At 38.1% G+C, this 226,783-nt stretch overlaps 6 protein-coding genes and 1 long non-coding RNA gene across 12 annotated transcripts; 6 read left to right on the top strand and 1 right to left on the bottom strand.

Moving 5' to 3' along the window:
- Positions 1-1,952: 1,952 nt before the first annotated feature.
- On the bottom strand, positions 1,953-4,659 carry LOC117290553 (dnaJ homolog subfamily C member 30, mitochondrial-like). Its single transcript, XM_033771992.1, has 2 exons — positions 4,522-4,659; positions 1,953-3,552 (listed from the first exon to the last, which is right to left on the bottom strand). Exon 2 carries the CDS (start codon positions 3,516-3,518, stop codon positions 2,847-2,849), a length of 672 nt encoding a protein of 223 aa, XP_033627883.1. The 5' UTR covers positions 3,519-3,552; positions 4,522-4,659; the 3' UTR covers positions 1,953-2,846.
- Positions 4,660-4,922: 263 nt separating this feature from the next.
- On the top strand, positions 4,923-14,939 carry LOC117290604 (probable 18S rRNA (guanine-N(7))-methyltransferase). Its single transcript, XM_033772063.1, has 10 exons — positions 4,923-5,299; positions 6,997-7,034; positions 7,606-7,701; positions 8,477-8,559; positions 9,360-9,456; positions 10,399-10,495; positions 11,369-11,505; positions 12,393-12,441; positions 13,431-13,585; positions 14,710-14,939. Exons 1-10 carry the CDS (start codon positions 5,015-5,017, stop codon positions 14,762-14,764), a joined length of 1,092 nt encoding a protein of 363 aa, XP_033627954.1. The 5' UTR covers positions 4,923-5,014; the 3' UTR covers positions 14,765-14,939.
- Positions 14,940-17,104: 2,165 nt separating this feature from the next.
- On the top strand, positions 17,105-27,289 carry LOC117290364 (GTP-binding nuclear protein Ran-like). 2 transcript variants are annotated; one of them, XM_033771723.1, is made up of 7 exons: positions 17,105-17,212; positions 19,357-19,436; positions 20,410-20,494; positions 22,501-22,626; positions 23,826-24,013; positions 25,843-26,013; positions 27,221-27,289. In XM_033771723.1, exons 2-7 carry the CDS (start codon positions 19,371-19,373, stop codon positions 27,263-27,265), a joined length of 681 nt encoding a protein of 226 aa, XP_033627614.1. In that variant the 5' UTR covers positions 17,105-17,212; positions 19,357-19,370; the 3' UTR covers positions 27,266-27,289. The 2 variants fall into 2 exon arrangements, with proteins under 2 accessions (XP_033627614.1, XP_033627615.1); XM_033771724.1 differs by lacking the exon at positions 17,105-17,212 and adding an exon at positions 17,352-17,469.
- A 5,245-nt stretch (positions 27,290-32,534) lies between these two features.
- On the top strand, positions 32,535-40,167 carry LOC117290132. The gene is made up of 3 exons (XR_004519028.1): positions 32,535-32,711; positions 38,967-39,047; positions 40,073-40,167. It is a non-coding gene; the product is annotated as an uncharacterized LOC117290132 (long non-coding RNA).
- Positions 40,168-70,493: 30,326 nt separating this feature from the next.
- LOC117290134 (syntaxin-like) lies at positions 70,494-94,148 on the top strand. The gene is made up of 7 exons (XM_033771388.1): positions 70,494-70,562; positions 71,226-71,299; positions 73,843-73,951; positions 74,601-74,674; positions 75,522-75,659; positions 76,478-76,588; positions 92,178-94,148. Exons 1-7 carry the CDS (start codon positions 70,514-70,516, stop codon positions 92,253-92,255), a joined length of 633 nt encoding a protein of 210 aa, XP_033627279.1. The 5' UTR covers positions 70,494-70,513; the 3' UTR covers positions 92,256-94,148.
- Positions 94,149-111,349: 17,201 nt separating this feature from the next.
- Positions 111,350-190,443, top strand: LOC117290094 (calcium-transporting ATPase sarcoplasmic/endoplasmic reticulum type-like). 4 transcript variants are annotated; one of them, XM_033771348.1, is made up of 28 exons: positions 111,351-111,565; positions 112,755-112,911; positions 113,582-113,599; positions 114,363-114,445; positions 119,218-119,325; positions 120,761-120,899; positions 140,112-140,192; positions 147,177-147,262; positions 148,367-148,433; positions 155,710-155,798; positions 157,582-157,759; positions 158,816-158,946; positions 159,561-159,649; positions 160,412-160,514; positions 161,267-161,524; positions 162,564-162,681; positions 163,355-163,455; positions 164,074-164,257; positions 165,456-165,607; positions 166,894-166,987; positions 167,960-168,086; positions 169,478-169,680; positions 170,144-170,229; positions 170,859-170,992; positions 172,767-172,884; positions 174,418-174,535; positions 181,397-181,421; positions 185,560-190,443. In XM_033771348.1, the coding sequence occupies exons 2-27, from the start codon at positions 112,794-112,796 to the stop codon at positions 181,399-181,401; spliced, it is 2,988 nt and encodes a 995-aa protein (XP_033627239.1). In that variant the 5' UTR covers positions 111,351-111,565; positions 112,755-112,793; the 3' UTR covers positions 181,402-181,421; positions 185,560-190,443. The 4 variants fall into 4 exon arrangements, with proteins under 4 accessions (XP_033627238.1, XP_033627236.1, XP_033627237.1 ...); XM_033771347.1 differs by lacking the exon at positions 181,397-181,421 and having other exon boundaries at positions 111,350-111,565; XM_033771345.1 differs by lacking the exons at positions 181,397-181,421; positions 185,560-190,443 and having other exon boundaries at positions 111,350-111,565; positions 174,418-177,266.
- A 4,880-nt stretch (positions 190,444-195,323) lies between these two features.
- LOC117290670 (fibrinogen-like protein 1) lies at positions 195,324-226,552 on the top strand. 2 transcript variants are annotated; one of them, XM_033772191.1, is made up of 5 exons: positions 195,324-195,500; positions 210,373-210,627; positions 219,916-220,205; positions 222,487-222,763; positions 223,965-226,552. In XM_033772191.1, the coding sequence occupies exons 1-5, from the start codon at positions 195,407-195,409 to the stop codon at positions 224,258-224,260; spliced, it is 1,212 nt and encodes a 403-aa protein (XP_033628082.1). In that variant the 5' UTR covers positions 195,324-195,406; the 3' UTR covers positions 224,261-226,552. The 2 variants fall into 2 exon arrangements, with proteins under 2 accessions (XP_033628082.1, XP_033628083.1); XM_033772192.1 differs by having other exon boundaries at positions 219,928-220,205.
- The last annotated feature ends 231 nt before the right edge of the window (positions 226,553-226,783 follow it).

The following is a 226,783-nucleotide window of genomic DNA, read 5'->3' on the forward strand; positions in this document are numbered from 1 at the left end:
TGTTTTGTGGGGGTCATCTTTGCTCATGATTACAATGAAAAAGGACAATTTTCTTTTTTTACTTTATTTTGCATCTCTTAACATCACCTAAAAGCTTAAGACATTTTGACATAGGTTGTAAGACCCCCACACGTCTCTCAAATAGTTAAGAGTTTCGGGGAACCTTGTGCTACTTCTCATCTAATGTACATTGCTTTAAAGTGTGGTGGAAACAAAATCATGTACTGCAAGTGGTGCGAACGTAAAGTGTAATTGCCTGCTTGTCTCCTTGGTACCCAGCTTACATGGTTTCCATACACATTCTAAAGTTTGATTAGAAGTGCACTCGTCTCAAGCATTCTTCCCCTTCAGGGAGTGAAATTCCAAGTCTCTAAATCACTTTTGTAATATCCGGCCTGACAAAATTATATTTCTTCTGACTCAAAACATTGTGTCCCTTTGAAGGGACACATTGTCTTGGATTTGGCACTTTGGGCTAAAGAAAGCATTTGTCATGAAATGACTATGGCTGGAAAGATGTTTATAAAATAGAATATAATGATAAACACAAATATGCCTCAAAATTGTGTGGTTTTCCTTTTACTTTGTGGAACCAAATTTTTGAGTCAACAAAATGGCGAACCACACAACATAAAGGTATATTTATGTGGATCATTATATTTTAAAACATCTTTCCAACCATATTGATTTCATGACATGCTTGTTATAGCCAAGAGCACCCAAATCCAAGTCTTTAACTTGAAGAATTTGTGTGACCAAAGAAAGTGCTTTGTTTTAAACGCTTACCTTGTTTTCAAGGTAAGCCAACCTGGATGGTTTGTTATGTAATCATTTTTAATCAATTGCATTGCGTATCAGTGCTGGAATTTTCAGTAAGAAGAAATGCTTTTGAGGAAACTTCGGTTTAATTGCAGTGCAGAATTTTTTTCGGTGAATGTATTATTGTATTTACTTGATTAAAATGCATGTATCATGTACAGTAGAAATATGGGATTGCTTTATTTATAATGAAAACTTGAATGAAACTCAAAAGTGTAAATAAAACATAGTATTCCTGACTTTTACAAGTGTGTTACAATCTTTAATTTTCTAAAAGAAATCATTCTCACAATTAAAAAAAGAGTAATTTAAAATAGTTTTAGGTATCACCCTGTACAATAATTTGAGATAAATAATTATTTAAATCCAAAAGACATTTATCACACCATAATTGTCAGATTCCCTGCAACTTTGCATACAATGAGACCACAACAGGGACCTGACTATTTCCCATTCCATCACCGGTTTGATTTCGGGCCCAAGTTCATAAAGCTGTCAAGTATACAGTTTTGCTTAGGACAGAAAACTATTGCTCAGTAAAAACAGGTTACCAGTTAAAATATCATGTTATGTATGTTACTTTAGACAGGTACCCTGCTTATTTTTGCTTACCAAATTAACTTATTAAGCATGTTTTTTTCTCTGCCAGAAACATCTTTATGAAATTGGAACCCGAGTTCATTGGATTAAAGAATAAACTACAAATTGTGGTCAAAAAAGCCCATTGCAAAGCACTCACACACCACACAGATTCCAAGAGCACAGTTATTTGCAGTTGAATTGTTGGAAACTCAATGGAAAATGTTACCACGATTAAGAGAGATAATACTGCAATTTTTAAAAACAAAACTTGTATGATGTGCACAAATGGGTGTACATATGTATTGTGTATGCATTTACCACATCATTTATCATTCAGAACTACAGTGAATGATATTTGAATGATCAGGGGAGGTTTGCAGTAACACCATGTATAAAGGCCGAGTCACACTGCAGCGATAACGAGAACGATAACGATAACGACACAAAGAGAACGCATTCTATTGGTTGAATGAGCGTGTGCATATTCTGCGTGGAACAATTCAACCAATAGAACGCATTCTCTTTGCATCGTGATCGTTATCGTTCTCGTTATCGCTGCAGTGGGACCGGGCCTTAAGACGATCAGAGCATACTGCTGATCGAAACGTCAAGTTGTACAACATCGGGGCAGATTCAACACTACTCAAAAGAGATTAGGTTTGCGGTAGCACACATGACAATATTCCCACCTTGCAAAGTTTCAAATCCTACTACATGTAGATATTTTTTATTGTAAGAGAGTCGGAGAAAGACCCCAAGTGAAAGGCATGGGGGGGGGGAGTAGTTTTAAAATCCTCTGTTGAGAACCCTTCCCCCCATAACCCGAGTACTCGCTTTCAAATTAAACTTACACAAAATAATTAAGAAGTGCAGGGCCCAATTTCTAAGGACCCCTTATCATGCTTAAATGCAGACGGTTTTGCTGAACACTTTTCTGCTAAGCACAAGTAGGCAGGAAACCAGTCGAGTGATTCTAGGGCTCCAATTGGTCACTGGACAATAGGCCAATAGTTTCAGTGTTTTCCAGTGAGAAGTCCGGTGGTCTTGTCATTTTTTTTTTTAAGTATCTCTTTGAAATTGACCCTTGGAGTTGGTTCTCGATAGTACGGTCACTTGATTTGGAAACTTAACAATACAGCTCCTCGTCAAAAGTCTACCCCTGCAGCGAGGCAATCGAAACACTGTTAAAAACAACAGATTTTGTTCAGAACAATCACACCTCTAAAGAAAGATTGTTGATGTACATGGTCATGGAGTTCCTGTAAACCGTACTACATGAAGATTGTATTTCCACCAAAGTTTCACATCCTGATAATATTTATTGGTGCATTGTGACTACCTGCACTGGAAAGAAACACTCCATGTCAAACTGTTGTGTACACTGCTGCATACAATTCCCCCGAGTTCAGCTGAAACAGCCTAAAAGGTAACATTATCTATTTGATTTATTTCAATTGCATTCTCCTCATTAACCATGTAGCTATGATAAGGACAGTACTGCTTATCCCAGCAACCATCCACACTGGGGTCTGCGATCGATCTTGTTCTTTCTTCATTTCTTCAGCCCTCCTCTTGCGCTCTTTGCGTTCTCGCTGTTCCCTCTTCAAGGCCTCCCCATAATGAGCCTTGTAGAATTCATCAAAATCGTACATCCGTTCCCCAGCGGTGTTATAATAAACACTGGTGTTCTGACGAGGTTTAGTGGATTCAGTCGCCTTATGTTTCTCCTTCACTTCACTGTGGAGGTCTCGGTGGGTGAAGACGCCTCGATCGTAGCGACGCCTCAACGTTACATTCCCGAGGACGCTATAGGCTTCACTTATCGTAGCAAACTTTTCCTGGGTGTCTTTACTGCCCTGGTTTAGATCTGGATGATAAATCTTGGAGAGTTTGTAGTACGCAGCTTTGATTTGAGTCTGTGTGGCTTTAGGCGTGATGGCTAGGATGTCGTAGAGATTGGCTTGACGCTCGGCTCTCTTGTGTTTGTGGTGGCGGTAATCACGCGTCTGGTACCACCAACAAAATGGAGCTGTACGGCGGGTAAGAGTCAAAAGGTTCGTCCGATGACTACTCCAGCGACTTGTTGTCCAGCGTGACATCCTAGTGGCAGAACTCATGACTGAAAGGTCAGGTTTATTCTAGTTTTCAAAGCTGCAATAATGGACAAGAAAAATAATCTCAATCAAAACATAACTGGGTTTTAATAATAGGTACGCAGATGTCCACTTACATGTAAAATTGTACAAACGCAAGAACAGTCCCACCGTTACCGTGGAAGTTAAAAAGTCCAATCTGTACTATAAAATTTTGGTTCATTTATTTAGTTTTTGATTGGTCAGTTTTATTATGAAATTAACAGAATGCTTTTTTTTTGGCAATATGGATGGGGCATGCCTAGCCCCACTTGTGTGGCCAAGGATCCAAAACACCCCACCCCCCCCCCCTTGATGCACTCACACTTCATAACAATCCTTTTTGCCCCATTTCAGACCAGTAATGTTTGGTTTCAGGAGATAAGAAACCAATCTATGATATTTTCTCTTTAATGTAGACTTAATATTTATTACGCTTATCGGAATTTATTACAGTGTGCAGTAAATTTACAACAACAAATTGTTGTCATTTTCACTTAAAATATTTTAATATTTTCCCCACATTTGCACACCATAGAATCCCAAATAGTAACCACCTCACGTAATCCATCTAGTGACTAAAGCAGAATGAAACTCAATCAAGCAGATAGTAATTTTGTTTTGAACTTTCGAGGTTGGATGATGTTTCTTTGACTCATTTGAATGTTGGCATAATAATGCACCAGTGATTAGTACCAAAAATCAATCATTTTATAAATGTTTGAGCATAACAAACGACAGGAAACTTTATTCTCAGCATGATTAAGCCTGATGAAAATACAGACCGTGAGTAAACTGCATAGCTTCTGTCGCCGGTGTAGCTTGCACAATTTCGCGGTAAACGGGAATCAAAGTTGGGGACCGAAAACATATGAATGAGGGTCGATAACGTATGACGCTACGCCTAGCTCACTAACTAAAATGTTTGTAACCCAAAGTCAAGAATAACAATTAACAGACTAAATAGTAGACCCCTAATAGTACTTACATGATTATACCATTAATGGCAACCTTTATATATAAGGTCAATTAATCGTGCTCTTTCCTCCATTCGAAAATTTACAGAACACTTCTTTCTGGTAAAAATTCACATTCAATCCATCCAGCAGGCATGTTTGTTTGCGTAACATAAAATTACTCAACTTAATGGATTATTCTATTCATGTAGGATGTACATACGGTTTAATATTACATTGTATATCGGTATGAAAATTAAGCTAAACACGTTAATTGACAATTTGTATTTGTTTTATTTATTGTTTATATTCATCATTGACAACTATGTGGTAAATTAATAAATAAAACAGGTTTTTATTTACAAATTTACTAAAAACACCCCTGCTCAGGAAAAATAGAATCATCCACTGACATTTTACTCTCTGACCAAACTGCAAGCATGTGTTTCATTTTCTGTTTTGATAGTTGTGGAACTTTTAATTTGTTTTTATGAAGAAATTAAAACTAAATTACATAACTCGTTTATGGCACTTTGGTTCATAAGATCTTACAGATCATTTATTTGCAAAACTCGTGGAGAAAGTGTAAGATTCCAAGCTGAAAAGACACTTGAAGTGGGAACTTTGAGACGTGAACCACCCTCACTGCGTAAACCTGCCTTGGGTCTGCTGTTGTTGCCAGAGTGGAAGTTGACGAATTTGACCAAAACCGGCGTTTTTAGCAGACTATTTTCAGGAACTGGGAGATATTTTCTTCACACAACAATGGCGTCAGGTAGAAGACCTGAACACAAGGCCCCGCCTGAAATGGTAAACATGTGAAATGTGTTGTACAACTACAAATTGTATAAAATCATTTGAAATTGAAAATGACATAATTACTAATTTTTTTTAACAAAATTTTATGATTTTTAATAAAACTAATATTAATAATATTCAAAAATACCTCAGACAGTTTCGCTATTCCTATCCTATGGGTGTGTATAAACCTTTGTTTATGACCAGTTAAAAGTGTTGAAACATGGGCGTGACACGCAGGCTTGCACCTGTTATTTAAGACAGTTTCTTCATTCCGATTGGAGTATTGGTCGAGAGCAACGGCTGAAACAATTGTGCCACATCACGCGCACAGCATTCCCTTATAAGGAGTTGTTTACTAGAAGGCGGCGAGGGCTTTACCATTTCTTAGCTGGAGGGGTGTTGTGTTGAAAGAAATCATTGAACAATTATAATTTTTGCATTTATTTTACTTTTTTACCAAAAAGGTATTTATGAATGGGAATCGAAGTGTGTTGAATTGGTTTTCAACTCGTGGTTTAAACCCCCCCGAGGCCTGGTTCTTGATAATTTACCTCGACTTCGTCTCTGTAAAATTATCAAGAACCAGGCCTCGTTGGGATTAAACCACTAGTTGAAAACCTCTTCACCACACATTGATTCCCTTATTGTTGTAATCGGCACTTTTTTAAGTTCTCTGTGAAAACGTGTTTGTAGATCAGAGAGGCAGAGAGAACTACAACAAATCGTAGACAAAAGTTTAAAATCTGAAAAATGTTGTCCTCTTTACTTAGACGTTCTTATTCTAGTCTTTTGTCTTTCCTACACATTATTAACCAAATTGGGCTCTTCAAAGAGGTCACAACAAATGTAAAAGTTCCAACCTATCGTTCTTCGTATTCCTCGTTATCCTCCACCTCCATCTACAAACTATCAGGACGATCAAGGATTCTAGTATTTCTTCCATTTGTTCTGATCATCATCTTTCTGATTTGTTCTTCCGGTACAATTATAGAATACAGGGCCACTCCAGGGTTAGGGTTAGGGTTAGGCCATTAGGGTTAGGCCATTAGGGTTAGGGTTGGGGCTGACGCCGAGTGTGGCCCTGTATTCTATAGTTACTCCGTTCTTCCTTGTATTGCTGTTAATAATGATGTTCATAAACTTTATAAATGTTATCTTTTTTTTATTTTTTTTTATTTTATACAAAGTACTCTTTATGATTAATTTCTCATTGTGTAAACTATTTGCAAAAATAGTTATTAGCCCCGTTTTTTGACCCTGTAGCAGAGTCTTTTTCGAAAGATAAATAATAGCAAACCCCATCAGTATTTTTTATCAGTATTTACTACATCAGCATCACCCTAATCTCACACAAATTACCTTTTATTACCACCCTGGACACAAGCCGGTTATCTCGCCCACTATCAAGGTCACCCCTAATAACAAAGTCTTCCCAACAGTCTCACCCCCCCCCCCCAACTAAGCTCACCCAGAGTAGTCATTTATTCCCTTTTCTTTTCTTCAAAATAATTTCAGGCTATTGAGTTTTTCAAATGTCTTACTTTTGGGGCAAGCTTGCTAGGGTGGCAAGAGTGTATACTAGCAAAGGTGTTACAATCAAAAGGTGAGCTCATTTATGGGATGAGCTTATTGGGCCAGGAGCAGGATGACCAGCATTCACATTGACCATTCCTCACTGATGTTTCTTGTTTATGAATATTTTACAGTTCTACAATGAAGAAGAGGCAAGAAAATACACATCAAAGTAAGAACCCATGTGTTTTTGTTGTTTTGGGATAAGTCACTTTGAAAACAATACTCAATCGTTTTTGTCATCTTTCATAGTTGAAAAAAGGTTCAATTTAATGAAATTCTATCAGTAATACTAGAGGTTGGTGAACTATAATTTGCAGCAAGGTTTTATTGTGAAGATGGTAGGATGTCAGTCTCCATTAGTATTCATAGTGCTCTGGAGACGCTCAAAGCACTCATTATTTGTTTCTGCAAGTGGTCTCATCCAAAGATCGAAGCAGTAATGATAAAGTGTCTTCTTAAAAGTGTCTCACTTAAAAAGTGTCAAGACCCGTACTCAAACTCACACTCTACTAGTTAGAAAACACACCACAACACACCACTGGGATGTAGGCCCAATTTCGTAAAGTTTAAAAGCGGAAATACTGCTTGACAAATTTCTTTGCTAAATAGGGCCCCAGTCACAACAATGTGAACTTAAGGTAATTTTGCCTGGTAACTACTTTTTTGTGCTAAGTAAGTTTTTGTGCTCACAGGCTTTTTAAAATTGAGTCTTGGAACTAATTTTGTTTTGATATTTACAGCTCCAGAATGATTGAGATTCAAATGACGATGTCTGAGAGAGCAGTTGAACTCTTGAGTCTTCCTGAAGATGCGCCATCCTATATCCTGGATGTAGGGTGAGTTCTGGTCATTGCCTTGGTGCCCCTTGAAACGATCCCAAAGAAGTTTTCTAATAGAGGTGCCCTTTTCAAAGGAAAAAATGCCTTGGTGCCTTTGCCCCTTCAGAATGAAGCACCAGGTCTGAATTTTGTTATAACATATTTTCAGTTGAAAGTATAAACAATATACCTAACACAGTTTCATTCTCGGTGAACAAGTTTAACCACTTTTGAACCATCCCTTGAAATACAACCTCAAGCCTGAATCTTCCCAGAAGCAACGAAGGCAATGGTCATTGTCTTGTATTTGTTCTCATTGTAGTTCCCTTTGCCAAGGAGAACTGCCTTGTCCTTTCAGGCAGGCCTGATACCTAAACCAACAATGTTGTAGTTGCCAGTCAAGAAGGACAAGGCCTGAAGTCTCAAAATCCAGTTACAATTTTAATATACTCATACTGACAGGGCCCAATTTCATAAAGCCTGTAAGCACAAAAATTTGCTTAGCATGAAATTTCTTCCTTAATAAGAACAGGATTACCATTCAGATGTTATGTGAATTTCAGGATAAGCAAACAACAGCTGAATGCCAGAAACAAGCAATATGCAACAAATTCAAATTTGGTTGGTAATCTTGTTTTCATAAAGTAAGAAATTTCATGCTAAGCAAATTTTTGTGCTTACAGGCTTTATGAAATTGGGCCCTGGTTTGCAATGTAGTGATCAGTAGATTTTGTGCAGGATTAGTGAGCGTTGATTATGTCAGATTGATTTACACAAAACGTTTTGTTTACAGATGTGGATCGGGTCTGAGCGGAGAAACTTTGACAGAGCAAGGCCACTATTGGGTTGGACTTGACATCAGTAGCCACATGTTAGGTAACGTGCTTAAAGGGTTTTGATAACTTGACATCAGTAGCCACATGTTAGGTAACGTGCTTAAAGGGTTTTGCCAACTTGACATCAGTAGCCACATGTTAGGTAACGTGCTTAAAGGGTTTTGCCAACTTGACATCACTAGCCACATGTTAGGTAACGTGCTTAAAGGGTTTTGGTAATGACATCAGTAGCCACATGTTAGGTAACGTGCTTAAAGGGTTTTGATAACTTGACATCACTAGCCACATGTTAGGTAACGTGCTTAAAGGGTTTTGATAACTTGACATCAGTAGCCACATGTTAGGTAACGTGCTTAAAGGGTTTTGATAACTTGACATCAGTAGCCACATGTTAGGTAACGTGCTTAAAGGGTTTTGGTAACTTGACATCAGTAGCCACATGTTAGGTAACGTGCTTAAAGGGTTTTGGTAACTTGACATCAGTAGCCACATGTTAGGTAACGTGCTTAAAGGGTTTTGGTAACTTGACATCAGTAGCCACATGTTAGGTAACGTGCTTAAAGGGTTTTGGTAACTTGACATCAGTAGCCACATGTTAGGTAACGTGCTTAAAGGGTTTTGGTAACTTTTGTAGACCAATTTTTGGGGCCATGAAATAAATCCCTAATCACTGTGAATGAAGATGTATGTACAGGCCTTAATGCTTCGTTTTTGAAAGGGAAAGGGCACCAAGGCATTTTCTCATTAGTGGCTACCCTATGAGGAAATCGTAAATTTTTACTGGAGCATTTCAAGGGCACCAATCAAAATACTTCTGCCTTTGTTGTTAATTTTATCCAGATATAGCAAGAGAGAGGGAGGTTGAAGGCGATGTGTTCGTGAGTGACATGGGAGAAGGAATGTTCTTCAGACCAGGGACATTTGATGGAGTCATCAGGTACGAGACTTGATTACAAAATAAATCAAAAACAAATGTGTTTGTAATGTACACCCAGATTTTTTCCAAGAAAATTTTGAAAGTTTGTTGAAAATGAAAAGTATAAAGAGTGTCTAAATGAAGAAACAGGATAGGTGAATACTGAATCCAGGTTGAAAGGGTGAACATCTTGCATATTTTGGGTTGCATGATTGGCTTGTGCATAAGGCACTCGCCTCTCACCACTGTGGCCCTGGTTCGATTCCCAGCCAAGGCCACATGTGAGAAGAGTTGTGCCATGGTTCTCTCCGATGCCACAAGAGTTTTTCTGTGGACCTCCAGTTTTCCTCCCACCGGAAAAATCAAACACTTTCTATCTGAGGCCGTATCCGAATTGGCGGCTACGGCTACGGCCGGATCGCCGCGTCACCATGCATTGAAGTATAGGACGCCCTTAGCAACACCCCTGGCAACGGTCGTAGCCGCAGCCGTAGCCATCAATTCGGACACGGCCTAAGGCTTTGCTTTGTAGTCATTTGGGTTGAATACCCTGCCGTTAAGAACTGATGAGCATGAGCACTTTCCTGAGTTCTGTGAAAATTTCTTAGGCATATCAATCGAGCTAGAGGGGATTTGAACCCTTGATCTTTGCAAGGCTATAGAAGATTTCTCACCACTAAACATCAAGCTAGCCTGGTAACTAAAGGTAGTTCGAATTCTATATTTAAGCAGAAGACCTGAACTGCAACAATTTAATAGATGTTAATTTTGCATTGGGGGGAGTGCCGAGTGTACAGTTAATTCATACAGGTGTGAGGGCAAAAAACAAATAGTGTTCTTTATCCTTTTATGCATAATTAATATCTTTCAAATGTTGTGCACCCATCCTTTAAAACAGCTCTTGAAATTCAGCTTTGTAAAGAATGTACTTCTAATTGGTAGACTTGTCATTATTCCTTTCAGCATTTCAGCTCTACAGTGGTTGTGTAACGCAGACAAGAAATCACATCACCCGCCCAAGAGGTTATACAAGTTCTTCTGTACGCTGTACAGTGCATTGGTAAGAAAGTTGGTATTTGACTTTCAATAGAAGACAAGTTTGTCTTGTATCAATGCCTCTTTACCAGAGTTGGTAGTTAGTCTCATGAAGTCATCCATGTTGTTTAGAAGGTTTTTTAAAGAATTTTCAGAGTGTGGGTGAACAGGTTTCCATTTCTTTTTGTGTTTATTGTGAAAAACAATCAAATGACAAGGATCTATGTTTTTGTTACATACACAAGCTTTTTGTTTGTGCATTGTCTCAGAATCAGCGTTGCTCAGAATTTAATCATTCGGGGGAAATCTGTCTTTCGTACTTCACTTCGTCTTGTAACATGGAATGGTCCAGATTTCACCTTGTGAATAAATTCTGCAACATTGAACTCAAATGCATCCAATATTTGTATAATATTATTACTTTTATTATTATTGTAAGTTATCAATATAAACCACGAAACTGACTGGGTAAATTTTGAAATGATTTTTGGGGTTGAACAAAGAATTGACTAGAGTGGGAATCAAACCAACGACCTCCGGATTAACGTGACGGCGCTCTACCAACTGAGCTATCTAGCCCTATGTTGGTGGTGTCCCTATTTTGTCAATATTATTGTTCAGGGTTGTCAGTCAGAAGCCATTCAACCGTTTACTGCCGTGTAGCCAGGGACAACACTGGCCAGGGATCACTTCCAAATTACGATACAACCTGGGAAGCGGCAGTCAATTTTTTGTTCAACCCCAAAAATCATTATTGTAAGTTGTTAGAAGACATTGATCAGAAAAATACTCACACTTAGTCAAGCAAACTCAAGAGGCACAATCTGAAAAGGCACTTTCACGTTTCATTTCTGCTATACTAAATAATAACTCAATAAATCTTGTGTTTTGTTCACAGAGGCGAGGCAGTCGAGCAGTGTTTCAATTCTACCCGGAGAACTCCCAGCAGTTGGAACTGATTACGTCACAGGCCATGAAGGCTGGATTCACAGGGGGAGTGGTGGTTGACTACCCTAACAGCACAAGAGCCAAGAAGTAAGAAAATATTATATATTAATCGTGGAGAAACAAAGGATACCTCATAAGTGAACTTAATCACTGTAGCTTACAAGCCTGAGGACATCTGTGAACAAGGGGTGCTTGCAATGAACCAGAAACACCAGGGTTCGATTTCATAAAGAGTTGGGACTAGTCCTAACTTCGGACTAGTCCTGGAAGATATTAAAAACTTAAGGTCCTAAGTTAGGACGAGTATCGAGATAAGACTAGTCCCAACTCTTTGTGAAATCTACCCCAGGGTTAACCTCTACTCTTCCATGATGAGTGTTCCGTTTTGTTGTATGTGCACTGCTAAACCTTGCACAGGACCTGCGACTTAATGTCCCATCTGAAGGACACTGCAAATAAGGTAAATCATCTTGCTCAAGGACACAAGTGCCACAACCGGGACTGGAACCCACACTCTGCTGATCAGAAACACCAGAGCTTGAGTTTGGTGCTCTTAGCTGCTGGGCCATGACACGCCAGTAAACAACACATATTTATGACAAATTTGAATAGAACATTCTTGTTAAAAAACACATAAATGGGGGTTTTACGTCAACATTGAGCTTGTGGGATTTACTTTAATAAACTTGTCTTCAATAAAATACAATAAGTTGTCCAGTTTTAAGGCTGGGGTGATTATATTCCTACTTATTAATAGCGCTGTTATACATTTAGCAATGTTGGGGCATTATGTTAGGACTTCCTGCCTATTAGCCTTTTCGAGGTATGGCGGACACCATAGGAGTGCACCGTTTGGTTTGGTTTGGTTTGGTTGTATACAGACAAATTTATGTGTTCACCATTTCTCAAAATTGCTTATGACCCTTAACCTGTGAGGTTTTTGTTTCAACTAATTATATTTTCAAATTTGTCAGGATGTTCCTCTGCCTTTTTGCCGGGATGTCCAATCCACAGATTCCCAAGGTAAGATTATATCGAAGGATGCTATTTAACTCTCATTTCTTTTGCTGGATTGGTCTTTCTATCAAAGTCCATCCATGTCCATCGGTTCAAGCAGATTTGTTAAAATTGATGTAGTTCATTGGGAAAAAGTTGTAGTGCATACAAGGCAAGGCATGTTTTGATTTTTTGTTTACATTAGGCGAAGGGATGTTACTCTTCTGTTAAACATGTTTAAAGAAACGGTATAAGTTTGGCAACCACTCCTAAAATTGATGGCAATACAAACTTGCTTTGTTAGAAATACACTGCTCAGCTTTCGATTAGGATTTTTAGTATCAATTTACATAGAAGTAATGTGGTTACGGACAAATTACTTTATTAGTTGTTTATCACCCAAAATTTCAGAAACATTCCTCATATTGTGTATTCCAAATTATTATTCCTGCTTGGACTAAATCGCTCTGAATATTCGGCTATATCTCAAAAGCATTACCACCTTTTGTAATGAAATTTTCATAGGTTAGTTTTATTGTGTATGTTTACATTTATAACGGATTAAAATTGAATTGTTCCAGAAACAACATGTTTGTGGTCCCTTTAAGCGTAGCCTCAGATTTTTCTGCAAGTTTGAAGTTGGGTGACTCATTTGAGCTATGTATAACAATGGCATATCATTTGCATGTTTGACTCGTCAATTACACTTGGTGAATCACCAGTGGTTTAATAAGCCTCAAGCAAGTGATATCCAATTGCATGCCAACGAAGAGCGCTCAGCAATAGTTAGAACCACTGGTGATCAACAAAACTGAGGGATTAACACTGGCATCCATTTGTTTCCTACAAGGGTCTCGGTACCTTTTGCGTATTTGACTCACCGTTTACACTAATTAAATAGCATGTGGTTCATAAACCTCAAGCAAGTGAAGTCCCATTGCGTGCCAGTGAAGGTGTCACCACAAAGAACCATTGATGATCAGGGATTAACGTTGGCATTCATTTGTTTCCCACAGGGTCTTGGTACAGAAGGAGCCAATAGCCGGGTCCCCACTGAGGTGAGCTACACCGACAGCAGACAAAGATTCAGACAACTGAAAGGAAAACCACTCAAGAAGAGCAGGGAATGGATAAAAGAAAAGAAAGAGAGGCGAAGACGACAAGGAAAAGGGTGAGGAGCATCTCCAGGTTTTATTTTCCGTCAACTTTTACTGCCCTTCCTCTTCCGTACTCCTCTCGTTCCCTCATTCATAAAGGCCCAAGTTCATAGAGATGCTTAAGCAGACAATATATAATGTTACTGCATGTACCATAGACCTTTATCACGCTGTCACCATCTTGGTTATGTTCCCTGTTTCCACTGTAACAAATGCTAACATTCATTGCGCAAACATGGCACCAGACTATTATTTCGTCCAGTTTGGTTACAATGAGTTGGAATGGAGTAAAATTAAAATGGCCACACTGTGATAAAGGTCTATTTGTGTTTTGATTCCTTATGAATTTTGCTGAGCAGGAATTAATGAAGCAGTTCTTTGAAATTTGGCACTGGATATAATTTTTCAAAATGTTAGCAGTACCCACTGCTCTTTTGAAATCAACACAACTCAATCAAAATCAAAATGTGCACAACAATTTTTTTCAAAAATTACCTCTATTTCAAAATCTATGTTACCTCAGAGGGAGCCATTTCTCACAATGTTTTATACATGTACTACCAACAGCTCTCCAATGCTCGTTACCAAGTCAGTTTTTAAGTTAATAATTATATGTTTTGAGTAATTACCAAAGTGTACCTTCCCTTTAAAGTCACCTGGAAGTGGTATTTTTTCAAAATAAAGCTTTTGTCACTAATATATGTGTTTTGATGAGTGGAATGTGAATAAACAGTTAACTAAGGTTTTAAAAAATCAGTTCTTATGTCATTTACAAATTTAAGAGTAGACCCCGACCCGAGGGGGCGCTGTTCGTGACATCAATCGAGGCAGACTTTGCCTGTAGTGTGTAGAGTAAACGTACATGTACGGACCAAGTCGTGAGTTTGTACATTTCAAGACAAAAAAAAATTCACAGGGTTGTTATTTTATGCATATGTTGAGATACACCAAGTGAGAAGACTGGTCTTTAACAACTACCAATAGTGTCCAGTGTCTTTAAACAGATCTTTGAAATTGGGCCCGGCATAGGAAGAACAACATATAAAGTGTAAGACATGGCATTAGTACCAGCCTGAACTCCATTGGCTCGATGCAAAACATCTAATTTTTTTATTATTTTTTTGTCATTTCTTTTCAGGGAAGTGAGACCAGACTCCAAATATACGGGTAGAAAAAGACAACACAAATTCTGAGCAGCTCTTCCTACACTACAAGGATTTTTATTTGTAAGAGAAAATCATTCGTCATATGGGAAAGTTGACATTTTGTGCCATAATTTCTAATAAATGCAAGAGGTATGAAAGTAAAAGCTGGACAAGTTTTGAGATGTGCCCCCTTTCATCATATCAAAAGTTGATAAGAATTGGACAATGCAATTTCCATAAAATATAACATTTTATATTTTCTTCCAATGAGCTGTGTACAAATCGTGCCTGCAGGAAGTCCAGGCTTGGTGGCTCTTTTGTAAACATGTGATGTCACAGGTCACATCGTCTATAGTATGTGCATTTATGTGCTTGTCAGTGCAGAATTCCACAGCAAGCATAGCATGGCCCTAATCCCAACATGAACTTTGAAGTACAATGTGAAGCTTTGCATGCTGTACAAAACAAGAGCGGAATATCATGATAGGTAGCGACCATGTGAATGGGATTCAAATCTCTCTTATAATAACAGTAATAGACCGTTTTTATATAGCACTTTTCCCGCCCGAGGGGTGTCTCAAAGCGCTTCCGACATTAGTAACCCTGGTCACTGGGCCTTAAATCATTCCTTAAACCATCTCAGCTTCCTTGGGAGTATACAGCCTGTGCGCAATGTATGCGCTACTCAGCTAAACCAACCACAAGAACCATCTGTGCACTCACAGGTACCCATTTACCCCTGGGTGGAGAGAAGCAATTATAGTGAAGTGTCTTGCTCAGGGACACGAGTGTCATGACCTGGATTTGAACCCACACTCTGCTGAACAGAAGCATCAGAGCTTGAGTTCGGTGCTCTTATCCACTCGGCCACGACACCCCACTGTGAAGTGTTGGTTCTTAGAAGAGCCTCAGTCGACATTTTCTGATAGAATCAATCAGGCCTGGATTAACACAGAGGCCACAGCCTCTTTTGCCCTGGTCTTGGCCTTGGTGCTCCCTTCAAAAGTTTCCCCATAGACTTTTAAGGACTTTTTTTTATGAAAATGGCCTTGTCCTCTTAAAGACACTGGACACCAAAGACATGTCTTCTCACTTGGTGTATCTCAACATATGCATAAAATAACAAACCTGTAAAAATTTGAGCTCAATTGGTCGTCAAAGTTGCGAGATAATAATGAAAGAAAAAACACCCTTGCCACACAAAGTTGTGTGCTTTCAGATGCTTGATTTCAAGACCTGAAATTCTAAATCGCACGCTTAGAGCTTAAAAAAGGGACCATTATGTCTGCTGCCAGCATCTCAAGTCTCCCATTGACGATGTTGGTTGCAGGTCTTCAGTTACACAACGTCGGTGACATTAGCTATCCTTTATTTTCCCTTTAAGAATTTGCACATCCAAAAATGTGTACAGCTTTAGAGTTTCAACCCTAGCAGAGAAAGTGAGGCCATTAATATAAAAAAACATGTATTTATACCATAGGTCATTTCGGTTGGAAAGCAATTTGTAACAGGTAATTCTATTTACAATCAAGAATTGTGATTAATTTCTAAGATCAGTTGTTAAAGACCAGTCTAGTATTAAATGGACAAATTCAATTATCTTTGTTTGTTTGGTTTTGTTGTTGTTGTTTTGGTTGTTTCATTTTCATCTGTGGCATTAATTGGATGCAATGTTTTGTAAAGAGACATTCTGTTGATTATAAATTTGTTCACTGTCCCTGAACCTTTTTCCTAATGAGATGAACAAGTTTCCCTTGCTGGGATTAAAAGTAAATGAAGACGATACACTTGAGTGGTGTTTCTGAGCAAAATGAAAGTTTGTATTAATAATAGATACTGGCTGTTACATCCCTCAAGCATTAAATTTTTCACCCTTATAGCTTAGCCCGGGCCAAGGGCTATCAGCCCTTGACTACAACCGAAAGAGTGTTATGATTTTTCAAAAGAATTGTTCACACAGATTTACACATTAATGTGATGTAACCTTCCTGTGGGCACATCCTGCAGGAAAACTTTTAGGTTTGATTTCTGGTAGTCCAAAATACAATATCTTTGAAAACAGTGGACAAAGTTATTCTCTCATTTATGTGAATCTGTTCTTTATTTGACAGTGAATGTTTGTCCTTTATTGCAATCTTATTTGGTAAATTATATTAAGGTTTGGAAAATTAAACGTGAGCCTATAATTAATTTTTATTGAGTCAAAAGGTTCTATTTAAAAAAAAAAATACCCAAGCATTGCACATAGTAAGTACATGGCATGAGCCGCTGAAATAATTTTATGGAAATTTGAAAGAAGTGCGCCCTCTCTTGAATCCAGAGAATCGCCGTCGTGTGACATGACCCAGACGCATATGGGGGAAACTCTACGCATAACTCACACCGCTGGAAATGGTTACCAGACTAGCAGTTGATTTCTTTCTTGGCAATCCACGAACCGCGGGAAAGGCACCACCTCACTGCTTGAATTTTTTACAGGATTATCACATTCGGAAGGTTTGTTAACCCATTTGCTTTTAATGTATAACATATCGTTCTTTTTTATATAGTGTAACAAGTTGTTTCGGGATTCCTTCGGTCATTTGTTTATTATTGTCAGGGTCATGGCTTACCTGTTTGAACTGGTTCGGCACATTTTCAATAATTCATTGCGCCATGTCACATTGAGTTAAACGTGAGTTCGTACGGATCATGCGCTGAAGAAAGATCATCAAGTCTTTGTTATCTGCAAAATCCTCAGACATCCGTCAACTGTAAGGCTAGGAAATGTTCATTTTTGTCACAAATATTTATACACTATACATGGTTATGATTAGTTTTGGCTTGTATTATACCGATAGGTTGTTTTTTCTTTGTGTTTTGTCATGACTGGATGGACGTGTTTGAGCGGTCGTGGATTCTGATCATTCGAAATACAGTCCATCTATGCATTATTTTACTGCCATGACAGATGAGATAGTTGTTTCGTATTGTTCATAAAAGTAACTGTTGCTACTGTGTTTATTGTTGATCGTCGGGAACAAATGTTTGTTTGACAGCACAATGTTTTAACAGTACTAAATCGAAAATATACTAAATGATACTTTTTCGATGAAGAAAAAAATGTAAATTTAGTATCTCAAAAAAGAGAGCTCGTCTCGAGTTGATCGAAACCAAACCTCCACTTCATTCAATGAACTTGAAAACACTTCACATCAGGGCCCAATTTCATGGCTCTGCTTACCGTAAGCACATAATCGGCGCTTACGGAAGCAGGGAATTCTGTGCTTACGGCAAGCGTATTTCACGGGTTTCACGGGCTTCTGCGCGTGCGTACTCCACGTTACTACTATACTACTCTAGGCATTCGTTACTAGGCATTCTACGGAAAAGTTTCCGTATGGCGCCACCACTTTTTCACTCGATATGAAATTATATAGTATCTAATTTACCTCAATGAGATATCCCTTTTTGTAAAAATGAGTGAAAAAGTGGTGGCGCCATACGGAAAGTTATCCCATTCTACGCTTACAAGGGTAGAGCAGAAACTCGGCTTGCATGTAAGCGTGGAATCGCGATCGTAAGCACAGAATTCGGCGGTAAGCAGAGCCATGAAATTGGGCCCTGGTCTTGTGAATGTGAATGAAATAATATATAATTTACCTCAAATCAAACTCAATGAACTATCCCTTTTTCTTTGTAAAAATTAGTGAAAAAGTGGTGGCAGGATATGTAAAATTTATTCCTCTGAAATTCTACTGAACTCCAGATAGAAAATTTACTAACTAGTTACTAGGCTAGAGGGTGTTTCTTTCTTCATTGAACTTATGTTGTTAGGATAGGAGGAGGTTTTGAAGGAAAAGTTTCTGTATGGCGCCACCATTTTTTTCATTTGATATGAAGTAATATAGTATCTATTTACCTCAATGACAATAATTAGAAACGTCTTTTTGTAAAAATTAGTGAAAAAGTGGTGGTGCCGTACGGAAAGTTATCCGGTTTGAAATTGAAAAAGTTGATTTTATTTAATTATTCATTCCAGCAAACACATTGACATAAACCACTGAATGAAAACCTTTTTTTTTACTAGAAGAAAACAAAATGACAAAAGAAAAGAGCAACAGTTTGGGTAAAAAAAAACTTCCCGTAAACTCAGCAGGACTAAAGACGACTGGATAGACATGGCAGGAATGGCAGGGGGACTAACAAAACAAATTAAAAGAACCAACAAAATTCTTCAATTGACCAATACATGGAATCAAGACAATAACATTGAACATTTTTAAAATCATCTGTTGAAATATGTGTACACGATACATACATGCATAACCTGTACGCAGTTAATTCTGTGCACACAACCCAAGCAGTTGAATGGTATCAAATGGTTGGTCAGTTCAGTAATTGAGGCAATTGCCTCCGATGCCCCAATTTCCTCATAGATGTGCCCTTTATCAAGGAGAAACAACCTTGGATTCCCTGCCCTCTAAAAACCAAGCACCAGTCCTGGTATTTGGCCCTGATAGCCAACCATTGCCACCAGCAGTTAGCAAAACTTTAGACGGCGATTTTCTGGAAGTCTGGTTGTCACAAAGACTTCATTCATCTCTTTAAAATTCAGTCCAGTGTGAACATTGTTTGTTTTGTATTTTTTGTCCCTGTAGACACTTCTGCAACCATGGCGTCATTAGGTATGGGAGGTCAAGAAATGCCTGATCCATCCAAACCAACAGCAAAGTTCAAGGTGGAGTATTTCTTTGTATTTGTCCCCTTGCCTTTGACCTTAAAGGCAGTGAACACTATTGGTAATTACTCAAAACAATTATTAGCTTAAAACCTTACTTTGTGACGAGTAATGGGGAGAGGTAGATAATATTTTTTTAAAAATGTGAAAAACGGCTCCCTCTGAAGTGACATAGTTTTGGGGAAAGAAGTGATTTTCCACAAATTTGGTTTTGAGACCTCACATTTAGAATTTGAGGTCTTGAAATCAACCATCTAAACGCACACAACTTCGTGTGACAAGGGTGTTTTTCTTTCATTATTATCTCGAAACTTCGACCACCAATTAAGCTCAAATTTTCACAGGCTTGTTATTTTATGCATATGTTGAGAACACCAAGTTAGAAGACTGGTCTTTGACAATTACCAATAATGTCCACTGCCTTTTAAGGGTCGGGTACTTTTTGTACGACACAAAGCACATTTTCCACAGGTTTACATTAAGCTTACTCGGTTTGAAGATAATGATAGGAGAAAGCTTCCCTTCAAGTATTACTTGCTAAGGTGCTGTAGTTTTTAAAAAATTAGTAAACAAAAATGTCACGAAAAAAATTATTGTCTCAGGAGACGAACTGTAAATTAGCACACACACAACATATTTATGCGTTCATGTGCCCACGACTCTCCTATTTGTTAGGCTATGGAGAAGGAAGGATGAGGACCCATGATGCAGTTTAAGTTTATGAGAGAGTACCTAGATTTATTTTCATCTTGGGTGATCAGGTTGGTGTGGCGGCATCTTTACTCGCCTTCCGTCTCTAGCACCCGGTTTGAATCACACAGGAGCATTATGTGGATTGGGTTTTCATTTTTTCGTTCAAAAGAGCTCGGAAAAGTACAGAGTCAGTGTATATGGGTCAACAAAGATTAATAATTATTTGATAATATGGCTTGGTAGATAATGTAACATGTTCTTTCTTTGATGCACTCCACAGCTTGTATTAGTCGGAGATGGAGGTACGGGGAAAACAACATTTGTAAAGCGTCATTTATCGGGAGAGTTTGAGAAGAAATATATTGGTGAGTCAACTTCATTAATGTTTGGCGCATGGAGGCAATTTCCTCTATCACCCCCATGAAGTATAGGGCATGACTTTGAAGATGGGTCATTGAAAGTACAAGAAGGATTAAGTTAACAAAAAATTGTTTTAAATAAATAAATAAATCCGGCCTCTAAGTAGTTGTGTCAATGTTATGTTTTGTTTTGTTTGAATTTTGCAAATTCTAACCGCTCTGGTTTTGTTAATCCATCAGCACCATAGTGGAACCAGTTTGCTAAAGTGATTCAACTTTCCCTGATGAGCCTGTTGTATATAAAGTACAACTTGGCATTGGACGGGAGAGTTGTACATAATATCAGTTAACCCTAGGGTTGAAGTTTAATCAAGTCTCCTCTTTTTTAGGGAAATCAAAACAGTGGTAGTTAAATTTAGGTGTACTAATGAGTTTTATGACTGAATAATTTTGATTGTTTAAACTATGACTTAAAGACACTGAACACTATTGGTAGGGCCACTGATTTTCCGCGATCGCGGAAAACGGACGGAATTCGCGGAATCCGCCCTTTGAAACGGAAAACGGGATTTCAGAAAATTTGATTTTTTTTTTTTTTTTTTTTTTTTTCTTGACGCCAAAACTATTGAAATTGCATTCTTTATTAAGATTCTTTTTGTTAAACTAAAAAGGCATCAGAAATCAGACCATTAAAAAGTACGAGATCGTAACTGTGGATCATTCTGTTCTACTTCACACCATCCTCAATGTTTACACACATGATGTACACACGTTGTTAACATGGTTAAGCGAAGGGCATTATTCGCGGCACGTTTTTAACATTTTTTGTTCACCCAAATTGCATTTTCTCCCTCTCTTCTACCAACAATAATACACAACCTAGCTTACCTATGATCTATAAGAACACATACAATGTTTTTTCATCTCGGAAAGGTCTAAAATAAAACCGTAAACTGTCAACATTCTGTCGCCAAAGCGAAAACAAAATGGCTGACATTTTGTTTGTGGATGGAGAATGGTCACGTCCATAGACTTGTTCCCAAGTCTTTGATCATGCTGAAACAGCGCCCTCTTGTGGATACACTCCTGTCATTAGCCTACAATGTGGCTGATGCAGAGAATCAACTGCAGTTTTAGACTTGGAATCAAGTCTATCTCATCATGTGCATTGATACTGCAGTCGCAGTGCAACCTTTTTAGAACAGCAGTATACAAAATAATCCACAATTATAAAAAAAAGTATTTTTTTGAAATTTGTCAGTTCAAATGAACATTTTACGAAGTCAACAGTGCAACTTATCTCAAATTGATTTTTATAAGTGTGTCCCTGGGTATTAAACAACCTTTTATCTAATTAAAAAAACATGAAACGGAATTTTTTGTGCCTGAAACGGAATTCATGTTTTGGCCAAACGGAATTTGCACTTTTCTGAAACGGAAAATCAGTGGCCCTAGATAACTGTCAAAGACCAGTCTTCTTACTTTGTGTATCTCAACATATGCATAAAATAACAAACCTGTGAAAATTTGAGCTCGATCGGTCGTCTGAGTTGCGAGATAACTATGAAAGAAAAAATACCCTTGTCACACGAAGTTGTGTGCTTTCAGATGCTTGATTTCGAGACCTCAAGTTCTAAACTTGAGGTCTCGAAATCAAATTCGTGGAAAATTACTTCTTTCTCCAAAACTACGTCACTTCAAAGGGAGAGGTTTCTCACAATGCTTTATACTACCAACCTCTCCCCATTACTCGTTTCCAAGTGAGGTTTTATGCCAATAACTATTTTGAGTAATTACCAATAGTGTCCACTGCCTTTAACCAAGTAATGACAAGATGCAACAGGAAATGTGTTTGGTGGTTGGTGTTTGTCCACAGCCCAAATCAGTTGAGTTGAGTGTAGCCCTCATCTTGAAGTGAGGTTAGGTGATGTTTCATAAAAAGGGGGTTTACTTAATATTATTTTTTTATTTGTCATAAACTGTTTACCTTTTATTATATTTGTCTATTACAGCTACCCTCGGAGTAGAAGTTCATCCCATCAAGTTCAACACAAATCGTGGGGTTATCCAATTCAATGTCTGGGACACAGCTGGGCAGGAGAAATTTGGCGGGCTACGTGATGGTTACTACATCCAAGGTAAGCCCACAATGGGAGATTTTTTTGGACGGTCTGTTTTCACAGGTCTCGCCAGTAGTGCGCGTGGTGAGACCTATGTGCGCAATAATAGACCTTTTCCCAAATACAATTGCGCAAGCGCAGACTGTTGAATGAGGTGCATTGTGGGATAGATCTGGATCAAATTTGATCACCAGTTAGACCATAATGCACCTAATTCCAAGCTTTACATGCGTGCCCCAGTATTTGCGAAAGGGTCTATGAGCCGTTATGTCTGCTGCCGCCAGCATCTCAAAAGAGAAAGAAAACATCGCCTATGTCACAACAAACTTGGTTTGGTAACCATACCAAAGGGCTCGAATGTGGTTTTGGGAAATCCACAAGACCATAAGGCTTGTAGCTCATTTGTTTAACATGACCAGGAGAGAAACCTGATGACACAGTTAATCTTGCATTTAACTGCTTTTATATGAACAAGCACTAAAACATGTAAAGAGAAGATTTATCTCATTTGTCTTTATGTTATTAAAGACCCTGGACACTATTGGTAATTGTTAATGACCAGTCTTCTCACTTGGTGTATCTCAACATTATGCATAAAATAACAAACCTGTGAAAATTTGAGCTCAATTGGTCTTCAAAGTTGCGAGATAATAATGAAAGAAAAAACACCCTTGTCACATGAAGCTGTGTGCTTTCAGAATCTCATTCTGAGGTCTCAAAGTCAAATTCGTGAAAAATTACTTCTTTCTCAAAAACTACGTTACTTCAGAGGGAGCCGTTTCTCACAATGTTTTATACTATCAACAGCTTTCGATTGCTTCCGGTGCTTGTTACCAAGTAAGGTTTTATGCTAATTATTTTGAGTAACTACCAATAGTGTCCACTGCCATTAAGTGATTACTCAAAGAATTGAAAGGTAATGTATTACACTCACAGTCAAACATATTTAGTGGCCTCCTGACGTTTCAACCTTAGCAGAGTCTTTCTCAAAGGCTAATTTGTTTTTGTTAAGATATTACACAGTGATGTATTGTTATTCATTTGAAAGCCACAAGAACATCTGAATTTAAGTTTTGACATGTGTTTACTGGCCCAATAATTTGGCAGTTGTACTTTAATATCTCTGAAAGTTTAACCGTTGTTAGACTTACTTGGGTAACAGGCTTTGGTGATTCTGTGAAAAAAATGAACTACATCTATGCCTGATTTTTTTTCAGGTCAATGCGCAATCATCATGTTTGACGTCACGTCCAGAGTCACATACAAGAATGTGCCCAACTGGTATCGGGATCTCACAAGGGTATGCGAGAACGTCCCCATCGTCTTGTGCGGGAACAAGGTTGACATCAAGGACAGAAAGGTGAAAGCCAAGACCATCACCTTCCACCGGAAAAAGAACCTCCAGGTAAGATTTCTAGACCCCCGGCAGAACTGGGTCCAACTCAATAAAGCCTTTTTGAGATTTTGCGGACACAATGCTACAACACCTGTTAGGTTTGGTTAAATTTTTCTGTGTACACCCAAACCAAATAGTACTCTCTTATCATATCCGCCATACCTCAAAAAGGCTTATAGAGCGGGCTCGTAGCAGAAAATATTGCTTAACAATTTTCTGCTTGGCAGAAATAGCAGGATACCAGTCCAAAATTGTACACTTGACATGGTTGTTTTGCTGGTAAAATTTTTCTCTAGCAAGCAAAATGTTGTGCTTAGCTGGGTTTTTTTCTGCTTAAGCAGCTCTGTGAAATTGGGCCCTGGAAACAAGCTGGGTGTAAAGGCTTTGTTTGAACATGATTGGAAACTACCTGATGACATTTGAGTAAGGTGCCCTCGCTCGGCTGAGAGTAAAATCAAACCTGCTCATTGGCCACTCCTGTGCTGAGCATGTATTTTTGTTTCAATTGTTTCATCATTGTATTACCTTGTATTACCTATAAAGACAGAGTAGATTAGGTCTCCTTTTTTAAGAAATTTGTTTTGTTTTGTTTGAATTTTGCAAATTCTAACCGCTCTGGTTTTGTTAATCCATCAGCACCATAGTGGAACCAGTTTGCTAAAGTGATTCATCTTTCCCTGATGAGCCTGTGTATATATAGTGCAACTCGGCATTGGACGGGAGTGTTGTACATTCTTAATATCGGTTAACCCTAGGTTTGAAGTGAAATCGTTCCCTCTTTTAGGAAACATGGTAGTTGTTTTAATGAATGCCTCAAAAGTCCAACTAGTGAGAATGTTTTAACTGAAACGGATAAGTATTTCAAGGCGTGCACATCGACCAATCTATTGGACTGTCGTAATGTTGCATTGAAACATTCAAAATACTGTTGCGCATATTCACTCTGTTAGAATTGCTCCTGCACTTCGGCACAAAGATACAGTTAAGCGGGGACTCCAATGATGGTCCTATGGATAGTGGGCTTGTGCCCACAGGAATGTTCGTTTGCGCCCTTGGTGAACTTGCAGATGAATGACAAAACAAATTTTGTTTGTTTTTCACCTGAAAATAACTTGGCATAGGAAACGGGAGAGAATTTTTATTACCAAAGCGCACTGGTTTTATTAATACAATTCTGGAAAGTTCCAGGTGCCTTTCTCAAACCTTGGCTTGGGCTCTGGCTCCAGGCTTCGTGTGCTGATGTTCATGCAATACGCACTGCTTCAAAATGCAGGTTAAAGGCAGTGGACACTATTGGTAATTACTCAAAATAATTATTAGTTTAAAACCTTACTTTGTAACGAGTCATGGGGAGAGGTTGGTAGTATAAAACATTGTGAGAAACGGCTCCCTCTGAAGTGACGTAGTTTTCAAGAAAGAAGTAGTTTTCCACGAATTTGATTTCAAGACCTCAGATTTAGAATTTGAGGTCTCGAAATCAAGCATCTGAAAGCACACAGCTCTGTGTGACAAGGTTTTTTTTTTCATTTTTTTTTTTCATTATTATCTCGCAACTTTGACGACCAATTGAGCTCAAATTTTCACAGGTTTGTTATTTTATGCATATGTTGAGATACAGCAAGTGAGAAGACTGGTCTTTGACAATCACCATTAGTGTCCAGTGTCTTTAAAGGCAGAGCTGCGAACGCAGCGCGCTGAGCCCAAGCGCCAATGTTTGAGAAAGGCCCCAGGTGAATAGGTCCAATACACAGGGTACACAAGAGGATCTAGTCCTTTGACAGGCAATCATAGAGCAGTGTATTCTAAAGTTGGTTAATGATGGAACATTTTGCCCGCAGTATTACGACATCAGCGCAAAGAGTAACTACAACTTTGAGAAGCCGTTCCTTTGGCTGGCCAGGAAGCTGCTCGGAGATCCCAACCTCTGCTTCACAGAGATGCCTGCTCTCCAGCCTCCAGAGGTCCATATAGACCAAAGTACCATGCAGCAATACGACAAAGATCTTCAGGTAAGTCGACACACTGCTTCGTAAATACTAATAATTGAGTTTTTTATAGCGATTTATTGCACCCAAAGGGCGTCGGTTAAGAGCACCGGATTCAAGCTCTGGTGTTCGATCAGCAGAGTGTAGGTTCAAATCCCGGTCATGACATTTGCTACGCAAAGTTGGGGAGGTAGTGCTTTCTACCAGCCAGGTTTCTGATTGATGATACCCAAGCCTACATCCGTATTGACTGTAAAGGGGGTAACCCTGTTTCAGCCCTTGGAGTAGGTGGCAACGGCCTCTGGAAAAAACAAAATTGTAGCCCACACCTTGAAGTGGCCTTCAGGCCTTGTGTGTCTGGCGAATTGCGTAAACAAAAATCTCAGCTCCCTGGGAGTATACAGCCTGTGCTGCCAAAAATGTAGCGCACTAAGCTAAATCAATCACAAGAACCATCTCTGCCTTCACAGGTGCCCATTTACCCCTGGGTGGAGAGAAGCAATTATAGTTTAGTGTCTTGCTCATGAACACAAGTGACACAACCGGGACTCAAACCCATGCCCTGATCTGTTCGGCCACAACACTTCAATTTTTCATAAATAGGCGTTGTTCAAGAGAAAACATGAAAATGTTGAAATGGATTACTCACCGATAAAGACATAGTAGATTAGGTTTCCTTTGTGCAAAATTTGTTTTGTTTTGTTTTGTTTTGTTTGAATGCTGCAAATTCTAACCGCTCTGGTTTTGTTAATCCATCAGCACCATAGTGGAACCAGTTTGCTAAAGTGCTTCAACTTTCCCTGATGAGCCTGTTGTATATAAAGTGCAACTTGGCATTGGATGGGAGAGTTGTACATTCCTAACATATTAGGAATTATTAAGGTTTTTTGTGACAATCCTTCAATTGTTTGAGTTTTTGTCCCCCTTTGATCTGATATTTACTTAATCTCAAGTTTGAGTAAAACTAAAGGTTGGATTTAATAGTGCTCAGGCCTGTGATTTCCTAGAAATTTACCGGATTTCAAGATTTTCAGTTGATGAACTTGCTTAGCACTGAAAAATCTTGCAGAGCAGAAACGGGTTACCAGCCAAATTCTATGCAATGTGAAATTTTTGTGACTGGTTCCTCACCCATCACTACTTAGCAGAATGATTTGCTAAGCAAGAATGGACAACTTTCCTTCTAACCACACTTTCAATTCTCTCTCTTTTATTTTCTTCACTTCGACAGGAAGCACAAAGCACAGCTCTGCCAGATGATGATGAAGATTTGTAAACTAAGTAGCCCTCCCAATCTGTTTAAAACAGCTTTATAATATTATTTGGATTTCACTTAAAGAAACTAAATATTGTATTTTCCGTAGTGTGACAAAAAATACCCACATGTACTTCTTGTTCCCAAAAAGGATAATCTGCGATGTTGATAAGATGAGTTGAAAATGGATTTTACCTCAAAGCCTTGATCCACCTGGCATAATCTATTTCCCAAAATGAGCGAAAAATGTGTCCATCTTGAGTGGAATGTTTCAGTTCTGGAGCCATCAAAAGGAGCAAACGGCCACATGCACCAGGCCTGGAGTTTCATCTTTTAAGAGGGCAAGGCCATTTTGATTTCACGAAGGGCAATCCAGACAACTCGTTGACAACTCGTCTTTAGTATGCGTCTTGGTGTATTTGTGAAATTGAGCCCAGGCTTTCAATGTTTTGATCAGGGTCTGCAGATTTGGGTATTGACGAGATAATGAGCCTTTAACATCTCAGACTGAGTTTCTGGAAGACTCTGAAAGGTACCTTGTAAATAACCAAATAGGATAAAGGGTCACTGAAGTTGTTTAGAAATGCTACACTTACTTTGAATTAGACTACAGTTAAAATGTTATTTTCAGGCCATGGCAAAGTTTTGCACCTCAACAAAAATTGCGCCAAATACATTTCAGCATTTTTGAAGAAAATTATCAACAATTTATTTAAGGCGTGGTGTTCATTGGCTACAACATAAAATTCTTCAAATTTGATTTTAAAGCACCGTAATTACGCTATTTACTGCATATTTACTTTCATAAACCAGTTAAGAACATTGAGTATGGTACTAAGTTGTGTAATATTTCTTACCTTGGATTCTTTTGATGGTGAAATCTAGAAATCTGTTTAAAGATTTTAATCCTTGTTGTCAACATTGTTCTACAAATGCAAAAATCATTTAAACCACACAAAAGTCTCACTTTTGAACCCTGAATAATCTGTGATATAATCCCTCCTAAATTGTCCTGCTAATCCTGGAAATATGCAAAAATTGCTCGTAATAAAAAAAACATTCTCGTGATGAAATCGCAGATTCTATGCTTTCGGTAAGCAGAGCCATGAAATTGGACCCTGATTCAGAAGTCGTACAGATTACCTCAGAACAAATGGGGGGGGGGGAACACCCCCAAAAACTGCATTTTGTTTTTGAGAAGACGCTACTTAATCCAAATGCACTAACCCTTCTGTGATTGTTATATTAACATTTTCTGATATTGATCCAAATACTCATTTTTACAGAATTGCTGGGTCATCTAGAGTCATTTTTATGTTTCTAATTTGCAATGGTAATAAAGTGAAAGTTCCTTGTTAATATACCTCTTACTTTAAAGTTTAGCGCGGAACTGTATTGTTAAATGCAAATTGTGAAGTATGAACTTTTTTCTTTCGTTTTATACAGTTTCACGTAGAATTGTTTCATTTCAAATAGAAGTCTTACAAATTTTGTTTACAAAACAAGGGTTAAGCTGACCTTTACAAAAAAGTACAGGATAAATGCCTTTGATGGGTTCAAATTATGTTAATTTTTACTATTTTGATATTTGCCTTGGGATAAACAATTTATATGGAATAATTTCAAGCGGAGTAGTCATCCCTGTGTGTATATAGTCCTGTAGTAAAACAAAACAAACAATGTGAGGTGCTGTTGTGTAAACCAAGAATAATTGTGTCCGAGTTTTGTTTTCTTGAAGTCGAGGCCCTGTCAAAATTGGCGGCAATGGCTGTTGGTTGATTGCGTTGTGAAGTTTTGGACGTATTCACAATTAGCAACAGACAAAGAGAAATTGTGTCTGAGTTTTGTTTTCTTGAAGTTAAAGGGTCTGGGTACTTTTTGGAGGACATAAAACACAATGTCCACAGACTCATTAAACTCGCACGGTTTGAAGATAATGATGGTAGAAAGCTTCCCTTAAAATATTACTTCATGAAATGCTGTAGTTTTTGAGAAATTGGTAAAACGGGAGATGCAAATTATTTTAGCATGTAAAATGTATTTGTGTAACATTGCTTCACTCATTTCTCAAAAACTACAGCACCTCAGTAAGTAAAACTTTAAGGTAAGCTTTCTACTATCATTATCTTCAAACGGTGTAAGTTTAGGGTAAATCTGTGAACGTTTTGTGTTATGTGTTACAAAAAGTACCGAAAACCTTTCTAAGGCCCTGTCCAAGTTGGTGGCAATGGTTACTGCTGGATTGCTGCATTATCATGTGTTGTGAAGTAGCAGACATACTTCACAACACATTGGGTATATTAACAGTCATAGCCGTGTAGCTGCTAGATCATGCGCCTAATAGGCAAAGACTTCACCTGCTTCTAGTTACATAAAGTTGTGAATGAGCCACTGGTTTCATTAAACAAATACATGTACATCTGTAAGAAAAGGTTATTGCTTAAAGGAACACATTGCCTTGGATCGGTAGAGTTGGTCATTGAAAAGCGTTTGTAACCGTTTGTTATAAATTGCATTTTCCTTTTACCTCGTCAACTAACACGGTCGGCCATTTATGGGAGTCAAATTTTTGACTCGCATAAATGGCTTACTAACGCTTTTTATAGACCAACTCGACCGATCCAAGGCAGCGTGTTCCTTTAATGCTTTCCATACCATTATATAACAACTTCAGTTGACAACACTCGACCCAGAGCTCAAAAGCGATTTGGTTTTTAAATCATGTTACAGAAATCAGACCTTTCCAAGGGTAGTTTCAAATCCCACTTTAAAAGCTGTAGTTTTGTCCATGTTCACCCTCTGTAGTAAAACTTAAAATATTTGCACAGATAAAGACCAGATCTATACAAGGAGAGTAAAATTAAATAAACAGTCGATTACCTGATTTTCTCTTTTTTGCCATTGAAAACTAAAAAATAATTTCAAATTTAAGTCTATAATGTAGTTCATTCATTTTTCGTGTCTATTTCAAGGCTGCACTACTAATGTTCTTAGTAGTGCACCAAACCTGTAGTTTTATATTTGCAGTGAATTGACTAACGGCCTGGTCCAAAATATTGTTCAACAAAACGCCTACAACATAATTTAGAATTTAAGTGGAAGAGCTGAAAATAATGGTTGTATCATAGAGCAAGTATGAGCACTCAATGATTTAACACTTTACGCCACAAGCTCACGTACGTTAGCGTTTGAGGGCGCCCTTCATGAAAAAAGTGTTTTCCCTTGCTTGAACTTTTGGAAACTTCGGACCAAAGATCGTAGAGCGCCGCGTTGTAGGCTATATCCTGCTCTATTGGTTCAACTAACCGATGCGCGAATAGTCGGAGCCGTATTTTGTGTTTCAAAAAGGGGCTTTAATATTGTCAAAACATGAAGTGAAGGCAGTTTTTTCCATCATGGTCCGAATGTCCTTTGCTTATCTGCCGACTCGGAGCCCTGTGACCAAGAAGCCAAGTCACGGACGCGGCCGGCTCTGCGTGCGGCGTTCTGAATAAATAAGGGGGTTTTGGGGCGGGGAAACTTCCCTCCCCTCCCCCATACACCCAAAATAATTATTGTTAGGAATAGAATCTGGGGCCAATTTCACAGAGCTGCTTAAGCACAACAAGAAGCTAAGCACAACAAAATTGTGCTTACCAGAATCAGGGTTATATACCAGCTAAACTGTCAAGCCAAATGTACAATTTGTGACTGGGTGGTATCCTGCTATTTTTTTGCTTAGCATGCAGAAAGTAGTTACTTACACTTTGAAATTGGGCCCAGGTTTGCTTTGATTTCAATCCCATGCTACTAGGTCTATCAGACACCATGAGCAACTATTGACCTGCACAACGTGGAACGCCGCACCTCCCCATGTTGTCTATATGGGCCGGGAGTCAGTGTACCTTTTGACTCCCAAACGGGACCGTACCGTGCAAAATAATGGTCACAGTGTAAGACTCCCTTCCCCACCCCAGCGCCAGCAGCCAGTGATCATACATTTCTCCTCATCCACAACATTCTTAGAGCATTATTCGTCAAGTTTTAGGTAACACATTTTCTCATTAAACGGTTGGCTGTTCTCGATTGAAGGTCATCAATCAACAGTTTCCTAGAAGGTTGGTTTTGTTATTTCTCATGAGCAGACCATCATCCACCCACCAGTCTAGTCAGACCATGGAGGAAAAAAAAAGATTTTGTTCCTCCATGGTCAGACCATAGTCAGAATATTAAACCACTAAGTTTGGAACCAAACAACCTCGAGCTCAACCGAGCCAAATCCTGGTTGTAACGGATGTGTTCAACCGAGATTTGACGGCTGCATGACAGAGAACGAGAGAACTGGGCCGATTATCACGAACTACACGTTGTAATGTTTCAAGGCGGCTTACCCATTGGCTGTGCAAGGGTTTTCCCTAATACTATGAGTCACATAAATGTCCCATTTTAAGCACAATTAAAATAATATTTGCTTTTTTTAATAGAAGAGCACATTAGGAGTTGCTGACTGCTTAACAAAAAAGTTTTGCAAAAGAAAAAAGAAAATATTCACAGGGGATGACTAGAATTTTGTACAAATAAAAATGGCTTTTTATTTTAGAGAAAACTGTGAAATCGTCAAATTATAGCCAAATTCCAACAGTGTTCTGTAGTTCTATGCAAAGTGCTTATTTGGAATTGGATATACATACGAAGTGCTTTTATCTATTTCCTGATGACTTAATCGATTGGGAAAAATGTAAACACTCAATATTTATGAAGCACTTTTTGTAGCCGCCCTCAGGTCAAACAAACTTCGGTCATGTGGTCACATGAGGCAATTTACAGGCAACCAACACCACGCAATCTTCAATGAGTGTCCCTCATTCCACAATCCACATTACATCTTTTTCTCATATTTTTTTGGGGGAAAGTGATTTACAGCAAGAATAATGTATCTTGTGTTGCCAAAGTGCCTTGTCCCCCAGCCCAGTGCCTCCACCATGCCTCTACAGTGCCTGTAAAGAAAACTTGTGTGGAGAACAACAAAACTGCATCCTTAAGAAAAGTGTGTCATGTGTATTGATTTTTTCATACAAAATCATTGTATTTTAAGTACATTATTTTGTTCCAATAGCCCAACTCTCTTGCACTTCGCACACATAGGGCCTATTTAAATGCCTGCATAAAAAATAAAAATAAATTGCAATCTGTTTGTATTGCATATTAATTGTCAATCGATCGCCCCTTGAAAAATTAGCACCAACTACACGGTGAATAGTAAAAAGGTCCGCCTACATCTAAAATTTTCACCCATTCGAAGAGATGAATGGCTGCCGTAGCTCTCATCTGTGTTGGTTAATATAGGAAGGTGTGGGCTTTCGGGCGGGGACAAATCGTCTCCCAGAATTTACTGGATTTCTCTCGGAAAATATACGCCTGTTGTTCTCCATAGGAATATATACGTAGATTCTTCAAGATGAGGGATCGGTTGGGATCGTTTAAAAGGGTAAAATATTTATTGTTGCATGATTTCTGTTTTTTTTTTCAGAAGAGTGGATTTACTGTGCGGGCGTGTGTGGTTCCCCATTCAGTTACTGCACGACGAGTGTTGTGTATTGTAAAATACTGTTTTCGCTGCTATTTTGTGTATGATTTAAGACAATGAATATCAGCTCTTGTGTACAGTTATGGTGAATTAAATAGAACCAATTTGCTTATTTGTATACGTTTATCACATGATGATATCACAATTTCAAAACCTTATTTTAATTTATTTATTCTCTCATTCAAATCAGAGAGAGACTCACTCAGGTTCATGGGTTGTGCTGGTATTCTGTCACTGTCGCCATCATTGGCCATGGTTCTTTATTGAGAAAGGTCACTGTACTGTCATATTTAACAAACTGTTGGCATGGGACTCAATAATTCAAATTCTAAGTCATAAAAAATAATGTCATGCCCCCCCCCCCCCACAAAAAAGGATCTGCCATTTTAAATTGGCACCACTAGCATCAATCATATCATAAACCATTTATTAATTACCAAAAAAATCAGGGGAAGGGTTGGACACGATATTGCGCAATAAATGGCCATCAATGTTATTATTAATGCCCATGTTATAAATACCTGCCTTGCCCTACGTACAACAGTACGGACGTTGACACCTTGGGCAGATTTCAGCAAGAGTAGACCCAGTAAGTGGGGCGCTGTACTCCTTTTTTCGAATTTTGACATCAAAATTCGAAAAAGGAGTACAGCGCCCAGTAACTGGGGCGCTGTACTCCTTTTTTTGAATTTTGACATCAAAATTCGAAAAAGGAGTACAGCGCCCCAGTTACTGGGTCTACAGCAAGAGTTAATGTTAAGATTGATCTTATAGTTTATACAAATCAATATGGTGATTTTAAGATGAAATGCGGTGCTTTGTGAAATCGAGCCCCTGACCCCAAGGCAAATGCCTCTAGAGTTTTGTCTCAAAGTATCAGGCCTGTGATCCACCATATTGGATTAGTGATACATCTGAGTGCAAGATCAATCAAGTCAACACTCTACCAGGAGAACAAGCTTGTTGACCTTGAGCCAGTAATAATAATAATAATAATACAGCATTTTTAAAGCGCACTAAATCTGTAGAACATTCAAAGGCGCTGGTCAAAGAACAAGAATGCCCTGTCCCCATAGCTGGATAAACGGGTCAGAGGAACATAGAGCATGCTGCCAGATGACCTTAGACCCGGCCTGACACTACAGGGCTGAATCATGTCGACACACTGCCCAAGTTGTTATCAAATGGTTGGTGCCTGATCTTCCACCTCTGGGACCCCGGTTCCAATCCCACGGGGGGCACTGTGTGGATTAGGTTCACAATACTTGAAACTTCTTCAAGGGTTTTCCCTTGAATAATTATCTGGGGTTTTCCTACCGCATCTACAACTGAAATGTCTTCATTGTCTTACTCTCTTCTCGTTTGGCGTTAACAGCATCGAAAACACTCATCACTGACCCAAAAATTGTACGAGAGCTATTAGTGAAAATGGTCAATAACCGAAAACATGTCATGAAGTGTCATCTCTTGAAATTCGTGCTCATAAAATTCATGTTAGAACTTTTATCAACATTATTTAATGCTTCATGGTAACTTATTTTTCAAAAGAATTTGATAAACTTTTTTAAAAACCAAGCATAACCAATCCAAGAACTCATTGTCACATTTGCTGCGAACAGGTAAACACGCTTTTTATAAACCAATGACCAAAGCTCGAACATGATTCTTGTCGGGGTGCCAAAACGCACTCCTGTAGTTAGTTCCAGGCCTGAGTGACCTCCTTTTCAACTCGCCAATTAACACACTCATAATGCAGTTGAATGCAGACAAAACATACTGCCAGTTGTATATGATACACATCTTACTCATACTGCCGGTGTGATTTCCCATCCCAAATTTTTATAGATAATAATCGTGGGTGCCATGACTTCCTCAATTTTGACTGTACACAAGTGCATACATTACGAAATAACCCACGGCACCTATACGCTACCAACAGTAATTGCCATGGTACCCCATGCTTTTTTTTAAGTGCCCTTCCAATCCTATGGAAGTGCCCCTAGCCTTTTTTAGTACCAGAGGAAAATTGCTATGCCCTTTCAATAGCGAAGTTGAAGGCCTGTTACTGTACAGTACAACTTGCCTTCATAGTACAGCGTTCTCCCTCCAGTTGAAACATTCAAGGACCAGCCATGTTCTGTCCTACTACAATTTCTACCTGACTTCATGGTCTGACTGGCTTGTTTATTGATCCCCCAACTGCTACATGTACAGTACGGCAATTAGTAGCACAGATTGTTCATTGCTGCAAATTACAAGTCCCACATATACATGTAGTTGAAAGGGTTCATAAAATATGGACCAAAGACAAAGCGAGTCGACTAGTGAAAAAGACGTTGGGTCCCCCTGGTTTGTCACTGAAAAGGTTAAGGGCTATCCCTGAGAACAAGTACAATCTAGCTGGGCTGGTCGAAACTTCCAATACACACCATCATAACATAATAGTGCAACATGTGCAACTGTGGTACAGTAACACTGTACAACTACAGGCCTTGGCTTACACAGAGGCTGCCTGTGTTGCCCCTGGTCATGACCATGGTGCCCCATTAAAAGTAAACAAGCATACTGTCTAAATTGATGAATTGATAGTTTCTGATTAAGTCTAAACTTGAGTCAGAATTTTGACTACAAGGATCATTGATATCTTTACAGGCAAGACAATGTACTGTCAGTGTGTCACCTTTAACAATGGCCCTCTGGTCAAATGCCAGTTAAAATGCCCGAGGACCACTGCACCAGTCAACTAAATATTTACTCCAATTGGTCTGGCTGGCCTGGCTACTGTTGAAATACATCCCACTTTTCTTTTTTACTAGTAAAATTACCTGAAGCGAACTGGTCCTTCTGGCCAGTTGTTAAAAATAAAGTAAGGGGAAAACCCTGTACTGTTCTACATAGGCAAAGTGTCTTGTGCAATGTGCAACCTTTTTACCAAGTAGGGCAATGTGAGTCAAACAGTGACAAAAAGAAAGTCAGTGAACACTTGTGAAATCATACATTGCTCAATATGTATAAGGTCAAGGTTAAGTGTAATCGAAAGATTTGAAACAGTGTTCCTGGGCTCAATTTCACAAAACACTAAGATTAATCTTCTTGTCAAGATTACCACACTCACACTCAGTGATATGTGTTGTGACATCACACTTTGCTTAGCAGTTAAGATCGATTCACAGTTAAGATCAAACTTAACTCTTTGTGAAATAGAGCCCAGGTATAATTGGGACCCGTTTGTTTTTTGTATCGCATACTCTTTCTCAAATTGGTCATTTCAGCACAGTGGCTTTTATTTTTTAATTACTACCAGCAAATTTGGATACTGTGTGAATATTGGCGCATGCGTAAAAATAGCTTCTGGTACAGAACAGTGAGTGGACCAGTTGGAGTTTGGCATTTGATCATGAATAATGATGAGGCACATTAATATAATACTGGTACCTCGTTCTGTTAGAAATTACCAACATTTGTATGTCCGAGCTAGACCTTCGACCTGTGTCACAAATGTCACACTTGAAATAACATGTTGTGATATAATAAACATTATGACCTATTATTATTATGGGATCGATCGCCAGTCAATGCCTTCTTTAATTGTTGCACTCCTGCATCAAGTGAATGATGTGGCTACCAACCAGTATGATGTGATGTGTATACATCCAACCTGCTTATCTGGGCCCAATTTCTTGGCTACCTGTTTACTGGGGATATCTGTGCTTACGCCTTACGGTCTATAGAATCATACACTTTACAGGGCTCTGTAAGCGTGGAATTCTGTGGTAAGCAGAGCCATGAAATTGGGTCCTGGCAGGCCTGTGAGTTTACTGGCCTGTCAAGTGCTAAAATTACATTATTGGCCATGGTCCTACAGTCCAGTGTTAACTTGGCTTCTGTTGGTTATCACCAGGCCAACTTTTTGTGGTCTCTGTTGAGTAATTACCAGGCCCATTCTTTGGTTATCCCCCATAAATAAAGTTCTTTACTTTTGCAACCATTCATCCAAGGTTAACATAAAAAGATTCAGTCTATAAAATAACCCTACACTCAAAACCAATCCTAAGAGTTTGATACTGCTTGAATTTGATGCACTCGGTGCATTATGTTACAGACCTGTATGCTTCATTTTTGAAAGGGCAAGAGCACCAAGGCATTTTCTCCTTCGTAAAGGGCACCTTACTGGAGTGTTTAAGGGCACCAAGGCAATGACAAGGGGGCATCGAGGCAATCTCTGTGAAGTAGGCCTGTTGGGCCTGTTTGCTTTTACAACCATTCATTTAAAACATAAAGATGCAGTCTACAATATAAACACTACATGTGCAGTACATTCAATTTCAATCATACATTAGTTAGTTTGATATTGGACTCGGTGCGTTCTGAAATAGAAACTGCTTTTTACCCCCCCCCCCACACACACAAAATGCTGAACATAGCTGGGTGTCAACATTTCATGGAAGTCCAAAGGTTGGCCAAACAGGGAGCCTAGTGATTGATATCCCTGTACAATGTATGATGTGTGTGTTTTATTGCAGGGATTATAGACAACCTATTGGATTTGTATTAATCAAAAATTGATTTTATTTTAATCAGAAAGGTTAATGATTATAAAAGCTCTTACCAGTACCAGTACTCCAAAGATATGTGGTAGTCATAAATATAGTCGGAAGTTGAGGAAATCTCAAGAAATCTAAGTACCCCCCCCCCTAAAAAAAAGAAATTAATGAATAAAATAATTGCCACAGTTGGTTGCAATTGCCACCACCAAAATTTATGAGATTTGTATTTTAAAATGTGTACAAAATCCTCAATATTGGAATTAACCGCTTTATGTTGTTTTTATGAAAAATTTACAAAATTTCTTGACATTTTCAAAGTTTGATTGTATGGTACATTTCTAAACTAGTCTTTAAAAATTAGAAATATTTACAGGAAAAAAGAGGGTTTGTGCCAAAATTAGAAAATTTTATTTTAGGTACACCTTGAGAAATGGGATTCAAAAGCAAGGAGAAATTTAACTACCTGCAACTGATTTGTAACAGGTTGCTATTTAAAAAGGAAAGCACAAACTCTTTATTCCAAGAATTTGATATGAAAGAGGCTTGTTGCCTTCGGATTGAGCGCTTTCGGCTATAAAAAGCATTCGTTATAAAAGGAGTGGTTGCAAAGATGTTCAAATATAATGATTCACACAAATGTCCCTCGCAATTGTGTGGTTTTCCCTTTTACATGTACTTTATGAACTTTGTGTGGAGTGAACAATTATTTTCTACAAAATGGATGGCAGACCCCATTACAAACCCCATAATTGCGAGGAATATTTGTGTGAATCATATTTAAGTTTCAAAACATCACTCCAACCGTATTCATTTCATGAAAAACGTTTTTACAATCAGGAGGCAATGTGTTCCATGAAATGAATTGAGACCAATAAGTTGGTAAAATATTTGAGTGAAGTTTTTGATTCTGATGGTGTGGGCCATATTTGTGAAACTTGCAGTACACATAGAAACAAATTGAATTTTTCCAAGTAAATTTAATTTGTGTAAGTTAGTTATAATACAATTTTTAATAGATGTTAAATTTGCATCGGGATATATTCATTTTGTTTTTTTTACCCAATATACACTGATACAAAAAAAAAACAATTATGTACTTTCCCTTTCAAGTTGCATACTGACTTAATTTATTTGTGGTTTGAACAAAGTAATAATTTTCTCTGAACAAATTGTGATAGATAATGCTGTTTTAAAATGAAAAACATGAATAGTAGAAAACCTGTGCATTATATTCTATGATTAGTGCACAGAATAGCTGTATTGCAAAATTGTTTATACATGGACGCGTGAGATAATGTTGCGACCCCAACAAAAATTAATTTACCACTTAATCATTGGCCAATACCTTGAAAATGAAAGCATCACACTTCTCTAAAATCTATAAAAAATAGCTTTTTAATATTCAAATCTAGACTTTTGGGGTGAAGTTGTCAAAAAATCAGACATTATTGAAGTAACGAACATCACCTAAAGATGCTAGGTCTGTAAACTATACCTATGTTCATTAGGCCTAAAACGTAGGTTAAATAAATGAAGTGAACATTCATCAAAAATAGGAAAAATACTTAAGACAGCTCTGTCTCATTTTCTCTCATTTCTGTGTTTCTAGGGGGATGATGAAGATGTGGGACCAGACGATGTGTCCGTTAATGTGGAGGGTGAAAAGTACATGGATGAGTTTTTTGATCAGGTAAGACACCTCTACTCTAGAATCATTTTTATCATTTATCTATTTTTTGTTTATAAAGAAACTACTGTACATGTATGTTTGCAATTGATGGTGGTACTGAGTGCTTTCTATTAGAGCAAATTTTCTTCATAAAGCAGCACAAATTTTGATGATTATTCTATATTTTTGAGGGTGTTTTCATTTTTGACATCACAGAAAAAAAAACATGGCATTTTACAAATATTGTGTAGTGATAACAAAAATGCCAAGCCCGCCCATGTGGTGAAGTTATAGTACATTTTAAATCCTTTTTATGTATTCAACTTTAACACAAAGCTTTAAAAGAAACCAGCATCCAAATATTTTCAAAAAGAATCTTTAAAAAAAATTGGGGAAAAACTGTTGATATACTACTTTTCTTTGGGGGAAGGGTCTTCAAAAAGAAGTACTCACAGGCCTAGAACAGGCAAGGTAATTTTCATTTTGGAAATATCTTAAAGACACTGGACACCTTTGGTAATTGTCAAATACCAGTCTTCTCACTTGGTGTATCTCAACATCTGCACAAAATAGATACAAACCTGTGAAAGTTTGAACTCAATTGGTCGTCAGATTGCAAGATAATAATGGAAGAAAAAAAACCTTTTTACTCAAAGTTGTGTGCTTTCAGATGCTTGATGTCGAGACCTCAAAATTAAATTCTGAGGTCTCGGAATCAAATTCAAATATTTTAACGGAAAATTACTTCTTTCTCGAAAAACTATGTTACTTCAGAGGAGGGAGCCGTTTCTCACAGTGTTTTATACTATTAACAGCTCTCCTGTGATCGTTAACAAGTAAGTTTTTATGCTAACAGTGATTACCAAAACCTTTGAAGGAGCACTAAAACTTAGGGCTCTGGAGGCCACACCATGGCGTTACCTCCAGTTAATTCCAGACCTGTACTCGCCTTTGAGGTCTGAAAAAACTTTGGATGGTCCCTTAGAGCATCATTTGAGGTTTCTATGGATTTTCTTGGAATTCATGAATTTTTCCTTATCCTACAGGTGGAGGAAATTCGCAATAACATAGACAAGATAGCTAATAATGTGGAAGAGGTGAAGATGAAACACTCTGACATTCTGTCAGCCCCCCAGCCGGATGAGAGTAAGTCATGTTACTAATTACAAAAAAAACATACTAAAAGCTTGGTCACACAGGCCTCGATACCGAGAATGAAAACGATAACGTTAAAAATGCACGCCCACGATTGGTTGAATAAGCCTGGGCGTATTCTGCATGTAGCAATTCAACCAATAGAATGCGTTCCCTTTGCATCGTTATTGTTATCGTTTTCGGTATCGCTGCAGTGTGACTCGGCCTTAAGGCCAAATAAAAAAATATCAATTGATCGTCCCCTCCCTAATTCCTTTTTGAGGCAGCACCCACTTTTTGTATTTCTCATGAAACTTAATCTTTTTAAGAACTTCTCTACATAAAGTAAGTGGTAACTTTAAACTGAAGAATTGGTGGCCAGTTTGAATTAAAATGCTTGGCAGCCACCTTTGAAAGAAACACAAGTAAAAAGGCCCTCATCCTCCTCTCTTTGGAAAAACACGGACGATCAACTGGTATTTTTTTTACTTGGCCTAAGTGGTGTTTGAAGCTTTTAATGGTGTGAAAAATAAGAAGTAACTAAAAATTAGTAAACTTGCGGGTAGAACCATGTATAAATCTCTTTTGTGGGAGTGTTGGCTCTGAAAAGAGCGGGTGTGGTCTTCAGCTGAAGCAAGACGAGCAGAGTATACTGTTTGAAAAATGTTGAGACCTGAAGAAGAGCAGCTCTAGTATACAAGTACGGTTTGATATGTTGAGACCACACTTGCTCTGCTCTTTTCAGAGCCAACACTCCCACAAAAGAGATTTATGCATAAAAGTTTACCTTTTTTTAGTTTCTTCATTAAAAACATACTGTTTAACAAACATGTAGTTCATTGCAGGATTCAACATACTGTATGTCACTGGTCCCCTGCTGCAGCATTTATAATACAGCGACTGTAAACCAATTCATTGCAGATATTGTGTACCACCACTTCTCGGACGCAAATATGGGTCGGGTTAATCTTTTTTTTTAAAGGCATAACCATCACTGTCATCTCTGACTAATAGCAATGATAAAACTTATTTGTAAAGCGACACCGTGTCGCGGGTTAAAGCTTACCAGCCACATGTTCGCATATTCCCACTTGTCTACTGTACATGGAGGTAATTTCTTCAAAGTGCCAAATGTCCACGGATGAACTTGATTGACTTTCAGAAAAGTCATTTAAAGTCATTGATCAAAATTTGAAGTGTCACTAAAGCCTTTATCAAGTTTATTGCTCGTCATCATCGTAATCATTTTCAATCATACATGTACGTTAACGTACATGTACGTTAATCAGGGAACTGTAGGAACCCCTTGACTATGAATGCTAAAAACCCATCAGTTATGCCAGCCCAAATGTATGTTATTAGCATAACGTACAATGTAGAAGTCCAGGGCGAAAGTCACAGCTCTGATTAGGCCAAATAAAAGAAAATACCAGTTGATCGTCCGGATTGTTCAAAAAAGAGGAGGATGAGGGCCTTACTATTTACTATTTACTATTTGTTTTCAAGATGGCCGCTAAGTACTTCAAATCAAACAGGCCACCAATTCTTCAGTTTGAATCAACTGGAAACTTAATCAACTGGAAACTTATTTATACCTATTAGTTACGTGAGGAGCACTAACACTAACAGGGTCGGACACACTAAAAAGATTTGCTGGTAGGCATTCACTAATATTGGTTTATGAAACTGATGAGTTAGATTCGGGAAAAACTTCTAGGTCAGTCCTTTTGAAAAGATGGATTTAAAAAAAAAAAAATTAAAACAACTTTTATTTTTATTTTATACAAAAATCGAAAAATAGTAAATAGTAAAAAAAAGGATGCGGCCCCCATAAAGGATGCGGGCGGGGACGATCAACTGGTATTTTTATTATATTTGGCCTTACCATAAGTTATATCTGCTCTTAACATTTATAGCCCATTTTACAGGCAAGCAAGGAACTTTGCTCAGATTTCTTTGCCGCTAGAACAGAAACTTGGCGTGTAAGCACAAAATTCCACGGTAAGCAGAGCCCCAAAATTGGGCCCAAGGAAGTTGGTGTAGGAGCTTTATCTTATACTACATGTACATGTATTAAACAAAGGATGTAAACTACAATGTATACTTACATACAGTGTATGAGCTGTACAAAAGTTGGAAAATCAGCAAGCTTTAAAAACTTGTTACTATGGTAATTTGTAATAGTGTTTATGTTCATAATTCCCTTCTAGGAAACTGTAACTTGTATGTTGCAAATAGGAAACAGAATTGAAAAATTGAAAAGTAGTTTTGGGTTTCCCTAAACCACTTCCCTTGCCCTTTGTGCCAAATGAGTTGAGGATGTTTCAGGAATGCTTTTAAAAGCCTCGATGAACAAGGGTAGTAATAGTACTGTATGACACTTTGACCAGAAAAATTGATGCCACATGGGAAAAACCACAATTTCACATTTGAACTGTTCATAATTACAAACAGGAAAAGGCAAAAACATTGCACATGTTTTTTTTATATATGAGAACCTGTAATTTACACACTAAACACACTTTAACTTGAAAATTATCTTTGAAAGAACAAGACGGTTTCATTTTACAAGGGTTCACTTGCTCCATTCTCATTCACTGTGACTTGTGACCTATTGAAGCGAGTACTGTTAAACCTACAATCGTAAATACATTGGATTAAGTACAAATTTATGTACATATTATACCCACTGATTCATTTCATGTGACATATCACACTCATAACATCTGTACACATCAACACAGATGAATTAATTTCCCGTCCCGGCGTCCCCTCTCCATTCTATTTCATCCCTCCTGCAAAAAAAAACAATACAAAACAAAATGTCCCAAACCATACATTTTCTTTATCCGGAGCGAGGGTTGGAACAAGGAAGAAAAAGCTGAGGTATTGATTCACCCAGCGTAATCCCACGCTCGATGGCGCAAGACATTCCCCCGTTTTCCCCCCATACAGTGGAACATGCTCCGTCACCTCCAACATCTGCTAAGAGTTCCCACGTTGATCGGAATTGGTAATCACACATACATGAATTCGTTATCAATTCATCGGAGAGGCTGTCTAGAAGCGGACAGCCATGTATTCAGAATATAACCGGGCCAACCACAAGTGTATTTTATACATGTATGTACAGGTCTGATACTTCACAGAGGCAACGGAGGCGGTTGCCTCCATGCCCCCTGGTCATTGCCTTGGTGCCCTTAAAATGCTATTTCCAAATAGGGTGCCCTTTACCATTACAAGGAGAAAATGCCTTGGTGTTCTTGCCCTTTCAAAAACGAAGCATACAGGCCTGCCATGTAAATAGGGCTGCTGCAACTGCCCCTTTATTCACGATTGACATGGATGGGAGTGTGCCCAATTAGATAAAGATTGGTAATTCACTCATACAGTTCTTTATCAATTTCCTTTAAACTGGGATGGGGGAAGGTGTCGGAGGAAGGAAACAAAAACATGAATGTCTGAGCCTGGTCTGAATGATAGGGGTCTCTGAATTTACAATGAATGTGGAATTTTGCCCGAGACAAGGTGTGGAGCCAATCTTGGTGTAGGACTGTAGCAATAAGTGGCGCAAAATGGAAGACTTTTAGGGGCTCTAAATTAAGGGGGAAAGCCTAAAGGCAGCATGGGCTCGTAGCTAAAAAGTGTTTCTGGAACAGGATTTATTTTTAACCCCCCCCCAAAAAAAAAAAAAAAAAAAAAAAAAAAACATCAAATGAAAAGATCTAAAAACTGAACAAGCATGAGAGATGTTTTGTCTCATTTGTTTCTCTGGATTTAAACTAAAAAAAACATTATTTTTGTTTAGAAAGATACATGTTTCTATTCAGTTGAAAAACGCAAAACAGCCGGACTTTTTACCTGCCCGATGCTAAAATCACCGCAGTCCAGTGTAGAATTTGAGCCCTGCTAAATGTGAAAGCTGAAGACAGGAACTCAAGCAACTCTTTAGTCTAGAATGAGGCTACTGTACATTTAGACCATAGAATGAATAGGAAAATGCAATGAGGCGTCACTTTGTAAAATCTTGCATTCTAATATCGAGCTTAACTGAGGCCGGTAGCGGAACAGGTCGGAACAGCTACATGTACGTCACTGCACCTGAACTGAACTCTCGTAAGCCAATGACCCAAGCATGTTAACTAAACTTGCGCTGTAGGATAATTTAGATTAAGATAGTACAGGGCATTCCAGCAAACAGCATCTCTGCTTCAGTTCCAACCTCTTCCTTAAATATGACAGTTCTGTAACCTTTTTTCACAGGACTGGGGAAAGTACTGAGTATACAGTGCTAACACACAGCGGTGTATGGGTAATAAAAACCAAAATTTAAAAGTTCTGTAACTGTTCAAAATGATAACATCTTCAGTGGCTACAGTTGAATTGTTGTATGCTATTCTTTTAATGTTGCTATAGCAGCCAGTGGGCATAGCCGTAGCCAAAGTCGCTTGATTCAGATACGGTTTGATTACTTATAATGAAACTGCAAAGGAAAGAGATGTGGCAAGGAGGTCGGTTTTTTAAAAATATATTTCACCTCCAGATATGTCCTAATTTGAAATAATTCTAGTCATGTCTAGTTGGTATGACACTGCTCTAGAATTGCACAGGTTGACATGGGTTCGAATTCCACCCCAGTACCGTAGGCCTCCTGGGCCTGTGGTTTTTCCACAGAACTCGTGAAAGTACCGAGTATACAGTGTTAACACACATCGGTGTATTTAGAAGAGAAAACCAAAATGATTTTATTTGAAATAACTTATGATACTGCACAGGAAAGGGATGTGGCAAGGAGGTTTGGGTTTGTATATTTTAACTCCAGATGTTTTTGCTTTCTTTCTGAATTCCATTCACAAAATAAACAATAGGGGCCTATTATTTGTGAATCAACATGTCTCTATGTTAAGTACCACATATCATGTGACAGAACAGAAGGCACCCTTATCCGCATGCCATCCTACATAGAACATGACACACAATGTACACACTGTGTTGTTGCCAATCAATAAAATTTAAAATATTATTATGTATCTTGTGTTGTCATCTGGGAAAACTGCCTTGATGGGAAGGTCCCGCGTAGACATTCTGTATTTTTTTTTCTGGGAACGTCGCGACGTGGTGAATTAATTACGAAGCTTACTGCGCATTACAAGTTCTTATTATTTATTATTATTAAAACATTATAAATCTCTCGGCCAGTTTTCTTGTTCCTTTGAAGCAGAAAGTAATTGTTATCCAAAATCCCTTTCACACTAGAGCAATTTAGCAAGGATCCCTTGCTAAATTGTAGCATAGGTGTACAATTTTACAAAATGTCCCTTGTGCTATGAAAGGAAAAAAATTGTTTCTACCGTCCAAGTTCTCTTGCAAAATTCGTTACATTTTACAACCATGCTAAATTTAAACAAGGGACCCTGGAGTTAAATTTCTGTCATCTGAATATTACCCAAGGCTTTATGTATACTGTAAAGCGAAAAAGCATTTATAAATGCAAGATGTGCACATTTGTTCATACAGTGCTTGTTATCATTCTGGGCCAAATTTCATATAGGTGCTTAAAAAGCATTATGATGTCTACATGTAGATGCACAATAACCAATCACACTGTGCTGTATGAATCAAGTTCATCTGCTTAAATATAAATGTACATGTGTAGCCTACATGTGCCATTTTAAACCCAATATTTTGTGCAATGGTATCATCTATGTATCTCTGTAACTGGTGCACATTGACGGGTTCTTCATTTTCCACGTACACATGGAGGCACTGGTCCCCACACTGTCAACCCCCGTGACATTTACGCTCCTCAGCTGGCATTACAAATATTGACCCAATATCTGTCTGGACAAATTGTTACCGCTTCTACAAATATATGCCGTGGTACATGTATATGGTTTGGGAGGATTAGCGGTTTGAGTCGGATGCGAGACGGTGTGACTGGAGCAAGTCTACTCCCAAGTGCCGAACAAGTGCCTGCTGGACTCTTGTTTTCAATCGTTATTAGGAAACATTTTTTACAGGATGGCATGACGGTATCAGGATGAGATATTCCACCCCCCCCCCCCCCCAAAAAAAAAAAAATAAAATAAAATAAAAAATAAAAAAAATAAAAAAATAAATGAATAAATAAATAAATAAGTAATAATAATAGTAGTGATAATAGTTTTAAAAACATTAACAAATTAATATTATTATCAATAATAATAAAATTAAATACGAAAAAAAACCAAAAAAAAAACCAGAATTAGTAATAATATTTTAAAACAAAATAAACAACCCTATAATATTGCTAAATAATTAAAAATAGTTGATGGCCTGGCGTTTCGACCCTAGCAGTGTCTTTCTCGAAGGCTAAAAAGCTATTTTTCGCATTTATACCATGGTCCGTCCATTGTAATGGTAAGCTGTTTGCAGCAGCTAATACTATTTTCTCAAATAAATAAATTAAGAGTCCCTGCCTGTAAGAATGTACCAAGTGGTGATTCATGGGTTCTCAGAACTTCTTCTAAAAAATTAGAGTGATACATTATCATACCAAACGAATAAATCCAAAATTTTAGTTTGCTGACGCTTTCGGTTTGGGAGTTATCACTTCGTGAAACGAATAGTACATTCCCTGTAAACACAAAAATGTGCGCCAAGGTCATCCCAACAAAAGTAAAACATTTTTTGAAACCTCCAATTGGGCTTATAACAAAAGTATAAAAAAAAGTTTGGGATCTCGTTGGCGCGTCATGTTTACGCGCACCTGAACCTTTGATGAACAGTGCCCTCGTGCCATTTTCTATAATTAATTTGGGACAATCACATGTGCCTAGATATTATAAGTGGTTTTCCCCAACATAAAGGATAGAGCCCTTGTTCATTAAATAAAATCTTGAAACGGCTCTGAAGTTGGCTCTTATCAGAAAATATCAAAAACAGCCATATTCTTTGTGACCTTTGACCTTGGCAACAGTTACCCACCAACATTAACCTAACACCATTTGTAAAAGCAAGTCCAATCTATATCTGGACCAAATTTGTTTTGGAGACCCATCCCCTTAATGGTTTGCCAACATTTTTAAATTGGGGGATATTTCTCACTTTCTGTTGCAACAGCAACGCATAAGTATAGGCATGTCTTGTGAACTTTTGATCCGTTATATTTGTTAGCGCCACTAAAATCCCATTTGGTTTTTGCTTTTTATGTGTTGCTGAGTATCTATATAACCATAAAACGCAGACAATTTAATGGGATCATATTGGCGCAGGGATTTCTAGACGACGCAAAATCGCCCGAAATAGGCAGTAGTGTAGTTTCATATGACCTTTGACCTTTTTTATATTGGTGGGCCAACATGATCCCAATTATTTTTCAATTGAAATCTGTTAAGGAACACTCAACTTAACCAAATACAAGAAAACATTGATGGGATCTTGTTGGCACAGATACTTACAGTGATGAGAAAAGCGAATGTTGTGCCAATTTAGGCCAAAATGTGTGGAATCGGCAATACTTTAGAAAATTTTCAAAAAATCTTTTGACATGCAAGTTGCAGAGATCCCAAGATTCTTTTTTCATTTGTCATTAGATGAAAACTGTTCCAACACCTGCTTGTCATTAAAAAAATTATTGATGTTGGCGCACGAGGTTACGGAGGTGCGAAAACGCAATATATTGGTCAAATTTGAACTATGACCTCTATTATCTCACTGCGCCAACGAGATCCCACGCACTTTGCACTTAAATTTGTTTAAGGGATGTAAGCTCTTTTATGTAAACTTGTTTAATTCATGGGATCTTATAGGCGCGTTGAATTATGAGGCGTTGAAAATGGCACGTGGAGGTTTAAAAAAATGTTTTACTTTTGTTGGGACGAGCTTGGCGCACATTTTTGTGTTTACAGGGAATGTACTATTCGTTTCTTGGGGGTCTTTTGGCCCAAACTTTGATAACTGGTAACTCCAAAACCGAAAGCGTCAGCAAACTAAAATTTTGGATTTATTCATTTGGTATGATAGTGTATCACTCTAATTTTTTAAAAGAAGATCTGCGAACCGATGAATCACACCCCCCCTAATTTGGTACATTCTTACAGGCAGGGACTCTTCAAATAAATAAAAATTATACTTGCTAGATGGAACCAAGCTACTATTGTTTTGGCCGTCATCCATTTATAAGGTCAATCAATGAAAAAGTGCCTGTGTGTACGCCATTGGGGAATATGAGAACTAGAGGGAGCACTGGCCTATATACCCGCCCCGGTATGCGCGCGTGTGGCCATTTTGTAAGTTAAAAAACAGCATCACATAGTGTGTATTATATCAACACCAATGACGTGTATTTCACATTCAATGCGCGTACAATGTTCATCTTACAAAATGGCGCGCGTGTCTCCTTGCGGTCCCGTCACGTTTGTGCACGCAGCAAAACCAGTGCACCCTCTAGTTCTTCTCGATGGTGTACGCGCTATGCATGACTCTCAGCCAATGAGAGTCACAGTGAGGTCGTTTATTTGTGCATGCATTTTTTAACATCATACACAGGGTCCAGATTTATGTCACAACAAGGCCAATTTTACTGTAACTTTCAGCTGTGTCAACTGTAGGTTAACTTGTTGACGTTGGTTTGATTACATTTTGTATGCACAATAACGACATCACATGCAAACATGTACAATGCATGTTGTACACAATCACATGTAAATGTCATAGAGTCAGTCCACATGTAGTTCTTGGCCAGTCTATGTTTCAATCTAATTCTGACCCTTTCCATAATATACACAAACTCTGAGTGGACTATATCTCAACAGAGCAAGTCTTATTCCTCAACTACTGTAACATGTCCATAGCAGACGATAGCCAGTCTAATCAACAGTCCTTGTCTGTTTCAATCATGTTGCAATCTACTGTAATTGTGACCCTTTTCCACAATATGTGCACAAACTCTGAGTGGACTAAGACTATAGAGCAAGTCTATTTCTCAACTTCCTTCCTTGTGCACAGCAGACTATAGCCAGTCTAATCCACAGTTCTTGTCTATTTCAATCAATCTAATTCTGGCCTTTTTCCACAATATAAGCACAAACTCTGAGTGGACTAAGACAAAACAGAGCAAGTCTATTCCTCAACATGTCCACAGCAGACTATAGACTGTCTAATCTGCAGTTCTTGTCATGTGTACACATTTTGGTGTATACTGTTCGTATTGTGTAGTGGCACCACCCTGTAACGGCCCATACACAAGAAACACCCCGCAGCCATGCCACTTAAATTCACACATTAGGAAATGTAATATGCTCCTCTTGGAAATATGAACTTGAGAGATGCCCATAACACTCTGCGGTATTGTATGTTGTCGGAGCAGCGTACTACCGCAGTGTCGTCTATTTGGCCGTTGCTGTGGTGCACTGGAGCACGCTGTCAGACATTAGCGCACCGTGATGGGGAATGAATATGGTGTGATTTTCAAACGTCGGTACCGAAATTAGAGTTGCCGCATTGGAATTTGTTTTTAATTTCATCTGCTTGTTATGTGGAGCATACTGTATACTAATTTTCAGTGCTGTTGTTGGGTGTTCCCTTTTTTAAAATTCAATTCAATTGAAGTCACTTAATATACATGTAGTGTACATATTTTGTACAAACAGATGGCAGAATTTGTTTGTTAAGAAGAAGCCTTGTAGTAGAAAGCAAATACAAGGCACAAGAGGTTGAGTTGTGTTATGTGTTGTGTTGTTTGATCTGAAAGATAACTGCATATAATAAAATATAAAATAATTTGATATCCTTTAAAACCTTTTGTATTCAAAAGTTTAGGAAAAAATATCCGACTTCAGTAGGCCTTCAACTCCAGAAAGCTTTTGTGACTTGTGTACAAACCAACTTCCAACATGTCCTTTACTTACGGTTTCCTCCAAACTTTAGCCCTCCTTCATATTGTCGTACAATATAATTTTCCAGCTAGATACTGAACTGTTCAAAACCATTCAACCATGTAGATGCAGTCACAGCAGTGGATGATTGAATGATCCGAGAGTAGGAGGGTTAACTGTGAACTGTGTGGATACACTTACCACAGTGGATGATTGAATGATCAGAGAGTAGGAGGGTTGACTGTGTACTGTGATGCATTCACCGCAGTGTTTGACATTGAATGATCAGATAAGTAGGAAGGTTAACTGTGAACTGTGTGGATACACTTACCACAGTGGATGATTGAAAGATCAGAGAGTAGGAGGGTTGACTGTGTATTATGCACTTACAATGTAACACATGATATTAGTATGTTACTTTTTTTCAAACTGACTTAGTTCATCTATCATTCAAAACCACAGAGGATGATATTGAATGAATGGTCTATCACCTTGAATAAGAATTTAAATAACCCAGTCAGAAAATCTGCCATGCCGAATACTTGGCAAGGCGTTTTTTTTAGCGTCATGCTTGACGAACCTGAGCGCTCTATAAGAGGCCACTATTATTATTTTATTTTGTCTTTCTCTTTCACTCTCTTTTCCCTTTAATTCCTTGAAAAACACTGTACAAATTTATAGTAGTCCAGGCAGATTTTGTTTTGTTTAGTTAGTGGCAGTTGTTGCAAGATCGACACTTTGTGCAGTTCAACAAGTTCATTATAATATGCTTAGTGTATGGACCATTGTGCACATTTTGTAATGTATCCATTTGTATACAATTCAAAGCCTTTTTGGACATTATGCGTGCAATACAGTTCATGTTTACACGGTGCCTGCCCGTATGTCAGCAAATCCTGTTGGGTGGAGCTTTTACGTGGTTACATGTGTACACGTCTAATAAATATTTACATTTACATGCCATTAATGCACCCTAAAATTATCATGTTTTATTGATTCGCCTTAAAGATTAACGCCGTGGTTGTATGTAGCCATGGAGTGGTTTAAGGGTGTGTGTGTGTTTAGAGAATAAGATAACCTGAGAGGCAGGTTGCATTATTGATGGTCATGATACTGAATGTCCTAATGCAACTAGATTGCAGTAAATACTGTACACTTTAAAAAACTATATTTGAAGTACTTGTAATAATGATCCTGGCATTACATTATATTACAACAAGGCCACAGAGACTCTGTTGTCTTGGCCTTGGTGCCCATTAAGAAGTTTCCCATAGAACTTAAGATTTTCCAGTGGAATTGCCCTCTTGCAAAATGAAAATGGCCTTGCCCCCCCTCTAAAGATGAAGTTTAAGCCTGGCAAGGATTTATAACTAAGAACAAGTTGTTTTATACAAAGTATACAACAGTTCCGGCCTGTGAACATTTCAGCTATAGGTGCTTACACGTATTGTAGAAAGCGTGGAAAAACAGTGTCAGAGATTTGTTTTATGCTTGTTCATTTTGAACTCTAAGGTGGACAACTTCCTTGGATAATGCAAATAATTAAAACAAAAAATACATTTCATGCCAGTTTATTAGTCAGTGACATTTGCGTAATTTTGTTCAACCACTTTTGATTGTTTTAATATTGACCATTCATCAGACTTTTCAGTGGTCAATCAAACGTATGCTAAAGCTGTGTTCGCATTGGACTTAAAATGGTTAACTTACTGCCACAAGATGCTAACCTACCAATATTAAGTCCAAGTGCGAACAGTCGGTAACTTACTGGACTGGTAAGTTACCGCAACGGCGCTGTCTTAACAATGTTAACTTAACAGGGACAAGAAGTCCAATGCGAACGCGCCACTCTGGTAACTTAACAATACTGTCACGTGACTTATTTTGAAAAGGTCTGATGATGTTCGCACCATCGCGTGCAATACACGCTGCTCCGAAAATTTAAGGTTAAAAGCAAAGTTGTATTTCCACTGCGTACGCAGCGCGGGGAGCCCAAGCCTGAGCCGGAGCCCAAGCCGAGGTTTGAGAAAGACCCCTGTTAAGTTACCGGACACAAATTAATCCAAGTGCGAACAGCTGTTAATTTACCCAGTAAGTTACCAGACCCAAAAGTTCAGTGCGAACGCGGCTTAAGACTTGCCATGTTTGATGTAAACACTTTCCTTGTCCTTACCTCATACACCCCCCCCCCCACATCATTTATGATGGACACCCTTAATAAAGCCAAGGCTTCTGCTGATTTTTTACCCGTATTGTTTAAAAAAAATCTAAACAATCACAGCTGTTGGCAAAGATGGTATCTTGGGGTATACATGAAGCAGCCCTGATACTGTGATCTTGTAAAGGCAAGCCATTTTTCCTTTCAAGTTGCAACAAGGCAAGGGTCGGGCCATGGAAGTATTGCCTGTGTTGCTTCAGAAATATTAGGCCTGGAACATTTTAAATGGCATGAAGGCAAAGACTAGGGCATGGGGGCATTGCCTTTAATTCTTCTGTATCAAGTATCAAGTCTGGACCATTTCAAGGGGCACCAAGGCAATGGTCGAGGCCATGGAGGCATTGCCTGTGTTGCCTCTGAAGTATAAAGCTCGGTTCATACTCCCTGCTAATGCAAAGCGATTATTGACGTCACGACTCTATTTTCGCTGCAGGAGTTGAACACGGGTTAACTGTTGCAAAATATTTGTTGCAAATTTGTGAAGCCAAAACTTATAACACATTATTGCATTTACCGGAAGTATTAATCGGGCTTTGGGCCTGGAACATTTTAAAGGACACAATGGCAATGACCGGGGGCATGGGGGCATTACCTTTATTGCCCACTGTAAACTATCAATCCTTGACCATTTCAAGGGGCACCAAGGCATTGCATTGAGGTATCAGGCCTTTGCACAAAATGTACTATCAACGATTATTACAGTGATTTTGCCACTGATATGCTCCAATTTGATTTCATGTTTACACTTCACTTGGGGTGTTTTTTTCTCTCACATTACATGTCAGCTTCCCACTTGTGATCCCGCTAATTAAAAAAAGAAATCACAATTGATTTCTTCAATTGATTCTTTGTGGGCATAATGAGCCACATCCACTCATGCTAATTGATTGACTGGTGTGTTGCCCAATGCTTTGGGGGATAAGATCAGTATTGAATTTTAGAAGAAGTCAGAACAACACTTTGTTTTGTTAAATTTTGAGGGCTGGGAATTGTTTTCAAACACACAAAAACATGCTCAAGCCTGCATGTACAATGAATAGGTTACTCCTATGTCTGTTAGCTGCAAAACAAATGTTTTAGTACTCAAAAAGAGGGAATTAAATTAACCTTTATTACAAGTTCTTTTTCACACAGTAAACTCAATGTACGCTAGCAGTGTTCAAGTTGATGAACTATATGGACAGATCACTAGAAAGGTCTACGCTTCAACATAGCCAATGGCCCAAGCTGTAGCCAAAATTTGCCTTAAAATTTGAAAATTGAGTACAGGCCTGGAATTTTATCTTTGAAAGGGCAAGGCCATTTTCATTTTGAAAATAGCACTTCCATTGAAAAAAAATCTTAAAGTCTATGAGAAACTTTTGAAGGGGCACCAAGGCCAAGACCAGGGCAATGGAGACCATGGACTCCGTGGCCTCTGTGAATATCCAGGCCTGCAGGTTGACCTAACTGGGGGCCTTAATCAGATATAGTCATGGGCTCCGACTCTGGCTCTGGCTGGAGCACTATCATCAAGTTTTGAGCAGTACATGTATGCATTGTGCATGGTTCTTCATCATGGAGCCAGAGAGATTAGAACTGGGGCCAATTTCATCGAGCAAAACATTTGCTTTACATCACGAAAATAGCTTGCTTATTTAACACATGTTACTGTCCAAATGTCATGCCATGTATGCTTGTGACTGGTATTTAGCTGTTGTTTACTTAGCATAACAACTGAGTTTAGTCTTGGCCAGTATTCTGATTTTACTAAGCAAGGATGTTTCTGCTTTTAAAGCAATTTTTTTTGCTTTATGCAGCTTTATGAAATTGGGCCCTGGAGCTGGAGCCTAAGTTGAGGTTTGGAAAAGGCCTACATGTACAATTTAAGGCTGGATCAGAAACAAAATAAGAAAGTAGTCTGGCCCCCTTTCAAAGACACCCCAAACTAGAACTATCATTGTCTCTTTGGGTATAGGGACCCCAACAAAAACAACCGTGGTGTGATAAATAAGTCTATTGTCATAATTTATTCATCCTGTGAGCTTTAAGTGGCTCAACCAGAAGAGGTGACAGCTTGACTGTGTAGTCTCCGTTCCACATTGATTCAATGGGATTCCTTAACAAGATTATCAATTTTCATATTTACGACTATGTACAACGCCCTTAGTAGGATGTTAAGCACCATAAATATGGGCCCCTGTCAGCGCGGCCTGTATTTTAAATGCCTTATGTTGGATAGGATTTTTATTCAATTACTTCTTAGCGTTTGGGGAAGTTGTTGTTGTTGTTGTATTTTGGTGGTGGGTGGGGTTTGTTTGGTCATCTGAAATTGACAAACATTACATTTCAAAGACTCCTTGCAAATGGTTCACTTCCATGTGGCAGTAATTTGACACTCGGCTATTTGGACCCCAATTGGATGTACACAATTATTATTATTTAACATCAAAATTGCAGCAAACAGCTGAATTACAATGGTATTAACTGAATTAAAAGATGATAAAAATCGAACAAAGTGACTGTACATAATGACATGTTAACGTATGTAGGTACGTTTGCTTTGGAATACCGGACCTTTCCTATGGAATAATGCAAATTGCACATCACGCATGCTCACAAACGCGAGTGATTTGGACTTGTTGACCCTTTACACACTTGTTTATACTGACCCTGTCAAACTCCTGGGCTTTAGATAATTTTTACAGGGAAAGAGTCGCTTCTGCTTAGGTGTAGGGGTACAGCAAGCCTTAAAGTAACCCACGACACCCACAGCAATTGCCAGGGTGCCCTGTGCTGTTGCTGTGGTGCCCTCATAGAAGTGCCCCTTACCCGAGGAACATTGCTGTGCCCCTTTAAGAGTGAAGTTCAAGACCTTGGTAAAGGGAACAACCCCATGGAATAGCACACTCTACTCCCATGGTTTCCCTTGCGATTTAGTACTTGATTATAAAGTTCAATAAACATTGGAAATCTCGTAAAGTCCAGGAAATAGCCTTTGAAGACACAACACACCGGTATGGCTTGTTTTGATAGCGCCCCAATCAAAATAAGCCTATTATGAACACACACAGTATTCTTGACATCAGGACATCAGTAGTTCCCCCCCCATAACAACACCCCCCCCCCTGTTTTATCAGCTAAAACATGGCCACCAAATTTGATAACAATTTTACAGGTAGTTCTTGTCCTTTGTGTTTATTGCAAATAGGCTCTGGATACCCTCTTTACTACAGAACAATGAATATGACTTCTAGCAATTACAAATAATAATCTTTTTTTCTTCACTTAAATTGCTCTAAAATTGTATATTGAGAACCTGAAATTTGGAGGATACAAATGCCTGTGACTAATGTAATTTATACAAACTGGACTTGTGTTGTGCATCTCTACATGTCCATACATATAGTGTACACACACTGACACTACAAACTGTGCAGCATAAATTTGCGCGGACAGGCTGTAAGGGTACATGTGCACTGGAGCCGTATAGTATACATAAAAACTGAGCCGTGTGTCATTGAGTTATGTTACACTGTGTGCCATCCATGATGACTAATTATGAAATCATTGCTGAATCACTTTAATGTATGGACATTTTTAAAGGCCCCGGCGCATTTGCATAATGCAGGTTTTTTTTTTGCTTTTCTTCTGCTGTGTGTTGCTCACATGTATATGCGTGAATTTAAAGATACCATGTAGGCCTCTTTTTCATTTGATTCAAGTACTTTTATATACATTACATAGTGTACACTGTGCATAATGTAAACTTTGCCCCATGCATTTACATGTAAGCACTGCATGTACACACACGCTGAAAATAATTGTTAGGGCTAGGAACGTATTGTCTTTGTTTTTGTTTTTTGGGTGGGGGGAGAGGGTATACACAAGACCACAGGCTCGTTATAGATATTTTTGTTTTAATGGACCAGAATTCTCTTTACAATTACCAGAATTGACATAGGGAAAATAAAATAGCCACGCAGTTTAACATTTGAATCTGTTTTAATTTGAATATTAAAAGCACTAAAAGAAGATTTGTTTTATGGGTTTTACATTTTTTTTAAAACCAGATTGGGGCCTGCGATCCGTAGTGTGGGCAGAAAACCCCAACTGGGGGGAAAACCCACGCAGTCAGGGAGGGACTGAAAAGCCAATCCACACGCAAGGCTGGGGTGCGGGGCCCTGGGATCCACAGAGGTAAAATGCGGGAAGAAAAAACACTCAGATAATCTGAATCATAAAGGCCTTTCCCCTAAGCTACATGTAGTAAACTTTTGGTTTTACCTGCCCAGGTAAATTTTAGTAGCCAGGCTTTAAAAGACAGACGTTCACACAGTCAAAAATAAATTGACACATTTTAAAAATTAATGGAATTTAATATGAGTATTTAAAAAAGTAAATTTATGTAGGTTGCACAGTTTGTAGTGGCACACAGGGCAAGTTGTAAAGTGGCTGCAAGAAAGAAAAAAAAACCAGTCTGGTTCCTTTCTCAATGCAATGAATACTAACATTCATTATTGTTAATTGGATACAGGGAACATGACCAAAGTGGTGGCAGCAGGTAATTTTAAATCATTTAGCTGGGTGCATTTTCCTACAATGTGTATTCAGTGCTTCGTACAGGGTACACATTGCAGGCCACAATTCACATTTCAATGGGAGACTTTTGAGACGCTGGCGGCAGCAGACATAACGGTCCTTTATTGCGGTTCAGTATTGTGCGCGCAGGTCTGAGCTTGCGCACTAACTGGCGAGAACTGTGCAAATGGACCTTCCAAAAGTCTCCCATCAGGTACATTTCAACAGCCATGGTTTATTACATGATTGTAACTGTAGGCAATTTTAACTATGACTCCACATCCACTATCAGCAGGAAACTGGAGCGTCAAGACAAAATATACAAATTCCTTTTGGTTACCCACTATCCCTCATCGCTGGATACAGAGCAAACCCACCCCCTTGCCTTTTACTGATCTAATAACTTAGTCACGAGGGGAGGTAGGGAAGACTAGAAATCTATTGATGTTGCCACCAGCGCTGAGTGAAGTCATGGGCTGATTAATAATATCGATTGTTATCGGCGGGACTCTGTTCAAATGCCCCCTTGACAAAGCAGGGAGCGTATAGGGATATAGTATGCAACATTATGCACTGCTCTCTCTCTGCGTGCGTGTGTGTGTACACATTGATATCTCTGCAACTGTGCATTACAGTGTGCTAATGTTTCAGAATTGATTTTCTGTCAACTGGAAAATATATATACATTACCATGAGCTCCCTATTTCTTCATTTCATTTTGGCACTGTGGTTTATAACTCGATATTCATTTGACCCGAGTTATATTTTATTATTAATATACCATGCACACAATTCCTTGTCATTTGATTGGTGGAACATGCATCACGTGTCATCCATTATTTTGTCTTGTGTTTACAGCAGTGTCGCAACAATGCTCTCAAATTCAATATTGGAGCCCAAAATGGATAATTATTGGATGCTCGGTAGTGTTGTTTTCAGACTTGAATCGTTCCTTGCACATTTGTCCAAATGAAGCAATGTTGTATTAGGGCGGGGGGAGGTTTGTCCACAATCCACATGAAATCATCGATGCTGTTTAAAATGTTGTCAATACAATTTTCGAGTGTTGGATGGGCAGGTTTCCCTGTATGTTTTGTATTTATTTTGAACAAAATTTCATGCATTGGCCCATAATATCACCACTTGTATTGGTGAAATCTGGCTTGTTCATTTCAATCTGCTAAGTTTACACCTCGTGTAACGAAATAGTCGCATATTTCACTTTGTGAAGTATGTGACAGTCATGACAGTGCACTCACATGCATCCAATATTTGTATAATATAATTTGTAACTGTTTGCTCGTTGTACATCAAAATTTGCAAAATGGTTTTAATGTACAACAATAACATCCTCGTGATTGATGTTGTACCGTCTTTACCACTGTTCCTTATTTGAGTTATGATTTTGTTCTTTCTTCTGTTCATGGTGTCACTGACAAAGTTTCCTTCCTGCAACTTAAGTTACTTAAAGGCAGTGGACACTATTGGTAATTGTCAAAGACTAGCCTTCACATACAGTTGGTGTATCTCAACACATGCATAAAATAATAGACCTGTGAAAATTTGAGCTCAATCGGTCATCAAAGTTGCGAGATAATAATGAAAGAAGAAAACACTCTTGTCACACGAAGTTGTGTGCGTTTAGATGGTTGATTTCGAGACCTCAAGTTCTAAACTTGAGGTCTCGAAATCAAATTCGTGGAAAATTACTTCTTTCTCCAAAACTATGGCACTTCAGAGGGAGCTGTTTCTTACAATGTTTTATACCACCAACCTCTCCCCATTACTTGTCACCAAGAAAGGTTTTATGCTAATAATTATTTTGAGTAATTACCAATAGTGTCCACTGCCTTTAAACATACATGTATTTTATTCATACTGAAAATGTGAACATAACTTCCTCTCAAAAGCCCTTGTGAAACTCTGCCTTTTTGCCCAGCGTGGCACTGATCAAAAAGTGAGATTTTTTTCCTTCATACTAAAAACTTTTTTTTTTTATAGTTATACATGATTAAATGTAACCATTGTTTTTGAAAGGGCAAGGGCACCAATGCATTTTTCCTTGGTAAAGGGCACCCTTCATGTACTGTATTAGGACATTTTAAATTGCTACTGTAGTATTTCAAAGGCACCAAGGCAATGACCTGTGGGCATTCAGGCAATCGCCTTCGTTGCCTCGTTGAAGTTTCAGGCCTTTATGACACACTGGTTTACCTATCTATTATAAAAAAACAAAAATATTAATTTCCTTCCAGTTGATCTCTAATGTAAGTGATATCACATGTACATGTAACTCAAATCTTTTCTATCCGCTTTCATGACTGACTCGCCCTGGTTTTTCATTGACTTACTACATGTACATGTTGTATGACGTAAAATAAACCAAATTTATCTATTTACTCATTTTTCCTTGATAATTAACATAAATTTTACATGTTTTTATAGTATTTGCAGTAATTGTGAATTATTTCTGAGGGTATGTAAGGTCTGTATGCTTAATTTTTGAACAAAGGGCAAGGGCACCAAGGCATTTTCTCCTTGGTAAAGGGCACCCTTTGAAGAAATTGTAAATTTTTACTGTCAGAGCATTTCAAGGGCACCAAGCAATGACCAGGGGGCATCGGGGCAATCGCCTCTGTAAAATACTTTTCCACAAAAATTTACAAAAGCAAGGAAGATGTGATGAAAATCTGCACAAGGTCATCCACTACAGTGAATGAAAAATGAAAATAGCAACAGATTTATAACCATCACTATCATTGCTTATTACCTGGCATATGGCCAAGTGTAATTCAATGTCCCCCCCCCCCTTCCATCCATCCATCCACTATCTTTACTTAATTAGAATAATTAATCAAGGCTACTACTCCGGAGTCTTGACTCAAAAAGCCGTTACCAGTTATTAACAGAGAATGACTGCATTTTTTTCTAATGATTCCACGAACATCAACGGCTAATTGAGGCATTCTCGATTGTGTTGTCATTTTATTTGTCACTCGGAAATTAATAAGGGTCCCTTCTTTTTGTTCTTCCCTTTCCCCCAAGCCTTGGTGCCCTTGAAATGCTACAGTAGAACATTAAAATGTCCTCAAAATAGTGTGCTCTCCGAGGAGAAATTTTTTTGGTGTTGGTGCCCTTGCCCTTTGAAAATCAAAGCATACAAGCCTGCTCCCTCTTTATTTTTTCGTGGTGGGACAGACCTGACTAACAGCTCTTAAAAGCAAGTGACTCCTGTGTCTTTAGTTAAACTGAAAACAATTGGCTCAACTCTGGGGCCACTTAAGACTAAATCCCATCAGTGGAGAGGTGCGTAGAACATCCCAGATGGTCTGATGGCGGACTTTTTAACACGGACGTTATTTTTTAAGCTGTTCTAAAATAGAAGCTACTCAGCCAGGGCCCGATTTCATAAAGCTGTTTTTAAGCAAAAAATACTGCTTGACAAATATCTTTGCTGAGCAAAAATTGAGTTGGCACCAGCCACCAGTCTCAACAATGTGAGCTTAATGTAATTTTGGCTGGTAACCAAGAGCAGGGGTCATCCATAGAAACGAGAGTCAAGAAAAATATATATCGGTTGTAAAAAATCCCCCCCCCTCCTTTTTTATATATTAGGTTTTCCTTTTTTTAATCAATTTCGAAGAAATACAAATCCCCATTGAAAAGGACTACGACAGTGGCAAGTTTGATGTACAGAAAAAAAGAATTGCCCACATAGGCTTTATTACATGAACTAGTATGTAAGTACATGTATAGCAGAAAATACATTAGAATATAGGAATGTGTACATGTATGCAGGAACCAGCTTTAGTAACATGATTGATAGTTGTTATTTTTTATGGCAATCCAGCGCCAAGTGATTACTCCATGAATCGCGTGACAATTACAGGAACATGAATTTTTAATCCATTTACATACGCACCTACCATACTATATCATTATTTCGCCGTCCGACCTTCAATTATAATAACATACATATTAATATGTATACAGCCTTTACGGGGGTAATTAAAAACGCAGGCGATCTGCGACGCTGATCAATTTGGGAATGACCAAGAGTTTATGGTTTTTGTAATAACAGAAACAGACGTTCGTCAAAATTCCCAAATCAATTTGCGAATGCATCTAGACTGGGACATTATGTGGGTATGTGCTGTATTTACTGTCCAGTCATCAATTTACACAGATTGTTATAGGAACACGTTGCCTTGGATCGGACGAGTTGGTCTTTGAAAAGCGTTTGTAACCGTTTGTTATAAAATGCATATTATTAGAAAGATATTTTAAAAGTAGAATATAATGATCCGCATAGTGTCACTCGAAATTGCGTGGTTTTCCTTTTACCTCGTCGACTAACATGGTCGGGTACTTATGGGAGTCAAATCTTTGACTCCCATAAATGGCCGACCGTGTTAGGTCGCAAAGTAAAAGGAAAAACCACACAATTTCGAGACATGTTTGTGGGGATCATCATTGGAATTTACTTTTAAAACATCTTTCAAACAATATGCATTTTATAACAGACGGTTACAAATGCTTTTCAAAGACCAACTCGACCGATCCAAGGCAACGTGTTCCTTTAATGAAAAACACAATTGACAGTCGCCAACGGGGACATTTCTAATATGGAACGTGCATGTAAATATCGTTTTTGTATTTTGTTTTCTTTCAGTCTGTCGTACGTTGTACATGTAGACCTAGTTTCCTAAGAATGATCTCCATATTTCTTCATTCCATTTTACCTTTTAAAGGAACATTACAGAATTGTTTTTTCTAACCAAACAGTTGCTGGTAGTGTAAGTACTTTATGTAATCCACCATATACATAAACTGACAAACCTATAGAAGTTTGAGATCGATCGGCCATGATATGGGTTACGAGAAAATAGTGAAAATAGACCAATTCTGTATCATTCTTTGGAGAAAAACAATTTTTTTGAACACCCAGCAGGGTGGATATGTGCGCATTACAAGTCTTATTATTATCGCTTTTATAAAATATGCACAAATGATTAAAAGCTTTCAAGTTGTCAATTTGTCCATGTTTTAAAGCACATGTGTAACATTTGTAATTGTAAAAGACCAGTATCCACACTTGATGAGACCAAATTAATATTTCACATGAAATAACAAAAATGTGAAAGTTTAGACTCAATCAGTCATGGGAGTCAACTTGAATGTTTTCAAACATTTGAGTTTTGGACTTGCAAGATCAAAACTAATTGTTTTACTCATTTCTATAAAACTATTGCATTTCAAGCAAAAATATTTTAAGGGAGTTTCCCAAAATTACCATTGATCTTTATACCATTTATTTTTAATCTTACCAATGTAATGCACGACCTTTTAAAAAAGTTACAAAAACAGAATTGTTCAGGATAAAAAGATGTTTTGTCAGCTCTACTAATCCTCATAATACCTTTAAATGATTGTTTAGGTGATGGGGGGGGGGGATAATGTCCCTTTAAAGCGATGTGGATTCTTGACCCATTTCTCGATATTACCATTCACGGCATGAACTCTTGAAAATGATAATTCTGTCTCTTTCAGGATATGCATGGCTTGAGTAAAGTGCATCTTATTCCAGTGTGACCCAATCATTCATAAACACGCACACTGTACAAGCGAGTTAAAGTGAAGGTTGTCGTATAAGTGCACGCCTGGCACTTAACAGAGGCAGCAGAGGCAATAACCTCCATTGCCCTGGTAGTAGACCTTTAGCATTCTGCCACCATTTTGGTCATGTTTCTTGTAACCAACAGCATTAATTGATATTAATGTAATCATTGTACAAAAAGGAACCAGACTATTTCTCCTACTGGCCTTGTTTTTTGTTAAATTTGTTTAATTGCGAGCAAATCAAGAAGACTGGATCTTGGTGAAGGTCTTATTTCCTTTGTGCCCTTGAAGTGTTCCAGTAGAAATTAAAAGCCACATTGTAGGGTTTACGTTAGTAATGACCCCTAAACCATGGTGTATTTTTTGTCAAATCCCTCCTTGTTATAAAGATGGTTACAATAGTAAGCATCATGTGAAACTCTTTTGGCCAGAAGTGCCCCTGTTTTAAAGTTACATTTCAATAAAAGTGTGTCGAAAAAGGCAATCACTGGAGATTCAAATGTCCATGGTGTCAGTTTTTTTGGATGTTGCGGTTGGTACCCACTGTATGTCCCCTCACCATTAAAGGGTCTGAGTACTTTTTGTAGGACAAAAAAACACAATGTCCACAGATTTACATTAAACTTACACAGTTTGAAGATAATGATGGTAGGAAATTTCCCTGAAAATATTACTTGCTGAGGTGCTGTAGTTTTTGAGAAATGAGTAAAACAATGTCTTGAAAATAGTTTTTGTCTCAGTGATCGATCGTGAGACGGAAATTATTTTAGCATGTAACATTCATGACATTGTTTTACTTATTTCTCAAAAACTACAGCAACTTAGCAATTAATATTTTGACGAACGCTTTTTACTATCATTATCTTCAAACAATGTAAGTTTAATGTAAATCTGTGACATTGTGTTTTGTGTTACAAAAAGTACCCAAATCTTTTAAACGAGGATGGATTTGATGTTCTTGATGAAAATACAGTGACAATTTCCCCCCTGTTATCTCAACGAGCAGACACTGTATCCAGCTAAAACTTTTGTAATGACTTTTATTATCTGTCTTGATATTGTGATATATAAATTAGCATAATGTTGCTATAAACCGAACAGACGATTCCAGAGATGCCAAGTGTTCTGGTTTTTATTTAAATTTTGTCTTAAAACATAAGTTGGTAAAAGTCTGGCATTTTGTCTACAGTAAAATTTGTGGTTATTTTATTTTCTATTTTTTTCCCCGGTCTGGCCCCATTGCGTGAGCAAATGGTTGCGGCGCGTGAGACAGACCCCAAATGCTGAGTCTCTTGCCTAATGCGTGAGACTTGGTAGGTCTGCGATTCGACCTTTATTATGAGATTAATTGCTCATGTTTCAGGATAAATTGTCTAAGTGATTTGAAGTTTGTGGATTGAGGTTGTTCTATCCTCATAATTGCTCTAAATTTAAATTAATAAGTTTTAAAAAACAATGTCTGGTACATGCGGAGTACATTGTAATTAAACTAAAGCTAGACTTAATTAGCATACATGTGTAAACACCATTGCTGGTTTTTTTGTATACTGTCTCTGTCAATTGCAATTGTATCACATACATGTACCCTTTGATACATTGACATCTTAGATTGATGACTAATACTATTGCAACATTGCTCATACTGCAACAATCTGAAAGCGGTGAACACGTTTGGTAATTACTCAAAAGACACATTCATAAATACCTCAGACAGTTTCGCTATTCCTATATAAAAACATGGGCGTGACACGCGAGCTTGCACCTGTGATAATAAGACAGTTTCTTCATTCCTATTGGTCGAGAGGTAAAATTATCAAGAACCAGGCCTTGTTGGGTTTAAACCACTAGTTGAAAACCTCTTCACCACTCATTGATTCCCTTAGTTAACGAGCAATGGAGAGCTGTTGATAGTATAAAACATTGTGAGAAACAACTCCCTCTGAAGTACAAAATGTAAAATATTATTTTAGAAAAAAAAGAGATAATATCTCACTAAAATATCTGAGAAAAAAATTCAGGGCAGCCTTTCTCAGGCATCTGAAAGCACAACAATTTGTACGCAAGTTTTTTTTTCTTCCCATTATTTTCTTGCAACTTATATGACCAATTCAGCCAAAATTTTCACAGATTATTGAATGCATACTGTACGTTGGGATACACCAATGGGGAACAGTGGTCTTTGACAATTACCAAACAAGTCCAGGGGTCAATTTCACAAAGAGTTAGGACTAGTCCTAACTTAGGACTAGTCCTAGGAGATATTAAAAACGTCAGGCTAGTCCTAAGTTAGGACGAGTAACTTGTCCTAACTCTAGATAAGACTAGTTTTAACTCTTTGTGAAATCCACCCCAGGGCCTTAAAAGTCCCAAATCCTATTCCTGAAAGTAGCCTTATGGTACGCAAAGCCCAAATAATAGTTTGCATATCAAAGTCCAACATTTTAGCTTTTGAGTTATAATAGAGCGGAGCCTGTTGGAAGAACTCAAGACACATGTTTCATGGCACAGACACTGAAAATAAGAAAAAAAGAATGGTTTGATACGTTGAATAGCCTTCATTCCTATTGGTCGAGAGGTAAAATTATCAAGAACCAGGCCTTGTTGGGTTTAAACCACTAGTTGAAAACCTCTTCACCACTCATTGATTCCCTTAGTTAACGAGCAATGGAGAGCTGTTGATAGTATAAAACATTGTGAGAAACAACTCCCTCTGAAGTACAAAATGTAAAATATTATTTTAGAAAAAAAAGAGATAATATCTCACTAAAATATCTGAGAAAAAAATTCAGGGCAGCCTTTCTCAGGCATCTGAAAGCACAACAATTTGTACGCAAGTTTTTTTTTCTTCCCATTATTTTCTTGCAACTTATATGACCAATTCAGCCAAAATTTTCACAGATTATTGAATGCATACTGTACGTTGGGATACACCAATGGGGAACAGTGGTCTTTGACAATTACCAAACAAGTCCAGGGGTCAATTTCACAAAGAGTTAGGACTAGTCCTAACTTAGGACTAGTCCTAGGAGATATTAAAAACGTCAGGCTAGTCCTAAGTTAGGACGAGTAACTTGTCCTAACTCTAGATAAGACTAGTTTTAACTCTTTGTGAAATCCACCCCAGGGCCTTAAAAGTCCCAAATCCTATTCCTGAAAGTAGCCTTATGGTACGCAAAGCCCAAATAATAGTTTGCATATCAAAGTCCAACATTTTAGCTTTTAAGTTATAATAGAGCGGAGCCTGTTGGAAGAACTCAAGACACATGTTTCATGGCACAGACACTGAAAATAAGAAAAAAAGAATGGTTTGATACGTTGAATAGCCGCCGCCCCCCCCCCCCCCTCCCCAAACCTCCCACCACGACCGAAATTATACCTCTGTCCCTGCCGTTTCCCACACATTACTTATTATGATACAGAAGTTATTGGAAGTTATTTCAGAAATGGATTCTAATTTTGATAAAATTTAAATGGACCATTCTATTTCCCCCTTCAGCCTCATTTTGGTTTGCAAGATGGCTACACTAAAGATAAAAGTCTACTGGTAGGAAAATCCCAGCCCAACCCAAATCCAATTTTTATGAGCCACTGACCGTAATTTTCAGTTTATAATTACTGGTGATGCCACAAAGGTATTCACCCTTTAATGTCTTGCCTCTCTCTCTAGTAGTACATTGTACACTGGCAACTAAGCTGCATATATTCACACACAGTCTACACTCGGAGTCACACCATAGGAATATGCATAATAGAATACCCTTGGTGCTCCGAATTAAACACACACGCATTTACACATTATGCATGCAAGGTTGCGTTTCATTGACCCAACGCTGTGCAGTCAACAGAACAAAACCCCCCCGTGTCAATTTTTCATGATCTTGAATGCGTCAGATAGTATATATGGGGACCCGCTTGCATCGTTGTAAGTCCACAATACCTCTTGAAGATTCCACTTAATTATATATTAAGGATTTTTTTTTTTTTTTTTTAATTATTTTTTGGAGATGCGTTTCAAATCAGTAGGGCGGCTGATGTTCTTCAAGCTTGGGGGAGATGCCCAAAATTAAAAATTAAATTTAAATTCTCACATTATTTAGCAGTTGGATTCAGCCAAACAAATGATTTCTTCAAGGTTTGGGGAGCTTCCCCCCCCCAAAAAAAAAAGTATATATATATTGTTTTTTATAAATCTAACATAAAAAAAAACTCTTCCTGTTTGACCTTTATTTGGAAAGGTTGTCAGACTCAAGATTTTTCTCAGAAACGCATTTGAGGGGCTCTATCTGTCACTTTGAATCGCCTTTTAAAGGGACTGGAAATTACGTTGATTTGTTTGACTGTCCTGTGGATGGTTAGAGAAGGTAGTTTTATAAAGAAATTTCCGTTGCAAAAATAAACAGTGAGTAGCGCTTTGTTTTATTATTGCAAAATGTTGTGATTTTTTTTTGAGAATTTATTTTACATCAAGTAATAAAACCACAATGGAAACTGACTTGGTAAATTTTTAAATAAAGAATTTTGCTTTGAGGAAATTTTTATTTCACAATTACAGACAATAACAAAAATTATTCATTGAATGTTTCTGAAAGGAAATGAAATTTTATTTTCGTCAAATCCTGGTCCAAAGTTTTCTCAAAATACGAAGAGAATGGTTGGATTAAAAATAATAATATTAATAATAAAATAGTCTTAGGGAGCTCATGTATATTTGAATAACGTAAATTCTACTAAAGGCAGTTAAAGACACTGGACACTAACTAATTGGTAATTGTCAAAGATCAGTCTTCTCACTTGGTGTATCTCAACATATGTACAAAACAACAAACCGGTGAAATTTTTACTCAATTGGTCGTCGAAGTTGCCAGATAATAATGGAAGAAAAAACACCCTTGTCACACGAAGTTGTGTGCTTTCAGATGCTTGATTTTGAGTTTCAAACCTCATAATCTAATTCTGATGAGGTCTCGAAATCAAATTCAAATGTTTTAATTGAAAATTACTTCTTTCTCAAAAACTATGTTACTTCAGAGGGAGCCGTTTCTCCCAATGTTTTATACTATCAACAGCTGTTCATTGCTTGTTACCAAGTAAGTTTTTATGCTAACAACTTTTTGAGTAATTACTAATAGTGTCCAGTGCCTTTAAACACACAGAAACATTTTAAAGATGTTGAAGTCTTTTGAAATTATGAGACCAATTTATATAGCACCTTCTTATGATTTTAAGGTGCTGCGATGCATTCAGCAGCCACTGCCAGAAACACCAGGGCAAACCCCTATTCTTAGGGATGACTGACTTAAATTTATGTAGTATTTTGGGACTATTTAACTTGTTATATTTTTTCAAGCACCATTAAAACCACGCTGATTTCCGTTGTTTTGCCTTCAGCAAAATTAGCAAAATTTTTATTTAAACAGCTTGCAAAATAGACACCAGATGTACATTCAGTAGGTCAGCCCTTATGCTGGATACAAAAAATCCTAATTTTTTTTTCAACAGCCAACTATCATGCCTGTAAAACAAAATAATGTAGACTGGGTTTATTTGGTAAAGTCAGCTGTGACAGCAAGTAGCCCTGCATGCTCAAAGAGGAAATTGTGTATTACATAAAGTAACACATTCATTGTATTACACTATTGCTACATTGTATAACATAGTTGCTACAATGTATAACTTTCTAAAACAAGCTAGTAATATGTTCAGTAGCTGTGCTTGTGTTACTTAGTATGGTACATGTAATACTAATTGTATCATTATGCAATTGCATTACTTGTTCACCTCTGCCCTCCTTTTTCGAATAGGTTCTTTTAAATTGTGTGAATGGGAACCATGCTGCCAGGATAGGAAACGGCTGAGCACATTATTACATTGAGCTTTTTGCAAAGATTAACAATTCAAATGTGAAAAGGTCAAATAATTGTTAACATGATTTACTGGAAAATGTGTGTTGGGTTTAACATGTTTATTTATCGTTGGTTCAAAACTGGCTCTTAGAATTTTGTCTTTGTTCAACCCCAAGTCATTTGTAATATCTTAGGAAAAATAAATTATGTTCCAATGTTGACTTTGGTTCTTATAAAATAACCTTTTAATTCTTTGAGTAATCAGGAATATTTTATACCATAAAGATAAATGAGATCCAAATTTTCTCTTACACATGCATTAAGTGCTTGAAGTTAAATATATGTTTAACTGTGTCAGTAAGTTTTTACTTGTTATTTGAATCTGGTTTTGAAAAAAGAAGTCTTGCTCTGTAATTATTTTTTGCGGTTTCAAGCTCTGTTGTCTGGTGGTTTTTCTCTTATTTCAAGCCTTGCTGTTCACAACAATACTGAAGACAGAACATTGCATAACCTGGACAAATGGTGTAACAATTTGAACTGATATTTGACAGGGGGGGGGGGAGCATTGGAGAAGTATGGCCCATCTCCTGCCAAGCTTATGATCAGACTGATATTTAAGATACATATATTTCCCCCCATCCTTCACGCACCGTTAACCTTTATCTGTCTGGCGCTCTCCAAAAGAGCATTGATTTTAATCGGTTTATTTGCCGTGCATCCGCAGAGGAAACGCACTCATAATCTGGTAAATTATGTTCCACAGGAATGCTATCAGGCGTCCACTTAGTGGACGGCGCACGGTGAGCGGGACACAGGGAGGAACCCTGTCAGGGGCACGCACTTGTGGGACAAGAGGGGGCCCTGCATGTGTGGGATAAGAACTGTTTGCCCCAAAGGACAGTGGTGGCAAAGTGACAATAGCATAGAGTGAATGTTTTCCCTTTGCATTGTAGAGCAAAATGCTACACGAAATGTTTCAGTGGCTACTCAGAAATCATCATTTTGCTCACTCGATATTAGCATTCTGTGTACACAAAGTCAGTGCTCTGTCAAAATATTTTGCAATGCAAAAGTACTTGAAGAAATTGTTCCCTAAATACATACATGGTTTCCATGTCTAGGTTGCTATGTGAAGATAATCTACATTGATCATCAGTTTGGAAAATCATTGTTATAAAACTGAGTACTTTAAAATGGATTGTGATGCTATTTTTGGACAGGTGTATTCATTTTTATTCTGGATTTTAAAATAGACCTTTTTTTGTGTCCAAATCATGCATTAAAAATAATTTTCAAAATTTACTAATTACCACATTAATAGTTGATAAATTATAGTGTCTGACTTCACTTAGGATCAGACATTATTGTACTACATGTACACATGTATATGAGTAAATTAACTAGACCGTTCGTTATGAAATCGATATGGTTAGAAAGGTATTTTAAAAGTAGAATATAATTATTCACACAAATATGCCTCGAAATTGCGTGGTTTTTCCTTTTACTTAGCGAACAAATGCGGTCGGCCATGTTAGGGAGTCAAAAACTTGACTTCACAAAATGGCGTGCAGTGTTTGTTTATGACGTTTAAGGAAAACCATGCAATTTTGAGGCATATTTGTGTGGATGGTTATATTCTACTCTTGAAACATCTTTCCAACCATATGCATTTTATAACAAACGGTTTCAAAGGCGTTTCATAGACCAACTCACCCAATCCAAGGCAACGTGTTCCTTTCAGCTGACACATTTTTGTCTGGTAACCTCATTCTTTTTTTTTAATTATTTTTTATTATAGATGTACAGTCCATTGTAGGTTGTTTTTTTGCGCTTAAAGCAGCTCTATGAAAATGGGTCCTAGAGCTTGCTCCCCGTACACAAACATGTATTAGATTGTGATTTGTACAAACTCAACGTTCAAATTGAGACATTATGGCACAATTTCATTGCGCTGCCCACATTTTAACTCTGCGCTTACATTCCAGCCAGGACACTGTGGCCTTGGTTACAAGTTTGGTTGTATCTGGTGTCACAAAAGCATCTTTGTTAAAAATCTGCATGCTGTCAAACTAATAATAAAGGAACAAACGTCCATTCTGCCTTCTTTAAAAAGCAGAATTTGATCTTCTCTAGGGGAAAAATTTAACTGGAATGCCTCTTAGTACTTATTTTTTTATTTTGTTTTTTTGTTTTTTTTAATACGAATGTCTGGTTTTTGTTTTGTTTGCAGAGGTTAAGGAGGATTTGGAACAACTAATGGCCGACATCAAGAAAACGGCAAATAGAGTTCGAGGGAAATTAAAGGGTGAGTGTTTTGAGCCTTTCATCAGGCCTGGAATATGACAGAGACAATGGAGGCCATTGCCTCTTTTGCCCCTGGTCTTGGCCTTGGTGCCCCTTTCAAAAGTTACCTATAGACTTAAGGATCTTCCAATGGAAGTGCTTGTGCAAAATGAAAATAGCATTGCCCTCCCAAAGATGAAATTCCAGGCATTTTAGGAAAACCTAGGTACGGTCAGACGACTGTCCATTTTTGTATTTTTGTATTTTATTTTTTCCATTTTTAAAACCTCAGGTTAGGCTCAGTAATAAGTAGGATTTGAAAATTGTGCATGTTGGGAGTAAAATCATTGGACATTTTTACAAGTCAACAAATTATGCTAGGAAGAAAAGAAAGTAGGATTTGAAATGAATCAAAACCACCCGTAACTTAAACAGAAAATGTACATACATGACAATACCACATATCCTACCATCTTACCGTATAGAAATAGAGGGTTGTGTTTCTTGCTCTGTCATAGAGTTGCCCTTAATGATGGACAATCTCCCCCCCCCCCCCCCCCCCCACGGTTCAAGGCCTCAGTTGAATTTATAGATATGAATCTTTGACTTGCCCAAGGGAGCTCTGCCATACCGTCGTTGTCGGCGAGGAAAAACACTTTAAATTATCTTTTGTTTCCCTCCACAGTTATGGAGCAAAGTATTGAGCAAGAAGAGAGTTCGAAAATGAATGCAGCGGATGTCAGAATAAGAAAGACCCAAGTGAGTTCCCGATGTCTCTCGCCAACTCTCTTGTTCTTTTTTTGTCTCTCAGATGTGAGAGAAAGAAACAACGAGAAAGAGAGAAGAATTTTCTTTTCTCCAACTCTCTCGTTCTTTTTGTCTCTCCGATGTGAAAGAAAGAAAGAGCGAGAAAGAGAGAAGATTTTTCTTTTTCGCCAACTCTCTTGTTCTTTTTGTCTCTCCAATGTGAGAGAAAGAAAGAACAAGAAAGAAAGAAAGAGAAATTGAGGAGAATTTTCACATAACGAGGCAATTAAAATGAGAGCCAGCTGACAGGAGATGGCTAGGAAATAGTCAACAAAAGAATCTGGAAATAATTATATGCAGGATCTTTTTTGTTTTTGCATTTTTGTCTTTATTTAAGTGAGCAGTTGATACTCAGCTAATGATTTCTCTTATCAAAATACAATCCTTCTAATCTTATTACATTTTGACGAGAAATTCATGAAAATGTGGAGCCTTTTTGGGGGAGGATTTTTGTTTAGCAGTTTACTTTTAATTTTGAAGTTTTCTTGCTATAGTCATGATAGCAAATGAACCCCATACCTGTCTTCATTGATCTTCTGTATGAAAAATGCCCGTGCTCAAATTACCTTGTCGGACAATTTAACACAATAATTTATTATGAGGTGTACCATATATACTAACACAAGCCACTTCATCAACTGTATTATCAAATCATATTTTCATGGGTAATTGTGACAAAACGCAAGTATTGAATGAGAGAGATCTGCCTTGAAGAACAAATTGTTCGCCATCCCTTTAAAATGATAAATATAAACCCAAGCACCTGGTTTATCAATGGAGTGATTGGACTACTTGGCTGCATTGTGATTATAACAATCAATGTTCGACACCATTCACGCAAAAACAGATGAATTCCACAGACTTACACCTTCCTTGAGACTTATTCAATAAGAAGAAAAAACTAAGGCAGTAAGATAGAAAAAATGGTCGACAGGGAGAGAGGGTAAACTCATGACCTTTAAAGACTCGGTCCGTAATACAATTACCCGTACTTTCGTGCCGGCGCTCATCGTCAGAGGCCAACAGCGCAAACAATCGCTCGTCCAACGTACCCTTTGCAAACTGACAATACAGATGTGTGTCACAGACTTAAAGCTTAAGAGTCCAAATTGCTGCCTTCTTTGAAGGGATTTTTGTAGGTCTGCGTTGGGAGATTACCTCTGAAGGCTGTGTTATAATATTAAAGGGGAGGACACTGACAAGTGAGCGTAGAAATTATCCGTTCGCAATTTGCTTAATTGAATTTAAAGCTTTAAGAAACTCAAACAGTTTGGAAGGTTTTGTGTGCCAGAATGTCTTTGTTATCATTTGCTTCCAACCATGCCATAGGACAAACAATTACATGGGGAGAGAATTGAGCTGACACAAATTAAACGACTGACAAAAAAAGGGGAAAAAATACACTTTTTGTGATGCAGTTTGTCGAAGAACAATAATCAGGATTCTCTTCATGCGTATAGCATATCAGGCTGATACACGCAAATTGCATGCCGATACGCGCACAATTTGGTGGATACCCCAACATTAAAACAAATTGTTCACAATAATAATAAAGAGAAAGCCATATTTAATGATCCAGACTGCACAGTTGTACTTTCAAAACCAAGAAAAACATTCCTGAAGACCTTCCAATTCAGCGATAAATCCTGGGGTGAACCCTAATATTTTTTTAGATATTATAATAATCGATATGAAAAATAAGTGTGAGAGATTTTCGGGGACTCTAGGTGGCAGCAGATTTACCCGATCTCAGATATGTGCATATGCCCCAAACTACGTAAACTATGGATTTGTCTGCCGCCACCGAGTGCATCATAATTCCACTCAAAGTGACTCAGTATAACTTAAATTCCTTCCATTTTGTAAGTGATCCGAACCCCCCCCCCCCCCAAAAAAAAAAAAATCTGTTAATTCTTTGTTCAACTTGAAAATAATTGCAAACCAGTTTTAAAGACACTGGACACTATCGGTAATCGTCAAAGACCAGTCTTCTGCACTTGGGTGTATCTCAATATATGCATAAAATAACAAACCTGTGAAAATTTGAGCTCAATTGGTTGTCGAAGTAGCGAGATAATAATGAAAGAAAAAACACCCTTGTGACACGAAGTTGTGTGCTTTCAGATGCTTGATTTCGAGACCTCAAAATCTAATTCTGAGGTCTCAAAATCAAATTCGTGGAAAATTATTTCTTTCTCGAAACTACATTAATTCAGAGGGAGCCGTTTCTCACAATGTTTTATACCATCAACCTCTCCCCATTACTCGTTACTAAAGAAGGTTTTATGGTAATAATTATTTTGAGTAATTACCAATAGTGTCCACTGCCTTTGAAAGGGGGACCTTACAGAAAACTTCTTGAATTAGTCAATTAAAACTTTTAATGTTGTTATTAATTAACCTGCGAATCTACTAACAGACACTCTTTGCATAAGTTTGCACATGCAAACCGTTCCATATCTTATTCTTGTGCTTGATATTTTTTGTTCCCCCAGCATTCAACGCTTTCCAGGAAGTTTGTTGAGGTAATGACAGATTATAACAACACACAAACGGATTACAGGGAGAGATGTAAAGGTCGTATCCAGAGACAGCTAGAAATTAGTAAGTATGGTACCCTTAAGACAGTACTGTAGTATAGTCCAAGGCCCACAGTTTGTGTATCACAACTTCTATATAAAATGACCAACCTGTGAAAATTAAGGCTCAATCGGTCATCGGAGTCTGGAGAAAATAACGGGAAAACCGACCCTTGTAAATAAATCCGTAATTCTCGATATCGAGAATTGATATTGTTTTAATGTTTTCTCAAAAAGTAAAGCATTTCATGGAACAATATTTCAAGAGAAGTCTTTCACCATTACCTTCGGTAAACCCTGTAAGTTATTTGTAAATCTGTGAACTTTTTTTCTTTTTTTTGTACCGAAAGTGTCCAATGGCTTTAAGAGGTGACATATGACATATTTTATTTTAAAGAGTTTTGGGTCGAAACAAAAAGAAATTGATTAGAGCAGGACATGAACTTGTGACCTCCAGATTAATGTGCCAGCGTTTTACCAACTGAGTTATCTACCCCTAATGCTAGCCCTAATGTCTCCTTCCATTTTAGTTAGTTTTCACTGGTTCACACAAGTTTACCAACGTAGGTCTTTGAAATCGAAAGTAGTTGCCCAATGTTAATTTGAATCCGTTTGTTCAAATAATATAAAATGTCTTTCAAATTTCAATGTTAAGATTTTGTTTCCATCAACAGCTGGAAAATCAACCACTGATGAGGAGTTAGAAGACATGTTGGAAAGCGGAAACCCAGCGATATTCACATCCGGTGTAAGCTACAAAAAGAAACGCATAAATAAATCTGTCATAACACAACGACCTCTTCTGGCTTCTAATTAGAATTGTTGTGTAGGATAATGCCCAAGGTGCAAGTCATTCGTGGGTAGGAATCCTGAGGTCCATTCGTATCCCAGGAATGGCGCGTACAAAGAGGGCATCATGCGGCTTGACCACCTATCGCTATTGTTCCAGCGCTCCATTATTTTGAACGAATGGCGCAATATTGTTAAATACATACACCAATCCCGCCATCCATGCAAAATAATGGAGTGATGGAACAACAGCAGAATGCATCCCAGGTGGAGGTTAATATCAATTCATCTCCTAGTGTAGTTATGAGCCCAGAGACGCCATTTAGCTAAGTGGCTATCAAAATTGAGCTCAGAGACTCCATTTTGTCGTTTGGTTTTGTAGTTTAGTGGCTATCAAAATTTCATCATGAGAACTAAGGCTTTATCAAAAATTGTGGCTATGTCTGGATAGCTGCATTAAGTGTTGAAGTATAGGTCATCCTAAGCGGCATAGACTTTATCGTTGTGAGGTGTGGAATGTGGTGCATACTGAACTAGTTAGTACTCCTTGATGTAATTTTTTAGCTAGTCAATATAAAATTTTAATGTGAAGTTTTGCTTACACAAACATCAGAGAGTTAATAGACTGTGCAAGTTTCGCGCGCATTCAAATTTTGGGACCCGTCAAAGTTTCCTTTTGCATTACAGCAATGCGAATGGGAGCATTGTGCTCCCTCAAGATGTTTGAATATGCTGAGACGTGCACAGTCTAGTAGATTTTCTTAAACTTTGAGCTCTCATTTTGTAAATGAACTTTCTTTTCTTAGATAATAATGGATACGCAACAGGCCAAACAGACGTTGCGTGATATAGAAGCAAGACACAACGATATTATCAAATTGGAGAACAGCATTCGAGAACTACACGATATGTTTATGGATATGGCCATGCTGGTTGAAAGTCAGGTATGACAGATATAGCAAGGAAGCATTGGGGTTTTTTTTCTCAGTAGTTATTTTTTTTTGGCCTTAATGCAGGGAGTCATGGCCGAGTAATTAAGAGCATCAAATTCAAGTTCTGGTGGCTAAGTCAACAGGGTGTCGGTTCGAATCCTGCTCATGACACTTGTGTCTTTGAGCAAGACACTTAACTCTAAAGGCTTCTCTTCACCCAAGGGGTAAAATGGGTACAGAGATGGTTCTTGTGATTGATTTAGCTTAGTTCTCTACATAATTGACAGCACAGGCTATATACTCCCCAGGGAGCTGTGAGATGGTTTATGGAATGAAATAAATGGCCCAGTGACCAGGGGTAATAATGTACAAGTGCTACGAGTGTCACTGAATTGAATTTTTTGTAATTTTTTTTTTTATAGAAAGCCAAATTTTAAACTAGCACAAACTAGTTTCTTAGCAAAGACAAATTGGCAGAAATGTACTCCGCGGCAGTAGAATATATATCAAGACAAGTTCTGTTATGACAATACAAGTTTAAAATCTAGGCTACTGAAATTTACTGGGGGGGGGGGGGGAGTAAAACGCACAGTCTACTAGCCCGGTAGTTATGAAAAGCTGAAGGCCTGGGGTGAATTAGCCAGTGGTTCATCACTGGCCAATGTGACCAAAACATTTATTGAGTACAGCCACAAAAAAAAACCCCTGACTGCATCCAACCCTTTGTGAAACAACTATATTTTCAGTTAAGTGGAAAGAAAGTTACTTCAACACCTTTGATCAGAGTGTTTTAACGGTTTTAGTTTTTAAATATTTTTGATTTCCTATAGGGAGAAATGATTGACAGGATTGAGTTCAACGTAGAACAGTCAGTGGACTACGTAGAAACAGCCAAAATGGACACTAAAAAAGCTGTCAAGTACCAGAGTAAAGCTAGACGGGTAAGCTATTTATCTCTTTGTTCCTTCATTACCAATAGCCATGTGACTTACAGGTACCAGGTTAAGACTGTCCCCAATTATGCTGCATGTGTCAGTCAATGTTACTGTATGGATATTGGCTATGGGTACCAGACTTGTTCTGTTGCTATTGTGGAATGTTTGATTTTTTTGCAGGTTGACCTTTGAACTTTTGTGTATGTATTTGTTAATTTGGTACCATTTTTATTTTAGTATTCTTTGATGTGTTTTATTTTATCTGAACTGTGATTTATGATGGAAATTGTAATTGTGGTTAAAGCGTGTGATCGTATTTTTTTATTTGATCAGTTGTTAATATGTGTAAGTGTAGTAATGTAGTCTAAATGGGCGCCATACACGGCAACTTGTTGAGATCTTTGCCATATACGGCAAGTTGTTGAGATCTTTACTGATTGCAAAGTATGTTGGACCTGACGGGAACCAATGGTTGTGGATATGTATTTGCATAACCACTGGTTATTTGCTGGATCAACACTTTTGCAAAATGACATCATGCTTTACTTCAGTATTGGGTTTGTTGTTGTTGTTGTTTGTTGTTGTTTTAGGGGAGGGGGCGTCAAGAAGCTATGGTGTACATCATCTGTGTGTATTCTTTCAGAGAAAATTGCAGCCACAAATGGCACCCACAGCGGCCACAAATGGGCGCAAGATACCATCATCTATTTCCACTCATCCCAAAAGGTCAAAGTAAAGGTCATGACCTGAATTGAAATTTTTTCAATTTTCACATGTTGACATAATAGCTAGTGTTGTAAAAACAAAACTAGATTTTTTCACTTGTGAGCCAAATGGACATTTATTCGAACCTCGGCTTTGGCTCCGGAGTCGAAGCCGCGGTTTGGAAAAGGCTCCCTCCAAAGGAAACTATCCTTAATGTGTACCTAGATTCCCTCTCCACAAAAGCAACAGTAAACAACACTGATTAAAACAAACTTAATTACCAGAATAAAAGCAATCTGGGAAGTCGCATGATGTGTTTGCAAGAGGATCTATCCATTATTCTGTTGGTGTTTTGTTTTGGTTTTATTTTTTGTGATCCGTACTCAATGTAATTGTCAAGATGGTTGTCAAGATGCTACTGCAATGCAGAAGACATACATAAGCAGAGGACATCCTTCCAGCTTCATTGACGAAAGTTGATAACGAAAGAAATGTTTAGTTCCACATTTATGTTCCAACTTTTCTTGTAAGAGGACCAAATTTCAGGAGAGGCAAGTTTCTTGAACAGCTCCGTCGTCAGTTAAAGTTCCCATTCCTGATTTAGAGATATGTGCGGACAGTGAGTGAGACCTCGACGCCAGTGACATGCAGCAAGATTTTGGACATCTTGGCTTAAATATTTTGCACGTTGACTGTTTGCATGTGATTGCTGTTTAATGTACTTACCATTTCAGGCTAACCTGCATTAACCATTTATCATGGCAGTATGGCTGATCCCATGTAAAGCATGATCAGTTTACTAGTGCAGTCCTTAAGTCCAACACCACTCATTAACTCAACACCCAAATGGTTGATTATGGTGGTATGCCTGATCCCACACAAAGCATGTCGGTTCCCTGATCAGTACCCAGTCTAACAGAATCAAATAAAACCGGCAGTTGGATTTTGAAAGGTTCGGAGGGTTTGAGGATAGTGAAAACCAGCTTCTGAGACATTTTGATGAACACTAAAACTTGGACCTAATTTTCTAAAATGTCCCTAAATAATATTTTATCATCTGTCATTATTTAGAGTGTTCTTTGAAAAATAAGATAGTAACACAGAGACACGAATTGAGGACTGTGGTATAAATTCTTTCCAGTATTCAAGTGAAATGCTGTGGTTTATTTCTATTTTGTGGAGTATGTGGCTAGTTAGTAAATCTGGTATAAAAAGATACAAATTTCTTTTTGTTGATTTTTGTTGTGAATTTCGTGTAGTGTTGTAAAGATTGGTTTTGATTTTTGATTTTTTTTTTTTTAAAGATTCTCTGTGCTTGACTTTTTCCAGTTTGATATTATCTTTCATGGAATATTAACCGTCATACTGTTGGTACCATTTTCCATTGAGTGTACCGACCATTTTTTGAAATCATTAAACTGCATGGGTGGTGTGTGCTTGTGCAGCTATGCACAGAACTATCTATGCACACTTGGTGGGTGCATCGTCCAGGTAATGTCATTATTGCATGCTGGCATAGTTTATCTGTCATTCTAAACCACCAGTGAATGATATGAATGGTGAGACAGTAGGAGGGTTGACTGTGTACTGGGTAGATGCATTCACCGCATTGTGAGATCATGCTGCAGGCTGGCATAGTTTATCCATCCTTCAAAACCACAGTGGATGGTATTGAATGGTCGGACAATAAGAGGGTTGACTGTGTACTGAGGAGATGCATTCACTACACGATGTCATATTGCAGACTGTCATAGTGTATCATTCAAAACCAGTGTAGAAGATAATAAATGGTCAGATAGTGAGAGGGTTGAATGTGTACTGTGTCTGCATTCACCACGTGATATCATAGTGTACTGATATCAAAGTGTAGTTTATCTGTCAATCAAAAATTGCAGGGGATGATCCTGATTGGTTAGGAGTGGTTTTTTTTATGCAAGTCGCCAGACACACAAGGCCTGAATGCCACTTCAAGGTGTGGGCTACAACCATTTTTTTCCAGAGGCCGTTGCCACCTACTCCTATAGGGCTGAAACAGGGTTACCCCTTTTACAGTCCATACAGAAGTAGGCTTGGGTATCATCAATTCAAAGCAACGAGAAGAAATGTTTTACCTTTTGGAATTTGTAAATTTAAATTTTCCCCGCATCTCTCTTTTAATACGATCAAAAAAATATCTGGATACAGTTATATATTAAATACAATTTCTGATTACGTTTGGAGCCAATGCCATTGTCATCCTTCAGACTCTCATCAATCAAAATTTCATTTAATCTTTCTACATAATACCTTTTCATTTAATAGCGATGGTTGTAACATCTGGTTACATGTATAGTCATCAATGCTATCTTCTCTCTGCCATAGACAAGAGACACCTGTATGTTTTTATGCATTCATTTTCACCTTTGTCCTCCTACTGTCTGACCTTTCAATGTGATTCACTGTGGTTTTGAATGATAGACTAAAAAAGTCAGCTTGCAATAATATGGTGGGGGTGAATAATGCATCTACACCACAGCACACAGTCAACCCTCCTACTGTCTGACCATTTAATGTGATTCACTGTGGTTTTGAATGATAGACTAAAAAAGTCAGCTTGCAATGATATGGTGGGGGTGAATAAGGCATCTACACCACAGCACACAGTCAACCCTCCTACTGTCTGACCATTTAATGTGATTCACTGTGGTTTTGAATGATATACTGAAAAAGTCAGCTTGCAATGATATGGTGGGGTGAATAATGCATCTACACCACAGCACACAGTCAACCCTCCTACTGTCTGACCATTTAATGTGATTCACTGTGGTTTTGAATGATAGACTAAAAAAGTCAGCTTGCAATGATATGGTGGGGGTGAATAATGCATCTACACCACAGCACACAGTCAACCCTCCTACTGTCTGACCATTTAATGTGATTCACTGTGGTTTTGAATGATAGACTAAAAAAGTCAGCTTGCAATGATATGGTGGGGGTGAATAAGGCATCTACACCACAGCACACAGTCAACCCTCCTACTGTCTGACCATTTAATGTGATTCACTGTGGTTTTGAATGATATACTGAAAAAGTCAGCTTGCAATGATATGGTGGGGTGAATAATGCATCTACACCACAGCACACAGTCAACCCTCCTACTGTCTGACCATTTAATGTGATTCACTGTGGTTTTGAATGATAGACTAAAAAAGGCAGCTTGCAATGATATGGTGGGGGTGAATAATGCATCTACACCACAGCACACAGTCAACCCTCCTACTGTCTGACCATTTAATGTGATTCACTGTGGTTTTGAATGATAGACTAAAAAAGTCAGCTTGCAATGATATGGTGGGGTGAATAATACATCTACACCACAGCACACAGTCAACCCTCCTACTGTCTAACCATTCAATGTGATTCACTGTGGTTTTGAATGATAGACTTAGTCAGCTTGCAATGATATGGGGGTGGGGGGTAAATAATGCATCTACACCACAGCACACAGTCAACCCTCCTACTGTCTGACTATTCAACATGTGGTTTTTGAAGGGTAAACTATGTCAGCTTGTAATGATATGGTGTGGTGAATACATCGACACAGTACACAGTCAACCCTCCTACTCTCTGACCGTTCAATATATTTCACTGTGTTTTTGAATGATAAATTATGTCAGCTTGCAATGATATGGTGTTGTGAATGCATTACACAGTGCACAGTCAACCCTCCTACTGTCTTGCCATTATATATGACTCTCTGTTGTTTTGAATGATGAACTATGTCAGCCTGCAATACGATATGGTTTGGCAGGTGAATGTATCCACTCAGTACACAGTCGACCCTCCTACTGTCTGACCATAACATTAGACCTGATAATCATCTCTCGACTACATTAACAAAACAAAGTGCCAATTTCGCAGAGCTACAATTTATTTTCACGGAATAACCCATTAGACAATAATTGCTTGAAATCATTGATATGGCAAACATGGTTGAATCATAATATGCTTATTAACATGGTAATTTTTCTCTTTTCATCTCTCTCTCTCTCTTTATACCCTTGCTTCCCCGACCCTTTTGCTAAATTTTATTTGATTAATTTTTGTTTTACGCTGCACTTGTTCCCCCACGTTTGATTAACTTTGTGATCTTTCTCAATACACTTTGATTGTTTACTTGTTCACTTATCCATCGTGACACATTTGATGCTGTGTTGTTGTGTTATTAATCAACCCATCTGCTGCCCCCACCCCTTGCTGCCAATCATCTGTTCTGAATACCCTCTCCATCTCGCCCCTCCCCTTCTAAATGCACTTCTGTTTCTCCTTTATTTCCCCCATGTGTGTTATCTCCTTACAAATTTACCTTCACCTTCTACCCCTTTTACTGTGATCATCTTTTCCTTCCATTTCATGGCCTCTCACATCCTCCTATTGTGTTTTTCCTCCTCTTTGTTTATGCTCCTCCTATTTGTTTTGTGCTCCTCCCCTTTATATTTATGCTCCTCCTCTTTGTGTGTATGTTCCTTCCTCTTTGTTTATGCTCCTCCTCTTTGTGTGTATGTTCCTCCCTGTGTTTATGCTCCTCCTCTTTGTGTGTATGTTCCTCCCTCTGTGTTTGTGCTCCTCCTATTTGTGTGTATGTTCCTTCCTCTTTGTTTATGCTCCTCCTCTTTGTGTGTATGTTCCTTCCTCTTTGTTTATGCTCCTCCTCTTTGTGTGTATGTTCCTTCCTCTTTGTTTATGCTCCTCCTATTTGTTTTATGCTCCTCCCCTTTATATTTATGCTCCTCTTTGTGTGTATGTTCCTCCCTGTGTTTATGCTCCTCCTATTTGTGTGTATGTTCCTACCTCTGTGTTTATGCTCCTCCTCTTTGTGTGTATGTTCCTCCCTGTGTTTATGCTCCTCCTATTTGTGTGTATGTTCCTACCTCTGTGTTTATGCTCCTCCTCTTTGTGTGTATGTTCCTTCCTCTTTGTTTATGCTCCTCCTCTTTGTGTGTATGTTCCTCCCTCTGTGTTTATGCTCCTCCTCTTTGTGTGTATGTTCCTCCCTATGTGTTTATGCTCCTCCTCTTTGTGTGTATGTTCCTCCCTATGTGTTTATGCTCCTCCTCTTTGTGTGTATGTTCCTCCCTATGTGTTTATGCTCCTCTGTGTGTGTATGTTCCTCCCTGTGTTTATGCTCCTCCTCTGTGTGTATGTTCATCCCTCTTTGTTTATGCTCCTCCTATTTGTTTTATGCTCCTCCCCTTTATATTTATGCTCCTCCTCTTTGTGTGTATGTTCCTCCCTATGTGTTTATGCTCCTCCTCTGTGTGTGTATGTTCCTCCCTATGTGTTTATGCTCCTCCTCTTTGTGTGTATGTTCCTCCCTATGTGTTTATGCTACTCCTCTTTGTGTGTTTGTTCCTCCCTATGTGTTCATGCTCCTCTTTGTGTGTATGTTCCTCCCTATGTGTTTATGCTCCTCCTCTTTGTGTGTATGTTCCTCCCTCTGTGTTTATGCTCCTCCTATTTGTTTTATGCTCCTCTTTATTGTCAACCTTTCTGTTACTTCCCACTCCTATGTTCATTTATACCCTTTATAACCCACCTCTCCCACACATGCTCCTCCCACTTGCTGTGCACCACCCCCTCACATTGCACCTCCTGCATTCCTCCTCCTGCACTCCTCCTCCTGCACTCACTCACCCCTCTTGCATTCATCGCTACAGAAAAAGATATGTATCATGGTGTGCTGTGGGGTCCTGTTGACGGTGTTGGTCATAGTCATAATCACGACAGTGGCCCCGTCGTGATACCACTTCCTACCACACGTGGGCGCTTTCCATCTTACCACTTCTCTTATAATTCCATCTTGTCCGGACCAAAACATCTACACCGCTCGAAAAAAAAAAACTAAAATCGTCTCATACTGGAACGGTCGGCTGGCTTGTACGTGGCTTACCACAGTGTGCTCCAAGAGAGGCGATTATTCAATTATTTTGAAGGGGGAAACAAAGAACCCTTGAATGTATTAAGGGTTGTTGTTGAAGTGTGGGATTGTAGACTTGGGAAAAGAAAATGTCATTCAGTAAAGGATGAAAGTTGTGTAAGATAAATCGATATAAGAATTTTGTTTCTGTTTTTCTTTTTTAGTTGGGTTAATCAGTTTATATAGAATAGTACAGATTGTGAATATAATGTGGATTCGGGGGTGTTTTTTTTCTCTCTCTCGAAAGTTTCAAGTATAGACAGAGGAACTTTATTAGATTGCAGGTTTGAGGAACGGAAAAACAAAAAAGAATGGATCTCGAGGATGAAGTATGAGGATCTGAATTGTGCATTTTTTGTGCAGTGTTGGTTTGTACCATAGGACTAGAATCTCTAACAGAGTAAGACCTCCCTTGTCAATGTTGCTGCATCCATGTAAAACCTAAAACTAAAGCCGCCACGTGCTGAACGCACGCTGTCTTTTGAAAGCTAGCAGAAGAGTATATATATTCACGCTAGTAAGTGTGGGGAGTGGCATGAAGGCATAACACACAAATACAAACATTTCATCAAGACGCTTGTATCGTTTAGCAGATGAAGGGTTTTTCAATGGTTTTTTTAGGTTGGCGTTTGTAGAGACAGCTTTACCCTCAAAAAGGAAAACTCATGTAACAGATTTATTGGTTGCGTTCCTGTAAATTTGTTGTCAGTTAAGTTTGAACAAATTGAACGACAAATTTGAACACTACTAGATTGTATCAGAAGACAAGACTGCTTTGCAGGACGGCAATGAGTTTTTGGCCCGTGACACTCTCAAATAGCAGTTTTATTTACCATTTCTCCGAATCAGAACAGCAGAGTTCATAAGATGAATACCAAATACCTTGGTGGTGTCTTCTTGTTGCTAGAGACTCTTTTTCTATGGTGTATGTACCCTATGTGTTCAGTGCATTTAAGGACCCGTGACAGTCAGTTTTCATGATGAGTTTTCATGACGATTCTGCAGCCCCATACATTTTTCTCAAACCAGGAGGTTTTTTCCCGCTTTGATCCCCCTTCCCAGAATCCATCAACGCACTGTTCAATAGACCCCGCCAACACTGCACAATAGCAGCAAAATAGCTATTTATAAAAACAGAAATAAAATATATTATACCATTAATAATAGTACAAAAGATATAGTGAGGAGCATCAAAGTGTAACTGTATAATATTTAAAACAAAACTACTATCAATTCGAGTATCATTCCATTGGTGTGTGAAGCTTCAACTTGTAGGAGTTTTTTGATTAGGTGAGAAATAACTCCCGATTTCGGGAGGAACTATATCAGTTTTTAATAGTAGCAGTCTATGTTGTTAAGTATACTCTAAGTTGACTATCCTGTTGTTGAGGTTTGTGACATTTCTATTGATAAAAATAATAATAGCGTGTGTTTGTGCGACCATTTTGTAAGTTGACAAAACTGCACCGTGTAGCGTTCAATAAACACAAGTTATATACAACGGGCGTACAGAATGGGGCACGCTTGTCTCCTTGCAGTCCTGTCACGTTTGTGCAAGAAGCATCACCAGTGCGCCTTCTAGTTCTTATATATAACTCTATGAGTTCAAGTATTCTCGAATTGTTGGGGAAGTGAGCATGAACAAGTGCGTTTTTAGTTTATGCTGGAAAAGAGTGATGCTGTGCAATTGCCTGTATAGCTCCTGTAAATGGCCAACTGTTCTAAGTTTCAACAACGAGTCTTGCATATTAGCCCCTAATTATAGCAAAAACAATCAGGCCAGGAATTTCATCTTTGAGAGGGCAAGGCCATTTTCGTTTTGCAAAGGGCACTTCCATCGGAAAATCTTAAAGTCTATGGAACACTTTTGATAGGAGAGGAAGGCCAAGCCCAGGTGCAACAGAAAGTAGTACGTCTATGTCTCAAATTCTTTCCCGTGTCAGTGTTTGGATTTTGGACTTCCTTTGAGCAGTTGAGCTATCACGCTTGATTGGTTTAGTCCAGTTATGGTAGGTTCCAAGCGCAGACTCTGCGACACTAGGTGGCAGCAGACATACTGGGCAAGTTTGGGTTACTGACGTAGATCTGGACAGCACCATAGATTTACCCAGTTTTCTTAAAACCCAACCATTTTACGCCAACATTTTGTGGGAGTGCAGGTATGGCTGTAGCACTTTCCTTTTAACAGGATAGTCAACTCTAGAGTGTCTTCTTTTTTTCCTTCTTCTTTCTACCAGTGAATTCTTAGAATTATTGTTATTTTTTTATATTGGCATAATTTTAATGTTGGAATTGTTAAACATATTTTAGAAAGGTATCCTTTCTGTTTTTTGTGTATTTCGGCTTCAGATTTGTATGATATCAAAAGTAAGTGTTGGTTTACTGAATTATGACGACTGTAATTAGTAAATATAGTTGTAATATTTACTACATTCTAAGTAACTTAAAAAACAAAACTAACATTATGTTAGTGCAACCTATATACTCAAAATATTTGTAGTCATGAGATAACCACTGTAAATCTATCTATATAGCTGATATTTAGAGCGCGATAAAAACTATTACATTCGTTGTCCTCTTTATGCAATTTTTCGGGACAATTATTTTTTTGTCAGTGAAATGTCAGTAAGATGTAAAGGTTTTTTTTTTAAATCAAGAATGGCTCTTTTTCTTCGCTTCATATGTGTGCAATCAAAATGGGCTTCTTTTATGTTTTGTCGCAGTTGTTTTAATAAAAATTATTTGAAGTGTTTAATGGTTATGTTGCAGGGGACTTTGTACGCACGTGCAAGCGCCAAGTACGCATGTGTCAAAATGCAAGTATTCTGATGACAGGGTTTCATTTCATATAAATCATGTTATAACACCCCTTACAAATATTCTGCCTTTTCATTGGTTTAGGGCGCGTCACATGATACGTCTTAGTTTTACTAGAAACGGCGGCCGTGTGATAGTGCATTGTTTGCCGTGTGATAGTCCGATGACTATCACAAGGCGAGCAGTACCCAGACATCTTTTTACCCACCTCAAACCCAATCAGTTGTACATTTGTGTATCTGAAATGCGTGTACGAACGTTACCTGTACGAGGATGATAAATAGTATGTTGGGGTGTTATAAAACAAATATTGACTGCTTTAACTCGTGCTATGGTTGAAACTCTGATTCCCTCGGTGATCCTCAGACTGTTCCATTTTCCCTCGGCTGCTCCTCGGGAAAATAGAACGCTCCGGGGATCACATCGGGAGTCATAGTTTTAACCATAGCACTCGAAGCAGTCAATATTTGTATATTATTACACGGTCACGATAACTTTTTACAAATCGACATGTCACAAATCAAAGAAGAATGAGAAGGGATCAATTACTCTATGACTTATTCTCTGATTTGCGGGCTACCATATTTTAGGGTGCCCATGGAGTGGATCTACCACAGGTCATATTAAATTGTGCCGTTTATTTGTATATTAAAATTACCCAATTCTGGGGTTTATGAGCTGTCACGGTATGCTGGGGGAAAATTTGCGTGATTGATCACCCTTGTGAACGAGGTTGGCGCACACACACGCTCAGAATAAAGTGAACAAAGGTTACCCGGTTTGTACGCTGCCATGTTGCATTCCAAATCTTTTAGTACTCAAATGTTTGCATGCTCTATGAAATAATCAACGGTACAGATTTTTTTTTTTTTTTTGCAAGTCGCCTGACACACAAGGCCTGAAGGCCACTTCAAGGTGTGGGCTACAATTTTTTTTTCCAGAGGATGTTGCCACCTACTCCTAGGGCTTTTACAGTCCATACAGATGTAGGCTTGGGTATGCTTCTTGAGAAGTCTTACTTACATCTTTTTTTAAAGCTGCCATAACTTATGAAGTACTGGTACAAACGTTAAATGATTGGGGTTTTTTCTAAAGGGAATCGATAACATCTGGTTTCCACTTAATATAAATAGTTGTTTTTTGCTTAAGAGTCACCAGCTAAAAAGTTGGGGGAAAGTTCCAATCATATGGACGAATGATTACATTTACAGTTCTTTCAAGATCCTCCATAAAGTTGTTGCGGTTTCGACATCAAAACCCTTTTTTGTGCGGCTAGTTGTGATGTAACATCACAGGTTTGTTTTATGATGTATTAAACTTATGGATTTGAGTAAACCTCAGCTGCCAAAAAAGGGTGGTGGCGGATTCTTCCTTTAAGACTTTGGTGAAAACGTTCTTGTGCAGTCGTATACCTTTTACTTGGAATAGAGGCAAATAATACGCTATCCAATGCCAAGTAATTGAATAAAGATAATATAAACTGACTGTTATTTCTGATAAAAGGATAGATTTTTGTTTCATCAACGTATTGAGAAAGACTTGTTTAGTATAGAGAGAAAAAGGTTTGCTTGGTGTGGTTGAATTTTAAGGCACGATGCAACGTTGTTGCAGGAATAAAACAAAAGAAAGTTTTTAGAACCTTCATCGTTTAAACTTTAGCAGTTGGCATTTGGCTGTATCCATGGTGCATCCTTTAGCCTTTTTTAACAAGAATATGTGTGCGTGGTGAGTTGAAACAAAGCGAACCAAAAACATTTCTTAATAGTGGAAAAAGAAAACTTGATATTGTAAATCCACTGTTCACTTTCCGAGTAGGCTTTATCCCTAGAGCTTGGAGACACTCCTGTAAGATTAAGGCTGTGCCCAAGATGGCAGCTATGGCTACGGCTAGATTTCTGCGTCGTCATGCGTTAAAGTATGGGACAACACACTTGGCAACAGTCGTAGCCGTAGCTGTAGCCGCCTATTCTGATGCGGCCTCAGTAAGAATCAGATTTGTATTTTTAAACCTTTTAAGGGGTAAATGTCCACCCTTAAATTCTTGTAGTTGCAATGTTACTTGATGGACACAGCTTAACTTGGCATTTAGTGCTTTACGACACCCCTACCCTATCGAATCAGGGCGGTATTTGAAAGAGCCGTTAAGCAGAGATCATTGCTTTGAACAGAATCAGTGAACCAGTTGCAAGTGATATACATAGAACATTAACATTTGGCTGGTAATCTGTTTCTGTTTAGTGAGATTGTTTAGTCAAATACATGAAAATGATGTCCCAATTTCATGGCTTGCTTAGCGCGCACTCACTTCGCTCACTCACTTCGCAGACTCACTTCTGTCAGAGGCTACCTGGAAGCATTGAATGCTATGATGAGCGGTAAGCGCAGAATCTCGCAGCAAGCGCAGAATTCCGCGATAAGCACACTATCAGGGATAAGTTTCTGACCTGAATTTCAAAGAGTGTTTAGCGCGCAAATCTATGAAGCACAGGGTAACCAAAATGCTATGTAAGTTGTCTGTGGTTGGTTCCCTGCTTAGCGAATCTCTTCAGCAATATTCTCTGCTAAGCGGCCCCATCAAGTTTGGCCCCGAGGGTGTGCTTTATCATCATAGAATAAATTGTAACAAATGGAGGTTTATTCAGTGTTTTAAGAGCGGAGAATGTTTTTTATCCTAGCATGGTTGCATGATGAGTTAAACACATGTACATGTATATATTATTCGATAAACAGATAAATGTTAATATACAGTAATCATTAATATTTATATATATTCAACCTTTTTACATACTAGATGTTACCGCAGTTACGTTTTGAATTTCTAGTCAATTTAGAGAGAGATCTGAAGTTTAACTTAGGCTCATTTTTAAATATAGTACAAAATACTGGTACATTGTATATCTTGTAATAATTTAAGAACAAATTTTCCTCTACTGTTAATTTTTTTGCCATGAAACTGTCATCATATTAATCTGTTGATGAAGAAAAATTAGATTTGTAGATTTTGGTTTTTGTTTTAAAATAGTCTTTTTTATCATACGCAGTTTTCTGACTCTCTCCTTGTATGTTTTTACAAGGTTGTGTGATTATCTTTTTTTTCATCTGTGTCATCTTTCATTCTTTTTTCGTTCGTCTTTTTTTCCTCTTTTTTTTTTTTTAATTATGCAATTATTTTAAATTTTTGTTTAGTACTTATTTGGAGAGAAATGAAGATGATGGATGGAACTTGGGTTTAAACTTAAAAATTAAAATTTTTTTTTTTAAAGATTTTGTCAAGAGAAAAAAATCAAGATATGCATGTACGACATTCAGTTTGAGCTACAAAGCGTACATTTGCTAACACTCCTTAAAGAGGAAATTAAACAAGATTGAGCATTTGATTATTTAAAAAACATTATTTGGGGTTTTTAAATAAAAAAATTACTTAGGTAACTGAATAACCAACTGAGGGTGCTGTTTGCAATCATGCGTATAAATTGAACACTGCGTATACGCTGAGTGAATTCATGCGGGCGGCCACATCGGCTGTGTGACCGTCGCTTCTATCCCTTCATGTAAAAGATCTAAGCTAACTGGTGATCAACCATTGAAGAAGGAAAAACAAAAGACACAAACAAAAGAAACAAACTAAATCTTATACAAACTAAACTAAAGCAATTCCAATCTTGATTCTACATTTTTGTAAGGGCGTGGTCAACCTCGTCCCCATTGTTTACTTTATTTTCAACCATGTTTACAATAGTAAACCCTGGGATGGAAACTCCTTACTTGGACCCTGATTGGACAAGGACTTTACAATATTAGAATATGTTCCATATTCATAGGTACAGCCAGCCACCGGCAACCGACAATGTACAAACAAGCTATGAAATCTGGTACCGTACTACGAGATTATGACGAAGATGTGAATTTTAAAAAGTAGCCAGACTATTTTAATTTGCATGCGTATCCAAAAATTTTGGATATGCAAATGATCCAATACCAGGGTGAGAGAGCGGTCAACCTTGTAACCGCTTGACCAACACTGCGCTCGACACACCCTTGGGACGAGGTTGGGGCGTGGTGGTTTTTTTTCTCAGTATTAAAAGGGCACCTCTGTGAGGTAAGATGTACTAGAACATTTCAAGGGGCACCAAGGCAATGGCCAGGGGGCATGGAGGCAACCGCCTCCATTGCCACTGTGTACCAGGTCTGCTTCCAGTTGTTAACGAGAAAGTATTATCATTGAACTCTTTTATATTCTTCTCTTTTTATTTTGAGTTTATTGTCCCGTATTGAAGACATACATTTTCTTTTAGAAGTTTTCTTACTGGCTAATCTGTATCTTACATTGAGTTTTAGTATCCTTATTGTCGCCTTACTTTGCAGCCCGTTTTTTTTTTTAAGACTGTTTGATTCTTTTGACAGATTTTTAAAAAGTTTTGTTTTCCCATATTTGTTTCTCTTTCTCTGGGTTATTAATATTCATGAATAACTTAGTCAATATTACTGTATAGTATTTGTATATTGGCGCAAAACTTTACCATAGTTTAGTGAGAAACAAACTCATTAAATAATCTAATTTAAAAAAAATCTTCTTGTAAAGTAGAAACTAGATTGAAAAAAAAAAAACATTATTGACAGATTTGCGCAGTCAGTTCCCAGAGTATGTAGCTGTATTTGTGGAACAATTTCTCTGAAATAAAAAATAAAAGTACTGTACTTAAATCCATTTCAGTTGTTGTGTTACTACATCATTAAAATGTATTTCAATTAATATCGTCATGTTTAATGCCTTATTGATTTATATTTTTGCTTTTATTCATAAACAAAATTGTCACACGAAGCTGTGTGCTTTCAGATGCTTGATTTCGAGACCTCAAAATCTAATTCTGAGGTCTCAAAGTCAAATTTTTGGAAAACTACTTCTCTCTCGAAAACTACGTCTTTTCAGGTGGAGCCGTTTCCCACAATGTTTTCTACTATCAACCTCTCCCCATTAATCGTTACCAAGGCTACTAATTATATTGAGTAATTACCAATAGTGTCCACTGTCTTTAAAGCCATTGGACCCTTTCGGTACAGAAAAAAACAAAAAAAGTTCACAGATTTACAAATAATTTACAGGATTTACAAAGGTAATATTAGTCCATGAAATGCTTTACTTTTTGAGAAAACGGTAAAACAATATAAATTCTCGTTAGCGAGAATTACGGATTTAATTTAAACACGTGTCATGACACAGCGAAACGCGCGGAAACAAGAGTGGGTTTTCCCGTTATTTTCTCTTGACTCCGATGACCGATTGAGCCTAAATTTTCACAGGTTTGTTGTTTTATATATAAGTTGTAATACACGAAGTGTGGGACTTGGACAACACTGTTTACCGAAAGGGTCCAATGGCTTTAAGGAAGGGGGTTGCATGATTGACACTGCATGTTGATGTTACGCTCTGAATGTGACACTGGGTTAGTTTGGTTTTGTCAGAGTTTTTCAAGGTGGTTGAGGTCATTCACACAGAGAACACTGAAAGATTCCCTTCACACAAAAGTTTGTTATGTTTTTATCAATGATGTTCTTCTGTGTGCATGAATGTAATAATGTTCATTTACTATTATGTATTTGTTTTAATTGTGTTTTTCCAGCTTTTATTCTAGTGTAGAAACATTAAGAAACACTTTGTTATATATCCCTGCTGCCCCCACACCCCAATCTTACCCTTTGTATGACCATGAAAATGTTTACAACTTTTGACAGCCTTTTGTACGGTTAGCTTTGTGAGTATGAACTCTCCATTCTCTTTGTGAAACATAAGAGGGCGCTATACACTTCTCTTCAGAGCTGCTTTGTACCTAATTTTCAATCTTGTTGAATTATTTTATCTCTGTGGATTTCTTTTGATCTGTTTTGTTGAGAAGTTAAACAGAATCAGCACAACCAGTTTTTGTTTTTTTTTGTTTTTTTTAATTCATCATTTGAACTGATAAATCATATTGCTACACTAACACTGCTATGCTTTTTCCACATACTGTGAAATTGTTCACCAACATATTCTTACTAAAAAAAAATAACCATGTTGTTTCCCGTTTTGTTGTTGTAATTGTTTGCTTTGCTTGTCTCCATTTTTCTTTGTTCCTGCAGAAAATGATTTGCATCGGCATTTGTGTAGCAGTCTTAGTAATCATTCTCGTCATTGTTCTATTATCAACGCTAACTTAAGAGGGCGCTTTCCATAAATCTCCTTTCATGTTACTACAGCCCTTTTCAAAACTATGGCTTCAGCTTCGCCTAGGACTTTTAAGCCCGGTTCATACTTCCTGTGAATGCAAATCCGAAGCCAATTTTGACATAACAAATTCACAATGCATAATTCGCATCATCAGTTGACTTGTGCTCAACTCCTGCGAAACATTCGCTGCAAAAACGGAGCTGTGACTTCAGAATTCGATTCGCGTTCGCATTCGCAAGGAAGTATGCACCAGGCTTTAGGCTTCTCCAATGACTTAGGCTTCACCTATGGCTTAGGCTTCCCCTATGGCTTAGGCTTCTCCTACGGCTTAGGCTTCTTCTGCCTGTTTGCAGCATCGCAGAAATAACTGACAGACCATCAGAGTCAGAGCCGAAGCTGAAGCTGTAGTTTTCGAAAAATGGCCTATTGACCCATTGTATAGCACGCAGTGCAATTACATGTACCAGGACCCAATTTCATAGAGCTGCTTAACAGTAAGCAAAAAGGTGTAAGAGTATTTCATAGCTTAGGGCATTACGCCTATGGTTGTTAACTCTTGTCAGGTTGTCAAGTGTAGAAGTGTTCCAGGGCGCAATTCCATATTTTAGCCCTGGCGTCAAAATTTGCTCTTAGAGATATCTTCCTTAGTAGAAACATGTGCCAAAACTTTGGTAAGCGCAACAAAATTGCTTATCACAGAAATGTAGTTTACACACACATTGGCAAATTTTCATCACATATAGTACAAATAGTACACATAATTTGTTCAGCTGATAATCTGTTTCTGCCGTATTTTTCTATCATCCTTAAGCAACTATTTCTGCAAAACAGTTTCATGGCATTTTGCACTTTCTGCCACTTTGCACATCTTGAAAGCCATTTCATTGGGAAAGAAAATTCTGGTTGCATTTCCGCACCCATATTGTTTTTAATATGGATATTAGGTTGTATCGTAAACCTGGGGGTGTCCCTGGTCACTCGACAGCTAAAGGTTACATGGCTTCTGACTGCCACCTCCCCCGAACAAAGATATTGACTAATAGGGAGATATCTAATATTAGGGATGGATAGCTGAGTTGGTAGAGGGCCGGTATGTTAATCCGAAGGCCATTCATTAAAGTCCCGACCTCAGTCAGTCAATTGTTCTTTATTCAAACCCAAACTAAAAACAATATTTCTGCTTACACAAAACATTAGATTGGGTGCTTTGGGCAACAACAAAAAAACATTTGTCAGAAATGGAAATGGTGGGAAAGATGTTTTAAAAGTAGAATATAATGATTCACACAGATATTCCTAAAAGTTGTAAGGTTTTTCCTTTTATAAATCCACCTTTTTGTAGCATAACATCTTTGACGCCACAAAATGGCGCCAAAACTCGAGACAATGAAGCAGTTTGCTATTAGGTTTTTTTCTTTAATAACATTTCTGTGTAAAGTAGTTGAAAGGGCTCAGGTTTGTCAAACTAATCTAATCCAAAAGAAAACAAATATTTCGCCCTTAAATCAGAAGAACAAATGTTGGAAAGTGGCCTGTTATTACCGGCAGAAAAAAACCATACATACTCTACCCAACAGTGTTTTCTTGTATATATATTTTTTATCGCCTGATATAAATTACCTGTCACTGTCAGGATGCTATATAAAATACCTATTTACTATTTATTATGTAATGTATTTTTCAATTATTTTTTTCAAATCACCTGAATTCCAGTAGTAGCCAGTGGTATTTCCTAATGATTGCCTCTTGAGTGATACATTTAATCAAAATTTCTTCCTTGTGTAAACTCTTTTACAACCACTGTTGCTTTGCGTTTTGAACCTAAAAGGCCCAGGGGTCGATTTCACAAAGAGTTAGGACTCGTCTTATCTCGAGTTAGGACGAGTAACTCGTCCTAACTTAGGATTAATCTTAAGGTCTGCATGCTACAGTGCAGGGTTGGGACTTGTGTTAAGTCCTAAGATTAGTCCTAAGTTAGGAAGAGTTTGGTGAAATCGACGGCAGCTTGTTTAACTTTTTTCAAAATTCAATATTAGAAAAAGTATCTTGCAGGTTTCTGTTGCCTTGGTACATTACATCCCAAAGCCAATAGTATATCTTGAGTCTTAATGCCCTCTCATGATAACATGAATATTATGGGTCGTACATGTATGATTGATGACTCTTCTTGAGTACATAAGAAAGATTATCCATGTATGGCACTTTGGGAATACATAAAATTGATCCGTACATGTACGACCTTGGCAATGAAAGAGTTAAAGAGGAAGGGAAATGTCTACTTCAATTTGATGGTGTACTCATTTTCTAGTAGATAGAGTCCTTGTATGAGTGGGGAAAATTGAAAAGCCGCTAACCTCACTTTAAAATGGTGCAAATTGCCATGAAATTCAATACCCTTCCGGTGCAAATTTTGTCAACATTAAAAATATCCGACTACATTCTGAGAAAAGCGGGTCTTTACAATTTTGCACGGTGATGTTTTTGTTCTTTCCTTACCTTTTTTCAGTGTGACGTTTGCAACCTGACGTCATTGGATGTCAACAACTAATGGGTCTTAACATTTTCAAGGAGGAATTTTTCCTCCGTCTAAATGTCAACTTCAAGGCTGTTTTGATAGAATATCATCAAAAGTCACCACTGAACCAAAACATCCCGTACAAAAAATGTACAGACCCATTTTTCTTAGAATATGTCATAGGATTTTTTGGATGTTGACAAATTTTCCCCTGGAAGGTTACTGAATTCAGTAGCAATTTTCACCATTTTAATGTGACTTGTAATTTTTCACAACTTTTTTTAAACATCTATTCCATCATGCGTAACCCAATTGTATGCCAGCAAAAATATTACTTAAGGATTTTTGTCTAGTCCCAGTCGGGAAGCATAATTCATGTGAGTTGATGACAGTTTGTAGACTAATTATTTTGTATTGATATTTCCATTCTACCTTACTGTGCAGATTAGAAAAATAAATGTTCATACTATGGAAATGTAATTAGAGGCGATGTTTATTGGAAAATTAGGTAATATTTAAAGTGACATTTGTTTCATACCTGATATAATTATTTAACATTTTAATTATATACCTTCAGTAATATCTTTCAGAGAAAGTACAATTTACCTACTATTTTTTGGTTGTCAAGTTATGGGAAACAAGAAACTCAAGTTAATTTAAGTACTACAGGCCTGGAATTTCAATTTGAGAGGGGCACTTTCATAGGAAAATCTTAAAGTCTATGGGAAACTTCTAAAGGGGCACCAAAGCCAAGACCAGGGCCCAATTTCATAGAGCTGCTAAGCACACAAATTTGCTTAGCATGAAATTTCTTTCTGGGTAAAAACATGATTACAACCAAAATTTCCGCATGATTTTCAGGATAAGCAAACAACAGCTAAATACCAGTAACAAGCAATGAGCAACAAATGGAAATTTGGTTGGTAATCCTGTTTTAATCCATGAACAAAGTTCTTGCTTAGTAATTTTTTTATTTTTGTGCTTAGCAGCTCTATGAAGTTGGGCCCAGGGCAACAGAGGCCATGGTCTCCGTAGCCTCCGTGAAATTCCAGGACTGATAAAAAAAAGAGGAACACGTTAGTTTTATTTCTTCTAATCAACTAATTTTAAACCTGCCCAACCACTATATATTTTTTATAAGGCAAGGCATAACAATATAATTAACTGTGGATTACAATTAAGTACAAAATATATGTCTCTGCTCATATTTTAAAGTTGTCCAGGAGCTATTATGAGTAAGTCATTAAATATTTTTGGGGAAATTTAAGATTTCACAGATATCGGAGATAATATTTCACAGATATCTGAGAGATATATTCTGCTACAAAGGGTCAAAAGGTCATGAACTATTAATCTGCATCTGGGGGATAGAAGATGTAAGTTTCTAATTTTGTAGATAAGAGTAATGTGAATTTTAGAGCTTTTGCTTGTTCTTTTGAATTGATTGTTTATAATTCAGTCAACAAAAACTCTGCTCAGAGTTCACAAGTACATGTAAAACAAAATAAAACACTCTAGCGTAGACCGCTATTTGGTTCTCCACTAGAACAATATTTGATGCGTCTGTATGTCTGATTAAGAATGGTAATACTTTTATCTGTCTACTTGTATCATCACCTATTTTTTGTTTAAAGCACCGTCATCATTTTTTTTTCCAAATGCACTATCAGTAATGTTTTCAAAAGTCATTGGCACTGATTTTGCACATATCTCATCCAATCAGGCCTCAAGCTAGATATTATAAGTTATCACACAAGCGCGAGTGGAATACAGAAAAATATAGCGCTTCTGCGTCCTTGGATATGGGACGCAGACGCGCTATATTTTTTTCGTATTCCACGAGCGCGCGTGTTACAACAAATTTATCTTCCAGTCTCACGTGCAACTCGCAAAGTTTAAAATTTCAGAACGTTATTTCACGACGAAGTGCACAAAGTTTAGAACGTAATTTTTGTGGTCTAAGCGTGACGCATTGACCTTCACAATACGCACTCTGTAATAAAAAGAGAGGAAGTAGTATATAAAACAGAGGAAGTAGTATATATGTTTTTATCCCCTTGGTAGTTCGAGCAACTGATTGGTGGATTAGCGCATACTGGAAGATAAATATTGATATCAATAATATTTCATTCATCTTTTCATATTCATTCATTCATTTGTTTATTGGTGACATGGATTAAACGACAGGAATTTTTTCCTACTGCACTTTGCACAAACATTAACAGTCCTGTATGCTTCATTTTTGAAAAGGCAAGGGCACCAAGGCATTTTCTCTTTGACAAAGGGCACCCTATGAGGAAATTGTAAATTTCTACAGGAGCATTTCAAGGGCACCAAGGCAATGGCAAGGGGCAACGGAGGCAATCGCCTCCGTTGCCTCCGTGAAGTATCAGGCCTGCATTAAGTATCTCACCAAATAATCACAATATCAATACTTAAATAGCTTCTCAAGTGTAAACATTTTAACAAGAGTGCTAGATCATTTAATTTTTTTTTTTTACAAACTAGCTTTACTTGGAGGGGCGCTTCAAAATAACAATACTCGGCCACTTTTTCTACCGCATGGTTTTTTTTCCATAAATTTGTTATCTTCTGGATTGAAACTGTAAAGTCTTACAAATGACCTTCATTGGATTCTTGATTATGTTGTCAAAATTTATTGCACGCTTCAGTCCTCTTTGTGTCTTTTTCAAAGTTAAATGAAATTTGTTGGGGTTTATGATCGTGTTTTTACATAATATTCATCTAAAAATGTGCATTGCCTGGAAACTTTTTTTTATGGCATTCTTTTAATTTGATGTCAGTACTTCAATTTATTTGGAGGAGGAAATTGTTATTGCTAGTATTTTTGGTTGTCTTCATTTTTGTGAAGTCATTTTGTTCGGGTATTGAACTGTTTGTGCAACTGCACCATTTGCATGTAAAGAACCAAGGCCCAATTTTATGAAGCTGCTTAAAGGCACGTACACATTTGTTAATTGTCAAAGACCAGTGTTCACACTTGGTGTATCCCATCATAAGCATAAAATAACCAGCCTGTGAAAGTTTTGGCTCAATTGGTCATCAAAGATGCGAGAAAATGATGAAAGAAAAAACACCCTTGTTGGACGAATTTGTGTGCTTTCAGATAGGAATAAAAGACTTCTAGCTAGAAGTCTTTTAATATTTTAGTGAGAAATTACCTCTTTCTCAAAAACTACGTTACTTCAGAGGGATTCGTTTCCCACAATGTTTAATACTATCAACAGCTCTCCAATGCTCGATACCAAGTCAGTTTTTAACAAATAAACAAACCAAGAAACCAGTCATAGATTTAATGCATATATGGCATGGCGTTTCACCTGGTAAACTTATTTTTGTTGTGCTAATTATACCTCATGTTCTTAAGCAGCTCTATGAAATTGTGCCCATGGCTGTAAATAAGAAAATTATGTTTTTAATTTTGTACAGTATTGTCTTACTTTGGCGTCTTATGTTATAAACATATCTTGTATACACACATATCTTGTCATCATTATGTGTTGGTGTCATTTTTTTGTCTGGGTTAGCAGTGATATCTGTCGGGTATTTGGTGACCATTTAGTAGACCTATATGATGATGCAATTATTGACCACTTGCACAGCGCGAAAAACTTCTCCACACAATGCGCGTCCATTATTATTTTCACCATTTTGGGAGTCAATTCCTTTGTGTACATTTTGACTCCCAAAATGGCGCACAGGTTAGGAGCAGAGAAGTTTACTGAGCTTTGTGACACTCAAAAAGGTGCCAGACTATTTGTTGACCCCCAGCCTCGATTTGGGTTACATTTGGTTGGAATGATTGCATCATGATAGTGATCTACATTGAGGACTGAGGCAATAGACCAGGTACTCCAAGCATGATCAAAACGTTAACTACAATTTGCAATGTTGTAACATGCATGGAAGTTCTTAGTCTTGACCCAAGATGTCAGTGATCGATAATGGACAGTGTACAACCACATTACACTATCCACTATTGACCAGTGACGACTTGGGCTAGGATAGGAAGTAAGTGCCTGGCCTTAGTCCTGTATAGCATTTTTCATTAGGCTTTGGTTCAATCCGTATTATCCATTTTGGAGCAGTCTGTGTTTTACTGGCTTGCTCAGCATCAAATGTATACTGAAGCTGGAGTCATTCCAAGCCAAGGTTTGAAAAAGCTCCTTTTCTGGGAATCTTGTATCAGTCATTACCACAGGTGAAACATTCTGGAACAATGGTTTCAACCACTCTTGTTTTTTCTTTGTTAAATGAGCATCAAGTAATCATTTTCAAAATTGTTAATTGCCAGTGTATTCCAATGAAATATCACACACAAAAAGTTTTTAAATGGTTCTCATCGAATAAGTCATGATCGCACTTTAGTACATGTATACCCAAGGACCAGGGCCCAATTCCATGGCTCTGCTTACTGCCAAATTCTGTGCTTACAATCATCATTCTTCACTTGCGCAAGTGCAAGCGCGGAATTTCTGCGCTAGCTGTGTAAGCGTAAAATGCCTAGTTACATCGTTCAAAGTGGTCCGCTTCTTAACTTTGAATGGAAGGGGGCTTAAAGATACTAGCACCATTATAATAGTCTACTGAGGGTCAATTGCACTTATTTTTTTTCCAAAGAAACTTATCAATTGAAATTTGAATTCTTGATTTGAAAAGATAAGCAGACCTTACAGAGTGTATGTACAACTTACATTGTTTTGTTCACATTTGTCTGTTGTGTAATTCTCTTGAATTTGTTTTATTCTAAATTAATGTGTAATTGTTTGTATGTATAGTCTTCATAAAGAAAGAAATGTTCTTCTTTGTGTCGAAGAGTTAATCTCATTTTCTATATGCTTGTATAAATTTGTTCAGACCCAAAATATTACGGTTCTGGCGCAGCTAGTATAGCAGAAATAAGCAAGAGCGGTGAGCGAATACTTGACCAGAGCTGCGACGTGTAGCTCTCGAATTAACCATCTTGACCATGTTCCAGTGCATGGTTCGAAATAGTCAATCTCCCTGTGCTCTATGGTTTCTGGTTATAGTCTAGTCGGTCTAGTAGCCACCCGAACTTGCTCAATAACAAACTGGAGTTTAAAAAAAATTAAAAAAATCCTTTTTAAATTTCCGATACAAAAGTGTTGTTTTTGTGTTTGTATTTTTCTTATGTTTTTTTTTTCTCTTTTGTGTGTGTTTGTTGTCACCCAGACTATTCCCATACGCTCTGTAACTGTTTTCTAAAATATCTTTGATGTAAACAAACACATCAGATTCAGAAGAATCTGGGAAATCTTATCATTGATTATGTTGTTTCTTCCAGCTTATATAGCAAAATGAAATTTTTTTAGATGAAAATTTTTAATTAAATTGCAATTTATAGTCAAAAATATGAATTTCTTTATTTTCAAAGTCTCCTTTCACGTATGTAATTCTTCCAGGTTTTTTATTGAAATTTTTAAAAATTTTGTTTTCATCATCATCAAACCTACCTTGAAACTCCTTTTCCCATCAACTTTCCACGTCTTGAAACCCACAAGTGGCACACACTTCTTTAAAAGAACAACTATAAATATAAATATAAATAGTAGACTTGCAGGGCCAACACTCCCTCAAAAGAGATTTTACACAAGCCTACGATTTATATTTGTATCTAGAGTTATTCTTATTCTTCACAACATGCAAAGCTTCAAACACCATTTACACTTCTTAATGTTTCACTCTAACTTTTTGTCCTCCACAGAAAAAGATATGCATCTTGATATGCTGTGGAGTTCTCATTTTGGTGATAGTCATTTTGGTAGCATCTTTGGTTCCTACTTTGGGGTAAACCATCACATCACTTCTCTACTAGGAATCTACCTCCAAAGGATCTAGGAGGGGGCTACGGTGTGCACTTACCACGGGTTGCATGTCGGTTGCACTTCATAACGGGGCACAATTTCATAGAGATGCTTAAAGGCACTGGACACTTTGGTAAATGTCAAAGACCAGTATTCTCACTTGGTGTATCTCAACATATGCATAAAATAACAAACCTGTGAAAATTTGAACTCAATCGGTCGTCGAAGTTGCGAGATAATAATGGAAGAAAAAACACCCTTGTCACACAAAGTTGTTTGCTTTCAGATCCTTGATTTCTAGACCTCAAATTCTAAATCTGAGGTCTCGAAATTAAATTCGTGGAAAATTACTTCTTTCTCGAAAACTTCATTACTTCAGAGGGTGCTGTTTCTCACAAACCTGTGAACACTTGGGCTCAATTGGTCATGGAAGTTGCGATGAGAATACTTTCACAAAGAGCTAAGATTTGTCTAAACTGTGTAACACTGGTAATAACTCTTAGCAATGTGTGATGTCACACCACAAATCACTATGGTGATACTGACAACTCATCTTAAAATGAATCTTAGAGTTGTGTGAAATCAAGCACTGGTTGTTGTCGATCAAACTATCCTATTATTTTGTGGTATACTTCTACTCCGATTGGAGCCCTCTTAGGATGTCGGTTAATCCTCTGTCAGGATACCATGAAGTGACAAAGACCAACAATAGTAGCATTTTGTGCTTCACAAGAATCATTTTGAGCAACTTAGAAACATATGCAATGGGAACTTTTGGACACAAGGTGGCAGCAGACTTACCAAGTAAATCCATTGTTCCTGGTAATGTGCGAATGCTCCATAGAGTTATATATAAGAACTAGAGGGCGCACTGGTGATGCTGCTGCACAAACACGACGGGACCGCAAGGAGACACGCACGCAGCATCTGTATGCGCATTGTATATGAAGTACACCTTGGATTTTGTGTTTATTGAATGCTACGCGATGCTATTTTGTCAACTTGCACAAACACACGCTGTACGATGCTGTTTTTGTCAACTTGGAAAATGGCCGCATGCAAGCATGTCGGGCAGCGTCTATAGGCCAATGCGCCCTCTAGTTCTTATATATAACTCTATGGAATGCTCATAAATACGTAAACAAGGAAAATTTATCAGGTAAGTCTGCTGCGCCTAGTTCTCTAAAGTCTCTCAGTGTTTTGAAAGAAATGGAAATCAACTGAAACTGGATCCTCTCCTTGGTACTCTGGCGCCCTCTATGGTTGAGATGCCTTGGAGTATCAAGGTGCTATTTGAGAGATACTAAGCTTTGTGCAAACTTTCAATTTATCTGCCAAGTAATAATGGGGATTATTGAGTCCCATGGATCTTTGTTGAAGAGTTCTTTGTTGGGATCTGGCACCCTCTCAATCAGTTTTAAAAGCAACTGACAGTTTTAAGAACTGCAAATGCACAACAATAAAAAAAAACCATAAGTTTCACTGAGTATTTATTTTTGCAGTTGCAGCAGCATAACATGGCAACTTAGCAAGATAGATCTGTGCTTAGTAAATTCCTGAATATGTAACTAGATGGGCAGTACCTCTGGATACCTACTTACAAGTTTGAAAGCTTAAGAACTACTAAGCGTTTTACATTCCGCCACCTGTAGCTGTTTCAATGACATTTGTTTTGATTCAGCCACATTTGTATAAAAGTTAATTTCTCTGTAAATTGAAATGCTTGTAAATTGTGTACCTAGTCTAGACAGTAAACCAGGGCCCACTTTCATGGCACTGCTCAGCGGTGTCCTGTGTGTGATTCTTTTGGCCAAACTCGGTGCCAAGCAGAACTGCCATGAAATTTGGCTCTGAATGCTAATTATAGTGAGAATAATTGAAATTCTTTTTTAATGAGAGAATAATGGGTTATCAAAGAATGACGATTTTAATTAAATTTTCTCCTGAATCTGTCATTTCATTTGAAAGGTCTATTGACAAATCTCATACTTAATCAATCAGCTTGTGATGCTTAAAATGAAGATATGTATTTGTGGTTAAATGTGAAAGACTTTGAAGTGTAAAGCTCTCAGCAGTACAGTGTGGGACTTGTTCGGTAGTGACCACTTCACGTAGAGCAATAGTGACAGATTATTCCCTAGTCTTGGGCCAAGACTATGGTGCTTGATTCTGGATAGTGTACTACGCGCGGTTGAATCGCCAAAGCGCGCCCGTCACGGTATGATTTAGTTACGTGGACGGCTTGAAATCTAGACTACGTAGCTTGAAGAGTGCTTGCAGAGTTTAAGGCCCTAGAGGGAAGCAAAAGGGGATAAGGCCGTGTTTCCGAACCGCGCTTTGGCGATTCAACTGCGCGTAGTACACTTTCCAGAATCAAGCACCATAGTCTTGCCCCAAGACTAATTACTCCCTAGAAGATTGAGGGAAAATGATAAGTAATGTTTTAGGATTCATTTTGTACCTTTATCGGGTCAGGTCTGTATCATATCAGTCAAGTTTTTTTCAGTGCAATTACTGTTTCCATTATTGACCCCGATTCACCTGAGGTCAATAGCACAATAATCTTGGTTGCGCCATTTTGGGAGTTATTGTCCCCGTGTGTTATGTGATGCTTACTTTAGGAGTGGAAGTATTTACACGCTTATCGTAATTTCTACGTGCAATTTGGAAACACAGACATTGGGTATCAGACATTTGGTACTTTCAATTGCTTAGGCTGTGTCCGAAAGGGCGACTTTGGTTACAGCTACGGCTAGGCTACAGCTACGGCTAGATAAGATAAGATAAGATAAGATAAGATAAGAACTTTATTATCCCACACTGGGGAAATTAAAACTGGCCATGATTCAAACATGTCACGTCTGCCTATTCTTTATCACTGGCAAACTCTCTGATCTAGCCGTAGCTGACGCCAAAGTCAGAGTCTCCGTTTGCTGCCCTCTAGGGCCTTAAAGCTCCCCACTGAGTAAGACTGCAGGGATTTTGCATCTGTTCGTATTTACATGTACTTAACCCATACACGCTTGAATGAACACTGTTCCCGCCTAAGCCTCATATTGCATTTCAATAACCTTTCATCATTTACTGCAGGCATGATATTCTTCCTACTAAAGTCTGATTTCCAGGGTTTGTTCTTGCCCCTTAGAAAAGTCAGAAAAGTTGTTAGTCAATAGCTCGGCAAGTCTTTAAAAGGCTACAAGTCTTTAAAAGGCTACGCAGAGACCCATTTGTCTCAGAATGATGCCATTAGATGATTTGGTTGTTGACAAATTTTTCACTTGAAGGGTATCAAATAAAATGGCAATCTGCACTATTTTAACATTGGGTAAGGTTGCAGTTTTATATTTATTTCTCCTATCACATGATGACTCTATCTTTTGGAAATTAGTACATCACAAAATTGAATTTCCCTTCCTCTTTTAGGTAATGTCTGGCAATTCTCTAAAACTTACCCTGAGCATAGAGCTAGTGATCTGAGTGTTTCTTTTTTACACTCTTTGCTAATGTTGTTATCAGATCAAATCTTAATGTTTTCCTTTTCAATAAAAATGCCGAAATTATGCAATCATGACAAGACAGTTGTAGGGATTTGATGGCATGTTTACAATTATATTCCATTTTTATAAAGTCTGTGACTGTATTTGTAGGAGATGACAACATTGTTGGAATCTCTATTTAGTCAGAAATATTATTGAATTTTATTTTACTGGAACTGAAAATAGATGGAGATGAATCGCTTTCCAAGTTGAGGGATGACAATCTATCGGAAGTTATCTATTTTAAATTGTATTGAATCTTATTTAGCTCATAGCGAGGCTTGACTGAAAATAGTCGGGTACATGTAATGTGTGATGGTTTATCATAATGTGATGACTGCAGTGATAATTAGGTAGTGTTCAAAATAGATTACTGTGGCTATGGCTTGTGGTTATGGCTTGTGGCTATCGCTTGCAGCTGTGGCTCATGGCTATGGCTCTTGCTCATCGTATGGAGATATTTTGAACGCTAGGTGGCAGCAGACTTACCATGTCCGTAGACCCTTTCGCAAATACCATTGCGCAAGCGCAAACTGTTGAATGAGGTGCCTTGTGGGATAGATATGGATCAAATTTGATCACCAGCTAGACCACAATGCACCTAATTCCTAGCTTTACCCAGGCGCCTGATTATTTGCGAAAAAGTGTATTGTTTGCACATTACCAAAACAATCGATTTACCTGGGGTTGAATTCACAACGATTAGTCCTAACTTAGGACTAGTCCTAGGACCCTTTAGGAGTTTTTTCAAACTTGGGGTTAGTCCTGGGTTAGGACGAGTAACTTGTCCTAACTCGAGATAAGACTAGTCTCAACTCTTTGTGAAACCCACTGCTGGTAAATCTGTCGCCACCTAGCCTCCCGAAAGTCGCACATTGCTATAATTTTTATCCTGTGGTCCAATAGTTTTGACATTGCCTTTTTTGGTGAAAAGCTTGATTGGTGTAGGTTTTGTGGCCGCCAGTGTTTTGTTCCCCTGACAGGAAATTAAAATAGATATTGTGACTTCAATCAGCATTTAGGCACCAGTTAATTTGTTGTGTTAGACCAAGACCATTCTACTTATTTATTGGAAACGGAATGTGTGCAAATAGTGTATGCTCTATATATCTACTCTAGTTCAATATTAACTCATTATTAATTACACTGTATTTTTCCGATTATTGAAACAAGTTCTGCCTTAAATATGAAGAAAGCGGGCAAACAAAATCCAAGAAAAATAAAATTGTGACAAATAATGTGTAAACCAATTATGTACATTTCCTTTGTCTTTTATATGCAATTTGATTTGTTTTCTTTCGTACAGGCATATTTAACTATCATTGTTCTATTCCTCAACTTTTAGCAAATTATTTTGATACTTTATTGTGAAATGATGGTACTATAACAGAGCCACTGAATAATGTGTGGTTTTTAAGATGCTTATTAAAAGATGATTCTGATGTGTCAATGATATTGTTTATAAACTCTGTAGAATAAAATAAATGAACAAACTATTTAAAAGAAACATCATCATCATTGTCTAGAGATAATATATTGCTTGTGAATGGATTTGTTTCAGTCTTCTTTATGATCTTACTATTTATTCTATGTTCTTATTGTGTCCCCTGCGATCACATTTTATTCCCATTCTGTCTATTTTCTGTTATGGCTGAAATATTGTTTGAAGAGTTTCTGTGAGAATTCTTGAAAGATAAAAGTTCTTTCGCAACAAAAGTTTTTAATTGTCTGCAAAGTAGCACAAACAACACACTGCAGTGATAGCCCACATGGATTCTGGGTGAAATCCAAACCCAAGTCCAAAAAATCACCAGTAACCATCAAAATAGGTGCGCTGATTTTAGAGCAATGCAGTACAAAACTATAAAACCTGGCAAAGTTATATATTTTGACATTATTGCATCCATTGGTTGCTTAAGTTACTTTGTAAATGTACTTGGTTTCCCAAGATGCATTGCAGTGTGTCTTTAAGATGGGCTATTGGCTACGGCTGTGCTTTAAAGGGTTTGGTAAAACATTCAGTTTTTAAGCCCCATACCTTCTTCACTTTAAAGGAAAGAACTGTTCAAAATGCTGTTTAAAGGGATAGGAATGTTACTGAAAATGTCGAACAGGTTTATGGAAAGCAAAGTTTATTTTTTCTAGCCTAAAGAAACAGTTTCAAATTTCTAATAATTGGTAATAGAATACTTACATTCAAGTGTCTGCATCGATTCCTTGTAATAAACTAACCATTCTTATTATTATTTTTCTCTTTTTCATCCCACGTTTTCATCTTCTTTTTCTAATTTTCGTCTTCTTTTTGCCATCTTCCCCTATATAAATATCCCCCTCTTCCGACAACCGCATCCCTTCTATATATCTTCCATGTCGATGTCTTTCCTCTGTGTAGAAGCAAGTTGCGATCGGCATCTTGTGTGGGGTGATCCTCATCATCGTCATCATTGCCATCATCCTGGCGTAATAATGACGTCACCCGTAATGATGACGTCACCCGTAATGATGACGTCACCATGCTTACGTATAGAACAAACACTAAAGAGGTTGACAAACACGCACTGGGACGGTGCAGTTTATTCAGTTTGTGTTAAAGTTAGGCCTACTCATCATTCATTAGGAAGTTCATTTAGTACGAAAAGTGTAAAAAAAAATGTGTTGTACTAAATTGGGCCGTCCGAACACAGAACACCGAGAATGATAGACGTGTCAGTCTTGTGCGTTTTGGCGGTCGTAACCAATACTTATTATGGGTTTCGGTTGTTACGCCGTGTCCGAAACAGTGCTTTTGGCTACAGCTACGGCTCGATCAGTGCGTCTGTCAGACGGGCGCGATGTTTCCAAAGGTGCCGTTTTGGACAATGACAGAAACAGTCATTTTTGTTGCGACCGCCAAAACGTGCCCCTGATCGCGAATTTGGCTGTGTCACTGAAAAACAAAAACAAACAACTTTGTTTCTGATACAGTGTGCTCTTAATCTCCCTTGAAATTACGGGAGTTGTTTTTATTAAGTTATAAGAAAAAACAATATTGTTTAATATTTTTGAAGTTTGCCTTTTGTTTCTTATTGTTTGAGAACAAAACTGATCAGTGAAACAATTATTTGCTTAATAAATATCTGTCACTTACATTGTTCACTGCCTTTTGTTTTTTATTGTTTGACAACAAAACTGATCGGTGAAACAATGACTTGTTTAATACATATCTGTCACTTCGTTGCTAACTGATGTTGTTTTAGTTTGGTTCGTCTCTTAACTTCTGTGGAAAACACTGAAACAATTATGATTTAGTTGAGATGTGCACAAAATATCCTCAATTTGTATTTAATTATGGAATAAAGATTTGGGTATTGTATTTATATTTATAGAATTATAATGGTAACTTTACAGTGCATGTTCGGAGAAGAAGAAAAAAGACAAACACGACTTTTATGTGGTTGTGTTTCGGTTAGCGGTAACATCGCGTGATATCGTCAATTTTTGCTTGAATGATTAGAATTTAGCTTCTATCCTGTTTTGTTCCGAAAGATCTTATCTTGCCACTGCCCCGAGGGCGAACACTTTTTTTTATTTTTTTTACAAACAGTTATTTCCAAGGGGACGTAAGTAAGTGGGACTGGGGAACAGTTCACTCTCCCCGATGACAGCCCCCCATTGTGGATTGGTAACTGCCAGTTAGATAGCCTAAATATTACATTTAACTATAGTTTTGGTTTTTTAGTGACAGTTGTTCCATTTTGGTTTTACACCAACCAGACTTCTTGTTATATTATACAAAGCAGTAGATTACATTTTAAAATGGCAATCGATGCGCTTGTCCAGGCCCCAAGGGGTGGGGGGGGGGGGATGAATACGACAAAACATTATTTCGGAGGGGAGAATGAGGTTTAGGGTGGGAGAAGGATGTACCCCTCTCTCTGAAGTTTGTGAAAATAAATGCCAAGTTCAAACCATTTGGAGCGCAATTATTGCGATTTGATGTTTGGTTGTATCTATTGGAAAAAAAACCATTTGCAGCTTTGTATAATTTTATGCCCATACGGCGGCATATGCCGCCTACTGCCTTCTTACATCGTTGTATGTTAATTATGAAAGATAATTTAATGATCATAAACAGCCAATGAAACAAACTTTTTGCTACGTGTGTTATTCGTAAGTTGCACAATGCATGCAGAATTTAAAACTTATTGTTATCTTGATTATACTGAATCTGCATGCAGCAGGTGTACTATTAACTCCATTAACCATAGCAACCAGTGCTAAATGCTAATATTATTCAAAAAATACTTTTACAAAAAGTGAAGTCTCTCATCCTGGAGAAACCATTAAAATATATTTTCAGGTCACTAGACATCAGATTCCTTTAAACTTCTGGCAGGTCAGCTGTTTGGGATTTTCGCCGAACCCCATAGGGGAAAAAACGAACAAATGAATGTCTGCCAGTTTTTATGAGGCTCTCCTCAAAATTCCCGAGTACAGGAACAACTTTGAACCCCAAATTTATCCAATCTCCCCAAAAGTTGAAACAGAAACCCCAGGTTTGTATAGATTGATTGCTGCAAGACGTGTTTTGCGGCCAGCCTGCAGGAATATGAAATAGCGCCCTCAAGCGGTATTGTCCAACGAGTGAGAGTATTAGATCCTTTAATGGGGAAAACTAGGCACCTTTTCCAAGCAGCTGACCTGCCAAACATTGAAAAGAAATCTGAAGATAAGTTGTATTTCCTGCACGGTTGTGTATTTCTTTACAACAAGTCTTCTTCCTAAAATTCAAAAACAAATGGGGGTACTTTCCATATACATTGACAACGACCCCCCCCCCCCCCCCCCCCGGGCCCCCCGAAGAAAAAGCAGAAGAAACTTATTACCGGGCGCAAGCACAGACAAGGCTGCCAATAATACAAATTTATGACGGAAATTTCACATTGTCAATGGCAAAAATAGCAACGCCAAAAAATGGGATTTGCTGAATAAATGGAGACCAAGAACAAAACAGAAAAGGAAAATGTCTCCAAGGGGAATTATATAAAGACTCTGGGGTGCTCTCATAGAGTTATATATAAGAACTAGAGAGCGCACTTGCCTATATACGCGCCCCGGCATGCGCACAGGCGCTTGTCATCTTGCGGTCCCGTGGCGTTTGTGCATGAAGCATCACTCGTTCGCCCTCTCGTTCTTATATATAACTCTATGGGTGCTCTACAACTTTAATTTTGTGTCAACGTCTATAAATATGTACGGTTTTTACCAAAGACAGAAAAAAACAAAGATGTCTCCCCAGTGTTGCACGAAAATAGAATGTGCGTCCACACCAGTGTTCATATGAGGTGAGTAAACTCGTCGGCAAACATTTTGGAATTTCTTTGTGACGTCAAAGTCTGCTTCACCACGTCAATTAGTTGCATCACTGACTTTTTAACAAAGAGTTGTGGGCCGCGCCTGATGAACGACCCCTGAATTTGCAATGCATGAATAATCCACAATAATGTTTCTGTGTCAGACTGGATAAATCCCGCGAGCCCGATGGGGATAGTGGGTGTTCCCACGCATTGGTCTATTTTATAACCACTTTTTAACTCCATTTTACTTTGACACTCTATTTTCCGCATTTTGTAAATAATAATTGTTCTGAGCCCGCACATTATAAAGACCGTATGAGTTTTTATGCAACTCCACAGCGGGTGTGGTCCCATCCATAGAGAAAGTTTTGGTATGTGTGTCACATGCAATAATGTCCCCAATGCAATACTATCCGGAGGACAGTATTGCATAAATTATGCAATAATGTCCGCCGGACGCTGCTGTATAATGCAATTGTGTCCGCCCGGACACATTTGCATATGCAGTTGTGTCCGCCCCCGTGCAAAACCGTCTTGCAGTAAATCAAACGCCCGTGGCCGACGGAACACGTTTGCCATCTTTTTTACAAGCTAACTAAGTAAGTGCATGTCACGAATAACATGGGCAATTTTCGGCCGTTGGGTATTCGCTGCAATCATAAAATACGTGAATATTCATGCTGCATTACGTAGGTTCAGTGCATGCACGCTCACTTTTACGCGCGCACATAGTCATGTACCATGTCCACTGGACGGTTTTTGCATAGCCCCGGACACGATTGCATATGCAAAAGTGTCCGGAGCGGACAGTATTGCACGGTAGACATAATTGCATCTGACAGGGGCCATGCCTGATCACCCTAGTATAGCGGGCACCGATGGGAATTACTTTTACAGCTTAGATGCTGATTGTTTCGTCTTTGCTCTATATGGTTGGATCATGGAGATAGAAATACATTGTTGAATGGTTTGAATTTACAATTGAATATTAACGAGTGTACTGTTTATGAAGGACACAGCCTATAGCCTATGGTAAAGTGAACATTAACAAGTAAAACGGACATTTGCTACGAAGCAAAATTATTTCATGATAAAATTGAGTCTCTTGCGTCATCGTAAAAAAAAGAAAACTCTGGAGCAAAGAGAGATGATGTAACACTCCCTCCTATAGATTTTTCGGCGCTAGAAAACTGCAAATCATAGCCTAACTCTTGCTGTTTCGGCAAACACTTTCTAAAGACCAAGGTCATTCACTTTGATATTTTTGGAGATGTGCCAATGCTTGGTACTAGGCCACGTGTATTTGGCCTATATTTACCCACTGGAGACATGTGGAAACGCATTATTAATTCGTGGACGCATCTTGGAGATAGAGAGAGCTTAGAGCGATGATTATTTACTGATGCAGTAAGTCACATTTAGTTTTGTTTCATGTTTTTAGGAAGCAAAAGGTATATGTATTTTCAATTAATATTTTACCAAATAGTTTAACTGCAACATCTCTAAATATTCAATCTTTCCAATTAGATTCGATAAAACAAACAACGACTGATAGTACATTATTATTTCTACCTCCACGATATAAATGGAAGTCCCTATTTACTATTTTCAAGAATGTCCCCTACACACCCTCGCGGCAATTAATTGACGTCATTTACTGGGCACTATGGCCCTCTCTTATTGGACGAATGAGATAATGACGAGCGCGTGCTAAAAACTGACCAATCAGAAAAAGCCACACGGAAATTTCAGGCAACCCCGTGTTGATAAGTGCATGCTGGGATGGATAGCCCCTGTGCGTAGTAATGTCGCAGTAAACCAAACGTGCACTTGTAATGTATTGTACGTACATTTGTATGTATGTACATACGACGTGAGGTGTGTGACAAAAATTACCATACACATTCTGTACACGAGTTCGGCTGGCAAGGTTGTGACTGTGAGAACCGAAATGTACCGGTTTGGGAGGCTCATTTTAACGTGAAATTTACCTTCTTTGCACATCAGGGTTGAGAAAGGGAATTGAGAGTCTTGCGGACAGGAGACACGGCGACCGTCATATAGGAGGTTTGTAGATTAAATTACGCTGGTAAATGTTTTGAAATGTGTGGTTTTTATTTTTGCCGGTACCGTAAACAAAATGTTGCGTTTTGTAAGAATGATAGTGGTGCGATCATGCGATAGTGACCCATTTTACGGTACTATCTCACGCATCATGAAAATACTACGTGTTCTAATAATCGTATGTTTGAAATGGTGACCGTTTGAAACATGTGCTGTGGCAGTGTGGGTCGTGTGTATCATTCAACATGACGACCCGAGGCTTATGAATGTGTTGGTTTGCACCGACTGCCAAGTCTAGAGTCGTCGTGCTAGAACCAGTACTGGCCAGAACTGCAATTTTAACTTGCACTATTTGTAAATTTAAAGAGCACCACGCACATGTGTCCACCAACTGTGACACCGCACACAAAACCCTCGTTTAGTTGCTGAAGTGACTGAAAGGCGTTTAGGAGTACCGGCATAGATGTAGATGTAGAACTGAAACTCGTTACTTTTTAATTCTACACATCCTCCTATTTTTGTTGGCCTTGTTGTGGGCTAACTTGTATGAATTACATAAAGCCAAAAAGGAAAAAAAATTAGCTTCTTACCCAAGGCTTGTTCCGGTCCTACTACTTGCCGTCAACTCGCCGACTTGCCGTCAACTCGCCGTCAACTCATTTTTGTGCCGTCAACTCATTAAATTTACATGAAAAATTTATAAATGGGACACAGAAGTGTTAAGTCTGGGCTAAACTACATATTTCTCATGGTTTTCGGTAAAAATTCATTCACAAAAACGACTTTGTGTTGATAAAAAAAGTACCAATGATTGACATCTTGGGCCAAGACTAATCAATGTGAAAAAGCAAGATGGCGGCCGACGGTTTTGCTGTTTCGAGAAAAAAAATTCACGAGAAAAAAACTCAATTTTTATTCCGAAATATGACCTAAAACTTTCGCGAATTCTCTTTGAGCTGATACTTTACAGTTCTATGCTTCTTTTGTGAATTTTAAATGTATATTGGAGGAGTTGACGGCGAGTTGACGGCGCAAGTGAGTTGACGGCGAGTTGACGGCAAGTAGTAGGACCCGCTTGTTTATTATTTTTAAAAGCATTATTGATAACATTTTGAAGGCCTATGATTTTGTATTGGGGTCTTTGTAATTTATTATTCTATTCTAAACACAAACTCTTTGTTTTTCCCCCCAGGATAGGTTTTACATCTCAACACACTAAAGAGAAATAATAATGGAATTGCCACACATTAAAAGTGTAGCTGAAACGCTGCAGTTTTTCGGAACGAAAGAAGCTCAGGGATTGACACAAGCCCAAGTCAAAGTAGCCCAGGAAAAATATGGCCCCAATGGTAAGCAGATTTGCTGGACTACTTAGTCTTTTTTTCTGTATATAGAATAAAATCAAATTTTGTTGTCGTTAATAATAAGGAAAGACATTGTAGAATATCAAAGCTGTCAACAATATTTCCATTTATTCAACAGGTCATTATAGTTGGTTAGCACTATGCATCAGAAAGTCTTGTGTTTTTCAATAAAATGACCGTCACAAAAGTAAGACCACAAACATATTTCTCTGATTGACAAAAAAACAAATAATGTCAATGGTTTTCAAAAGGTTTGACGTGTTTCAACCTGTGATTGGTTGTGGTGTTTTTTTTATATACTGTAAAACAAACCAAAACAAATTCATTGAGCTGGAAGTCATTTGAAATTAAATTTTGTGTTCATCTAGTTTGATTGATTTTTTATATTTCTGGGCAAGGTGAACCTTTCAGTTTAAGGAAAAACCAATGTTCCACCTCAGCCTTGCCCTCTGCACATTTTACAATTGTAACTGTATGTTTTATTGTCTAAATAAATTTTTGTTTGTCTTGTGCAATGTATTTCATCTGAATGTATTGACAGATGTGGAGTGAACTAGATTGTAATAATATTTACTCTAAAACTCCATTGGATTTAAAAATTTTGATAATTTCTCTCTTTTTCTCTTTTATATAAACCACTTCCTTGGATCAACAGAGCTACCAGCAGAAGAAAGTAAGTTGCATCTCTTCTCATTATTTTTTTAATTATAGCATCTCAATTGATTTGTCATCTATTACAATTCAAAGAGCAAACATTATTCAAAGCATTCCTAAAATCATAAAGACGCACAATCTAAAATGCTTTGAATGGTCTTTAAAACATGTACCCTTTGTATGTAAAGATATAGTGAGCTTGGTAATGCGCTTGTGTTGCCTTTAATGCACAGTAAATTTGCACAGTAAACCAGGCATGTGTTTTACCAGGTTTTTTTCATGACATCAGGATTTTTCTCAAAATCATCTTGAGCCTTCCCAGTTTCTTGAAAGAAGTGAAACAATCACCAAAGGGAGAAAGAAGTAGTCCACATTGTGTCTTAACTGGTGATGCATTAAATCTGTAAAACCTCCTGAATTGTAAACTCTGGGAGGATTTGTGTCAATAATAAACAGCCATGCAACTTTTTAGCTGATCAGATAATTTCTTCTTTTTCTTTTCACAACGGTGCCATAGAAAACGGAAAAACACTGTACAATTTAAGTGTGATCAGCCATTTCCTTTTTTTGCAATTAGAAAGTTGCTTGTCTGAATTAATGGGAACTCATGCCTGAAAGCCATTTTCAGGAGTTTAAAAATTCATCAAATCTCATCCCTTGGTAACACTCCAGGAAGCTAACTCTCAAACAAGCAAAACCAAGGTTTCTTGGTGTGATGACGCACTAGCAGCAATATACAATTATTTATAATGATGTGTATTTTCTTTTCTAATTGTCAAAAGGAAAACCTCTCTGGCAGCTTGTTTTAGAACAGTTTGATGATCTTTTGGTTAAAATCTTACTTCTAGCAGCTGTAATATCATTTGTAAGTATCAATCATGTTTTCTTTTTTTATTTTCATTACTTCATTCTGTTTCCTGTGAAGAGTCTGTCAAGTGAAGACTGACAATTTAAATTGGACACAGTATTTGGTCTTGTTCAAATTTAATCTGACATGCCTAAGATTCAAATACAACTGACTAATTATTACAAATCCCATCTTTCATGAAACTAAATAAGCTATGCATACCTTCCTGTTAGAATCCCCTATGAATACATGTAGGCCCTGGTGAAGCCAGAAATGTTTGCATTCAAATTGAGGCAGGTAGCAATATAAGCAGGCACTTGCAATGGGCATTACTTGTCAATAGGCCTACTTCTCAGGGAACCAGACTGATAGCCATGACATTGCATCAGATCCTTGTGGGTGCAGGTCATAAAATAAAACACTACAGCACCAGTTTTACCGGCACCAGCTGTATAACGTCAATGAAACCCCTAATCCGTGTTATGCTTGGCGTAAGTGCAAGGATCAAATGCACTACACTTCTTTATGTCGGTGTTTGTGACAACACACTTAAAGGATGAACAAAATGGGCAGACGCTCAGCGACGGGTAAACATGTAAAAGTACACTGGTCTGAATCATCTGAATTCCTTTATTTAAGGTTCATTGAAACTGGGTTGGACCAGACTGTGGGGTTGACATTTAGTTTTTGGTCTGGAAGAGAGAAACAGTCTTTTTTAAAGGTGGTGAGGATGGCATGATGTGCGTCACAGCACATTGAGTGTTGTCGGAGGTTGGATGATTCAGCTGCGATGAGAAGTTCTTGCCAAGGGATCAAAGTGAAACGAGGCTCGTCTTCATGGTCTTAGATACTCAAAAACATTCCTTGGGTGGATCTCGGTGGAATTTCCTCACTATGGACTTCCAAGCAGACATCGTCAACTGTTGTAAAATATGCATTATTTGACGTATAAAAAACCCCAAAGAAACACAAGCAACATTTTAAATCAAAGCAAAGATTGTAAGCAGAATAAATGTATTTTCATAAAAACGATTTTCATGGAAAGGCAGTAATCAGTCAAAGAGAAAAGTGTCCCTAAAACTGTCTTAACTCTGTGAAGAAGCATCATTGTGGTGTTTTATTTGATCAATGATCAATCTTTGGAAATGGAAGGATGGCACTGAAGAATTTTCTTCTTTAGCATAGCAAAATGTTACGCTAATTTGACCAGTTGGTGTTAACAAAAATATCATAATTTGCTACTCAGTTATTAGCATTTAGTGTTTAGTGTGTACAACAAATTTTCACTCCAAGTATTTGCTATAGATGCAAACTTGCTTGATGAAATCATTCCCTGGGTGATGTTTTAAAATGTTTGCCGGTGATCATGATCAAATGAGCAAGGCCCATCAGTCATCTGCAGTGTCAGTCGTTGGACCCGTTTACTACAGTTGTATTATTTGTTTTTCTTCGACTGACGTCTTGCCGTGGGCTTTGTACATGTTTGATGCAACACATGAGTGTGCAACAATTGTTTGCACTGCACTTACACAGCTGTAACTTCATCATGATGACGACGTACTAACCGAATTTAAAGATGCTGACGTATCACACACTTGAGAATCCACAATTTTAAACGTTCTTCCAAAAAAACTTTACTGTCATGTGCTATAACTTGAGGAGATGGTGCTTCTGAATTGGGAGGTTTTTTGAGAAAATAATAAATTGGATAGAATGTCATCAACACCAGACACAAATACACTTGTCGGACTTGAATTTCTTGGGAAGACTCAAACCCATCATGAAGGGACCTGGTTGCTTGACTCTCAATCCTTGACATTTACCCGTAGCTGCCGCTGCTAGCGTGGTGTTAAGTGATACCGAACCGCTGGAGTCCACCATGCACTTAAGTGACATTTAAATCCCAGGCCAAATGGAATCCTGAAAATGTCCAGAAAAAAATGTCTGGTATGGAAAAATCAGAGTTGGTTTTTCTGTCTTGGCTTTTTCTTCTTCTTTTTTTCCGGTGATGGGCATGAATGAGATAGGGTTTGAGTTTTATGTTTGTTTAATGTCTTTAAGCTTGATTAGTCGTGAAGAGCAACTGATGTCAATCACAGAGCTCTAAACAATGTGTGTACAGTAAGCCCCTGTCTCTCCTTGATTGGTATTTCAGTTGACGAGATGTAATATAATCTATAAAATCAATCTGCATGGATACATCTACAAGAGCATCCATTGTAATTTGAAGATGTCAAATCTAAAAGCTATTAGGATAGATCATGAATTAATTTCATACTTGGGGTACTTACGAGTTTGACCTTAATTTGGTTATGGTATATGATGCCCGCAAACAAAACCTGTGGTCTCTGTACTGCACTGATACAAAAATATGCATTATCAGTGATGATGTACATGTGGCAAGTTAATAAAGTCTTGCTGAAGTTCAAGCCTGATATTTAATTTTTTTAAATTTTTATAACTTTGTATAGAACTTTTAAGGAAAGGCTCAGGGCATTGAAACAAGTGCTGTAGGGGCATAGGTATTGTGGGTTAGTTTGAGGCCTGACCTCTAGTTGTAAATGTCTCGCCTCAATGGCAAGGTAGACAAGGCTAGCACATGTGTGTACAGTTAGTGATTTTATTTACTCCTGGGTCTCTTGTCTCTCATATAACATTGTGTGAATTTCACATTTGTGATGGTGTAATTTTCCAAGCTCAATTAGTGTATCGTGTGAATCTGCTCAGTGTGCAATTAGCACCCTGTGTATGATAGTGAGAGATGGGGGGGGGGGTCCTTGTTTTGTTTCATGTTCTTCTGATGTCATTAGGATTTAGGGTTCTGATGATGAAGTCTTGACCATGAAGAAAGAAAGGAAGTCCATTAATTACATGGAACAGCTTTTTATCATGATAACCATGAACATGTGGTCATAAGACTGACGTTTTTACAATTATGTTACAAAGTATTGGGATTAATGTGTCTTTTGTTATAAATGTAAAGAATAGCCCAAAAACCATTGACAAAAAAACATTAATGAAATGTTTCAGATTAGAATTTCCAAAGTTGATTTACATGTTTTACATAGGCCTACGAGCAATTTTAATAGTCATTTTTTTAAAGTGTCATGTTGATGTATTGTGCACTGTTAAATGTGGACTGTTAAATTGTTATGGTGTGGTGCATACATTGTATAATGCATAATGTATTCTATTGAAATGTGGCCGTGGTTAAAAAATAGCCAGTGGTGACGTTTTTTAACTTGCAAACATAATACATACTATAATACTACAACACTGTACACATGTGTAAACTTAATGGGTGTTGTTTTTCTATGCATAATATTGATAATGTGTCATGTAACGAAATGAGACTAACCCGTTGTGATGCTGGGAGTATCTGGGGAATTAAACTCCTAAATTAGTTAATGCATGGAGTTTTGCATTTCAGGTCAGTTTGAAGGATAGTGTGTATATTTAGTGTGACGTTAGTGTCCATATCATGCAGGCACAGGCTAGCTTTTGACATCCCCTTGTTCCACTTCAATGGAAGATCAGTACAGTACAATAAAGCCATTTGCGAATAGATTGGAATCTAGTGTATGGTACAATGACTTCCTTACGTAGTCACAAGTTACCGCTTAAATTTGAATTCCCCAGAGATAGTTATGTCAAATGGTTCTGGGCAAGGTTTTGTATAGCAACCTCTAGGTGAACAAACCCTTGTACCATTGTGCCATTATACATTGAAAACTACATGTATTGAGTGTTTGCTGTATGCCCCAAATCATGTGACAGTAACTGTTTCTGTTGGCTGAGGCATTCAGAAGTAAGCGGTAAGTTTTGACTTAGACAAGTCATTATACCGGACATTATTCAAATCTAACTCGCAAATGGCAAGCCGTGTATTAGGGCATAGGGTGAACGTGATGGAATAAGGGAATTTATAAGGGAACCCAGGCCACGGCCAGCAGGGCATTTTTCTGGACTGTTTTCATTCGGCAAATGTCAAACCTGTTTTTTGCCCCCAAAACTTTCATGCACCCCTCTTTATCCTTTCCCCTCCTCAGTCTTAATAATCTGCCCTTTAGTTGACCTTCGACCCCACTTGGGTTGTTGATCGATGAACGGGGAAAAAAACATATTTATATCACCCAACAGGTTTAAAATAATTTCTTTAATCTGTCTTCAGTTCTTGTGATTCCCTTGATATTTATAAATGTCAACACAGTAAAGATGTCAAATTTTGACACTATTCCCTTGCAGCTTTTTCGTCTGCTTATGCGTCACAAAGCATTTAGTCACAAAGCATTAAGTATTTAATGACTAGTGCCAATTATACCCAGGATCAAAAAAATAGAATATTTCTTTTTTGTGCCCCATTAGAGTTAGACTTAATTCAGGCTTACTGAGTCTCAAGTCGTTAATCCACCTTCTAATAGTATCAAATACCCTGAGGAAACAAACAGCAATTTCTTGAGAATGTTCATGTTTGTTTTCTACCTAACATACTGTTAAGGAGAAACGAATTTTTGTGTTTCTGTTTGCAGAAAGGCAGTATTGTGTGTTGCATGTTTTGATTCTAAAAGAATACATTATGTACAAAGTTTCCTGAAATTTCTGGATCATTTGAAGATCATAAGCGCCTGATCGAAACGTTGAGTCGTTTAACCACAGGTTTTTTTCAGAACCAACACTTTTCAAAAAAGATATTCACATGGTTTTACCACAAACCTCTTTAATCATTTGAGTAAAATGTGTGTTCAAACTGTAGGCATTGATTGCTGTTTTGTTGTTGTTTTTTTTTGCAGATATTAGCCATATTTGAAGAGGATGAGGATGAGAAAGTTACAGCGTTTGTAGAACCCTTTGTCATTCTTCTGATTCTGATAGCGAATGCAATAATTGGAGTATGGCAAGTGAGTAACTTCCACAACTTTTCAGTGACAATTAAGTGTAACAATTTTTTGAATTTGAAGAAGCTTTTACTTTTTTGCTTGACTGATCTTTGAGTTCTAAAGCTCAATGTTTGAAAACAGTGAAAACATTGTGATTTTTACCACTTTTTTCCCTGCGACTCCAATGACTGATTGAGCTTACACTTTCACAGGTCCGTTATTTTATTTAAACACAATCTGCTTTAAATCTAACATAGCTCTATGGAAGTACTTTAAAAGGCTGCACTTTTTTGACAAAAGCTTTACATGCTGTAGAATACATATGTTGAGCCTTTACAGTTTATTCCATCTTGTTATGAATTTGAATGAGATAACGTTAATATAATGGGGATAAATGGTCTTTAATTGCAAGGAATACAAAATAATTAATAACTTTTTTACATAATGTCGAAACCAATCCTCGTCATTTGATTTGGAATGTAGGTCACACAGCTTTTCGCTCCTGAAGCACAGAAATGGGTTTCTAAGCAGAGACAAGTTGGCATCCAAAATGTTGTGTCATTCACCCTCTTTTGACTGGTGCCCCGTCGTTATTTTTCCAAGAAGCATTTTTTTGCTTAAAATCAAACAGGCTTAAACATTTGAGAGCATGATGTGTTTTGTACACTTAGTAGTGTCATGTTCGTTATCTTCAAATGCTCAGATCTGTCAGTTTGAGTCAAACTTCCTTGTACATTTTCCAGATAATATTGATTTATCCAGGGGTTATTTTTCTAAAGTTCCTCGCTCTAGTCACGCTGACGTCATTGTCGTGATTTGATAAACTTGATATTGACGGATATATTTGAAAAGGCTTTTAAAATAGAGCCTGTCAACTTAAACTCACATGAACAATTCTTTGTTGCATTTAAAAAACTGTGTTATTGGGGGTCTATTTGTAGTTTCACATTTGTGCAGAATGTGCATAATATTGTGCCAAGTCGGTTTTAGTTCATGTGAAGGATTTGAATGAATTTATAACAAGCAAAAATCATCCGAGTTAAGTTAATGGTGAAAAGCAATCTTCAATTTTGTTGTTGCTATTGTTGCTTGCACTGCCTCGTTAAAATGAAACAGAAAAAGAAGTTGGTTTATGAACACCTGTGAACTTGAATTTCCCGAAGAAACTGTTGACCACATGATCAGGAATATTATTTGAGTGTTGATGGTACGGTATGTTTTAAATATTAATTTATACAACAGAGTGGGTTGACGAACACCAACATTCAATTGGAGCGAACTGTTGTGGATGCAAAAACAAACCACCGGGGAAACAAAAAACACCTGTATTCTTTTAAAAAAAATAGTACTCTTAAAAAAAGAATTGTCGCATTCCTGGGGTGTTAAAATCCAATGTTGATTTTTCGTTCTGATTTCCTCCCTGCCTTTTAAAAAAATAACAAAAACCCCGAAATAGGAGCGGAATGCAGAGAGTGCCATAGAAGCCTTGAAGGAATACGAGCCAGAGATTGCCAAGGTGATTCGGCAAGACAAATCAGGCGTACAGAGAATACGAGCTCGCAATCTGGTTCCCGGCGACATCGTAGAAGTCTCAGGTATGTATTGATGTGTGTATGTGCCCCCTTCCCTTTTCCGCCCGAGGGAACCCGATTTTGAAATTGAGCTGCCTACTTGATTGCCTGGGTGTTAAATGACCATTGGTTTGGTTGGGCTTTGATGTCTGGACAGGAAGGCACAACTCACATGCATATTCATTTTGTCGCAAACAATTTCTGTTATTCATATCCAAGGTGTAATGATGTAAATGTGAACAGGAATAGACAGACCAAAGGGTAAAGTCCATCATCTGAAGGCATGTGAATTACAGGATTTGTTCTTGATTTCAGGATTTTCATCTTCCTATTGTCCTTTTCCCCCCTGTCATTCGAGAAAAGGTTTGCCAACTGAACCATAAGATGTAACCTTTAATTTTTCCCCCCATGGCATTTGACAACAAGGTTGCCAACTGAACCAAAAGATGTGAACTCCACATATTAAATTACGTCATCTGCGTTGTTTATTTACGCTGGTTTCAATTACAGGGATGAGAAGTTTTCGATTTTGTTTTCTGAATTCAGATTTTTTTTCAGTCTACCTGGTAAATAAGAAATGCTGTATCGTTTTCTCATAGAATTAAAGAAGTCGGACCCTTTGATCTACTTCCCTAGTGCTGAGGATATTGTTCCCAAAAGCTCCTTGGAATCCATAATTCCAGGGGTTATCAAAAGGTCAAAATGGATATACAGTCGACTCCCGCTATAACGAGGTCCGCCGGACTGGCCCATTTTCCTCGTATTATCAGAATCTCGTCTTAAACGCAGCGCGCTAAATATAGATGCATACGTCATCATTGTGCATGCACACAACACGTGTACATGTACTTGCATATACATGTACATGACATAATGGCCGCACGTGTGTACACACAGATGCATGGCAGAGCTGCAATTGACTATACTACTGTGTGCATAGAGTATAGTACATTATGTGCGATTAGGGCCACTGATTTTCTGCGATCGCGGAAAACGGACGGAATTCGCGGAATCCGCCCTTTGAAACGGAAAACGGGATTTCAGAAAATTTGATTTTTTTAAAAATTTTTCTTGACGCCAAAACTATTGAAATTGCATTCTTTATTAAGATTCTTTTTTGTTAAACTAAAAAGGCATCAGAAATCAGACCATTAAAAAGTACGAGATCGTAATCGTGGATCATTCTGTTCTACTTCACATCATCCTCAATGTTTACACACATGATGTACACACGTTGTTAACATGGTTAAGCGAAGGGCATTATTCGCGGCACGTTTTAAACATTTTTTGTTCACCCAAATTGCTTTTTCTCCCTCTCTTTTACAAACAATAATACACAAACTAGCTTACCTATGATCTATAAGAACACATACAATGTTTTTTCATCTCGGAAAGGTCTAAAATAAAACCTTACTGTCAACATTCTGTCGCCAAAGCGAAAACAAAATGGCTGACATTTTGTTCATAGACTTGTTCCCAAGTCTTTGATCATGCTGAAACAGCGCCCTCTTGTGGATACACTCCTGTCATTAGCCTACAATGTGGCTGATGCAGAGAATCAACTGCAGTTTTAGACTTGGAATCAAGTCTATCACATCATGTGCATTGATACTGCAGTCACAGTGCAACCTTTTTACCATGACTACATGTTTTTGTTTCATCGACTTCAGTATACAAAATAATCCACAATTATAAAAAAAGTATTTTTTTGAAATTTGTCAGTTCAAATGAACATTTTACGAAGTCAACATTAATAGTGCAACTTATCTCAAATTGATTTTTATAAGTGTGTCCCTGGGTATTAAACAACCTTTTATCTAATTAAAAAAAACATGATACGGAGTTTTTTGTGCCTGAAACGGAATTCATGTTTTTGCCAAACGGAATTTGCACTTTTCTGAAACGGAAAATCAGTGGCCCTATGCGATGTACTGCACAAACAAGCACAACGCGGGGATTATAAAACTGTTTTAACTAAGTTGGTTTAGTTTTAAATTAAATTTTAAAATTAATTTACATTTTACAAGATTGATAAAAAGTGTAAGATTTTAACTTGCGTTCATGTTTTGGGAAATTTCTCTTACAAAACTTTGGTCGCCGGCAGTTTATTGCCAATGCAATAAATAGAGTCTTGGTTTTCATTGGTAACCACTTGTTTAACGCTGGATGGTTCATTGCTGCTGCGAGACACCAGGGGAAATCTTACTGCTGCAATGCATACTGCACACGCTGTGAAAATTTTCAGTCAATAAAATAAAAGCTGGATTTTCTTTGGTAACCACTAGTGTAATAATAGAAGGTTCATTGCTAACGCGAGATACCAGGGAAGATGTTCTGTGCATGTGTGTGCATGTGCAATACACTCGTCGCAGCAACAAAAAATAGAATCTTGATTTTCATTGGTAAACACTGTATCATGTTAGATAGTTCATTGCCAATGTGGGATACCAGGTAAAATCTTGCTTTTGCATTCAATAATATTGATCACGCAACTAGTTTTGATTGTAAGTTGCGGGTGTTTTTTTTCTTGCAAAAAATAGTTAATGGCCTGACGTTTAGACCCTAGCAGAGTCTTTCTCGAAGGCTAAATGACAACACAACAAACATGAACAGGTAACTAAGTGAAACATAAGCAGTGAAGTGGAAATACATGAATGGGGTTAGAAAGCATACATAAAAAAGCAGGGGGTAAACAATGAATAGGGGGACAAAAAAGGGGGGGGGGTGAAGGGAAGGGGCTGGCTTGACCACAAGCAAGAATATGGAAACACAAAGGACAACATCGAGGGTGGTGAGGTTGGGTAAAAAGTAATTTATATTAGTGAATGAGGCTCAGGCTAAAAGGCTATGGGGAAAAAAGGAGACGGCAAAACAAAAGGTTTATTAGTCGTTTCCTTCTTGGATGTTCAGACCATGGGGTTGAATGGTCTGGAGGCGTCTAATCCAGAGTTTCTCCCTACTCAAACGCACAGTCTCTCTGTGGTTGCCTAGTGCCTCTATGCCCTGTAAGATCATGTCAGAAATGGAGTGATTAGGAAGATTGAAGTGATGACCTACAGGTGTATCTAGCTTTTGGGTCTTGACTGTAGATCTGTGGCCGTAGAAACGCCTCTTGAGTGTAGTTCTTGTTTCACCTATATATTGAACACCACAGACTCTGCAAGATATATGATAAATGAGATTAGTGGTGGTGCAGGTGACATGACCCCTTGTCTTATGGGTGGTACCGCCGGTGTTACTGGTGAAGGAGTCCGATTCCCTGATGTGTTGTTTTTTTTCTTCTGAAAATTTATAACGCGCTTATAAACTCAGTGGATCAGTATCTTTTCTTAAGATTTCTCCAATGTTTGAACCATGCAAACCTCCTAATCCCACCATTGTCCGGAGTTTGGAATTAACAACCTTGCTGGCTGACTCGTGACTCCTGATTTTGGATTAGTGTTGCTAGCGGTAGCGTCCACTTAAGACCTCTATTGTATGTCTTAAAAGCCACAAATATCAACTTTACCAGCTGTACAGGTATTTCCTTTGTTGGTTTTTGAATTGTTCTCGTTATAAGGGTTTTAAACAATGTTTTGCTCGTAATGGGTCTCCCAAATTACCTCGTTATAACCGTGTTCTCGCTACTACCGTGCTCGTATAATCAGTATTTTAATGCATTGAAACACGCATGGGGCCGTTCGGGACCGGCAAAAAACCTCGTATCAACCGGAACCTCGTAACATGCGAGCTCGTAATAACGGGAGTCGACTGTATAAATTTCAAGTACCTCCCATGATCCCAGTTTCAGCTTTTTTCGTCAACCTCCCCCTTCCATGTCTTTAATTACAATATCGTAAAAGGATACTTATCATTTAAAGCATTCACTATAAACAAAATTTATTGAATTAAACTGAAATTGATTTTTTGTTTTGAGAATGCTGAAATTAGTTATTGCTCATTAATTTTAAAGACTTATCTAATAGTACAGAAATGCTAAAATAGTAAAGTTCACCTACTGTAAATTTGTTTAATAACTTATTAGCATGACATCGTTCTACAATACATATCAGTTTTCATTTGCATGGATTAAATGGATGACAACTTACGTCAGATGCCATGTATATTTAGAATCCCGTTTTTTTCCGAGAAGCGAGGCATCTGTGTAAACGGCTCAATTTTCATATACGCACAGCTGTACATTAATGTTTCTCTCTTAAATTTATGGCGACCAGGAGAAAAATCAATAGTTCTCTTCGTATGCTTTGTGTTTGGATTTTGTGCTCTGTAAACGTCACTTTTGATAGCATAAGTTTCGACATTGAAAACAATGTTGTTTTATCCAGTCTGTATAAATGTGCATCATCCATTGTACCAGGATACAAATATTTCCTTGTGAAAAGGAACAAAACAAGTTCTTGTACTATGGATGGCTTTCTCTTACCTCCTGCATCTTAGCCTAGAGAAAAACAAAGTCTTTATTCAAATATAATTCCTGTACTTTTTCAGAGGACTATAAGGTAGTGCTTGTTGTTTGTACAGGTTGGTGTCTCCCGTGTACAAATCATGAATTTTTAATGACATAACACATGTACTTGGGCACATGTACATATTTGCAATAATATCATATGAATTACAAAGTAGCACAGGGCGGTTGTGATTTCACCAAACTCTTCCAAACTTGGACCCGAGTTAAGTTCTGTAACTCGCATCTCGAGATTAATCTTGAGGATTAATTCTAGCTTTTTCGTAAAATCTACTGCTGGTCTTGGCCTTTGTGCCCCTCCAAAAATTTCCCATAGACTTTAAAATTTTCCAATGGTGGTGCCCACTGCAAAATGAAAACCGCCCTGCCTTCTCAAAGTTGAAATTCCGTATGCACAATACATGGATTACTTGGACACCATGTCTGATGCCGCGCTGAAATGTCCTGAAGAGCATTAAGGTGAGAATAGCATTTCACTTTCTTAATGAACAAATCAAGTCTTGTAATACATATCTTTGCTTCAGGGGTGATGGAGGCAGGTGTCGTTATTTATACGTAGGCTCCATCCTAACGAGAACACCTGCCCTTTGAAGCAGGCATTAAAGGCTATTCCTGTCGTTTCTTCATCGGCAGGAAGGAATCGTGCTGAATGGCATTCGTTTGAGTCAGTAAGCTTTGCAGACGCCCCCTTTGTTCCTTGTGTTGATTTAATTATTTATTTATTATTTTATAAAAGTATTATTGACGTTCAGAAGGCTTTGAATTATGCTCGGACCAAAACAATTTAATTATTGTATACATATTGATACGCAAGACAAACAGCGGCCATGTTTTTAAAGACTTGTTATTGTGGTTGGTGTATGATTCAGTTTTGGATGTGTACACTTTGTTGTGTACACACTGTGTATACCTATACACCAGGTAGTCTACATGTGTGAGTGTAACCTGGATTAGTTCTCTGGGTTTTCCTCCCACATCTATAACTAAAACTTCCTTTTTGTCTTCTCTCCATGGGAGGTTCTTGGCTTGCACAGTAATTAAGTTTACTTTTGTGCGGGTCATTTGCTTCACAACCATAATTAATTAATAAATGAAATTAAATGAAAGGTAAGGTGACGGAGCTGGGCCCCAATGCAGATGCTGGTTTTAACTTCAATTTCAAATTTCTGTGCGATGCATCGGTAGGTTCAAAGCGTTGTGATTAAACACACAAATTCAAAATGGCGGAAAGAGCATGAAACAATGCATGCCATGTAGCAGGTTTTGTTAGCCAACCGTACATGCTGTAAGTGTGTATACTGTAGAGCCATGATTTGATTGAGGAAGGCCTTGGATATTCAATCTGAACTTGCTCGTCAGCGCAAACTAATGTATGCACTTAACAGCAGAATACAGTAGACCCTACCCATTTGGGATGTAGATGTATACTGACGGAAAAATGTTTTTTATTTGTTTTTATTTATTTATTATTTTTTTTTTTTTTTGGGGGGGGGGGGGCTGGTCTTTATAAGTCACAATGTGTGCATTTGCACTGCCAGCCCCCCCCTCAAACCCTCATTCTTATCTTCCCTGTGCCTAAAAGAAGCCATGGTAACCCATCAGTGCTGTAGCAAAGATGCAAAGTAATCGATTGCAATGCATCATTGTGAAGCAGGATGGGGGCTGACCTTGTGGCACTGTGGGCTTGGCCTTGACGAGCCTGCTCTAATCCTGCAAGGAGAATTACCCTATGTGACAGCCAACCCTGGGCTGCCAAGAAGATTTACCCTGACCTGACAACGTTTTTACAGAGCAAAAATTATTTTTCCGATCACTGCAATGTTAATGCAAGGTGACTGGTGTTTTTTTTATATGTGATTCAAATCTTAAAAACATGTTGACGAATAAGTATTTCTATGGAGCAACAATTTAACGTCCTGTCCATTTGAATTGATAATTAAAGCGTGACCTATATTCCCCATTGTAAGTTTTTAATTCGATATTTCATCATTCAGTGAAAGCAAATCACCTACCAATGAATAGAAGACCTTGAATGACTCGGTTAAATAGAGCTCAAAATTATTTACAAGAATGGATTCCACCTAAAGGGGAACTTAATGAGTGAATTGTGCGTAAAAATATTAGAATTCAGAATAAATCCATTTCTATACATGTCTTTACAATGACTCTTAAAAGCAAACTTATTTACTGTACTAGCAAAGACCTCATTGGAGAGAGGAAGTTTTAGTTTTAGATGTGGGTGGAAAACATTGCAAAAAATTTTCCATGGAAAACTCACAGTGCCCATCATTAAAGAACTTAACAACTGTACTAGCCAAGAACCCAATGGAGAGAAGACACTGAGGAAGGAAGTTTCAGTTTAAGATGTGGGAGGAAAGTCCAGAAAATTACCAGGGAAACCCTCAATGCCCATCCCTGGTCAGCAAAACCAGACAAGTCTGGCGATCCTGTGTTTTTCAATTTGATTAACAATACCTCACTGTGGAATATCTTAAATTAATGTTCAAATGTTAAGTCTGAAAATTTCCTTCAGATCTGTTGAGTATTGGAGCCTACTAACCCATAAGACAAATGAGATCAATCTTCGCAAAATGTTTTTCCCACCACATTCAGGCCCTCACATTAAAATTGTGTAGTCGCCAAGAGACATTAACTTTGAAATTGTTTTTCTAGTTCTTGAAGATTGTTAGGTTTTTGAGAAAACACTGGTGGACAACATGTACCGTACATGTATGTTAGTTGATGACAACAATAGAAATGAATATTCAAACGCAATCCTGTTAAGACAAAAACCAAAACGCCTTGCTGCCCTTGCCCTTTTAAACATGAAGCATAAATAAGCCTGCTTGTATACACGCCATGGACCATTCTACTTCCTTGTCCAATGTTGGATTCCTGACAAAGGTTTGCACCAGCAACGCTTGACTCTATACCAACCAGTTTACACTTAAGAAAATTAAAAAGACCATAAATTTGTTAATAACCCCAATTTTACCATCTGTTTATCAAAATGTTGTCAGATTAAATACAGACATCCCCAAGACCCAGTGTAAATAAATATCCAAGAGTTTGGACAAATTGTAAGCACTTTGTAGACATAATGTGCAACGCATACATGTAGCCTTATGGGGAGGGAACTCAAAAAAAGAGCCGAGTGAAGACCTGTCTGGAATGATCGGAATGGGCATCTGAAATATGAGAGACATGCCGGCTTGCTTCCACGGGGCTCTCGCTGCCTGTGACTCCCTCCCTAGCATCGTCTTCTTCAAGGGGTTAACAGCAAGGGTTTGGGTTGAGACGATACCCGCAATGATAAGGGATATGCTGAGAAATTACGGATGATCTTGAGACGATTAAAAGAGAATTGATGCAGTGTGCTGGTGTGGGAATGAAACGGACTGATAAATGTCAATAATTAAAAAGCATCTTAATTAAGATGCTCTTAACCTATCGCATTATTAGGCACTCTGCATGCACTTGTACATCTTGACAACAATGTTAAGGCACTGATCAATGTACTTCATTCATTCATTCACTTTTATTTATTAAAATACACCAAAACCTGGCAGCACAAAGCTGAGAACAATTGAAATACCAGATATTAAAATTCAAGTGTTACACAGTGCATGTCATCCCTGTAGAGATGCACACTGTACCATCCCTGTGGATGTTATTTCTGCATCCTAAAGAGCAGGGATCACAATAGACTGGTCCGCTGTCCTTACTAGCAAATATTTGATATTATGTAGGACAGGTATTGATTTATCATGTATACACATGTACATCAGATTTAACAGTGAATCTCATGAAGGTTGTATTAGAAATGATGCAAGTTCAAAGGTGATTATTTGATGGGCAGAATTCTGGCATATTCACAAGCCTCAAAGTGTGTCGTCAGATGTTCAGGCTAGGATCACCACATCATTGCCCAGGTCCCTCTAATCATTTAGAGTAACCCACTCCATGTGATACCATGGGCAGGTGCATACACCTGTACACGACGAACATTCTTGCATTAGTAATGAGAGGGTATGTCTTGCTGGGAAATATTTCATTAGAAAGGTCCCCATCCGAAGGAGATACAGATTAAACATTATCTGTGTGTGTATGCAGTGGTGTTTTGGGTTATGTAAACATACTTACCTAGGGCCCAATTTCAGAAAGCTGCTTAGCACTAAAGTAGCCAAGCACAATTGAATTATATGCTTACCAGAATACAATTTCACATGTAGCATCTGTGACTTGTATCCTGCTATTTTTTTTTGCTTAGCAGATAAATGTCAAGCAATATTCTACAAACTTTCATCTGTTCAATGGTACTAAGTGTTCCAGTACACAATGCCATGAAATCACTCTGAACATTAATTGCATTTACATCAGGCACTATGTTTTTTAAATATTTCTTCTTTATTTAATTGCTATGGAATATTTTGAGTTGAACCCCCCCCCCCCACCTGCTTCGTGGAAGTATAAAATGCTAGCGATAAAGTAAATTGATTGTGAACTTGATCAATATCTGGACATCTAATTGTGCATCTGCCGTAAAGAAAATTATTTACAGACCACCGCATCTTAACAAACCACAAGATTTATCTTTTACCCTGCACTTGGGAGAGAGTTTAAAAAAAAAAAGGAAGGAAGAAAACTACTTAGTTTGAAGAGGCTACACGCACCTTTCAACCTAACCCCAAATTATTCAGTCTTAACATGAGTGCATACACATGAACACATGTACAGTGTATTTTCTTTGAAAATTGGTTAGCTGTTTTCTGTCTTTCTTTCTTAGAAATTTTGTAGGTTGAATTTTGTTTACGGAAAAGCAGTAAAAATGTCAATAGAAATAACATGAAACAGAACTAGCTTTGTGTTTCTTAATGGGATACTACAAAACATGTACGTTAGCATACTTTATGGAAACTTTACTGTGACCTCTTTATGTGAATGGAAGCAGGTCAAACCTTGCAGCTGTTTGCAGCCGCTATTGACATTTTGGTACAAGACGCTTTTGGTCTCTAAAGGGTTTAAAGCAAATTGACTGATAATGGTTTACTAATCGTTTCTAGGTAGATTGATTCGAGGTTTATTTTGTACATTTTACTTTAAAATCAACAGAAGTATTGGGCATTAAAAGTGAACTTTCTTGCTACATGTTCAACTGTTATTGTAGTACATTTTTCCCCCGGAAGTTTTCATTCATTTTTTTTTAGTAGAAAGATGCATCAGATGTTTTCAAATTTGGTGAATACTAGAAAGGTGACATTCTAGTATTGGCCTTTACTTTACTTTGAAATACCTCCATGAAGCAGGTTCTTTCTCAGATCAGAAGGAAAAAGGAACTGGTTTGTCATTGGAGTATTGTGTAAGGAAAAAGGAACTGGCTTAGCATTGGAATAATAATGTGCAGCCGTAGTGTGTAACGAAAAAGGAACTGGTTTGGCATTGGAAAAAGTGACCTGCAGGGGTAGTGGGTACGTATCTCATTGAATCAACACAAATCCAATCCATTAAAATAATCTTAGTCCATTATAACCATGGCAGTGAGGTCAAGGTTTTGTTGTAATTTTTTCGTTATTAGATGGGGGGGGGGGAGAAAAAAAATTAATAAAGATTTTGAACAATAAATCCCTGATTAGACCCAGCTTGGTTCAATGCCTGTAGATTGCATTGATCAGTTAATGGAGGAGAATTAACCATGTATTGTGGACTCTGGGTGTAGATCAAGGCTTAATGATGGCACGTGTATTGCACATGCCATTACAGTGTGTACAAAACAACATGTAATTCTGATCACTGTAGTGCTTTCTTGGTACACGAAACTTCTAATACAGTACAGTATACATCGTTTCAATATTGAACATTGTACATTACAGTGGCAGGCAAGATACTACACTGGCCAGTTGGACAAATGTTATATTTCTTACAATAAATTCTACAAGTATTCAAGAGTTATGAAAATAATTTTTTTTGAGATGTGCCCCCCCCCTCTCCTCATCCAATCTTGTGGTGCATACATGTATCTTTATGAAGTGCAAGATTTTATGTTTTCCTACATTTATTGTTTTATACTTAATCGTGCCTGCAAGAAAGCCAGGCTCTGTTGCTTTGAAACATGTGATGTCAAAGCAGTGTTAAGAATAAATTGAGCCCAGATCTGGAATTTCTAGAATGCCACTGAGACATCTACATTGCCCAGGTCTTGGTGCCTTTTCATCTTGAATGCCACTGAGACATCTACATTGCCCAGGTCTTGGTGCCTTTTCATCTTGAATGCCACTGAGACATCTACATTGCCCAGGTCTTGGTGCCTTTTCATCTTGAATGCCACTGAGACATCTACATTGCCCAGGTCTTGGTGCCTTTTCATCTTGAATGCCACTGAGACATCTACATTGCCCAGGTCTTGGTGCCTTTTCATCTTGAATGCCACTGAGACATCTACATTGCCCAGGTCTTGGTGCCTTTTCATCTTGAATGCCACTGAGACATCTACATTGCCCAGGTCTTGGTGCCTTTTCATCTTGAATGCCACTGAGACATCTACATTGCCCAGGTCTTGGTGCCTTTTCATCTTGAATGCCACTGAGACATCTACATTGCCCAGGTCTTGGTGGCTTTTCAAGAGTGTCCCACAGACGTCAATTTTTTTCCATTGGAAGTTCATTGCAAAAAGAAAAATGGTCTTGCCCTCCCAAATGCCAAAGATGAAATTGCACTCTTGGAACAGTTCATTTATGTTATCAATTGTTTTTCAATGTGAGATTTCACCGCAATCATAGCACAGTACAGTGTAAATCAGCAAATAGATTGTACGAATCGCCATGTGTAAATGCAAACTAAGTGCGCGGCCATTATGATGACATTTGCTCAATGGAACAAGTACTGGCTGTGTCAACATACGTGTACCATAAAAGCCGGCCACATAAAATTGATGGAACATGACATTCTTGCAAAACATGTTCCTTGCTCTATGATGCAACAAAGCTTAGGAAAATATTATGTAGATATTGCAACAACACATAAGCGAAATTCGGTCACGCATGCTTTCTGAATAATTGAACGAACTAAATTAATTACTATTTTATTGCAACAGTTGCAAGTGGACACAATGTATATTTTGTCTGTTGGATTCTTAGCGCATGCTAAACAAATAAAAGGAGGCGATTGGTAAATGGCATGTTTGTCTACTTGTGCATCTGTCTTTAGGTAGATAAATTTACAGTTTGAATAACTGTTAATTCCTGAGATTCTTAAGAACTCCTTACTTCTTAGTAGTGTTCAACCGAGACCCTCAGAAACATTTGGCATTGCTAATGATTAGATTGGTTTTTTTTTGTATGAATAGTTTCCATTAGACTTTACATGCAAGTTAAACAACTAGGTCATCCGCATTTTGTTGGGGAGGTATTGCATTCTGCTCTACCAGCCAAGCTCCTAGTGGATGATACCCATGCCTAAATCCTTATGGACTGTAAAAGGCTAACCGTTCAGCCACTGGAGTAAGTAGTATGCCAGTGTTCTTTTGCAAAATTAAAGTGACCTTGCCCTTTTTAAGGACAAAATTCCAAGCCTGCAAGATTCATATAATTTGCAGTATACAACATCTTGCCTAAGTATACGTGTCGCTTTTTGAGTTGCCAAGAAAGATTGTTACACTGATGGACTGGAATAAAAATGGTAGGGGGATCTTAAGCTATACATTTTAGCATAAAGTTGATTGCAATGGTCCAACAATGGTCTGTTTTGTATGAGCTCAACCAGGCTTATATTAAGAAAGAAACCAGAGAGTTAGTAATACCCTCTTTATTTATCTTGTCCCTACCACTGGGTTTAGTAATCAGAGATCAGGATATAAAGCCAGTTGCCATGACCACATTGACGTCATTGGGGAAATGGTTTATTGTACTCATTCATTGTCTGCTAAATGGTTTGGTTGTTGGATATATAGAAGTTTCCATTTGCTGGTTCTGTATGGTGGAGTTTTTTTATTTTACCAGGTGTTTGTTGATACTGCAAGCCCAGGGTTGCCTAGTGTTTGCTGATGGTGTTGCTAAATATACCACAATGAATTTAGTATCGTTATTTTTTTGCCTACGTAGGATCATGCGTTGGTCTACGTCTGTGTTCAGATCGTTAACCCTGCTGGCAATGTGCCATTTTTAACCATACCAGAGGCGTGTGATTGTCAGGATTTTTTTTCCCCTGATCTCCCCGCGCCTTCAGATTTTCATGATAGGGGCAAATTTGGCACCTCAAAGATGAAAAGGCCGACCACACCTTCAGATCTTTTTGATGGCGTAGAGAGTCTGTAAAATCTCTCAAATGTGACATCCTTCTGTGCATTCAGGGAGCTTCTTTCCCACACAAAGAGGAAATTGTAATCTACTTTTCTGGGTTTAAAAAAAAATATTTTCAGACAATTTAATCCCTGATACAACACTCATGCTCTCTACTCTTTGTAGAGCTCAGCTTGGTTTATACATTAACCATGTGAAGTAGTGCATCTGTCAGCCACTCAACATGTTCAATGATGTTGAATTTACATTCTTGGTTGTGGTCAATGAATGATAACCAAATTAGGTGTATCCTTGACTCCCCCTAGAGTTTAAACAGTAGGCCTATATTTTAAAATGCAGTGGCTATATTTACAGTGATGGTAGTCATTTCCCATATTCCAATGAACTGAACACTACATGTAGTAGATAACCACAAAAAAACACCACAGAGACATAATTGAAGCTAGTGCCTAAAAATGTACTCCAGGCACGGTATCCTTTTGGTAAAAGTCAAAAACCAGAATACTCACTTGGTATATCCCATTATATGCATAAAGTATCAAACCTGTGAACATGTTCACTTGGTCATAGAAGTTACAAGAAAAAGAAATAAGAAAAAAATCACCCCTGTTGCACAGAATTCTGTGCTTAAAATGGTTTAATTTCCTGGAGCCTTTCTGGGGTTCAAATTTTTGGATGACAAATAACCTCTTTCTCTGAAATTACATTATTTCAGACGGGGTATTCTCCGACAATAATTTATAATTCCAAAAGGTCTCCAGTGCTCTTTACCAAGTAATTTGTTCTGGTCATTACCTTTATGGAACAATTACCAAAAGGTAAACCTTGTCTTTAAAAAAAAGGGTGTGACTTCTGGTGTAATAATAGACGTACTTCACACACTGTATTGAACTAGTGCTGCTTGTTTCTATTATCGTGACCTCATTATAAATTCTGCCAACACGGTACGCATACAATGTACAAATGATATGCAGAAGGTAGGTCCCAGAAATAAATTTTAGTTTCCGTGCCATTCAGCGTATAATAATACCTGGACTGAATCTACAAGGTCAGTTCTCAACAAGCCCCGTTGTTAATAATCGTTGTATACTGTCATTCCACCTGTTGCCATGGAAATCAGATGCTCTTGTATTGATGCCATCAGAGAGCCCACTGAATGTAGAGCAGTGGGTGAGATTTGTGGCAGTGTCCACGCATGCATGAACTGTTTACTAAACGTGTACATGTGGATGAATGGTCCCAGAATCTAGCCTCTTATTGTATATTTGCTATAGGATTTTACTCTTTGATGTTTGAATGTATTCTTATATAATATTGTAGCTAAAGCGCAATTCAGCCTTTTGGTTGCAAAGTTTGATTTTCAATAAACCAATAATATAAAAGAACTGAGGAGTGGGAAACTGTTATGTTGACATTGTTGTTGTGTTTTGTACTGATGTCACATTGTGTTATCGAGGGGGGGGGGGGGCGGGGGCAGCAGCCGCTTATAGCCCACCACAATATTTTGGTGACATAATGTAGGTCTTTGGCACAATGCTATATCAGGAATTTTGCAAATTTATACTCATTTCATATAATAATCAAAAGCTCACTAAATGAAAGGCTGATGCAAAAAATATATAACAAAATCAAACAAAAATCAGCAAATGAATCAACAAGTTAATTAATTCTTCTCGTTTTGCCAAAAAAATTGTTTGGAGCACACTCTTGATAAAATAAACCCCATTCACCAGGAGCGCCAAAAATACAGTATGCAAAAGAAATTGTATGAAATCATGCAAATTACACAAATGACCCTGTAGCCCTGAGCAGATGACATCAAGATTTTAATAGCCTGACGATTTGACCCTAGCAGAGTCTTCTGAATTGCTTAATGACCAGCATTGTCACTGTTGGTGAACATGCACTAATATACATCATTATCTTATGTTAAAGCATTTGACTGAGTGTCTGACAGTTTTTGTACAAATAATTATATAGAATACAATCTAGTGTTAATACTATTTTATTGCTGTGGAACCAAACCTGCTTTCCTTCGTTCATCATTTCCTCCTTTTTTTGTAAGGATAATTTTATATCAGATAACTAATATTTGTTTGCCATTATTTATTGCTATTAAATTACTTTTATTATTACTTACATTAGGTCTGGGTAGTTTTCAATGAAAACACACCTGTCTCTTTGCCAGTTTTTTATTCAAAATGTACATGAACACATATATTTTAAATTTAAATTAGCAAATGTTAGTATTTTGCCTTCACTGACGTAAGTGGATTACACTGATCAGCGTACACACTGTCCTTGTGGCATCCATCGCAGGGAAAATGCCTCTGTGCATCATAACAATCCCCTTAATTAACGCTTCTTTGTTGGATCACACGGGGACTATGAAAGCCAGTTCCGGAAGAAATTAATCAAGGGGGTTCATCAAGATTTCTTTCCCCCTACTGTGGCATCATCAGAAAAGCCTTCCTCTTGCTATGTTATCAAGACTCGTATTGAGAGATGCCTCGCAGGAAATTACTGATTGACATTGTGGAACCCTGTGTGGTTTTTAAAAAAAAAACTGTGCAAAATGCAGTGCTTAACAAAATTGTCTTTGCGGAGGACAAATCAGTGGGGTTTCTCGCGTAATAATACAAATAATAAAAACAACTAGTTTTTATACAGCACTTTATCTATAGGGGTCTCAAAGTTTTTTATCATGAATTATTTCCAGTTTTTTTAAAGGCAGTGGACACTATTGGTAATTACTAAATATTATTATTAGCATAAAACCTGATATGGTTGCCTTCTTGGAGTGTCGGGCCTGTGCTTGTCAAATTCCTGACTACTACCACTGTCCACTTGAAGACGTGCAAGTACTCCAAAATGCATCCAATGTACATTTTGTACACATCTATAATTTTCTTTCGTGGATTTATGTAATAATCCTTTAATTGAAAACTGCCAATTAAAAAATGCTGAATGCCCCTGCGGTCAGTGCCTGATGATAAATTAGCGGTAGGTCTGTTTGAAGAAGGTCAGTAAGCCATGCACGCAGTTTAGAGTAAAATTGCGTTTGCAGCAAGATTCTCCATAGGCCAATTGCTGTAAAGATGCTGAGCACACGAATCTTTCTGAACCTAAACAACCCAGCAATTAGAAAAGTTAATAGGGTTATTGAACTTTCATGGTGTTTGTTGTGAACTTTTATTTGCCTGGATCCTTTGTTACTGAGCAGATGGCTGTGAATGATTTGATAGTTGGGTAAACCTTCTGCAAATGTCAATCTAATTATTGTGGATTTTATTCATCATTAATAGAAATCTGGGCTCGAATGTGTTTGTAGGGACTCCATGCAAGAGCCAGCCAACTGTAAATGTTTTAACAGTTGGGTAAACATTATGCAGATTGTGGAGTCATTCATCACTTTGAAGATGATCTCCCCTTTGACAGCCTTAAGGCAATATTAAGTACTCAAATTGGCGGTTGGTGGTGGATCAATGTGGATTTGTATGAAATACCATTGTAAAATTTGTTAATTGAGAAATGCATTATGAAACAATTTTGAGTTGCGCTAAGACAACCGTCAGTAAATTTTATTTGTTACTAAACATTTGGGAAAAGTACCTTTTAAAGGTTCTTTCTAATGCACTTAAAGTAGCATTAGGTTTAATATGGACGGAAATGCGCAAATTACAACAATAAAAACTTAGGGGGTCCGGTGTCGGAACATAGGGGTGTCTGAACATCGGAGTGTCAGAACATAGGGGTGTCTGAACATCGGAGTGTCAGAACATAGGAGTGTCTGAAAATACAGTTGGTGAAACAAAGATGTCTCGGAACATGTTGATAAATATGTCTGTCGAATCAGTTTTTAGCAGTGACTGTCGTCACCCTGTTGATAAATTACAACAATGGGGTGTCTGAACATAGGGGTGTCTGAACATACGAGTGTCTGAACATACCAGTGTCTGAACATAGGAGTGTCTGAACATACGAGTGTCTGAACATAGGAGTGTCTGAACATACGAGTGTCTGAACATACAGGTGTCGAAACAAAGATGTTTCGGAACATGTTGATAAATATGTCTGTCGATTCAGTTTTTAGCAGTGACTGTCATCCCCCTGTTGATATACACACGAGTGTATTTGGTAAAACCTAATAACATTTCTAACCTTCTCTGATCATGCATTGGAAGGTTAGTTCACATAGCAGATTTTGAGAGTACATTGTTCTGGTTTTATGGCGTTGGTAGCTTCTTGTTTAAAGTAGGTCATACAAATAACGCTGTGAAAAAACCCACTCAAGCTCGGGTTATCTAGAAGTCATTGAGTACTGAATAACCTGATGTGTGTTCACACACTAGGTCCTTACAGTTCCCATAGCAAAGGCCTACGTTTAGTGAAAGGTCGTCCATATGAGTAGGAATTGAAACTTACCATGGTGGAAGCTTTAAACTACGAGTGGTTTTTGGTAATGCCTTGTGACTATCTCTTTTTAAGAAGTGTTGGTTTTGAAAAGAACCAGTGGTTAACGACTTAACCTTTTGATCAGTATGCTCTGATCGTCTTCAGCATTCTCCTGAATACATCTATATATGCAAGTTAGCTCAGATTTACACCTGGTATGATGGTCAACATCCCTTTAAATACCTTGTCCTGAAATGCTGTTTTTCTTTTTACAAAATTAGTAATTTTGATCTTGCAAATCAGAAATTACAAATTTAAAAGATTAACAAATTTGTTCCAAATTCTATTACTGGATGAAATGCCTTTTTTTGCTTCTTGCTGTGCTCGATTCCACTGCCCCGCCCCCATTATTTTGCCCAAATTTGAGAGGCAGTTGTTCCTCTGAGTCATCCACATATTGATAAAAACCGAAGATGCCAAACTATTATGAAGAGTAAGGCTCCAAAATCAACCCTCAAATACGTAGGCAAGAAACCCCAGTTCTGATTAATATAAACGCCTTTCTTTTGAAATGTCATAGGTTGGCAATATAATTAACCCACAGACCTACTTGAACAGTACTGTGTCGCACACCCGGTTTGTGTGTTCTAACTGCCCTTTCATTTATGCCTTTATTTTTAGTTTTGACACAGCCGCTTTTGTGCGAGGACCTTTGAAATATGAAATGGCAAGTTGTGTACCCGCAAATTGTCAAAGATATATAAAGAAAGTTAATTGAAACCATACACAAAATGCCTCAAAAAAATGCTGTGATTGGGTATTTTAAAGAAATAGAAGTTTTGATAGTGTAGGTTTATGAAAGTTTTTTTTTCTTCTTCATGCTACAATTACTAAATGTTAATTAACCAAGAAAAAAAACCATGAATTTTGTTGTTAAGTAAAGTTTAGAAACTCTGCATGGTGGAAATAGGATATGGAAGACGTTCAGAGCATACTGATAGAAACGTCGAGTTGAAACCACTGGTTCTTTTCAGAACCACCCCAACTCATTTACAGATAGTCATTACATGGTGTTACCGCAAACCTTGCCATATAATTTTGTTTTGCTATAGGACCTAGAATTCAAAATTTCTTTTGTATTCAACTGGTCACAAGAATTTTGCCAGTGAGCAATTGTTCCAGGCCATTTTTGTTGTTTTATGGATACATTTAAAAAAAAGAATATTTTTAATGCAGTAAAGAGTAATAAATAAACAAGCAACCTTTTTTTTATAAAATTTTCCATTTTGTTTTTTATTAGTTTGTTTTACTGGTAATTTTTGTATGTTTAAAGCCCAGATACCGCATAGAAATGTGAACATTCTCAAACTGCCCATTCCCTATGCCCTCACCTCCTCAGAAAAAAAACCCACAATTTAATAATGAATAACGATGATAACAAAATATATTATAGGTAAACTCAAATGTTTACTCTGGGTGAAGGTTGAATGAGAATCCAGAAGGAGAGGATATTTTGATGAAACTGAAAGTGATTGATGTGTTGTGTTTACAGGCAGTCAGGTATTGTCATTGAAGATTAATTGGCTGCCATGGCAACTGTAAGACCTGACAAGCAACAAATTTATAATTTGTTCTTGATTTATTCTAACTGTCATTGTTATTCGGGGCTCAAAATTAACACTGGACCACCGGCTCGAGGTCTGCGTCTTTAGAAGGTCAAGTAAACTCACAATAGGACAAGCCTGGTGGTCTTGAGTTTGTTTATTAGATAAAAATACTTCATCTAATTTCTTGTGAATTATTTATTGACTTTGAATGTGATAAAAACAAAAATCAATTCTTTTTCAATGTAACTTACCCATAAGCAGAAGTTAGATAGATATTATCTGAAAACTCATTTTGATTCTGAGCTTGTTGAAATAAATTCTAGTTTAAGTAAAAATTTGGAGCTATATGTACAAGCCCTGCGGTGTTTGGAATTTTTTCTTCCATTTCGAGCCCTGGTTATTATTGTAAAGTTGTGAGCAAACGATTCTGTCGAAGATGTTCTGATTGTGTGTTTTTTGGGGGTTTTTTTTGCAGTTGGTGACAAAGTACCAGCGGATGTCCGTATAACCACCATCAAGTCAACCACACTACGTGTAGATCAGGCTCTCCTCACAGGTATGTACCTCAAATAGATATTTTTGATACCTAGAGCTGCTTAGCAGAAAATATTTCTTTAAAATGTTCTGCTCAGCAAAAATTAGCAGGATACCATTCATGGGTGTATCTGTAGCACAAAGAGATGATTTTGATTCATAGAAATGCTTATGTAGAACATATTGCATGACCACGTTCTGCTTCTAGCAAAAATGAGCAGGTTACCAGTCACGGATGGTACATGTGACCCTTTTGGCGGGTAACGTTTGCTTGCTAAGCATTATTGTGCCCATCTCCTTTTTGCACTAAAAGCAGCTCTATGAAATCAGTCCCCATGGCCTCTGATCCATTTACATACCTGGAATTTCATCTTTGGCTCGTCAAGGTCATCTGCAAATGGCATTTTAAAAGGCACTTTCCATTTAGAAAGCCTGAGAATGTATAAGGAAATAGTGTTAAATAACAGGCAACAAAGATCAGAGCCACCGCCCTCGTCGGAAAATATTTCAATGAGAACATTTTTTTGCGGAAATTGGAAGAGTACCAGTCATGATCATTGTGCACTGCATTCTGTTTTGGTTGGTGGACCAAGTTTTTTTTTCTGATGAATATATTTCTGCAGTTGTTGAATTTTTAATGCGTTTTTGCTGAAGAGATACTCAATGAAAACTGTAAATTATATGACAATATCTTCTGCATATAATTTGCATTTGATCTTCTGTCAATGCAGGGGTTTTAACCATTACTTTTCCATTGAAATTCATTCAAAATTACTTTAAAATTTTTAACCAATTGAATCATTCGTGAAGATGTCTATATTGATAAAAAATATCTTTGTAAAATTATTTTTTTTCCTTAAGTGCTGCTTTATCATTACACTAGGCATGCTATTGAAAGCCTTTTGATGACCCTCCCCAGACAAACAAAAAATCAATTATCTACTTACATGATGCACATCACATTCTCAAGCATGAATACAAAGAAAGGCTGCATCATAGATGGAGTCTTTGTGAGCGGGATTTAAAAATTAAAACACTCTCATGATCAGCGTTCTCCCTCGTGGTACAACTAGCCAAATAGCAAAATGAAAACACATGAGGACCTTGGTCCAATAGACCGATCCACTAAGCTCCGCCCCATTGCGTATTGACCAATCACAATGCAACGAAGGTTCAACAAATAAGGTCTAACATGGCTGCGTGTATCTTGGTGCGCGCGGCAGAGTTGTGCAGAAAGGCATTGTAGAGCCCCACGTGTTCTTGCTCACACGTGCGTTGTGGGCGGAGCTGAATGCCCTTTTCTGATGAGCACTATAACAAATAATACAACCAAATTTAATTAAAATAAAATAAAATAAAATAAAATAAAACAAAACAAAATACACACAATATAACAAAGGCAACAATTTTAAGGTAAACATAGATTGTTTTTGTGTTAATGTAATGGTGACTTATAGTCAAAATTTAAAAGAAAGATGCAATAAAAGTATGTGTGTACTTGATGAGAAAACAGCAACAAATATTGTGGTTGAAAAATTATCAAAAAAATAGGCCTATTTACTTCAACGGCTGCAGTGCTTCTCACCAAATAAGTTTCTACGGTCATTAATTTACCAATCTATGACCCAACTTTTAAATAAAAATACTACATTATTTAAAGTAACATTACAGAATTGGTAAGAAAAAAAAACTTGTATAAGATCACAGATTTACATAAAACTTACATGGTCTAATGATGATGTTGGTAGTAGAAAACATCCCTTGAAATACTTCTGTCTGAAATGCTGTATTTGATGAGTTGCTAGCAACTGTTTTGTTAGCGAAAACCAATGTTCCTTTAAAATCAAAACATTTCCAAGAAATTTGACATTTTCTCTGTAAATGTTTAAACCTCTTATTCTTTAAAATTCAATTACAATCTACATGATTTAAATTCACCCATCACCATCTCATCCTTCATTGAGAGTTAAAAAACATTTTTGACTCGAGATAATTCAATTATAATTGCAGGCGGTCTGTTTTGATGCCTCAGGAACTACCTGTAATAAATCCACTTTACACAAGTGTTTCATGGTGAAGAAAACAAAATTGAAATCACGTTTAATAAGTGAGCCGCTCTTACCGAGTCCTTTTACAATGCGCGGAAGGTTCTTTTCCTCTCCGTCAAAGAGAATTCTGTTCAGGCTCGTTGAAGGGAACAGTAATTTGAAGTAGTATGTGCCGGACATGATTTTCTCATTTGGCTTTGAAAAAAAAAAAGATAAAGTGAAAAACCAACACCCCAGGCTGAGCAGCAGACTTTCGCCAGTCAACCTCCCATATTGCTGTTAGGCTTCCTGCTCTGCCATTATTTTGCGGAGACACACGCCAATTCATGGATGAAACTTGTCTTGGCCGGCGGACATCTCTATGATTTTTTGATTTGTTTGCCTTTTTTGTTTTTCTTTTCCCACAAACACTACATGATTGGTAGCATTTATCAGTTTGCCCACTTGCAAACTAAATTTGTCAAAGAAACACAATTTAAATGAAGCTATTGTCTGTTCCAAGTTATCCTTTTTTAACATTGGTGGACACTATTTTATTTATTTATTTATTTATTTCCTCAAAATCTCAAAAAATGAAGAAGACAAAAAGATAAAAGTACATCAAATATACCATTAAAGGTACATAATAGGACTGCACTGTTTGGTGTGGGTGTACTCAGGCAGATTTATCAAAACTCAAATAGTGACATACGTAGTTATCATGTCCCCCACATCTCCAAAAAACTAAGTCTGCGGCTCTTCAGAACTCTGTCTGTTTGTGGATCCTGCTAGAGTATTCAAATTCACAAGAGATATCCTTACTATAGCAACAGAGACTAGTAGTCCAATTAGGAATTGTTGACTCGGAGCTTCCTGATCAATTTAACATTGATACCAAAGTTTCCCACCCACGGAGGTCTAATGGATTACATGGCGGACTGTAGCTGTAGCTCAGATGTCAGGTTCGTCGACCAGAGTGTCTAAAGTTTCTCATGAGCCTTTAGTGCTATTCACACGACATCAATTTAACTTGGGTCCCTTGCTTAAAGGCAGTGGACACTATTGGTAATTACTCAAAATAATTATTAGCATAAAACCTTCAATGGTAACGAGTAATGGGGAGAGGTTGGTAGTATAACACATTGTGAGACACGGCTCCCTTTGATTTTGTGACCTCAAAATAAGATTTTGCAGTCTTGAAATCAAGCATCTAAAAGCACACATTTTTGTGTGGTAAAGGTGTTTTTTTTTCTTCCAAAGTTATCTCGCAACTTCGACAACCATTGAGCTCAAATTTCCACAGGTTTGTTATTTTATGCATATGTTGAGATACACCAAGTGAGAAAACTGGTCTTTGACAATTACCAATAGTGTCCAGTGTCTTCAACTTTAACATGGTTCTAAAATGTAGCAATGTTTGACAAGATTTTGCAAAAGAACTTGGACAGTAGAAACAATTGTTGTCCTTTCACGCGAGGAACATTATTTACAATTTTACAACCACGCTACAATTTAGCAAGGGACCTTTGCTAAAGTGCTCTCGTGTGACAGGGGCTTTTGGTTTCTCATGAGCCTTTGATACCACACCTTCTTTTTTCCCTTGACTTCTGAGAGATATCCAGTACCCAGTTCGTTGACCAGAATGTCTTGGGTTTCTTCGTCTGCTGAGCCTTTGATACCCCCATTTTTTTTCTTGAATTCAGCGAGATGTCCAGTCCCAGCAGAGAGGTTAAAATAAAAAAAAACCTTTTTATCTGAGACGCTTATTCACAGGCACTCTTGGGATTAGCATACTTGTATTGATCTTGCACCCATGGACTGACAGAGTGAGATTTAACAAGGTTGACATTTTAATGGAAGGGAAAGCGTTAAATACTTGTCAGTTCCTCTCCCCTATCTCTGTTGGCCTTCACATCCATGCACTTTGGTGCATAGGCCAATTTTGGAAACCTTGGCTACGGCTTCAACTTAGGGGCTATGTTTGGCTTAGGCACTGACTCAAGCTTAGGCACTATCTGCGGCTTATGCACCATCTGCAGCTTAGGCACTGTCTGAGTCAGATTTTGTTTAAACAAAATCTACTTTCTAAATTTAAGTTATTGGTTTTTACAATCTCTGAAAATTTAAAGGTAATTCAATGTTAATTCAATAATTCACACGTTAATTTACACCCGCCAACCTTTTTTTCCTATGATAAGGAAACAGTCGTGTTGGTAGGATTACATATAAACATGGCGATAATAGATTTGTGACGAACCCCAAATAATAGTCACAAACGTTTAATTTTTTTTGCCAGCTGAATATTCACCACCACTTCCTGAGTTTGAAATAATTGTACATTTTTCACCTAGAACGGTGATCTATATGTCATTTTAAAGTTCTCTTTGGCTCTTTACACTGTATCTATTTCAGTGGATGCAGTCTTAAATGTTTGTCACATACATGTACATGTGGCTACTGGGTAGGCTTGTTAAACAAAAAAAATTAAAAAAAGGTAACTGTCTTTGAATACTGATCAAAAGTGGTTAAAAACTAGCATATCCGAATTTGATAACTTTTATTCCAATCGCTTCTCAGAGATGTGACATTTCATTAAGAAGTAATGAAACCTTATTTTTGAACGAAGTGCTGATTTACTCTCTTGAAGGTCTCATTAGCGTGGATTAAAAAGTAATGTCTCAAGGTCTAACGTCTTATAACCAAATGAGCTAGCACTAAATGTTGCCTCATAAAATCACAGGCCTGTACATGCTTTGTTTTCGAAAAGGGCAAGGGCACCAAGGCATTTTCTTTTGGTAAAGTACTCTTTGAGGAAATTGTAAATTTCTAATGTAGAGCATTTTGAGGGCAACAAGGCAATGACCAGGGGGCATGGGGACAATTATGCTGAGTAGAAGGATTTTAGGGCACCAGCCACAGCAATGCGAATTACATGTTACTTTGACTGGTGACCCGCCAAATGTTTGAAGATATTATGCACATGAATAGTCCACAACTACACAGAATTTCTTATCCTGTGATTACATGTATTTGTGCAAAGTTCTTATACATTCCCAATGCCTAATCTACGCACGAATTCAAACAAATTTAACGGTCACGTACAAGCTTTGATAATGATTTTTTTCTTCTCCGTTATTTCATTACGATCTTTTTTTGAACAGCACAAATTGTCTGGCAGCGGTGTGCATCAATCTAATAAGAAACACTCAGGGCAAGGCAATGTTTTATTCCTGCACTTCTCCGGGTACTCTCCGGCAACGGTTTTTATATAAGATAAATTAATCTTTCCCTTTGGTTGAATGGTCTCGGAGATATTCGCCAGTCTATGAAATTGCTGCACACCTTTGTACCTAAATGTTAATGTGGTTATCATTATGACTTATTATTATGACTATTTTTTTTTGTATAGAGACATGTTTTCACGTGAACATATGCCTGAGAGACATTAGCATATCACTAAAATTCATACTTGTTTTAAATTTTCATCAACTGTTAGGTTGTCGTATTGTTAACTGGATGCATAGATTTAAGGTTGATATGCAAACCCTAAAATAAAATAAAAATGAAATAGTAAAACAGTCCGACCACAATAATCATCAATCTGCACAGAAAAAAAGAAGTGCCATTCAATTAATTGAAACTTATGCATGATCAAAAGTTTTCCCAAAGTTTGCAAAGTTTCAAATTGTACTCATACATGTGTTCAGCAAATTTTAGTAGATTGTATTCCTACAATCCAACTATCTACTTTTTTGGAGAGAAAAAAAAAAAAAAAAAAAAAAACGCCCCAAAACATAGAAACACTCGGTATCCAGGCACCTCGTAATTAAGAAGAAAAACCACACACTACTTCTCCCCTGTTGCTTGATCAATAACAACAGGCAAATACCGTGAGCAGTCTCTTCATGCTTGTCATTGTGAGGCACCGCGGGCAGTTGCAGGGCAGCGGTTTGAGTGAAACAAACTATTGACCCATCGGGGACATGGATCGAGTGTTATAAGCCTGCAGGGATGGAAAATTTGCATCGTTTATGATACACAAGAAGTTTATTTTTTTTTCAAGACTGCGCCTTTTTAGTTCCAAGTTGGGAAGAGAACTTAATCACTGAAAAGATTTGTTAACAAACTGTACACCAATGTGATGTGTACAAAATCCTTGGCTGATTTTGTTATGCACTGTCAGCAATTATAAAAAAAAATAAAAAAATTGCTCACCAGTTCAGGACGAACTTGTTGTTGATTGTAAAATGTAAATTCACCTCTTGAAAGAGATACTCCTTTGAAAGAAGAACGGATCTACAGACACCAAAGTTGCATTTCATTTTAAAAGATTAAAATTTCTTTTGAACAAGTTTGCCGTTTGAAAGCATTTTCTCTGAACTTCATTAGCATAGTACATGTAGGACTAATGCAATTGAGAAAAAAACTTAGCCGACAAGAACTTACAAGACCTTTTAAAATGTGACAGATTTTTCACTTGAAATGCAAATCACTTCAAAAGGGCAGACTTGTTGCCGTCAACGAGCTTTAGCGAGACAGAACAAACTTCTCATCTCCGTATTCCTGAGTTGTTATTAAAAAAAATATTATTCAGCACATGTTATCAAACCAGACCAATGCTCTTTACAATAAAAATACATGTAAAGTGAAAGAAAACATTTCAAACTAAAAGAAAAATACAACAGCACAAATAAAGCGAGACAAAATTTATTTAAATGTTTTAAGGCAACATTACACAAACAGCATTCCTTAAAGCAACATTACAGACAATTCAACGTCAAGACGAACCGGCTCTTTTCAGAGGTAACACTCCCACAAAAGCAAAAACACATACTGTTGTACCTGCAAGTTTACTGTTTTATTTATAGTTTCTTCTTATATGTCTTTAATTTGACAATCTGTTTTTTTTTTTTTCCCCTTCTTTTTCTTCTTCTTCTTCTCTCTCTCTACTTCTTGACGTCATCATTCTATCTACCCAGGTGAGAGTGTGAGCGTGATGAAGCACACCGATGCCATCCCAGACTCAAGGGCCGTCAACCAAGACAAGAAGAACCTCCTTTTCTCGGTGAGTTCGTTCGTACTTTTTTTTTTTCATATTCGGAAAGAGACGCAGAAATCCACTGGGTAGACTGTGAAGGCTATTTGACCCATCTGTGTCATTTTGGATCCTGCCTAGCAATCGATCATGCATGAACGGGCCGCATCCAAATTGGCAGCAACCGCTACGGCTACAGCTGTTACTAAGAGTGTTGCTAAGGGTGTCCTATAGTTAAACGCATGATGTCTCAGTGATCCAGCCACATGGCTTACACAGCAAGTGCAGTGATTTTGTATAAACCTGTGAGAGTGGTGTTGTGACTCTAAGCTCATAATTCCATGGTACAGGCATGCAACTTTTCAGCTGGTCAGCTGATTTCCTCTTTTTCTTTTAAAATAAGTGCCATAGAAATCAGGAAAACACTGCACAAAAGTTAAATGTGATCGCCCATTTCTTCTTTTGCTGCCATTGGAATGGTGTGATGATAAGGCAGAGCCACTAGCAGATAATTTGTTTAAGCAAGTATACTCTGCTAAAAGCTTTAAGAGATTTGGCCCATGTCAGCAACAGCTTACACTAACAGAGCTGTTAACAGAGCTGTTAACAACACTAGGAGTACGTCGGTGTAGTTTTAAAGTCTGATGTAGCTGTAATTACTTGGGCAAATGAGATCAGACACACTCAGGTTATTTAAAGAAGTTGTGGGAAATGCCTTGACTTAATGGTGTCTAGGCTCTGATCAATGTGCTAAGATTCCAATTGGATGAGCTTCGATGATATTCGATGGCTTATTTAAAATGTTGTGGAAAGAAATATAAATGCTCATAAAATGTTATAAAGCAGGTTGCAACAGCATATTTTATTTTATTTTCTTAAAAACAACAACAAAAAAACAAAAAACAGTCCCTTCCTAATTCTATTCAAATTTTTTTTTTACTCCCAAGAAGAAATTTGTATCTTTAAGCCAGTCCCTTCCAAAACATACATGTTATTTCACGGCTAATAAGCTCTTGGCACAGGTTCTCATTGAAACCTTGCAAACATTGATACTACTTGAAGAATTTCTCGTTAAATGGTATCATCATGCCGATCTTTTAACTGATGCTATCCCCCATCGTCTTCTTCCTCCAGGGTACGAACATCGCTTCCGGCAAATGTGTAGGCATCGTCATCGGCACTGGCCTGGATACAGAGATAGGTGAGTACCCGCTTTCAATGTTATCTTTCTCTCTCTCTCTTTCTTGCGACACTTCTTCTTCTTCTGCTCCCGGTCGTTGGGTTTCCCTGGGAACCCGTGAAGTAGCCTCTTGTGATAACGTCACCACGGCAAGCTGAAATTGAGTGCTAATGTCGTATGGGGGTACTTGGCTGGTACAGTTTGTGGCGCAATCTTACTTGTAGATATTTGACTGTTTATGTCGCAGGGGCCTCTAATTCGGCCTGGAGTTAAAAGCTAGCTTCTGGTTTTTCATGTGAATTTTTTTTTGTGTGTGTGAGGTTTCACAAGCAGTGTTTGTGTTGTTGTTGTTAATGCTGGTTTTGTTGTTTTTGTTTGTTTGTGGGAGTGGAGATAAGCAGAGTTTGACCAGAATGCCCACCTTAATAAAAATTACCTTTTTAAAAGCACTGCCCGAGCTGTTAATAATGTTATATAACATTTTGAGAAATTATTCCCTTCCTAGGAATCTGGTTTTAAAGAAAAGAATTAAAAATCTTTCATTCTGAGAAACATTTCGTACATGAAAAGTTTCACAGATTGTGTGATCCAATTACAAATGATTCTTCCTGCATGGACTTGACCGCTTCAAAATTTTGGATGATATTTCAAAAATGCTTTCACCTTTTGTAATAATCTCTTCAAAGGTTAGTTTAAATCTTGCATTTATAGGAATACAACAATTGAACAGTTCGAAAAACCTAGGTACTTTGTCTTTGATGTATTCATCCTGCAAATAACAAGAGCCAGAGGCGATGAGGACAATGATAGCCCAATAGCGATGATCATATGTTGTAATTCTAACTCCGTTTCTATTTAATTGTTATGCTGCTAATCATCACGAAGAAGCTCATATTGCACAATCAGTTCGTTTCAACACCTGGAGATTTTGTGATTACTGACTATAATGCAGACATTTGGAAATTGTTTGTGAACCAGCGTACAGAACGATGGTTTCTAAGTGCTGATAATTGTTTGTATTCAGATAGATTTGGGGAATTCTCAGATTTCAAAAATAAATTTGGAAATGTTTTTGGAGGAGTTTCACTTGTTGTGTGCCTTGTGCAATGGAACAGTCCAGATTTCACAACAATAACCATGCACGAATGAAAGGTAGATATTATTCAAAATAAGCACAAACGAGAACACAGAAACTCATCCACTTCACACGGACCACCCCTTGTAGACAGCAATCACAATGACACAACCTTGCCTCATTTGGACAAACAGGCGACGGTGCACAATGCTACAAAGCGCCCAATAATAGTTCATAATGGATGGGTGCCTGTCCAATATTAAATTTTGGAGCATCACAGCCAAAAGTACATGGCAAAAAAATGGACGACGTGTGATGCAAGATCCTCCAATGACGAGGATCTGTGTGTACATGGTATATAAACAAATTTTGTCAGTTGTCTATGTGACCTTGTGCAAAAATAGCACGACATGAACAACAAAAATTAAATCACATTATTTTCAAAAGGTCATTGCCTCCAAGGGGAAGCATGCCGATGTATTTTTACCGTCAAGGTTTCGTTTTTAATCTTGAGGTTGTTGACTCAGAATGATGCAAGTAAAAAGCCTTCGTCATTGTATCCGCAGAGCCTCCAGTTTTTATTAGATTTTAGCATGTTACAATGATGTAAAACATTGTTTCCCCCGTTTGCTGAAGGCTGTTAATAATCTCTTCCTATTTAGACACGATTCGTTCCTCCCCCATCTAATGGATTGTGCTTTTAATGTTCAGCTTTGCTAGAGTTTTTTTTTGTATTGAACCATCGTCATTCAGTTGTAGTGTAGAGGCCCAGGGTTTAAATATCTCAAGTAACAAAATAATCTCTTCCGCACTCTGGACGAGCGGGAAAGTACTGAGTTTACAGTGCTATTACACATGAGTATACAGTGCAAATTTAACATCTCTTATATCCTTGCGGTACCCGCTGCCAAAACATAGGATTCGAACTGCCTCTAGCTACACCGGGCAACCTCGGTAGTCTAGTTGGTAAGACACTGCTCTAGAATTGCAAGGGTCGTGGGTTCGAATCCCACCCGACTAACATGTCTGTGATATTTTGTTCACAGGACTCGGGAAAGTACTGAGTATACAGTGCTAACACACATTGGTGTATGGGTAAACACCAAAATTAATATTCTTTATCCCCGATGCAAATTTAACAGCTTTTAAAATAACCGTCTGGCAAGTTGACTGACCTCTAAATTTGAGATACTTTTCTATTATGAGTTTACAAATGGGTTGTGGTTCCAGGACTGATGTGGCTGTCTCATCTTGTGAGTATGGAACGGCTTTGGTTTAGTGGTCAGAGTCTTAATGGATGATGTTCGGTAGATAGCGTAGATGATGGAGCAAGATAAATATCTCGTCTGACTCTTGAGTGATCGATGGATCTGCTGATTTCTGGCCTTTCACTCTTTAAAATGTAGTCTCCATTTCAAAAGTTTTATAAAGTAGAAATCCTTTTGATGTTTTTAATTTTTACCACGAACGTTAAATAAAGGCAAAATGATGAAATTGTTCAGAAAATCGTGCACCTCTGACATGTCTGATAACCTACCAATGCAATCCTATGCCCATGCTCACACGAATTCACTCAACACAACCAAAGCAATACATGCAGCCCACACTGCGAGTCACACTGAACCAAGAATTCCCTTTTTCCAATACGTCGGTTCATTGCACATTCTTTCTACTAATTAGTGAATTTCACAGTCGTAATCAAACTCTTCCAAAATTTCAGAATCAGTATTCGTTGCTTCAATCACAATTAGGGAACCAGCCAAAATCATGATCAGAATTTCACTCATATTGCAAAAGTCTGGAGTGATATGATACTGTAGCCAATGATGAACCCTCCCTTCAGATTATTGTTCCTCTTGGGGAACCCACTGAAGAGTCTTCATTCCTCGTTCTGAGGCTCAACTGTATTGAATACTTGTCCTAGTTTGAAAATGAAAGAGGGCTGTAGAGTGTAGATCATGTTATATAAGAGTGACTTTGCATGCTCGCGGGCATTTCCAGGCAGGCAAAACACTACACTATTTGCACATGTATGAGAAAAGTTATATTTCCCCTTAATACTTCCTCATATAAAAACTTGATAAAAATATGTTGTGTTTTCCCCTTAAAATGCAAGTTTTTTTGTTTTGCTCAATGTTGCAGTGTACAAATCGTACCTGCTCAGAAGGCCAGGGTCTTTGAGTCTTTTTGCAAACACATTGTATCACATGTTACACCGTGGGCCAATTTTATTAGCTTCTTTGTGGTGAATTTCTATATCAAAGACGTGGATAAGCTGCTGGATTCTTAGCTGCAGCGCAGCCAATACCTGACCACGTTAGATAAGTCTGGTAGAACCATAAGAATCACAAGAGACCAGTTGTATGCATCCCTGTTTTGCAACAATCTACCTAGGTCCTGTTAAGTGGATGATGCAACTATAACATCAAGGTTGTACCATGCTTCCAAACCAATTTCTGCTATAGAAACAGTACATTGTATAACAGCTTGTGTGAAATTGGGGCCAGGTCCTTTGGGACGGAGTTAATGCTCCACTTGTGATCACCATTGTCCAGTTATTTTAATTACTCTTCTCATTAATAGCACCACCAATTGTTGAAAGAGCAGCGATGCATGCAATTGATGCTGCCTTGATCAGAGTCCATCTAATGACAAAATGTCAGAGTCTGTACTGACCGTGATGAATCCATCAAGAAGGACCCAGTATGAAGTTCTGGAAATCCTATTTATGAAGCATTTTCAATACAGTGTCTTTGCAATTTTCCCTGCAACAATACACTCATTTAAATATCAAGTCCACTCTTTTTGTGTACATTGGGAGAGTATAATTTGATGTAGGAGAGATTAGCATCCACTAAATCCTCCCAAAAGCAATTGCTTTATCTCATCTTCACAAAGTTAACCCGAGGGGCACTTCTCTTCGACCATGAGCATCCAATCTGGAGTTCCTCTGAGAGCAGAGGTTAACCAGTTTGACGTCGAACTTTTCCTCCCTCATCTTGCAATCATTATTTTGTTTCACCCGGGGCGGTCTCCACCGGAATTACATTACAACATGCACTCAAAGAAGATTGATCGTTAAAGATACATTAGTTTCCGAAGAAGCAACAGTTTTTTTGGTTTGTGATCCCCACTGAAGATCCATTATCAGTTAACGCTAACAAACACCATCAGCTGTTCCCTCGTGGTGTTCCTCAACTGTCCGCCACCCTTGCCATTTGCTCCCGCCGGTGTACCCATTGCTCAGGCAAGCCGGCACTAAGAATAGCGCTCGTAAGTATTAGATTGTCGTCATCAAACGTCATAGCGGGTCGGTGATACCAGTGACAGGTCCAGCTCTCCCGCTGGCAGGACCCCAAGACTATTAGCTTTTCTCCATCAGTGAAGCACCGGCAGCCGGTTAGAATTCCGATGGCCGGCCAGCTGATTGCCAGGAGTTGTAGGGCAGGGAGAAATTGACGTCTGTCTACAGATGCCAACTGTCCTAATCAGAGGCAAGCCAGTTGAACCAGTCCCTCTCTGATATTTGCTTACATTTGACGGCAGTTGTGAAATTATTGCAGCCATTGCGATGCTTGATTGTATGATGTAGTGAGGGATTTATGACTGGTGCATGAGTTTTACCGGGTAACCCTTTATCACAAGTCATTCTTTGACATTTTATGCTGAAGGGCAAAGCACGAAATGGAAATTCCAAAAGGGTAGTTAATGAGTCAAATCAAACCTCTCAATGTTTTTGTTTGTTTATTTTTGTTATAAATTATCTTCTTCAATACCCAGGGTAGTACTGCTATACATAATGTTTTATAGCTCATAAAATGACCACCCTAAGATTTGTCGCAGAGAGCTTGCAGCTGGGGTTGTTTACTGACGGAGGTTGGATATTGTCCACGTGGATAAGTATAAAAAATGGAAGGACTTTTTGTCGTCATCCACGTATATGTTCATGTTTATCATGGGTGACCGATGCAGATTTTAGATTTGTAGTAATAACAGTTTCATTGGTTTGGTATTTATAGAGTGCTTGTATACTGGGTATCACAGGGCTTCACCAGAAACAGTATGTTAATTAAAGCCATTGGACCCATTTTCGGTACAGAAACAAAAACAAGTTCACAGATTTACAAATAACTTACAGGGTTTACAGAAGGTATTGGTGAAAGACTTCTCTTGAAATATTATTCCATGAAATGGTTTACTTTTTGAGAAAACAGTAAAACAATATCAATTCTTGATATCGAGAATTCCGGATTTATTTTAAACACATGTCATGACACGGCGAAACGTGCGGGTACAAGGGTGGGTTTTCCCGTTATTTTCTCCTGACTCTGATGACCAATTGAGCCTAAATTTTCACAGGTTTGTTATTTTATATAAATTGTGATACATGAAGTGTGGGCCTTGGACAATACTGTTTACCGAAAGGGTCCAATGGCTTTAGCGAAGCAAATTAGGGCACAACTAATTGGGAAAAGTAGTTGGTCCTTAACAATCACATTGAATAGTAAAAAATTGCATGTTTTTTGAAAATTCTCGATAAACTTGTTTCCTTAATAAAAACAGAGTGGAAGAAAACAAAAATTATTTACCCCACTGTCCTAGTTTTGTCCAGAGGTGGATATGGGAATTTTACTACAACGAGATTCACACTGCAATAAAAAAGAAGATTTAGTTTTTAAAAATATTCCTAATTGAACCAAAGAGACAGTCTTATAATGTTGTCAAAGAGACGGTAAACTAAAGGTGTGATGCCATACACAAAAATCAGGCAGTTGGGCCAAAAACAAAACAAACAAATTGTGTGTTTGTCCGTAGAAGGTGCTCAAAAGGTAGGGTTTGTCTATGCCAAAATCAGTTAGTTTTCAGAAACTGTGAAATGGCATAAAAATTTAAGACAACCGAAACGTCTGCCATGTCATCAATATGATGTGATGTCTTAAATATTCTATATGTCAAGCAATACTCTGAACGCCCTAATTAGGTGGTATCTGAAAGCTTTTATTCTCATCTATTTAATGAGCAAATAAATAAAAACCTAGTCTTTAAAGTTTCAACAGGAAGTGCTTGGTTTGGGAATGGGGCGTCTGACATGTTTCCCTTAGGCAAGAAACAAGACACAAAGAGAAGGGGTAAAAAGACAAGATATTCTCCTTTGAAAGCCAAGACGTCTCAGATGTTCACCCCTGCCTCCTTCAAGGCTTCTGTACGTGATAGCATTCTGCTTCGCTTGTCATCAGCTCAACATCACACTGGCTGGCTGATAATCTCCCACATGCCGGTCCTATGCGGTTCCCTCACTGCGGTTTATTTATGGAGACCCATCAAGTAATTTATATTCTCCCGTCCTTTACGAAGCTAGAAAATGATTTTCATCACAAAAAATATTTGAAGATGCAACGTGTCATCCTTTGAGTTTTGATTGCTTTCGTATGGAAATATTTTTTTTGAGAAGCCTGAAAATGTCATTCCCCTCTGCAAGTTAACCGGGGACGGATTTCTAGCAAATTAGCCGGGGAAATTTTTCTAGCTGTAATGCAAAGAGGAGTCTGGGTTATGTTTGTTTAGTCTCGTCTTGTATGATGCCTCCCAATCTCCATGGGGGTTTGCCTTAGTTCTTAATCAAGGAAACAAATATGACTAAGCCCCGTTAACTTTACCCTTAGATTTATCAACTACACAAATACCATTATTTATCAGGCATGATATTCTTCCTGACTTTAAATTTGTTTTTGTGCGCACAGAAGAATCTGAAAAATTGAAGGGTGTAAAATAATAAAGATAATTGTATTCTTGGGCAACATATCTCAAGTAAAAGAAATTATAATAATTCTAATAATTTTAATGATATACCAAAACAAAATTAACCAGTCTCAAAAAAAAAAAAAAAAAAAAAAAAAAAAAAAAAACATAACCAATTCAATTTAGTACGTTTTTAAGTTTATTTTACTGTCAAGAAAAGTTTGGTGATATATTTTTTGTGATATTTTTTGTGATATTTGGTGATATATGTACCCCTCCTGGTGTTTTTTTTGTGTTTCTTTGTCTTCCTGGTTTTGTTTTCCTTTTCTTCTTTTCTTTACTCTCAGCTGCATATCATGTTACTTAACTCATTTTTGTCTTGCAAGGTGATTAGTTTGTACTTTTTGTTACAGAAATGCTGTTAATCTGTCTGTTTTGTATTTGTTAAGCCAAGTATCTTTTCTTCCTATTTAATATTTGCAGGAAAAATCCGCACAGAGATGGTTGAAACCGAAACAGAACGCACACCTCTTCAACAGAAATTGGATGAATTCGGAGAACAGTTGTCCAAGGTAACTTAATCATCTGTTTTTAGGGAGTACCCAAGGACATGGATCTGCTGACCATAGACAAATCATGCCTAGCAGAAATGGTTCACATGGCAGTGTACATAGCTGGTTGCTTACATTTGCTTACAAAGAAGAAAGATATTGACAAAATAGGGAGACCGCTAATACAGGGCTAGATATAGATAGCTCAGTTGGTAAAGTGCTGGCACGTTAATCCAGAGGTCGTTGGTTCAAATCCCTTTCAAGTCAATTTGTCTCTGTTGAACTTCAAAATTATTTTTTACTAGGCATTGAAGCACTCTTGTCTGCTAAATACCTTCTGCAAATTGATTGGAGTTTATTTGAGTCTTTACTTTGAGTTTAGAAGCTTACTGATTATGAAGCTCATACCAAAACCATTTTTGTCTGTGAAAATATTATTTCCCTTTGAAATATTTGAGAAACTGAATCTGAAAGCATACAAAATTAGAAATAAACAGCTGATTTTAGCTCTTACAATCAAAATTCAGGATCATGTATTTACATGTTAAACAATTTTGCATGGTTCTTCACTATATCTGTCCCGACTCAAACGTACCTATCCTGTATAGTACCTCTAAAAGTGATTGATAACCCCGTCATATACTTTCAACCTCAATCAAAATGAAACCTAACTCCGGCTGTCGTAAATAGTCGGAGTTCACCACCAGACGGCATTCCAACCCACCCTACTGCAGCTACTGGCCAGGCCAACCTTGCACATGAAAAAGCAGATTCCACCTACCGGGGAATTAATCAAACAAAACCCTCAAAATACCTGACGTTAATTGTTGGCTGAACAATCCAAGCACTTGATTATCGCCCAGCCTACATAATAGATAAGGTCACGCATTGTCAGTAGACAACCAGGCTAGTTTATCATCCACAATGTGGTCGGTTGCTTTCTGTTGAGCTCATTTAATTCCCCCCCCCCCCCCCAATATTTTTCAATTTTTAATTGATGGCATTTGATGTCAAAATATTGAGGTCAATAGACTGCACTTCTTGTGGTACGCTTGGGTCTTCAGAATTAGATGAGACATAGCATTGTCAGCAACCAGGTTCATCAAAAGTGTCTGCGGCTTTCTGTTCAGCTCAATGAATACCCCCCCCCCCAACATAGTTGATGACATTCAATGATTTTGACATATTGTGGTGTGCAGGGTTGTCTTGATCAGTGAAAAAAGAATAATTTTTTTTATAAAACCATTATTTATGAAAGCTATTGAGGCTTGAGTATTTCTATTACTTTTTCTAATTTGATAGACATTTTTTGTCTTTCTTGAAAGATAGCAATGGGAAATTAATTGTGAACATCTATGTCTTGCTTTTTTTCTTTGGTTTTGAAGAATAGAATACTTCCGATTGTCCTTCATGAACACGAACAGCATCACAGCTCATAAAAAGAATTGTTTACCTTGCATGTCCGCAAACCCACATTTAATTGAAGAATCGTTAAGTTGATATTTCACACTGCAGCCCATGATGATCTACCCTTCTGATGTTGTTCCTTATTGGGGCATACTGAAGAATCCATAATTCCTCGTTCTGAGGCTCCTGTGTGCAAATAGAACCCATCTGAAAATCTGAAAATCTGCAAAGTTAAATTTTAACACCGTTACCCCCCCCCCCCCCCACCTTCCTGTAAATCCGGTTCAGGTATTACTCATAAGAAAGTTGGTAAGACACTGCTCTAGAATTACAAATGGTTGAATCTTGAATCTGATCAATTGATCCAAGTTGACACTCGCTCTCTCTTGACCCTCAGGTCATCTCCATAATCTGTGTGGCCGTGTGGGCCATCAACATCGGTCACTTCTCCGACCCCTCTCACGGCGGCTCCTGGGTGCGGGGCGCCATCTACTACTTCAAGATCGCCGTCGCTCTGGCCGTGGCTGCCATCCCTGAAGGTCTCCCAACTGTCATCACAACGTGTCTGGCTTTAGGTAAGCTCAGGCCTGATACTTCACGGAGGCAATCCCCTCCATGCCCCCTGGTCATTGCCTGGGTGCCTTTGAAATGCTCCAGTAGAAATTTCCTCATGTAAATGCCTTGGTGCCCTTGCCCTTCCAATAATGAAGCGTACAGGCCTGTAAGCTCAACTTGTTTGTTTCCTGCTCAACTTTTTTGTAGGGCAGTCCTGGAGTTACATCTTAGTGAGGGCAATGCCATTTTTGTTTTGTCAAGGGCACTTAGAAAATTGTTCAAGTCTATGGGACAGTTTTGAAGGGACACCAAGGTTAAAGGGTCTGGGTACTTTTTGTAGGACACAAAACACAATGTCCACAGATTTACATTAAACTCACACAGTTTGAGGATAAGGACGGTAGAAGGCTTCCCTTAAAATGTTACTTGCTAAAGTGCTTTAGTTTTTTTTTTTTTTTTTTTCAATGAGTAAAACAAGTCACAAAAATAATTTTCGTCTCAGTCAGACGAAAATTATTTTAGCATTTAAAACTTATTTTTGCATTGGGGAAAAACTCCCCGAAAGAAGTTTCAGATCTGTGAATAAATGGTTTAAAATACAAGAAGGCAATTTCTTTTCATAGGGGATTGAGTGTTGTTGCAGTGTTGTTGCCTATGATGAGCTCACCTTCAGATTCTACATGAAGATCACATCATTCCTCGTTCTGAGGCTCTAACTTGCAACCCAATACTTATTCCATCGAAAAAAAGACAAATCTTTGAAGTAGATCCTTAAAGCATCTGACAAAGACTCTGCTAGAGTAGAAACGTCGGGCTATTTACTTTTGTTTAGATCCTAGTTTAGACTGATCATTTCAAGACCTGACACTTTGGGAAGACTATTGAGGCAATAGCCCCAATTAAAATGCGCCAGGTGATGATTGCCTTGTTGCCCCTTGAGCTGGTCCGTTCAATATGTATGTTTTCCTCATAGAGGTGCCCTGAATTTTTTTTTTACAAGAAATATTAAGTCGGAATTTGTGAATGAAATAAATCAACCGAGTAACAAAATTTAATGCTGATCACTTTTAAACCAGGAACTCGCCGTATGGCCAAGAAGAACGCTATCGTGAGAAGCCTGCCCTCTGTTGAAACGTTAGGTTGTACATCAGTCATCTGCTCCGATAAGACCGGCACCCTCACCACCAACCAGATGTCAGTCAGTAGAGTAAGTCACATCTTAAGATCTGAATAACGTCTCTCTCTCTTGCAAAATCCTTCAAACATAGTGTGTTTTCTCAGTGGGAACCAAAACCCGTTTTTGATCAATGGTCAGTGATCAACCAATGGCAAGTTAAACCGAAACAGTCATTGGGTGCGACCCCGAAAATGCACCCATATTTATATTAATTAGAATACTATCACAGCTCATAAAAAGAATGATTTACTTGAGTTGATATTTCACACTGCAGCCCATGATGATCTACCCTTCTGATGTTGTTCCTTATTGGGACATACTGAAGAATCCATAATTCCTCGTTCTGAGGCTCCTGTGTGCAAATAAAACCTATTTTAATAATAATAATAATAAGAAGAAGAAGAAGCAGAACACTTATAGTGCGCTGATATCCACCACAAGTGATGCTCATGGCGCAAGGGAGAAACAGAAAAATTAAGGAAAAGCACCTTTGAAAATGTTGGTTTTGTAGTAGAAGACATGTTATAACATTGTTACCTCCCTCACTTCCTGTAAATCGGTTCGGTTATTACTCAAAAGAACAAAAAACATAAATATGCTATGTCATGTAATTCAATGTGGTGTTAACTGGTTTATCTTTGCAGGTTTTTATCATGGACAAGATACAGAATGACAAAGCCAGCTTTCATGAGTTTGAGGTTAGCGGAGTCACTTACGAACCAAAGGGTGACGTGTAAGTACCCAAATTACCCCAAATCCTTCAAAACACATCACTTATTTGTAGGGTTGAATCAACGTTATCCTTCAAACTTGAGTTACCTCTAAAAGAAGAGACATCTTGATGCAAACGATAAGCCAGTGATGATTAATTCCCTCCGATTCAACCCCTTGTGGTTGTACGTGAGGATCTTGAATTCCTCGTTTCTGAGGCTTAATCGTTAGAGTCTAAAGCCACCCTCAGTACAACCTGCTTGTTGCTTGTGCAGCGTCAGAACAGTTGGGATCAAGTAGCTGTACGGTTGTTGGCGCGCAAGCTTATGCGAGTGCTAATAATGCGAATTGCCATCAACGTAAAAAACTATGGGAACACATTGGAGTAGGTAGGAGTTGTTCTACTCTTGTAACATTTTGTTGTTGTTGATTGGGACTTATGCCGATCATCTTAACATCGTAGTTATACAAGGTAAACAATCATTGACTCATATGTTCTTATCTCAGGCCGAGTATCATCCTGAAAAGACAGTTGCTGACTGTTTTGTGTCATCGCAAGTTTGACCCGAGGGCGGCTTTACATCTGGATAATTTGTTTCCTCGGAAGATTAGTTTTTTATTTATTATCCAAGGATGTTGACACTCTCTGCATAGCATTTTACTCCTTTCTTGTCATTGAGTTATAAGAGCCTGGTTTTGGGAATTTTTTTTCTCCACACAAAAAGAAATGTGCCCTAGATGCCATGCAGTCTCTTTTATTATCCTGTTTGTTTTCCCTGTGCAGCCATATGAACGGTAGCAGAGCCAACCTGGCCAGCTTTGAAGCCCTCCAAGAGCTTGCAACCATCTGTGCACTGTGTAATGAGTCTAGCATTGACTACAATGATGTAAGTACGGGTGGGTTTGCTTTTCATCCTAATATTAGTATTGGTAGATTGTCTCTGAATCTTTGATGAATCGGGTGTGATTCGTCAGGATTTTGTTTTCCTGATATCAGGGTTTTTTCACAAGTGCTTGTTCTGAGCAGGTTTATTCACTCAATGTTTTGATCACTGAGCTGTGAAAGGGGGGGCCGATGGAAGTTGATGATGATTAGCCAGTGATGATTAATTCCCTCTGATGTCGACCCTTGTGGTTAACGCTGAGCTTTATGAATTCCTCGTTTCTGAGGCTTATCAAGTCATCATCAACACACGTTATCCAAGCTTAACGAATCATAGATTATTCAGGTGCTGTGTGGTTGTAATCCCTCTGCAGCGAGATTATTCGAAGCAGATGTTTCTACCGGTATGAAGCAGGGGTTTATGTGTATTTACTCTTTTAGAAAACTGACTGAAAAAATGTTCATCTGGTTACTCTCTGACAAAATATTGAAATGTATCCATATAGTTCCCATAGATGGATTGCACTAAGCGTCATCAACCGCCATATTTGATGACAAACAATGGAAAATTGCATGTGTTTGCCCTGGCACAACTCTCAGCCTTGCATGCGTACACATTTGATCGAATATGGCGATCGATGATGCTTAGAGCTATCAATCTGTATGGTCACCAAATTACAATGACCCATATGCTTCAAATATTATTACACTTCAAAACTGCAATTGAAGTGAAATGTTTTCTATGCCATCACTTAGACCAAGAACGTCTACGAGAAGGTCGGTGAGGCAACGGAGACCGCCCTCACAGTCCTCGTGGAGAAGATGAACGTGTTCCAGACCGACCTGACTGGACTGAACAAGCATCAGCTGTCCAACGCCTGCAACCTCGGCATCTCCTCCCAGTACAAGAAGGAGTTCACTCTGGAGTTCAGCCGTGATCGCAAGTCCATGAGCTGCTACTGTACGCCCACCAAGATTACCAGATCGGCAGGCGGGAATAAGATGTTCGTCAAGGTACGTTTTGATGCAGGGTCTCATTTTCTTTTTGACTCTAACTAGCCCAAGTCCTTCTGTGTCTTCTTTACAGAAGTAAAGTAACACATTCAGAAGGCATACAAAGCAGAGAAGGATTGGGCCAAAGTGAGTTTCAGTGTGATAATAGTCTTTTGTAGACCAAACGACCTAATACTGCTTGAACTCGTAGCTCGATTGAAAAAGTCTTCCAAAATGTATTAATGTGTTTAGTTTAACACTTATGAAAACAGATTTGACCAGTTTTGCAAAATGAAGCCCGAGGAAACATTACATTTAATTTTAAAAAATAAAAATAAACGGAAATCAAAGAGTTTTGACTCTGTCTTAACCGGCAATATAAAACTTGCCGGGTTCTTGCGGTGTGATAGAGGACTGAGGCAAAGCAATGTCCTCTATCACTCAACCATGACCCTGCTGGTTTTAAAGGGTCTATTAATTCCTCGTCGCCACTCTTTTATTCCAATGTTCATTGTCGTGAAGATTGATTTAAAGTGAACATGAGCCAGTGATGATTATTCCCTCCGATGTTCCCTTTCTAAGGAGACGCTGAGGATCTTTGAATTCCTCGTTTCTGAGGCTCAATAAAATGAACATGTATCACAAAAAGTTTTTAATCAAAACTATGGTTTATATTCTAGCCACTCCTCCATTAAACTGGAGATGGCAGGTTCAAATCCTGCTCTAGTAATTTTTTCTTTCGTTTAATTTGAACCCAAATTTAACTCATAGTCTGGTGGTTTGGTACTTGATATTAGACTTAAAAGTAACAATCATCTAAAAACAAGTCGGTCAGCTCAGTGGTGAGACATCTGCTCTAGCAATGCAAAGTTTGTGGGTTCAGATCTTACCCAAGTTATTTTCCTATGAATTTTCTTTTCACAGAACTCGTGGAAAGTACCAAGTGTACAGTGCTTAATACACATGGTGTATGGGTGAGAAACCAAATTCTAAAAAAAACAAATTAACAGTACGAGAACCTAACAATTTGATTGATTGTGTATTTGTTGCTATTTTGCAGGGAGCTCCTGAGAGTATTTTGGAGAGGTGTACCCACATTCGCACCGGTGGAAACAAGGTCCCCCTAACCCAAATGGCCAAACAGCAAATCATTGATAAGATCGCCGAGTATGGAACTGGTAAGTCTCGTCATAACAATGCCAATGGGCAATGTACTTTTGAGAACACTTAATGGCACCAGATACTGTTGGTAATTGCTGGAAATATTTGGTAGCATAAAAACTTACTTGTAAGCGATCAATGGAGAGCTGTTGATAGTATAAAACATTGTGAGAAACAGCTCCCTCTGAAGTGACGTTGTTTTCTTTGAGAAAGTATTATTTCTCTCTAAAATATTTGAATTTGGTTTTGAGTTCTCGAATTCAAGCATCTGAAAGCACACAACTTTGTGTGACAAGGGTGTTTATATTGCAATTTTGACGACCAATTGAGTTCAAATTTTCACAGGTTTGTTATTTTGTGCCTATGTTGAGATACACCAAGTGAGAAGACTGGTCTATGACAATTACCGAAGCTGCCAGTGTCTTGAATGCCATTATTGCAATGAGCCCCACCCTGCTCAGGTGTGATGTTTGGCAAGCTGGAAACTCAAGTTCTGAATGTCGTACCAAGATGTTCCATTCATTCTTTTCATTTTATTTATTTTTCTTCATCATGCTAAAACAACATGAAATGAACTAAGCTTTTTAGGTGAAACATAATACATCAGAGCCATTTTGCATTCCACCTATTTGCATCAAGTACAATTACCCTATTGTTGAATCTGTCTAATGGGGATGATTTTTTCTTCAGGTCGTGATACGCTGAGATGCCTTGGTCTTGCTACTGTCGATAACCCCATAAGAAAGGAAGACATGGATTTGGAAGTCGCCACTAATTTCATCAAATACGAGGTAAAGAATACTTTGATACTGAAACAATTTACCCAGAACTTACTAGAAAGCTGAAGATGCAGCTGAGCCAGTGAAGATTAATTCCCTCTGATGTTTCCCTTGTTAAAAGGAAAAACGCTGAGATTATATGAATTCCTCGTTTCTGAGGCTCTACCCATTCTGCTGCGAAGATCAAATATTTCATGGCTCTGCTTACCTGGGCTCAATTTCATAGAGCTGCTAAGCACAAAAGTTTGCTTAGCATGAAATTTCTTCTTTGATAAAAACAGGTTTATCAACCAAATTTCCATGTGATTTTCAGGATAAGCAAACAAAAGCTGAACACCAGTAACAAGCACGATGCAACAAATGGAAATTTGGCTGGTAATCCTGTTTTTATCTGGGAAGAAATTTCATGCTTAGCAAATTTTTGTGCTTAGCAGCTCTATGAAATTGGGCCCTGAATCTGTGGGTTTCATTCTGTTGGTTTTCCCCCTTTGGGGTTTTCCTCTCACATTTTAAACTAAACGTTTGTTCTAATTTCCTATTCATCCTGATATTGGCACTTATTGTGTGCTGTTGGATGTGGTAAAAAATTTTTTTTAATAAAATATAATTATTATGACTACCATTTGACAGACTAACATGACGTTTGTGGGCTGCGTGGGCATGCTGGACCCTCCCCGTAAGGAAGTGGTTGTGTCCATCGAGGAATGCAAGGCTGCTGGTATCCGTGTCATCGTGATCACCGGTGACAATAAGAACACTGCCGAGGCTATCTGTCGCAGGATCGGGGTCTTCAAGGAGGACGAGAGCACAGCTGGTGAGTTTATACCTCTTATGTGGATGAAAAAATCTAAAATAGATTTTCCACCTGTTGACTTCTTTGTGTTCCTTGTGATTTAAAGCCTTTTTTAGATGGTGGTATTGCACATTATGTGCGATACCTGCATCTTAGGATTCAAACTGCCTCCTAGCCATTGGGCTAGCTCGGTGGTCCAGTGGTAGGGATATCTGCTCAAGCAATGGTGTTCCTTGTGATTTAAGGCCTTTTTTAGATGTTGGTAATATATAGTATGTGGGTTACACGCTGCTAAGGATTCGTCCTGCCTCTAGCCATCGGGCTAGCTCAGTGGTCTAGTGGTAAGACATCTGCTCTAGCAATGCAAAGGTCATTGCTTTGAATCCAACTCAAGGATTTGCGTGTGGATTTTCACAGAACTTGGGAAAGTACAGAGTATAACATGGTTAATACACATAGGTGTGAGAGTAAAATCATAATTATAATATGTGCGAACATATTCAGACATACCTTTACAGCATACTTTTGCGAAATTTGTATGCACTTTAAACTTTGTACTTAGATGATGTGCCTGCGTAATGAAACAATTTACTCAGAAATGACTAGAAAGTTGCAGTTGAGCCAGTGAAGATTAATTCCCTCTGATGTTTCCCTTGTTAAAAGGAAAAAACGCTGAGATTATATGAATTCCTCGTTTCTGAGGCTCTACCCATCACGCTGCGAGTGTCGAATATTTCAAACATGAACTCAGTATCAGACAATATAAAGAGAATCTGAGACATTGGGAGACTTTCTGGAATGCGCCATATTTTTTACCGTGTGAGGGCGCTCTTAAACATGTTTGTAACACTTGCGGGGGGTATGTCCTTATCGTCTTGTGGATTTGTTCTTACCCATAACGGGACCCTGCTTAAATCCGTTGTTCTTGAGAAAAATGTGCAAACTCTCGAGTACATGAACAATGAGAAAACTACACTTTTGTGTCTCTTACTGATAATCCACAAACCTACTTAAAACCCTTGTTTTTAGAAAACAGTTACACAAACTGTTTATGCTGATTTCCCGGTTGGACCCGAAGCATGTCTTCTAGAAATGTCAAAGAAGTGAAAGACTCCAACCTGAAACTTGCAAGCTATAAATCCAACAATTGATCCCATATCTAGGTTTGTAGTTTTCTGGGCGTGAGTTTGATAAATACAACATTTGTTCCCATTTCTAGGTTTGTCGTTTTCTGGGCGTGAGTTTGATGACTTGACCCCTAGTCAGCAGAGTGACGCAGTCAGGAAGGCCAGGCTGTTCTCTAGAGTAGAGCCTGCCCACAAGAGTAAGATCATTGAGTACCTCCAGTCGCATGGAGAGATCTCCGCAATGGTGAGTTTCTTGATCATTTGTCTTTAGGAGGTACCACGAGGGAGGGTTATTTAATTTTTTTATCATGAGAGATCGTTTAATATTACTAGACCTAAGAAATCCTGAGAAAATCCTGAATATTCTGAGAAAATCCTGAATATCCTGAGAAATCGCATGTATGCTATAAAATAATTCAGTAAAGTTGTGGTAAATGGTACACAAGCAATCATGGCACAACCATTTTTGTATTGTCTTGTAATAAGTTTGGAATGTACACATGTAGTGCATTCTGTTCTACCACATCAAGCCACTTCAAGGCTACACTTAAGCTTTCAACCCAAATCAACTGTCACCAGGGGAACATTACCATCTACTCCTTGGGCTGAATAGAGGGTTACCCCCTTCACAGTCTGTAAGGATGTAGGCATGGGTATCATCCACTTGGAGCCTGGCTGGTAGAGCAGGACTCACTACCTTCCTAACTTGTTATGAAGCAATTATGGTTATGTCATGGTTGCTTGTGTTTACCACAACTTTTAACAAATTATTTTGATAGCAGGATTTTAACGTACAGCTTTACAGCACTGATGACCCTGCAGATGCTGTGCCTTCGATACTGAAAGAGTTTACTCAGAAATGACTAGAAACCAAAGTTGGGGTTGAGCCAGTGAAGATTAATTCCCTCTGATGTTTCCCTTGTTAAAAGGAAAAACGCTGAGATTATACGAATTCCTCGTTTCTGAGGCTCTACCCCATTACGCTGCGAGTGTGAAATATTTCAAACATGAACTCAGTATCGTACAATATCCAGAGAGTCTGAGATACACACAGATAATGGGAGACTTTCTGTATGCGCTGTATTTTTCACCTCGTGAGGGCCCTCTCAAACATATTTGTGTCACTTGCGGGGGTATGTTCATTCATACCCAAAACAGTTATCAAAGACTGGAACACATTTCCACCACATGCATCATATCCATTACAGACAATAAGACCTTGGAGTTGTTATAATCCACCTCTAAAGCAACTTGAAACTACATAGCAACAAAAGTGACAGAACGGAGATTTAAACTGCGGGAAGAATCGCATATGCCCCCGGAAGTGATAAAAATATTATTGAGAGCGCCCTAACCGGTCAAAAACACGGTGCCTTTAGGTTGGACTTCCAGGCCTGTGTTGGAAGCGGGGTGGACATGTCAAGTGTTTAAGAGAAGACAAAAAAAAAACAACAATGAATTTTATTTTTTAAAAGGTTTATCCACTGACACCATGATGATGAGTCTTATTGTTTGTCTTTTTCCATGTAGACCGGTGATGGTGTGAATGATGCCCCAGCCCTGAAGAAAGCAGAGATCGGTATCGCCATGGGCTCTGGTACAGCCGTGGCCAAGAGTGCCTCTGATATCCTTTAAATTATTATTCTTAGAGATTTCCTCTCATCCTCTCGTCTCGATCCTTAAGGTAGACCCAAGTTATCTGAGCCCAATTTCACAGAACTGCTTAAGCACAAAAAGTAGTGAAGTGCAATCAAATTATGCTCACCAGAATAAGGTTACCAGCCAAATTACCATATTACGAGTACAATTTATGACTGGTATCCTGCTCATTTCTGCTTGCATTTCTTTGCAACACATTTTTTGCGCAAATATACTGCGGTTCAAACTTTGTATTTAATGTTACGCTTTATAGCACTGGTGATCCAGCAGATTCTGTGCCTTCAATATTGAAACAATTTACTCAGAAATAACTAGAAAAGCAGAGATTGCAGTTGAGCCAGTGAAGATTAATTCCCTCTGATGTTTCCCTTGTTAAAAGGAAAAACGCTGAGAGTATATGAATTCCTCGTTTCTGAGGCTCTTTCCATTACGCTGTTTGCAAGGTGCTTGTGGAGCAGACCTATTGCTTTACAAGGTGCTGCGTGCTGCAACCTAACGCAGCAAACCATGGGCAACCCCTTCTCTCAAAACATTTTTGAAATGTATTATTTACATTTGAAAAGGAAGAGATAAGCATACTAAAACAAGTCGGTTGCACAGTTTTTAGTAGCCCACAGGGAAATCTTAAAGGTGGTACTGGCCTGAAGCAGTTAATACTACACACTGTATGTTGGAGTGTTAGGGATGAGTCCTGTTTGTAATAATAATAATCTAAGCATTTATATAGTGTTCTTACACAGAAAAGGTACCACAACGATTTACTACAATAGTATTAAAGCAGTCAACAATTTACAATACAAAGGAATGAGAATGAAATGAATAGCCTATTAAGCAAACTAAGCCTGAAAAAGGTTAGTTTGAAGCGATGTTTTGAATTCAGTAAAGTGAATTCAGTTTGTACCTGATTGATGTAAGATTCCTTGACCACCGTTAGCACAGATGGTATTGGCTGATGATAACTTCTCTACCATTGTGACCGCCGTGGAGGAGGGACGTGCCATCTACAACAACATGAAGCAGTTTATCAGATATCTCATCTCCTCAAACATCGGTGAAGTCGTCAGGTAAGCGGAAAGCTTCTCTCCTTCTTCTTTTCCCTTTCTCAAGGAGTTTTAAATGAATAGATGTTAAATTTGCATCGGGGATAAAGAATATTAATTTTGGTTTTTACCCATTCACCAATGTGTGTTAGCACTGTATACTCAGTACTTTCCAGAGTCCTGTAAAAAAATAGCACAGGCATATTGCTCGGGTGTGATTCGAAACCCACGACCCTTGCAATTCTAGAGCAGTGTCTTACCAACCAGAGTACCGAGATTGCCCGGTGGCTAGAGGCAGTTTTATATTAAAATAAAACCTGTCATGGGGAAAGATATGATGGAGCTGCGAACTGTCCATGATGCTGCAAAAGTGTCATGAAAATGAACTAACCATTTCATGTTCTGGTGAACAAGTTTGAAAATCTCCCCGATAATGGGAATTTCTTGACTTTTATGTTGAAAGTAATTTTAAACCTCTACCTGATTGGGTAAGACCAAATAATACTTAAACGGCGTTTACGCTCTTAGCATAATTTTCAAATGAAGTGGCACTTTAAACACCCGAAAGGCATCCTAATGCACTCTTTTATTTTTTTTCTACAGGTACGCAGTGCTATGTTTGAAATTTTAAAACTTCGTTCTTGGCGATTTGCCTTTACCCTTAAAAGCACCGGTGACCCGGCAGTCACTGAAATAATTTACTCAGAAATGACTAGTAACCAAAGTTGGGGTTGAGCCAGTGAAGATTAATTCCCTCTGATGTTTCCCTTGTTTAAAGGAAAAACGCTGAGAGTATATGAATTCCTCGTTTCTGAGGCTCTTTCCATTACATTGATGGACAAATTTGAAAATCTACCCGATTATGGGAACTTGTTTACTTTGATTTTGAATGTATTTCTAAATATCTGCCTGATTGGGTAATACCGAGTAACATTTTGTATCCCCCATGCAAATTTAATTTATACTGAATTGTTGCGGTGCCCACTGCTAAAATAAAGGATTCAAACTGCCTCTAGCTACTGGGCAATCTGGTTGTCTAGTTGGTTGGTAAGAATTGCAAAGGTCGTGGGTTTAACTCCCATCCAAGAAATATGCCTGTGTTTTGTTTTTTTCCACTGGACTTGCAGTATAACAGTGTTTTACACGCATCAGCGTTAAGGTTTAACCAAATCATAAAATTTAATCCACTGCAAATTTAACATCTATTTACCCTACTCTAGTTGCTGAAAATGGACATGTTTAGAGCAGAAATTTGTTATAAAAAAGTACTTATTTGAGTGTAAAAAATAATTTGAGGTTGAACAACCCCAAATCATTTCAAATCTACCCTGTCAGTTTCCCTGGTGGTTTATTGTATGTTAATAATAACGTTTAAGATTCCATAAATAATTTGTTTCCCTCCATCTCTTCATCAGCATCTTCTTGACCGCCGCCCTGGGTATGCCCGAAGCCCTGATCCCCGTACAGCTCCTGTGGGTCAACCTGGTGACAGACGGACTCCCAGCCACCGCTCTCAGCTTCAACGCACCGGACATTGATATCATGGAGAAGAAACCACGTCGAGCCAACGAACCTCTCATCAGTGGTCTGCTGTTCTTCAGATATATGGCCATTGGAGGTAATTGTTTGATTCACTTTCGATTCACTTTCGATTCACTTACAATTCAGGGATGTGATTTCTCTGTTTTTCCTGGGAAAAAAGGGGCAAAAAGAAAGAACAAGTTTTTGAAAACAATGATAAGTGTGGAAGCAGGCTTTGCGCTCGCAAGCTTTTATGCTTTGCGCTCACACTACGGGTTTTCTTTCAACAGCCTATCACATCCCCGCAATTGGACCTTGCAAGTCTCTAGTCTTTTTGGATATTTGTAGACCAATTTGCTCCCATATACATTTAATGTAATACATTTAATGTAATACATTTGCGTGAACAGAACAAATTCACACTCTTACGCAAGTCCCACTTTTGGAATAATCAGGAAACTTTAACAGTCTGTACGGGTGATTGACAATACAGTGCATCTTCTGTAGATCTATAGAGTCAGTCATAAATACTTTACTCTGCCATTTCTTTGCCATTTCAGTCTATGTTGGAGCTGCTACTGTAGGTGCTTCTGCCTGGTGGTTCATGTTCCACAAGAATGGTCCCAATCTATCTTTCTGGCAGCTGGTAAGTTCTTTCTGTCTACTCTACTACCCCCACCCCTTCCCCAAACCCCAAGCCCAAATGGCACTATCCCATTCATGTGAAAAATACACAGACAAATGTGCATGGCAGTTGGTATACTACATGTACCTCTACTACCCTCCCCAATTGTGCTGTCCGTTATTTTCACTTGACAAACACACAGAGAAATGTACATAGCAGTTGTTAAATGCCTCACTGCTACCCGACAACCTCCCAACCCCAATGTTGGTGAACCTTGCGTTCTTGCGTTCACTTTACAAACGAACAGAGAAACGAGAAATAGCAGCACTTGTATGCCCTTGCCATACTAATCAACCTAAGGTCAATCTGGGAAGAAAAAAAACCCACAAATCGTCAGTGAACAAATATGTCTATGGATAATTAGTTGGCATATACTCAGACAGTCAATTTCACTAACCCTGGCCTAACTATTAAAAACAGCTTGGTCTTACCCTTTCCCCACTTTTGAAATCTTCAGTCTCACAAAACGTACTATTAAAGGCTTTTTGATGTATGAATTCTTTAGTATTTTTCAAAGCATTTCCTACAGCCGTACAATGTTGGGATGATATTTTAATAAGAAGATGTATTTTTCCTCTTGTTTTTCGTAGACGCATCATATGCAGTGCCCTCTGGAGCCGGAGAATTTCAAGGACTTGGACTGTGAAGTGTTTGACGATCCTCACCACATGACGATGGCGCTGTCCGTCCTGGTCACCATTGAGATGCTGAACGCTTTGAACAGGTCAGTAGTCACAGGAAAAAACACCCAGGACTTCCTTTATCGCTGGAAGCTTTAGAGAACAAAGCTCATGCATATTCATTTTACCCTTACACCAATACGCCTCTCTTAATATTTATGCATGACGTCATAATTCTTACCCAATATGAGGCTAGCGGCACACATCCCCCACTTACAGTGGCTGCGCCCATCGCCTCGTTTTGAGTTAACATTGTGACGTACCTCGTGCATAAATATTAAGAGAGGAGTATGTGTGTTCGCACTGTATACTCGGTAGTTTCTCGAGCTCTGTTAAAACAAGTCATAGGCATATTACATGGGTGGGAATCAAAGCAGTTCTGTGGTTCAGATTTTGTGTTCAAACTTTTGAGCCCTTGCAAGACGTGGAACAAACCTTCGCACAAGGCATTTCTACCGTTTTGGGAGTCGATTCCTTTGTGTACATTTTGATTCCCAAATTGGTGGAAATGATAGTCGTGTGTAATTGCAGGGCATGTTGTGCAAGGCTTGCAAGGGGGTCTACTTGCCAATTGTGTATTCCACTTTTTCAATATTTATTGAAGTTCTTTTGATGCTCCAAGCTGAATTCAGTCACTTCTTTGAACTAGTGAAATGGTGGACTTTGGGCAGGAAGTCCCTGGAATTTGAGCGTCACTTTTGACCTTTTTAACTTTGACTTAGCTTGGTTTGAATCATTTGACTTGATTTCAATGGGAGACTTTCTGGGCAATAGAGGGCAGGAGACTTAGCGGATAAATCCATTGTTCTCAGAATTATGCGCATGTTCAGAACTACGTAACAATGGAAATTTACCTGGTAAAGTCTGCTGCCATCTAGCGTTGGAAAGTCTCCTATTGAATGTGTTTGACTGTATGTTATTGACTCTAGTTTAATATCAATAGACTGTCATTGTGAATCACATTTCCGATGTTTTGTTTCTTTTTAACAACCTTTTGTTATCCATTTTCACTTTAACATGTTTACGGTGCTATAAACACCATGCAATAACAGGCATGGCTTTCTTTGTACCCTAATTATATTTTTTAATGTTTGCTCTCAGACAATTTTGGGCCTGAAAGGTCATTATAAGCCCATATCATATTTAAAGGTATTAGGAATGGTTTACATATATCTGTACCTATTTACAAATTGCATTTTTGAAAACTGCATTTATGAATTGTATTTGTTGATACTCTTTTTAATTCTGACGTGTAAACTGCATTTATGAATTGTATTTGTTGATACTCTTTTTAATTCTGACGTGTTGGTGTATTTCTTGTCTGTGTTTGTATACTTGATTTGTTATTAGTTTCTTTTTTCTTTTTTTTTTTTGGGGGGGGGGGCAGTGCATAAGTAAAATACTTTTGATTGTAATGGCTTTTTAAATGTAATTTATTCATGTTGTATAGATTTAGATGTAGATGTATAGGGATTTCAATTATAATTTTGTTAATTATTATCGGCCAATTAGAATAACGCAACCTGGTTTCAATGAATATTCATGTATTACAGCTCAACTGTGAACCAATCAGTTTTGATCTATCATTTCCATTAAAGCCAATAGGATACCACTATCTAACTAATGATGAATATTTAAATTATGGTTTTGTTAATTGTTTTTGTCCAATTAAAATAGAGCAGCAACCTTGGTTTTGATAAATATTCATATGTTCAAGCCTAAGTTAGACTTAGAACCAATCAGTGTTGGCCTATCATTACCATTTTATCCAATCTGATACCACTACCCCAACTAATGATGAATATTCATTGCTTACAGCTTGAGTGAGAACCAATCCCTACTGGTGATGCCACCATGGTCCAACATCTGGCTCATTGGTGCCATTATTCTCTCAATGGCTCTCCACTTTGTTATCCTCTATGTTGACATCATGTCGGTGAGTACTCAAATAAATCCCACCCCTTTTTTCTTTCTTTGAAAACCCCCACATTTAGTAGAGATGAGATTGTTCAGACTTTTAACTGAATACATACTTTTTAGGTCGGCCTGGTAAAAAAAAGACCAGCCGTTATTTTGTCCACATACAAAGAAATCTTGCTCTTTGGTGTACTTCCCTAGTGCCGATGACACTGTTCCTCTGCGATTGATCCACTTTGTCATGGCCGAGTGGTTAAGAGCATCGAATTCAGGTTCACCAGAGTGTGGGTTCGAATCCCGGTTGTGACATTTATGTCCTTGAGCAAGATCCTTTACTATAATTGATTCTCTTCACCCAGGGGTATAAATGGGTACCTGTGAGGGTAGAGGTTAATATTTTGAATGAAAAAGCCTTTGGAGTGATCTAAACGGTGGCCCAGGTTGTATACTCTCGAGGGAGCTGAGAAAGATTAAAAAGGGATGCTATTGGCCCAATGACCAGGGCACTAATGTAAAGCACATTGATACGGTTATTGTGAAATGTGCTATATATAAGCGTTTGTTTTTATTATTGTCAATCAACTGTTGTCGCCTAGACAGTTCGGACTAACTAAAGCCCGGTTCATACTTCCTGCGAATGCGAAGCAAATTCTGACGTCGCAGGGCAGTTTTCATAGCGAATGTTTCGCAGGAGTCGAGCACAAGTCGACTGTTGCGAGTTATTTGTTGCGAATTTGTGACTTCAAACTTTGTAGCGCATTCGCAGGAAGTATAAACCAGGCTTTAGTTGTACAATGGTCAATAAAAGTTACTGCGCAAACTTGGCTTTGTCTGTTAAACCCTGAAAATGATCCTGACGATGACTAGAGCAAGCTAGTCGAAACGTTGAGACCAGTTTAAGAACCGACTCCGCGGTAGTACAGTTAATTCTGATCCTGTAAGCTAAAGTAATGGTCCCAGCCTATTTTCTATACCATCTGCCCGGGTAATAGTTAAAAAGCAGGACAGTTCTTTTCAGAACTGAGATGTCTCCCGAACACCCGAACAATCTACTCCGCGGATAGTAGAATTAAGCAAGACAGTTCTCTAATGAACAAACTCTTCCATGCAAGTAGATACACACATGGTGTTACTGCAGACCGAATATATATTGATACCTCACCATGCAATGCCTCAAATCCCCAGCCGTGACACTGTGTCCTTGAGCAAGACACTTAACCATTGCTTCGTCCTTCGGATGGGACGTAAAGCCGTTGGTCCCATGTGTTGTGTAACGCATGTAAAAGAACCCAGTGCACTTCTCGAAAAGAGAAGGGGTTCGCCCTGGTGTTCCTGGTTGTGGCTGCTTAATGCGCCTTAGCACCTTGTAAACCCTTATAAGGTGCTTAATAATTGGGTCTCAGAATTCATCACTGCAATAACCCATCTTTCTGAAAGTTTGTCATACTCAGCGCCTTGAGTACCTTGTTTGGTAGATACGTGCACTATATTATTATATTATTATTATGATCCTCAACTTGTTCTCTATGTTTTTCTCTTCCCTCCCCTCCAGACCGTATTCCAGATTACACCCCTCGACTACACTGAGTGGATGGCGGTGCTCAAGATCTCGTTCCCTGTCATCCTTTTGGATGAGATGCTGAAATTCATCGCTCGCCGCGCCAATGACGGTAAAAGTTATTCTGTGGGTCTTCAGGGGCTAGTGGCCAGCATTGGCGTAGCTCTTGCCGTACTCTATCTCCTTCCTATGTGAATGCGTTTTTGTTTTTTTTAATGAAATCTCACACTAGTTTTTTTTATTGTAATAATTTTTTTTTTCCCCTGTTTTTTGTTATCGATTACTATTATTTTTTGTGTCCCCTCATTGGTCTCTTGCCGCTGCCTTTCTTAACTCACATTCACTTTGTATTTGTCAGTTTTTTTATGGGTGCGTGCATGTTTGTGCGTGAGGATTTTATTGTGGCGTGAGGAAGTCGGTCAGAGGTGTTGCTTATCACAAAGAATCGCCAGAAATTGACACCCCACAAACCAAAACCAAAAACAACACAAAACAAGACAAATTAATTACAAAACACTCAACAAAATGGAATTCTACCTTGATAGACATTAAGGTGTTTGTGAGACCGAGTTATATATGATAAGTATATATTAAATCTGCATAAAGATAACTTTTTCGTACAATATCGACATGTATATAATTTTTGCCATGAATTTTAAGGTAATTCTTCTGGTTTCCTCAATACCTCAAAAAAAAAAAAAAAAAAAAAAGGGCCAGTCAATGATTATAGCCCCTTTGGCACTGGTTATATGATTTGGTTTAAATTGAAAAAAACGTGTGATTTACTGGAGGTCATAGCGCCCTCTGTTGAAGTCATGCTGCAATAATTACCTCACCCACAGACGTACATTACTAGCAGCTGAGGCCAACGGGAACCTGACGCATTTGGTGTGCACTGATGCTAGCTTAATGTATGATTTTTTAAGTCTCTTTGCATGGAGGTGTGTTTGTTTTTGTTTTCTCCTGTTTTCCCCCCCATCTAATTTTTGGTTGACTGACAACACAGAAGTGGCTACTTCTCACCTAGTAGACAGAGCACCTAATCATGTTGTCATATCGCTGTGACTGTAATAAGGCAGGGTACAAGACTTTGTGAATGCAAACAAAACAAATAATAAAAAATTTCAGCGAAATAATGCAAATTATTTATGATTAAAAAAAACTGTTGTTTAACTAAACTTGCTAATATCTTTCCTTCCTTGCATCAAGTTGAGCATGGTACATTTGAGAATGAATGGTTTTTACAATAATGATGTTGACATCTTTCCTTGAACATCGTTAAAAAAAAATAAAAAGTCTTTAAAATTGCTCTGCCGTTCACTTCGCCTGGTGTCCCACCATTTCACTGTCATTCTTTACGATGCACGATAGAGATGTCATACTGCATTCTTTTGTTACGTTTGTAGTAGTTTGTAGCTAACGGTTACTCGATGGCGGCCCAGAGGCTTGATCGATGACTTATAGTAGATACATCTTTGTTTCTGTAGATCTTGTGAAAGTTAGAGTCTTATCAAGTTAGATTTAGTTGTCAGTGGGGTTTTGGGGGGTTGTTAAACCTTGGACCTAATTCCATAGACAACTCCTGAATGTAAAAATCTTTACAGGTCGTCTGGCGGATTACCCTTCTCTTTCTCAAAAGTCAAATTAAAGACAAGTTTTTGTTCTCATGAAAAAAACTTGCAAAAAACATTAAGCATTACTTACATGAATTAGGTTGAAGTTAGTATTTCCCCTAGGGTCTTCAAAAGGTTGAGAAAGTGAGAATATTTCAAAATTGATATACAAGATGGTTTTTAAAATTCAGCAAGAGACAACAAAATGTAGACAAGAGCCACATTCCAAAGCTTTTCCATACATATGGACCACTTCATCCCATATATCATATATGTAGTAGTAACAGACTAGTAGTTATATGAAATTGTAAACATTCCTCGTGAAAAAAAAAAGTTTGAATTTCCCCCCTCTCCCCTCCCACAACCGCTCCCCTTTTCATTCATTCATTCACCAGTCTGTAGCAACATAAGTTTCTATGCACTTGACATTTCTAAGGGGATTTTTTTAAGATTTGTTATTTTTCTGGTTTTGAGATCACATAGAAAGTCTGTAGTAAGAATGACGATAACAAGAAATTTGCACAAGTATCAAAACCTTTTTTGGGGTAAAAGGAATCATTCAGGTTTATAGAGTCATGGGTTGGTTTGGATTAGGTTCAATATTAAAAATGATTCAGGCGAACTTTAAAAAACGAAATTGTAGAAATTGTCTTAGCTTGCATGTTTCTTCCCCTGAATATTTGAGAGGGGGAAAAAAAAAACATGAAATATTTATCATATTTGGAGATTTGAATTTAATATATATGTACCATAAGTACACAATGGATTCATCTCCAAAGACTGCTTATTGGTGATTGTTATTTATTATGAATTATTGTATCTTTTTAGTATTTTTTTGTTGTTTTTCTTCTTGCAGTTGTGATTAACACGATTAATTGTAAATGTTTCCATTCAGTTGTTGTTTTTTTAAGAGAGGTACATGTCATTTTGAAAGGAAAAAGATAATCGAAAATCATCAACTACAATATTTTATAATAGCACAAAACCAAACCAAATTTGAACGAGGAAGTGAATTAACAAAAGCATCTTGAAGCCGTCAAAAAATGGTTGGGTGTGGATTTTTTGTTATCATGTGTTTTTGTGTCAGTAGTAGTCCAGATTCCAGATTCTAATCACGTTTCAACCTTGACGCCCGGCTTGATAATAATTTGATTTAACTGTTTGCCATTTGTTGTTCATATCGTGATTTTATTGATAATAAACATAATTGTATCTTTCTAAGTACCTACACCATGTTCTCTAACAGTATTGTCCACTTCATATTTTGTCCAGTTTAACAAATTAACACTACCCCGTTATTGTAGATAGAAGTTTCCCCAACCAGAGAGACAAGCTGGTAGAGCTTGCACAACTGATCATGTCAACTAAATGTTGATCTCATACCTCATTCCATTTTTCCACCACGGCTTGGAAAAACAAAATCAAAGGAAATCTAGGCCCTCATAACATGCAAAAAATAGTTTATGGACCGACATTTCAACCCTAGTAGAGTCTTTCTCACGGGCTAAAAGCAGGCTTAACTTTCCCAGTATTGGGGCCAGATCTAATACTGGCCAAGTTGTGCTTTCTGCTCATGCTGTGAAAAGCTTTGCATTTGACACTGACTTGAATTTGATTGATTAAACAACAAAAATCAAGGACTTTTCAATTTGTCGCAGCTGATTTTCAGTACACAATCAATAAAGTAATTTCACATTTTTACTCACCCCTCCTTTAAAATAGACATCAAAATTCCATTTTACTTTGTTTCATTTTCTGATGAAGTTCTACACCAAATTACAAAATATTATGTGCAATATTGTATTCCAGGTAGACACTATTATTATGTGCCATTCCACAGATCTTTCAAAATTGTGTCATTTGCTGTTCGTTGTTTTGGAGACCATCGCACATGATTCCTGAACTGCATCTTTGAATATGCTTAGGGGAATCTGGTATCATGATGCAGGCATCGGTCTATTTTCTTCCAGGGCCTTATTTTGATCCATGTTCATTTGAATCAAGCGGCTTCAGGTTTGGCTACGGCTATGCCTATGGCTGCAATAACAACATTGGAGAATAGAAGTTCCGGCTGTAGCCACTGTCGAAACCGTTTATTCAGACCCGCTTTAGTTTACCCCCTCCCCGAAGAAATCAAAGACGGCTGTTGCCAGGTCGGCATTTATATCCCCTTGTGGGAGTTTGCCGAGTTCCCATGACTTGAAGATCATCTAAGCAAGTAACCCATTATCATTGGACATGCTAGAGTAGCTGAGTTTGTGAACATGTGTCCTGAAAGGTTTTTTTGTAGAAATTAAACCCTATGTTGCATGATCCACATACTGTATGCAACTACCTGATGTTACCCTGCCCAAGATGTAGCCAATAATTATCATGTATCCCCCAAAACCTGCACATCGATGTAGCCAGGGTTGGGGTCTTTAGTTACGTCAGGCTTCATTGAACTCACAGGCTACTCTTGGGTCTTGCGCAACTGATTAAGAATCATGGCCTTGATTTAGCAACGGTCATTGCAAATTAACAATTATTTCGAAGATTTGTGGATGTGGCACTTAAAAAAAAACAAGAATCTTATGCCCCCTTGTTGCCTCCTCATCGAACCTACCCTACCACAAAAATATCAAAACCACAAGAAAAAACTAGAACGGGTAAAATTGAGTAAACTAGCTGTAATTTCAGCCCTTTACAAACACCTTCTACATTGGTTAGTTGGCATTGGTTGGCCATTGTTAACAAAGCTGTACCATATCTTGATTCATAGAAACAAAGTATGCGGTTAGCATTATTCTCTAGACCGTTGTTATATGTAGTTCAGATCAGAGAGAATGAGCTTAGCAGTAGCTGGGGTTTGACCAACATTACCAGGGCCCAATTTCATAAAGCTGTTAAGCAAAAAATATTCTGCTTAAACAATTTCTTTGACAAATTTGAGTAGGACACTGGCCGTTGATTTCACAAAGAGTTAGGACTCGTCTTATCTCGAGTTAGGACGAGTAACTCAGGATTAATCTTGAGGTCTGCATGCTACAGTGCAGGGTTGGGACTCCTCCTACGTCCTAAGATAAGTCTTAAGTTAGGAAGAGTTTTGTGAAATTGAGGGCTGTCACAACAATGTGAACTTAATGTATTTTGGGGCTGGTAAACCATGTCTGTTAAGCAATATTTGTCTGTGCTTAGCAATTTTGTTTTGCTTATAGGGTTTATGAAATTTGGCACTGTACTGTACCTTCTCTTGATTCATAGAGAGAATGCATACCTTAGCCTTAGTTAAGCCACCTTGTCAACTACCATATAAATCATTAACCTTTGAGCAATTAACCCGGGAATGGCTCATGAGTCCTCACTAATCGCTCAAATCGGCATGGGTTGCACTTAAAACTCACACCAACAAAAATTCTTAATCCTCAAAATTTACCTCAACAAAAATAATCCTAAATTGAAATGTCACTTCTAATTGAAATATTTGATACCATTCATCCCATATTAACATTGATGAGAATTGTTTTATGTAAACAAAAAATGTGGTATTGCTGCTACCCCATTGGAAAATATTGACCTCAATTCAGAAGTCAAACACCACATTTAACCAAGTAACAACAAATTTCACCACGCCTTTACTTAACGGCATAATTTTGTGTATCGCAGACAGCAAATCATGAATGTGCACACTTTCAACAGTTAACTTCATATTGTTACTTGTAGAGGCCAATTAAAACATTTTTAACAGAGCATCTCCTGGTAATGACATCATACAATGGAATCCATGGCGATAACCAGTAATGTGACCCTATGCATATCATTATGATGTCACATACATGAATATTGAGAGGATTGAATGTCAACTGGCAATCGAACAGTACTACTGCACTCAGTTGCAACACTCGACTGGTATCCACTCCAGCCACATCAGGGTTAATATCACTATATTTTTGTTTCCAGGCTGATCTTCATTTTAAATTTTGATAGTTTTGGCAACGTGACAGGGAAATGGTTGGAGTTTGAAATACCAGCTCTGACCTTATTTATGCCCTTTTCGAAACCATGATTTAGGCTTAGGCTGTAAATTCAGGCCCCCGAGTAAATTCAAAATCAGGTGCTTTCAGGGAAGGAGCTTCAGACAGGCAGATGATGTAGCCTTAGCCGCAGCCAACCCAAAGTAGTGGTTTTGAAAAAGACCAAAGTGAAAGATTTAATACTGCATTATACCTCCTACTGTATTCCCATTCAACACCAACCACTGTGGTTTTGAATGCAAGATTTATTTATGCCAGCCTGCTATATGAGGATATCATGTAGTGCATGCATCTGGTATTGACTCATTTCACTCGACGTGATCATCACAATAATCTCGATTGTGTCATTTTGGGAGTCAATTTCCCTATGTGTTATACAGTGTAGTGCGCATTTAGCTACTTGGCATTTACGTGCAATATTTGACTCGCGGACAGCAGTTGACGCATGTGTATACACAAAACCTGTTTAGTTGAATGGTTTTGATGGGTTGATGAACCATTTAGCCACTGGACCGCCCAGCCGCCTATCGATATACTGTAGTGGTAGGAGGAAACCTTGCTAGCTTGTGTTTGTAGAAAAAAAGGAACGTCAAAAGAATCCTCGATAGTCATTATTAAGCTAATGAGGCTAATGATGGTGAAATAACTTAGCTCTTACCCCAACAAAACGCTCATTAATAAACACAAAGGAAACTGTATTTATTTATCATTCATGATAATATTGTCGAAAACTAACGCCTTCGCATTTAATCAGTAGAATAATTGAGTCAGATAAAAGCCTTGAAAAGCTATTGTCTCCATTTTATCCTTACAAACAAATATTCGCCATAAAAATTACCATACGCTCATTAATAAACACAAAGGAAACTGTACTTATTCATCATTCATGATAATATTGTCGAAAACTAACGCCTTCGCATTTAATCAGTAGAATAATTGAGTCAGATAAAAGCCTTGAAAAGCTATTGTCTCCATTTTATCCTTACAAACAAATATTCGCCATAAAAATTACCATAGCTGTTTAACGAGAGACATTTATTGTTCTCATGCAAAACTTGTACTTTTATAGAAATATCAAGGTTCAAATTGTGCATAAAAGTTAAGCTGTGGCTATCTTTTAAAATTTGAACTACGATTCCAGTAATTAACTGCAAGAATCTTGAAATATAAGTTTTCAGCAAACTCGGGCGGTGCAGGGACTACAGGGTTAACTCGCTATAAAAAGTGTTGAGGGGTAAGAGGGTTGTAATAGTGGGCTGTTAAACAGAATTTTTTTAGAAATTGGGAAATAGTGTAAGTCTCCTCCCTTCTTAATCTCTTTATTTCTCCCATGTTTTGTCGTTACAGTCTAGTTTTGTTCGAGTTGCATGAGGTAATACAAACTTATGTTTAAAAAAAACATTCTCATCTGTAGAATTGCATGCTCAAGAAAGACTTTCACTTTAATTTAATGCGCCATCTTGCTCAGCACCAGTTGGCATATTAAATGAGCCATGTAAGACTGGATGGTAATGGGTGATGGTAAGGGCCAACCTATGCTTCAATGTATGTCGACCCTGTGATCTAGCTGTAGCCACAGCATTAGCCAGATTAGACTTGGCTGTGGCTGCTGCTAAGGGTGTTGCTAAGGGGCAGCTGTTGCTTCAATACATGTTGACCCTGTGATCTAGCTGCAGCCATAGCCAGTTTAGACAAGGCTACGGCTGATGCTAAGGGGCAACCGTTGCTTCAATACATGTTGACCCTGTGATCTAGCTGCAGCCATAGCCAGTTTAGACAAGGCTTTGGCTGATGCTAAGGGGCAGCCGTTGCTTCAATACATGTTGACCCTGTGATCTAGCTGCAGCCATAGCCAGTTTAGACAAGGCTTTGGCTGATGCTAAGGGGCAGCCGTTGCTTCAATGCATGTTGACCCTGTGATCTAGCTGCAGCCATAGCCAGTTTAGACAAGGCTTTGGCTGATGCTAAGGGGCAGCCTATGCTTCAATGCATGTTGACCCTGTGATCTAGCTGCAGCCATAGCCAGTTTAGACAAGGCTTCAGCTGATGCTAAGGGGCAGCCTATGCTTCAATTATGCTTGACTCGGTGATCCAGCTGTAGCCGCAGCATAAGCCAGATTGGGCTTTGCTGTGGCTGATGGTAAGGGTGTTGCAAATGGGCATTCTATGCTTCAACGCATGCTGACCTGTTGATCCAGTTGTGTATTTTTGGCCATTTCATCTTTCTCTTGCAAATAAAAAGTTGCATATTTTGTCCCTTTTTCAAAACCACTGCTTTTGTTCCTGGGCTGTTTAACTTTTGTTTACAAAAAGTGCTTTTTAGTATGGGGCTTCAGGAAGGTGGAAGGAGCCTCAACCTGAGCTGCAGACATGGTTTCGCAAAGGCCTATGTCTTTATAAATCACAAAATCTGTGCAGCTGGAATGATACAAATAATATTGACCTCTGAAAGCAAGATGTTGCATGTTACAGTCAGAGTTTTTTTCAACTGCACCTTATAGCAATGCATGTGTATGAAAGATCATTTTTACTTGTTTAATAGTTTCTGCATGTAGCTTTCCCACGCTATTGAATGAAAAATGTCATTGCATGTTTGCTTTATTTTTTTAGCTGAACTTATAAACTGAACAATAAAAACAGAAATGGAGAGTTGTACAAGCAAAAGTCTGACCAGAAACACAAACCAATGTTGTGTTTTGTATTTCCGGTTTGCTCCTTATGTTTATGTTTCAAATCAAAATAAAAAATTAAATAGTGAAGAAATCCAGTGAGATTTGAAACTTAAAGAAATAAAGCAAGCATGCTAAAAAAAAAAAAAAAAATCTTTTAGTGTCGTTAGACAAATTTCTAACATGTCATTTGGTACATGGATATTGTTCGCATTTCATCTTTGTTTACTAATGCTGTAGTTGTATATCATCTGCATATTTTATGTAGCATTTTGTAAACTCACAGTTTGAGAGGCTTAATACTTGAATGCGCTGCTTCCCTGACAAGCTGAAAGTTTTGTAATTGTACACGTGATTCAAAAATTGAGTCGATGTAATGCTCTAAAAATACAGAAAAAAAAAAAGGACATTCTGTCGGCCCTTTCATGTAAAACAAATCATTGCTTTCACTTTACTTTGAAGTACTCCAGAAAGATAGCTTTTGAACACTGGAAATTAATGACGAATACATTCTCAAAGTGGCATTTAGCTGGCTTTTTATCACATTGAGGGGGTATTGTTTTATACATGCACTTGGTGAAGGAAATCACATCAGGAGGCAACACATCATTCTGCCACCATCTTTGTTAGGTGCCCAGTCTTCAATAACAATAGTAGATACCCATTTTCAATATCACTAAAAGGGCACCAGACTACTGTGCCCCTCCTGTCTCACTCTGGTCACGGTTAGTTGGATGAGGGACAATCAAATGGCTGCATGATAATGGTGTATGATTTGGGTTTTTAACTATTCTGAGAGTTCATGTTGAAAGGAATAGTACACCACTTGGTTTTGGGAAAAACGCATAAATTCATTCACGAACAACTCTCTAGAATTTTCATAATGTATCTGGGTAAATTCTGAGTGTCTAGAGTGAGACAACCTCACTTTTCATCAAATTGAATGGTCACTGGGTTTTTATAGAATTCTGTGCACTTTCTTTCTGGCTTATTTTGATTGAGGCAATCAGATTAAGCCACAGTGATTTGGAGGGCTTCAGAATTTGATGTTATGGACTTACAGACAAAAATGATTGTTTTGGGGAGTGTTAGTACTGCCATTAACTAATGAATCTGCTGTAAGCTTTCATTTTGGAGCTTATCAATTCATTGTACCAAGTGAGTGTGTAAAAACAACCTCAGAAAACTTTTAAAATACAGTTATAATATCATTCATTCGGCTAACCATTATGCATGCAGAATGCACTGGGCATGTAAAATTATACTATCCAGGTTTAATTAACCAATTCAAAATTATGTTTGACATCATGTGTTTGCCTGCATTGTTTCCTCCGTCCACCCCTGTGTGTTTTCCAATTTTCCATTTTCAAAAACCAGCCAATTTACAAACCATCATCATGTAAGAAGTGCATTCAAGAGCAGAACATTTTATGTTACTATTCCCATTCTAATAATTACATTCATTCATGCGAACAGAAACCATTGATTGTCAAATGCCATAGACTTATGCGCTAGGCTGATGCTAGAATATATCTATTGGATAGCGAACAAACTTACGCCCTTCCATCAGCCCATACAACAAAAGGTTGCGCTGTTTCCCAATTTTGCCAACCTGAAGGTAGTGGTAGTGCGCATGAACATTGGGCAAGTTACTCATTTCTTGGTAAAGGTCTATTGCCAGTCATACGTGGCTTGAGGTGGAGTCTACTTTGGAGTAGCCTCTTGCGCAGTCGCTGAAATATAAAAAAAAGTTCAATAATCAACATCACATTTCATTCACAGTAGAATAGTTTGATCATCAAGAGGGCTTGATTTTAATCAAAGACGTTGAGGCTAACTCCATCAAATCTTGCACCACACAATCAACAGAGGGCTTGAAAAATAACTAACACATCCTCAGAGTTGTCAGTCAGTAACTGCTTGAGCAAGAGGCTACATTCTACTAGATTCTCAGACCACTATAGTCTTACAATCAAGCCTTCAGATGCTCATAACAACCTCACGCACAAGCATATTCTCTAAGTCGTTAACTTAGAAGCCTCGCGTTCTTAAGTCTAATCGGGTGCTCAAAGGTTTAGTACCACATTCTGATTGCGAACCTGTCATATTGGAAAATACAATACACCGATCATCATAGAGGCATCTATGAGGCTGTCTGCCTCATACTGAGGTTGCCAATACCCTCATGCGCTTGCATAAATAACCCATCAAAGACTGTGTGTGCGCTTGTGGCTTCAAATCATCTTCTTAATACACAATCATATAATCCTCGTAGCCTCGTTGGATTATGTCAACCATGTTTCGGTAAGTCGTGGTAGCCTCAAGCTCATTAGCCTTTTTGAGCTACAGTGGACACTATGGGTGCGTTCGATTAGCTTCCCTGGGTCGACCCTGCGGTGCTCACTCGGGTGAGCCCCTGACAAGAGCTAATCGAACGATCACACTCGCCCTCTCATCGTAACGGCATACACCTCGGGTCACCCCCACGGTGACCCACTCCACAAGCAGGGCACTGGGGGCTGACCTGGGTGAGCCCCTGGAATGACGTCAAAGCTATTTAAACACACCGGGGGCAGACCGGGGTCGACCCAGGGAAGCTAAATGAATGCACCCAACATAAGTGCACTGTTTAGTCTGGATGTATACAGAGAAATTTACCCAAACCTTATAGTTTCATGTCCACCATACCTCAAAATGGCTTATGCTCACTAAAACATACCCAGTAAAACGTGCAACAATCAAGGCACATTTTACTCCCGTACCCCGGGAGGGTAATATGCAGGTCATATGGATTGTGTTTGTGTATGGGTAATGCATGTATTCCTGACTTTATACAAACAGCCCCGGAACTCCGCAGTAAGAGTAAGACCAACTGAGTCTCTGTGGGACATCAACGCGTCACGGCTCCAAGAGCCACCATGGATCCTCGTCGCCTTCGTAAAGCGTGCACCTCCACACCTCAGTTTAGAACCCTCATACCGGAGGCTATAGGGGAACCTCACTAGCGTCTTGTACCCAACGAGGGTGTCACATGGAGCTGTCGATGAGGGACAAGGATGGTGCCTTTAATTTAAGAGGATGATTTCTTTCTCCTCAGTTTAACCATGAGGATATAATTTTTAAAAAGTGTGTTTTGGGTGAAAACAAAAAAAACTAGGATTAGTTTGTTTCTCTTTTTATTGACATTTTTTGTATACTGTATGAGACGAGTGTGTATGTGAAACCGGTACATTTTACAAAATATGTACACAAACAAATTTACAACTAACATTGACTTACAATTTACTGATTTCTTTATTAAACTTTGGGTAGGTGCTATGAATTGTTCATTTTGTAGGGCACACATACTAATATTGCTTACGTTTACGAAGCCGCATCAACTCTTCTGATATTTAAGATTCAATGCAAATACCTCTTGTTGTCTTTTCCGGACGTAATTTTTTTTCTGTAATAAGTATTTTTCCTCGAGTGTCTGTGATTTTGTAGGTTTTACATTAGGCTTTTTTTGAAAGAATCTTCGTGTTCATATACTGTCACTGCGCGACCATCTTTGATTTATGACAAGACTAAATGAACTTGAAAACGGGGCAACGTTGACCTGTCTAGGCTGGTACCTGAAGATAGGTGTGACAGTTAAGTCAGGTTACCAGACTTTATTAAGGTCAATTTGTGAACTTGAAAACGAACCAATATTGACCTGTCTAGGCTGGTACCTGAAGACAGGTGTGGCAGTTTAGTCAGGATACCATAATTTCGGTCATTTTGAAAATCAAAGCAAGCCCAAAAATTGCCGAGATTTACAGCAACCATTTTACCCGCACAAAAAAGGTCTTGCTTTATTCCCCCGATTCGAGAGTTCTAACAATTAATTTATTATGAATATGCTCAATTTAATAATTCCAAGAAACAGTTGAGAGGATGTTCCTCTTCAGTAAAGGTGTTCATTTTAACAATTTCAATATGGCTGAAAAATAGAGCAACATTTTCAGTGACGTTTCACCACATACATTAGTGGCGTCATAAGATTTTCTGTGATTTATGTGATAACACCTTAATGTCTCCCGCAGGTTCACAAATTATCTTACACGCACAAAATATTTATACCGCAAATTCCATTCATTTTTCATTTACAATGTGTGTACGAAACGAACACATACTTTTCAACACGGTTGATACAAAGTTCAACAATTTTTTCTTTTTCTTCAATTGATATTGATTTTTTTTTTTTTTCGCAACGGAGCTTTACGAATATTCACTGCAGATAACCGTCATGCAACTTCTTTCAATTCTCTCAAGTTCAAGCGAAATGTGGCCCATAAAACGAGCATACCAAAAAAACATTTATAATAACAGACTATTTTTGTCATCATATGAACTTATTTTTACGGATGATATTCTGATAACCGAAAGTAATCAATTTGATGAATATTGTGACGATAGTTGGTGTAATGTCTTACATTATATCACATCCTTAAATAGTAATGCTATAATAAGCACATCCTTTAAAATATATTTGATATACAGTGCACATTTGTAATATTACTGGTTATGTATATATCATGTACATTACTCCTAAACTTTAGTAGATTGGCGGAAGGTGATAAACTATAGATCTATTCAAAAACAAAATTTCCAGCACAAATACCTTGGTGTTAAAGTAACACTTCCGGATTTTAGATGATTATTATGATTATCATTATTGTTCATGGTTTGTTTAAAAACATTCGATTTGATTGCGTCGGGCAAAATTACTTTGAATTTACAGAAATTTACAGTTAAAACATCAAAATGATTAGGTTCATTTAATGTAAAAACTGCATTTACATAAATGAGTGCGGTCTAAACAACCCTAGATTTTGTTTTGTTTGAGTATCATTTTGTTATTTATAATATTAAATGTAGTTCATTTTCTTGTTGCTTACTTTTAGGATAAATTTGTTCCTTTTTTTTTTTTAAAGCTCTATTTTAAAAACAGTCTAATCTGGTTCAATCTAAAGGGTCAGTTTAAAGATCGTAGTTGCTGTGATCCAATCTAACCCAAATAAACCCTAATGATTAATTTATGATTTCCAAATATTGAAATTTGACCTCCAAGACTTAAAGTTAAAGGCAAACACAATGTAAATTTATAAGCAACTCAACACAAGAATCAACGTTAACAAAGTTATTTTTTACCCATTCAATTTCCCATGTAGTGTATTACTTTAATTTTATTTGTCTACATTTTGTTTTGAAAACGCTCATACACGTCTTCTGAGGTACGGCGAAGATCTCCGACCTTTTGATCCCCAACTATCCTAACGCCGGCAAGTAATACTAATTTCAAAAGATTGACAACATTTTCCCTCAACCGGATTCACCAATCACAACGATGTTCAAGTTGTGACTAATTGTTACTTGATTGTCAAATTATATTCAGTTATCTTCACTTATCTGTTAGTTTATAACAATAACCAGGTTTAAAGTAACAGTAACCTGGGTTAAACCCATGTTCACCGTAATAATAAATCTTTGAATTATTAAGTTATCATAATGTTTTGTTTCACTTATTTATGTAAGATGTTTGATATAATTTTCAGTATCATTTTATTGATTTGTTTGTAAAGTGGATTTATACATAATTTAATAATAATGTTGTACATAATATCACGACCTAGTTCATTGCGTTGATTCAGACCAAAAGGAAAGTACAAATATTTATTTTCCCGAATCAAAACAACAAATTACGCCCAATCGTAAAACAAAATATTCTATTAGCTCCCCTCCAAGAAAATAGATACAGTTAAAACAGTTCGATGAATAGCTAAATGCAGACATAAATTTGCACAAGCATTGATAAAGTGCTCAAAAATTATAACACCTGGTCTTTGTTGGTCATTTTCTTTAATTCCATAGCAACGGTTTTTCAATGCCGTTTTCTGATCTGCTGATGAGTAACAGACATTTATTTTACATTTTTTAGGTATGCGCAATGAGTGATTAGTGACAAATTATTTATACAAAAATGTTTGAAGAATGCTTTTTGTGGCTTAGGTTTTTTCTTAGAATTTCCTAGTTAAGATAATCAGGGATGTTTAGTAGATTTTGTACAGTATAATATTGAATATTAGATATCACAATATTTCATTGGTTATTTACGAACCCTGGCAGGTTAGGCCGCCATTTTGCCGCAAAGAACGCTTGAAAATGAGGATTTAAAATGGCTGGTGTTATTAACCCGAGCACATGGGAGAATGAGAATGTGGCCGCCGTATGGCTGTGGCTATTGCAGTTTGTTCTGCAATGCTATACTAAGGGATGGCGTATTGATCTGGCCATAGCCACAGCATCAGTCTGAGCCGTTAATTCCTGCTGGCAATCAGTATTTTCGCGAATACCCATCGTGAACTCTGGGCGTTGTACTCATTGCACGTGCACGTGATAAACGCCCCAACTGCGTGTCCTCGGGGTCAAGGTTGAATCTTTTTGTGCAAAAAAAAAAACCCAAAGTTGTTTATTAAGTTGTAGAGCATACGATTCCTTTGCTTGGAGAATCTTAGATTTGTTAGGAAAGTGTGGCTATGTGCGCAGGTGAAGTTTGCCATTTAATATTTGCTTAATCAACATTGGACCAATTTCAATGGCTTTTGAAGATTGTTTGCTAAGAAGAAAAAAAAAAAAAACCAAAAGGACACCAGTGGCAGCAATTTTAGGCCTACATGTAATTCTGATTGGTAACCTTTTTTCTGCTATGCAGTATTTTTCCGCGCTAAGCAACAGTTTTCAGCTTACTGGTGTTATGAAATGGGGCCCTGCTGTTAAAGGTACGTTGGTAAACAATATTGGTTACCAGTCAAATATCATCTGACACGTGTGTTTTTTTTTTTTTTGCCTGGCGGTGTGCTGGGGTCATAGCTGTTCTGGAGCCGATTTCACCTCTATTTTCGTCCGCCATGATTTTACAAAGAGCTAAGATAATTGATCTCTACTGCAATCGATCGCAGTTGCTAAGTAAAGTGTGATGTTACACTATATCTCTCTATATTATAGTAATACTGAACATGTGTCATGCGATGAATGTTGTTGCTTTGTTAAATCGGCCCCTGGCATGGTCCGCGCAATGTGCCGCAACTGCAACAGCCGTCGGTTAGTATCGCCGGAACGCAACCTCTGTTTCATGTAGTATTCCAGTAAGCCTATCTGGTCGACAGCTAAAAGCAAGTTCGAGTGAGGCACTATAGTCGACCGTTGGTTGATTTTGCCTGGTACCCAGGATGTATTGCATAGGTAACCATGCAAAATTAACCAACGACTGTTGTGCTTCACTCCAACTTGCTCTAAATGGCCATTTTCGAATCCACGGCTTCGGCTCAGGATCCGGCTCAGGCTAGCTTGGCCCCGCGGTTGTTTTGACAGCAATGCGCGTGCTTTGCGTACTCGCTCAGAGATTCAGACGAGAGGACGAGCCAATTACTCATGAGCCAATATTGCGAATTTAATGGGCATTATTCCATAACGGCCCAGCCGAAAGACAATACACGCTAAGGCCGTTTATTTCTGCTTTTAGCGCAATGAATAAAGTCACGGTGTTTTGTATTTTGTTTTGGTCGTTACCATCTTTGAAAACCAACTGTTAGAGTGGCTTGTTGCAACGGCGTGTTTTGACTTGAGTTTATTAAGATGGTTCAGTTGATGTTGTGAGTTGATAACAATTAAATAAAGGGTTTAAATTTCTACGGAATCTTGCCTATGTGTGTCTGTGTGTGAATTCCTAGTGTATTGTTGGCAGATAAGGCATGACTATACAAATTACAATGGCCCACTACAGAAAGAAACACTAGACAACGAGACTAGATGTGACACCGGCAGCTCTGGTTTAAAAAAAAAACCAGGAGCTGCCGGTGTCGCATGCAATTATGTCCTCTATGCAATACTATCAGGAGGACAGTATTGCATATGCAATTATGTCCGCCGGACGGTTTTGCATATGCAATCGTGTCCGCCCGGACGCTGCTGCTTAATGCAATAAGTGTCCGCCTGGATACATTTGCACATGCAGTTATGTCCGCCCCGTGCAAAACCGTCCTTGCAGTAAATTAAGCGCCCTTGGTCGACGGAATACGTTCGCCATTTTTTTTACAAGCTAAGTGCATGTCATGAATGACATTGGAAATGCTCGGCCGTTATAGGTATTCGCTGCAACGTGAATAATGCTGTATATTTACGTAGGTTCAGTTCATGCACGCTCGCTTATGCGCGCACATAATGTACAGTCATGTGCAACATGCCGCCGGGACGGTTTTTGCATAGCTCCGGACACGATTGCATGTGCAAAAGTGTCCGGAGCGGACAGTATTGCATGGCGGACAGAATTGTATCTGACACAGGCTCTTAATGACATTGTGCAGAAAGTCCCCTACAATTTAACCAATCTTTCCATGTTCTGATGAACATATTTGAATAATTTCTCTGATTATTTAAACTTGTTTCCTATTATGTTGATCTAATTCCATATCCCCCCCCGATTGTTTGACAAAATCTCTCTGATTACAATATGCAACTGTTGGCAACTCAGTCTGCTGATGCATGGATGGTAGACGTTTTTTGGGCGTTTATATTAGAAACACATTTCATAAAAGTATCATTTAATGTGAGGCTATTCAGTGTGAGATGACAAAAGCCAGCAGAACTGGTTTCCAAAACCACACTGCTCTAGTCTCCGCAGGGTTGGACGCAACACTACACATTGCGGGATTATCTCTTCATAGCCTGGTATTCGAGTGGCTAAAAACAAGTCTTTACCAAAGCTTGAAAGCATTTGATTGTGACCCTTTTCGAACTGTGGCTTGGGTTGCGTTAGTCGTGCAGAAAACTTAAACTTGTGCGGCCTGAGACCAAGCGTGGTCCAAGCGCACGCCGCGTTTCGAAAAGGGCCCGGCGGTGGATGGCATGATGCAGTTGCCACAAACTACGTTTACTAAAATAAACCACGTATAACTTGCTCGTGTAAAAACTCAACGGCAAACGCTGGGTGGCGCCCTTTATTGGTTTGAGACACTGGTTTGAGACGAGCCATTGTGTCAAATTTAACACCCCGAGCTTATTATTGTAGATAATTCCTTAAAGTATATTATAACCCTCAAATATGTCTTTTCGGGGGCCTCCCAAATAGATTTGTCAAGTGAAGTAGGCCTACCCATAAAATATCTGACCTATTTCTTATCTGTTAGTAAGCGTGATTTTAGGTATTTTCTGTTGGCAGACAATTTTCAAACAGCCCAGAATAATTCTGATAAAGTCTTCAATACTGGTCGATATGCTAATATTTCAACATTTGAAAAATATTTCTCAATATTAGGCCAGCTTAATTTTCCAAAGCTACGATTTATTTAACCCATTTTACGACCTTCCCAGCAGAAAGCGAGTTGATCTTATCATCATCAGCTTGACCCCGTTTTAGAGGTAAAACTTGTTGATGATCCTGAACAAATCGAAGTGTCATTAAAAAATGTCAATTTCATCCATCATCACAAACCTAACAGGGTTTCCTGGTATCTTAGATAATTGGTGTCATCGGCAAATGCCGGTTTCTGAATGCACCATATCCAGCAACATGTTGTACATCACTATATAATAGTTGTGAGGTGGGGTTTTCTTTGTGAGGGAACATTACTGGTTTTAGGAAGGAAAAACATACTATGTTTAGTGTTCTAAAATGTTCAAGAATTCGGTCCTGCATCGTCCTAGCTAGAGTTGTATACTATTTTAGACAGAAAATTAACTAGCCCTACAGTAGAGTTGCAAGGGACTCAAGTTCCGGTGTTTGCACAGGGTGGGTTCAAGTCTTGTACTATTGAGCAAAACACTTGCTTCACCCTTCCGGCCATTATGTCAATTGTGTGTTTGCATGTACAATAAACAACATGTACCAATATATGTTTGAAGGAATATTACAAAGAACATTACAAAATTAGCAAGAAAAAAAACTCGTCTAGGATCACAGATTTACATAAAACGTACACAGTCATTTGGTCGATGTTGATAGAAGAAAACATCCCCTTGAAGCTTTGTCTGAAATAATTTCATATTGTTATGAAACGTAAATCAAACTTATTTCCCGTTTGGAGTTTATCGCTCAGTGATCGTTTACATAATTTTTTTAATATTTTTTTTATCGATGTCATGCAAAATGTGTATCGGATTTTCAGTATTTTCTCGTGACCCAAATTACTAACTTATTGATTCGATCTCAAACGCTACAGGTTTGTCAGTTGATTCGATATGTACTGTATGTATGTAGTGGATTACATGAAGTGCTTATACGCTGCCAAAAAGTAAAAAAATAATCTGTATGTTCCTTTAAAATCGGAGCATGGAGTTTGTCTCATTTTACACAAAATATGCATTTAAAAATTAGTATAATTAGCAATGATCCCATCCCCGTTGTGCTGGCAACCGGATTAGCTCTTGTAGACTGTGGCCTTTAGTTAATTAAAATCTACATTTAAAACAGATAAGAGCATAATACTGCATGCTATTTTTACATCCATTATTGTCAACTAAGCAGTTCGCACAAAGCAAACATTACCATATTATTACCGAGGCTTGTGCACTTTTTCACGAATTATCAATTTATAAATTTTACACTAATCACCTCGTTGGAGTGGGCGAGGAAGTCAGACATCATTACAGGGCACTTTGTAACTGTCGTTATGTGAATGAATGGCAGGCACGTCACGGCCCGTTTCGCGCCTATAATGGGGTTGCTCAGACACAAAATACGAAGAGCTATCATATCACAATGCGCTGCAGTGGGTCAGGTGGGACATGATGACTTGCTTGACCTCTGAACCTGTCACGCCTCGTGGGAAACTTCAATTCAAACTGGCGCAAATTCAATTCAATAAAACATTTATTTCGGTATTGCCCTCACATGATAAAATACAGATAATGGTGTTTAATAATTATTAGCAGTCACAGTCGCAAATAGTAGCCACTTATTAACAAATCCGAAGGGCAAAACTTAGGATGGGGTGAAGCCTTGGCTTTTATATCCTAATTCCTAACCTAATCAACGTTTCGATTAGTATGCTCTGATTGTCTTCAGGAGAAAACAACGTACAAATGCGCTTTAACAGTGCCCTTGTCATATAGGCTTATAACATTCATGTAATCCTTCTCAGATCACTGTTGTGGCACTCCAAAAGCTATTTGGAACTCAACCCTTATATTATGTACCTTTTTATACATCTGGGTGAAGAGAAGCAATTACAGGACACCGTCTTGTTTAAGTACGCAAGTTTCGTGGCCAGTCCGAACCACACCTCAATGTCTTAACCAACGGAACTTACCACCGGTGCACTGTTTATAGACCGCTCGGCCATGGACATGCTACAAACGTTCTTTGTTTAAACAGCAGGTCAAAGGTTAAAGTTCAACTCTTGAAGTTGTTCAGTGAAACACAAGGAGAAAGTACCTTTAATGGAATAATACAGTAGTATTTTCCACATAACCAGTCAGGTAATTGATGCAATCATTAATGACGATACAGACTTTTTTGGCGAAAAGCACTGCAGCTGTTGGTAGTACAAACTATGTTGAGAAATAATTCGGATTGCAAATTGTTTCACCCCAAAACATTTAATTCAGAGAAATGATTCATGAATCAATTGTCTCTAAGATTTTTACAGATTGGTTTTCGTTCGCGAGTGCTGCGGCCACTAATGCGGCTGGTACCCGCTGTCACTTCGCTAAACGTGGATGCATTCGACTTTTGTTTTAAATACCATAACAGTTTTTGCTGATTTCTCAGCAAGTTCGACACTTGTACTCAGCTAAAACTTCCACACGTTAATTGCATTGTATCTTTCTATATAATTTTTGTATGAAAAAAACATTCGTTGACAAAAAACATATACATGACCCTGATGTGCGCAAATGTCATTGAACAAAGCCAAGAATATACCCTTTAATGCGTCATTGGCTCGTAATATGCACTGACTTAAAAACAATTTACCATAGTGATTTTCCCTCGTGGTTTATGATATTTTATATATAAAAACCCAATAATAGTTAAAACTGACATGTGCTAATCTTTCAGCTTTTCAAGGAAATGCTCATATTGGTAGATTTTTTTGGTGTATTTTTTTTGTTATGCAAGTTCGCCCCAAACAAGGCTAAAGCCACTCTTGGTATAAGGGGCTTCAAGAAGAAAATGATTGAACATGAAAATAACTCAGGAGAGCTGGATGCAGGAATTAATATTCCTCTCAAAACAGTCCAGATTGTAGGATGGTGGGAAACATCCACCCAGATTAATTTGTCTCAAAGGATGGCATCAAAGATAGCTAGGTAGGCTTACACACACAACAAGAATTGGTTCTACATAAAAATACTATAGAAATGCAGTCATTTTACAGTAAGAGGTGACAGTAACTCGTTTATCAATTTGTAGAAACAATCCAATTGGATATCATTTTTACACCACGGCTAGAAAGTGACGTCACAATCATCTATATACAGTATCCAACATTACAACGTGTACATATTTAACATTCGCTTATTTACCCCGCCTCAATCTCCCGAAGTGATAAGCAAATTTCGATTTTCAAAGTGTCATACGGACACGAGGGTGCGGAACTGTCAGCATCGTCTGCCCCCTTTTCACCAGCCAGGAGCGTTCGTCACTTCTGATTAATAATTAAATCTCATGATCGGATCGAAACGTGAGTTGATCATGGACGGGGAGAGAACGGAGCGGAAGCCCGGGAAGGTTTTCACCCTCGTCTTGGTCGCCTTGTCCGGTAAGTCAAGTAGAGTTGAGATTATCATTCTCGTCCTCTTTAAGACACTGGAAACTATTGGTAATTGTCAAAGACTAGTCTTCACAGTTGGTGTATCTCTTCATATGCATAAATAAAACAAACCTGTGAAAATTTGAGTTAAATCGGTCATCGAAGTTGCGAGATAATGATGAAAGAAAAATAACCCTTGTCACACGAAGTTGTGTGCGTTTAGATGGTTGATTTCGAGACCTCAAGTTCTAAATCTATAAGGTCTCGAAATCAAATTCGTGGGAAATTACTTCTTTCTCGAAAACTATGGCACTTCAGAGGAAGCCGTTTCTCATAATGTTTTATACCATCAACCTCTCCCCATTACTCGTCACCAAAGAAAGGTTTTATGCTAATAATTATTTTGAGTAATTACCAATAGTGTCCACTGCCTTCAAAGGCAACGAGCACCTTTGGTAATTGTCAAGGACCAGTCTTCTCACTTGGTGTATCTCAACATTATGCATACAAAAACAAAACTATAAACATTTCGGCTCGATTGGTCATCGAAGTTGCGAGATAATGAAAGAAAAAACACACCTGTTGCACAACCGTGTGCTTTCAGATGCCTAATAAAAGGCTTCATGCCTGAAGTCCTTCTGAGTGAGAAACTAACTCTTTCTCAAAAACTACGTCACTTCAGAGGGAGCCGTTTCTCACAATGTTTTATACTATCAACCTCTCCCCATTACTCGTTACCGAGTAAGTATTATGCTTCCAATTATTTTGAGTAATTACCAACGGTGTCTAGTGCCTTTAACGACGCAGGCTATTAGTTAATTATGCATGTGGTTTTGACTGAGACTGTGACTGATTTATTAAGCAATATCGGTATCAACTGTTGTCGTTTGCTGCAACCACATCATCGAATAGCACTTTTCGGCAATTCATGGATACAGCCACTGCCGAATTCATACATTCGGATACGGCCTAAACAACCAATCTACAAAAGGTATCAGAACACGTTAATGTAATTTTTTCGAAAAACGTAATAGATGTGGTATCGTCACTTCATCTGCAGCAAACTTTGCATAACCAAAAAAGACTCAAGAAACAAAGAGTGACTAACAATATTTTAAAAAGATTTCAAACATGTGAACAAGATTTAAAAAGTTCTGAACAAGCCCAATGTCATAGAGCTGTTAAGAGTCAGTTCAGGTAAATAATTGACATAGTTGCTCACGGTCAAAAAATGAATTTTTTTTATGCTTTGTTGGTGGAAGGGCCTTGGGGTGCAAGTAAACAAAATTGCATTTTCAATTCTGTATATAGCCCGTTGCCATGGTTACGGCTCATTTTGTTTTTTGGCCATTTTAGGCCGATTTTGGGGTTTGAAAAACTGGTTTTTAGCTCATATTTACAACTCCACCCCACCAAAATGCAAAATTATTTCAAAAAACCTTTTATATCACTACAAAGTATCATCCTTGGCCTTCCTTGAGAAAAAAAATTATTGCTTTAAATATCACCCTTGTGCTATTTTTGCATCATGCATTACAGTATGTTTTTAGAACTTGCAAAATCGACATTTTTACCCTTTTTTTGGACCCCAAAATGTCAACTTGCCAGGGGTCTCAGAAAATTTTCCTTTCGGCTGTGATTAGGGCCAACATTGGTCTTTCCATATCTGGTGTCAAAAACTTGGGCAATTGTATCCTGTTGTGACAGTACTGCCTCAAAACTAGACTTTTTTCCCAAAAACGTGAAAAATGCCTTTTTAAGGGTCTTTTCACATAATATCGACATACGTGTCCACGGTAAAAAAAAAGAATATTTTTCTTATACTTTGTGGATGGTAGGGACTTGGGGTCCAAATAAACAACATTTACATTTCAAATCATAATATAACGCGTTGCCATGGTAACAGTTCATTTGTGTTTAGGCCACTTTAGGCCGATTTTGGGGTCTGAAAAACTGTTTTTTTAGTTAATATTTACAACTCCACCCCACCAAAAAACAAAAATATTTCATAAAACCTTTTACATCACTACAAAGTATCATCCTTGGCTTTACTTGAGACAAAAAAATATTGCTATACATTTCACCCTTGTGCTATTTTTAGAACGTGCATTAGAGTATGTTTTTAGAACTTGCAAAATCAACATTTTTACCATATTTTTTGCCCTCAAAATTTCATTTTTTCAGGGGTCTCAGAATATTTTCCTTCCGGTTTTGATCAGGGCCAAAATTTGTCTTTTTATTTCTGGTAAGAAAAACTTGGGCAAGTGTATCCTGATGTTAACAGTACTGTCTCAAAAATAGACTTTTTTCCCCAAACAGAAAAATGCATTTTGAATTGTTTTTTCTTCATATTGAATTTCTAACATTAAAAAGTAATAATTCTATCAATCTTGCAGCTTTCCTAAGCACTAGTGGATTACCCAACATTGATCAGGAACTGTTGATGACCTTAATTTTAGAATTTGCCCCGCCCAGCCCCAATCATATTTCTTGACATTGCATAAAACAATGTTTTGTGAATAGCGCCTCTTTTTTGAAAGTGTTCCCTTTCGGTTGTTATTGGTGTTTTCATGTCTTCTGGGTAGAAACACTGTGTTTATTGTATCCTGTTGTGACTGATCATGCCTTAAGTGTAGTAATTTTTCCAAAAACAATGCATGCTTGTTAAAAATCTGGCACTGTTTCCATGCCCTTTGAGTAATTAATACAAAGTTTTTATTTAAACATAATGGTATCCAACCAAGCTATAACCAATGCTTTGCCACTGAGAGTTCTTGATTTGGCTACTTTACCTATTGTACAGGTATGATTCCCATTGCAAGTAGAGTGCGATGAGCATTCTTTACAAGTTGTCTTTAATACAGGGCCTACTCTCCTTGGTCCCTGCCTGCTACCAAATGTAATTTTTTATTGAGATAGAGATCATAAACAATGTAGTTTCTGTGCTTGAGGCAGATGGTTTAGAGCATCCAATCATGTCCAACACAAATGTGGGAAATTAAAAAGCCCGCTTAAATGTGTTGGAAAAGTTTGCCAAGATCTTATTAAAAACAATGATACTAACGATTTGCAAGATGAGCGTTAGAGATCATTTAAAAGGAACACGTTGCCTGGGATCGGTCAAGTTAGTCTTTGAAATGCGTTTGTAACCGTTTGTTATAAAATGCATGGTTAGAAAGATGTTTTTGAGTGATACTTGTGTGGATCATTATATTCTACTTTTAAAATATCTTTCTAATCATATGCATTTTGTAATAAACGTTTACAAATGCTTTTCAAAGACCAACTCGACCGATCCAAGGCAACGTGTTCCTTTAATGAAACAACATTGAAACATTGAAACATTCTAAGATTTAGGTCATCAACAAGTCCTGATCAATGTTTGGTAATGCACTAAGCCTACAGAGTGCTTATGAAAAGCTGCCAGATTGATGGAATTATTACTAACTTCTTAATGTTATAAATTCAAAATGAAGCAAATTTTGGCCCTAATCAAAATCGAAAGGAAAATATTCTGAGACCCCTGAAAAAAAGCAATTTTGAGTCAAAAAAAAAGGGTAAAAATGTTGATTTTGCAAGTTCTAAAAACATACTCTAATGCACGTTCTAAAAATAGCACAAGGGTGAAATTTATAGCAATATTTGTTTGTCTCAAGTAAAGCCAAGGATGATAATTTGTAGTGATGGAAAAGGTTTTATGAAATATTTTTGTTTTTTGGTTGGCTGGAGTTGTAAATATTAACTAAAAAAACAGTTTTTCAGACCCCAAAATCGGCCTAAAGTGGCCTAAACACAAATGAACTGTTACCATGGCAACGTGTTATATTATGATTTGAAATGTAAATGTTGTTTGTTTGGACCCCAAGTCCCTACCATCCACAAAGTATAAGAAAAATATTCCTTTTTTTGTTACGGTGGACGCGTATGTCGATATTATGTGAAAAGACCCTTAAAAAGTCATTTATCACGTTTTGGGGCAAAAAGTCTAGTTTTGAGGCAGTACTGTCACAACAGGATACAATTGCCCAAGTTTTTGACACCAGATATGGAAAGACCAATGTTGGCCCTAATCACAGCCGAAAGGAAAATTTTCTGAGACCCCTGGCAAGTTGACATTTCGGGGTCCAAAAATAGGGTAAAAATGTCGATTTTGCAAGTTCTAAAAACATACTGTAATGCATGATGCAAAAATAGCACAAGGGTGATATTTAAAGCAATAATTTTTTTTCTCAATGAAGGCCAAGGATGATACTTTGTAGTGATATAAAAGGTTTTTTGAAATAATTTTGCATTTTGGTGGGGTGGAGTTGTAAATATGAGCTAGAAACCAGTTTTTCAGACCCCTAAATTGGCCAAAAAACAAAATGAGCCGTAACCATGGCAACGGGCTATATATAGAATTGAAAATGCAATTTTGTTTACTTGCACCCCAAGGCCCTTCCACCCACAAAGTATTAAAAAAATTCATTTTTTGACCGTGAGCAACTATGTCAATTATTTACCTGAACTGACTCTTAAAGCACAAGAAGTAGGTAGGAATAACAAAAATTGTATACATACCATGTCACATTTGTGATTAGAATTCTGCTCATTTCCGGTTAGCAAACAATATTGTTAAAGGCAGTGGACACTATTGGGAATTACTAAAAATAATTATTATCATGAAACCTTTCTTGATTTGGGAAGAGGTTGAAAGTATAAACATTGTGAGAAACAGCTCCCTCTGAAGTGACGAAGTTTTCGAGAAAGAAGTAATTTTCCACGAATTTGATTTCGAGACCTCAGATTTAGAATTTGAGTTCTCGAAATCAAGCATCAGCAAGCACACAACTTCGTGTGATCATGGTGCGACAAGGGTGTTTTTTCCTTTCTTTCATTCTTATCTCGCAACTTCGACGACCGATTGAGCTCAATTTTTTCACAGGTTTGTTATTTTATGCAGATGTTGAGATACACCAACTGTGAAGACTAGTCTGTGAAAATTACCAATAGTGTCCAGTGTCTTTAAGCACTATTTTGTGCGGTTGGAAAAACCTGTGGTTCATATTTCATATTTGCTTATAGATTAGAATATGGTCATTTGTTTAAGAAAGCAATATTGACCAAACTTGAGAAGACACAAATCAATACGGGAGCAAGGGTGTTTCTAGTGGCCGCGCTTCTCTTAATTTAAAACTGTAGAATATATTTTCATTTCTTTCAAAGGCATGGAGACATTCGGTGATTGTCAAAGACCAGTATTCTCACTTGGTGTAATTCAACGTGTGCATAAAATAACAAACCTGTGAAATATTCAACTCAATTGGTCGTCGAAGTTGCAAGAGAATAATGAAAGAAAAAACACCCTTGTTGCACAAATTTGTCTGCTTTCAGATACCTAAAAGACTTTTAGAGTTTTATATAGCATTTGGGTGAGAAATTACCTCTTTCTCAAAAACTGCGTTGGGAGCCGTTTCTCCATTGCTCAATTCGTCTGTTTTTATTATAACAATTATTTAGAGTATTAAGCAATAGTGTCTAGTGCCTTTAATGCTAATTATTACTGTTTAGATTTTCATGAGATTTTTTTAAATTTATTGTCCACGTTAAAAAAACCATAGAAACTTGATACCCACTCAACAAATACAAGATAATCTGACGTGAATGTCCACGAAATACTTGACAAAACCAAAAATATTTCTGCGTGTAGATAAAAAAGTATACTATAAAACATTGAAACAATCACATTAGGCCTATGCCTCAATGCAAAAGAGTAAAGAATCGAAGGTCGTACGTTCGAATCTCACTGAGTAAAATGCCTGTGATTTTTGTGAATAGGACTATAGGGAAAGTACTGGGTATACATTGCTTACACACATCGGTTTTAGGGTAAAACAAAACATTAATATAAAATTGTGAAGTCGAATTGCCTGTCCAACAGTAGACCCAGTTTCATCTGGTCATCATTGGAGCTTGGCATGGCGTGGATAATATTGAGTTCAAATGTTTGTTGGTTTAAAGGCTGACAGTTTTTTAAGGCAGTGGACACTATTGGTAATTACTCAAAATAATTTTTTGCATAAAACCTTTCTTGGTGATGAGTAATGGGGAGAGGCTGGTGGTATAAAACATTGTGAGAAACGGCTCCCTCTGAAGTGACGTAGTTTTCGAGAAAGAAGTAATTTTCCCTGAATTTGATTTCGAGACCTCAGATTTAGAACTTGAGGTCTCGAAATCAACCATCTAAACGCACACAACTTCGTGTGACATGGGTGTTTTTTTCTTTCATTATTATCTCGCAAGTTCGAAGACCGATTGAGCTCAAACGTCCACAGGTTTGTTATTTTATGCATATGTTGAGATACCCCAACTGTGAAGGCTAGTCTTTGACAATTACCAATAGTGTCCACTGTCTTTAAGTGTTTTGATACCTTTTGAAGATTATGTTTTTGGCCATGACATGAATCCCTACTCAATGTAAATGAAGATGTATGTAATGTAATTTACCTGTAGAGTTTCATCTTCATTAGTAGTTAATTTATCTGTTGTTAACCTCTATACCTTTGACGTCATGTTATATTGTTCCAGCGCTCCATAATTTCGAAGGAATGGTGTGATATTGTGTAAAAGGCAGCCACCGTGTCATTTGTTCGAAATAATTGAGCGATGGAACAATAATGGTATGACGTCTTAGGTGAAGGTTAAACACGGATATGACCTTGCGGCAAAAATAACAACAGCAAACAAACAAATCGCAAAACTTCGCTTGGCAGGCTCGTCGCAAAGTAATTTAAAGACATTTCCATCGTTGTTAAACAAACCGCATTCAACCGTGTTAAAGCCATTGGACACTTTCGGAACAGAATTTTGTTTTATAAGTTCACAGATTTACAAATAACTTACAGGGTTTACAGAAGGTAATGGTGAAAGACTTCTCTTGAAATATTATTCAATGAAATGCTTTACTTGTTGAGAAAACATTACAACAATATCAATTCTCGATATCGAGAATTACGGATTTATTTTAAACATTATCATTATCATTATCATTATCATTATGTTTGACAACTTCTGGGTCAAAAGAATTACGGATTTATTTTAAACACATGTCATGACACGGCGAAACGTGCGGAAACAAGGGTGGGTTTTCCCGTTATTTTTTCCCGACTCCGATAACCGATTGAGCCTAAATTTTCACAGGTTTGTTATTTTATCCCTCTAGTCCCTGCAACGCCCGAGTTTTCCGAAATAATTTTGTTTTTCTTTTCAAGATTCTTGCAGTAACTTTACTTAAATCGTAGTTCAAATATTTTAAAGATAGCCAAGGCTTATTATCTATAATTAAACGCACAATTTTTGACCCTTTCGGTAATATTTGTTCAAGTCCTCATTGGGGTACAATAAAAAAAAACTACGGTAATATTTATGGCGATTATTTTTGTATAATGATAAAATGGATACAATAGCTTTTCAAGGCTTTTATTTGGCTCAATGCTGAGTATTTGCGAAGGCATAAGTTTTCGACAATATCACCATGAATGATAAATACAGTTTCCTTTGTGTTTACTAATAAGCGTTTTGTTGGGTAAGTGCTAATTTATTTCATCATCATTAGCTTCGTCAAGTCAACTGTGAAGAGAAAAATGAATAATGATCTATAAACAACTAGATGGATTCACCAATGCGTAGGCATACTATTGACTACCTAGTTTTATTTTGATGTTTCTTATTTTCTACAAACTATAGCGAGGTTTCCTCCTACCGCATAAAACAGTGTATCGCTTAAGGTGGCTGGGCGGTCCAGTGGCTAAATGGTTATATATAAGTTGTGATGCACGAAGTGTGGGCCTTGGATAATACGGTTTACCGAAAGTGTCCAATGGCTTTAACACCAGGGCCCAATTTTATGTCCGTCCAATGGCTTTAACACTATAATAGGGCCCAATTTTATGTCTCTGCTTACCGCTGAATTCTGCGCTTACAATCACCAATCTCCGCTTATACGTGCAGGCGTAAGCATATAATGCCTTGTAACGTGGAGTAGGCCCTATTGAATTGGGCCCATGATGTTTTGGCCAAATTCAGTATTTTTTGCAAACTTTCAACTGAAGGCAGTGAACACTGTTAGTAATTTCTCAAAATAATTATTAGCATAAAACCTCACTTGGTAACGAGTAATGGGGGGGGGGGTGGGGGTGGAGATTGATATAGAAACGGCTTCGTCTGAAGTGACGTAGTATTCGAGATGGAAGTAAATTTTCACGAATTTGATTTCGAGACCTCAGAACTCGATTTTGAGGTATCGAAATCAAGCAGATAAGTTTTCTTACTTTATTACGCCTGAATAATATTATTCCCCATTAAGCCCATTGAATTGGGCCCATGATGTTTTGGCCAAATTCAGTATTTTTTGCAAACTTTCAACTGAAGGCAGTGAACACTGTTAGTAATTTCTCAAAATAATTATTAGCATAAAACCTCACTTGGTAACGAGTAATGGGGGGGGGGTGGAGATTGATATAGAAACGGCTTCGTCTGAAGTGACGTAGTATTCGAGATGGAAGTAAATTTTCACGAATTTGATTTCGAGACCTCAGAACTCGATTTTGAGGTATCGAAATCAAGCAGATAAGTTTTCTTACTTTATTACGCCTAAATAATATTATTATGAATGGAATAATAGGGTAGCTACTATAGTTCTTTCACGGTCGATTAAAACCTTGCATGGTCGAACCGCCGTGTGAGAAAGGCCCTCGCTATCACAGGGCAATTCGACCACTGTTTTAAACGACCGTGAAAGAACTAGTAGCTACGAACGCCCTTTCTACCCGCTTCATGGAAAGAGTTCATTTAAAGGAACATTACAGAACTTTTTTGCTACCAAAAGAGTTGCTGGCCGTATAAGCACTTTAATATGTAATCCACCATGTACACGTCATGTACATAAACTGGCAAACCTGTAAAAGTTTGAGATCGATCGGCCATCTGGGTCAAGAGAAAATAGTGAAAACCGATTACACGTTTTTCATGACATCAGTTTTATGTAATTTAATCTGTGATCATAGGCAAGCTTTTTCTCTTACCAGTTTTGCAATAAACCTTTGATCATCATCATTAGAGCTGTACACTTCTTTTGTGTTGTGGTCCCAACGCAGTCATCGAAGTGTAAACACTGTAATTTTAATTTCCGGATGAAAGTTTTATAATGCTCTTCCCGGAACCCTTCAGTGACGTAAGGGTGCTTTAATATTCGCTATACGGAGACCGAGAGCAACTTAAAGGAACATTACATAATCGGTAAGAAAGAAAAAAAACCGGAAAAAAACGTGAAGATCACAGATTTTTAGAGCGTTAAAACTTTCATTCGGAAAATAAAATAACAGGTTTTACGCATCAATGATTGCATTGAGAACGGTATTATAAAACGAACGGCAAAAAACTCTAATAATGATGATTAAAGGAACACTGCAGAATTGGTAAGAAAAAAACGTACACGGCCTAATGATGATGATAGTTACTGTATAAACCACCCCTTAAAATATTTCTGTCTGAAATGTCACATTCGATGACAAATAAATAATCTATTTTCGCGTTTGGAGTTTATCGCTCAGTGAGCGTTTTATTTGTTGTTTTTGTTTTTGCATCGATGTCGATTTTCACTATTTTCTCTTCACGATTTTTTTTTCTTGCGAATTCTGTAACATTCCTTTAAATGGTCTGGGTGTCTACTTTTTGTAGGACACAAATCACAATGTCCACAGATTTACATTAAACTTATACGGTTTGAAGATAATGATGGTAGTAAGCTTCTCTTAAAACATTACTTTCTGAGGTGCTGGTTTTTTTAATAGAAATGAGTAAAATAAAAATCACAAATATAATTTTAATTTGTAGTCTCTTAAAGGATTTGGGTACTTTTTCAAAATGTCCATAGATTTACATTAAACTTACAGGGTTTGAAGATAATGATAGTAAAAAGTTTCCCTTCAAATCTTACTTACTGAGGTGCTGTAGTTTTTGAGAAATGAGTAAAACAATGTCATGAAAGTACGTTTGTAAATGATTAAAATAATGTTCGTCTCATGAGACGAAAATTATTTTCATGACATTGTTTTAATCATTTCCCAAAAACTACAGCACCTCAGCACGTAGTATTTTCAGGGAAGCTTTCTACTATCATTATCTTCAAACTGTGTAAGTTAAGTGTAATTCTGTGGACATTGTGCTTTTTGTCCTACAAATGTTATATAGACCCTTTAAGCACTTAAAACGTATTTTTGTTGCATTGTTTTACTCATTTCTCAACAATTTCTCTACATCACCTAAGAAAGTAATAATTGAAGTGAAGCCTTCTTCGTAATCTTCAAACTTTGAAGTTTAACTTAAATCTGTGAATATTGAGTTGTGTGTTTACAAAAAGTACCTCAATTCGACATTAATTAGGTGCCCCCATGAGATAAAATATTGTAACACCAAAGCACCCAATACAATGCCGGTGTGTGTAGCATCTCACCACTGCCTTCTATTGAAATGTTAATGGCGTCGCCTGAAGAGTAAATTGCCGAAATGAGTCATGCCGCAATTCTAAAATCACCAATAATTGATTCGGTTTCACGAGTACGAGTAACAATGTCCATGTTTTTTATATACATATGATAAAGTTTCGGTGTATATTGCAATTGATGAGGGGAGCAATTGGGGGCGGGGGCGGGGGCTCGTCCATGCTCCCTTTTGATTTGGTCGCGTATTGGTAAAAATACGAAAGCCCGTGCATTCGCGAAAATCGAATCCGTTATAATGAATATGCAACACACGATTTTCTACTCAACGGGTTTCATTTTGTGCTTGTAATAAGCTTTATGTTCAATTGTCTGAGACATAAATCCTCTATAGGAATGATCAATTTCGTTCATTCTTTTTTGTCTATTAAGCAGGAGAGAGCGCTTGTTTAATATATATTCTTTATTGAACTATTGAGTGTCAATTTGATTGTTTTGAATAACATCACCAATCCCGGTCAACTTTTTTTTTACACACCCTGTACATGACGAGTTATCTGTTTTAACTTAATACACGCTATACCCCTGTGTTCTGCACTTTTACAAAAGAAGTCATATAAACTTCGTGAGGGTAAAAACAAACTATAAGAAAACTGAATTCATACAAAGTTACAAACCAGCCTCAAGCACTCAGTTTTGATTTTATCCATGGTTAAAGGAACATTACAGAATTGTGTAAGCACTTTATGTAATCCACCAAATATATAAACTGACAAACCTGAAGAAGTTCGAGACCGATCGGCCTTCTGGATCACGAGAGAATAGTGAAAAAACGATTACAAATTTTGCATTGCATCGATGCCCAAACAAAAATGAATAAAACGCTCACTGAGCGATAAACTCCAAACGCGAAATTAGATTATTTATTTCTCATCAAATGTGAAATTTCAGACAGAAATATTTCAAGGGATGTTTTCTACTATCATCATCATCAGATCGTGTAAGTTTTATGTAAATCTGTGATCTTCACAATTGTTTTCTTACCTATTCTGTAACGTTCCTTCAAGTGACGGGGATAAACAGTGGATGTGGGGGTGGGGTATATGCATTGAACGGCTAAACACGGCAGAGTTTTAGATAGCTGCAGCCGATTTCACGAAACGCTACTAGGATTAATTCTATCTCGAGTTATAGGACGAGTAACCCGTCCTAACTTAGGATGGGTTCAATGCGTCCTACGACTTTGGATACGGAACTTAAAGGCAGTGGACACTATTGGTAATTACTCAAAATAATTATTAGTATTTAACCATACTTGGTAACGAGTAATGGGGAGAGGTTGATAGTATAAAATATTGTGAGAAACAGCTCCCTCTGAAATGACGTAGTTTTCGAGAAAGAAGTAATTTTCCACGTATTTGGTTTCGAGACCTCAGATTTTGAATTTGAGGTATCAAAATCGAGCATCTGAAAGCGCACCACTTCGTGTGACAAGGGTGTTTTTTCTTTCATTATTATCTCGCAACTTCAACGACCAATTGAGCTCAAATTTGTACAGGTTTATTATTTTATGCATATGTTGAGATACACCAACTGTGAAGACTAGTCTTTGACAATAACCAATATTGTGTCGTGTCTTTAACTCGTCCTAAGTCCTGAGATTAATCCTAAGTTAGGAAGAGTTTGGTGAAATCGACGGCAGGCTATCTTACTTCATGCTCCAATATGGACTTACCCCCCCCCCCCAATAAAAGGGACAGACTGTTTTGCCCAAATAATGTTTTTGCTCTAACCCCCCTAAAATCATTCCAGTACAAACTTGATTTGACAAAAGGAGGTTAATTCGTGTATAACCATTTCAATCACTTTCCCATGCTGAAGTTATGCTGAAAACCAATGTTTTCATTTGTCTCTGTATGCTGTTTAGTTTCAAAATGTGTCAGAAATCCAAACTGGCCGCAAAGACGGCCGCCAAATGGGCCCCTTGTGATAATTTTACCCTCTAAACAATCCCCTCATACTAGAATTATACTTTGAAAATGTGTCCATTTATCTCTGTGTGATATTAGATTACTATGTTAGTTTACGATTTTCGTCAGAAATCCAAGATGGCCAACAAGATGGCCGCCAAAATGATCCGGCTTGGAACAAATTCTTGAAAATGGTAAAAGACCAGCATTCTCACTTGGTGTATCCCAACGTATGCAATAAAATAACAAATCTGTGAAAATTTTGACTCAATAATTGGTCCTCGAAGTTGCAAGAGAATATTGAAAGAGTAACGCTCTCGTTGCACAACTGTTTGTGCTTTCAGATGTTATAAAAGGCTTCAGCTGTATTTTATTATTTGCTCGTTACCAAGTAAGTTTTTGTGCTAACAATTATTCTGAGTAATTACCAATAGTGTCCAATGCCTTTAATTCTTCTCAACCAAACTTGTTCTTCAAGTCATTGTGATATAGCAGTTGATCCACGAACTAGTAATTGATCTGCAAGACTAACGATTTTCATAACCGGAGATAAATAATGTTTTCTTTTGTAATGTGAATTGCGCATCACGAGACTTTTATGGCCATACCGTCGTCATGGTTAATGATTATGATTGAATAAGAGCATTATCTCATGAAGTACAAATATTGCCTCACAGTAAAAATTAATTACGTTAATGTCGATTATTTATTAACATCAACCCACGTTAAGTGTTCTGAAAGGTTGTACTCAGCAACAATGCCGCAAATTGCTATGACATTAAAATAAATTCGGAGAAAAAAAACCGCAAAATTGTTTGTGAAAAATCCAAAAGAACACATGGAACAAAAAGCCGCCTCAACCAATATTCAATCTTGTTAAACGGCTATTCGTCATGATAATTAGCGAAGTATAAAAACAAATGAAGGCCGGGAGGACGATTACAAAATTGAACGATAATAAATGCTTGTCTTTGAAATCCCGGACGTTTATGACAAATTTTCTTTTGGTTTATTGTTTGGTGTTTGTTCCCGCTCACACGCAAGCTGATGTTGACCTTTCAGTATGAAGTTCCCGCCTAATGTCACACAGTAAAAGGTTGCTCATCTTTACGGCTTTGAAGGATTTTGGTACTTTTTGTAACACAAAACACAATGTCAACAAATTTACATTAAACTTACACCGTTTGAAGATAATGATAGTAGAAAGCTTCCCCTAATTACTTACTGAGATCATGGAGTTAAATGCTGTAGTTTTTGAGAAATGAGTAAACCAATGTCACGAAAATATTACAAGCTCAAATAAATTTCGTCTCCTGAGACGAACATTATTTTGTGACTTGTTTTACTCATTTCTAAAAACTACAGCTCCTCAGCAAGTAATATCTTAAGGAAACCTTTCGATTATCTTCAAACTGTTTGAGTTTGATGTAATTCTGTGGATTTTGGGTTTTGTGTCCTACAAAAAGTACACGGACCTTTTAAAGGCTCTGGACACTATTGTAAATCACTCAAAAAATTGTCAGCATAAAAACTTACTTGGTAACGAGTGATGGGGAGATGTCGATAGTATAACACATTGTGGGAAACGGCTCCCTCTGAATTGAGAAAGAGAATTCAGCTGAAGCCTTTTTATTATGCATCTGAAAGCACACACATTACTTGTGCAACTCGTGTGTCTATCTTACATTATTCTCTTGCAACTTCAATTACCAATTCAGCTAAAATTTTCACATGTTTTTTTTATGCATTATGTTGGGACCGTGCCAGTGCCGTGTTATCGTTATTTTTGTTTCAACACACAAAACTATGCGTTTATGGCAGATAGATAACGAAGACCCGCCCCTATATATTCCTCCAAAGAATTCATGAGATTCCATGGACACAATAAGAGGGCACAATAGGGCGGAGGGCCTACAGCATGCCCCACATCGCGAACCAACCCGGACAACTATTTTGTTTCTGGGGGGGGGGGGGGGTACCATACATTGGCCTTTTTGAGGCATGATGGACAATACATTACTAGTGTACTTTTTGGTGTAGGTGTGTACAGACAGATTCACCCAAACCTAAACGTGTTATGGGTGCGTTCGTTTAGCTTCCCTGGGTCGACCCCGGTCTGACCCCGGTCTGACCCCGGTCTTCCCCCGGTGCGTTCGATTAGCTTTGACGTCATTCCATGGGCCTCACCCGGGTCAGCCCCCAGTGCCCTGCTTGTGGAGTGGGTCACTTGGGGAGTGGCCCCAGGTGCATGACGTCACTACAAGAGCGGTGAGTGATCGGTCGTTTAGCTCTGTTCAGGGGCTCACCCGAGTGAGCACCGCGGGGTAGACACAGGGAAGCTAATCGAACGCACCCAGTTTTGTGTCCACCGTATTGCAAAAACTATTATAGCTTGACGAGCAATTTGTTTTCTGATTCGATTTCATGTTAAAGTACTGGTTGTTGGAAGCCGAGGCGTCGACGGGAGGGTGTGCTACTACGGACAAGAACGTGACCCGGAGAGCGAGGGAAAACTCCGGTGGATATTGCCCTCTGAAGACCACGAGAACCGATGCTCCTGCACACGGATCAGGATTGGAGGGGTCAACCCGACCGTAGCGAAAGGAAGATTGGACGGGGCGAGTTTCACAGATCAACCGCTCTTTACGAGTGACGTGGCGAGGATTCGCGCTCATTTTAAATGCAAAGGTGAGAAATGGTAGGAGGAACGCTACAGAATTGGGAGGATTTGAAACATTGCATGGTGGAAATACGATATAAAGGTTTGCGTAAGACCATGCAATGATAATCTCTGATTAAGTTGGGGTGCTTCTTGAAAGAAACCAATGGTTCTTTTCAGAACCACCCCAGCTCATTTAGAGATTATTATTACATGGTATTACCGCAAACTTTTACTATATTGGTAAGAGGAAAAAACTCGTCTAGGATCACAGATTCACATAAAACTTACACAGTCTTCTGATGATGATAGTATTGAAATAATACCCTTGATTTCTGTCTGAATATATGCAAACATGGGAACAACGTAATGGAGTATCATATCGAGTTGAAACGTCTCATCGAGGGCGCCACCATCGGTTGACAGACAATAGACACGTACAATTGTATTACGTGAAACCACTGTCCCGCCTTCCAAGCATCATTGAGCCTTGTTTTGAATGCCACAGACAAAGTGTTCACTCCAATTATTAAACTCCATATATCTGTGAACATGTTCATATAAAAATCAACAGATTTGATGTATATTTTATACACGTACTTTTCGAGTTCTGTTGAACCATACAGTCACATCGTGACATAGTGATAATATGTCAATTGCATTGTTTGCAACGCGTGACATGACCTACTTTGTGGCCTTATACTATGGAACGCCAAAGAGGCATTTAATCATCGGTGGTGGTCCTATGCGATCGGTGATCAACTTTAGCGAGCGATGATAAAACACGATCGGTGGTCCATTTTAGCGATCGGTCATGCATATTCATGATCGGTGATGGTATATAGCGATCGGTCATGCATATTCACGACCGTTGATGGCTTTTTGCAATCGGTGGTCAACTTTAGTGATCGGTGGTGGCTTTTTGCAATCGGTCAACTTTAGCGATCCGTGGTGGCTTTTTGCAATCGGTCAACGTTAGGGATCGGTGGTGGCTTTTTGCAGTTGGTCAACTTTAGGGATCGGTGATGGCTTTTTGCATGCGGTCAACTTTAGTGATCGGTGGTGGCTTTTTGCAATCATTCAACTTTAGTGATCGGTGGTGGCTTTTTGCAATCGGTCAACTTTAGTGATCAGTGGTTTCTTTTTGCAATCGGTCAACTTTAGTGATCGGTGGTGGCTGTTTGCAATCGGTCAACTTTAGGGATCGGTGGTGCAGGCCTACTTCAAAACCTATGATTGTGTAGATTGTGGATATTAATTGTTGTTATTTTCTAGTTCACACCACCGTGGAGGAATAAATTACACTCACCAGCGGGTTGACTGACTTGCTAAACATTTTTAGAAGAGTACCATTTTATACCCAGATAACATACATACATTGGGCAATCAGTTATTTCAAATTATTACATTATTGCAATCAAGATTTATTAATATCTACAATTTTGGGGGAGATTTTATAGCAAAAAAAATCTCAACAAATTACATTACTTTGTCATTTTTTAATTGTTTCGACAATCTTAAGACATCCTGTGCCACAGATTTGACACCCTGCCTTGAAAATTGCATATTATGACCAATGTCGGTTCAATGCCGGCCCAATGGTGGCCGTTACCAAATCAGTATTGGCACAAAAAAGTTGTTTTATACCATTATTTGCCAAAATGGTGTGCCACTTCGAAACCAGTATTGGCCCAGAAAAAGTTGTCTATACCATTTTGTCAAAATGGCGTGGCGCTAAAAAAAAGGTATTGGCCCAGAAAAGATTGTCTATGGTGCAGCTACAAAACCAGTGTTGGCACAATAGAGGTTTTCTACCATTTTGCCAAAATGGTGTGCCGCCAACAAACCAGTAGACAGATGACAGAAAGTAAAACTTTCATTATCAGACGAAAATTCAACCAGCATTTTAACTCGTAAGTTTTTATTAATAAAATAAAAATGCAAAAAGTATATTAAATATATTAAATTTAAATGTAATTACTTTCCAATAAAAAAGTTCATTACAATAAAGTGTAGTTGTCCATGATAAACACAAAACATAAAAAATGAAAAAACAGCAGCAATGAATAAATCAAATTAAAAAATGCTATGTAAAAACCAATAAACTAAAAAAGGAGGTATTAATTTTAGAATTTTGTTTTATTAATAGTATTCGGTTTCTCAAAATGCCGGTACCATCAGGGGTCGATTTCACAGAGAGTTAGGCCTAGTCCTAACTTAGGACATAGTCCTTGGAGATATAAGAAACGTATGGCTAGTCCTAAGTTAGGACGATTAACTCTTCCTAACTCGAGATAAGACTAGTCTTACCTCTTTGTGAAATCCACCCCAGCTTCAATAAATAACTTGCATGGGCTAATTCCTTTTTAAATATCAAGTCGGTTTAGTCATTAGAACATATTTCTTTACCGTTTTGCCAAAGCCAGTATTGGCATGATTGGCCCCGAAAAGGTTTTCTATAATGACACCATTTTGACAAAAAATGGTGTGCAGCTACAAAACCAGTATTGGCTCAATGAGAGGTTTTCTGCCTGTTTTCCCAAATGGTGTGCCACAAAACCAGTATTGGACCACTGCAGGTTTTCTACCACTTTCCCAAAATGGTGCACCGCTACAAAACCAGCATTGGCCCATTAAAGGTTCATAATTTTGTCGAAACGTTGTGCCGCACAAAACCAATATTGGCTAAGACAGGCAAACCTCCGTCCTAACTAAAATAGTTTGCCTCTATAAAACCGACATTGGCCCAGTGTGGGCACTTTACTAGCAAGGACATGACGCTTGACCGGAAGAAGGCCAGCACTGGCCCAATTCTGGCTCAATATCATCAAGATGACATTTGGCGTCATCTGCGCATGCGTCGGCTTTGAGGACGGTCGTCCCTCAATTTCTACGACAGTACTTGGGATGAATCTTCGTTGTGCTGAAAACGACAACGTTTAGCTGAACAACCGTCGCAGAACCATCCGTCGTCGAAAACGAAAAGTCCCTACCATTTCCGGAAGACGACAACCAATTGTGGGACATAGATAACCCTTCCACACCCTCTCCTACCCATTTGTTATTATTATTATTATCTTTTTAGAAAGAGCTGATTAATTTGATGTTTGTTGCGTTCCCCCTTACATAGTTATAAAATGGTACTCTTCTACAAATGTTTGGCAAGTCAGTCAACCCGCTGGTGAGTGTAATTTATTCCTCCATGGTGGTGTGAACTAGAAAATAACAACAACTAATATTCACAATCTACCCAATCATAGGTTTTGAAGTAGGCCTGCACCGACCGGACGCAAAATTCGGATATCCCAAAATCCCATCACCGGTTGCAAAATGTGACCGATTGCAAAAAGCCACCACCGATCCCTAAAGTTGACTGATTGCAAAAAGCCACCTCCGATCCCTTAAGTTGACCGATTGCAAAACCATCACCGATCCCTAAAGTTGACGATTGCAAAAAGCCACCACCGATCACTAAAGTTGACCGCATGCAAAAAGCCATCACCGATCCCTGAAGTTGACCGATTGCAAAAAGCCACCACCGATCCCTAAAGTTGACCGATTGCAAACAGCCACCACCGATCACTATAAAGTTGACCGATTGCAAAAAGCCACCACCGATCACTAAAGTTGACCGATTGCAAAAAGCCACCACCGATCACTAAAGTTGAATGATTGCAAAAAGCCACCACCAATCACTAAAGTTGACCGCATGCAAAAAGCCATCACCGATCCCTAAAGTTGACCAACTGCAAAAAGCCACCACCGATCCCTAACGTTGACCGATTGCAAAAAGCCACCACCGATCACTAAAGTTGACCACCGATTGCAAAAAGCCATCAACGGTCGTGAATATGCATGACCGATCGCTATATACCATCACCGATCATGAATATGCATGACCGATCGCTAAAATGGACCACCGATCGTGTTTTATCACCGCTCGCTAAAGTTGATCACCGATCGCATAGGACCACCACCGATGACAAATTTGATAACCGGTTGCAAAAGACCATCACCGATGATTAAATGCCTCTTTGGCGTTCCATATTATACCACTATCAGTCGGATGTGTATGCAAAGTGTTCACTCGGGTTATGAATATTTATATCTTGATTTTAAATATTCATATCTTTGGTTTCCTGTAAACACATTTTTTATACACGTACTTGTCCATTGGAAAAATCAGCCCACATGACCAAAACACAACAACCCGCGGGAAAGTGATTGCCATATAAGGAGTGCTAGACTATCCCATTCCAGGGTGGGTATGGCACTTGTGCTCTATGCGTAAACAAACAAGCTACCGGCTTCTGTTCAGCTCTGCACACGCTGCACGTCGAAAAGATGGGTGAAGATCTTCTTAGTTCTTTGTAAGTTTCATACTGTGACTATATATTTTTGTTTTTTTCAACAACAAAAACCCCGAATGATTGAGTATGCAATATAAAAGTTGAAAATTAAAAACATTTTTGGAGAAGACTCGGAAAGTGAATCATTGATGGAACGTATACTTTGCATTCAAATGAAATTCTTTCTTTATTCTTGTTACAAACAATGTTATTACAATCTCGCAACTTTAAGTTTAACAATAACTAAATCGGTTTTGTCAATGCAATTTATGCCAATACAATTCAATACAATTCATGTCGATGCAACTCATGTTATTAATTCAAAATGTCATGCCATTTCACTCGAAAATCTATAATCATGTTTAAAAAACGTTAGAAAGAAAGCGTTTTGGTCTAAGGTTATTCTGCACAGATGACCACAAGATACTTATTTGATTTAGTAATGTTGTTAACATGTTAATTGTTCATAAACTCATTTAAAAAAACATTGTGTCATGAATTTACAATTATTTAAGTGTAAGTCATAAAATTACTCATAAAACCACACTTCAATGCATTCTTAAAACATAATGTGCATTTTCAATAAACTAAATGGAGTATTTGTTTCCATAACAAATTGTACATTCCACTCCACCTTCAAATACAGAATTAAATTATGGTTCAGGTTTCTAAATTAAGTTTCATTGAGTTTGAGGGTTGACAACATTTCATTTCTACTCCTTTTTCGAAGAAGTTGAAGTAGGGCATCCTGCCTATGGTGGTTTGTACTTCTGAAATACATTTTTGTAGTTATGTCATTGAGCTTCTCAAGACCTTGTTGAGTGAACTCAGAAATTGAACCAAACTTGAGAAGCAATTCTGGAACATGGTTAACAAGCACATATGCATATAAGGAGTAACATTTGTACTCGGATAAGTCGCAGTGTAACATTTCAACCATTTCCTGCTTCTGAGTTCAAACTCGTGAGCCTCTTCTTTGGTGAATTGTCCATGTTCACTGCGTAGAGATGAGCAAAGGCTGTACAACTCATCCCACAAAAATTGAATATCTTCAGGCTTGCTTAACAGATGAGGCACATCAGAGAGCAAATGATCGATGTTGACATTTTCACATAATTTGATCTTCTCTGGACCAGTGAGTGTTCGCCATTTCAGTTTTTTGGATGCTTGGCCGACATAAAATGCAAAGCCTGTTATACCAATACTGCAAAGAAAATTTTCAAGCTTGACACAGTGTGTATGTTTCTCTCGATCAAATATACAATTGCTAGTCTTGGCTATCTCGTCAGCTCTTCTGAGTTCTAAGATAAGTAAATTCATAAGTGCATCGGTTGTGCGTAAAAACATATGAAGTGTGTCCACCACTATGTTATCTATTTGAATTGAGGAAAATATTGGAGCATGAGAACAGTTATTTTTTTTACCCTTTTTCGACAAGAGAGCACACTGCTCAATTTCAGCAACTGTTCTACATCCTTTGGTTTTGTCATTCATAGACCACTTTATGTCACTTTTATGAAATTCCTTGGAGGGACACTTGCAGTAAAGACATGAATATGTGCATGATGCTGCGTCTAAACCAGTACAACAAAGCAGAAACTTGTAGTCTCCACCCAAGCAAAAATTTATGTTATAAGTCGCACCATCCACATAGACTTGTTTTAAATCTACAATATCGTTCCTTACATCGGCCAAGTGTTCACAAAGTGATGTATAACCTTCACTGTCTTGGAAGATTGAAACTAGATAATTTCCAGTTGCTGTCGCAGCCTTTAAACCTTCCTCTATTACTGTGAATGAAAAGTTAACGACATGAATATTTCTACCACACCATGTCCCATCACCAGAGAGTTTGATATGAACTTCTTTACTTGTCAACAGATCTTCTCTATGCAGTTCTTCTATTTTCCTTTGAATTAAAGTTGTAATATTTCTTTGATAACCAACTGATTGTGAAGGTGTGGCTCTAATTTCATCTGCAGGGATATTGTTGATGTGCTGCTTAAGCTTATAGAGTGAGGGAATTCCCTCAACAGCTAATGCTAAAGACTGATAAGCCTGATCTGAAATATGAAAGTTGTCTTTTATATAGATGATCTTATGCACTTGCTTCAGAGATTCTGGCTTATTGCTTAAATTTAAAGTTTCGGTCTTGCCTGACTGCTTGTTTTTCAAAGTAAGTGTTTCAGCTTGAAGACCACAAAAATCAATAAATTCCAGAGCCTGGAGACACTGTTGAGACAAATTTGATCTTAGCCTGTACTGGTGTGCACGGCTGTATTTTTGTAGAGATGTTGATTTCGATTGTCTTCTGTATTTTCTAACTATTTGTTGGACAACACACTTTCCAGATTTCTGTCCCTTATGGTAAGTGTATACAAATTCGCTATTTAGTACCTTAAGATTCCAACACTTGTTTTGAATAAGCCACCTTTCGAAAGTTCTTTGCTGTTTTCCTCCTTTTCTTGCTGTATTTATCTTAAGCAAAAGTCTTTTCACTTTTATCCTAATTTGTCTCCCAAGACGTGGCGTAAATGTCAAAGAAAGATTATATTTCTTGCACAAAAGATTAAATATTTCTTTTGCTTGACTCCTACGAGTTTTGCAAATATGGACCGTATCCTTTATGTATTCAACTAATTGATGTATGTCCACATTGATGTACGTACATGCAGGTGAAGGCATTTGAATTCCATCACAATTTACTTTTGCCAAAGATTGGCACTCGTTAGGTGTTGTTCCTTGGTGGCATCACCTCTGACGAAGCTCAAAAGAATGTATGTCCCGGGTGTCATCAAGTATTCTTTCCCTTCACTGTCATATTCCCGAACTTGGCGGTGCTTTCTAAGAGAAATGCAGAAAGTTCCAGCGATGACATATGAGCAGTTTCCTGAGTGATCAATTCGCTGCATCCAGTTCTTTCCAAAAATTGAAGATAGATCACTGTTATTTTTATATCGTTTATCTTTTGGTGTCTTCTTTAATCCAAAAATTAATTCGCACTCGTCCTCTTGAGCGTCCCTCCTGATGATTGCTCTAGGCGACTCTTTCCGAACAAGCTTCAAGCAGCGCTTTATATCTACCAGCAATTGATGAACTAAAATGGCTGATCGCTCCTGAAGTGAATGATCGCTGGTGAATGTTTCAGTTGGCTGTTGAACAGTTACAATTTGCTGGGCAGGAAGCCATTCGTTGTATGACTTTGACCATCCAGGATATGTGACATACACGTTATTGCCTTCCTCTCGCAGAATCTAGAACAAAATTATGAAATAGAAATAATTGTTTGTTAATGCTTTTAAAAGTTCTTGAAAAAATATTTCGCAGTCCTTGAGACTGATATAATAGCCTTATAATACTCTATTATTGTTAACACCGTTTTGAATTTTGTAAAAAGAAAAAGAAACGAAAAGAATTACAATTAATTGTAAGCCTAAAATGTTAGGGGCCTAACGTTGCACCTAGACCCAGTAACTGGGGCGCTGTACTCCTTTAAAAAAAATTTGACTTCATCTATCTGTTGTACAACTTAGTACTAGCGCCCCAGCTAGACGCAGTAGCTCCCTAGAAATTCTTAATTTTGCGGCACACTGGTTACAGGCGCTGCAGCGAACGAACTCGCTACAGCGCGCGCGCACGTTCAATCATGAGCAAACATTTTGCAATTCCGATTATCTTTCAAACAAACCGCCCCGTGTAAATTATGTGCTCATGATTGAAAGTGCGCGCGCTGTAGCGAGTGCGCACGTTCAATCATGAGCAACTTAACTCACACCGGAGAGCCGACTGCGACGGCGGGGTACCAGTGAACGATTATCCGAGGTGGAGTTAAAATCATTTATTTGGAGTACAAAATTGATCGCAACGTAGACCCAGTAATAATACTGGGTCTACGTTGCACCCATGTTTTTTTTTTATTTTTCAACACTGACACTACAATATAACGGACATTGGGTTTACGGTATACACAATTTTAAAAGCCAAAGTATATTTCAGAAATAATTTTAATTTTCACTCCCATTTTAACTGGCCGTTGTTATTGAACATCTCATAACGGTGTTAGCCCGTTGCTAGCTACATACATGAATTTTACCCATTGCAAAATGGAATATCCAAAGGCCACGCGAGTGTTGTGGCTGATCGAACTCGGTAACATTCATTATCGGAATGCCTACATTTCGGTACAGTTTGGACCTTACCTCAACCTTGAAAAGTTCCTCTGACGTCCAGGTCTGTCGTTGGGAAAAGTCTTTTATCAAATACTTCCTTGGAATGTGAAGACTGTTTAGATTTCGGTAAAAATTGTTTGGTTTTATTGAAGACTTTCGCCGAAGGCGTCCCGCTGCCAGTGACATTGCAAAGCGACGCTGCTGCAGCGAACCGAAGTAGGGGCGTGGTTAAAACTTGCAAGCCATCTGATTGGTTCCGGATGTTTACGTTGCGTATCCAGGGCGGCAGTGTTGATCACATATGACGCCCTCTCTCGCTTTGAAAATTCCAGGTTATGAGACAATCAACTCAATATGGCAGTAAACAAGCTGGGTACCTGGGCCGTGGCATACGCAATAATGACACGTAGTTCTAATTCTCGACAAAGGAACCAGACTATTTTACTTCAGCCTCGGTTTGGTTACAACGGTTTGAATGGGGAAATGGCCGCTCAATGACACTGTGGGGAAAATTCTCATTCTCTGTTACAAACAAGGTTTAAACCAAAACACAAGAACAAATTTGTTGATTTAATGTTCTCTATTCATCGTCTAAATCATTTATTGCTAGAGAGTTTTCATCCGTTTTGGAGATTCCATCGGACTGGATAAGGTGTGACTGTGTTTTGAAAAATGACTTCCAAATGTACCGTTGACTCTTCAACGTCTTTGATGAAAAACAATGTCAGCAATCAAATCTACTCCGACCTACTACTACTCGTAGGTTTACTGTTCCATACTTTCTTATTTTGTATTTTAGTATCTTCAAAAGATGCCTCGACCAATCAGCCAAGCGCAACCACCAACGGCCAGCCAACCACCCCCACGGACCCGCCAACTACGACCACAGATCACCCAACTACTACCAAGGTTCCACCAACTACACCCACTGAACCTACAACTACCACCAAGCCCGTATACGTTGACTGTCAGGCCTTGCTGGACGATGGTCATACCGAGAGTGGTGTATACAATATCACCCCATCTCAGTATCCTGACGGCCTGGAGGTCTACTGTCACATAAATACGAACTCTAAAAAGGGATGGATAGTAAGTTTGCTTTGCTCTCTTATAATTTGCTTTGCTCTCTTATAATTCCATGCGAGATTGTCACCCCTTTTGAGAAACGCATTTGACGCAAACGCATTCTTGGGAATCTGATTTGTACCCTTTGTCTTCCATTTGGAGTATCGTGGCGTTTCGGAGCCCGTAGCAGACAAAACTTAAGCCACGCGTGGCCTGTGTTACCGGGCATTTAAATGATTAAAACGAAAACAATAAAAATGCACGCCCCTAGATTGGTTGAATGAGCGTGGGTGTATTCTGCGTGGAGCAATTCAACCAATGGAATGCGTTCTCTAATCGTCGTTATCGTTATCGTTCTCGTTATCTGCAGTGTGACTTCGGAAGGTTTAGCTGCACGTTTACACGAGCTAAAACGTGAACGCGAACGTCAGAAAATTGTGTTGTTTCTAGCCTGACGTAAAAAGTGGTAATTTCACGTATGCTTAAAACGTGAGATTTTTACAACAAAAATAATGTCCTCACGTTCACGTTCAAGTTTTGCTCGCGTAACGTGTAGCTAAAGTCCTAATATCAGGCCATCTCGTCGCTTTTAAATATTCTTTCATTGTTTATAGACCCTAAAACCGTATTATGGTCTCTGATTTTTATGATCTTGTTTTTGAAAAAACAAATCTGAGAAGCTGCTCCCAATTGCTGAGTTGTTTAGTTATGACGGTAGAATGGTTATTTTCCTTTGCATTGGATGATTGGTGACCTAAAATGGCGTTTTGTTCTCACAGTCACGTATTTTTTAACATTAGAATCAAAATTGGATTCGAAGTTGTCGAATTTTGTCTTAAAGGCACTGGACACTAAAGTTGTTAATTAATCAAAATAATGTTAAAACGTACGCGATAATTACGAGCAATGGAGAGCGGTTTAGAGTGTAAAAAAATGTGGAAAAAAAGCTCCCTCTGAAGTAACGTAATTTTTGAGAAATAGGTAAATTTCTCACTCGAATACTAAAAGACTTCAGGCCTGAAAATTTTTAGGCATTTGAAAGTCCACACAAAGTTGTGCAACAAGGGTGTTTTTTTCTTTTGCAACTACGATGCCCAATTGTATAAAAAAAAATCACAGATTTGTTAATTTATGCATATGTTTGGACACACCAAGTGAGAAGACTGGTCTATGAAAATTACCTTAGGTGTCCAATGCCTTCAGAAAAAAAATCTTGCTGAGTTTGGAAAAACCCCCAGTAAACCTTGAGGTGAACTAAACGACAGCGTCGTTCGTTTAGCTGAAGCCATGTCATCGTTCTACCCAGGAATCAGAAGTTTGACTGTTAAAGGAACACGTTGCCTTGGATCGGACGAGTTGGTCTTTGAAAATCGTTTGAAACCGTTTGTAAGGAAATGCAAATGGTTAGAGAGATATTTAAAAAGTTGAATATAGTGATACACACAAGTATCACTCGAAATTGCACGGTTTTCCTTTTACGTCGTGAACTAGCAACACGGTCGGCCATTTCACGGAGTCACAATTTTTACTCCATGAAAGGGCCGACCGTGTTAGTTCGCGAGGAAAACCGTGAAATTTCGAGGCATGTTTGTGTGGATCATTATATTCTACCTTTAAATTATCTATCTAACCATATGCATTTCGTAACAAACGGGTTCGAACGCTTTTCAAAGACAACTCGTCCGATCCAAAGCAATTTTTTCCTTTAAGATCACACTGGTTTCGGTGGGGGCATGGGTGTCGAGAACGGCGTTATACTGGTAGAATAGAGGGTCGACTGGGTTTCTGATTGGAGAAAATGTGGTGATGCGGTGTTTTGGCCTGCCATGGTCTATTATTGTCTTCATTTTGCGATGGGTGATTTGGGGTTTCTCAAAGTCGAGTTGCAGTGGATTGCGCACAGCGCACAGCGGTCAGAGATGAGGTCTGTTGAAGTTAAAGTCTGGATGACTGGGGAACGGGGTCGTCGAGTGATTACAAGATTTTAGTGCCGGTGTCCCAGGGAATTCTGGACGGAGATTCTGTCCAAATTAACATAGGCTGGAGGAGGAGGATTCAAAAGAGGGCGCTATCAGAAGTAGTTTGCCGTATGGGGGAATGGCGGGGGGGGGGGGGCACGGGGACATCATCTCTGGTGGGACAGAATCTCCTGCCACACCGCCTTAAAAAAATGTAATGTTTAGCATGTTTGTGTTGCTTAAAATATAAATTCAAACAGCGGTCGCTTTCGCAAATAATTTGCTCCCAATTGTTACAATTTCTTGAGATGTCTGATAAAAATTAATGTCGTTATTTTGTTAATCAGGTTTTCCAGAGACGCGTGGACGACACGGTGAATTTCACCCGCAGCTGGGCCGAGTATAGGGATGGTTTCGGTGACAAGGAAGGGTCGTTCTGGCTGGGGAACGAGATCCTCCGTCGTCTCACTGAACCCGTAGACGAGGAATGGCAGATGAGAGTGAGGCTAAATGTGGCTGATGCGCCAAAACGACAGTCTGGGGCGTATAATGATTTTCGTGTCGATGGAGAGAACTACACTCTTCATGTTGGTGCATTTACAGCTGATCCCGATAACCCTTTGAGTAAGTGATCTATTACACAGTTTGTAACAATTCGAATGTGTTCAGTGAGCTGATAACAGATGTACACTACCGGTGTGTTTGTCTGATAGCACATTCCTTTGACTCGACTTCCTTCAGTTGATGTTAATTTGGGTGACACACACCGAGGATTAAAATCCCACATATAGGCCTACGCTTAAATATATATTTTTATGAAGCGACTTTACCAAGACTTCATTGTCTAATGACTTCAACATACAGCGTTCTTGAAATTTTTAAATTTGGGTTATCTACTTTTCGACCGCCAGTCACTGGCAAAAGTGGACAACGCAATTTTCCAATTTTTGAGAGTAGAAAATGAGAATTTACTTTCAATAATTTGTGAACGTTCCGAATTTGTTACCAACGCTTTCGAAGACACGGCGAAGCGAATGTTGCGAAGTTTGAGCGATTGTTAAATGTGAGAGCAGCATAAGGGGATGCGGTGTTTTGTTTCAGATATCAAATATTACCACGAGAGAAACTGATTGGGTAAAATGTAAATGACTTGGGGCTGAACTAAGAAAAAATTAATTCTTGAAAACAAAATAATTGTAGTTTGTTTTAAATAAAATTCAATTCGTATACATTCAATAAAAAGATATTGTTAAGTTTAATTTTGTGACCAAGTTACCGCTTATTTTTAAAGAAAATTCAACAGTCACATTCAACAATCACGCCCAAAGATGGTTATAGGAAACAAATAAACGCTAACATGAATGTCAATGGGGCAAAATGCAGAATTATATTCAAGAAAACGAGGATCAAGTTTTATTCTCCGATTTTCGTTGTTGTTTGTTTTACTTTTCTCATCTATTTTATGGCTAAACAACTCAACATTTGTATAACTAGTTGTTAGTATTGGAAGAAACAGAATTGCGCACACGGAAAACATAATGTGATTTGGACCAACTACGGAGGTTCGAACACAATCAAGACTTGCACAACCTATTGCCGATGATAACTAGTTTTTTCTTTTCAAATGTTGTTGGAACTTCCTTTTTATTGTCCACTTTATAGAACGAATTTTTTAAATTGTCAAATCATTATTAAATATGTTTTTGTTTCAGGTGATTGTCTGGTCCCTCCCGGCGGGCCCTTGCTGATGCAAGAACTAGGGCCTACATGTAAAATAATGTTTCCCTTGTTACTTTATTCTTGACATTTTTATTTCTGCCACCAGGTGACTGTCTGTCCCCTCCTCCCGGCGGTGAACCACCATCCAACGGACAGCCCTTCACGACGTACGATCAGGACAACGATGCCGAACCCGATCTGAACTGCGCCGATGAGTTGAAGGGAGGTTGGTGGTTCAATCGATGCACAGATACAGGCTCGGGTGTCGGGCGGCACAGTAACCTGAACGGCGAGTATTCTCAGATACCCCCCAACGATGAGTACGGCCGCGGCATCGTGTGGAGCAACATCTACCAGCAAATAACGCGCACTGAAATGAAAATACGTCGTTGTGATGGTTGAAAGGAAATAAAAATTTTGGAATATTACCCAGATTTAAAAATCAAACTATATTTTATTGTATTGGGGTGATGCCGGGCGGCACAGTAACCTGAACGGCGAGTATTCTCAGATACCCCCAGCCGATGGGTACGGCCGCGGCATCGTGTGGAGCACCACCTCCCAGCAAATAAAAGGCACTGTAATGAAAATGCGTCGTAAAGTTCTCACGTCTGGCAATATTAAAGATTAGGTTTATTTTTGCGGAATATTACTCAGAATCTTTTGGTATGTACTCAGATTTTTTACGGCGATCTCATGTACTCCTAATTAAACTATAAGTGCACCTTTTGAGAAAAAAACAAATCTATTTATATTTAAATTTATCGAATCCAAGAAATCTTACAAAAAGACGTTTCTGGACTCCTGATTGCCCTAGACCTTAAAATCGCATTATGTCATCCTCACTCATCAGGAAAAAAACCAAGGATACGATACCGAAAATAACTCGAATAGTTATTTTAATAGAATATTGGACTGTACCGAAAAAAACACCCGAATCGAATATTGGACTTTAACTTAAACTATATTTAAATTTATAAATTCCAATGAATCTTTAAAAAGTAGGTTTTTAGACTCCCGATTGCCCCACCTTGAAATTTCATTATCTCATCCTCACCCCATCAAAAAAAGACAGGATACATTATTGAAAATACATCGAATAGTTATTTTAATCGAATATTGGACTCATGTTAACATTATATTTGCGAACAAACTCACTCAGTTGACCCAAGTTGTCGCGTTGCCGCATGCTTGAGTCGGGCTCAATGCCTGACACGCCACACAACTCTATCATGCATACAACTGATTAGCTCCTCCTTGTTGTTCCTCGACCAGCCGTCGATTTCACCAAACTCTTCTTAACTTGGGATTCGAGACAGTCTCGATGTCAGACACGCCACACAACTCTATCATGCATACAATTACTGATTTGCTCTTCCTTAACTCCTGCTCTTCCTTAACTCCTCGACCAGCCGTCGATTTCACCAAACTCTTTTTAACTTAGGATTAATCGTAGGACTTAGGAAAAGTTCTGCATCCAAAAAAGTAAGACGCTTTGAACCCATCCTACCGGGACGGGTTACTCGTCCTAAGTAGAGATAGGATTAATCCCAGCGTTTCGTGAAATCGGCTGCTTGCCTTGAGAATGGTCCTGGTGGGTCTTCCGGGATCGCGCCTGCCGTGGGTGGTGGCTCCTACACGCGATAAAAAGCATACTCAAATTTCGACTCGACTATTAATCAGAAGTTAACTTGAAATGTTGACGTCCAAGATTATAAACGACTTTATTAGATTTGTTGTTTTCCAGTTGTTAAACACTCTGGCATAAATTTTCTGATTTGGGGTTTTTCGGATGTAAAGAGTGATCAATTTATAAATTATATTAGTGTGTAATGATGCGGGAGAGTGTCGTTCCAGCGAATTCTGACCGCCGGAGATTCGGTCCCCTTCGAAATTAACGTGGGTTGTAGGAGGATGATTCAAAAGAGGGCGCTATCAGAAATAGTTTGTACCATGAAGGAAGAAATTTTGGGAGCACACTTGCGGTTCTATAATAGTTTAACACTGTGCTAGGCCCATTTTAATCCACGGCTTTGGCTTCGGATACGGCTTCAGGCTGCTCCGTTCTCTCGTCTGAAGCCATGAACACGTATATGCAAAGCACGCGAAATTGTCAAAATAACCGCGGGGCCAAGCTAGCCTGAGCCTATTATGCTTAAGGTAATACGCCATTTTTTTGTATACATGTAGATATGGTGGACACAATGCCACGATATTAGACCTATAACTTTGGGTAGATTTGAGTCTGTATGGACGCCCACATTGTGTACTCCTATAGTGTCCACAAGTGCCTCAAAAAGCTAATATATTTAAAATTGGCGGGGGAACTGGGGCACGCTAACTAGGCCTACTGTGTGGTGAAACTTTAGGCCTATTTAAATTTAAATATAATGTTATTTACATTATGGTGAATATTCAATATGTAAAAATGACGTCAGACTTATGACTGATTGGCTGACATGGGTAAAACTAGTCGACATTTAATAAAGTAATAGACTCATTTGGCAGCTGCCATCTTTACTGAAACGTGTACGCATGAAGAGCTATCATTGGCATTGGCCGAGAGTCGTACGCAGCGCAGTTTCCATTGTATTGGACTCATGTTCTGATGGTTGAGTTATCGGAGTGTGGGTTCGAATACCGGCCTTGACATTCGTGTCCTTGAGCAAGGCACTTAAAGGGTTTAGGTACTTTTTGTAGGACACAAAACACAATGTGCACAGATTAACATTAAACTTACACAATTTGAAGATAATATTGGTAGAAAGCTTCCCTCTAAATTTTACTTGCTGAGGTGCTGTAGTTTTTGAGAAATGAATAAAACACTGTCATGAAAACAATTTTCGTCTCAGTGATCATGAGACGAAAATTATTTTAGCATGTAAAAAAAACATGAATTTTCACGACATTGTTTTACTAATTTCT

The sequence above is a fragment of the Asterias rubens genome, chromosome 5 (genome assembly GCF_902459465.1).
Source record: "Asterias rubens chromosome 5, eAstRub1.3, whole genome shotgun sequence".
Classification (NCBI taxonomy): domain Eukaryota; kingdom Metazoa; phylum Echinodermata; class Asteroidea; order Forcipulatida; family Asteriidae; genus Asterias; species Asterias rubens.

Coding starts and splice junctions, on each gene's coding strand:
- LOC117290553 (XM_033771992.1), bottom strand. CDS start 3,518: ATGAGTTCTGCCACTAGGATGTCACGCTGGACAACAAGTCGCTGGAGT.
- LOC117290604 (XM_033772063.1), top strand. CDS start 5,015: ATGGCACTTTGGTTCATAAGATCTTACAGATCATTTATTTGCAAAACT. Junction 7,702..8,476: donor TCCTATATCCTGGATGTAGG/GTGAGTTCTGGT, acceptor TTTTGTTTACAG/ATGTGGATCGGGTCTGAGCG. Junction 10,496..11,368: donor GTACGCTGTACAGTGCATTG/GTAAGAAAGTTG, acceptor TTTTGTTCACAG/AGGCGAGGCAGTCGAGCAGT.
- LOC117290364 (XM_033771723.1), top strand. CDS start 19,371: ATGGCGTCATTAGGTATGGGAGGTCAAGAAATGCCTGATCCATCCAAA. Junction 19,437..20,409: donor AACCAACAGCAAAGTTCAAG/GTGGAGTATTTC, acceptor TGCACTCCACAG/CTTGTATTAGTCGGAGATGG. Junction 26,014..27,220: donor AATACGACAAAGATCTTCAG/GTAAGTCGACAC, acceptor TCACTTCGACAG/GAAGCACAAAGCACAGCTCT.
- LOC117290134 (XM_033771388.1), top strand. CDS start 70,514: ATGGCCGACATCAAGAAAACGGCAAATAGAGTTCGAGGGAAATTAAAG. Junction 73,952..74,600: donor CCAGAGACAGCTAGAAATTA/GTAAGTATGGTA, acceptor TTCCATCAACAG/CTGGAAAATCAACCACTGAT. Junction 74,675..75,521: donor CAGCGATATTCACATCCGGT/GTAAGCTACAAA, acceptor TTCTTTTCTTAG/ATAATAATGGATACGCAACA.
- LOC117290094 (XM_033771345.1), top strand. CDS start 112,794: ATGGAATTGCCACACATTAAAAGTGTAGCTGAAACGCTGCAGTTTTTC. Junction 169,681..170,143: donor CAGATATATGGCCATTGGAG/GTAATTGTTTGA, acceptor TTGCCATTTCAG/TCTATGTTGGAGCTGCTACT. Junction 170,230..170,858: donor ATCTATCTTTCTGGCAGCTG/GTAAGTTCTTTC, acceptor TGTTTTTCGTAG/ACGCATCATATGCAGTGCCC.
- LOC117290670 (XM_033772191.1), top strand. CDS start 195,407: ATGATCGGATCGAAACGTGAGTTGATCATGGACGGGGAGAGAACGGAG. Junction 210,628..219,915: donor CGCTCATTTTAAATGCAAAG/GTGAGAAATGGT, acceptor TTTGTATTTTAG/TATCTTCAAAAGATGCCTCG. Junction 222,764..223,964: donor TGATCCCGATAACCCTTTGA/GTAAGTGATCTA, acceptor TTCTGCCACCAG/GTGACTGTCTGTCCCCTCCT.